Consider the following 288,358-nt stretch of genomic DNA (forward strand, 5'->3'; position numbering starts at 1 on the left):
TAGCTGCTCTATATTTTCTAGGGCCTTATCTGTTGTGTTTTTATCTTCTAATCCAGCAGAAGATGCCCTTCATATTGTTTCAATTTGGGAGTTTATTGTTATTAGCAATAAGAGAAAAGTAATTACACTTGAAAGCTGAGGACACCTGATGAGGAAATTGTCTGTAAAAAGAATATATAAAATGTGACAACTGTTTTCAAGTGAAATCAACTTTAAATGTCATCATTAAGTATGTTGTCGATCATTTTGTGGAACCATTTTACTATTGTGAGTTATTTGTCATGAGACATTTAATTAAAAAGACATTCTAAAAGAATAACATTGTGGGTCTTACATCTGAAACAAATAAATGTGTTAACTCTTTAAGAAACCTTGTATCTTTAGTCACAAGCATCAGTTAGAAGCAATTGCAGATTTTTAAGGTGTAATACAGAAAAATTAATTACTAGCATCATTGTAACACAACCACTGTCACCTGAGATCTAAGTTTTGAACAAATGAGGCAGAACAGGTCTTTGATGTGTTTAAATATTTTTAGTCCTTTTAAAAATGTTTGGAAACTGACCAATGTTCTATTTTTAAGAGCATGAGGATTAGTTTCTAGATTTATTGCAAAGTTCCTTTTCATGGATGCTATTGGTGAATCTATGTTGCTACTTTGCACCTAACTTTCGCATCATAAGAAAATACTTTGGCTCTTAACTGATTGTTTGTGCTTTATAGAACTGATTGCATTTCATAATAAATTTTCTTTAAGATAGTAAAACAGTTAAATTTTACAATTGAATAATACCAATTTGGTTTCTCTTGATTTTAATGTTACGAAAAAAAATATTGGAGCTTATTCTGTATTCTATCCTTTGGAATATATATATTCTATCCTTTGGAATATACATATTCTATCCTTTGGAATCTCTGCTTAGTTCTATTAGCTTTTACTGTGTATGAGAGAGTTTCTTTCTTAATGTTCAATCAACCTTCCAGGATTTAGGAGACTGTGACAACTACCTTCAAAGTCTGACGTTAATTTGTATTTAGGTATTGTAGATGGCTAACTTACTAAACTGTTGAGTATTCAGAGGCTTTTGCAGATACATTTGGTTAGTCAAATATTCAGCAAGATGCATCCACATGTTCTGCAGCCTGTGAGCATGGATTTTAGAAAGCCTTCATTGTTCCTGCAAATGCATGCAAATGTTCATTCACATATGCAGGGACATACACTGAAAATTTTGATTTGGAATAGAAGGAACTTTTCTAAAAGCTACTGTAATGTACTCTAGAATAACCAGTGTTAGGCATTTAAGGTATAAAAATGTTTTTTGTTTATGTGTTCAAGAGGGAGGATTCCCCCTGCTCTCCCCAATATGTTCATATGTATGTTTAAGCTCCAGTTACTGCAACTACTGCGCTAAACTGCTTTGGGAGTACATTGTAGTGTGTAGAAACAGAAGCAAAAAAGAACAAATTTACTGGTAAATTCCATAAAAATTGTGGACTATGTAAGTGGAGAAAAGCAGATTGCCATTAAAAAAATATCATCTTTGAGATGGGGGTTTGATGTGTGTGAACTGTGTGAGATGTGTTCTATTTCATATGACTTTACTTATTCCCATGCTAGTGCTGCTCCTGCCAGGACATCCATTCTGGCTGGAGCATTTAAACTGCAAATGCAGCTGCTCAAGTTATCTCAAGGTCAGTCATGCTTTCATAAACCAAAATAATTTTTGACAAGATAGAACTTAATTGGGCCAATTGCTGGATATTAAAATTTTAAATTATGCAAATGGATTTGGCATGCAACAGCTATATTTGGAGTTTGCTTTTTTTTACTTCTTTTAATTGAGGAATTCTGGTGGCAAAAGGCCTCTTGTATATCTAGTGGATGCTCATACCTGGTGATCTTGTACCCAAGAAAATCATTACTTGTGTTTGCCAGAAATCCTCATTAAACAAACTTAAATTTGTTCCACTGTTTGAAACTTGACTATCCCTGATGAACTGTGATGAATGCTGTTATTACATATAATAAACTTTCAGCTTTTTAAAGAGTGCAACATGACAGTGTTTCATGTTATTAGGCAAAAAGGAAGTAGTCATATAAACAAAATACAGAGTTTTAATCAACTGGAAAAGTCTATCCATAGTACATACTATAAGACTTATAATAGTTTAGAATTAATGTTGGGCATCAGGTGCTTCCATAGCCTCTGGGAAGAAAAAGGGTAGGTTCCCTGTTAGCTGAAAAAATAGCCTGAAATTCGATTATGTACTTTTGATTCCTTTAGGAGCCTCCTTCTTTTCAAAAACAAAGCCCATGCAGTTGCCCAAATGGTGTTTCAGGTGCCGAACCCCATGTGAAATAATCTCTTCACTGTAGATCAGGTAATAGTAAGCCTGCCACTGAGTTCTTAGCTGGGCAATTAATATGAGAAATGGGGATTATAACTTTAAATGTTATGTATGGAACAATGCAGCATAGAAGTTCCCTGCTATGTTCTGTAAATAAAAGAATAACACAAAAGCCTGTTTATAATTTCACACACCCTAGTAATACTGAATAAATGCTTTTTAATGACATCTCTCTTTGAACGGTTTTCATTTGTTATGCTTGAATTGTTAGGAATGCTTAGTGAGCTGACTACAGCATTTATTACTTTTAGGAAGGAAGAAAATCAGTGCTTTAGTTAAAATACTTGCACCGTACCATTTCAGTTACAATTAAAAGGCAAAAAAAGAGAACAACGAAATTAAGTTGCAAGACTATTATAGTTGGCAGAGGGAAGAGGAATGGCAGAGTAGCTTGTGTTGACTCACCCTGAACAGGAGAGAAAAAAAAAAAAAAAAAAGTGTAGGAATCTTTTAATTTCGTGCTTTTAGAGAAGTCTCCTGCAAGTGTGGTAATTTGTTTTGCTGGTTTCTAGCTTTGTTAGTACTCATTCTGAACAGAAGCCTTGGCTCATTTTGTTTTTTCAGCTCTTATTGTCTGATAATCAATCATAATTTGGCTCCAAATAAAGGGCATAAAGGGATGGCATCATATGTGTTGTAGCAGAAATTTGTGAGTAAGCTAAGGGCAAACTTGGTCAAGAATGCTGTGGTTTATTTAAAAATAAAGTAACTATTCCCATATTATTAGTCAACCAGAATGCTAGAATAAGCTGTGGTGGTTTTCATTGCAACAAGATAAATGTAGTGTTTTTGGAAAGTTTCAGGTATCACACACAGAATCGCTAGGCTGGAAGAGACTTTCAAGATCCAGTCCAACCCAACCCTAACACCTCAACTAAACCATGGCACTGAGTGCCATATCCAGTCTCTTTTAAACACATGCAGGGAGACTGATTCCACCACCTCCCTGGACAGACAATTCTAGTACTTTCCATAAAAAAAAAAACATTTTCCTAATACCCAACCTATATTTCCTTTGGCTCAGTTTAAGACTGTGCCCTCTGGTTCTGTCAGTCGCCGCCTGGAGAATGAGACCGACCCCACCTGACTACAGCCACCTTTCATGAAGTAGAGAGTGATAAGGTCACCTCTGAGTCTCCTTTTCTCCAGGCTAAACACCCCCAGCTCCCTCAGTCGTTCCTCACAGGGTTTGTGTTCCCAGCCCCTCACCAGCCTCATTGACCTCCTCTGGACACACTCAAGCATCTCAAGGTCCTTCCCAAAGGGAGGGACCAGAACTGGACACAGCACTCGAGGTGTGGCCTCACCAGTGCTGAATACAGGGCAAGAATGACCTCCCTGGTACTGCTGCTGGCCACACCATTCCTGACACAGGCCAGGATTTCCTTGGCCTTCTTGGCCACCAGGGCACACTGCTGGCTCATGTTCAGTCTGTTTTCCACCAGTACCCCGAGTCCTTTTCTGCCTGGGCACTGTCCAGCCACACCATCCCCAGCCTATAGCATTGCAGGTGGTTATTGTGGCCAAAATGCAGGACTTGACACCTGGACTTGTATTAAACTTCATCTTATTGGACTCTGCCCATCCATCCAACTTTCCAGGTCTCTCTGCAGAGCCCTCCCACCTTCCAACAGATCTACACATGCTCCCAGCTTAGTGTCATCTGCAAATTTACTGATGAAAGACTCAATCCCCTCATCCATGTCATCAATGAAAATCTTGACCAGAACTAGCCCCAGCACAGACCCCTGAGGGACACCACTCATGACTGGCCACCAACTGGATGCAGCACCATTCACGACCACTCTCTGGGCCTGGCCATCCAGCCAGTTCCTAACCCAGCAAAGAGTGCTCCTGTCCAAGCTGTGGGATGCCAGCTTTTCCAGGAGGAAGTCATCTGGAACCGCATCAGTGAGCCAGGACTGTTGGTAAATGATGGAGAGTGACTTCACACGCTCATCTGCCAGCTCCCTCATCACCCTGGGATGGATCCCATCTGGTCCCGTAGATTTATGAGCATCCAAGTTGCTCAGCAGTTCTCTGACTGCCTCCTCCTAGGTAACAGGGAGGACTATTAACCAGTCTGACAGGATAACTTTCTGCTCCCTGACACCATCTACCTAACCAGGAGGACAGTTGTCCTGAGGACAAGCCATCTTCCCACTAAAAACTGAGGGGAAGAAGGCATTAACACTTCTGCCTTCTCCCCATCTGCACTTACTAAGCTCCCTCCCACATCCAGTAGAGAACAAAAGCTGGTCTTACCCTTCCTTTAACCATTAATATATTTGTAAAAACATCTTTAATTATCCTTTGCAAAAGTTGCCAAACTAAGTTCAAATAGAGCTTGGACCTTCCTAAATTTTTTTCTACATGCCCTCCTAGCAAGCCCCTTCCTGAGAGACCTGACCCTCCTTCCAAAGATGATACAGCCTCTTTTTACTCCTAAGTTCCTTCAAAAGCTTATTGCCCATCCAGGCTGGACATTTGCCTTGTCAACTCCTCTTTTGGCACACAGGGACGGTCTGTTTCTTGTGCCCTCAAGATCTCTATTTTGAAGCAAGCTCACCTTTCCTGTACTCCTTTGTTTTTAAGGGCTGCTTCCCAAGGAGCTCTGAATAAGTCTCCTAAATACACCAAAGTATGTAAGTACAAAAAATAGATCGGGAAAGTAATTATTTGAAAAAGACATAATTGTTTCTAGGCACAACAGCTTAATACTAGAAGAGTAATCTTTCTTTGTTATATTTTAAAATTCATATTAAAAAGTGCTAAAGATGATTTTGCACAGTGTATTATGCCTTGTGGGCTTGTAATTGTAATTTCTTACAGGTACCACTTATTTTTTAAAGCTGAGCAGACAACCATGTCTTGAAGATAAAACCAATTATTTTATGGTTTCAGAATGTGATGAAGATTCATCATAATCTTAGTACATCATTCCAGAGTCACATCCTGTGTTCACTATGTTCAGTTAAATTTGATGTAGTTTTATGTGCTGTATCCAAGGATCCTCAAATTCGAAGTCTTAATAAATCTCCTGTAATCTACATATAAGTCTACTAACTATAGATTAGAAGCTTCCTCAGAAAAGGAGGGTCATCTGGGGTTGAACGTTTGTTCAACTTACAAAGTAGCCATATTTCATCCTAGAGTACATATGAATGTTATATGACCTGTCAGGTGTCATGAATGAACTACACACCTTTCTGAATTATTGTGCCTCATCTGAGCTGGAGTACCTACTCATGAATGCATCCTTAACTGCACTTGCAGCTGGATATGTACTATAAAGCACATTAAAATAAACTTTTCATTTACATGATTGAGTTGTAATAGCTTAACAAGTTTCCTCCTGTCGCTTGATTTTCACTATCCATTCGTTGGGTGGGTGCTTCTCCTGTCAAACGGAGAGATAATGCAGTTTCGTTTCAGATTTGAGATAAATCACATGGATAGCAGATTCAGGATCTGAAGACTTGCAGATTCTGACACATCTAAAGATTAGTGGAAGACTACTAGTGCCTCTCTGCTTGTTTTGCAAAAAAATTGATTAGTTACTTGGGAAAATGTCAAGATGGCCACTGTTTATGTCCCTTGAAGTTTCCATATTATTTTTGATGCATGCCTTGAAGCATAGTTTTTCACACTAAGTTCAACAAGATGGTAAAGTGGCAATAGAAAAATGCAAAAAATTTACAGAGAGGAGACAAGTTCCATTTTAGGATTAATTTTGTGGGTCCTAGCTAGGAGATAAGAGTTCTTATTTTCTTCAAGTATGAATATATAGAAATCAAGTAGGAGGTTAAAGAAGCAAAATTCAAATTCATACCCTAGGAGTTTGTTTTGATTCACATGTTCTCTACTCCTTTCTAAGAATTTCTTTTAATGAAGGAAACTTTTAAACTGTCGTTTGCTCTTTCAATAGAAAGTTAGAGGTTGTGTTACACACCTATGATTTTGTGCTTAGATTTGCCTCAACAGAGGAACAGTTAAGAACTGCACTCACAACAGAAGTATGTATAACTATAATGAGGAATATGTTTTTTCTGCAAAAATTTGGGATGTAAAAACAGGTAAATCCTCCTTCTCCATCTAAATGCTAATGACTTTTCCCTCATTTCATTGTGATAAATCCTAAGAGTTAAGAGGAAGAAAATTCAATACCTAAGGGGGGAGGAGCAGACGAGAGGGGAGAAAATTTCTTTCCTTCCATCTCCAAATGGCTCTTGGTAATCAAGGAGAGGAGCCAGCTTCTTACTGTCCATTTCCAACTAGCTCCTTGTACTTAAGGAAAGGGAAAGAGAATGGAAGAAAGAAGATACAAGGAGAGAAGGGAAAAGAGAAGAGGCACCTGCTCCTCATCAAAGTTCTCTTTCTCCTGGCCATCTTCCTCAAGATTTTGCCTGACCCCCTCAACCCTCCCCTTTTATCACACTTGTCTTTATTACTCACAGGTGCAACCCATTAAAGGCAAGGCTGTTCCCCTTCTTTGGTAATTAGCACACCTGTTAATTATCAGGGGTCAGCTCGCCTTTGAAGTTAATTTAAGCTCATCCAGTATTTTATGTGTTTCTTCTCTTAAACAGTTTCCTAGCCAGTTTCCTTCAATAAGGGGCAACTCTATGGAAAAGAATTTTTTTATTTTGGAAAATTTTTCTGAATTATATCTTACCCTTTAGCCAAAGAAAAAGGGGAAGCATTAAAATAATTTTATACCTGCATAGCAAACATAAAATTGGCACATTTGCTATAAAATAGATTTGCTCACTATGAGACCATCTGATTTATTGGGGTTGAAGTCAGACAGTAAGGTGGGTTTGACATATTTTGTCACAAAAATCCAGGATTGTCTAGAGAAAGATTCTATTTTTAGCTCAAAACCAGTGTTTGCCTATAGATACTTGAGGTGCAGCAGAATAGTCAACTACATCAATTGTATTTTTGTGTCTAAGTGTGTGTCAGCAGCGTCCTGGCATACCAGGCTTTGTTAACAAAATTGCAGCCAGTTGACAAAGGAAAATGATTACTCACCTTTATCTGATATTCATTAGATCACACTTTGAATGTTCTCAGTGCAAGACATTGGTAAACTGGCATGAGTTGAATGAAGGCCAACAGAATGGTCAGGGCTGGCATACCTGCCCTGTGAGCAGAAACTGCAAGACAGAAGTTGTTCAACCTACAGACAAGATGGTTTTGGTAACACCTTACAGCAGTCTGTCCATATCCACAGGGCAGTTAGCCAGAATGCAAATTCCTCTTATGCTGGGGCATGGCAGATGAATGAGGAACAGTCCCAGACTAAAAGAGGAGAAGTTCCAACTGGAACAAATTGTCCAAGGATCTCTGTGAGGACAACAAAGCACTGTGGCAGGCTGCCCAGGAAGTTGTGGAGTTTCTGCCATGGAGGCTTTAAACACCTGACCCAACAAAGCCCTGAGCAACCTGGTCTAAATGCTGAATTCACTATTGACTCTGAGCAGGATGTTAGAGCATCTGAGGTCACTTCTAACATGAGAGAGCCCATGGTATGCCATCTTCCAAATTCTCTCAAGATTACCTTTGGGTTATGCAAGCCACTGAATAGATTCCCATTTTCTTAAGGAAGGTCTAAGTGCAGAACAAATCCATGAAAAGTATTAATGTAAAAAGTATTATTTATCATTATCATTAATAAACACTAATGGTGCCTTTCTAGGCTAAGAAGCATATTCTTCTTGCAAAGAAGCATGTGAGGAGAGCGAACAGCTTAAAAGCACTGAAAGAATGGAACTAGAGTCTGGTAATAAAAAAAACTGAAGGAGAGTGATAGTCTTTATTCAGCTGCATCTCAGGGCTGCCAGTTTCTGTAACAGCAGTAAGCTTGACATATATGCATATGCTTGCCTGAGCCTCAGGATCCATTTTATCAGTAATAACCTTAGTTCCTGGCCCAGGGCACTCTGCCAGCATATGCTAGGTTTGAAAGGCCAACTCAAGGTGTTTTTTCTCTAATAAAGGAACATTAAGAATATCCTTAACCAGCTGACCTGTCTGTAGACATTACTAGAGAATTTGTCCTTTTGTCCGCTTTTATCTGTTCTTGAGTCTGTACTGCAAAACAATGAAACCAATAATATCACAAAAAATAAAACAAGCAATATCGCAAACCAAAGCTTTTAATTTCTGAAAATGATATGTGTTGTCTTGAAAGTTAATACAGGTTTGGCTCCTTGGCCATGATGTGTCTCCAATGAGATATTGATTTCCTCTGAAGCTGCAGTCAGTTGTTTCAGGAGGGAAGCCTAGCAAGGTAATGAAGGTAGGAAGACAGTCAACTTTGTCTTTAATGATATTATTTTATATACCCTTGTAATTTTTGACAGTCAGCACTTCTGTGCTAGAAATTTACTGTGAAAGAAAGCTGAAGAAGAGTGATACCTTTTAGAAGTTCCAGCTGAGATTTAGTAGCTTGTTACTATGCATCAAAGGCATCACCTAACATCTAAAGCAGGGGTTCAGCCTGCCTCTGATCTTTGTCTATAATTGTGACCAATGCTAGCTTGGTCATGTTGAGTAAGTTAGTGTCTTTCTGACATTTAAGAAACAGCCAAATCAAAGCCCTATGGAGTTGTTATTTATTTATTTTTAAAAAGTCATTATGAACTGAAGCAATTTGGAACACTGGAATTAAAAAATGGTAGAATGACAAGTATTTCCTAAAAAAAATATAACATAATCAATTTTGAAGTGTTATGCTTGCTGTGGATGAAACTAAAGAACTTTGAGATTACCTTTTATGCTATGAAATATTTCTAGTGCAAATGAGAACAAGTTTCTGATTTCTATAAAAGCTGTTATGCAGTTATCATGCATAGAAAATATGTCCCATGATTACTTCACAATAAATAAGATGAAGACAATATAAAGGGGGAGACATGAGATAATATGCATTAGTAAATTTATAAATTCAAGTAATCTCTATCCTCCTGAGAAAATCAGGGTGGATTGGAAATCAATTTCTCTGCACAAAACAAGCTTCCCCATAAATGATAGCGTGTGTGCTACAGTGGTATCAGTGTATTGTACTCCTTTCTCCATCCCCTCTCCTTTTGTAACAGCCAAATTTTTGGGTGTGGGATAGAGGGCTTGCAAGTGCTTATAAACCTAAAGTCAATGATATGTACAATGCTTTTAATGAACTTTCAAGGAAATTCCACAGTCATGTTTCTTTTGGAAATAATGAATTTCTTCATGTAAAGGTAACATGAAGGATGTTTGAAAAGGTGTCATTTATTTCCATGTGCTTTCCACTGTGGCTTATTCTAATGTTTGAAATCTTCGCTGACCACATCTCAGGGCTGTTAAGAGCATTTACCTCTGTTAAGTGGTTTCCAAAAGCCATTCAGATGTTGCTGGTAGAAACTTTGTGGATATTTCTGATTTTTTTTGTTTTTTGTTTGTTTTGACAGTGCAATGTCTAAATATACCAATTTTATACTGAAGAAATACAGCACTTTCAAAGGATTCTGCAGTGATCAATGTTAACCACAAGTGTTCAGTAAGTCAGATCAATAATCCATTCGGTAATGTCGAGAAAATGTTCAAGTGAATTCTGAAAACCAAAAAGCAATTTCTATGAGAAATACTAATCACTGTACACATGCAAGGCCTTAAATTAAAAAAAAAAAAAAAAAAAAGTAGAACAATGAATAAAGTATTAATTCTAAATATCCTGAATATCAGTCAAATGATTCCATGCTCATTGAAGGGGTAAAGATATCTTTGGATAAGTAATTTCTTCGTACTCTTACCTGGGGCTTTTCCAGCAAGCACATACATAAGTATGTAGTCTCTGACTCTCACTCTCTTGCTTCACTCATCAAAGTAATAAAATCTTGCTCTGTGTTTCTTTTTCTTAGTCAACATATATAAATAAAAATAATATCACTTTCATGTTTAAAGGATTTGAAAATATAGAATGATTTAGTAAAAAGTACTCGTGATGGAGGAACTGACTGAAGTTGGGATCACAGATATAGACATGGCAGAGATATGGACCAGGCCCAACTTTTTCACCATTGTCACATATCATTCTTCCTTAATAACCTTCAGTCTTTATGAAATGTAAGCTGAAAATTCTCATGGGTTGTTGTTGACAGGTTTTCTTCATGTGACCTGCTAATCTCCAGTCTTATGAAGAGCCCAGCTCATATGCTAAATAGCTATTGTCTGCTGTGTGTGTGTGTGACATGAAAAAGAAAATTATATCCACTATAACGCCACAATAATGCTGCACTCTTATTTCTTCCAGATATGAATAAAACATGATCAATATATAAACTAATTTATGCTATACTGTCAATGTATAAATTAATTTGAGTACCTTTTGTTGAACTATCTTAATGGAGATCATGTAATTGAGAAATAAACACTCAAATTCAGATATGATCTGGGTTATCAGTTCAAATTCTCCATTGATTACTTAAAATTGAAATTATTTAAATGAGAATAGGTATCCAAGAAATGAGGATAGTTCTGAACAATTTATTGGTGTTGAAGCCATGAATAATTCAGGACCTGCATATCTTTAAATGACACGTCATGAACTAGATTGTTGCAAATTACAAGAGTATGACAATGATATAATATCACATAAATCTGATATTCATCTACAAAGGTTGGTTGTTTGTCAAGCTGTTTGTGGGTTTGCAGCTGACCTTTAAAAACTTGAGGATGAATCAAACTACAACATGAACAATGAAAGTCTTTCAACAAGTAAGTGTAATAAATCTACCCACTTAGAGACTGAGGCAAGTATAATATATAAAACTAAAGACAAGCTTTAATAGACACACAGAGCATAGGGAATTAATTCTGAATATAGCGAGATTAATTATAGCTATGGTCACATTGAGGGTTGAAGATGTATGAATGCATTGGCGTATTTAAGACTCCATACCCTATTTTTAACTGTATCTTGAAAGAAACCATCCTGAAAGTTATCTTTGTGAAACAGAGAACCTGGAACTTCAATCCCTTTACCTTTGGAAATTGTGGTTTAGTCATGATAATTGTACTTCAGCGTAGAGAAACTCTACTTCTCTTTTGTATGGTTCTGGTTGAATTCTAAGGTAGGGGGGAGGAAATTAAGAACTTTAAAAAAATAAATTCTAATTGTGAATTTCTGGCAGCTGCATTTTTAACACAGTGCAAATGAGTATAAAATGCAGATTGTGAGATCCTTAGGACAAGGATGCTGCCTGTTTGGTTCAGTGCAAGGTCAACATAAGCCTTACAACATTGGCTCATTACTGGGGCTCTTCAATGCAAAGTCTAGGAAACATTAATCTTAAAACTAGTGCCTGGACTTCTCCTGATGCTGAATCATTTCTGTGCTTATAATATTTGCTTAAGGTAGTAGGAGACTTATTGTAGTTTGCAGCCTCAGTAAACAAACTTATAACTCTTGGCATTTCCCTTTTGCTGGGCAAAGTAGTATAATTTTAAATATTTATGCACTATTTATGAAAATATGACAAAAGAAATGTTGTTCTTCTAAGGACTAACAAGCATTAAAAAAAAACCTAAACAAATGAACAAGCCAAACCAAAACATTAAGATCATTAGAAAAATGATTGACAATTAGCAACTTAGAAGATAGTTTTCCACTTTTTAGTACAAATTACAGAATTTATCTTTTTCTTTCTAGCTGCTGGTTGAAGAACATATACTGTATGTGCTGATTACAGATGGTAATCTTTCCTGAACAAGTAACTTGCTTTTCTGCTGAAGATCAGGATTGATTGTGATGGCAAGAAAAATTCAAAAGTAGCTGTGTATATGATTTTCTGAGCAAGGAGAAATGAATGTATTTAAAGTATCAGCTTTGAATGTTAAATTTAGTCTTAACATCACATTACTAGCTGATGAGGTATCATGCTTAATCCATCTGTGCCTGAACTACAGGTTGTGTTTAGTTAAAATGATTGTGCTAAATCAAAACTCAATTTTCAGTGTGGTACATTCAGCCAAACACCAAACATAATCATGTTTAAATTGGGGCTATAAAATAGAGTTCTCATGAAATGTGAAGCTGGGCAGAAATAATTTGGCTATGTCCTTCAGAAACTCCAGCTATGAGACCTGAGCTATTTCAGCATTTTGAGCAAACACCAGTGAGTTAAGTTCTCCCTTTGCATTACAGGAGGGTTTTATCCTGATCAAAATTGAGTTTGGTTATATTTATGAACTTAGTGTTTTTCATGCTTACTGGGACACCAAATAGAAAATAAAGCCAACAGAGTATCCAGCAAAATGAGAGGATTTGTAGCTCACAGGTGAAGCTCTGTAGCATGTGCAACTGTGCCTTCCTCCCCCATTTGTAATAGGTACATATATTTGTATGGCTTATTGTTGCTGAGATGACTATCAAATTATAAGTGCTAAATTTACTGTCTAGTGCTAATACTGTAAAGGGGATTTTCCTGTCACCATGGAAATTTCCTTATCACACATGACAGTATAGGAACTGTAATGCTTTAGTTTCTGACTATCTCTCTTGCAGCGTGCAACTGTACTAATTTTTCGGTAAAATGAATACAGTAAAGGTTTTGTTTGTTTAGGATGAAAACTCATATAGAAAAAAGTGCATGCTCTTCTTACACTCTGTGTACAGTGAACTTAGGAAGGTAGAATTATGTAGTAAATTATTACTCAGTGTGTATCACTTTAGAATGGTAGAGACAAGAGATACTGAATGCACTGAACATAAGTGAAGAGAGAGCCTGTACTTTGAAAAGAATAAGTCAAAATGAGTAGTCATAATAGTGAAATATTTGTATAAGCAGATTCAAATTTCCACCTAAATGAGCAGCCTGTCCTCTGAAATCTGTTGGCTTTGTCACTGTAGTAAGATTTGTGCTGGATGATGATGTTTAAGTCCAGGACTTTCTGTCTGCAGTTGTGCCTCTACCTTGATCCATCTTCCCTTTCCATCTGGCAGAGCTGTTCTGTCAAAAGTATTGAAGAGGTTAGATTAAGCAGGGCAGTGGATGCTCAGGTTAGCCGAGCAGGCTGTCATGGCTTGCACAAAGTATGCATGATACAAAGTTTTGTAACATCGGCCACGGCATCTGAGTGACATGGAGCCGGTTCCAGAAGGTTTTTCCAGGATTGCTCAAAAATTAGTGATTATTTTGAGAAGCAAGAACTGCATACATTACAGAAACAAGAGCGGTATTTACTACACTCGCATTTGAATTTACAGGAAAAAAAAAAGTACTTCAGCTTTTCTGCTGGAGAATAAGAATACTATTGTAAATGCTGTGCTTATGGACACATGTACCTCAACCTCAAGAAATCAATGCTTCTAAGTGTCTCCAGTGGAAACAAGGTGGAGTTTAAAAAGAATGTTAAATGAATGTTGCATAATGTTAAAATGAACTGAATTTTCAGTCATTTCTCTTTGTTTGTTAAGCTAACACTGCCAATTTCTTTTTTTTGCTCAACTGTTGCTTAATCTTAAATTAAAAATATTGCTATAAACCCTTGCGCTTTCATTTCTTGTGTACTACGATTTGTGAGATGGAAGCACAATGAAAATTTGTATTTAACAATAATTCAGAACAAGGTCACTATGTTTTTTCTGTCTTCTGTTAGAGTAGGCTTTAACAACTACTTTGGAGGCTATTTGTGAATATTTGGATGTAGAGGTTATTCAGAAAACATAATATGTCTGTCTTTGTATCACCAAGTATTGGGCTGTTGTCTGGAATTACAAGTGAGAAATATGGCACTTATATATCAAACTTATCCAAAGTTCTAACTGAATAGTGTTACAAGTTTTGGAGAGCTTTTAATAGCAAGGAAATAGTAACTCTATAGCACATTAATAACATTTATTCTTGTTTTTCAACGAATGTCAAAGGGCTTGTTTGGTTGAGTATTCTAAAACAGTTTCTCAGGGAAATACTAATGCTGGACAATCACTGTTTTGACATCTTTCTCATACAACTTGATGTCTTGCAAGTGTGATGATCCACTTAAACTGTGGAAGAGTGAGCTGTGCTGAAACACTGGAGAGAAACAGTGTGCTGGGACTTTGTTTAAAAACAGTTTCATTTTCTTGCTATCTTGATATATCTTCTTTTCTTTAATCTCCAGCCTAACAGCTTAATATTGCTTTTTCAATACTTTGATTAATTTTCTGAATTTTACTGTAAAGATAAAAACTTGGAATGTATGAAGGAAGAATTTCTACTGGAGGAAAACAAAGCTTTATCACGCTCATCTATGGAATAGTTAGAAAAACTCCCCACCTTGCTGTGTTAGCAAAAATTGTGAATTCAGACTCTTAAATCTGAAGTTTCTAAGTAGCAGCACTGAGTGATGGAAGAGTGCTAGAAGACACTGATGCAGCTGTAAGCAGCTGTAAGTAAATAGAGCTAGGCTGGAGATCCATGGCTATCCCAGTGTCATGTTCTGGCTTGGAAATGGAGAGCAGTTGGGTGGAAGCCAGCCTATCAAAGATCAGCTGGACCTTACTGTACCAAAGAAATATGCCTTTCCTTTAATTTTTTACTTATCTCAAGATTTTGCCAACCTGGACAAAAAGCCTCTAAATAAGTGGAGGGGCTTTAAGAGCCTGTTTGAAACAGGTGGGAAATATTTTTAGCTAAGTATGGTAATTGTGTAATAACAACAGATAACTTGTCAGATTCTTTTTTAAATTTATTTTTGATACTTTCTCTACACTCAGTTGTATCTGGACTTCCTCTCTGCCACCTCCTACCTTTTACTCCACTCTTCTGCCCCCATTATTTCTACCCTGTATGAATCCTCAAAAGAATAGATATACTTAGTCTTATCAACCCCCAAATTCATGTTATCATTTGTGTCAGACAATGTTTCCACTGAGGCGTGTGGGTTGTAGATGAGTGTGTGTATATAGATGTGGGCTTATTTTGTGAACAGATCAATAGTTCTCTTTATTTCCATTATTTTACCTTATGAACATTGGCATGCTCATTATATTCCATCTGGGAAAACCTAATGGAAGATTTTCAAGACTTTTGTTTTAAGATGCTGTTTCTTCATCAGAAATCCCATTCCCACCATAATATTTTGTATAAGATGTACAGAAATAATTTATTTTAAGATTGTAGAGTGCATAAGGGCATTACTTATTATCAAGGCAATGTTACTTGTGATTAAAACGATAAAAGAAAGGAGCAAATAATGTTGATTTTTGGTAGATTTTCTTAGTCTAAACACATTCATTTCTTTTGTCATAGTCCACTGAGACAAAGAGATTAGTATTGCAAAATAACCCCAGGTAAATAAGTGTGAGCTTAAAGACAGGAAGCAATATTTTGGCTCAGTCTTGGCTTCCAAGATGAATAAAGCCTTGTTTTGGAGTATTGAGCATCATGTAGTAGCAAGAATTCACAGTGCATGACTCAGACGTAGTGAAAGATGCCTTAATTAACATGCTTATTCATGGTTACCGTGAGTACTACGTAACAGCATAGCAAAAAATTGAATTCTAAGATCACAAAATGTATAAGATTTCAGTAAGATTAAAAAAAGAGGTAACGGAGCCTTCTTGTAGCAGACCTGTGTTCCTGAAGTGTCATTTAATGTCCTTCCAATGTAGAAGAGTACTGTCATCTCCTAGCAATGAACTTTCATTGTTCAAATGTTATAATTCTGACAAAACAAGTGCTTTTTAAAAAATCTTCATTCTGAGATTATAAAGGCTTCACTTCAAGTATATCCTGTAACAATACAGCCCTTTAACAGCATTGGAGCTAGCAGTGAATATGAATTATTCCTGAAAGCAAACCACTGAGCTCCAGAAGTATGCCATGTCTGGTTCAGGGCACATGGCTATTCTGCTATTTTACTGTGACTGTTAACTTCCAAAGTAAATGATGTCTTTATCTCATGTATTCATCAAGGCATTGTGCTGTGTCTAGCTTATAGAATTTGGCTTTGCTGCTTCCATTCATCTTCCACTTGTCAGGCAATGTCTAGTACAGGGGTAATTGATAAAGAAGTGTGAACACAACTGAATAAGATATATAGAGTGGCCATGCTTTGAAAAATGTGTACAATGTTATTTATTAATAATAAATATGTTTTGAGAATGATTTGTCACTCTGGATGACAGATGACATTTCTCAGTTGGTGCTGTGAGGAAAGTTGTTACAGCTATGAGATGCAGGATCATAGAGTACCATAGGTTGGAAAAGACCTCTAGGACCATTGAGGCCAAATATTTTCACAACACCGCCAAGTCCATCACAAAACCATGATCCTAAACATCTTTTAAATACCTGCAGGGATGGTGACTTCACCTCTTCCCTCAGCAACCTGTTCCAGTGTTTCATAATCCTTTTGGTGAATTTTTTTATATATATATATATATATATAGTAATCTAATATTTTTATATGTTTTTTTGTAATCCAAATATTTTTATATATTTTTTTTTTATAATCCAATCCAAATTTCCCCTGGCGCAACTTGAGGATAATACCCAACTTTGTGTTATCACAAACACACTGAGGGTGCTCTCAATCCCCTCATCCTGATTATGGACTGGCCCCAATACTGAGCCATGTGCAATACCACTTTTGACTGGTGGGCAACTGGATTTAATTCCATTCACCACTCTTTTGGCATGTTCATCCAGACCAGCTGCTTTATGTTAATTAATGGGCAGCAGTCATTATTTTAATATAGATGTAGTGCAGGATTGTGTATGTCAGATTGCTTGTGACCTTCATAAAACAGACTGTGCTTTGAAAATTATATAAAGGCAAAAAGATGTGTAAATTAGTTTACACAGTTCTAAATATTCCATTGATATGCATTAAAATGTTTTGCTGTAACTTAAGTTGCTGTGAGGTTTGAAAAAGATATGTAGTTTGAAATCCAAAGTATGCATTCAATCTTCTACTTCCAAAGTATATAGCTCCTCTTTGAGCAGCTGTCTGCTTGTTTTATTTCTTTATTAAAAATCCATGTTTTTGTAGCCACTCACTTGTTAAAAAGCACACACACTGATTGGGAATTGAAATCTTTACTTAGTATTTTATCTCATTCCTAAAAGTTTTGATTAAATGGCTCTGCATTAGAAATTACAGTGTTCTATTAGTAGAGGGCACAATGAGCTTTTGGCTGGTGGGTATTTCTCTTCTTATAATATTCATCATGGTATGAATGAAACATAAGGTTTTTATGCTAAATCTCATCTTCTTGCTTGGCATAGAGAGCACTTTGGCACTTTAAGCACTTTGGTAAAGAGCGGCAAAAATATGCATTTGCTAACACTCTTTCTTCTTAAATTGGTCATGAGTTTCCTCTTCCTTTTGCAATGTTCAAGATAAATTTATTGCCCTTAAGTTATCACTAGAATTGCTGTGGACAAAATTTCTGAGAAAATTTTCTGGCAATGTTAAAACTCCAAAATTTAATGCAGAACATAAAATTGAGAGAAGCTAAGCCCTTGCTCAAAATAAAGTCAAACCTAGTCTTTCTCATAGACATCCTGGTATTGTCAGAAAGCATTCATTTGTCTCTCAAAAACAGACAAAGCTGCAAGTTTGTATGTTTGTCTTGTTTGTCCTGTTTGTTTCTAATGGATTTTTGGAATATGTGGAATGGATGTTGGGTGTAGGAGTACGTTGGGAAGAAGTGCAAAAAGGAGGTAAACACCGAAAGTATACAATCTGAACAATTCTGTATACTTTCTTCTGTGAAAGAACACAGGCTTCTTTCTTGCTTAAATTCTGTTGTTTAATCTTATAAAATAGCATTCAAGTTTTACAGTTGTTCAATCCTTTACCTTTTGTAACTATTTTGAAATTTGCCCCCACGGTATGCCCTTTGCATACCACTTTTGTAGCAGATACTTTTACAGTTCTGAGTATGTTTTAGGCTTCTTGGTTTGAATGTTAATACTTGTAGTTCTTTTTTATAAAATTATTTTATTCTTTAATTTGTTTTTAAAATTCATTTATTTGAGTATGCTGACTATGAACAGGCAAATATGTGAGTAAAACCAAGAAGAAATCTATGCTCACAGGTAAATTAATGACTGTGATTATTTAACTCTGGGTTTAACAGAAAATGGAGCTCATCTAAAAAAAAAAGCACTTGGGATTTAAGTCTGAGAGAGTTTAATGCTGTGCTCAATGGCCTCGTGGTTACAAAGCAGTAATGAAATGTTTTGTCAAGGTTGTAGTCTTCAGTAAAATGAGCTCTTAAGACGTATGTTGCTGTCTCTATTGTAAATCTGCATTCAGTTTTTACCAAAATAGAAAGCAAACTTGTTCTGTGCTAATGTTTATCTGTCGCAGACATTTTTTCATAGAAATCCTTTCTTTGGGATTGTGCATCTTCTGGGAAGCAGAGGCCCCAGAAGAAGAATGTAAACAATTGTTTTCAGCTGCTGTGAATGCAATAGGATGCACCTGTGATTGGTTCATGTTCCATGTGTTTATAATTAAGGGCCAATCGCAGGAGCAAGCTGGGGACAGAGACCTTGGATACAGAACTTTGTTATAGATTCTTTCTATTCTTAGCTTAGCTTAGCAGCCTCTGCAACTTCTCTCTTTATTCTATTTACTATAGTTATAATGTATTATATATCATATATCAATAAATCCAGCCTTCTGATCAAGAAACAAGATTCTCATCCTTCTCTCACCCCAAGTGACCTCCTCAGGTGACTGTAATATTTGGTGACCCCTCGTGTCAGAGCAGAAAATTAATTTGATAAGACCAGAGGAGCAAAATTGCTGCACTGGGTAAAAATCCTGTATGTGTAGCATGTGATGGTTGCTTTGAAGTGACCACAGAAGTGGATTCAAGCCAGGAGCTGAAGAACTGAAGATCCTGATTTGGACAGAGGTCACAGCCAAGGCTGACCACAAGTGAACCTTCTTCTGGAAAACCTTCAGGAAACATAGTAGACAAGAGCAGCAGACCTGTGGAGCTGGCCAGAGCAAGCTGGACTCTTTCAAAAGGTACTGTTCGCTTTTCTATCCCTGAGGATTCAGCCCTTCGTAGTTTGTGGCTGTTCGTGTGGCAGACACATGCCCTGGAAGAAGAGGTTCGTTTTTCCCCTTCAGAGGAGAAGCCTATTGCCCTCTGGCAAAACTGGTGTAGAGAGGACGGATTTTTTTTTTTGAAAAAACAGATCTCTATGAGTTCTTTCGATGGGCAAAGCTTTTTGGGTTCTTTACTGATGTCCTATACGCTTTGGATGTTTTCGTCTGGGAATGTCTGGACTCCATTTTCCAGTTTGTCTGGAGCCAGGGATGTGTCCTTCCTTCTATCTACCCAGCATTTATAAAGCTCTTCCCAGTTCTGAAATACAGAGCAGCTGTTTTTCAATGGATTTCTAACTGATATGGGCAGGCTCCATTTCCACCGTCCTCAGAGGGAGAAGACCCAGTGGGGGATGAGATTCTGCTTCCCAGCCCCCCTTGCTTCGCGGTGTGATTCCCTCCCCGGTTCCGGTCTTCCCGCCGCCTGCACCGGCCGCCCCAGCGGTTCTGCCGCTATCGGAGGCTCTGTCCTCCGTGTCGGCGTCAGAGACTGCCCTGGAACCAGCGGCTTGTTCTAGCTCGGACCATCCCGGACCGGCTGCTGTAGCAGGGGCCCCGGCAGCTGGTCTCCCCTTCCATGGAGCGGGGAGTGCTCGCCAGCTGACTGTGGGGGCAGTCCGGCTGCCTGTTTTTAAGATCAGCATTTTGGGCGGGTTGAGGGTGGTTTTTCGGGGATTGTCCCATGGAGGCTGCCATCTCTGCCGCCTCTCTTGCGCCCTAGCGGAGGGGGGCAGCTGCATCCTGACAGCTCTACCTCTGATCTCCAGCCCGGAGGGGGTGGGGATGATGCCATGGGGTGGATGAGAGGCAAACCCGATGCATTGCAGGGGAAGAGGGCACAGATGGAGGAGACCATCGCTGATTTGCTGCGGGGAACAAACATTCCTAGATCCGAGATGAGGATTTTTGGGGCTGCTTCTATTTCCCTGCTGCTGGCATGCCTCAGTGGTTTTGGGAAAAGGAAGTGTGTCACCAACTGTGCTGCCATTGTGCTGGCAGCAGGGTGCAGGCCTGTGGGAATGCAGAGCCTGTGTCATGCGTTTGGCCTGGGCCGTTGGGCTCAGGAAGTTTTTGGGCCAGGGCCAGTATGTGGCCTCTTGGTGTTTCTGGGGGTTGTGGTTTCTCCTACTGGTCCTGGCTCCCCTTTGTGGGCCAGTTTTGGGGTTCCTGGTCCATCATGGGCCAGGGCCCCCAGGGCCTTTCCTTCTCTGGCACTGCTCTGCTCTGCTACTGCTCTTTTCCTTTTCAATCAAAAAAAAAAAAAAAAAAAAAAAAAAATTAAATAAAAAAGATTGAAAATAGCGGACAGCAGCTCTGAAGCATTGAAGGGCCAGAAAAGGACATTCCAAAATTGTTCAAATTGTTTGAAATTGTTTGAAATTGTTGTAAGTCTGTCAATTGTTTGTGATAACTATTGATGGGACTTTGCAGAAGTCTGTTTCAGGACCAAAAAGGATTCTCAGATATTCCAAGGGAAACAACTTCAGCTGACGGACTGTTCCTGAAACACAGCTGCTTGGACTTGAAGTTTCTTTGCATTGTTTTTTGCATTTTCTTAGATTGTAGGATTGTTTTAGTGATTTCTTAGTATTGTATATTTTACAGGTGAAGAAATTTCCTGTTCATTTCACATCAGCATTTTTTTTTTAATTTATACAATTTAGAAAGGTGAGATGTCACAGACATTTTTCCATAGAAATCCTTTCTTTGGAATTGTGCATCTTCTGGGAAGCAAAGGCCCCAGAAGAAGAATGTAAACAATTGTTATCAGCTGCTGTGAAATGCAATAGGATGCACCTGTGATTGGTTCATGTTCCATGTGTTTATAATTAAGGGCCAATCACAGGAGCAAGCTGGGGACAGAGACCCTGGATACAGAACTTTGTTATAGATTCTTTCTATTCTTAGCTTAGCTTAGCAGCCTCTGCAACTTCTCTCTTTATTCTATTTACTATAGTTATAATGTATTATATATCATATATCAATAAATCCAGCCTTCTGATCAAGAAACAAGATTCTCATCCTTCTCTCACCCCAAGTGACCTCCTCAGGTGACTGTAATATTTGGTGACCCCTCGTGTCAGAGCAGAAAATTAATTTGATAAGACCAGAGGAGCAAAATTGCTGCACTGGGTAAAAATCCTGTATGTGTAGCATGTGATGGTTGCTTTGAAGTGACCACAGAAGTGGATTCAAGCCAGGAGCTGAAGAACTGAAGATCCTGATTTGGACAGAGGTCACAGCCAAGGCTGACCACAAGTGAACCTTCTTCTGGAAAACCTTCAGGAAACATAGTAGACAAGAGCAGCAGACCTGTGGAGCTGGCCAGAGCAAGCTGGACTCTTTCAAAAGGTACTGTTCGCTTTTCTATCCCTGAGGATTCAGCCCTTCGTAGTTTGTGGCTGTTCGTGTGGCAGACACATGCCCTGGAAGAAGAGGTTCGTTTTTCCCCTTCAGAGGAGAAGCCTATTGCCCTCTGGCAAAACTGGTGTAGAGAGGACGGATTTTTTTTTTTGAAAAAACAGATCTCTATGAGTTCTTTCGATGGGCAAAGCTTTTTGGGTTCTTTACTGATGTCCTATACGCTTTGGATGTTTTCGTCTGGGAATGTCTGGACTCCATTTTCCAGTTTGTCTGGAGCCAGGGATGTGTCCTTCCTTCTATCTACCCAGCATTTATAAAGCTCTTCCCAGTTCTGAAATACAGAGCAGCTGTTTTTCAATGGATTTCTAACTGATATGGGCAGGCTCCATTTCCACCGTCCTCAGAGGGAGAAGACCCAGTGGGGGATGAGATTCTGCTTCCCAGCCCCCCTTGCTTCGCGGTGTGATTCCCTCCCCGGTTCCGGTCTTCCCGCCGCCTGCACCGGCCGCCCCAGCGGTTCTGCCGCTATCGGAGGCTCTGTCCTCCGTGTCGGCGTCAGAGACTGCCCTGGAACCAGCGGCTTGTTCTAGCTCGGACCATCCCGGACCGGCTGCTGTAGCAGGGGCCCCGGCAGCTGGTCTCCCCTTCCATGGAGCGGGGAGTGCTCGCCAGCTGACTGTGGGGGCAGTCCGGCTGCCTGTTTTTAAGATCAGCATTTTGGGCGGGTTGAGGGTGGTTTTTCGGGGATTGTCCCATGGAGGCTGCCATCTCTGCCGCCTCTCTTGCGCCCTAGCGGAGGGGGGCAGCTGCATCCTGACAGCTCTACCTCTGATCTCCAGCCCGGAGGGGGTGGGGATGATGCCATGGGGTGGATGAGAGGCAAACCCGATGCATTGCAGGGGAAGAGGGCACAGATGGAGGAGACCATCGCTGATTTGCTGCGGGGAACAAACATTCCTAGATCCGAGATGAGGATTTTTGGGGCTGCTTCTATTTCCCTGCTGCTGGCATGCCTCAGTGGTTTTGGGAAAAGGAAGTGTGTCACCAACTGTGCTGCCATTGTGCTGGCAGCAGGGTGCAGGCCTGTGGGAATGCAGAGCCTGTGTCATGCGTTTGGCCTGGGCCGTTGGGCTCAGGAAGTTTTTGGGCCAGGGCCAGTATGTGGCCTCTTGGTGTTTCTGGGGGTTGTGGTTTCTCCTACTGGTCCTGGCTCCCCTTTGTGGGCCAGTTTTGGGGTTCCTGGTCCATCATGGGCCAGGGCCCCCAGGGCCTTTCCTTCTCTGGCACTGCTCTGCTCTGCTACTGCTCTTTTCCTTTTCAATCAAAAAAAAAAAAAAAAAAAAAAAAATTAAATAAAAAAGATTGAAAATAGCGGACAGCAGCTCTGAAGCATTGAAGGGCCAGAAAAGGACATTCCAAAATTGTTCAAATTGTTTGAAATTGTTTGAAATTGTTGTAAGTCTGTCAATTGTTTGTGATAACTATTGATGGGACTTTGCAGAAGTCTGTTTCAGGACCAAAAAGGATTCTCAGATATTCCAAGGGAAACAACTTCAGCTGACGGACTGTTCCTGAAACACAGCTGCTTGGACTTGAAGTTTCTTTGCATTGTTTTTTGCATTTTCTTAGATTGTAGGATTGTTTTAGTGATTTCTTAGTATTGTATATTTTACAGGTGAAGAAATTTCCTGTTCATTTCACATCAGCATTTTTTTTTTAATTTATACAATTTAGAAAGGTGAGATGTCACAGACATTTTTCCATAGAAATCCTTTCTTTGGAATTGTGCATCTTCTGGGAAGCAAAGGCCCCAGAAGAAGAATGTAAACAATTGTTATCAGCTGCTGTGAAATGCAATAGGATGCACCTGTGATTGGTTCATGTTCCATGTGTTTATAATTAAGGGCCAATCACAGGAGCAAGCTGGGGACAGAGACCCTGGATACAGAACTTTGTTATAGATTCTTTCTATTCTTAGCTTAGCTTAGCAGCCTCTGCAACTTCTCTCTTTATTCTATTTAGTATAGTTATAATGTATTATATATCATATATCAATAAATCCAGCCTTCTGATCAAGAAACAAGATTCTCGTCCTTCTCTCACCCCAAGCGACCTCCTCAGGTCGCTGTAATATTTATCTAATTGCTTTAGTTAGCCCCAAATACAATATTACAACAACACTCTTGGAAACAACTGTTTGATTATTCAGCTTGTGGGTTTTCTTACCTCACCCTAATGTCTTTTGTTCTAGTTTAAACTCAGGTTTCTCTTTATTTATATTCCAGACTGGAAGGATATGTAATTTGCATTCTCTGGCAGAGATGTGTTGAAGACTTCCTTTTTTTACAGGCTGAGATGTATATTCTCTTTTCTCACAGACTGTGTCCTTGAAATCCTTTTAACATTCTTGCTCCAATGGGTTAAGATCTCCCCAACTACTCCTTTGATTTGAGATGTGACACCTCAAACTGGATGTTATTGTTCTGATAGCTTTGTTAATGGCTGGTAAAAAGGAAAGACTAACTTAGGTGTACTCAAGATTGTATTTCACCTTTTGTGCATTGTCAGGCTGATTGACTTTTCAGTCATGATACTTTACTCAAGGTTATCTCGGGATCCATTGTAACTTATGACCCTTAAGGGCTTTCACCTAGCCAATTGTGCTGAATTATTTTTATAAGACTAAAAGTTCCTCACATTTGCAATTTAAAAGAGATCTAGTAGTTTGTGGGTTTTTTACTTTTCTGACGACACTTCAGCTCCAGGTCCTTTTCCATTTTTGTCCTGTGAAAACAACTGAGGTTGGACATAGAAAAGACTTTTTCAGATATGTCTGTCATGAGTCATTACATTTAAGTGTGCTAAAGGAAGATAGTGTATATTTCCAATCTGTTATGCATGTTCCTTATAATGGCCTCATGAAGGACGTGACTGACTTATAGGTAGGTCTCAGATATGACCACATCAAGAGCTTGCTAAGATAGAGATGAGACTTTGGTTGTTTGTCCACATTTTAAACATGTTACTTGTTTCATAGAAGTAAACTAGACTTATTTGTCATGATAAAATTACTTTTATCATGATTTTTCACCTGATTTTTTTTCTTCTCCAAAAGCTTTATCATGTTTAAATATTTGCTTTTGTATTTTTTATAAATTTAAGTTAATATGGCTGTTCTACAGTATCTTCATTGCTCCTAAACTTTTTTTTTAAGGGAGGAAATATTTATTCTTTTTTCATTCATCTGGATGCTTACAATCTCCCATCATGTTCACTAATTTTTATTATGAATAACTTGGAGAATTCTTGGAAAAATTTTGGAATAATAAATCCAAGCAGCTTTGGAGACATTTGAAAGAATTCTCCAAGACGTCCTTCCACTACAGGGATTTTATCCTGCTCCCTCTGGTATTTACTTAGTCATCGCATTGCAAGTTATCTTTTTAATTAAAGCAGGCAGAAGAATGCTAACCTTTGCCCTTCTCAGGGGCTTCTTGTCCTGCAGTATTTTATACTCAGCTAAAATGTGCCTCAAATTGAGGTAGAGGTTACATAAAATGACTGGGTACAAAATAAAAGTTCAATAGTAAGTCAGTAGTAGGTTTTTTGCAATCTTTGGTTAAAATTGCAGATATATCCTGAGGTTGTCTTTGAGTTTTTGCTTCCTCCTTTTCCCACCAACAATTTAATGGGGCAGTACCTGATAGAGCTGCAAACACTGAATGCCTGACAAACAGAACAGCCTTACCTGCCACCCACAGCCCACAGGACAATCCTGCCACTAAAAGCGCAGCCCTGTTTGCTTCCAAGGCTTGCTTTCCTGCAGGAAGAGAATGATCTGTTGCAGATGGACACCACAATGGGAGATTTCATTTAATTTCTGCCCTGCCATGTAAAGCAGATATTTGTGTTGTGCACTGGTAATGTCTAACACCTCTGTTAGTCTGGGTCTTTAGATGTAGTAGGAAAGTAATGGGATATGTAGATATCAGAAGTGTATATAGACCTTTACATTTTGAGAAAAATCAGATTTTCAGATTTAAAAAAGTTAATACTGATCCCCTTCTTTAAGTCCCAGAAGAAATGTGTCCTCTACTAATATGCAACTAATAACTTCTCAATTTGCAGCCAATTCACTTTTTTCCACCCTTCTTCATAGTGGAGGTTAAACTGGAATTCTGATTGATTCTTTCCTTCCTCAAGGTACTTTCATGGTAATTTTAGTAGAGAAATGCTCAAGTGGGATTTCAAATACTCTTGATGATGCTACTTAGAAACCATGCAATTTAAGAGGGAAATCTCATAACCTGGATTTGAAATTAAAAAAAAAAATACCTATTCACCAAAGCACAGCACAAACAGGATGCAAAAAGGAATCCACGTAACCCTAATCCTTACTACAGAAAGTGAACACAATTTAAGACCTTAATACTTTTTCATTGGTGGTTGTTTTTGTTGAGAAAAGCAGTATCGCACTTCAGAGAATTTTGAATTCAGCAGAGACAAAATCTGAATTAATTACTGAGTTTTGTAATTAATTGTGTTGTGTAGTCATGGTTGTCTGCCAATGCTTAACTGTTTTCCCAGGTCTTTCTTTTCAAACTTGAATGCAACTGTCATGGAAAGTCTTGTAAATGCCATAACCTAGAAATATGCTTATAATTAAAGGAGTAATTTATTACTAAAAGCATATCTTCTGTATTTCACTTTCACTATCAATATGGAAGTGAAGAGAGCAATATATTTTTATAAAGCATTGTGCACTCATAGTCTAATGTTTATTTTTCACAGGTTCTTTCTGAAAGTTACAGTCCCTTACTTAGAATAACTAGTAAATGCATTTGTGTTTTGGTTTTAAAGTGTCAACACAGACCCACACAAATTCCTCCTTTGGTGGTTGAAAGTATAGCAAGGATTGCATTTCAGTTTGTAAGCATTTTTCCTGGATAGAAAGTATTCAGTGTACACAGAGGAAAATGCAGTAACAGTTAATCTGTCCATCATTAATTGCAGGCATTTTCTAGCTCTTTCCATCTCAGTAATGCTTTTGAATATCTCATAGTATGGACTGTCCAAATGAAAAATCTTTTTCTGTTATTTGTAATCTGGATTTTTACCTCAAAAGATCATCTGACTCTTTGGTCGGGCCCATTATTTTAGGTTTCTAGAAGAAACCTAGGTTCTGCAGTGAAATTTTGATTCCTTTGAGAAATACAGTTCTTGACAGCTGCATTTGTGTTTCCAGAATAACATAGTGAGCTGCCTAATGTGGCTTTGTGTACTTTTTTGTTTCTGAACCCCTGTCCACTCCCTACCTCCCCCAAATTGGAGACTGCTTTGCATTATATTTGATATGCTTTGAGGCAAGCATGCTTCACTTGCTGAAGGCATGTCAATCCTATAAAACTCTTTGATGCTAAACAATGATAGTAGTCTTTTCTTTATTTCCAAATGACAGCTTTAAAACCTGTAATTTTAAACCACCTGCTGTCAGAGTAAGTAGTAGTTTCACAGTCTGGTCTGTTGATAGATTTTCTTTCATGCACATGTTTTGATACATTTTTCTTTTTTTCCATAGTAGTGGCCCAGGTTTCTGTAGCAACTTCCTGCCTAGTTAGCTTCACTATAATCAAATATCAAATATAAGATCATGGCTTATTGCTTTGTCTTTTCCTCTAATATCTACTTTTAATGAGATGCCAGGCACTCCTGAGCCAGGCTGACCAAAGAAATAAGTGAATTTTGAAATATAAATTGAATATGGGAGCTGAGAAGTTTTAACTGGGATTAAAAAAAAAATTAAGAAGTCATCCCTTGTTATTTACACATTAAACAGTGCCTAAAAATTTGGAACGGATTTGTTTGTATTTGAGTCGCCCAGATTTAAACACATCCTTCCCAGAAACTTCCCTTTCATATGAAGTAGATATTATAAATTCTGCCCATATATGTGTTAGTCTGGAAATGGGGACTGCTACTAGATAGAAATATAATGTCCTGTGTCCAGACTAAAATTTATTTGATTTCCTTTGTGTTAAAACTCTGGTATAAATGCTTATTTTATCCTTCAGGTCAAGGAAAGGAGATGATGATTTTGCATCCTGAGATGATCTGTTGGGGCTGGTAGCGATCCCAGTTCAGGCACCACTGATAAGAAGATGCAGAACACTTTTGGAAGAAGCTGTGAAAGCATGATGGGGAAGAATGAGCAGCTGCTGCAAGGAAATGGGTCTTAAAGGGAGGAAGAAAATTCTGAGTATTATGATTTTTCATCCTAAAATAAACTTTATTTTTTAGATGAAGCTCCATCTAATTCTCCATGTTTTTCTCCCTTGTGTTCAGCAGTGTAGCACTTTGATAATGTAATGTGCAGCCCTTGGCTCTATTATTATTAAAATCAAACCCACAAACATGAAAGTTAAATATCTTGTTCATGATGAAGTCTTATATACCTTTGTCCTAATAAAAAAAGAAATTTTGTTGTATGCTGCTTATAGAAGTAGATGAAAGCAAAAATTAAATGCCTGTTCAATCTAATCAGGCATGGTTTTGGATCTAACAGTTTGTAATTGATCTTTTTAACTCCAACATCATGACTACATCATGTCCAGAGAAACCTGGATTTGCCTCTAAAAGAAACCACCCCAAAACAAGAAACCAACAACACAAAATCCAACCCCTAAAACCTTAAAAACTGCCTTATTTAAAATACTGTTTCTACTACTCAAAAACACACAGAGGGAAACAAGAGTATATTTTGTGCAGTAAAATAAAGAATTTTTTGATTATAACAAGAATATTTTGCTGAAAAATGTTTTTTAAAATTTCATATATATGAAATTCAGTGCTATTTTTCTTCAGAAAAAGATGCTGCTCTGATATTCTATTATATTTAAAGCTAATATGTCTAGTGTACACTTACTTGTAGACATATCTAGGTGTATTTATGATCATTTATAACTAAGGGAAATGCTAATTGCATTTGCAAAAGCTGATAAATATAATTTTTAAATTATCAAATAACTGCAGTTTTGCTCATGCTCCTGCTGGAAGTAGACATTTTGTTATTTTTATGGCTTAGAGAAAATGCCTGCTTTCAGCTTATAGTTGCAGAGGGCATTGGGGAAAGCTTTTTTTTATTGCTAAAATGTGGCAGGACTGACATCTAAGTTACAAGGATGTGAGCAAAATAAGGGCTGGTAGCCCTGGTTGCTGCCCTGGGGACACTCCCCAGCCTGGGTCCCTGCAGCCCCTGGGGAAGTGCCCCTCAGCTGCTCCCCAGCCACTGCCAGCAGAAAAACAGCAAAGCAATCCCTACAGGGATGGAGAAATCTGCCCTGCTCACTGCAAAAAGGGGTAAGGAATTGAATAGAGTTACATATTCCTTCCTGAGTCTCCCACTCCAGCAGCATTGTCAAAGCCAGCAGGATACACTTCATATATTTAGCACTGTGTTAAAAACAAGCAAAGTCTTATGAAAGTAAGTCACAACCTGGAAAGGCTGATGCTTTGGTGTCCATCAAGGTCCTTGCAATATTTTTTGGATGTTATTAGAACCATCTTTCTTCTGTTGTTTCTTCTCCTGTCCTCATCACTTGCTTTTAGTAGGTTTCTAATCACTGCATGCAATCAGTTCTTTGCCTTGTTAAACACTTCAACAAGTCTAGCATGCTGCCAGTCCTGTTTCTATCTTCTTCTGCATTTTGACTGATACAGGAGGACAAACAGATGGGTGATTTTCTGTGGTCAAATTGACCTGGTCTGGTGTATGTTACTATTGGGTTACCCTGCATACAGGTTGTAATTTCTTCTGTTACTGAGTTCATTGTTAGTGTGGTTTTGTTATTTTGGAGCCTGCATTATGGTTCAAATCCGTACCTATATATGCTCTTAGGTGTCATAACACAAAATTTATTTGGATAAAATATAAGGTCCAGTAGACAGCTAAGAGTGCAACAAAATTTCTCCCATTGTAACGTTTCAGTATTCATTAGTATCCTGTGATTCATTTCCTTCTGAGATAGGGACTGCATTTCTACCTGCAGGTAACTAATTTTCATTTTCCTGCACAATCAAGGATGAGTGCATTGGGCAGATGTTTGTTTTAAAGTTCCTCTTTAAGTTTCCAGCTTGGTGGTGTTTTGAATCTTCAAATTAAATTTCAGTCTTTCAATTTAAAATGGAATATTGAATATTTTATTTTCATCCATTTCCACCTAAAAATAGGGAAAACTGGTGAGAATCTTACCTTGGGGAGTGGTACCAAAGGTGTCTTTGATGTCATGGAGAGAATCCAAAAATTATTGGGGACTTGTTTTTGTTTTGAGTGTGTAGCTAATGAAATTATTTGGAAGAAAACAAGCCAAAAGACTGTAGCTGTAGATCTGTACTTTATGTTATAAATCTGGTGAACTGTAAGCTTACTGTACAACTAGACATGAGAAAATATTATATTAAAAGTAAATAATTGGTGAGATCTATTTTATGGTGAGAGCTTTCAGAGTCACTGGGAATAAACCAACTATCTTAGGAAACCCCAGGTAGTAGACATTGCTGTGGAATTAGAGGATCTTGCAGCAGAAGGGCTACTTGGATAGGATAAGGAAAGGCTGACCTTGCAACTACTGCTAACAGAATAAAGATAAATAAAAAAACAAATAAATGGTGTGTGTAGGGGGGTAGTTACCTGAATATGCTACCTCAGCATTCTTGAATAAGGAAAATTTTTTAAAGTAATAAAAAAATAATTTTTCTCTCTGAAATGGGAAATGTTTGAGAGCTGCTGAAGACTAATGAGACCAGTTCTGAAATAAAATGTCAAAATGAAACATTATATTTGAGATTTATTTTTCCCCCTCATGTTTTCCTAGAAATGTAATTTTGGTGAGTGCAATATTGCTCAGATCTTCCTCCTCTCATGCCTTCATAACTTCTCTGTTTGCAAGTTTGACACTCCCAGCGGGTCTGCAGACAGCTGTTACTTTAAAGTGCAAGCAGCATCCATGGAAAGTGGCAATTGGATCTCTGTATTTATTTGCAAATACCTTATTGAGTGTTCAATCTGGATCTCATTAACCTAAAATGATTCCTTGGGGTGGCATAGGGGCTCTCAGGTGTCAGAACTATTCCATGAATAAAAGACACAGCAGAAGAGGTCTGAGATAAGGGAGAGCCCACAAAATGACAGGAAACTCTGGTCCTGGCCCTGTGACTGGGAGAACAAAATTACCAATTACCCGTGCAAGTTTAAAATGTCTGAGCAGTCTGACTGTTTTGGCAGTCACGCCCCTTCCCCACCTTGTGCACCCAGCTCTAGGTGGTGCGGCACTGGGTGGCAGGCTCTTGGGAAAGGGTCTTTGTTCTTCCCTGGCGTCTTTTGAAAGATGCAGTAAAGCACTTTTAAACTCATTGCAGAAAATTGTAAGTGATGGCTGAAACCAAATTTCAACACATCAAATGCCCAGAAAAAAAATGTGAATACTGTTGAATTGTACTGTTTATAGGGGTTCCAGCAATGGTTTTATTTCTAAAAGGTAAGACTGAACATTGGCCCATCTGTTTGCTTTCTTAGTCACTGGTTTGTGTGTTTATGAGCAATTCACAGTTTTGCAGTTGTATCAGGATTAGGCTGGAGGGGGAAGGAGTTAGTTGGATTGGGGGTTTTTGTGTAGTCAGTTTTGGGGTGGCTTTTGTTCATTTTTTCCCTTGGATTTCCAGAGAGTTGTGTTTTGTGGTGGTTGTTGGCAGTTGTTGAACTTTTTTTCATTATTTTTTGCCTTAAAATGATTAAGTGAAGAATTTTAAATGACCTTAAGCTGATTTTGGGTGCATTAATCCCAAAATGACCCAAGAAGACATTAAGAGGTGATGATTTCAAAAGTTAATTTTTGGTCCCTAAATTACTAAACCAAGGTGATTCATGGGGAGAGGACTGTACGTACATGCATGTGTGTAAATTGGAAACTGATTGCAGGCATCACAGGAAGGAACTTTTTCCACAGCAGAAAGTGATGAATAATTCAACAACGGAAAACAATACAGGCAGACTATCACTGTTCCCCAGTCCAGAATGACAAGTTGTAAAGTTGTATCCACAGAAATGTAGGCCAAAAAAACCCAAGGGCTACTAGTTTGGTGTTTTCTAATGTGCTGATTTTTCAGGGCTTGGTTATTGACCAACATGATTTATTATCCTGAATTTTACCCTTCCCCAGTCTCAAAAGATACTTTTCTTAATGGAGTTAGAAAAAATTAGGAGAACTGTGTTCTATTTGAGTGGATTTTGGAAAGAAAAAGAAAAAAATGAGGTCCCTCCAGGTGACTGATTAACTCATAGAACAATACAAGTGTAAATACCACTTTTTAGAGTCCTGATATAACGGCTCAAATGTAGGCAGCTAGTATTAGTTTTTTTTTATTATCTAAAATTTCATTTACTTTTAAATCTGTATGGCTATAAGTATTACAGAGGAAGAAGGTTATACACATTGTGAGTGTTATATACATTGAGTGATGTTGGAAAATATTTTTCCATAAAGACATGTTTTGGCATCAAGTTTTATCATGAACTGACATATTTTCTGGTAAAGGGAGGAGAGTTTAACTGATCAAAACATGTCATTAATACTTTCTAAAAATATAGCAACTTATTAAAGTAAGAGCCATCATTCTGCATAAATCTCTGTAAATTTGAGTCTGCCACAGACTAATATATTTTATATATCCCAAGAAATCCACCCTTTCTCATCCCAACTTTTCTACTGCAGAAAAAATGTGAGGATGCCAGGATGATCTAACTCTTACTGCTTCAAATCAACCTATGAACGATGTGTTGTTTTTCTTTTTTTAAATCTTTTTGCTATATGACCATTCCCACCTGAGAGAGTTAGGAGCAAAAGGGAGGGAAAGCAATAGAACTATTACGGCAGCCATGCTTTTAAAGGAAGGAAAAACTAGAATCTTTTGTATCTCAGTTGTACCAATCTGCCAATTAAGTTTTAGTAGTCCTTTCCTTCTCCTGCTTCCAAGTCATTTTCTGTAAGTACTGTGCAGCTGTGACTATAAGGTAGATGTAAACTTTTGGATGGTTTCTGAGGATCAGCTTTAGGTTTATCGGCCATTACATCATCTGTATGGCCCACTAGACCTCTGTCAGCCTGGTCTGCACTAAAGATGTGTGACTGATGCAGCTGGGCACACAGGTGGGTGACAGGATCAGAAGTGGTAACACAGCAGCAATAATGTTTCCCCCTGCTCTGGAGTTGGGCAAAGCTGTGCTCACACCTGCAGAGAGGTCACGCACACAGATTTATGCAGTGGGAGCATAGGCAGTAGTTTCTTTCTAGAGCTCTTTAACTGCTGGAGTGAGAATTAGCCATAAACTAAATGATCCAGTTAGCCATGAAGAAAGCACTACTTGATTTCCTTTTCTTTCTGTTTTTTTCCTCTTTTCATTTGTCCTGCCTTCCCCTGACCCCCATTTTAATATGGATCCTTATGTGCCTGAATTTCTGTTTTCCCTCTGCCTTTGAACTATATCATCAAGCTTCTGCTTCCATACTACCTGAGCTCCTGCAGCAGGGAGCATTGATTGTTCAGTGCAGGATATATCTTTACTTTCTTCTTTTATACTGGGGGTGTAGGATGGAGAAAAGGTGTTAAGAGCAAAGTGTGATCAGACAGTAGTGAGATCAATTCTTTCATTTGTTGCAAGTGTGTTGGTCTGTTCTCCCAAGTAAAAAGTGCTAGAACAAGAGAAAACAATCTCAAGTTGTGCCAGGGGAAGTTTAGTTTGGATATTAAGAAGAATTTCTTCAGTTAAGGAGCAGTCAAGTATTGGAACAGACTACTCAGGGAAATGGTTGGACCGCCATCCCTGAAGGTATTTAAAAGCCATGTATATATGGCACCTATGGACGTGGTTTAGTACTGGGTTGATGGTTGGAATGAAGGGTCTTAGGTATCTTTTTCAACCTAAATGGCTCTATGATTCTGTGATTCTAAAGCTTTTTGTTCTATATCACTGCAAATATGGTTTGAATACAGTGGACATGGGATGCTGCAGCTCTCAAAGACATATAGTAAAACACAAAGAAGTTTTTGAATAATACAGCTGTAAAAACTTGCTAGAATCTTTGAAGATTAAAGTCTGAGATACACAGCTTACCCAAACAGGAGAAATGTTTTCCACAAGATGAGGAAACATGGAGATTTCTACCATGGAGTCAAACCCTTGTTATGTTACATCCCTGTTGACAACACTTGGACTATTTTTCCTTTGCAATTCAGTTTACAAATAACATATTTGGGAGTTTGACTGAAATGTCTAAATGGCTGCATTTCGCTGAGCTATGGGTGACTGAAAATGAGGCCTTGAAAAGGAAACTATTGAGTAAACCTTACTTGGGTAGCAACACAATACAGACTATGTTTTATGCAAATCCTGCCATTGCAATCAAAGTAGTTATTTGCTTTGAAACAAGCACAAGTTAATCTAGTTCAAATATCCTTCTATAAGCTTTAACAAAAATAATGCTGTCTTTTTATAATTATTAATCAAGATGTATTTATAGATATCTCTATCCAGCATAAAATAATAAAGGTTTTTATATTTATCTGTCTCTGAAAACGGTTATCATTAGCCATTTTTTTCTTGTAAGTGTCATACACTGGAAGAAGTTGTTACAAGTAGCTTTGTTTTACAAATGGTAGCATAAATATGACCTTATTTATCATATTAGTTAATTAGCATTATGAAATGAAAAAATGATACAGCTGTCCACATATCTTCATAGAATTTAGCTATTTTGTGTATTTAATCAGACTTAAGACATCAGTTAATTTTTCTGTAAACAATGTTTATGCAGTCAGCACAGTTTTGACATGCTAAAAGAGATATCCCTCTTCTCATTATAGTTATTCATTTATTCAGAATAAAAGTAAGCCATTATACAGAAGAAATAATTTTCCTCCGTTTGTTTGCCAAAGAAATGGGGACTTCATTTGTACACTTACCGAGGAGTTTTACTAGTCCCTTCAGTCTTGCTTTAGACTTAGACAATGCTATAATTTGTTCTATCTTCATATGATATATTGTGGTCAGTAAAAACAAATAAAATTTATAGGCCTCATGAGAGTTATCTGTGCTTGACATGAGTTTGATAGTTGATTATGGTCAGCTTAATAAGTGAAGATACGTGGAAAGAGGAAAAAAGAAGTGATGCAAAGGACATAATTCATCACCTCCCAAAAGCAGACTGATGCCAGCCAAGCCTACGAGTAATGGCTATTCTGGAAGACAAAAATTTTTTTATTGCTACTGAGTCTTACATTGTGTGGAATATTCTTTTGGCCATTTGAGTTCAGGTGTCCACTGGCTAGGCATGGGAAGGGTAGCAGAGTGAGAAAAACTGTGAAAACACTGTTCAGCACTAGCCAAAACATGGGTGTGTCACTGACACACCTAATTCCATCCCAGCCAGGCCCAATATAAGAATGTGACTAAAGAAAACATTCTTTCTAAAATTTAAATACATTGTTCATCTTGTTTCTTCTGCTTTGATGAGCTACTTGGAACACCTTGTTAAGGTTTCTACCATCACTTCAGCTCCAGTGAGGGGAGAAGGAAGGATTGCACTACGAGCTTCTTTTCCACAGTAGTGCATAGATAGTTTCACATTTTCTGTTTATTTCTCTTGTAGCTACATGACCATCTCTTGGTCCCTGTCCAAATGCTGTGTAACAGCTCTTCATGCTTCTTTGATGAATCAAGAGGTTCATGATAATAATCTAATTTTCCAACTAGGCATCTGTCAGTGCTAAGACAATCCTATGGTCTAAACGGAAGGAGCCTTAAAGTTAGTAACCTGTTCTGTGAATGTGCAGTACTCAATTGTCAATAATGATGAGGAAATAAGGGAGAAATATAGGAAAATTTTTATCTTAATCCTGTGGCATTAATGTAATTCTATCTGGGCTTGCTTTAACTTCCTCTGTGTCTGGTTTTTATTTATTTTTAATTTTCTATCCTGTAAAGAAAAAGAAGCTACATTAAAAATGTAGTCCTTTATATCACTGGACTTGAAATAATATCTGCGAATTAAGGTATACCTAAGCTAATAAAACCTTCTGCACACATGTAAGAGCACAATACTCCATTGTGCAGAGAACGAAACATCCAGCCTTGCAAAAGATTTTCTTTCATCTCTTGGTATTTCTGGACATGCAAAGACCTGAGTGTTCAGTTTCTCTCTTGTCACTTTAAGAATGTTTATGAATTCTGTAAATAATGGATGAATAACCTGCAGATTTAGCAATAGTTCAGGCTTTTCAGAATGGATTTGAAGCACCTGGTGCTAAGGAAAGTATGAATGCATTGTAGGACAAAGTGGTGCTTCTACCAATTGTATAAGTTATCACAGTAATATAGTACCAATAATATGCTCTTTCTTCCCCCTTTTAATTTTCAGAATACTTTAGACTGTGGAAGAAAATTGCTAAACTGCTTCTTGTACTTTGCCTGTGTTCCAGAGGGGTTGATTTGACAGTTTTTACCACCAAGAAAAAGTTCCTATGGGACTATGCTGCCACCCATGTGTGTCATGATCTGGATATCAAGGGTTATTGGAAATGTCTCTGCCCAAATTAAGGTGCAAATGAGACCATATGCCAGTGATAATAGTCTGAGTTTTATTTGATAGTAAATACGAGAGAGAGAGAGAAAGAAAGGTGGCAAAGAAGGCCACTGGCATCCCGGCTTGAGTTAGAAATAGTGTGGCCAGCAGGAGCAGGGCAGGGATTGTCCCCCTGTACTCGATATTGGTGAGGCTGCATCTCTAATCCTGCGTCCAGTTCTGGACCCTTCAATACAGGAAGGACACTGAGGGGCTGGAGCATGTCCAGAGAATGTCAATGGAGCTGGGAAAGGGTCTGAAGCACTAGTCTGATGAGGAGAAGCTGAAGGAGCTGGGGTTGCTTAGCCTAGAGAAAAGGAGGTGACATTATTGCTGCCTACAAGTTCCTAAAAAGACATTGGAGCCAGATGGCGTTTGGTCTCTTCCAAGTAAGAAGTGACAGGACCAGAGGAATTGGTCTCAAACTGCACCAGGGGAGAATTAGTTTGGCTACAGGAAAAATTTCTTCACTGAGAGATTTGTCAGACATTAGAATAGGCTGCCTGCGCTAGTGCTTGAGTCAGCATAGATGTGGCACTTAAGGATGTGGCACTTAGGTGTGGATTTGGGAGTGCTGAGTTAATAGTTTGACTCAATGATCTTAAAAGTCTCACACAACCTGAGATTCTCTGATTCATTTCTATGATCCTATGAGTTCCAAAAGCAGGTATACTTTAAGCAGTTGAGCTTTATATTTTGGTATAAGAGTCCACTAGGTTGGGGTTTTTTTGTGGATTTTTTTCTTTTTTTTTTTTTTTTTTTTCTTTTTGGTTTGGTTTGGTTTGCTTTTCTTTTTTCTTCAGCAGCTACATTTGTGATCACCTAATGCACATCTCTAAGTTTTGTATTCTTGTACAGAATGTGAGGAAGTTTACAGGTTATTGTTGGTATTCTCTTTTAATAGCAAGTAAATGAGTCTCTTAGGATAGGTGGTAATATGTGGCCGCAGCTAACTGCTCGGAATCTTAGTTATGTGTAAGTGTACGACTGTGATAGAAATTTGTAGGCCTGTTTATAGAGAACTAAATTCTCATCCAAATATTTATGATCTCTTGGGTCTATTAATGCAGAGTTTGAAGTAATGACTGTAAAATGTCTCAGCTCCTGCATGGATGTGTTTAAAACTGTTAAGTGATAAAGACTTCTGGATAGTTTATAGAGGACAGTTTGAGTGTCAATAAAGTTTTTATTCATTTGCATCTATAAGAATTAGATTAGACAATATAATTCCTTTTATAAAGCTTGTAAAGCCTTTAGACTTAGAGAAGCCTTTGGCCTCATTAAGATGGTATGATGAGATGAAGGTGGCAGCTTTGCAGCAGGAGCAGCGGGATTGTCTGAATACCTGAGGAGTGTGTGGTGACAGGTAAAGGGACGTAAGGGATGGAATCGCATCTGGGACAAAGCTCTGTCTTAAACATAATAGCAGATCCCTGACAAAAGAAGATCCCTCAGAGAAGAATGTGAAGGCAGGATAGGTAGAGATGACTCCTTCACCTAATAAATATATCCAACTTCTGCCAACCTCTGTCTTTGGATATGTCTATATCTATATATGTATGTATATGTATGTGAATATATATATACTTTGTCTGTATATAAGCATATGGGTAAAATGAATGGTATTTCAGAGAAGTAAGCAAAACTCAATTTCACATTCTAGTTTGCACTCAGATAGTGAAACTGTGTCAGGGTACTAAAAGCATAATAAGTAAAGTGCTTGGGATGCAGACCATCCCACTTCCGAAATTGCTGTTCTAGGGGTTCTGAGTGCACTTCAGTTGAGATTTTCACTGTGTGGCTGCAGCTGTGCATCATCCCTGTTATATTGGCTGAGAAAAGGCTACTGTGTATGTCTTGAATATACTCATTCAAAATGCAAATAGGACAGGTCATTGATTTGAAATTTTGCATATGAAAAAATCTATGGAAGGAAATTCCATCTTTCTCAGCAGGTTGAAGGAGGTGATTCTGCTCTTCTACTCCAGTCTGATGAGAACCCATCTGGAATTCTGCTTTCAGGTCAGGGCCCTCAGCACAAAAAAGATGTGGACACGTTTGAGTGGGTCCAGAGGAGAACCATGAAGGTGATTAGAGAACTAAAAAAACTCTGTTTGAAGACAGGCTGAGATTTGGTATTATTCAAAATCACAAAAAGGGAAAGTTTCTATGAAACTTGTTTGCAGGGAGGGTTTCAGAGAAACTTGTTTTCAGCCTCCCAGTACTTTTATGGGGCTTATTAAAAGGAGTACCCTGTCCTGGTACTTTTTATGGGAACAAATAGCACCGGGACAAGAGGCAAAGATTTTAAATTGAAAGAGGGTAGGCCTAGATTAGATATTAGGAAGAAATTCTTTACTGTGAGGGTGGTGAGGCACTGGAATAGGTTGTCCAGACAAGTTGTGTCTGTCCCATCCCTGGGAATGTTCAATGCCAGGTTGGATGGAACCTTGGGCAGTTGGATTTAGTGAGTGGCATCCCCGCCATTGGAAGGAACTTTGGAACTAAGGAATCTTTAAGGTCTCTTCCAACATAAAATTCTATGATTCTCTGGTGAAGTTTACATATTCCTGATGTAGAATGGGGGACACTGTTCAAGCATTTTCTAGATATGCTGCTCTGTGGTTTCATTTTGACCTGTTTCCAGGAAGAAACACTAAATGCAAATCATTTTTCTTTATTTGCAATAGGTCAAACTAATTTAGCTAAAGTTCACACCTATCTGCATGGAAGATTATTGTAAACACAATAAAATTCAAAGGTCATTTCTGTGACTGAAAGAGGATCAGAGGTGCTTTCTGTGCTATTTTAATCCACTTCAGAGCATTGTAATGAGTTTAGTAAAGGGTGAAAGTCCAAGACTTTCCCTTGTCATTGTTCTTTTTATAACTCCGTTAACTATTCACTGGTCTGACATTATAACATGTTCAATGGTGAATGAAGGAGAGTATGTCAAGGAGAACTTAGTTAGAGTATAACAGCTCCAGATGTATGCTGATTTTGTTGATATGTTTCATCAGTTGAACAGTAGCAGCTTAGAAAGCAGAAGTCAATCTCACCCTGGTAATGAAGTCTTCATCCTTACAGCCCATTACAAAGGTGAATGCTGATCTTCAGAATCAGGTTGCAAAAGCACTGTGCTTTACATAGTTTCCAAAATATGCCTGAATAACAGACACACATTTTTTCTCTTAATATATTTCCTGGTGCTTAAGCAGGGACATGTCTTACTTGTTTCTGCAATATGCTGATATTGCTAAATTTTCCTTTTACCTAACAATCAGAATATTTGCTGGTCTAGTGGAGCTGGTCTAGTCCTACTGGGCTCTTTTGGAGCAATGTAAGTGGAGGCTATTTTAACATGATACTACTCTTGGGTTTTAAGACATGAGTAATTTTGTGAATTGTGAATACATTTAATTGAACTTCCTGCAGGTAATCGTCTCTTCAGAAAACTGTTTTCAGTTCAGATGGTCAGAAAAGCCTATCCAAGATCATTGATCAATAGTTTGAAAATAATAGAAATGAAGATGACTTGTTGATGTCATGTAAAATGCAAATTGTTTATCCTCTCCTGAACAGATCAGTTACTCTCTATTATTGAAAATGGTGTTTAACTCTAGTTTTTATAATATGAATTTGCAGTATTTTTTAATATTGCACAATCAAATCAATGAAAATAATTAAATATTTTGAAGAGAGAAGACTTACAGAGAAATACTTAGGTTCATTGTTTTTATTTTTTATTCAGCTTTTAGTCTGTACAATGACTGCAGTCTTTGACTTAATAGTGATGATGTGTGCAAAGCTGCTGAGCTCTGGTAGATGATAAGAACCATGGAATCAGAGAACGGTGGGCTATTTTGGTTAAGAGACTGTCTAGATTTGCACTAATTTTCAGACATTCAATATTCTGCTCAAAAAAAAGGTTTGTATAATTTGGTTTGATTGTGCTACAGATACTGTATAGAAAAACAGAATCAGAGAACATCTCGGGTTGAAAGGGATCTTAAAGATCATCTAGCTCCAACCCCCCTGTGATGGGCAGAAATGCTTTCTGCTAGACCAGGTTGCTTAGAGCTCCATCCAACCTGGCCTTCAACACTTCCAGGGTTTGGGCGTCCAAAACTTCTCTGGGCATCCTGTTCCAGTGATTCACAACCCTCATAGTAAAGAATTTGTTTCTAATATCTAATTTAAACCTACTTGGTTTCTGTTTGAAACCATAGCCTGTTGTTTGAAACCACAGCCTGTCCTGTCACTACACGCCCATATAAAAGTCCCTCCCTATCTTTCCTGTAAGTATCCTTCATCTCCTGGAAGGGCACAATTAGATCACCCCAAAGTCTACTCTTTTCTAAACTGGACAAACCCAGTTCACTCTGCCTTTCCTCATAGGAGAAAAGCTTCATCTGTGACTGTGTTCACAGGGGTCTTAGGATGAGGGAAGAGATGTAGATCTGACTCCATGTTTCAGAAGGCTTGATTTATTATTTTATGATGTATATTACATTAAAACTATACTAAAAGAATAGAAGAAAAGGTTTCATCAGAAGGCTAGCTAAGCTAAGAGTAGAATCAGAAAGAATGACAACAAAGCTTCTGTCTGGGACAGAGAGTCCGAGCTAGCTGACTGTGATTGGCCATCAATTACAAACAAACCAACATGAGCCAATCACAGATCCCCCTGATGCATCCCACAGCAGCAGATAACCATTGTTTACATTTTGTTCCTGAGGCCTCTCAGCCTCTCAGGAGGAAAAATCCTAAGGAAAGGATTTTTCATGAAAAGATGTCTGTGACACTTCATCCTTGGGGCCCTCCTCTGGACTTGTTTCAACATGTGGATATCTTTCTTGTGTTTGGGATCCCAGAGCTGGATGCACTACCCAAAATACCATTTTCTATTTTCAAAGTCAGCATAGCCATAGCTATGGACTTATAAGGCTGAGGCACCCTCCTAGATCCATTGCACCCGTTACCCCCCAAAAAACCCCAAACCCCAAACAACAAACCCAAACACCCAATCAAACAACAAGAACTCAAAATCTCAAACCCTGTCTGGAGTGAAAGAAGAACCATCCTTTCATTAAAGTGCTGAAACTTCCACGTTCATCTAACTTTCTCCTGAAAGACTCTGACTGTGCAGTCATATGCAGATTAATAAGGAAATCAGTCCTGATACAGAAAGATTGATACAGCATGTGATTCTTCCAACTAATAAAATGCCAGTCTGAAACTACCCAATTGAACTGACTAACTCTATTGAAAAGAGACTAACAGTGTTTCCATGGAAAAACACAGCTCCATCAATAAGGTTTCTAAGCTTTATGGTGCTCCCCAAAATGGAATTACATCCCGAGCGGATGAGGCAATTAATCTCTGTTTCCATGTCTTCACTTGGAGACTTCTGACTGCAGTGAACAAAGCCCTTTAAAAGCAATAAAAAGGGTTGCTCCCTGGCAGCTCCTACAGAAATTTATAGGATATTGTTCGCACAAAGACATTTCCCAGTGGAATGTCTCTTTTCACTGGTGGACTTCGGAAATTGCACGACCCACAAAGGAAGCACCTACATATGTGAACCGAGTGTGTTAGTAGTCTATAAGAATGGGATGTGAGATGCTACATTGTATTTGGATTGTTAGACAAGCCAGATCCTGAAAACATTTAATGAGGATGCTGGTAAACGTGACAGCTCAACAACAGGAGTATTTGATTTCATATTAATTTATCACTGGTGGAGAACAGATATATTGTTTTTCAGACAGATCTGTATTCCTCAAAGAAAATCAATTCAAGTTGAAAGAAAGTTGAATGCTGGAAGAAGATCATTAGGTGTGATAAATGCATCTGTGAATGATCTTAGTGTGCTTGCTGAAAGAGGAGAATTTCAGGGGACTGAAAAAAGGGAAAAGTTTTCAGGTCTGAAAAGTTTCTTGTTCACTATATTAGTGCCAACTGATATGTCTCAGGGCTTTCACTGAAAAACTGGAAATTATTTCCTCTCATACTATATGCCTGTCTCTTGGCTAATAAAATGGGCAAATGGATTCTGGTGTGATTAAAAGTAAATGCTTACTTTATTTAGCATTAGCTTCACAGGACAGAATCCTATGTAGAGCAGATAGATCAAATTTTATTGGAGTAGTTTGCATGTAGAATGTACTTGTCCTTTAGCTTTGTTTAAATCAGCAGGTTAAAGTTTCTTTTGAACATTAAAAGAAGAAGTCAAGATACTCAGTATATTACAGATAGATTTGTGGAGCTTGAGTTACCATAGGACTCTTCTGCACTGTATTTCAGTATTTCAGTGTGCTGGGAGAGAATCTGTCATGCACGTTAGCTGAATCTTAGTTGGGTCACAGGTAGAGAAGAGCAATGTTCTCAGTTAATGGATGGTGTCTCCTATCCTATCAATGCAATTTAACTAATCTGGGTTACACCAGTGATACCAAATGCAAAAAAAAACCAAATAGAATTACTTTAACTGATCCTCAAAATGCAAAAGTTGAATTGATTTGCAGTCTTTTCACTTGCAGCTCATGAAAAACTTCAAATTTTAGTAGTATTCAGTAATTTGTCTAATTTTAAAGTTCTCTGGGTCTATCGTTGCATGTGTTCTTACCTTGCTTGCCCTTTAACCTAAGAAACATACAAAACCATCATGTGTTTTAACTATCATTTTTAGGATAGACAGGTTAGTGACATGTTTCCGGCAATTTATCGACGTGGTGGATTCATATCCGTAGAATTTGCTCCAATTCAACATAGGAGTCTAGTTCATAAACTAATTGTAAGGGATTTAATAATGAAAACTGTATAGCTTGTGGTTGTGGAATTTAAGATAGACTGGAAAAGCAGCAGCATTTTTTTCTTTTGAAGGCACATCCTGAAAGCCTTATGATCATTCATGTATATTAGAAAATGAATGATAGAGTAATTATGTAAGCTGGAAGACTGAATTTTTAGTCACAGTACTCAGTGCATATTATGGCTTTTTGAAATGTTCCTACAAATAACAGGGACTCATAATTATCTATTGCTTCCAATGTAGGTACATGGTTGGTGCTCTTGAAGAATGCAGATTCACCTCCTCCAAATGTGCCAGACATGGGTATAACTTGCCTGCATGTATAAGCGTTTTACAGTTTGGCTGCTCTCTTCTGTAAAACCAGATCCTCCTTGATTGCAAAGTAACAGTCTGTTTTGACAGTCACAGATTTCTCAAACTTGTGTAGCAGAGATTTCTCCAGCTTAGTCGTTTAACAATTAATGTATTGCCTGTTTTTACTCTCAGTCAAACAGCAAGAAAAAACTGAAGCTTGAGAGGAATCATATCTAGTATATTGTCCTTGGGAACTACAGTGAAGACATTCTCCTAGGGGTATTTTACTGTTTATAAATCACAGCAATCTAAAATGGTCTTCTGTGTAATGAGTTTTTACAGTAAGTCTCTCCTGGAATCTTCATATACCACTTATGTCAGAAATCTGAACGCATATTCATGATTATTCAATTAATCTGCTTTGAATTGAAATAACATTAGTAACAGTATTTCTGTCAAAAACCTGCCCAAACACAAATTTTTTTGCAATTCCTCAAAATAAAAAAAAGAAAAGGAAAAAAACCCACAAAAAATCAAACAAAACAAAAAAGCCCAACCACTTTAAAAGTCCATAAAACATTAAAAAGCAGTCCTGACCTCCATAAAAAAAAAAGTAGTTAAGATGCCTCAGTCCCCTTCAAATATTTTAAACATATTAGTATTGGAAATTGAGGTAATTTTTTTATTCAATCATTATTCAAGTTACAATTTTCTTTCCTTCGGATATGATTATTGTTCTCAGTTTAATATTATTTTCTCTATTTAAGACAACTAATTAAAACAAACACTTCTAAAAATGCATTACTAGGAAAGAGTAAATGCCAGATAGTTTTAAATCTGTACATCCTGGTGGAAAAGGATTTCCTATACATTTAGATCATAGCTTGTAGTGAGAGTCCTATGTATTGGATAAGTGGGTCCTAGTTGCTCTAAATGAGCCACAGCTGTGAAGTCCTTAGTTGGGCAGCAGCTGTGGCTTGCAAAGATAACTGGGATAAAAGGGGGTGAGTCAAGAGTCCAGGAGGAGCCTCTGTGATGCCATGAGGAACTGCACAGCAGAGAAGAGCTACATGGTAGAAAACCAGCTAGAAGGTATGGACTTTAAGAATATACATAACAAGAGTATGGGACTCTAGAAACATGAAATACAATAAAATAACAACAATAATAGCTTATAAATGAAGATCTTCTGAGCTGACTTATACCCCTTTTGAAGAACAGAGATCAAGTGAATACCTTGGGCCCTACAGGGGACCTGGTGGATGCCAAAGTTTCCCTCTCTGTCTCAGAAAAATCTCACAAAAAATCCACACACCTCCTATTGTGTCAGCTGGCTGCGCATCAGAACCCAGTTATTATTCCAAACCAAGCCTGGCAATCCTAATGTGGGTGATTATTGCTATTTTTTAAAATCAGATGTAGGGATACACAGGAACATCGTACCTGAGGCTGAGTTTCACAGTGCATGCCAGACTGTATGTCATGGGTGTGAGAAATCATCCAGTCTGCACACTTTTTATTTATAGAAAGGCACATCTCCTCCAGGCAACAGGCAACCCAGGAAATTTTGTTCCCAAATGAATTTGTTTGGATTGGCTTGTATTCAAAATTATCAACCTTCCTTGTTGGAAATAATAGCAAATTTCTGAAATATTTAGCAGATGGCTGAATATATAGGAAAGGCTTTTAAAGGAATTCAAGATAGAATTACTGTCAGCTTTGCTGAACAGTTCCCTTCACACTTAAAAAGGCACATGTAGGCACACAGTTTGTGTTAATTGGGAGTGGGGCTGCAACTGAGCCTCATCCCCAATGTGCTGCAGCTGTGCAGGACAGGTGAGCAGCACTGAAGGCAATGAGACATGGAGTGCCCAGGTGCACTGACCAATCACCAAAGGGTGCAGAGGGCACACAGGTGCAATGCAAGAACATGAGGGGTATAAAAGGTTGGGCTAAAGACCAAGAAGGGCAGATGCTCGAAGCCTTCTGAAGTAGTATGGTGTTACTCTCTGTGGTTGGAGCTTTCTGATGTCGACACTGCTGACACTATGTCACGGCTGTCTCAACTGTACTGTTTGCTGTGGCACATGCTGCAACAGGTACATTGCAATAGGGTGTTCTCATTCTGAACAATATTACCCTCATAATGCTTCCTCTCTAGAGCTGGAATATTTCATGGATGAGAAGCGTGTGGTTGTTTCCTTATGTAGACAGCTTGCAGAAAGTAATGAGCACGAGGGATTTTCCTAGCAGTTATGGAATGCAGTGGGTGCTCATGCTGAGGAGCAGATTATTCAGTTTTTAATCTTGCAAGGCTTGCAGTTTAAAATTTATGATTAATGCAGAGAATGAGTCTTGGATCTTGGGTCCTATCCTGTGACTGTTTTAAGAGACTAAATCATGTATGCAGCCTTGTGACTGACTCCTTTTAAACTGGAATTAGCATTGCTTTCCTCAAAAAGCAAGTTAAGAATAATTTCTTTAACCTAATAAGGGGGGTACAGGTTGTGAAATTGCAGAAAAATCTTTCTACTTTCAGTCAGTGAAAGTAGAAAGGAAAAAAATATCTAATTTTCAAGGAGAATTATCACAAGTATATAATTACCTGCTGCTGGAAGCTGAAATGTGGCCTTTTGGCTAAATAGTGCAGCTCTTATCTTGGGTTGGGAACATTGTTTGTTTTGGGTCTTCTGATGCACTTTCTAAGCTATTATATGTACTTTTTTGGATATTTTTTCTATTTTTTTTTCTGTGCTTCTCCTAAAACAATGGGCAATTTGCAAGACTAATGGTTTTGCTGTGTTGGCAGGGAGGGTAGAAACAATTGGTGTAACAGGAGGATTTTTTTTCAGTTTGCACATTTTATACCTATATTACCTAAGTGAGCAATATTTAGCAAAGACAGAAGCAGCTTGTTCCAGGAACACAAAGTGAGATATGTTCACACGTGGACACTGCTTCTGCACAGCAGAGGTGACTGGTACTCAGCATGGGTGTGCAGCACGTCCCAAAAGCACTGGGAATGCCTGTCCCTGCATGGGCAGTGTAGTTCACCTGCAACACTCCAAATCTTATATGGAACTAGCCTGGCAAGGTTCATGGCTCCTAGTGAGATATGCAGCCAATGAAAAGGATCTGCTGCACCTGAAAATGCTGGTAATCAATGTCTTCAGACTTGACAGGGTAGACAATGCTTGCAAATGAAATAAAACTCCTGGGGAAAGCCTTCATATGCAGGAGCTACTTTTGGAATAATCCTATAGCAAGTGGGATGTGCCCCAACAGGGAAACTATGCGAGAGAAAGCAATTAAAACTGGAACTAATCAAATAGAATGCCAGTTGGTCTAACAAGTAATAATTTGATATTTACAATCTGTTCTGGTGTTGTAAAATTCACTGGGGGCTGATACGGAGTGCATGATATTTTCCCTAGCAGAGTCCAAGTAAAATGATGGTACTGATTTTAATTTGTAGGGCTGAGCCTGCTTTCCTGGGGGTATTGACCCTCTGGTATTGTCTTCCCCTCCGTGCTTTAACCTTACAATATATATAGTGAAGCCCCACAGAGAGTTATTTGATCCCTTTCAACTTTTTCCTTGGTGGCAAGACCACAGTCATCTGTCAGTGCAGTGGAGAGAAGATGATGAAATTTAAACAGACAGCTTAAAATTGACAATTTTATTTGCATCTGTCTCCCATTGTGTTTTTCAAGCAGGTATGGCTCTTAGCCTGGACAAAGTCAAAGTAAAATATATTTATCAAGCTGTGTTTTAAATATGATTCTTAGTCTGATGCTAATTTAATAGAGCGCCGTCACTAATTTTGTAGAAGCTGATTCTGTCATTACTGCTGCTCTTTAGAGGTATAGCCAATAGTAGCAACAGATTAAAAATATTTTTTCAGTATAAACAACAATATACAGTATAAACAACTGTTACAATTGTAACAGTTAATCTAGCAAATTTATTTGCAAAGTTAGGTTTTCCAAGTGCATCGCACACGCAACTTTTTAAATAACCTCTTGCTTTCTAATAACTTCTATAGAAGTTAATAACTTCTATATAACTGAGTTTGAGATAAACCAATTTCTTTGTTGTTTAAAAAGAAAAATCTTGGTCATTAAGTTCCGTTGTAGGTTGTTGATCAGTTTTCTTCCTCTGGGTTCATCATTTTAATAGAGTTAGTTATTGAACATAATTTAGAAAAGAGAAAAGTTCTTTGTGAATAACTGCATTGCTTATTTCTTGCTTTGGCTGCAGTTAAGTTGAGTTTGCTTGTTTTTCCTCTTGCCTTTTTGGAGAATAGGTGTGCACCCAAAATTTCTCTCTCCCTTAAGTTCAACCTCATGATACATTTACAGAATGTCTAAGTGGCTGACGGCCACTTAGGCATGTCTGACCAGAGCAGAGTTCAAGATGGATCTTCCTTTTTTAAAGAAAAAAGGGAAAATGAACGTGGGACATAAAATCTGTGCATATTAATTTTATTCTTCAGCAGATTTTTTCCTTAATATCTGCTCTTTGCAGTTCAGACTTCAGGTATCCCTGACCTAGTTGCTTGAAATGATACTGAATCGACAGTTTAAATAGTTTGAGCAAAGAAAGCTTATTTAGTGTGAGACAACCTTGAGAAATCTTTGAAAGACTTATGGAAATTTCTACTCAAACTGTCTTATCTGTTTCTTTATGAACTTAAAAGTGAAGTTTAGAAACATAATCCCCAAAATAAAAGTGAAATGCTGAGTGTGCATATGTTCTATTAGTGTAGTGAAGGGAAGCAGAGATAAAAAAAAAATCTCCCAGCCATGATGTATGAAGTAAGAAGTGAATGGCTGAAAAGGAGAAGTTCTAGGGATGTACTTAATAAATACTTCACAGAGTAAATTATATATGAAAAGACAGATGCAAGGCCATTCAGGATTCATTTGCTCAGACACACGCTGCCGTAGTCTAGATTTTTTTTTTCTTATTTCAATAGTTTCTTCTGCTGGGAAAAATTCTGTCTGAAACAGTAGACAGAGTGAATGCAAGTTAGTGTTAGCCATGAGCAGGGATGTTTTTTGCCACTCTGCCCTGCGCACTAAGAAGCTGTGTGTGATGTCATCTGTCAGTAAAAAACAAAGAAAGCATTTGATTGGTGATGATTTGTGATCAGTACAAATTAACTGGGACTTCCACTCAAAATATCTAGTGGAGAACTTGAGAATCACTGATGGCTGGTTTTTTTCTCTTTTTTTTTTTTTTTTAGGAGAGTGGGTAACTGAAGTACTGTGCTAAAACCCACACAAGCCACTTCTTAGGAAGACTGTTGTGTCATCCATCATCTGCTTCCAATGTCTAATTTTCCCAATGATTTTCACTGGAGAAATAATTAAAAATAGGTTGATTTTATTGCATTAATTTTAACCATTTGTTTGTTCTGTGCTAAATATACTTCATCATTATAAATTATTAAAAATAGTGTTTTGAATGAAGAAATACTGCTTTATACTGAACATGAAAACTAAACAGCATATGTCTTAAGCCAATATCTATTTTCATGTTGCAGAGACATGAATGAACATATTTTTAGTGTTTTTGTTTTATATACTCTATTTTAAAACTTACTACATTACTAAACCTGTGATATGGAGTTATAGTATCAATACCATGCAGTATTTCTCAAAAACCAGCATGAGATTACTAAAACTGAATGTACAATAAGATAAGGAGAGTCAATTACATTATTGTGGTTAATTAAAAAAAAATTAATTTTTTTATGAAAGTATCTGGTGCCTAAAGGTCAACAGTTTAATGGACAGCAAAGATGTATGGCTTTTGAATCATGTACTGGAAACATTGACATCAGAAATATCCTGAAAAGGAAAACACTCATGAGCTTAACTTTGGACACAAAGCTACTTTAATGATTTCTTATGCCATTTCTGTAATTACCTATGCACTTTTTTCACCATTGAAACTCTAAATTGTGCTATTTAGATCTGTCATATGTGGCAGGGATATATTTCTTATTGTGCATTATACCTTCCCAAGTAAGGTGAGAGAGTCCTCTGTATGCCTGACTGAAAACTCAAACCCATGACTTCCAGCTTTCATGATACCACAACTGTTGCTTTCATGATACCACAACTGTAAATTTGGCCTTCTGATCTTCTTCATTGTCATTCTGCTGTTAACCATGAAATTAAAAAAATTTGTCATGGATCTATTTTGCTGTTTTAAAGCAAGCAGCAAGTTCTAGAACCCCAAGCCTTAAGTCAGTACCTTGTGTAGCTTTTATTTTTTTCATCAGGCAAGAAATAAAAAAAGTTCCTGTTCTCTCACAAAATGTTTTCACCCTTTTTCCAATCCTCTTTCTTACCTCTTGCTTGTTTTCCTTTCTTGGTATGGCAATTGCCATGGCTTTGTCCTTCACCAATTACTGGAAGGACACCTTTCCATATGTCAACAAAGATAAAGACCTACTGCTGGCAAATTTTACTGCAAGTAACCCTGAATGCTGAGGTGCTAATTATAGCCTTCAGAGGAAGCAATAAGGATGTTAAATCAATTGCAAAATGTGTGTGCAAGAACATTAATTGTAGTAATTCAAAGTTATTCTGATAAAATTCATGTGAAGCTCAGTTGGAAATTGTTCCAGTTTTGATGAATCACAAGGGGAGGGGAAAGGTGGCTAGTTTTGCTAGAAAATAGGTCAAAGCCTTCTCCCTGGAATTTCTATATGATAGGTATATTTCCAGGTGTCTAATCTCTTTTGTCCTCTCAAATACCAATGTGACTTTTAATTGCTGTACATCTTTGGGAATTCAAATATGTTATGTTGTGAGTACCTCTGTTTTATTCCAAGTGTTTCTCTATCAGTCTTTTCCAAACACAATTGGCAAGCCAGAAATTTTTTCAGTGTTCACATCTTTCCTGTAAACTTCACTTTTACAGAGGCATTCATGATAAATTAACTTTGGCTCAGCCTGTCTTGTAAGAATTTGGACTATATGGTTGGAATCTCTTTATACAATAAAAGTGTTCAGGGCTATTATTTGCTCTGGTCAATTATATTAAATAATCTTTTTTTTTTTTTCCCACATGCTGTTTATACTGGTGATAGGGAAGCAAAAACTAAAACAATGTTTTTGATCCAAGTCAGAGTGACTGAAAGGGGGAGCCTGCAAAGTCACACTGATGTTGCAGAGTACTATGTGCACAGCCTTATGGATTGGGGGTGGCAATGCTGGGAGACCTCACATCAGTCTTCAGGAACAAACAGAGCTGATGTTTTTAAATAGGTAAGTGTGTTCTCATTATGATTTATTTTGTTGGAACAACAGTTTTGGCTAGACATAGAGGATTAAATGCAGAGTGTTCTCTGCTGTAGGAAGAAAGTACCTGTAGGCCATAACTGTTTGACCAAAGGAGAGGGTTTGTAAAGCATTGATTGAGGATTGATCACCTCTCTGGGCTGTTATCCTGATGAATAGCAGGGATGCTCAAATATTTGTAGGAGAAGAAAGCAGAAGGTTAAAGGTGAAACTCTAGATCTGGAAGTTTTGTATTTATTTCTTCTCTGTGAAACAACTCTGGCATGACTGGAAAGGACTCACTCACTCACTCTGCCATGTGTCCTGGAATGAAGAGAGAACAGTAATAATTTTTTTAAAGGGTTTATACAAAGCTAAATTTCCAGGTGATTGAATCTGGTAAGAAGAAGCTCAGTGCAAGAATTCAAATCCTGCTGGTACCTTGTGCAGAAAGGAGGAGAAATTAGACTATTCCAACTGCAATAATATATATGCAGTGGTATCCCAGCTAAGAATTCTGACTTGAGTTTAACATTTGTAAAGCTGTCTCTGTCTATAATGCTTGTTTCTGCAGACCTGAGCATGTTGCTGCTGCTTTAATTGTTTAATATAATTTGAAGATCCTAATATATTTGAACAATTGTCTTTCCTTCCTTCCTTGGTATAATTACAAGAATGGTGAGAGATTATTGCTTTAAAATTGTCCTTTTCCTGTAGCATTAGTTTAGTGTTTCTGTTGTTCAGAAAATATTCTTTTGTTTTGAAGACTTAAGACTTTCAAAAGACATGTTAATTGTGTTAACTTACTTGGAACAATGTTTCCTTTAGAAGTTATCTAAGACACCTGATATCTATGCTTCTGTTATCTGGAGTATGCTTTCAAAGAAGACCTTTAATTTGCAGTTTATTTTGCACACTCTAGCTGCAGTAATCTAATCCCAGGTACAATTTTTTTGTCTCCCCTTGCACCACCTCTGTGTTTATCTTCTCAATGAATCTCTGTAGTCTTCATTTGTACCATCTCATTCCCCAATTATCTTCCACACTCTGTATTTTCTTGCTACAGTATTTTCAGCTTTTTTTTCCTTACCTGCTGTCACGTGAGCCATTGAATCTGCAAGAGGCAGGAGGTGCTGAGGCTTTTCAAAGCAGTATAGTTGCTATCTTCAACAGAAAGGGTGGTTAGAGAGACTCACATAATTCCTTTTCCTAGCAGTGGAAACCTTAGACTTAAATTGCCACTCTTTCAAACTTGGTGGAAATTGCTAAGTTTTAACAAAGGGGCTGACAATTCTGGTCTGTAAGTCTCATTTTCAAGTCAAGCTAACAACATTAGAAGTTTTTATTGTCAAGAATGAAATGTTTAGGTGATTTGATGATAAAAACAGTACTATTAGAATGCTGATAGAGTGGGTGGAAGGGTTTTCATGTTTGGTTGGTTGGTTTGTTTGCTTTTGTTTGTTTTGTTTTTTGTTTTGTTTGCTTGTTTATTTGGTTGGTATGGTTTGTTGATTGGATTGGTTTGTTTTTTGTAGCCAGCTAGTATGCATTTATGATAGATGAAGTATGGGAGGGAAATGTAAGCTGGTAGTAAACAGATGAGTTTGGATTGCCATGTACCATAGGAGTGTGGCTTGTTGACCTTGAACACTGTCTCCCTGAAAAATCTGGTAATTTTATTGTCAGCTGAAGATAGGAAAAGTCCCTCAAATGGCCAAATCAATTTTGTAGTTGAGATTGATGTTCAAAATATTTGAACTCTGTTCTACTATATGAGGTGATATAGTGCATACACTAAATAGTGCACGGGTAGAAGATAAGTATCTATCAGGTTATATAGGTGAGAGCAGATTCTAGAAAGGCTCCAAGTGAAACATTTATTTACTGTCTGATATGTCTGCTAACCATAAAGCTCAGTAGAGGCACAGAAAGATATAGACTAGAAGGCAATTCTGAAATTTCTTGTTCAGAGCTCCAGAGTTAAATCCCACTTAAAGGTACTTCCATGCCAGTAATTGTGAGGAGGAGGCAACTGTCCTCCTTTGATAGGAAATCCAGTGGAAGGAATGCAGAAATGGAAGTGTTCCCTTATCTCATTCCTTCTGAACAAAACTGAGTAACTGAGAAGTGACTTATTTTCAATTGAATAGGTCATATTTTTTTAGTAATTTCAGCACATTCTGAGATCTGGCATATGTCTAAAGAGGACTTGTTCAATGACAGGGTTTTATTGGTTGTTTTTCCCTCCAAGCCAACTTTTTTTTAGTCATTCAGATTGTTGGACTGTGAATCCGTTTTGGGGAAATCTAGAAACTGAGAAGTTCAATTTTTGCCTAAGATAGCTTTTACTGATTTGAGCATGTTTATCTCAATGTGAGTTAAGCAAAGGTGAAGGGAAGGGGCTCTGAGAAGAGGAAAAAGTTTTTCAATGACACGAAAGATTTTTTTTGCCCCAATATCTCTTTCTTTTGCAGTCATTCCTTAGTTCTGCAAGGTGTTAATATACCACTCTTGTTGTAAAGTATTCTGATATTTCTGGTACATAGAAAACCTGTGTATATCCTTTTGAGAATGGGTAGAATGTCTTATTCCTCCTTCAAGGGCAATAAAGCAGCTTGATGTGCCCCTTTGGCTGGAAGAAGTTTTAATATAAATTTCTCTGCATCTCATTGATAGCAATCCAGGTTTCACAAGGGAGGAAGCAGCTTAATATTGACAATCTCTAAGGCTTAGATGCAGTGACTACATACAAATTATTTTGCTCTGAAAAAAAACAGATTGTTAAAACAAAGCTATTGTTTTTGTAAGTGTCAGTTTTGTTTAGAGGAAAAAATGAAATGTTGACTTGCACTTAGATTGTGGAAATACTACTTTGGTGTTATTTCCTGGTAAAGCATTTTTTAATGAGTTTTTCTGCAAAATTTCCTGTTTGTGTAGAGAAAGGGTTTTGTCAATACCAGATTCCCTGATTTTTTTTGAAGCATGCTCATTCCTTTGGTGCATTTGCCTGTGAAGTTGACATTGAAACTTGGGTGTTTGGTTATTTTGCTTTTGTGACTATACTCTGTTGCTTCTTGACAGCTTCCAGTGCTACAAAGTAATTTTGCATGAAGAGAAGCACCAAAACTTTTGAAGATGATAATATTTTTTGTTCACCAACTAGAAGCTTGGTGAAGTAGAAGTATTTTTATAAATACTGCATTGATTCAGTTTGAATGGGGCTTTCTCCATCTGCAAAGTGATAAATGCCAAAAAATATGAAGACTGGCAAGTTTTTATGTACTGTTTTTACTGAAAAAAACTGATTTTCACATAAGGTTCTACTTAAATTGTGTCTTCAGAACTCTTCAGGAACATCTGCTTTGTTGCTTGGCTGTGGCTTTTAAGCATCTCTAGATTTTACAGCTTTGCTGATTAACACTAGGATAATTTTTAGCTCCTTGTTGGGGTTTTTTGGCAGCAAGGCTAGGTGTTTTGTAAAGGAACCGTCCTGACTTCATTTATCCAGGACAGGCATGTATGATGAAGTAAGACAAAGAAGGTGTGAAATAATCTACCAGTTCCCTATCACTTCATATTTTTGAGCGAAATTTAACAACTTTAGTAATGAAAGCTGTTTTGGTTTGCTTCCCAGAAATTTTTTGCATTCTGCTTGGGGTCACTGAGCATTTTGTTTGGTAGGTATTGCAGATCCGGTGAGTGATGCAGCTACAGAACTGCAAAGCCTGAACAGGTAGGCAGCAGTTTCATACATTTATCTGCTCTGGGGTGAAAAACTGAATTTGGAGGATCTGGACAGACATGATAGTGGGGCAGAATATTTATTTCAAACTCCTCTACTCCTTATGTGGCCTTTGGAGAGTATTGGCATCACGGTGGGATATTTAAAGTATCAGACTGGTGAATCCTGAGATGTATTACACTGTTGTACTTCAGTGTGAGATTGTACAGAACTAGTTGAAATGGAAAACAATGAGATAGAAGAGCCTTGTAATTCCTCAAAAGAGCTTCTGTAGTCCCTCATACCTTAGTCTGGCATTCTGAAATGCTTTTCTGCCAGATCAAAGGCTACACTTCTAACTAGTCAAAGGCCAGGGCTTTTTATTTAAGAGAAATAATTAGTGTTCATTTGGTACTTTAAAAGTGAAACTGGAGTGAATCAATGACATTCCTTTTTCTGTGTAATAGCCTAATGGCTCAGGGTATAAGCCAAGGAGTATCACTTCAGTCAAATGTCATTCTGTGTTTTTCACAGCTCAAATTTTCAAGGCTAGGAAACAGAAGATATCTATGTCCTTAAATCTGAAGAAGTAAAATGCATTTGGAAATGAAAGTGGATGAATGGCCACTGAAAAATAAAATTTATTTTTACCATTTGAGCAGCAAAAAACCTGTCTTGGAAATGGATTTAAATGTTGTTGTTCTCTTCTGCTGACCATATACTATTGATTTTGGCCTGAAATAGTTCCTTAATACATCTTTTCTAATCATAGTAAGTCAGCTAAGTATTTTTAATCAATGCTGATTTAAAATAGCATAATATAAAAAAACTCAAGTTTTGTTTTGTAAGTCAATGGTGAGAGTTGTGCTGTATGAGTGGAGTGCTGCAATTGAGATGCTGAAATGCTGACACCTCATTCTTCCTGTCCCACAGGAGAGTATGTTATCTTAGAAATCAGGAGGTAAAGAACCATTTCATTTTAAGTAAAATGAAATGATTCTTTACCTCCTATTACCTACCCTATATCTTGCAGAACATAATTGGTTAAATTTATGATGGTTTATCAATTAAATATGTGCTTCCCTCTCTGTTTCCGAGGATTAAAATATCTTTACAAGAATTCTTGAAAATTATGTCTACGTTACTTTTAGATGCTACCAGTAGCCCAATAGAAAATGAAATTTTGTAACCATTCACACCTGGGACATTCCCTGAAATAGGCCCAACGTGCAGAAAGGGTACACAATATGCAGAATTCTCTATTATTTTGTTGTCTGGCTAAACAGAGAGACTTGGGGATAGGGGGTAATTGCTACAAGCTACTGCTTGGTGTAGCAGGAATCTGATGTCTCCTCTGGAAGATGTCCCACTTTCCAAGGTGCCTTTGCATGAAGACAATGGTTCCATATGCAAGTGGAACCAAACAACGATAAGCATGACAGTTCATCTAGAACAGCTTGGTTACCAAGCTAAGTGGGCCTATGGCCTGCATCAAAGCTCCTTTTGTTCAGAAAAAGAATGTGTCATTTTCATAGGAGCCTCCTCTCTGGAGGGAAAAGAAGGACTAGTATGCACACCAGATTTGAGAAATCTGCTGCCTACCTGGGGCTCAGATTAAAGTCACGAGAAGAAAGTTCCTCACCCTGGTACAATCCTCAGATTATTATCATTACTGACTTTCCAGGTAGGCAGCTCTGAAGGCCCAGCAGGGAGTCAGAGGGGAAATGAGAAACTTCAGGGCCTTCAGAGGACTGGTTAAGGCATCAGGAGCACAAGCAGTGTCCTCCTCTGTCCTTCCCATTGCAGGGAGTGATGCAGGAAGAGCCAGCACGCCAAGACCTGTCTCTGACCCTGGTATCACTGGCTTGCTACAACTTTTTGATGACAGATCAGTTTGCATGACACCAAACCCGCTGGCAAGAGAGGGGGTACACTTGTCTCAAAGAGGGAAAAGAATCATTGGTAAGGAGTTAACAGGGATCACTGAAAGAGTATTAAACTATTTTTGAAGAGAAAATAGAATAAAACCTACTTTGATAGAGATAAGCCTGGGAACAGCATGCCGATATTTGAAGGAGGATGTGCTAGCAAGGTCCCTTGGCCTGCCATCTCAGTGGAAGTAGGGGATGGAGATACAGGTGGCAGCAAAGAGGCAAGGGTTATTGATGTGTCAGAAACCATGGAAGCACCTCTACAATTACCTGAAAGGAGGGTTTTGCAAGGTGGGGGTCAGCCCCTTCTCTCAGATAACAAGTTACAGGAGGAGAGAAAATGGCCTCAAGTTATGACTTGAGGGGAGAGGTTTAGATGGAATATTAGGGAAAATGTCTCCATTGAAAAGGCTGTGAAACACTGGAACAGGCTGCCCAGGGTAGTGCTCAAGGCACCATCTCTGGGTGTATTTAAAAGATGTGTTGATGTGGTACTGAGGGACATGGCTTAGCAATGAACTTGGCAGTGCTGGGTTAGTGGTTGATTTGATATTCTTAAAAGTCTTTCTTAACCTTAATGATTCTATGATTCCATAAGCAGCTCTTGGCAGGATAATATATAAATTTTAATGTATTTTTTATTAACAATTCAGACATTTCAGAACTAGAGATCAGTTTTTTTCTTCCCTTTGATAAGACAGTGGTGTTATTGAGACTATTGGTAGCTACTTAGAATTTGTATATAAGCGATGCTTGAATATGACATTAATACTGAACTGGAGAAATAAATAGGTAGTTGGTAGATAAAAGTGCTTAAATGCTTATGGTAAAGAGAAGCATTCTTACCCAGAAAGTGGTGAACTGTGATGGTACCATCTTTCTAGACTGTCCTTGTGCTGCAGTAGATCTATTTGATATTGTTAGTGGTGGTAGAACCAAGTAAAATTTTTTCACAATGAGGACTAATCCATTAAAGTTCATTATGGTTCTCTGCACCATAGAAGGAAAGGTCTGTATAGTATTCAAGACTTTTACAGCTGGAATGTTTGGGGTTTTTTTCATGCATCTGTACTTTAGCATGTGTCGTATTTATTTGGTTTTTTAGATAGTTTTTCCTATTGAAAATTGAGCTGTATGATAAAGCTGTATTGTATATAGAATATTTCTGTTCTTCTGTGATATGTAGGAACATTGAATTTCTGATAACTTACATGGCAGAATCCAGAGCTTACTCTCAGCAACCCGCAAATCATGTTGTAATAACTCCAGATTGTAAACAGTTGAGATACTATCAATTCAGTGTCAACACAGGCTGATGCATTAAAACTCAATGTACTGTAAGTAATCAAATCCCAAAGAAAAACATTTAATACAGCTGTACAGTGTGCCTGAAATATCTACTCAGTGGAACAATCAGTTTTAAGAGGATTTAAAACAGACTATTAAAATTCATCAATACCAGCTGAACAGAAATTCCTGCAAGCAGGAAGTCAGGTGGCAAGGCTATCCAGTACAAAATGGCTGGGTAAAATGTGTCTTTCTGCTGACTTCATACATCTACAATTCTTTTATGGAGTTCTAGTATTAATTTTTCTGACTTACACTGTATCTGTATAAATTGTAAGTTCTGCTTTTATACACTATATTGGACTTGGTCAGAGACATATTTAAAAGGGTGCAAGATTTGCAAGAGTAGCTGAACACTATGTAGATTTGGTGGGGTTTTTTTTTCAAATAAGAGGTTATTTTCACAGAATCACAGAATAAACTGAGTTCAAGGGACCCACAAGGATCATTGAAATCCAATGCCTGGCTCTGCACAGCACCATCCCCAGGAGTCACACCATGTGCCTGAGAGCATTTTACCACCCATCCTTGACCTCCCTCCAGCTGGTGCTGCGATCACTTCCCTGGGGAGCATGTTCCAGTGCCCAAACACTCTCTGGGTGAAAAACCTTTTCCTAATATCCAACATAAACCTCTCCTGATACAACTTCAGCCCATTCCCTCAGGTCCTGTCACTGGTCACCAGAGAGACAGTGTCTGTCCCTCTGCTTTCCCTCACGAGGAAGTTGCACACTGCAATGAGGTCTTCCCTCAGTCTCATCCAGGCTGAACAGACCAAGTGACCTTAGCAGCTCTTTATACAACTTCCCCTCAAGGCCCTTCACCATCCTCATTGCCCTACTTTGGACACTCTCTAAGAGTTTAGTGTCTTTTTTATGTTGTGACACCCAAAACTGCCCCCAGCACTCGAGGTGAGGCTGCCCCAGCTCAGAGCAGAGCAGAACAATCCCCTCCCTTGCCTGACTGTGATGCTGTGCCTGGTGCACCCCAGGACACTCCTGGCTGCCAGGGCACTGCTGACTCCTGTTCAACTTGCCATCAACCAGGACCCCCAGGTCACCTTCCACAGCACTGCTTTCCAACATCTCATTCCCCAGTTGGTTCACACATCCAGTGTTGCCTTATCCCAGGGGTAGAATCTGACATTTGCCCTTGTTGAACTTCACATATTTGGTGATTGCTCAGCCCTCCAATTTTTGGAGGTCTCTCTGCAGGACCTCCCTGCCCTGGAGGGAGCCAACAGCACTTCCCAGTTTTGTGCTGCCTGTGAACCTGCTCAGTATCCCTTCCAGTCCTGCATCCAGGCTGGCAGTGAAGATGTTGAAGAGCACAGAGTTGAGGATGGAGCCCTGCAGAACCCCAGCAGTGACAGGTCACCAGTCTGATGTCACCCATTCACTGTAACCCTTTGTGTCCAACTTGTGGGCCAGTTGATCACCCATCTCATGATGTGTTTACCCTGCTGTGCTCTGGATGTTTTGTATGTCTTATGTTGTGAGCGTCATACACTTAGTAAATTTTTAAAGCTTTAATAATCTTTTGTTCTGAAAAAATGTGGTGATTGTTTCAGGGTAGATTAATTTACAATGTAGATTAGAAAAAATGCTAACCTTCACTTTTCTCACTTTAGTACCATAAATTTAGCTTCTAATATCCAAATAAGCATTCCCAAAGAAAGAAACAGCTAGTCAGCTTCACCATACGGAAAAGCTAGATATAAGAGACATTTCTCATAATCTTCTATTTGAGCTCTGAATAAGCCTGGTATTGCCCAGATTGTTGTTGCAGTGAAAAAATTTTGCAGTTTATGGTATTGCAATTAATTTTTCCAGTCTCTTCTTGACAGGTATCTAATTTGGTTGGAGTTCTGCAGATAACTTTTAAAAACTTATTTACATAAACTGTTTATGTCTCCCATTTAGTTTTCCTAGAATAGATAGGTATCTGCTCAATAAAAATCAATGTAAAAATGCGGGGAAAAAAGTATTTTTTGTACTTTCATTTTTTAGAATGTTTTATCATTACACTGTATCTGTGTGATATTCAGGAGTGTCTGTAACATCCCTTGTAAACACGTGCTGGGCTGAAGGGTGTCTGGAGTGTGGCACTGAGGCATGTTGCCTTATCAAGAGCTCCTCCAGATGCAGTATCCTAGGTTTGCACAGCTGCTACAGAGAGAATTTCAGAGCAAGGTTAGATAATGTAAGCAAGAGAACTTCCTAAAATTAGTTGGAAGTCTAGACAAGTGTCATTGTCTTTTCAGTGCTAAATACCATGTGGCTTTTCCAAAATTTTTGCTATCGTCCAGAGGTCAGAAAGAGATCTTAAAGAGATGATGGAGGGGTCCAGCCAGTTCCCTGAGGCCAGCTTGGTACTTGTTGACTTCTGTGCAATTACAGTTTGGTGGGGTGGCTAAGAGGACTGAAGAGCTCAAAAACCCCAAGCATGTTAGCATTGCACTATTTTTTAAGGAGGACGTATTTTCTTCCAAAACAACAACAACAACCAGAACGATTGCCATGCTCAAGGAACTGGCAAGTTATAAGCTTAAACAATCTTTAATTGCTTATGGGAAAATGTCATAACAGATAATATGCATGATGGATTATAATTTAGAGACTGCTTCAGGCCTCCAGTCTGCTTTATAATCACAGATTAGAATGTGGGGTAAGAGGAAAAAATGCTGTGTAGGAACAGGGCTTCTCTTCAGGTGGTAATGGAGGAAACTTCATGCAGCTAATACAAAAATATGCTCTAAACCACACCTTCTGTTTTCACTCTGCATCTGACATATAATTAAGCTGCTCGACACCTGATCTTAGCAAATGAGGAGAAATTGATTTTTAGAACAGACCATCACAGATGAGTAAATTGAAAACATCAAAACTTGACCTTAGATGGCTTTTTAAGCAAACAGAATACAATGCAAACAAACAGTAAATATATTTGGAAATTCCAGGAGCTGCTTATCTAAAGCTGAAAACAAGAGTCCAATAATTTTGGACATTATTTAAAGAGCACAAAGTATGAATAACGCTTAAAAATATTTAAGAATGCTTTTCAGATGTCAAGAAAGTCTTTTCTTGTAACTGCCAAAGTGGGAAAAGTAGCTGTAATTATTTTTTTGAACTGTAAACTGTTAGTAGCCTACCAAGACCACAAACATGTTAGAAGACAAATGAGGCCAGATGAGTGCGAGAGTTTTATATTAGGCAAAATCAAGATGGTTCTTGTGTTAAGTGACCTAAATCTAAGATTTAAAAACTGTAGAAAAAAATTAATGGAAACCCAGATACGTTGCACTTACTTTAATAAGCAATGCCCTTCTTAAATTCATTCTAGAAGTTGCAGAAGGATTGAAAAAAACCCAAAGCTCTAGTTCAGTAATAGTGATTTTCAAGAGTGTTTGAAATACTAAGCAAATATTAGGCTTGAATGTAAATAGTTTAAAATTAAGTGACAGCCCTGTTACTCTACTTTAGACTTTGGAAAAAGAATGAAACAGTTGGAGCTACACTATTTTATGTAATTACATAACGGAAATACCAGCTACAAATTGTACAATTGATGAGAATTTCTGTAGAAGTTGTAAATTCATATGCATAAACTATTTCTCTTAAGCTTAGAATATTAGAATATTAAAATACTTGAGGACTGAATGGATAAGGAGCAAGATGAGTGTGTTATCTACTATGAAGGAGGCTAAGAAGATGAAGAAATTTTGGCTTTGGGGGAATGAAAATAGTGAAAAAGGAAGTATCAACTAGGTAATATGGGGATTTTGGAAAACAGAATATGTCTTCTACAGATGGATATGAGGCTGGATGTCCAGTGTTAGAGGTTGTCCATGGGTAGAAGCTCCTGTCCTGGGGCCAAAGGAAGGTTTACTCTAGAAGGGACCTAATTCTCAATAGTTTCCAGTGGGACACAGGAATCAAAGGGATTAAGCAGGTTCACTGGAGAGCTTCAGGCTGAGCAGGGAGCAGCAATCTCAGGTATTGTCTTAATCTCTAAAATTCTTTGTTGCACTTGTTGTGTGAGCAATGCATGAAGCATTCATGATAAAGTCAGAAGGGCATGTAGAAAACTTAGGAAGATATGATGCCTCCATCACTTCCCATAACTCCAGGCAGAACTTCAAGGGCAATAATAGTCCTCAGACCTGAGGGAGGATAGGGAGAGAAGAGTCTCTTTGGTTTTGTCTTTATTTTTTCCAGAATTAGACACTACGAACCTGCTAGTATGTAGCCCAAGATCATTTCACACTGATCCAGTTGTACTGTTTTTTGCTATTACTTCAATTTGACTCAAAATTAGAAAATATAAAATTATCTTTTAGACATAGTTTTCATTGAAATATTTTGGAAAAGGAGTACGGTCACAATTCTAAATATATTGAATTGCTACAATGAAAGTAATAATTATTTTGTCACACAATTCATGCTTAATGTAATGGAAGTTGCCATGGTGATGTCAAAATTTATTTGTTACATTAGGTTTAGTATTAATTTGCTTTCATCTCATTTCCATTTGAATAGTATTATGACTATGACTTTTTCAAAGACCAATTGTAACAGTAGTTTTGAGGTGTTACAGATCTACTATATGTAGAGATCGGTAGGTTCTAGCAAAATTAATTTCAGTCTCCCATAAATAAATTATTATAGTTATTGCATCAATTCACAGTAGTTTTTGATTTAAAGTGATGCAGCCAATTTACTGTAGACTAGACCTGAAGACTGATAACTGTTATCTTACCTTCCATAATTAATACCATGATCGTAATAATCTAAATTCAATTATACAGAAGCCACTATGTGAATGTTTATGAGAAAAAATGGAGCAAAATGTGGGCTCAGTAAGACATCTGTACATCATCTGTATATTCCTCAGGGTACAAATTCCTCAGCAGCTATAGCTGTAATTAAGAGGGGGAAATCCATGTTTCCAGTAACTTAGGAAACTGCATTTGTATTTATTAGACATTCTAGACTGTGTTGACCAAAAAAACCAATTGGTTTTTTTTTTTAATTTGGTGTTCTATATGTATTTTAAAAAAAGTGATCTCTGTTATGTACAGGATGTAACTCCATACCTAAGGTCTGCTTTTAGGTGCAGATGATGTTTGGGACTGAGTTGTTTGAGCCTTAGTACTCCAGGAAAACATCTCATTCCTCAATGGCTGAAAAAGAATGTTTAAAAAATTGAATAAATTATATGAACAAATCAAACTTTTTTTCTAAAATTTTCTTTTCATTTTGATAATTGCATCTATTGATAAACAACCTAACTTGAAGTTGAGCTTAACTCAAATATTTGTGCAATTATTTATAAATTAGGAAAGTTCTCATAGTAACTGGAAGTGAATATATGGTACTCCAGGTTGCCTCTGTATCCAACCTTCACATCAGTAAAATCAAGAATGTCCTATGCTTACAAATTTGATTCAGGTAATTTGATTCTGAATTTGCAAGTGAAGGAATCTGCATCAGGATTCTTTAATGTGCACTTTCAGTTTTTCACCTCCTACCAGTGTAATATGAGTTTTATTTAGTTTTAGTTTCAAGTGTCTCATGTCATAACACCATATTTTTCCCAATTTACGAGCAATTCAGCATAAAACTTGCACAATTTTATATAGCAATCACAAGCTGATTTTCCTCATGCTACTGTTATTTACTACATTTTTTGATTAATTTGGAAAACAGGTGTGTTACTTCAGAGAATATTTAGATTTAAGGACTCAATAAGGTCATTATATGCATCCGGTTTTTCCTTTTTCTTTCACCTGCCATCTGCTTCCTTTCTGAGTGAGAAACTATCTCAAATGGGACAAGAGTGCATTATTCAGTGCTCCAGTTGCTGCTCTGGAACTCTGGAAGAGGAGGATGGGTTTCGGCCTTCTTTTGGTCTTTGGAGGAATTCTGAATCAAGGCCTATATTTCAAAGTTTGTATACTACATTTTATTAAGATGAAATTAAGTGGCCTTTTTGTGAGCATGCTAAGGGGTCAAGCCCCTTTCAAAAATGGTAAATCTGTTTTGCTATCACTGTTTGTATTTGAATGAAGAAGAAATCTGTTTTCAGCCTCCAGCAGAAGTTGTAATAGGAGTTTCTCTCACAACTCAGGAAGGATTTCAAAGTGTCTTGAAATTTCTAACTAAGAAAAGGCATGATCTCTGGAGTGTAAGAGTAATGTGTTGCTTGATAAGTACAATAAGGAAATTGATGCTGTTTGAAAACACTTCTGAGTGTGCACTCTTTCCAGTGCAGTATGATGACAACTTTAATAACTGCACAGTAAAAACTCAAAATTTGTGAAGTATTGTGAATTTAATAACTCATGCATGGAGTGCAACATGGAGGCCATTGAGAAAATGAGCTGTTCTATCAGCCTGTCAGCAAAAGAAGCTCTAGAGGAAGTAGAAGAGTCCATGTCTGGGGACCATGCCTAATTCTGACACAGTAGCTCTTGCATTTGTTTGCTCGTGGGTAGGATGCTGGAATTACAAGGGGCTGTGGTTTTCTTGTCAGGGATGAGCTGTGACAGCATCACAAGGTGCAGTCAGGAGGTGACACTGATGGTCATGGATCAGTTTCCAGTGCTGCGATTTAGTGGGTGGGATGTGACATGACTTCATGAGGGCTCTTCAGGAGGGGATGACATAAATTTTTTGACAACTTAGTAATTGATGTGTCAATCTTCCAGGACAGTAAATCTAATTAAATAGGAAATTGATTACTGTGAGGCATTAAAAGGACTGGTTGCTTATTGGTTGCTGTTAGATGTCTTATAAATTAATATCTATTTGCTTCTAACTTGGATCTGATGGTAAACCTGGACTCCCATAAGCACTGTGATAAGTGAGCAGCCCAACATAATTATGTTAGCCCAAATGAAATCTTTCACTCTAACCTCTAGGAGGCACCTGTGCTAAAAATACTAATGGCTTATTTGGTATAGAAATAAGAACTAAATCTCATTGTCCCTTGAAATTTTAAGGGAGAAAAGAAATTGAATGTCAAGTAAAGGTAATATTAATAATATAAAGGTAGTATTAATAATATAATATTTATAAACACTTTGCATGCCTGCAAGCCCTTCCACACTTCTAAAAACTGAATAAATACAAAAAGGAAAATTGTCAAAATGGTCTATGCCTTGAATTTAATACTAAATTAAAATGCTATTTTATCAAACACTAAATTCAGGTGCTTGGCAAATTGTGATAGTCTATTCTTAATAGACAGCTTACTTATCTTTGTAGTAGCTGTTCATGTTTTCTGCTCTTTTTACATAGATACAGTACTGTCACTGCTGGAATTTTTGGTGATGTTTAAGGTTCAAAACCTGACTGCGTGTGAAATCCTTTTAATGTAATTTGAATGGTTACTTTGATGGCAGATATCCAGTTTTATTAATAAAAATAAAAGAGGAGGATGAGTTATTTAAATTGCTTGTCATTAAAAACTGATAGAAAACTTACTGCAAGAGTGGTCATACTGTACTTGCTTGGCAAAGGGTTGTTTTGTAGAAATTTTGGGCAATCTTCTTCAGTTCTAATAGAATACTTCATGCTATTTCCTTTTTAGTTAATGCCATGGAGCTGGTTTCTTTTACTGAAGATGTTATGAGACTGTGAACACAAACTTCATGAGGCATAAACATTCTGCCATTGCTGAACTTCTTCAGAAGTGCTGCATCTGAGAGATGAAAATTTAGTGCTTTCAAAATCTGCTCTCCATACCCTGAGGAAGGAAAATCTACCTGAAATCTGAAATAAAAGTTCAGCACCTCTGTCCTTGAAGGAGCATGAAGTGAAATAGAATGAAAAAGAGTATGTTTGAGAGTATCAATAGATACTTGATATAAATTGGGATCATACTGATCTCAGCAGCAACACATAATATCTATGTATTCAAAACATTAAAACACTAAAGTGTCAGGCAATAGAAGTGCACATTAGGAAGTGATTATTTTCATATCTGGTATTTTCATTTTTATTTTACTTGGTTTTGACTTGATTTCTCTTAGTGTTTTTTGTTTGTTTTTTTTTTTTTTTTTTTTCTGGTTGGGGCAGAAAGAGAGTTGTAGGCTAGGAAACTGAGCTGTGGGAAAGGTTTCTCAGTCACAAACATAGGTATCTGTGCTATGTGAATATACTGAGATTACCTGCAGTACAGGTGCATTAAAAATCATTGATTCATCTCAAATATCCATGGACCATCTGTACATGATCCAGATAAGACTAGAAGGACTGGATTCTTTTGTGTACTATGTAAATTTTTTAAAAAAATATTTATAGTAGCCACATTCTTGGGGCTCCTGGGTATTTGGCAGCCTGTTTGGACAAAGACTATTGTTTGGCAGCAACAGCACAGCAACATCTTATGTCCCCATCAAAACTCTTAAATTCACCAAAAGCACAATTTCTGAGTGGAAAGTGTAATTGTGGTAACTGGTGTTTGGAGACCTTAGAGAAATCAATGCATTGAAAGAAAATTGAATGTATTAAGGCCAAAAACTATTTCATGTCTCACTAGTAACACTAGTATGGAAGATATTTCAGCTCTCCATGGGACTCAAAACTAGGGATCCAGCTTTTTCAGGTTTGTATTTTAATCTTGCTAAAATTTGGGGTTGCCATTCCAAATAAGCAGGGTTTTTGGCTGCCCTGGGTCTCTTTTACTGAAGGAAAATCACAAGAGTTCTTACCTAGATTGTGTTTATCAACAGTAGCACAACAAATACCATTTCAGAATAATACAGTATTATGCTCTTTATGGTGTTGCATTACTCAGCTAACAATTCATAAATGTTAAAATATGTGCCCAACTTTTTTTTGCTGAAAGTCTCTTGCTTGCTTCCTGATACTTAGAATTACCCTGGGACACAGTCCTGGGAAAATACAAGATCCATAGCAAAGCTGCAGTGCTCACTTCCAGTGGGGATCCCAGGACCCTCCAAGGAGCTTTGAGGACTGCTCCTGCACAAGGTGTTCTGAGCAGCAGCTCAGGGTGATTCCTCACTCTGCTTCTCCTTCCTCGTCCAGCTTTCCTCCCTACTTGGTGACCAGGAATTTGTGTGCTGGAGCTTGTACTGCCATATCAGAGAACTGTGCGCAGAGATAGTGTTCAAGGTAGCAAAACTTGTAAATGCATCTGAGACTCTCACTCTGCAGTCAGTGCTGGCTGCTAAAAAAAAGTAGAAAAGCTGAATGGATTCCACACCCCACCTTGAAGTATTTGTGCAATAATGTTTTTTTTTTTCTTGATAAACACACTTGAAAGGATTGCCAAGATTTTAGGTTTAGCTGAAAAGCAGGTGTGTAATTCAACTATTGGAGGTGCAAGTTAAATGTACCATATGGACTGCCCATTACAACAAAAAGTAATTTGCTCTATCTCACTAATCTAAGCAAAAAAAAAAAAAATTACAATGATCAATCTTGTATAAAATAGACAAGGAAAACTCAGCAATTTAATGTTAATTGAGTTATCATTCCAAAGCTCATATTGATTTTTAAATTACATTTACAAAATGCCTAGTAAAGTCCAAGGCTGAATATACATGGCATCTACTTTATACTTACAGAAAGAGATTCCTGGTTATAAAGCCAGTAGGTCAGAAGTTTCACAAAGCAGACCAAAGTTGCCATATAACATACCAGCAGCCTATATATTCTTTTTTATTTTCCCATTTTTTTCCCTTTCTTTTCCTGTCAACATGAAGGCCAAAAATAATCTGTTGAGGTCACAAAATTAGGCTAAGAGTACTTGTGGTGAGGGAGATTGGCATTGCAGACTCCTGAATGTCATAAGATTTCCAAGGGGTGAATGCTTTGTCGAGATTTTCCTGGCTCTTGTGTCTTCAAAGACACAAGAGCAGTTGATTGTGGTAAAGTTGTTTATTGCATGAACACATCAGTCTCGAAGCAAAAGAGTTCAAAGTATTAAAGTCCATTAAGTATTAAAGCTTTCTGGTGTAGGGTTCTGATGTTTAGAGCAGAACAGCAGCAGCAGCTCCTGCAGATTTTTCTTCTTCATTATCCACCCTGCATCGTGTTACAAGGGCCTTTTATTCCTAAATCCTCCAATCGGCTAAAAACATGATTCTAAAACATTCTTTCTAAACCAATCTAAGCTTAATTCTAATGAGCCAAAGTAGTATGAAAATAGTGTCAGTTCTTACCCCAAAAACTACATATATAATATTACATATTTACACAAATGTACTATCTGGTTTCTTACTTAAAATTTGTGTATATCATTTTATCTATTTATGTGAATAGTTTTATCTATTTACTTATATATTTCTATCTATTCTAGAAATGCAAGCAAAGTTCTGCTGTGTTTTTGTTATGTCTGGAACTAAGTTAAACTTGTGAAAAATAACACTACTGAACTTTAAACTAGGCTTTAGGGCCTCTTACAAGCTATGCAGTCTCTTAAGGCACTTAAGATATATTTCTGCTTAAAACTAAAACTTACACTTCTATTTCATGTCTGTGTGGCTTAATATATTTCAGCTTCTCTAAAGGTTCCAATTCAATCCCTGCATTCCTTTCTCTGAGGGACTTAGGGCTTCTATTTCATGCATTTCAACAATGCTTGGTGATGTTTTTATTTTAACTCTTAAAGGGACCAGGTGGGACACTCTTATCATGACATTTTTTTCAAGATCTCACACACAGTTTTTCCCTGAAAAATTGAGCAGGCACAGCATTGACTTTTCTGGGTGCTCTAGTTGTATGTCACTGGATGGATTTTTCTTGCGATAAAATGTCTACTGTTTGAGAAATGGCCATGTGAATTGAGAATGACAAAGTAATGTGGAAAGGACTGAAGCCTACTGCCATCACAAATAATATAAATGTAAGTTTCTATCTGCCATCTGACTCCCTTGTAAAATAATAGTATCTGTCAGGTAAAGAACCTGCAAGAAATAATGAAGTTTAAAAAAACATTTCACTTCTATGTTTTCTCTTATGAGCAGTGCTGATATATGTAGTTTATGATGTTAACATGACAAACAGTGCACCCCCTTTATGAAGTCATGTTGTTATATATCACACACCTAGAAGAAACAAGGTATTGAGAGGAATAGCAATTGAAGGGAACAATCGAGTTCTAGGTGTGCCAATGCAATTAATCAATAAGACAGACTGTGCGCCAGAGCTGCTTAATCACCTCTCTGGTGCTTGATGAGGCATGGTATAAAGTTGAAACCTTTCAGTGTCTTCAAGTGGAACATTAATCAGCAGTGTAAGACAGTTTGTGCCACTCAGTAACAAAGTGGATGCCTTGAAATTCTGACTGACTTCAAGGAAAGGCCTTGGGCTCAGTAACCTGTTGGGTAGGTCTAACCTGGACTCTGCTGCTTGTTTCATCCCACATCAGCATGAACTCTTGGTGCCACCTCTGACCACTGGCTCTTAGTACTCTTTAGCCCTGGAGCAGACCTTGTTCTCACATTCCTGGGCTGTCTGACAGCCCAACAAAGCAGGGCCCTGCCATCAGGCTACCAGGAAAATACTTCACACATTCAAAGGATTGCTTTTGCCTCCTTTGGTTTTGGCTTTCTGTCGTAGGTTACACACAAAGGACTAATGATCACAGTGCTGTAGCAGGTAATAAGAGGAGGACACAAGCTCTCAGCTCCCATGGGACTTTTCTGTTGGTACTGACATGGAAGTGAAGTTGTACTCATCCAGAGCAGCCTACCAGACTGATCGGACCTCTCTGAAAACTTCCCTTCTAATGACAGATATATCCAGCCTTTTTGTGAGATGTCACTCCTCCAGAACCTTCCTGAAGTTCCTTTTAAAAACAAGTTTAAAACAGAACTCCAGTAAGGTGATGATAGAGGGTGTTGATTGGAAATAAATGAAAGGCAAGAGGAGAAATTATAAAGGTTTAAGTAGACATTTTACTCAGCAGATGCCAAATTTTGTAACAGAAATCACTGGATTGTCATCAAAGGATGGTCATCCTTTTATGCCTTTTGCTTAGTAGCAGGAAGTAAATTTGAAATAGCTGATACAACTTGGTCTTGCATGTTTAACCATGATAGCATCTTACCTGCAGTGGGGTTAAAATGCTCTCAAGTTCCCAACAATATGCAATGAAACTTTGTTGTGGAGAACTGGAATCTTTGCTCAAAGATGACATTAAGTAACACTTAACTAAGTGCTATTGATTTTTAAGATTAAAAGGCTTGATATGTTGAAGAGTGTGACATCAAAGATGTTCCCATTTACAGAAGAAAATTTAAAACAAAACAAACACAAAAAACAAAAAGAGAAGTTAGAGACAAGATATGAAAAGAAGGTGTGTAGCTGTCTGTGAATATAGATGGTTATTTTGAAGGATCAGAAGTAGGTTTAAAGATGTTTTCCAGCATGCAAATGATAGCAAAGCTACAAAACTCAAAGACTTGGTTCTGTGATCCTCAGTGATGCATGCCTGTGCCTTCTCTTCACAGAAGTCTTTTGCAGTTGGCTAGTGTGCAGGTCATTTCCTGGAATGGAGAGGTTTTTGGAGGCTCACTCACTGGAAAGGCAAACAGTATGGGATTGACTCTACTACAAAAGCTGTATTGCTCTCCTTCTGCTATCTTTTAAGTGAACTAGTTAAAATTTACCTGGAAAAAATGCATTGTTATTCCCTTAGTTTGAAAAAGATCCTCTATCTGTAGATCCACGGAACATGCCAAGACATTCTTCACAGGAGACCTTGTCAAAGGCAGTGGATGTGTTTTTACTGGGCTAACATTATTTTGGGGAGAACCTTATATCACAGCCCACAGAGGGTATTTCAATCCCTATCAGTTAAGGAAAAAAGACCAATTTGGATCTTTGAGAACAAAAAATTAAAGATGAAATCTGAGCCCCAGAAGCGCTTTTATTTTTACTTCACTACTTCTCTGCTCTTGTTGAATGAGTGGTGACATCACACCCATCAGAGTAGACACCAAGAGGGAAAATATCATCCTCTCTTCTTTTTATGGAAACAGCAGCAAAGCACAGAATATCTTTGAACTTCAAGATTTAGCACAGAGCACCAGGGTTACACTTTTGATCTCCAGTCAGTAAGGCAGAGATGAGAGTTCTGCAAGGGTTAGATAGATGTTTTCTGAATTGTAACGGAACTGTTAAACCTTTCAGTCTATTAGAAAAGTTCTTACATCTTTCAGTCAAGACAGGCTATTACTAAAATTTAAGAGTGTTAATATGTTGCCAGAGGAATTTAATAAATATTATGTGTGTGAATCTTCTGATTATTTTCACTGTTATTAATATTAGGTTTATTTTTAGCAAGTTATGCTGGACCATTTCTATCTTGCTAGTTCCATTAAGTGTCTTTGTCAAACTTCTTTCTTCTTGAATGTAATCAAAATTATTTCCTACCTTGGCTCATAAAACAGAATTGGAGATGCTGCCAAAGAGATCCATCAATTCAGTGCTGTAAAAGCTGAATCTAAACTGAGGCTTTTGAAATCTGAATGTGTCTGGAGATCAGATATTTAACTGACATCAATATAAGTCATAATTTCCAGACATATCAATCAAAAAGCCTTTTCTCTGCAAATCCTATTACTTGAATACCATTAAAAATGATACCAGACACACACATGCACAATCAAAACCAGAATAAAATCAATATCTTGATTTTAAAGCAGTGAGTTTACAGGCAGGAATTTAACTTTATATTTTCAGTTCCCTGAATTATGTTTTCTGCTTAATGGTTTTATTTTTAATCTAACGTGAAATGAAAGAAATCAATTATATCTTGTTTCCTTCCTTAAAAAATCCCCAACAAAGTGAAACAGAAAAAGGAAAACCCAACAAACCCAAACAAATTAGTTAAGATAATCCAGTGATTCCTCACATCTGTTTTATAAGGGTACAATGTATGCTCTACTTAACTGGTGATATTCTGTGTTTATAACTATCTGCACATTTGAACTAAATGTAGTGACAATTTTGTCCCCAAAAGAACTGAGGTTTGAGTACATGAGCAGAAGCCTGTGAGGAACAGATATTAGCACATATGTTCTTTTTTTTTTAAAGAAGCCATTCAGTTGGTCTGCTCAGAAGATTTTTTTTTAAAAAAACATCAATGAAAACTCCAAAATCTAAAGCCATTTTGCAACAGCAGGAATGCAAAATGGGAGAGAGAAGTTTGGAAAGCAAATACTGCTAGGAAAAAAAAATGAATGCTTACTATACTTGATATGTAAATTCAATTCAGGGAGGTTTATACATTTATTTTAATCAAGAAATACTATTTAATTTCATTTCCAGTCTCTCTTTCCAGTGATGTTTCTAATTGTGTTATTGTGAGAGGAATACATACTCTAACATTGCTCTTTTGAGTTAAATGACTCTGTCAGAAAAATCTGGACCACTGTACTTCAAAAATTTAATTTGTGGTGCTCATTTGTTTTCAGGGAATTTTTGGAGACTGGGGAAATAAGTTGCCTCTGTCTTCAGGGCACAACGAGGCAATTGTAACACACCTGCTGTCAGGCTATGAGTCAGTGCAAGACCCAGAAATAGAGGCTATATGTCTCTAGATGCCTGGTTTCGTAATCTAGTGGCCTGACCCTATTTTCTCTGGGACAATTCCTGTGCAGTGAAGTTGCTGGGATTCCTGTTGGTGTCACTAAGTTTTGCAGATGTTTCTCTGATTTATCCTGTATTTAATGACCAGTTGGAATCACAAGAGAATTTGTATGACTCACTGACAAAGTGCAATTGATGCAGCAGCTTTATTTTGTTTCACTCAAAAGTTGCTGTGCAAAAGAAATGCCACCAGTAGCATTGTCAGTGCTTCAAGGATGCCCTCTAGCAATCAGTATCCAGTGGTGGATCTGAACAGATGCATATTATGTAAAACTAAAGGAGATCTGCACTCAAAACATAAATGGTGCACATGGAAAGATTTAGCTTCAAATTGACATACAGCTCTTTGACCTGTCTCTTTTTGCCCTATCTTTATTTAGGCATTCAAAAGCTTTCCCTGATTTATTTGATTATACCAATTTACAGCAGGGCATGAGGAGTGAGAGAAAGGTACAGGCAAGAGCCAGCCCCTTGTCTCCCTCATGCATCAGACACTCTGAAAATGGAGTGCACTCTCACTTCAGTCTTTACTATCATGTTCTCTTGTCCGCCTATGGCATAAAAGTTTTGAGAAGAAAATTATAATTTATCTTTTCTTAAAAAAGAAAAGGGCCAAAATAGAAAAAAAGTGTTCTTAAAAATTTGTCTTGTAATTTCTTTAGATATGAACAGATCTTATTCACACTTTAGGAATTGCAGACTTAGATCACCATATATCTATTCTATGTTTAAGTGTAATTCAGCTGTCTAATCTTTTGTGATGACTGATCTTTTTTCAGATTAATGATAGTGCATACCTGTTATTTTTATCTTGAAATGCATACATAGAATGGATACATCTTATTGAGTTTGTTGCAGTTTCATTTACTCAGTTGAAATGTATTTGTGTGGAAGTGGGTGGTGTTTTCTTCTGTTTTATTTCTCTCTCCTTTGTCAGTGATGACAGCTGGAAAATGTCTTCCTGGAAGTTTTCTAAAGCTTATACAGTGAGAGATAAGATACTGAAATGATGATTTCTGTTGGAAATACTTTAATCTTTTAGGGTCAGGCAATACTCTTAATTTTCTTTCCTGCCTCCTCTTTTGCTCCATAATTTTTGTTGTATCTTGTGGCCTAAATATAAAGTTAATGGACACTTCTGAGATCATAGTAGGAGTGAGAAAGTTTTCAGACTTGTAGTAGCTACTGTTTGCGCAATATCTATGTCTGAATTCTTCCTCTTCCTAAGTCCTTTTTCCCTGTTACTGTGCATTTAAAATGAACCCATTCGATTAATTCATGTTCTATTTTTTCTTCCTCTCAAGACCTATATCTGTGATTAAATTCTTGTAGCTAGGTATGAATTTCCCCACCTCCTGCTTTCCTTATCCATGTTTTGCTTTTGGGGTTATTTTTTGTGGTGGTAGACCATGGAATCTCAGGCGTATTTTTCTTCAGTGTTGCCATTTTCTTCACTTTGGTTTTGCTACGAGTTTCATACTCACTTTTATTTCTGTTTAAAGAACTGGTTACTTACCTGATGTGTTCTACTTACATAATTGTAATTGTGTATTTCTGTGGTCATTGGCAGTATAGTTCCTTCATATGGTTTATTCATGACAAGGAATTAAAAGAGAGAGAGATGGAAAAACACTGCTCCCGAATCATATGCCCATTTCTCTATCTGCTGTGATATAGGAGACATAGCATGACCCAGCAGTTTTCACTTGCAAACATATTTTTATTAATTTTTCAGGCATATAAACATAATTTGTATCATTTGAAACTCCTTGAAAATAGTTCTTCCCTGTGCTAGTTATTTATATTTCAAAAACCTGTGCTAGAATTTTTCTGTGCCTAATAGAATGATATATCAATTTAATACTATACTGATTATACAGTATAAATGGAATGCAAGACACGTCAATCTCTCTTTTAGTCTGATTGCAATGGGAAGAAGCATTTTCATGAGAGAGTTGGTATTAATAGATGATAAGGACATAATGCAGAGTTCAGTTATTTTTAACTTTTCTTTTAACAAGCTGCTCTGCAGAGTACATGGAATGAAATCATAACTAAAGATTAAGGTAGATCAGAAATACTGCGATCTCTCTGTAGGGAAAGACCCATGTCTGTCATTTTGAGAGAAAAATCTGGATTTCATAGAATCACAGAATGGGTTGGGTTAGAAAGGACCACAGGGGGTCATCAGCTCCAACCTCTGTGCTCAAGCAGAGTCATCCTAAAGCACGTTGCACAGGATTGTGTCCAGATGGCTCTTAAACATCTTGAACATTTCATCCCTTAATTGGTGTGCCCAAGAAACTGCCTAATTGCCCTGTCCCCCCCTTTTTTTTTGAGGGCGTAAGGGTGGGGTTGGGTTTTTTGTTCTTTCATTGGCAATGGGTTTAAATCGTGGTAAATGAATAACTGATTTTTTGTGTTAAAGATAATATCTAAATTGTGTCAACTTCAAAGGTGAGGTGAGAGAATCTCTAGCTGGGGGAAGCTCCCTCCACCCCAGAGACTCTGGAGCTGCTGTTGGTTCTGTTACCTTCAACAGAAGACAGAATATTCTCTGTTTCTAAAAGTGGTGCAGGGCTCTTTCATAATTCTTTTCTTGCCTCTGACTTCAGCTGACAAAACCTCTAGTTGTAGTGCATGGGGAAGAGGTTTACTTGGGCAGGGAAGCAGTGCCTATGTCCCAGGGACATACAAGTGATTGTATTCCTTATTTATGTGGCTGTGAGTTGCACAAGGACATGGGAGAATGTGGTGCTGCCAGTGCAAGGGGAGCAGCACTCTGTGCATGCTAATCAGGGAAGCTGGAAATCCCTTGTGCTCTATTACTGGGGTCACTACCTTGTGGTAGAGAGGAGCAGCTAGGGAATGATTGCTCTCACATATCAGCACCTCTAGGAGTGACATTGGAGGTGAATTTGGTGTTATAGGCAAAGTGCCTTCAAGCTAGTGCCCAAGCAAAGGGATTTATCTTGGGCTTGGATGAGTTCCTGTGTCTTCTAATATGAAACCTCTGCCAGGAAAAAGCCCAATGGTTCCTTGCAGAAGTACAAAAATTTTAAATAATTATAACAGTTTTTCTTTCCTCATGGGTGTAACCTCAGCATTTCCCTGTCCTTTCATGTGTAAAAAGTCTTGTCATGAAATTCCAAGGTATTTTGTTTCCCACCTATGCCTACCCCCTTAATTTCTGTATTTAAATGTGACTGTTATAATGATAACTTGATAAGGACTTTAATTTCATCCCTTAAAAATGTGTTTCCAGTAATGCATTTTTTTCTGCATCATTTGTGGTGATGCCACAATCTTTTATAGTTCTTGAAATTAATGTGTGCCAAAGCAATACTTATTTACATCCTTGGATGAAATCTTCAAAAGCAGCTTGGCAATTATTTGAAAAGGAAGAGATGAATCTGAAGAGAGTTTTAATTTAATATTTAATTTCATTAAGGATCTTGGAGCACAAAATAAGAGAGCATTATTTATAACACAAAGCTCTGAGTGCTCCTCAGTAGAGAGGAGGATCAGAATAACGTATAGCAGAATAGGGTCATCTGGAGGAGACAGTAATAGAAATATAATTATATTCACTAGGGCAAAGGCCCAAGGTTGTGTTGTTCCTGTTATTAGTCTATAAGGACAGAAATAACTACAGGAGAAGAAAGACTTAAGAAGTATGAGGCAATGACACAATGAATGAGAAACCAAAATAATATGTTAGGGAAAACGTTAAGTGTAATTTTAGTATTTATCAGGTGAGGAGTTTCTTGTAATACAGAAGTTACTGAGACTTCATGAAGATTTTTTGGATGTGTTTCTGTCACACACTGGAGCTACAATGGGGATTATCTGAGGAATAGTGAGCCTCTGTTATGAAAGGAAAAACTTGGCTTTAAGTCGCTGAAATGTAGGCACCAAAATTCAATTTCCAGTAATGGAAAGTGGATAGTACATAGGGTAAATATCTACTTAAATATAAAAAATATTGATGGGTCTTTCTGGGTATCTTTTGAGGAGAGCTTAAAACGAAAAAATAAATGATGTCATTTCACATTTTGGGATTTTTCACAGCACTGCCCCATAGCATGACTGCTGTCTTGTCCCTGATAGAAGGTGATATTCAAGGAAAACAAGAGTGAACCTTGTCAGTTTGTGTCTTTTCTCTATACTATTATGCAACCCTTAGCAAATTTTGCAATAGATATGGACTAGATGTTAGAAAATGTTCTATTTCTTTGACCTATATCCCTATGAAATAAGGACTTAGGTTCTTAGATTTTGTTTTTTGTGTTTTTTTTTTTTTTTTTTAATTTATATGCATTTAAATTCAGAAGTCAAAATTACTTTGAAACTTAATGAAATTCTTCTAGTAACTCTAACATCTGTCCTAAAAACTGAACACTTTTTAAATACTCTGAAATCTACATATCAAGACATAAGTCTTCTAAGTCGGACTGAAGACTTACATGCTAGCTAGTGCTGCAAATGGTAGATACATTAATTTTTATGTCTGTTGCATGTGCATGGCTGTGCCTCTGTGTTTTACCAGAAACACACTGGTCAAACAAGAATGGAGGAGCCTAGTTCATAATGACAGTCCTTTTTCAGCTGGAGGACAGGAATTCATCAGGCACTTCATGTGGAAATAGGAATAGGCTCCTCAAAACATGAGCTTGATGATTTCATATACACTGAATGATCACTGGGTGATGTGGGGAAGGGGTCAATATATCTCCTCTTCAATATCCTTTTGTCTGGAATTCTCAGAATGATATTTGGAGACATACATATACTGTCCTCTGGCTCCAAACGACCAAACCGGACAAAATAAGTAATCTGCTAAGTACAGAGAAAGGGCCAGACCCTGGATCAAACAGGAGATCTGCCTCTCTGGTCTAGAGCAATGTCCTGCTCACACTTGCTGTGAGGACCCCATAATCTTGTAGCAATATTTACAATTTTGAAAGGTAACTGAATACTATTTCCTTCTTTTAGGGCCAGTCTGTGTATCAATGCTTACAAGGGGGGCACATGCGGTAAGTGCTGTTGTTGGGAACAGATGGACTTCTCTGCACGTGCTTTTTAATAGTGCCTTTGGCCAACTTTGAAATCCTGTCCGCTTTCAGGTGGCTGTCTTATGAAGTCACCTTTAAAAAGTGGTTTTAAACTATTCCTTTAGGTAAAATTTCAAAGGGAATTGTGACATTTCAGACTCTGCCATAACACTGTTACATGTCTTACTTTTCTCAAGAAGAGAGTAACTTACAAGTTCTTTCCTCAAGCTGGCAACTGAAGTAAGAACGCATGCTATAAAAGTCTTCCATCACGTCCAGTAGAAAAGGCTTTGAAAAACATCAAAATAATAAATGTTAAAGTGATGATAAATTAATTTTAATTTGTTGAAAATAAAAATTAATTTTTTGGCAGTTGCACATTTGTCATCTTCAGAAACGTCTCTTTTGTCTCTTCACAGATCATGGGACAAGTACTCCTTTTTACAGCAATTCTCCACATTGTGACCCAACCCCTCATACCTCCACAGGTCCATTTAGCCAGCACAGGCTTTCATGCTCTGTATGGTTTCAGATCCATGTGGTGATGGTTCACCACTGAAAGTGCTGTCCCAGCATCTTGCACACAAAGGAGAGAAGCAGCACAGTGTGGGGGCAAGGGTGGGTTGAGATGGCTGCTAACTAAGCCCAGATTGTTTATCTCAGGCTCAGCTATAGGAGAGGAGAGTCTGCTTGGGGAACTTGGACTCCCCAAGCCCGTTTGGGGCTTGCCTGAGTCTCAGGCACAGAGAAGCAGCCCTGCCCTGCCTCCTGATCACCTGCCTGATAACCCAGGCTACTTAAGCATTTCTGTGCCCCGATATCAATTTCAGACCAATATTACTGAATTTAATGGACTTAATTTTGTCCTGACCCAGATGATTTTATTGCTGGTTTGTATTCATTACTCTGCTCTCATTCTGTACCATGAATCTAGAACTTGTCAGGCCTGCCTTAATTCCCTTAGAGGGATAAACAAAGAATATTTTATACATTTAAAGGTGACAGTGTAGCCATGATATTTTTTGAAAAATCCTTTCCTTACGATTTTTTCTTCAGAGAATGCAGCATGGTGTGGCCTTAAGGTCAGGTGTCCGGCTGGCAGAAGGGTGGCCAACACCCAGCTGCAAATGTGTGAGCACCCCTTGGCATCAGAAGGCTTCGGGCTGTGCTCACAGCGGACGGAATCGCCACTGACCGACGAGAGTAAAGAGTCCGGACACTCACTGGGAACTTGTCAGATTTATTGTCAACCAGGGAGTGACAGACACCCAGGTGTTGCATCTAACGTGTCTGCCAACGAGTGATCAAGAACAAAGAGTGCAACAGGATTATAAAGGGGGGAGGAATTCATGGGAGGGGTTTACAAGGAACCAATAGGGAAGGCAAGGGAGTGGACTTAGGATAACGGGCATGAGAGAAAACCCAATAGAAACAATGTAAAGGAGGGGCCCTGGAGCCACAGCCAATCAAGTCTCCCTAAGCACAGAAGATTCCGGTAAACTAGGAGGAGTGGGGAGTGACTGACTGGGCCCAGGGAGGAGAACAAATTCACATATAAGGAAACACAGGGGAGGGGAAATTATATAACATAGAGGATTGACATAAACTGAGGCGGGAGTAACCAAGGTAACCAAATGACAGACAATACCATGGCGGGAAGAACTGGTGAGGGCAGAACCATTACAGAAAATGGAGGAGTGATTAAATAAACTAACAGAATGCACTACAACAAGAGAAGCCAAGAGGCCTCAGGAACAAAATGTAAACAATGGTTATCTGCTGCTGTGGAATCCAACAGGTGCATCTGTGATTGGTCTCATGTGGTTGTTTCTAACTAATGGCCAATCACAGTCTAGCTGTCCAGATTGTCTCGGTCCGTCACAAGCCTTTGTTATCATTCCTTTTCTATTCTTAGCTAGCCTTCTGATGAAATCCTTTCTTCAAATCTCTTAGTATAGGTTTAATATAATATATATAATAAAATCATAAATGAAGCCTTCTGAAATATGGAGTCAAGATTCTCATCTCTTCCCTCATCCTAAGACCCCTGGGAACATCATCACATGACGGTAACGTGTTCTATGACAATGAATGACTGTCTTTCTTTTCCTAAAGAAAATATACAATGATTTATATTTTTTAATCAAAATTTATTTAGTTTTTTCTATTACTGATTGCCAATTTTAAAATAAGATCATCAAAACAGATTTTTTTACCAAGATGATCATAAAATCATATTTGTTTCACTAAAATGTTTGGTCAGCAACTTTACTGCAAACATCACTTGTGGTTTTCTGTTTGGTTTATTTGCAGTTTCTGTTCAAGCAGTATTTGAGATTCAGTTCAGACTGGAATCTCTGTAACTAGATATTGTATTTTTCAATTTGTTGTGCTGATTTAGTTTCCATGATGAAAACAAAAAAAAAAAAAGAAAAAGAAAACGCTGTATTCAGTAGGAACTAAAGCATGTGTAACAGGGCTATCATGGAAGCATCCTGCAAAGGCCACAAATCTCTTCTCTGGTGTAAAATGAATTGGTTGCTTGGCTACCAGATTCTTTTCTGGCTTTGAAAAGTAGTTTTCTGATGCTCATTAGATCTGTCTTGGGGTTAAGTCCTCAGTCAGTATAAATTTTATAGCTCTACTACAGCCTCACATAATATTAGAACTAAAAAATTTAGAAATCCACCCACTGAGGAATTTCTTTCACTCTCTTCTTCTTCCCTTTGTGAATCACTTATCTTGTGAGGATAATTTTTATTTTAAAAGCCAGAATTCTTTGTAATTTATTGTTGAAATATTTCTGTGATAAAGTTAATAATAATAAAAGAGCTTCTTTGGTGCAAGAAGCTCTTTTATATTGAATGAAGGAGTAATGAATAAGAAAAAAAATGCAAGGAAAACACAACCTGGAGCAAGCCTGACAGAAAGCTACCATAAGATCAGAAATTTTACCACAGGACATGAGAATAGAGGCTGAGGGAACAGAATTTGTTTAATCTTTAGAACAGAAGACAAAAATCTTATTGCTTTCTGATGCATATTCAGAGCAGAGAGGATGGAGCCAGATATTTTTAGGGCGCATTGTGGTAGGATAGGAGGTAACAGACACAAGCTTAAATTTAGCAAACTTCAATTAATAGTAGGAATTTTTTTATCTTACACAATGAGTACATTCAAAAGCTGGAAAACATTACCTAAAGACATTGAGGAATATTTTACCTTGGGTAAAAACTCAATCCTTGGAGAAAGAAACCAAAATTTATTGGAATGTCTTGAGCAAGCTGCTCTGAATTAGTGGTGACTTAAAGTGGGGTTGGATGAGAGGTCTTCCAGAGCTCCTTTCCACAATCCCTTGCCAGTCAAATGATTTATCCCTCTGTTCTACAGAGGGACTTTTCAGTGACAAGTGCAAGATTTTCTTGTCTACTACCATTCTTACTGCCAAGTAAGACTATTAAAAAAATTACAAAACTATTATTTGTTAAGAAAACAAGTTCTATTTCTTTATCAATATTTCCCTTCCAATAACTTGCTTTGCATGCTATATTAAAATAAAATTGCATCTCTGGAAATTTGCTTTTAGGGTAACTTCTGATAAAATTTCCATGATCTGAACTGTTAAACATTCTTACAAGGATTTAGCCCAAAGTATAATTGTCATAATAATTTGTAAAATATTTCTATACTTAATATTTTGGTTGACTAAACTGAGTCAACCAAAACTGATGTGTATCTGGATCCTACTTGGAAGTACAGGTTTCATTGAAATATTTTTTTACTCAAAACTGATGTACTGCCTTTTTTTGTTTGCCTGTTTGTTTGTGTGTTTTAATTAATATCAAGCCCAGCAAACTGGCAGTGCTAATTTAGGTTCAGCTGCGGCTCTACTTTTTGCAGAGCTATATGTTAGGTGGTGAATAATGATGTACATAGAGACCTTCTAGTTTCTTTTTAACAACTAATTTGCTAATCTGCATATTTTCTCATAAAACAAAGAAACAGTTTGTGTCTTTTTAACTTTACAAAGCATTTATCTCCTCCTGTGAACCAGAAGAATTCAACAGAGAATTCCAAGGCTTTTCAAAATTATTCTCTTTTCTACCCAGTAACAGCAAGTCTCTCCCAGATGGAGATCTGCTGCTTGCTCTCTTGCAAGTTCAATGGAAAACTAATACAGAATATGCCGACTTTTTATATTCTTTGTCTCCTCAGATTGAAACAATTTTTTGTTTTCTCATTCCTTGTTTAACAGTGGAGCTTGGCTAGCTCATGAAAATGAATTGCTTTAAATACAGACAAATCCCATAGAAAGTGGGTTTCCTAATGAGGTTTACTAATTTTGCTGTGAATTTAGCAATATTTTTTCTCACTAGTCATACATAAAGTCATCAGACAACTCCAATAAGTACCACTGTGTGCAGAAAGATTTTGAAATTGCTGTCCAGCTGTAGATATATACCTTCCCTAGATCTGCTCTCTATTTGTGAATAAATGTTGAGCAGGTGTTATATTTGAAGCTTAGTATCTTAAAATTCTGTCTGCCTGTTTCTGATACTTTTCACTGTGAAGTCTAGGGCTTGTCAAAGATTTCTCACTATTTGGCCTTTCTATTCAATTACCTCCCTTTCCAACTCTTCTTAATAAAAATGTCTGCACCAACTTTTAAAACAAGTTGGAGTTTTTTCTAAATGGTTGCTATCTCAGAGGAAAATAAATTTGATTTTTACTCTTGCTGAATGTCATATTTTTGAAATATGACACTATCTTCCTATTTAATTTTTTCAGGTTACTCTTTTGCATAGATTTTTCTTCTATTTGATTTTGTTGGGGTTTTTTCTGATTACTTAAATGCCCCTGCTTATTTTCCATACTCTACTAAGGTCCTTTCTTAATCCTCTTCGAATATTTTCAACTTCAGTTTTTCACTTCTAGTTTCTGGTTCTTTCTATAAAGGTTACTTTTCACACTACTTGCCTTGATTTAAGCAGTTGGAAAGGATACAGAGTAGAATTAGTTTTTTAGCAGAAAAATGTATTCTTTCAGAGTTTTCTGACATTATTGTATTTCATATACTATGTAGTGGATGTATACTGACATTTATGGAGACAACAGAACTATTTTGGAGAAGGAGTTTGCAGAGCCTGTTTTCACTTGGGCCTAGTTAAAAAAAACAACAAACAAACAAAAAAAAAAAACACATTGTAGAAGCCGCTAGCAAAGTGAAACAGTGAAAAAAACTGGTTTTGCATGCAAGAAAAACTTTAGTGTGAACAGTTAAATGTCCACATGGACATTCAAATGTGTTTATATGCCCTCACATCTAAATTAATTACATAATATTGTGATACTATCTAAAAATAGGGGACTTACTTTCTCTGAAAATATTAGGAAAGAAAGGGTCTTCAGTCTTAATTCTCCAATTAAAAAAAAAAACCAAAACCAAAACAAAAAACATCCAAATAAATTGACTAGCTACCCAAACTATAATAGAGTAGTCTACCAGAATTACAATAAACATTTTCATTTTTCATAATCAATCTCCTCAACCTACTTCAAAGGTCATGAAAACTGGCCTGTCATTTTCTGAAAGCAACCATTTTTGGACATAAAATCAGAGTTGATCCTGGAGTTTCCTGCTCAACTTCTGGAATGGGGTTCAAGCAGTGTAACTCTGGGGATTACTGCAGTGGGATTACTACAATATTTTCGGGTTCATGCTTATTTTCCTACAAGAAGGTGTTCACGAGTTTATACAGGAATATTTCTTTCAGAATTGTAACTAAAATTGATATCTAAAGACATTTATCAGCTATCATGGCAGTGAGGCTACATTCACTCCTCCAAATAATTATTTTTGGGTGAGTCATCAGTGGGGAGAAATAGGGACCACTGATAGGATAAGGATAGAGATCTGTGACTCCTGTAAGATGAAAAAATACAAGTCACTGTATTGTACAGCAGGGATGCTCTGTCACCATAGGCTATGGACTTCTTGATTAGGATTTGTTCATGAATTTAAAGCTCATAATGTTTTTTAAGGGTGAAAATTTTGTGTTAATTTGACTTGCATGTGATTTTAAAGTCATCTTTGGTAATTTCAATGGACCACTTTTCTCCTTCTCACCCTGTACTTCTACAGTGATTCTTTTGTTGTAGGAATAGGGTAGTTATCCAAAGAAAAGACAGATTTCTATGTGAGAGATGGAAGCATGATATTAGCTAGGTACATTTCAGCTGTTCCTGATAATCCTTCAAAAATTTTATTCACCTTTGGTCATAAATTTCTGTATCCTGTTAAAAAAAAGATAAAAGAAAAGTAATTCTTCCCATTACCTTTATTTCACTGCAGAAATATTCAGAGTGTCTACTATTGCCTCCTTTCTCAGCATGTCTTTTACTAATCACCTAAAGAATTCTTCATTAAATTTTTCTTTTCATGTTATATTTCATATTAATATTAATACAATAACATAACATACAGAGGAAATATTTCAAATGTGTATTTATATCTCTGGGAGATAGGTGTAGGAAAAAGGAGAAATGATAATAAAAAATGAATATCCAGACTGTAAGTTTCTCTGTGTTTGTGTGAAATCACTTTTGATGCTAAGTGACAGCCTTCCAAAATCTAGTGGTCATGCTGCTGAATTAACTAAATAGTAGGAGAGGATGGAAAGGACAGTTCCTTCAGGGTTAAGACTTCTATCATGCAGAAAACAAAATTAAAAGTCCATTCCTTTTTCTTTTCCTCTCTTTCTGGATACTTAAACCACGGATATGCAAGGAGAGAAGTGGGGCAATACAAGAGATCAGTCAAAACAGTGCAGAAGTGTGTCTGCCTTTTTAGGAAAGACCAGGACAGGTTCTGTGTAGTATTTTATTATGTCATTGCTATTATTGCTACTATTCTGTTCTTGGGATTGATTTGGGACTTATACCCAAACCTGCATTAAGTGATGTGAGGTGGAGCTTTTGGAAAGATGTTATTGCATCTGATATCTAGGGACTCCCTTATGCTTTGCCAATATTTTATCTAGTGAAAATAGCATTATAGAGAAGAGAGCTGGCACTGAGACACAATATGACTCCCTTTAGTCACTGGGAGAAAAGAGACATGAGGGCAAAGTCAACCCTGTTATATGCAAAGACTTTAAAAAGCAGGTAAAAATCATAAAAGCTTACAAGGTTTTTCAGTGACAGCATAGAATTTGGTTTAACTACTTCAGCTAGGAGGTTGAAGTTCATACATGTAAACAAACTTGGATAAATATGTAAGATACTTCAGAAACTCCATGGCTCATATAATTTTTTTATAATAAAGGCAATATTTATTTGAGAAAGAATTATGGCTGTTAAAAAGAAATTAATCACTGACAAGCAGTTATAATTTAAATATATTTATAAGGACCTTTGATTTGTCAATTTTGTTATTGGAAGTTGGTTTTTCTTGAATAGTAAATTTAATTTTTGGACATGTTATGACATATTATTTCCACACTGAGATGCTCATCTTTCTAGGAAAGGTCTTTGAAAAATAAAGAAATAAAATTTGTGGAAATAAAATTTTTATTTTTAATTCTTTTATTTTCCCCATACTTTAGGGTTTACCTACCTGAATATGCTGCTCTATAGTTTTCTTATATTTGCAATTCACAGTGACAAAATATAAGTAGCTGTAACTGTAAACAATTATTTTGGAACTAATCCACAAAATATTCTAATTTTATCACAGGTTTCTACGCTCAACTTTTTCTCCTAACATCTTGCCATAGAGCCTTTGAACATGACTGAAGAGAAACTTCTTCACAGAAACAGGGATTTTGCTTGAAGTACAGCTGTTCTGGAAATGAAACCTCTCTGGGTACGTATACAAAAGGTGCTACTTTTTTATTTGAAGTGAATCTTTGTATTTCAGTTGATGTATGTTATCAGAAGACCATTTTTTTAGAGTCATGAAACTGAGATTAGTCCTGAGTGTGAGATATTGACCTAACAAAAGCCAAACTGTGACTGAGCGTTAGAAAGGTGAACAGCAAGGGTAAACTTCCTGCCAGGGCTGCGCTTGACCCCTTTGCAATCCTTGAAGGGCAGCCTACAAGCCTGTGACACCCCTCCATTCTTGCAGCCTGCTTTGTGCAGTAGATTTGTGTATAGTGAACACGCTGAGGCAGCAGTGTCCCAGGTGTATCCAGAGAGGAGTCTAATACATCCTGGTTGAGACAGAGGGCTCTGGCAAGCCCCCCTAAAGAGGAGACGTTAGTAACACCACACTTGATGGAGACATGAGATTTTCTGAGTGCGTGCCTTGCCTTCTAAAAGGTTTCCTTGTGTCTGAAAGCAGCTTCACCATGTAACCCTATTCTGTTCAGTCTAAGTCTAAAATGATCCACAGTTGAGCTCTGTAAAATTAGAATCATGAACCACAGTTTTAAGAGAAAAATACGGCAGTGCCGTGAAGAAAAGCTAAGCAGGGATACAGAAAGTTTGGGTAAACTGTCAAAGGTAGTAAGGAGGGGAATTACTGTACTTAGTGCTCTGATGAGGATAAGTGATTTCAAACTAGAACCCCTTTGCATGGTTTTGGGCAGGACGGGAGGTCCCTTCCTTCTCCATGGCCCACATGGTGGGAAGGTACATGTCCCTTCAAGGCCAATGGGCACTGGTCGAGGCAGACATCAGAATCTGGCTCTGGAGTTCTAATCAAATAACAAACAGGGCTAAATGCAGCTCAGCACATGGGTGCACTATCTATTTATTTAGACTTCTTTTGTTTTAGCCCAAAGCGATAAAACTGATCTGCAATTTGTTATCATGCTTTAGTCGTTATTATTTCTACATATATATTCTAAAATTAATTGTAATATAAGACTCCCTTTGTTATCCACATCATATTTATTCTGCAGCTCCAATTTGTTCCAGATGGGCCCAGTATAAATAGGAGTAGAACATGACCTTTGAATTGTAGCAAACCATGTCACCAAAGCATGGCAAGACTCGGCAATAGAATTAATAGATGTGATCACACTTTCGGGGAGTGTGAACTTTTTTAAGCTTGAATTTAAACTACAGGATTCAGAGCAGAAAACAGGGAACCAGTAGCTTAGTCTTTATCCTCAGAAATTGAAATACAATTTATAGAAACATACTCAGCTGGACTGAAGGCTATGCAGGGGGTAAAATAAGCTGAGCTTTTAAACAGCTCAAATGCATGAATACCAAAGACTGCTGCATTTTCCTCTCTGTATTGTTACTTGTCTTGAAAATAAACTGGGAATCTAACTTACAAATTAGAATTTCCTTTTTTTTTTGAGAATATACAGAGATATGCAATACTACTACCACAATTTTAGAACTGAATTTTTCATGCAGCTAATGGAATTTTGGCTGTTTTGTAATATTTTTTACGACTTTTCTGGCTTTCTGTTTGACACACCTAAATTTTTCAAATCATATGGGGAAGGGAAGTTGCTACTGTGCCTGACATATTTTGAGACTGGTACTCTTATGCAAGGGCTACGAAAAAGGGTAGTTTGTAAGAATTAGCTTACTCTCTTTCCTTGGATATGTCTTACTGATCAGGTTATTGTGAAGTACAAATTTTTTGTCACTGCCTGAGGCTTCTTTCCAGGCTTTCTCTGCATAAGAATAGTTCATCTAAAAGATAGCTTTATGTTTCCTTAGAGCATAATGATAGATGCAACTGTTAAAAAGAAAACTGAATTTAAGAGCCAATGACTCAATATATTCAATTGTAGAAATGGGTAGCTAGTTTTTCTTCAAGTGCTTCCTCAAATGAACATTCATATTGAGGTTATATGAGCTTGTAGACTTTTTATTTGTCTTTGCTATGTATAGCTGGGCCCTGCACAGGCATAACATGCTCTGTAATTCCTCGCTGCTGTTCTAGAATCAGGACAGTGTCTATTTGATGAGCTCTGTTTCTATAAACTTGCTCTTACTGAGTATTTTGTTTCCTTATGATGATTTGCATGAATATTCTTAAATTTTTTCTTAAGTTACATGAGTTGATTCACATAGGTTATAAAAGAGATCTTGTTTCATGCTTCTTGGAAACATCAGCTTTGCATGTGACCTAGAAATTTCCCTGAAGATCCAAGCTTGCTTCTTGTGCATTGTTTCAAAGCCAACTTCTGGGCCTTGGAGAATCCCAGGCAAAAGCTAGAAACTACCTCCCTGCAGAAAACTTGCACAAAACCCAGAGATACCCATGCCAAACAAACCTGTCCTCATTCTACCCAAACAGAATTTGGCAGCATTTAAAGAGATGCTGTCCATAGTAGATCAGGTGAAGGGTAGTTAGTCATACCACTGAAAAGAACACTATGTGGGGTCTTGGGAGATGGGACAGGTTCTTGTCATTGGTCAGAGATGTGGCATTTGGATTTATTTTTTCCCTTCCCTTTGCCATGATTTCTTTGACTTTTGCCCAGCATGTCTGGTTAGGCTATAAGTGCTTTGCATCCCAGCATTCTGCTTTTCTGCCAGGCAAAGATCCTTTTCTCCCTCAGGTCCCCAGGACATAAATTCTGTGTTTCTTGTTCTTGCAGCATTTCCATCTACTCTTACAAAACAAAGACAAAAAATATGAAAGAATATTTTTCCCTTTCTTATCTGCAAATTATCAGATTTCATGCTCATAATTCTTAATCAGGCTCAGATGTCTTGAAACAGAACCACAGAGCCACCGCTCATACAAAATAATGCACCTGTCTTGACACTGTCTTGTTAATTTTTATTTAAACATCAGTGAATCACTGAACCTTGATTTCCAAAGAAATTGAAAACTATAAAATTTTGATCTACTTTCAACCTGCTCCAGTGGGGTTTCATTTGCTTTTTTAGGAAAGACAGAGTGGTGAAAGAGGAATTAAATTGTCATAAATTACTATTGAAGCATAATATGTATAAGTTATTATAATTTTAAAAAGTTCTGACAGTTGCTGCCATATTTTCTGTTCAGAAGAGATGACTGGGCCATAAGCTGAAAGAGAATTTTGTCACTACAGGACACGAAAAAACACAAGCTCACACCGCTGTTCTCAAGGTGAAGAAAAAAAGGGAAGTTTATTTTCTGACTCCAAAATTTATAGTTTTCCAAAAGTGACAGCGGGTTGGAGGTTGACAGTGCTACCTCTTCAATGACACTGGTCAAACCAACAGTCCAACTTTCTCCTCCTCCATAAAGGAATGCAAAACAATGAGTTATTTACAGCAAGTGTGTAAGAAAGTTCACTACAAGAATGTCAACATCAGAAAGCTTAGAAAATATTTAAAAACCAAGGTGACAGAACTTTCCTGTCATTTCTGGAACAAAGTAAAATTCTTTAAAATTTCCATAACATGCAAACTTTGCTTTTATTTGAGCATTGTTATCAAAGTCAATGATAGCGCATTACTTTAGCAGTTTGCATCAGCCTTCCAAGCAACATTGGCCTGAGGATATGCAATGTTCAAGGAGATATTGAGATCAAGGATAATATATATGAAATTCTAAGGTTTTCCTGGAAAAGAAGTAGCAATATAAACATTTGTAAGCATGACAGCTTTGATTGCACTTAAGGAAATACATTGTAGCTTTTCATACAATTTATTTGCTGAATAATACTTTATTAAACTGCCAGGCCTAATGAAAATGAGGGAGAGGACTAAGTAAGTCAATGACTTTGTTACTTTAAAGATGAACTGTAATTACAAGGGGAGATATGGTGCTGGTTTGTTTTACACAGCTGGCTATTCAAGCTGTTACAATTTTCTGTGAAGAACATTTTTTTCTCCTTCTTGTGCCAAAAACGTTAAGTATGAAGTAAAAATTCTGTTCTTTCTGAGCAGAAAAATTAGTGGTTGGTGATTTTTCAACATAACCCATTAAAATTAGTAAGCAAAAGCACTTTCACAGGTATTGACTGCTGAATGTCACAGGTTGGACTGAAATGTTAGTGCTGTACCTGTTCTTCTTACCATTTGTGATGAAGTTTTCCCATTAGTTTTCACATTAATTAATTCTTACTTGTAATTGTGGATATCTATCTATCTATCTATCTATCTATCTATCTATCTATCTATCTATCTATCTATCTATCTGTCTGTCTGTCTGTCTATCTATCTATCTATCTATCCATCTAATCTATAATTTATTACTTCCAAATATATTCGTGCAGAGCTGTGAAAAATTTGATGTTTTTTCAGTTTCCTTCATTCATATTAGAGAAAGCCCCATTATTGCACTTGGCATGATTCATTTTTATTTTTTATGTTTATCAGGTGCCAGATTTTGATATCATTATAGCAATTTTTATTTGAAAATTATTATTATTATTAATAATAATAGTAATAATTAATATTTTGGCAGTACAGAAGGGTTTTTTAATACTTATGCTGTGCTACAGTATATTAGAAACTTAATATTTATATAATATGCAGCAAACATTTCCAAACTTCTCTAAGAGCAGTTATAAGTCTATGGGATTTTTTTTCTCTCCTAGAAAAGCTCATCTCCTTGTTAATTAACGTTTTGGAGTAAAAAATGTCCAGCATAAATTTCACGAAGTAATCTCTGATTGGACTCCATACAATAGGAAGAATTGCTTTTTCCTAAGGACTGTATAGTTTTTTCACACACAAAAATATTCAGCCTGCCCATAACCCTAGCAAAATTCAATTACTCAGAAAGGTGTAAACCACATTTTATGAAAGCAATAAGACATGACTCTTGATGATTTCTGTTGAAGACTGCTACACAATTTAGAAGTGTTTGCAGCTCCACACTGAAGGCTGAGTGGATTTAACCAGCTGAGAAGCATAGTAATCTCCCAGAAGCATATTACCTAGAATATATCTTTGCTATTCATTTAAAATTGTTTGCAAAAGCAATGGATTGGAATTATCAGAATGGCAATAAATTTAGCAAAATCAATAATGCAATTCTGGTGATTTTCACATGGAATATTGATGCAGGCATTGCATTACTCACAACTCACTTGAGGAAGGTCCATTACGGTTAGAAATTCCAGAAATATTTATTGTCTGTGTGATCTGCCACCTGAAATCCCTCTCCAGTCATGGAAGTATGAACTATTCTAGAAGTATCTTGTCTTTCAAAGTGAAAAGAAACAAACAGCAAAACTACCTCAAAAATAATGGGTAGAATTGACCTTAAAAAAAAAAGTTGATTGGTGTCTGCCTTCCCACATGTAGCTCAAATCTTTATGAAATAATTTTAAGAACTTGTAGAAATTATTCTGCATTTACTTTACCTGTGAGTGAAAAAAAATCTCCCTCTAATAAAAATCTTATTTTTCTGCTGTTCTGCTGCATTGATGACAGGAAGAAGAGCATTGAAGCAGATACATCATTAGTGGTATCTAGTGTCTAGATAGAAGAAAAAGAGTGATTTTAATTTTCTTTCAGGTGAGCAGTACTGAACCTTTCAAGTCAGAATTATGGGATCAATCATTATTTAACTTTGTAAGAAGCTTTGCAAATGAAAGCAGAATTTCCAGCAGGCCAATCAATCCAGACTTTCCTATTCCTCACAGAGCTTTATCCCTCACATGAACATTTATATATGTATGCACACTGTGTGGCAAATCCAGAAAGAAGAATTTCTCTTATTAGCATTAAAATGGGATAGAGTTTGGGGCTAAAAATGTGTCTACTACCATTTTAGATACAGAATGCTTCTGTAATAATTGGCCTAAAATTATTCATTCTAATCATAAAGTTGATCAGTTATAATCATAAAAAACCCTGAAGTATAGACATGGTTGCACTCCCTAAAAAACCCTAACACTTGAGTGTCATTAGATAATATAGATTTATTAGTTGTTCTGTAATTTTAGGTTTTTTTACTTTGTAAGGAAGTCCATGGTTGTTGCCAGGCTTTGCAAGGATTCCTCCGGGGTGAAGAGATAGACGAGAATCTTGGCTTCATTATCAGAAGGCTGGATTTATTATTTTATGATATATAATACATTATGACTATATAATAGGAATAGAGAGAAAAGTTCAGAAGCTGCTATGCTAAGAATAGAATAGGAATAGAGTAACAATGGAGCTCTCTCTGATCTGTCCCAGAGAAAGGCTTGTCTTTTGATTGGCCCTTAATTGTACACAAGCAACGTGGACCAATCACAAGTGCACCTGTTACATTCCACAGCAGCAGATAACAATTGTTTACATTCTTCTTCTGGGGCCTCAGCTTCCCAGAAGGGGAAAAATCCTAAAGAAAGGATTTTTATAAAAAGATGTCGGTGACACATGGTGTCTGCAGCTGTCTGTGTGTAGTATGGCCGCTTCTCTCTGGCTGTGATCTGTTTGTTGCTGGAACAAAGTGAAGTTGCTGCATTTCAAAGTAGAGCAGAAGACCCCCCTAATGCTGAGTTATTCAGCAGCTAACCTTCAGAATGTGATGCACAAAGTGTATTCTACTACACACAGTCTGCCCTGTGTCCGAACATATAATGTGATTCTGTTTTCATTGAAGGAAGAGTTTTATTTTCCACTAGATTCTTGAACAGACACCAGGAAAGAACTGAACTGTAACAAACTACAGAGAATGATTACAGCATCCTGGGCTGCATGAGGAGGAGAATTGTCAACAAGTCAGGGAGCAGAGCTTTTCCCTCTGCTCAGCCCTGGGTCTGACACTTGGGCCCTCAGCACAAAACCATTTGGTCTGATTGGAGCAGCTCTGGTGCAGGGCCACAGGAATGATTCAGTTATTAAGTTTGTCAGGTAGTGATTCTGAATATTTCTAAGCTTTGCTCTTAACGCTATTACTACTCCTAAACACACCAGAGTAGATCTCAAACAGAGTTGTGGCAGTCTCTTTCATCACAAACCCATTGCAGCATCCTCTTTGCAGAAGAGGTCTCAAATTATATCTGCCTCTGTGTAACCTCTGCGCCCTCTCAGTTCTTTCAGCCAACTTGGTTTAAATGAACTGCTGTGAATGCAAGAATAGGGTCCCCACCAGCTGTGACTGCCTAGTGATGCTTTACAATTGTTTCTACTTGTCAGCTTTTCTACAGCTCAAAATTAGGAGCAGAACATGGCCTGAATTTTCTCCCCACTTATTCAAAGAAAAGCCTGGTATTCTTCTTTCGTTTCTAAACAGAACCATGCAGCAAAATTAACACTAAAATGATCTTTTGAACGCTTCTCAATAAAAGACGATAATTATTTTTACATGCTAAAATAAAATAAAAACCCAAAATATAATCTCTATTTTTATGCTGCATAAGAACTCCTCTGGCTTTGCAGTTTAAGAAAGCAGGAGCTGAAAAAAATGACTATCTGCAGTCAGGAGCCGTGTATTTCCTGCATTAGGAGTGGCTTTTTCCCATAAAGTTGCAAGATCTTTACAGCCATTGGGTCTCCTTGTTGCTTTTGTCAAACCTGTTTGCAGTCATCAACTGTCCCAAAAGTTACTCAAGGATTTTCATAAATGCATAGAGGCAGCACTGGTTTAGTTTAATCACTTTGGCATCATTTCATTAGCAATCAAGCTCAAATAAATAAATGTTCTTTGTTTGGCAAGTCACTTCAGAATGGCAAATCAGTAAATTCCTACAGTAAAACATCAACATTTTTCAGAGCTGGGGTACATTTTGCTCTTGATTATTTTGAACAGAGTTGATTAAAAACTGACGAACCTTTTCCTTTCAAGAAGAATGGCTTTTTTTTTTTTCCTTTTTTTCATTCTTGGGGACCCAATTGCAAAAGCACTCAAGCGGGGAGGATAGGGCAAAGTATAAGAACATATCACAACTCACTTGTATCTTGAGAGAATAAATTACATAGGAAGGGGTCAGTAACTCTTTATTTGATGTATTTACTGCAAACTGGGGTATTAGTATTCCAGAATTCACTGTAGGTAACAGACTGACATGGTTGGGGGTAGAGTATGTGATTTGCTATTCCTTTGCTCCATTCTTTTAAATACTATGTAGTCATGTAAATATTTTAGCTGTCTGCACATACTATTATAAATATGGGAAGAAGATTCTCCTATGGTGGTGTCTCTATGGATTTTTTATTTAAGCACACATTTGCACCCAACTTGTAACAAAATGACATATTATCCTAAGTAGATTTCTCATAACTTGTACTTCCCTGGTTGTTCTTACATGCATATGTGTACATTTTAATTTTCTATTGCTTGTTGTTTCTTTGAATTGTGTTTTTGTGGGGTTGTTGTTGGTGGTGGGTTTTCGTTTGTTTATTTGTTTGTTTTGGGGGTTTACTTGTTCTGTATATTGTTTTGGTTTTTAAAATAATTTCTGCTTGAAACATGATTGATATATTAAGTGTAAGGTAAGGTGTTGCATGTTTTAGCAATTTTTTAAAAGGATTTACACTATACAGAAACAAATCTGCCAACATTATTTCTATATTTTAAACAGGAAAAAAATTGTGACATTATGTTTCCAAATAAGTTATTGTGCAGAAGGGCACCATCTCTTCCTTTTTCTTTGTTCCAGAGACTACAAAGATGCTCAGCAGGCTGAGAGCAGACCAAAACACTCAGAGAGCACTCTTGGGCTGGCCTGTTACTATGAAATATAACTTTGGAAGGTTTAGTTAGCAGTTCTAACCTACTAGTCTTAAAATGCATAACTATTTTTCCAGTGAATCTGTGTAAATGGCGATAGTCATCAGGAGAACACAGAATGTGACCAGAACAAAAGCACTCAGAGATTTGATGCAGCTGTATCAGATGTTACTTATGTGATCTTAATTCATGAACATTGTCTTCAACTTTTTCCATCTGTTTGAGAAAGGAAAAAAATAATATTTCCAAAGTGAGAATATGCAAAAAAGCAAGTCTTGTCTTAAAGTATTTTGTATCTGTCTATTGTACCTGTCTTTTGTACATATCTGTGTGGTTCAACCTCTTCTAATATTGGCAACTCCTTGCTTCCTTCCATATAAGATTACATAGCGAAATTGTCAGTATACTGAAATTTGATCTTTACAACTATTTGTGATTTGGAATAGGGCTGCACACATCAGCTAGAGAGCAGGAAAATGTAGGGCACAGACAGTGATAGCAAGTAGAATGCAAAGGCCTGATTAGGGCATAATTTATGTTTTCTGCTCTCTTGTAATTTGCAAAGTCTGATTTTTTCAATTGCAAAAAATATGTGAGAAAGATATTAAAATATCAAGATTCCCAGATGGCATGTAAAGGCTTATTCAAACTTGAGAGATTTAGCTATTTTAAGAAAAAGATTCTCTTAATAGCAACAACATAGCCAGATTACCTGGATATTTGGAAAATGGTCATTATCCCTATTATTATTTTTCACCATATTTAACATGCAGCTCTGTACTCTGTCTTGTGCTCTATCAACCCTTATCATTCTCCACAGTTACTCCTATAATATCCCTGTCTTCACTCTTCTGAAAACACCACTGTTCAAATATTTATCTTAGACACCTGAAAGAAATGCATTTCTTCTGAGCGAGTGGGGACAGGAGAGATTACAAGTGGGGAAGGAAACAATATAGATCTCCAATTTGAACAAAGATCTGTCCCAAGGCAGGTTGTGACATTTTGCTTCTCAATCTCTTGGACGTGTATGCTTTCGTCTAAATGAAATAAAAATAAATATTAATTTTTCTGATTGATTTCTATGACAGTTTGCATTGAACTGATGTTACAAAATTTTTAAATATTCTTAAAGCTGAATAGAAATGAAATTTCTCCGCAGTGTCATAAGGTAAGCCTTTGAAAATTCTCTAATATTGCCTGCTTCTTTTAGGAATATTTTGAATTTCTGAGATTTTAGAATTCATTTGATTGTCCAAGTGCTCTTACAAGTATTTTTTTTCTCATATACAAAACATTGCACAAGAGATAAGTATGAAATTACTCTCATCAACTGACAGAAAAACGTGCCTGATTTTTTTAGTCAAGAGCAATGTGCTTTCAACCCAAAATGTAAATGTCTACAGTCTGCTTCTTCGATAAAATCTGTATTGATCTTTCCAATATTTGTCCTATTCACTTAATAGTACATAGATAAACTATATTGAAATGAACATGCACATTCAAAAAAGGGGCATTTACCAGTTTTTTAAAAAGCTTGCCTTCCTTTTTAATATAGTAGAAAAGTGTTTTTCACATGCTAACTGTAAAGTGAGCACTAAAGAAAAAGCATAATTATGCTATAAGCTAGTTTTAATAGTCTTTATAACAGAATGATACATTCTTTATATAAGTAATTTAAGGTTACAGATTGATATATGTTGGTCCTGCGGTATGGTATAAACTTCTTAGACGTAATTGTGCTGCACTTCTACACTGCTCCACTGGTGAATATGGAAAAAAAAAAGGAAGGAGTTAATGAAAACTCCCCAGATCTCCTGCTCAGCAAGGGAAACACCACACACATTCAGGCCCACTCAGATTTGCGAAGGCTGGACATGATAATGTGTCACACAGATGAGGATCATATTTTCTCAGCTGTGTTTTATCAGCTCTTTACACAAGGGAAGATGTCAGTTTTGGAAACCTACGCTTTAGCAGTGCGTGGAGGCTGGGTAGTGGTTTGTTGTTTGGTTGGGTGGTTTTTAGTGCTGAAGTTTTGAAGTGAGGCAAAGCTGTGAGTGATGCATTATCAGTGGTTATACAGCGTCATCAACCACTGAAGCACTGGTGTGTTATCAATGTTGCTCTCATACTAAATGAAAAACACGGCGCTCTACCACCCGTGAGGAAGACATCTAATTCTGTCCCAGCTAAAACAAGGACACTTGCAGTTTACAACTCTCTCAAATCTTTCTTCCTTGTGGGCTTCAGTTAATATACTCGGCTTCAATTTGGTATGTGGCTAAAGGCAGACGTAGGAATGCCCAGGATGAGGAAATTATTAACTGGAAGAAGTAATAATAATAATGTATTCCTTAGTAATTTCATATATTTTACCCTGAAGTGTGGTCAGAGAGGAAAGGACAAAAGGGTGTTCAGTATTCCTCTAAAGATGCTGTTAAATCAATGCTCTGTTTGAAACCAAATTTATAACAATGTCTTTATATATGGTATAAGTAAATTACAATAGGTTTATGTGAAATGCAAGGATATTACTATATCTTTCTTAGTTATTATTTAGGAATTACAGCTGTAATAGCATAAGCTATTTCTTTGCCTTAATGTTAGATCCTGATTAATGAAAAATCTATACATTGTGTACTGTATTATTTAAGATCTTAAACAATATGTGGTCCAATATTTCAAGAGAAACTTGTAGATGAGGCTTCTGCTTATCTTTAGTGGATGCCTCCTTTCAAGCAGCAAGCTATTTAAAATTTATGACTTACATAACTCTGTCAGTATGTTAAACTTCTGTAGCCAGTAACCCTTATATTCATGCATTTGGAAATCATAGACTTGAACTGGTAAGGGCACTACTATATTGCTCTTGCAGATTATCCAGACAAAATTTTATTTGCCAGATCCTTTCTTGTTCTGTGCAGTGAGTTTTTGACATCTCTCTCAAAAGGACATTGATTGTTCAGTTTCAAAAGAAAGAAGCTTTTTTATTATCTTTTCAGATACTTATTCAATATGTGCATTTGCAGAGGTATGTTTTGCAGTGAAGACAATAAAAAGGGTGTCAGTATTCTAAATACATTGAGTGTTTTTCTTTACTGGACACAGCAAATATCCCTGCAGTCCTGTCAGCTGAATGACAATCTAATGTTTGTAAGACAATGAACAAAGAAGTAACTTGTAATGAAGCAACCATAAGATCAGAGAGTGCTGCTGTCTAAGGCTATGGAATGTACATCTCAGCCAAGAAGTGCACAAATACATCTGGGAAATTCAGGTCAGTAAGGGCTGCTTGGACATACAAGAATGTTATAGACTCATCATGGGCTGACTTAACAAACCATGTAGGCTTGATCCTATATTGTTGTGTGAACTTCTTTTGACAGCTGTCCAGAGGCCATTTCGTTTGTTTGAATTGTTCAGTCACTGGAATTGCTCTGGACTCTGCAAAATACAACACTAAATTATTTTGTGCTTACAGAACTATCTTGAATCTCCCATCCTGCTGCTTCCTTCCTGCACAATTCTGTTCTCTCCATAAATCCTACAGTAATGTCCTCCTCTAAAAAGCCGTTACCTACTTTGCAATCCTTATTCTGCAAGATAGAATGGCAAAAGAATTCAGCATTATTTATGTAACTCTGTTGCATAAATATCAGAGAACTGATTTTCTCATGACTTGAAGTACCATAAGAACATACTTATTTCAAATACAGGCTAGCTCTGGAAAGCTGTCTCTGAGGGTTGTAGGGAGTAATCAAGTTATATAAAAGTTTTTAAGACACTCATTTAGTTAAAGTGTCTTTTAATAGAGTGTGTAAGGGAGGGAAGAGGAGATAGCTCTAATTCAGACACTTGAAGTTTTGTGATACAATATTGTTGATGTGAATGAGACAGAGGTATAAATACGAAGTGATGAAAATGTACTGAAAGTGGCTGCTGTGTTGTTCATCTTTCTGCATGATGTGATATACAGTTCGGTTGTTTTGTGAGGAGCAAAACAAATGGAGCTTGGCATCCTATCTCCCTGGTTCAAAACTTCCACAAAGAATACCTGCTTGTCTTTTATTGCGCAAGAGAGAAGACACACCTTGGCATCCCTGCATACAAGAAGACTTATTGACTGGTATCTGTACACTTCTTAATTAACTGGTTTACAGCTGTCAAAATTATTGTATGAAGGCTGAGGTTCTCCTAATTTGCATGCACTTTATCCAGCTGAAAATTCCCATGGTAAATAATAATCTCTTCATTTTCTGCCATACTTTAAAGTGTGTCTGAGATTAGCAAGTAAGTTCAAAGTTGACGGGAAAGAGGTGAGTAGGAACCGACTATATGTACCTTGAATCACTTCTCTCCTCCATTGGTACACAGTTTGTCTTGAACAAGACCACTGTCCACAAGACACGTTATATGTGAAAACTGCAAAATTCCTCTTCATTTGTGGCCACAATGCTATGGATTTTTAACATGGAGAACCAGGTATTTTTGCAGTGAATTTCCTTATATTTGATCTTAATACAACTAGTTCCCCCTTTTTTCTGAAATGTCAGAAGAAGAAAAGTTTATTTTCTTGCCTATCACAATGAAAAAGTGACCAGGGCTAAAAAAAGAAGGACTTTATTTTAAAGATATCATTTCTCAGTATCAAAAAAATGCTTAATTTCTTCTCTGATTTCAAAATGCTTGTAACACTGCCAAGCCTCAAGTGTTCAGACTGAAATTTCAATGCTGAGTGTGTCTCTCAGCAGGTTTCCTTTTTTAATGATTGTTCATCATTCTGTGATTTCAGAGAAGATGATGCAGGAAAAATATCTCGAGCCTGCCTGGGGAGAGAGGGAAAGAAAAAATTTAGTCTTTAGCTGTAGAACTTTAAAGCAAAAACTTAAAATCTAGCAGCAATCCTAAATAAACTATCAAAGGCTTGTAGTTTTAAAAAGAAAATGTTATATTTATTTTTCATAGAATATATTTGAAAGGGATTGAATTAAAATAAATCAGGAAAATAAACTAAGAAATAAGATTCACTAAATATCAGAAATAAAAATGTTACTGATTTGTATTCTGGTCTTGTTGATAGTAAATACTGAATTTCCCTCTAGACTTCTTTTAATCAAAGTGCAGTGCAGTGTCTTTGGTGATCAATATCTAGCAACTTCATAACGTTACTGAACATAAAATCAGTAAAAAGTATTAAGTGCTGTAAAACATACAGACTCTTCCTCTGGTCTGTGCTTGCTACTAATCTGCTCAAAATCACTATTGTGTGAAAAGCCAAGAGGAAAGGGTGAATTTATCAACATATTTATTTTTATGTTTCTGACATTTTCAAATACTGACATGTTGGTAAACCTGAAATCAGTCTTAAGGCTAAGACAGCTTCCTGGAAAACAGAATCATGGAAGATTCCAACCCTTCCTTTGGCTGTGGCTATGCACAAAGTAAAAGCACATTGGCAGTCTCAGTCAGACACATGCACTATTTGTGGGCACGCTTTCTCATGCCTTGTTTATCCCACAGTCTCAGGGTGCTGAGAACTCTCATTTTATGAGCTACCATGATGTTAGTGAATATTTTCATTTGTAGAACTATAGATGAAGCCTGTGTCTAGACAATTACATTCAGTGAAATTCTTCTTTTGGAGGACTGGAAAATGGGCCTCTCTTGGCTTATTCACGGAGACTCGACTGTGAATGTTCATCTTTCATCATGTGACTTTGAGCATCTATTCAAATGTTTTCTGAAGAGTGCGTATGAATATAGCCAGTCAGAACTTGCCTCAGATCAGCTGAAAGGGATCTTGACTGTTTGCTTTTAAATGGAAATTAATATACATTCTCTATGGCTGTAGTAGAGAAATTCTGTTTTTCCTGTATGTACTTATCAGAAGACTGCAAGGATTATATTATAGTCACTATACAAATCTAGTATATTTATATAGAACTACTTTAAAACCCAGTAGCCTGAAACTTAATGGATTAGTCTAATTCATGCAAGTGGGGAAAAAAAGCCCCTTCAGCTCTGTCTGTATATAAAAGGAGTGCACCTGTGTTCAGGGAGGAAGGGAAAATGTGCTGCTGTCACCTTTTAAGGATCAAGTAATTAGGGACGGGAGAAGACATGGTTGGAGTGTTATGGTTTTTGGCATGCATGGCCCTGCCCGTGTCACACTGTGGCCCGTGTCATACCATGTCACAACCCTTACTTTGAGGTGATTTAAAGCTACTCAGGTCCCTGTAACTCAGTAGGAACCTGTGCTCAGGTCAGCACTTGTTGCCTATGGGCAATCTCATGAGTGGCTTGCTGTGAGGGAAGTGATGCTCTGTGATGAGCAAGAATCCCAGGGATGGAAATTATGCTAAAAAAAATTTGTTCTCCAATCTACATGCTGCTAATTATTCTGTTATTAGTATTAGGAATTATCCTCCCCCACCATCAGCACATTTATTGATTGCTTTAGTGTACAAATGAAGATGCTTCTATTAATGTTTGATATTTTAAATGTATTTGATATTTTAAATTAAATATTTTGTATTTATTACAGCCCATATTCTTATGCCTGGAACTTTTAAACGTTGCTAAAAAGCAGAAAGAATACTGGGGACCTCAAAGAGCAAATGGCAAACAGTGAATCATAATGTAAGCAATAAATGTTACAAATTATCCATAATTCAACTTCTGTCTATAGAGACATACATTTCTCATTTTGAAAGCTGTCATAATGTTTCTGAGGGACCATGATTCATACTACATTTCTGTTAAAGTTCTCAGTGATCACATCACATTCCCTGTGATGCTGTGGGCTGCTGCATTTTGGTAAAGATGCACCGACTTTGAGAAGAAAGAAAATGGGGGAAAGATGTGTGGTATTCTGTGTGATCTGCAGTACAAAACCTGAATCAATAAATTTGCAACTTAGATGAATTAATATTTTATTTGGGGAAAATTCAAAAGCACACATTTTTCAAAAAGATTATTTTAGAATTTTAAACTTTTTACAGAAATACACTTGTCATACCTGTGTTGTAATATAAATAGTAAAAAAAATGTTTAATGATGGCAAAAAATAATGAAGCATAAAAAATTTTAATAATTCTTATTATCCAAAATTATTTTGTCTATTTATATCAATTGATATTCAGTTCATTATGATGTTAAAGGTAATAATAATGTATATGCATAGGATTTTGAATCCATTATTAGAGCTTGTTTTTTGCAGGCGAAAGTTACTGAGATTTGCTGTAATTGCTTTGTACAACTATGTGGCCAAATAACCTGTCATCCAACATGAGCTCATTCCCAGCATTTGTGGAGTAATATGCCTTCTCCTCACACCTATGAATTTGAATTTTGTGCAGCAAAGCTGTGCAATGAGTGTGCTGCATGCATGTATTTTCCAGATGTGCATCTCTTATCTTGTAGAGAAGCCACTGAAATGCTTTCATTGGCCTTTCTTACAGAGTTTTTATCAGAGGGTAATGTTTAAAACTGCTTGCCCCACCCCTGCCCCAGTGGGGTAACACATAAAAGAATCAAAGCTCATAGGAGACACAAAATCATAATGCTTTTTCTCTTTTATATATATATATGAGATAATATGCAGCATGTATGCAGAGCTGACTTTGGATGGTATAGTCTGTGCTTTGTTACAAAATAATTTCTTGTGACCTCTAATTCACAGATTGTATTAATTCCTGATGAATAGTATAAGCCAAGACAGAGTAATCATGGTAACAAAAAATCCAATGTGAAGATGTTTTTAGAGCAAGAAAGGTGCAGTTTCAGTGTCTAAATAAATTGAGGGAATTGGAAGCCATTGACTGAGTCATAAGGTCCATGAGGGACACTGGCCAGGGCAACTGCTGTGAAGTGATAGAAGATCTATTTCCTGTCCTGGAGACATGGTGTCCCATCCATAACCCCGAGACTAGAGTAATGCCTGCGCTTTCCACAGGCCTGATCCCTGCTTCAGGAGTCTTGAAGATATTGTCAGCAAAGGAGTACTCTTTGGCAGGTGAGGGAACTGTGAGAGACCAAAACAGTTAATGGCTCAAACATGGTTAAAATCACTGAAGGACTTTGCTCATTGTAGCAAACTGTGCAAAAAAGTGATTGCTCATCTGAGACCACCAAAGCCCACCCTACCAAATATGCCTTCTGATGGAAGTTTGGACAGTAAGTTAAGCCACCTGACGCCAATTTGAGATAAGATAAAAGCAGTGCTACTGTTCAATTATCTCAGGTCTAGGAAGGATAAACAAGTCTGGGGGAGAGGAATGTATTCACAAGGAAAGCCATACTCAGCAGCTGTGCTGAAAATCAGGGGTAGGCCATAGCCCACAAATTTGTTTGGTGAGAATGGGTTTACACACTTTCTCCCTACAACCAAGGGGGAGAAGGAGAGGTTTTGGGGGTGTAATGGCGAAACCTGTCGTTCAGAGAGGTGAACCCCCATCATCAGAGGTTACAATCCAGATAAGAAGCAGACCCTCTGGAGAGTTCTCCCCCACACAAACTGACTCAGTTTTAGAAGTCACTCCCGTCTTCCACCCTCACCTTTCACATTCACAAGGGAACTCCATGTGAGGGGCAGATGTCATGTCTTAGAAGTTGTCATAAACTATCAAAGACACCTGAAGCGCCCCATGGGCTCATTTCTGAGGCCTTCCACCAGAGGACTGCACATGACCCAAAATGTTGCAACAGATACAGAGTGTGATGCAAAAGACAGCGTAAAGTTTCCCCATGGGGGCAGGTGATTGGACCTTCTGGCAGACCTACCTGAACACATTTTAATCCATTGTATATTCATCCATATATTTTGCAGGAATCCCCCCACCCCTCCTGTCGCCACTGAGAAGACCAGAAGAGGATCAATGGGATGCCACTGGATCCACAGGGAGGGTGATTATCTTATTTCTTAAGCTGTGTCTGACACTCTCTTTCTCTACCCAGTCTGTCTTTTTTCTATTTATTTCTGTCTCTCTACCTCACATTTGCCGTTAAATAAAATCCATGCTATTGACTTCAACACATGATCTTGTTTGCACCTTAATTTGGTCAGAAATATGTCTCAATAAACATAATAATCAGATAATAACAGGAACTTACTGTGGGGCATCCTGCAGATTATCATGCAGAAATGGGCCTTCAGGAAAGTGTTATTGATGTGGGCAGGTGGGCTGTATTGGTTATCTTATTGGATTTGTGCAAAGAATATTAAGATGACATGATGAAAATATTACTTCTTCAATCATGCACTTCTGGCCATAGAGATTCTGGAAAATCTTTGTTGTAAATGGTATGATTGCATTCAAGCAGGTATTCAATGAAAATAAAAATGCAGGCTCTCTGAGATATATTACTGGAGTACTGGAAGAAAATGAAAAAGTTGATGAAGAGCTAATAGTGTGTTAAGCAAAGAGAAGATAGAGACAGAAATTCCATTAAATTCTCAGTAAATCAATACAATAATAGCAAAGAGGGAAGAAGAAAAAGGAAGAAACACTGTGAAGAAAAAAAATTAGATTTTTTTTATATGCATATGACATCATGGAGAGAAAGGGTGGATAGGAATACCTACTGGCAAGAGATTATTAGGAAAGGAATGTAGCTGTGACATTCACATTGTGAGAAGGTCAGTTTAAGTTGAAGGAATACTAAACATAAATCCAAGAATTTCCACTTACTGATTTTCCTTCACTGAGCATAAGGATGTTATACTAACTTTAGGAATCACAATTTGAATTTTACACATGAGTGCAGAATGGAAAAAAAAAGGTTTTATCTGAGCCTGTATATTGTCCCTGCAAAGTCATAAATAGAAAAGAGCCAACTGCATTGCACTTGCCTGTCCCTACTGATAGAGTTGTTTCCCACATCGTCTACTCTTTTTAATGACTTCAGTTTTTTAGCTGACAATCTCATACAACATCACGTCTCCCAATGTGCTATATTCCAACTCAAAAAAAAAGGTCAAAATTAACTCCTGGTTGTCATAATACAGCACAAAAACTTATTTTTTATTCTTTAGCCTGTAAAATCAGTTCTTGCTGAATGCTTGGATAATCTGTGAGATATTTAAAGAAAGTGGAGCTCAATACTTTCCTGCTTTTACTGGAGCTGAGTAAATAGCTTCCCAGGGGCCCCTCTAAAAGCAAATATATCAACTTTCTTTCTTTCTTGGGTTACTCTACTACCGTTTAATCTTTGGGCTTTATAAACTGCGAGTCAGAACCAGGAAACCATAAACCATAAATCAAGAGATGTTAATAAAACAAAATGTAGGAGAGAAAATCTCCATAATTTCTTCCTTCTAAACAATTATTTGAACTGTTACAATACTACAATCAGAGCTGTCACTGTAATAATAGAATGTGTTTGACTTGCAGAAATTAAAGTCAAGCGTGGAAGTTAAAAGGAGGCAAGGTTTAATCCTGTGTCTATGGTGAATTAGGTCTTTTGATAGATTTACTCCATAAACATAAGCTGGTTGTTACTTGTTATTGTGATTATATGTTGTTTTATTGCAAATAGCACAGGGCTTGTGCAAATTTTTCTGGTGAAAATCAGTAAGCAGTAAAAAAATCAGTAAGAAAATAAATAAGTTACCTCTGAATTTCTTGCAAGTAAATGTTACTAGGATCAATTTTGAAAAATTTTCTTCCTCTTTTTTCCTGAACTAGAGAAAATTAAAAATTATTTTAAGTAAAAAATGGTGATGACTTTGGAAGTGTTCCTTTTCAAGAGGAGCAAGTGGGATGCTGCCCTAAACTGAACTGCATAGCAATCAAAGCAATTCCATTGGTGATGAGAAAATAAAAGTCTAATGCAATAACCTTTGTCACATCTGATATAAATTGTCAGTGAATTCTAATCTATATGTTTCTGAAGGTTTTAACATGAATACTAAAGCATAGTGTTAGTTATATTTGGGGTTTTTTTTGACCCTAAATTTGTGCTTTCCACCTACTTTTTATTTTACAATTACTCTACTGCAGTAGTAAGATAGCAATATCTTCAGGAAATTTGAATACCTGAGTCTTAGCGTCTCTTTCTTGACTGTGTCTGTAAAAACTCTTCTTTCTTTCATGTTTTTCTTGAGAGCTGTGATAACCAAAAACTCCCGTTTGTCGTGTTCCTTCTTTCCTATCCCCCATGCTAACAAAGGCATTTACATTAGGCTTCTTGTGGAGAACTGTATCAGTGACATTTTTTGACTGAGAATGCCATTCATGCTACTACAAGAGAGTTCTGGTGCAGCAAGTTCATAAATAACTGTGATTACATATTCAACTTTCTCTGAAACTCATTTGCAAACATATCCTTCAGGACCCACACACCATGTCACTTCTAATGACTAGGAAATATGTGCACTGTGTATTCAAAATGAATGATGTTTAGTGGCTCAAACTGGCTCTTTTCTTGCTCCTTCTTCTGTTATTACAATTGTTAATGCTGGAGATTTATGCCAAAGAGGTAAGTAGACAAATCTCACTGTTGCAAAGGAATTACCAGGGAATGAAATGCTTTGGCATATTACTGTTACATTTCAATATTGTGCATGCACAGCGTGTTGTGCCAGGGGGGAAAGGGAGTTGAAACATCCATATGCAAATCTGAGTGCATATTTTCAGTATGAACTTCACCTCATTGTTGAATATATAAGAAGCAATAGTTAAGATATTTTAACATTTTTTTAGAGTAAGAGAATAACCAAACAACAAAATCATACTTTCTGTAAAATATAATATAGATAGGATGTGCATGGTACAATGTACTTAGGTTTGAATTACTGCATTTTTCAGCTGTCTAGGATAAAAAAGGTGAACTTTAAAAATATCAGAAAAAAGTGGTTTTTTCTTAATCTAATTTTTGGATGTCTGCATAGACACAAGAAAGTTTAATTTTGCAATACATTAAGAGCTTGCTTGGGAACTGGATTAAATTCTTTACTCACTTGCATTGCAACACTGAACAAAATGCAAGAGACCTACTTGAAACTACAGTTGTCGAAAACTAGGACTTAATTTATTAAAAAGAAATTAGAGATATAACTGGCCTCTTAATTCCACATATTCATGAAAATGACATAAAAAATGTGTATTTTTCCTTATTTGAGAATATTTAGACTCCACCAGTTCTGACCTATTAATTTATGTTTTTGTGATTTAAGTTAAAAACATTGCACATCATAAACTGCTTAAATGGATCATGAAGGACTATAAACTTTAGACCAGTCAGAGATGAATAAAGTCTTTGTGGTTTCCAAAAGCAGAAAGTAATTATTTGATTATGCTACCTGTTTTTCTCTATTAATTTTATTCTACCTCCATTTTTCTGCTAAGAAAATGACATCAAAAAGGAATAAATTCTTTAGAAGTTTCCTCAGTCACTGTTGCATCTTCAGTGGCATGCATTGAACAAAATATTTGTCCTCTAGGGGCTTTGCCATATTGAATGTAGCAAAACAAGTTTTGGATGGTTGGTTTTTGTGTTTTGGTTTTTGAAGTATTTTGATTGGGTTTGGGGTTTTTTTGGTTTTTGGTTTGGTTTGGTTTGGTTTAGTTTGGGTTTTTTGGGGTTTTTTTCCTAAAAAGAAATCCTAACAAATGAGCAAAAAAAGCTTGTGTCATACAATTATTCTGCAGATATATACAAGCTATAAAGTTTGGAACAGTCAAATAGCTTTATAGGAAAGTTTGTCTTCACCTTTTAATCTTTCATTTCACCGTTTATGTAGCCTTGTCAGAGGCAACAGAAGAATAATTAATCCTAATAAATTATAAATAACAAATTAACAAGAAAAGGGTATGTGTTATTAAAATTGATTTTTACCTCTGTGTTTTACATACTTTTAGATCCACTTCACCTTAAAATTATACAATGCATATACTCTCTTTAAAAATTTATTTAGTGTGAAGTGTTATATCAGGTTATAAATATTATAATCTGGCCTAAAGGATGAAGGTGAACTGTGAGTTTTGAACATAGGGTTCTGGCACAATATCTTAGTAGACCACAATATCTTAATAGACCACAGACATGAAATATTTAATTACTGTCAATATTATGATTGTTAGTACTTTATGCCACTTAATCAAGACGTAAATTTTCCAAAGGTATAAAAAAAAGGAGAGAGAGGCATGAAGGTCTGATTTAGCAATGGGAGAATTTAGGAATGAGATGGCTAAAAGAACAGAACTACACATCTCAGTAACCTAAAATCTCTATAGTAATATAGAAAAAATGGGATGAGGCTACCATGTGTTTAATAACTCCTGTTCTACACTCACAGACATAAAACCAAATATAAACCATCAAATGAATTCTGCTCAGTATTAGCAGTAACCAGCACCACGGACCTGGGGAAAGAGGACACGTACTCCAGGTAGCTGATGAGTCTGGCTCCTAGATCTTGGCCAGCCCTTTATGCACAGTGGACTTGGCTCAGCCTTCTGCTCACTCTTGGACATTAGCCTTCCCAAGGGGTTGTTATTTCTACCCCTAATTGTTATCCAATCTATGTGGTTGGCATAAATAGCCTTGTTGATCATCCCAAGCAAATTTTATTGGATTTTTGCCATAACTAAACTAAGCAGCTGTTACTATCATCAAACATGGTATGAGCATTTTAAAATTCTTCATTCTTTATTGTTCATCTTTGTTTCTTTGTCATGAATAGTTTAAACAGGCATATATACAGTAGAGAACTTTTGAGAAAGGTTTTCCTGCAGCAATTGCCTGCAGCAATTGCCTTTGATTGCTTTATTAGGATACACCAGAATCACCAAATACGTTAGACCTGGGTCAAGGTAGTCAAGGTTTTACTTACCTGAGCACCAATTTTGGGCAAGCTTCATGACCTAGAAAGTAAAATTTTCTATGAACTTTTTCCACATTTTGATCAGTTCCATTTATGGTCTAAAAAGTCGTTAAGCAACACAAAGATTTGGATGATGTAAAACCATATTTCACAATCACGTGACTCTGTTAGGAAAATTAATGATTTTCTGCATCTAAAGGCCTGACCCTAACTAATTGGTAGAGAGCTTAAAATTACCACCAAGCTCTGCCTATTACAAAGTGTGTGCTTTGAACTGCTAGAAGAGAGTGTCACAGTCAGAAGAAACTTGGCTAGGATATCTGAGCTTTTTGGCAGAAAAATACTGGTATGTTTCCAGACAGATGCCCTAGAGTAAAAAATGAACTTTTTTCAGCTTGAAACAGATAAATGAGGACACCTGCCTTTAAAAGTGAGACACAACCATTATGTTCTAGTTATCATTAGAAGTGCAACATTTCCTATACCGGAAAACACAAGGAAAGAGGAATAAAGATTGCATGCAGTTCATGCACACATGCACACACACATGCATGAAAGTTAAAATAAGGGTAAATTTTCCAAGATTTTGTGCATATAAGCATATTTTTTATCTTATTGATGACAAAAGGCTTGAGAGAAAAAGATGGTGTGTGCATGAGTCTAGATGAGGTGTTAGCAAGTTGACATAAAAATACACGTTTTTCTGTGTGGTGGAGACGTCTGAACTTCCATTGAAGTCTGTATAATTCTGGTCTGAATAACTCCATTACTGTCAGCTACTCTCTTTTTCATAGGAAAGATCAACCTTCTCATTTTTGTCCCCACCACTTTCTGTCCAGAGTGTCTCTGTGCACACTATCTTCACAGGCTTAAACTGTGTCCTTACTTTTCCACTGTGGATTTTCTGTCTATTTTTAAATTTTAGCCACCATATGGGTGTTTGTTTTGTTTGTTCAAGGCTTAAGATATCTTGTTGAAAATGGCTGATATATTTGCTTTTAAAGTTTCTTCTTGTAAAAAAATTTCTGGCAAGCTGGCTGAGATGACCTTGGAGAATATATTCCATTGAAGAGTCCTCCTTTTGCATTCCTTTTACAAGAATTGTCCTGAAATGATCTATTCCTGCTATTGACTGAAATAAACACAGTGGTAAATACAATTGCATGGGTACACATCCACTGTGCAGCAATGACCAACAACTTACACACAATTGCTCTGCACAGTTTTGGTAACCCAAGCTCATTTTAACCTCCAGGTTCCTTCTTGTCACAAGAAAAAACCCTTTGTTGCATTAAAATCTGGTTTCTTCCTGCCAAGATGTTTGAATTCATTGAATTCTCTTACAAAACATGATTTGTTTTAGAATGTTCTCTGTAGTAACTTCATCTGAAAGCATCAGGCTTCAAAGGCAAAGAATCAAAGTTTGTTTTTTTTCCAGGAGGAATCAAAGCTTGTTTCCTTTCCAGGAGTCCTTTTCTTCAAATATTCTTGGTGTTTACACTCTGTGGGAAGTGTTGTTTGACACTTGATTTAGTTTGACAGTCTGCATCTGAAAGGTGAGATTCTTTTTTGTGTGTCCAAAGTTTCGGCTTGAGATCAGCAGTCTGAGTGAATGAGGATGGAGCATAAGGGTGAAACAGACTTGTTTATACCATTCCGAGACTTTTCTGTGGTTTTGGGAGGCAAGAAATGTTAAAAAGAAATCATCTACACATAGAAAAAGAAAAAAGAAGAGGACAAAAGCGATGGTCAATTGTAAATTTCCAGTATGAAAATGATGAATATAGAACAAAAAGTATGCTTTTCTGGTCATGAAGGGTATGAATTTGATAGAAACTTAATATTTCTTTTGCATTGTTTGTAATTTCTTTTTACTTTTGATGCATACTTAGATGCTTGTCATGCTAATAATGTGGGCTATTTTAGAATAACTCAGTCTTTACCGACTCCATGAAAAATGAGTCATTAGCTCTCAGCTTAACTGTTTGGCAAGTTTTTTGGCAGTCTACTAATTGGTTCCCTCTAATAGAAATTAAAAACAATAAGTTAAATTCAATTCCAGTATTATTAAATGCAAAAACTCTATTTCCACAAAGACAGTAAATTTCTAATTGAACTTTTATGCATATGTTTGATTTTGATTATAGCAAATTACTCTTGCCAGAGCTGTTAGCGTAGGCAAAGCAGAATTTACCCTAATTAAAAGGGTAAAACATAGAACTTCATTGCAGCCATGTCTAGACATGCTTGATAAACATAAATATGGGAATGTGTCATGATTTAAAGCATTGTAAAATACATGAATGTTATTTATCATTCCCTTCCAGAATGAGAAATCCAATTTAATTAAATGTTGATCCTGTTTTACTGGACTTCATAGGCTCTGATTCCTACTTCAATCACCATATTTTATTTTGCATTCTGTGTCTTTTGATAACACTGTCCTCCAAGTGTACAGCATTTATTATAGTAATAATTTGCAGAAAAATGATATAACTTTTTAATAAATGAGCTATTTTTAAAGCTACTGAAGTATGACAATTTTCAAAATTATTTTCAAAAGAACATCACAATAAAAGGAATATAATTATTCCTCTTTGTTCAGGTGTTGCTGGATATGGTACAATCACCTTGATATTTCAGTGACTTTTCTCTAGTATCTGATTGCACTGCTGGCATTAGTTGCCTCAGAGCTAAAAAATATCATTCTAAGAATAAAACTTTCTCACAGTGGAGTATTACAAGCTTCTAAAATTACATTGTTACCTCTTTCTGTCATCAAGTTGGAGCATTTCAGTGACAATGAGGGAGACTACTGGTACTTTACTAATTTAGGAGTGTGCATTCCCAGTGGTGCCACTACATCCAGAACTTCAGATGCTGTGTCTCAGAATTAAGTAAAAATATTTTGAATATTTAAATACATATGATTGATAATATATATGATTTTTGTAATACACTGAGCCAAGAAAAGCAAGGGCAGAGACAAAGACATATTTTCTTCTTAGCTGCCTAGCAGATGAAAAGTAAACATGAAAGACAAATAGCAGTGAAGAATAGCTTAATGTCTTCCTAAAACAGTACACCGGTTAAATAGAATAATTCATCCTTTATGACTCCTGTAAAATAATCTCTTAAATTATTACATTTTTTATATAGGGTTTTCAAAATAATATGCTCATCATAACTTACCAGAACAGCTTCATGACTGACTTCAGTTTACAGGATACTATGATATATAGGTAATAAAAAAAAAAAAGTATGTAGATGATGTTCTGACCAAAATATGTACTGGAATAATTTTTGATTGATACTTAAGTGTGAGGCTTACATTTCTTACAAAATATTATTTAGAAATTCAGTTAGTCAGCATGGTATCATAGCAGTAATTATCTGATATTTTTAAGATTTGGTATTTAATGTTAAAAGGTCAATGTAATCTACTTTACTTGGGTCTAATGTTTCATATGAAAATTCTTTTTCTGGCTTTTAGTTTTTTCCCTTTTCATTGTATTTCAATTATTTAATGACAATTCTGTCATGCATTTGTATCTTTTGCTCAAAAGTAGTAAAACAACTTCAATCCTAAATCTTTTCTAGAATATTTGTTTAATTAGTAGTTGAAAGAGACATAGAGGAAGGTCATTGGTAGCTTTTAAGAAGTATCAAATATTGGAGGAATTTATACTTAGTAGACATCTAACATGAAACAAGAAAAACTGTATTGCCATATTCATATGCAGTAGAATAAATATTTAGCTTCAATTTTTTTTATTTAGATACACATTCATATACATATACATATATATGCAATTTGTAACTCATCTGCCACAGTTCTTCTGGATAATAAATGTTCTATGCTTCACTCAAAGTCAATTTTTGACAATTTCAAAGTTTAGAACTCTTCCTACTCTTGCTTTTAAGGTTACTGAAGAACATATATTTTACTCTGAATGCTAAAGTGTTTTTCTGTTCTGATGTCACAAAATGAATTGCTCAAGAATAACATCCTCTCATATCACCAGAGGTACAATACTTCATCTTAGATGCTTTAGACCTTATTTAGATGGTTTTTTTTGTAGGACAGTGAATTCACCAGGCAACAATTGAAGTATAAAATTGTGCTGCAGGTAGCCATATCTTATAAATAACATTTCCACCTTGCATTTTTCAAGAATTCAATCCAAAAATTGTCTGGTTTAAAATGTTTTGACTTTAAAATGCTTTTCTTATTTTTTTAAAGGATTATGTACATATTTCTGGTTGTTACAAGAATTTTGTATTAATATGGTCTTTTCAAATTAGAGCCAATAGAAAGATCTCCAAGGATCTCTGAGGACTTTAAGTCAGGGTTATAGTTACTGCATCTTATATTTTAGATAAACTAAACAAATATTTCTTCTGATTCTTGGATGTGATTTATCAAGTATGATTTTATTAGAGTGGTTTAAGGCCATCTTCTGCTGAATTTTAAAAAAAAAGAAATCCTTACCCCCAAACTAATTCATGTTGTTTCCAAAACCCAAAAGAATTGATTTCTACTAACCCTAGAGGGTTTTCAAGCTTTGAAACAGGCTGTCCAGAGAAGAGGTTGAATCACCATCCCTGAAGGTATTAAAAAGACATGTGGATGTGACACTTAGGCATTTGATTAATGCCACAGTGCACTTGGCAGTTCTGGATTAGCTGTTAGACTCTTTTGTCTTGAGGGTCCTTTTTAACCTTAACAATTCTATGATTGTAAAAAATTTACAAATATGTCATAGGGTATTCAGTCTCTGGATGAAATTTCCCATAGGGGAATCAAAGCATATGGTCCTAAGACTGGAGCCTTAGTAGTATCTAATAAAGTCTCTCCTTGATAATGAAGGATAATTTGCAAGGCATTTCAGAAGTTTATATTTGGCATTGCAAACACATGCATAAGTGAAATTCTGTTCTATACAGTAACATTTTGAAAGTGCCTTGCTTGTTTAAACATACCATTGGGAGAAACAATCTGTTTTGCTAATGTCTTAAGCTCTTCAAAAAAACCCCCAAGCTTCCTGGTTTAAAATTCATGGTGTTTTTTTAATGATACCTCACTGCTGGGACATGGGGAATCTGCTCTGGTGCTTTGCTGCAGAGCTTGTTTGGGAAGTGCTGACAGGTAACTTACTTTTCCATTCCCAGAAAGCACTTGGAAAAAAGAGATACATTTTCATTCGTGCTAAGTGGTAACTGTTTCTACAGTGATTCTCTTTTTCATGATAATTGTGAACCTAAAACTTCCTGGAAAACACAGCCCTGGATACGATGGCCCTAGATTAGATTTGCATTCCCTCTTATGAAGCCCTGCAGAAAATCATAGAATCATTTTGCATGGAAGAAATCTTTAAGATCATGGAGTTCAACCATTAACCCAGCACTACCAAGACCACCACTAAACCATATCCCTCAGTGCCACATCCACACATCTTTCAAATACCTTCAGGGATGGTGACTCAGCCAGGCAGCTTGAGAAACCTGATAAATGATAAAACTGCCCACAGAGGAAGAAAAAGTCTAGTTTAAACAAAGGTATCATGGTGTGGCTCCAACAGTTTCTGATTGATTTTTCCCTTTATGCATTTATTAAATACTTGCAGTTCAGTTTCTGCACTGTTTGCCTGATTGAAGGAGAACTAGAGGGTGTGTTTGTGGCTGATTGCAACGCCTGATTGATAGGGAGAACGACAGATTGCTATTAATATCAAGTCAACTCTTTTTAGGGAAATATGCCTGACAAATACTAACAATTCCTATCTAGAGAGTCTCTTGTTTATTGCAAGACTGATTGCTTTAAAACCCACACTGAGAAAAAAAATAATTTTGATACTTGCATTATCTTTCATATAACCTTTTCCAAAAACTATTTAACATGATGGTTGAGTGGAAAAGTTGTAATATACAGATGACAGAAAAGAATGGTATCAGGACAATGTAGTTTTATTATAATGAAAGTATGCTTTAAAAGAAGAGGCACAATGTTTAGGAAATGTCATAGTCCCTTAACCTGCACTATTTAAAACATAAGGATATTGATTGGCACTGCAGCTCACATGTTTTTGGCCAGAAGAGTCTGATTATTTAAATGACATTACATAGCAGAGCAGGGAAGGGAAAAAAAGGCATTTTCAGAAACGTAAATGCAAAACTAGAGATTTGTATTTGCTGCTGGCTTGTGATTATACATATGCTATATAATTTAAAAATATTCAAAGAAAAGTCAGTCCTCCAGGCTCAATATCCTGCCAGAAAGAAAAGCAAAGCCTTGCTGATTCCTGGTCAGGAGATTTACTCAGTCAGTATGAATTCTCAGGTTATAGGTTTATTTGTCTGTTTTCTGATCAACTGGAGTTGATGTTTCAAATTTATTTCTATAGCAACTGGACTAAATACTCTCTGATTTACAGCCAAAATGCTTATATATTTTACGCTGGATATTGTTTTAGCCTCCTTACACATGATGAGAATCTCAATAAAATACAGATTTAGAGGAAGAACCTGCATTTTGCATGCCAAAAACTCACTTTCACCTTGGGCAAGGACGCACATGTCTGAGGAAATCTTGTTGCTCTGGTCCCCTCTCACCCAGCATAGGGGTCAAGCCACACATTCAGCTTTACCTCAGTGTTAGAGGTCTGGCTTTAAATCAATGGACTGTGTGCAGGGTGATCTGAACATTTTTGTGGTTTCTATTACATGATGGACTCCTGCATGCTCAGTAGGGATTTTTTGTTGAGCAATGGCACAGCGAGGGCAGCTCTTCCCTGAGCAGGAGAAAGAAATGCAGTTTCAATAGGGCTGTGTGTTTTCTAAATGGACAAACAAACGGAAGATATTATGCACAAACATTCTTATTGCACATGTAAATGCTGAGAAATCAAAAAACGCTCAGGAATCCCCAAACATGAAGATGGTCTTATCTGACATATGATGACAAAACAGGATTACCCACTGCCAAATATCAAGGCAGAAAAACAACCTCATTTAAACATGCCAACATGTATTTCTGAATATGTGATGTACAATTTCTGAAGAGAAATAGTGATAACAGGCAGCACTACGTCCAGAAATGAGATCACACCATCTGGATCCTGGTCTGTATACAGGCAGCACTTAATTTTGAGAGTCTCTTCCTTGTTCTGGAAGGGTACCCCAGAGGCCTTGTCTTTGGATTAAAAAGTGCTGGACATCCAGTGGAAAGTGCATTTGTTTTTGTATTGCTTGCAGGTAAAAAAGCTCAAGGGAGACATGTTCCTGTGCCGTAACTTCCACAAAAGGTTTAGTTGGAGCAAAAAAGTGTAGAGTATATAAATCAGATGTGCTGCTTCCTCCCACTCCTTTACCCACTGGATTAGATAATGATGAGAGAAATAATGTTGTAACTGCTATCATTTCAGGTACCTTGAGTACTTCTCAGCAGTTATCAAAACAAAATAAAAGGAAATTTTTGGGGACACATTTAAGAATTAGAACTCAAGTGACTGGGGAGACCTTAGAGCAGCCTTCCAGAATCTGAAGGAGGCCTACAAGAAAGGTAGAGAGAGATGTTTTACAAGGACCTATAGTGATATAAAAAAGGGCTTTAAACTGAAAGAGTAGGTTTAGAAAAGAAGACATTTTTTCTCTGAGTGTGGTGAGGCACTGAAGCAGGTTGCCCAGATAAGTTGTGGATACACCATCCCTGGAGGTGTTCAAGGCCAGATTTGATGAAACTCTAAACAACCTGATCTAGTGAAGGTGTTCCTGCCCATGGCAAGGGGGCAACTAGATGATCTTTAAGGTTTCTTCCAAACCTAAACCATTCCACGATTTTATGACCCACAATGTATCAGGTCATGTCAAGACTATAATCAGTTAAAAAGATATTCCTAAAAATTGCTCGTTCATTTGGAACGGTAGGTGCCTTCTTGGAGTCAAAGGTTCCTGAAATTGAAATGCTTTTTTAAACTTCATTTACATCCCGAGTTTAGTTTGGTAATCAGTGTGGTTGTTGCACAGTTTTAATTTTTAGTGTTAGGCTATTTCTCATTAGTTTAGTGATATGGTCTGTGCTTTTGGGTGTGTGGTGGGGAATACTGTCAGATAAATGTAGTCCAGAGTTAAGTTTATGACATGCAATAGTTTGTACCTGGAACTGTAATCCACTGCTTTGGAAGTGAATGGTGCTTTGACAGAACCATGCTTGTGAAATACTTTCTTCAGAAAATTTCTTGTCATGCCCCCATGGGTACTGAGAGCACATGGCCTTTAACCCTGAGTGCATCCTTTTTTCCTAAGCAAATTACAGTGTGGGTATTTTGGCTTTTATCAAGTTGTTAACTTTAGCACTCAAAAGTCCTGAAGGCAGTGAGCATTCTCTATCAATTATAAGTATAATATTTTTGCAATTGTGGCAGAAAGAAAAAACATTTAGACTGTAAAATGAGCTACTTTATGGTAATAGTAGATGTATTTTTTGGTGACTCTACATTTCCATAGTGGTTTTTGTTTCCCCTCCATGGTCTCTTTTCTCTCAGTCCCTCTGTCTGAATTTCATTGCTACTGCGTGTCCAGTTCATAAGCCATCAAACTTAGGGCAGTCTTGCCCCCATTAGTGATGGCTGCATGAATTACATGCCCCCTGCTAGTTTTAAAGAGTGATTGAACAAATATAGGAGGTATATACATATGGAGGGAAATCAAATGCTTCTTATTAAAGATTAATTTGGTTTCATTTCAGAGAGAGGAAATGAAACCTTAAACAGACCTCAAAATTTACATTGAAGTATTGAGAACCACTGAGTTGAAATTAATCTCTTTTGTAAGAAAACTTGATCCCCTCAGAAGTATTTCCAGAGTTGACAATAAAAGCTGGGGGCTTCAGACCTGAATGAGAGTCAATTTTTTACTTTCTCATTATGAACAGTGTGGGATTAGAGCAGTCACTTGAATTAGCAGATGCTGAAAATAATCAGTCTTTCAGATCATCAGGGCTCTGAGTTTCTGGCTCCTTGGCACCTTATGCTGTTCACAAGCAGCTGGTAACTTTTGGATTTAATGGATCCAGAAGCAAATAGATGTTCTGCAAATTATAATATAGCTATTTAGTTTTATACAATATATTTGTGAAAGATCAAAACGAAAATTGAAATCCTATAGAAACAACTGATTGCCACTTGCTAGTAAAATAAACAACAAAACAAAACAAAAATTTCCCTCCCACTGCCCAATACGCCAGGCAACAAAACATTAAATGAGTTGTGGATATGCCACAATAAAGAGGAAAGGAAACAAGTTCTTTTCCTCCAGATTTGGTGTTCTTTATCAGTAGGTTAGCTGTTTTTATTAATGTTTCCTGAATCTATAAAATTAAAAAAAAATAAAATTTGTGGGTCAGTGGAGAGTTAAACAGATGCCATTGTGGTTTTTTTCCTGACATGTGCTCTCTTTCATTTTCAGTCCTGGTGCGAACCAAGGTTTCCTGGTCTAGTTTAGCTTAGAACTGTTCCTGTTTCTCCCTAGTCTTTTCAAGATAGGCACTAGTGATAAAAAATATTTCTGGTGTTCTGGAACTCATCAGCAAAATATGTTGTTGGCATCCTTTTGTCTTATGACTGAAGATTATAAGATTCATATTTGAGATTCCACTGGTTTGGGGTGAGGGGATGGGGAAGGAGAGGAAATTATATTTAATTCATTTGAACCAGTCATACTTTTAGATTATTAATGAAAATAGATAAGAGGGGAATTTACCTCTTATGGTATCTAGAGCTTTTATAAACAAAACAGGTATAGCTTTAAAACTGCACTAATTTGACACCAGTAGCAGGAATGATTGATCTGAAATGAAAAATACAGTGCCATTGTTTTTGCAAATTGTCATAAAATAACCTAGTTGTTTTTGACTAATCATTTATTTCAGAACTTTAGCAGTTCTGTTGTTAAATGTAATTGGCTGTCTTTTAGCTCTTGTGTTTGGATAATGTAGTTTTATTGGTGTTAAAAGATCCCAAGGGGGTGCAGAGTACCTAAATTATTAGTGTTCACAAAAAAAACTAGTGAGAATAAACATTTCAACTGCTGTGCTGCTGGCTGTTGGATACTTTTTAAATAATGATGAAATATGATCCTTTGTTTTTTATTCTATGACACATCTACCCCGGAAATCCAAACTAAGATAGGTAGTGGAGGTTTATTTTTTAAGTGAAAACTTGTTTGCCTGTTAACATTCTGTGAATATACTGAATAAACCTTTTCTTGGAAGAAATTTTTTGGTTTGTGGGAGAGAAGGGCAGAGAAAGGAGGAATTTGGGGGTTTTGGGGTTTCTTTAAGGCTTCCTTCAGTGTGAGAGCACATGGTAGATATCTTTACATCTGGTGAGGAACTCAGTTTTGGACTCTGTCCCACAGCTGTGTGTGTGTATCCACATCACTCATGTTTTCTAGGACTGTATGTTTCTGGGTAAGCTTCACCATTCATGAAGCCATCTTACATGTTTTTGGAATCCTGGAGAGAGATATGCAGTGTTATCAAGATACATACCTAAAACAAAATCATCGTCTTTTAGCCATCCAAAGACATCTACATTTGTTTTCCTGTATTTTATTTTACTGACTTCTGAATAAATACATAAGGAAGTGGTCATAAAGCTGTGGAAACTCATGGTTACTTACTTCTATAAGTGCATGTGTACATGCATTTTTTTAAACCCACATACTTACACTAGCTTTATATAAATAACATAGTTAAAATAAAAAGAAAAATATGTCCTTTCTAGACTTAGCTATACATCTTCTACTAATACAGTATAGTTTGTAATAATATAATAAAAAATGAATGCATTGCATTAGAAATGAGTAAGATATTGAAATGCCCAGGGCCTAATCTATAAGTAAAATCTTAAAAGCCTCATCAGAACACCTGCAGGGTATCTGTTCCGTTCCCAAAACTTCTCTGATGTTCTTGTCTGACCCTCGCTGATTCACAGTTTATATGCTCCTGACATTCACTTCTAAAAAAACAGAGAGAGCACTCTGTTTTCCTGATTTCTTGGAGCAATTTGAAACTGTATTTCAGCTATGTGATGCATTTGGAAAGGTTCAGCTATGAGTACCTATTGTAATATTGTTGACCTAAGCTGAAATGAAGAAATTGAACAGCAAGTAAGGCAAAAGACAAATGCCAAGCAAAGAGAAAATAAAAAAGGAAGTAGAAAGATAAAAGATGAGAAATTGAAATTGAAAGAAAGAAAATTTAAATCTGACAGAAAGGATAGAAAATACCATGTTATTCATTATTTCAATTTGCTCATAATAATTTCTACATCCCAAGTAGAAAAATACTAGCATTTTAGAACATTCTAGGAAGCAATTTGAAGTTTCTTTCCTAGATAATATAGCATTGAAGGATCCATCAGGTAGACCAGAACTGTTATATTTCCAGTATGAGCTATGGCTGCTAATCTTGTTGCACTTGCTGATTCCAAGTTTCCCTTTGGGACTCCTCCCCGTACTATTCTGGAGCCCCCTAACAGCACCTGATGCCAGTATCAAAAGACATATACTGTTGCTGAAGTAAATATCTCAATGATGACAGTATTTCTTCTTACTGATGTAGACATGCAGGTAGTGTGGTGTCCCAGTGACAAGAAGGAGAGAATTTACTTATTGCTTTAATACACAGTTGTTCTCTGCTTCCTGGATTTCATTCATATGTGAATGAGTTTACAATGCTTTCTGCTGACAAATGTCATTTCAGAAGACATCAGAAAGGATGAATTTCAGTGACCCTCTGCCCCACTTTAACTCCCACCAGCAATCAAGCCCTGCGTAGGCCCTCACTCCCTCACTAGCAGGTTCAGGGAGAGAACAGGAAAGGTGAAAGAAAACACATGAGTTGAGATAAAGGCAGTTGAATCAAAAGTCACTCATACAAGTAAAGCAAAATGAGGAATTAAGTCACTGCTTCCCATGGGTGGACAGGCATGCAGCCATCTCCAGTAGAGCAGGGCCCCATCACACTCCCTGGATGTCTCCCTCTCCCTCTCCTGCTTCCTCCCACTTTGTATCCTAAGCGTGTTGTCATCTGGTCTGGAATGTCCCTTTGGTCAGCTGGGGTCACCCGTCCTGCCTGTGTCTCCTGCCAACTTCCTTGCCAGCATGGCCGTACAAAAAGCAGAAAAGGCCTTTCCTCCTCTAAGTCCTGCTCAGCAATAACAAAAACATCTCCATATTATGAACCCTCTGTTCAGCACAAACCCAAACACAGCCCCATACCAGCCACTGTGAAGACAATTAAATCTAACCCAGAAAACCCTGGTTTGTATGATGAACTTCTTGGAGACCCAGGAGAGTAACTAAAATATTGGTAGGGTGCAGTCTGAACAGAATTATGGCTGAACAAAATTGTGGCATGAGCTGCGATACGCAAGAGTTTTAATGTGGGGCATTTTTTCATTTACTGGAAATCTGCACCTTAGCTGTTACAACAGAGACCATAATAAAAGCATGAGTTATGAGTTGATCTAAAGGGAGGTGCCCTGTGGATGTGAACATACTGCTGGTCGATATAGCAAAAAAAGAGAAATCTTTTATGTTTGCTAACTGGTAGATTGTATTCAGGTTAATTTCTCATTAGTATTAGTGTTTGAGTTTAATATAAAATCATCTTAAACCTTTTTGGTCTCATTACTATCAAATTAAATAAAATTAATATTATTTCTTAATTTTAAAAATGCAAAACCAACTTATTTTTGAAAAAAATCTCCTCAAATATGAAAAAATAATATTCTACAAAAAAGGACAATTTTATATTACTTGTGGTATGTGGTGATGTTAATGATTGCTCTAAGTGTTTCACAAAATCACTTTATGGTGAATTTAGTACTACCTTTCTGAAAGATGCCTGCAAAGATTACTCAGATTCCTCACTTTAACTAGAAACTTCCTACATGGAATAATATTTCCCTTTCCTTCTGGATGACTATAACTCTATATTTCTGTCTGATATTAGGACAAAGCACAGGACAGATAAAGCAGACAGATACACTTTACTAAAGAAAAAAATTTATCTTATGATGATTAACAGAAGTAAGCAGGCAACCCCAACTATTTTGGAAATAAATTACAGGCAAAATTAATCTCAGCTCTCTAGCTGCTACCATATTCTCATCCTTTCTGTTCTGTTTGTTTCTGAGGCAGCCTGCATGGACATGGAATTCTTGACACAGCAATGCTTTTGCTGTCAGACAGTCTGCTATTTCTGGTCTTGCCATGCCTCAGCTCACCTGACTCTGCCTAAAATAATGAGGCACAACAGCTTCATGCCACTTATCTCCATCCTTTTTAGGAACTGCAGCATATCTTCACCATGGATAAAGGATCATATATATTGGTGAAATTATCCAGTTCAGGACCTGGGTAGATTTTTGTATTTCTTTATTAGACAAGCTGGGAGTTTTTTCCTTCATTTCTTTTGAGGCTATATGCTAAGAACATCTAGTCTAACAAATGCATGTCCTCTCATATTGTAAGAAATGGATAACTTAAAATATTAATAAAGGAAGAAAACAAAGAAACAAATAAAGATAAAACACACACACACACACACACACACACACACACACACACACACACACACACACACACAACACCCCTAAACCCCCAACCAACCAACCAGCCAGAAGAAAAGCACCAACCAAATAAAGCATACAGAATCACTGTGAATTTAGCAGTCAAATTCAGGAAATCGAAACCTCAACATCTCCTGACACTGTTTGTGTTTTTGGAATGTGATGATTCCAAATTCTAATCAAGAAGCCTTGTCCTGAGTTAATAATTGTGGCATTTGGTATTTCTGAACAGACAGCACTTGCAAAGCAACTAAAACCTCCTTTTAACTTAGTTATAAAAAACCCATTATTAATAGCTGTCTGGAAATGGAGAGTTATTAGACAATGTGTGATTTTTCATTTGGATTGCAGCTGCTTTGTTGGTGTAAAACTCTCTCCACAGACTTGTAATTGCATGACCTTAAGTATGCCTAACTTAATTATAATTTTAAACAAGTTAATTAGATTATTTGATGAATTATGGTGTGTAGAGAACTTGGCACAGTGTTCAAGATGAATGGAAGGGAGCCTTGACCTTTACTTCCATCAGGAGGTTCTGCATTTTCTGGTAATGCTTCTTTATGCTGTGAGTACAGAAAGTCTTAAATTTTTACGAGGAAGTTTAAAATTCACCCAGTTTATGGAGTAGTAAACAAAAATCCTACTCTATTTATTTTTTCTGATTAAGCCTGCAGTATCACTCAAGTTGTACTTATGTCAGCATATGTGATATCCTACATGAATTAAATCAGTCCAGTTTAGCTGCTTCCCTCAAATGCATGCTGGATATAAAAGTAGGCACTAATGTGCACTTGCTGGGTACAAACATTTTTGCAGGGATTTCCATAAGGCCTGATCTCTGCACAGTGGGGTGTTCAGTTTACATGTTATATAGTGATAAAATTTTGGAAAGTAGAAATGAGGAAAAATCAGAAAAACATATGGATTCAATTGAAGGAGCACAGAAAGAAGGATTTATCACATATTTCTTTGAAAAAAACCTTTTCCTTGAGGTGAATAATGAATTTGGATAGGAAAAGGGAGGCTGCAATGCTCTTTGCACATCAAGTTTGGTAAAAAAAATTTGTTTTTCTAATTAGGTTATGAGAAAAAAAGATCTGATAATCTGAATATATAATTAATTATAGTTAATTGTAATATTAAATTACAGGACTTATTTTATACCTTGGTAAAACTGGAAATACACCTGTATACTTTAAAGATGAAGACTACATATATATTTTATCCAGTCTGAGAGATTGTTGGACTTTGGCTGTTTCCTTTGGATGTGCTTTTAGCCATGATACTAATGCTGCCCAGCTCAAATTATCCTATTTTATCCCTGTTGGAGGTTGTTTTTTGCAAGACCTGAACAGTGGTGTGAACCAAAAGATCGATGCATTTTTTAAAAGAAATGAAAAATCACACATGCCAAGATTTTGAGGCACTGGGGTCTGAGAACATAGTTCTTTGTGCTTAAAGTGGCAGAGATACTGTTATTGCTTTTAGGTATTAGGATCGGGAGGTTCACAAAATAAATTGTGCAAGAATATCCACTTCAATATATTTAGTAGTTCAGGCCCACAGTATTAAAATATTGAACTTCTTGACCCTTTGAGATCAGATAGTAACAGATGGCCCATAGCAGAATTAGTTAGGTGCAAAGTGTATTTTTTTCCCACCATCCTCTGTGGATAGTCCTCTGAAAATGGCTATAAACACTATTGCACATTTGTGTATGCCAAGTCTATTTCTCCTATGGCACAAACCTCTGAAATAAAAAGTAACCCTTCCATTCACTTGAGCTGTGGATTTGTCACATAGAAAATGCTCTCAGTAGACAGAATCTACTGATACAGTTAATACTGCTGATTTTTTTTTTTTTTACTTGATGACATTAAAATAATGTTCTGTCTAGGCTTATTTTTAGAGCTGCAATAGTTGTGCATATGGAGAGACAGGTGTACATGTGAATTTAAAAAAGCTTGTGGGGATTTTTCTGTGCATTTCTTCTTAAGATTTGCTGTTGAACAATTAAGACTGTATACAGGAGAAAATTCTTTATAAAAGAAAAATCTCAGTTCTTTCTTTTATCTTTTCAATTATGTGTATGTATTTTCAGGAGGTGGTGTAAATATTCTGCAGTTTTGAAAAAGGACTGTAGAATATACAGAACTCTAGAAAACAAATAATAAATACCAATAGAATTGTTTTAGTTGCTTGAAGCTGCACATTATTAGTTTTCAGAATGTAATCACCTTTCCTCTGCTGCAGCATAAATGTTCAGCATCATCTTTATAAATAAAAAGGTAGGAATAGTTACTCCTCTTAGTAAGTGCAAACTTACAAATCAACAATATTTTAATATAAGCACATGTAATGTTAACTCTTGCTAATACATAATGAAAGGACTTTTTATTAATTATTATTTCTGTTATTGGGATCAGAGAGAAAATGTACTTTCTGTTAATATCTTTGCATTTAATACTGCCTTTGATAATAAGAATGCAACTCAAAATGTGACCTTCCCAATAATGAGAAGACTTGACTATTGTGTAAGTGTTCTCTGATGAGTTTTGACCATAGAGAAAAGTACCTTTACTGTTAGTCTGTGCTGTCATTGAAATTCAAGGAAATTTAAGCTTTGTATTTGTAAAAATATCTTTCCATTTTAGGTAAGTTCAGTCCTAGCTGGACCATGTGTTGGTGGTTCTCAAGGTAAACCTCTGTGTCCTGCGCTGGATTTTTCCTGAGCTGTTATGAATGAATCTGTGGCACTGAAGGGCACAAGATTACATCAAGATCCAGCACATGTCAGGATTTCATAGAAAGGAGAAATAAAGTGCAACTACTTGGAATACCATTACTGAAGTGTCAACACTAGGAAAAACCCAACCAAAATTGTTCTTAAACATATATCTCTTCAAATATTAAACTTAAGCTACTGGACTTTCTCTACTGGCAGACAAATCCCTATTACTGAGTGAAAAATTCTTTTCAGCATTTCTCCTGAATCTGAGGCATCTAGTACTCTATGATTTGTTCAAGCTGGAGCACTCTAAGAAATGCAGTGATTGATTCCATTTCTGGCTGTTTATCCCATATACTCCTTCTTACATTTTCAAATTGTTATCCAAGACTTGGATTGCTTGGTTTTTCAAGTTTCAAATGCAACAAACTACCCAAATCAGAACTGTCTTGCTTGAGCACAAAGGCTGGTGACCTGAGGAAGAAATTACTCCTGATTATTTGTGTTGCTCTCTCCAAACAGGCAGCAGGGCTCAAGCTGATGACGCCTTTTGAATAGTTTCTTCAATACGTAGTTATCACAGGTTTCTTCTCATGCTCAGACTGTTTTTCTCCAGTAATGTCTTGCCTAGGAGCAAGATTGAAAGAATATTTGCTACATGATTACTGGGACAAGTTGCTAAGCAATAAACTAATGAGACACTTTCATTTTTTATCACGTTTGTTCCTTGGAAGGAATATAGCTTAGAAAAGGAGGGTTTAGGCATTCATCAACATCATGCAAAAATTCAATACTTAATCTTATATCTGCAAGGTTGGAACATTGCTGTTTTGGTGATTTTCCCTGGTATATTTTCCACATATTATATAAATTTTGAATTTTTAGTGATTCTAAATGCAATGAAGCTATTTATTTGTTGCTTGGATATTTGCTGAGTTTGTTGGGTCATAAATAAGCCACTGCAATTGTTAATAACAGAAATCCAAATGCCCTACCATTGAAAGTATTCATGCAGAATAGTTCTGTTGGGCTTGAATTTACCAATAATCTTACAAGTTATTAGTTAGGGAAGGAACATTAATAAAATTTACCCATGGCACCCCATAAGCCTTTATGTCTGTCTCATCCTTCACTTGGTGTGAGGGGCTTTTTTAGTTGCTTCTTCCAACTGAAGATGTTCAAACCAGTAGTACAATCACTGGAGACATGAAGGTCTAAGAAAGAGTGTTGCCTACCTGCAAACGTGGATTTTTTGGAGGTGGATTGTTAGAGTTAAGCTGACCTGATTAAAAAACATTTTACAAAAACGACTTTAAAGAAAATTTGAGCCTTGTTAATTTTACTATATTTCTCAATGCATTGCTTTTAAATCAAGTTTAAAACCAATGTTGGAAATATACAAATACAGGAGCTGACTTACGCTGCATAAGATACCATCTATGTAAATAAGTGGGTTTATGATTACAGATCCTAAACAGACTGACAGCTCATCAGTGTGAAGATTAATGGTAGGATGTTTAAATATTGTAAAATATGCTGATGAATATGCATTCCAGTTCTGAAACCAATTCACTGCATCCATGTTTATTTCTTTTCTGAATTTGGGTTTTGCACATACTTAAATGATTGTTTTACTGTCTGGGAAGCAGATTTTAAAATTACCCATATATGTATTTATAGAAAGTATTTTATAATTTGATATACTTGAATATGCATGCCAGAATTGTACTGTGTACTAATTCAGTAAACTGAAGAGTACTTCAGTGAAGTCTTAAGATGCATCTGTTCAACCCTACCTATGAAAAGAAACATTGAGTGGTGGAGAAAAATTATCTTGGATGTATTACATTAAATAAACAACAAAAAAGATCCTTTAAAATGGTAAATAATTGCATACCAAAACCCCATTCCAAGAAAATAATATTGGTATTCTGGGAAGAAAAAAAAAAATAAACAAAAAATGATCCAGGTTGTTTGTTAAATTTTTCTTAGATCTTAGAATCGGAGATATTTTTTCTGTACGTTTCTAACACATTTGAGCAAAAATACTAATGATTGAATTCTGTTTCAGTATTAACAGGCAGTATTTCTCACAAAATACTTTAATGCAGACTAAAAATGTATTGGAGACACAGAAGCTAAGGTCACTTGAATCACTGAAATTGTAAGCTCTATCAACTACAAATATCCAGAGCAGCCCTTCAGATCGAAAGTCATGCAGATGTATTGTATTAAGTGCTGTAATCTTCCCAAAGTCATCAGACATCTCTTGCAGCAATATTCCTTCCAATACTGAAATTATTAAATTATTTTGAAACAAGTGGATGAAGCTTTGCAGCATCAGTAATTTAAATAAAATTACCATGAATAGAAATTTTTGTTCATAATTAAGCATTCAACAGGGACTGCCGTTAGAGCAGAAAGTTTAACATAAAGAGAATGGGGAGAATAACATCTAGTCTAAATATGTTGAATAAGACATGATACACTGAATAACTTTGGCTGATTGTTTGGAAGAGTTCAGAGAGCTGTGATAATTGAACCTAACCATAACACTGGAGGAAATATTTGCATTAATGCAATCTCATGAGTGACAACTATACCATCAATTTTAAATAAGATCCTGGCTTCTGTGAACAAGTATGAAAAATCATATCATAATTTCAACAGAAAGAATTGCTTCCATGAGTATTTGTTTTTCTAATTTTCTGTAATTGTTTTCTAGGAAATACAAAATACACTAAAGGAGGTTGGGAGAAGAATGAAATATGGAAAAAGAGCATAAGGATCAGAACTGATAATTTGAAAACAGTTCTCTATAGAAGGTTCATTTATTCCTCACAGTTTGATGAGTGAAGTGTTAGAAAAACAAATTTGCTTGTTTCTGGGATTTTTTGTATATAGATCCAATAGTATTCTATAAAAAAGTTTATTCCTGCAGATAGCTTTTTCTTAAATACTATGTTCAAAAGCCCAGAGCCTTGATAGTGTAGTTGAACCAAGAGTCAAATATTTCTAGCATGTGTATATGCTCTGTATATTTGATATATAAATATATCAAATATAACATTGTATAATTTTATAAACGTTGAGAATAGTGGCCTGTGAGTTGGGTGAAAAGCAGAAAAGGAGAATGAGAAAAAACCCACAGAAAGGTGAAAATACAAAACGCCCTATTCAAACATTTCCTAGACTGGAAATATTTAAAGAAGATCTGGTGAAAATCTTTTCAAATAATACCATGTCAAAAGTGGGTTAAAAAATCAGAGGGAGGGGAGGAGAAAAATATAGATTGGTACAAATACACCTTCTTCTTTTTTTTTTTTTTAATTTGTGGTAAAAAATAGATGTAACATTTATTTGAAAATCTTCAATTTTATGGTAATTTTTCTTGTCTGTTCTCTTGACCTTTCTGTTTCATTATGCTTGTTTGTTATTAGGTTTACTGCACCATAAATATCCTGGTCTAATTTAGCTGATGTACGTCAAATGCTCTTTTTAGCACTACACTGTTTCAAACATCAACAAATAATCACCTTCCTAAAATTCTATTGAAAAGATATTTTCTCTTTGTTCCTCTGTTTCATTTAATTTCTGTAATTGTCCTATTTCTTTTTTCCATGCCTGCTCCAAATGTCCTTATTTTCTACTTTGCCACCGGCTGAGAGTAATTGTCATTGCTGTTCTGGAATTAGAGGTAGTGATATATCAACCTGTACACAATAGTACTTCATAGGTCTTCAATATTTTAAAAATCCTAGATATCATTTTGTCTTTCTTACAAATTCTTCTAATTTTCTGAGCAGAAGAAGGAAGATCTTTCAAGTTACAGAGCAGGTTGAAATATGTATAAGAAACTGCATCAAAACCAAAAGAAATACGTATAAGACTAAAATACTATTGAAATCTTACTTTCAAATAGAGTGAGAAGATACCTTTTGCAGTAGGAAGAATAATAAGAATTTGGTATGCTTGTATACTTGTAACAGAAGAATAATTTCATTTCCTGTGTCCAGAAAAGGCACTCTGGTTTGAAATGCAATCTTAAACAAGGTTGATACATCATCCTATACAGCAGGTTCACTGTGAATAAAAATTCTTCAAATATTAAGAGATACTAAAAGATGGGAACTAGAGCAGGAATAAAATCTTGTGTTTTTGTTAAAATAAAGTGAACATATATTGTCAGTCAGGTGTCACAAGCATTTCTATTCACATATGACTACAGACATTCTTATGTATACCCCACCACCATTTGCTATCACAATCAAAAGTTCACAAGCAGTTTTGAAATCCTCTGAGTCCATGTGAAAAAACCTATGAACTGTGCTGTCGATGAAATCATTGGGAGGAGCTGTAGGTTTTCTACATCTGCTTAACTTCAACAGCAGAGTTATAATTACAGCAGATTTTCTTAACTCTGATAAGTATAAACCAGCTTCCTTTAGCTGAAAAATTAATATTAGTATATTACTTTTATTTGAGGAGAAATTACTGACAAAGTCCAGACATTTTGTGAATGAATCACACCAGGGTAGTTTGAATAAAAGAACTATGTGCAGTGTATAAACTTAATGAACACTGATAATTTGTCATGCCTGACTAACTATACCATTACTAAACTAGAGGTGAAATATGGAATGAATACCCATGTTTCTGTCACTCTTTTTTTAAACAGTAGTAAAAGAGAAATACAGTTAAAAGCTATATACTGGTACGACCAAGAGCTCAGATGAGATTCGTGTTTATGGAAATTTGTTTTTTGTGAACTATGGAATTGTTTTAAATTAAGGTATTTTGGCTAATCTAATTGGTAGACTGATTCAAATTTAACAGGGCTTTAAAAGCATCCATTGGTGTATGTGAATTTTCCATGGCAGACAGCAGAAAAAAATTCTCAAATTTAACAAAGAAAATATCTGGGGAGAAAAAAAAATAAATGCAACACTTATAACACATGTGCCTGGGAGAAAGATCCCCCAAATATCAACTGTAAAAGCAACTTGGAACAATATAAAAACTGTTATCTTTCTTTACTCTTTGGTAACTTTGGTTTGGGAAATTTATATTCCGTTTCCAATATGTCAGAAATTGTCATATGACTACTCTATCTATTTTTTTCAAATTGAACTTAATCTACTATGCATGATCTTAAAATCTTATCCTAATCTCAACAATTTGACAAATTGTTACCTTCTCACTCATACAAACAAAGAATTTAAATTCTAATAGTGTATTCTGGCTGAGCTGGAGCAGGAGACTGTGCAAAACTGATTCTAAGCCATCATTTATTCTGTTGTCACAGAATAGGAGAATTATTTATTGCAAGTACCCAAAATAGTTTTGAGCAGCCACAAAACTGTGTTCTGAAACATCAAATCATTTGTGCTTTATGAAATACTATATGCCCTGCTCTGGGGAGTGAAATACTTCAACCAGGGACGTAAGTAAAGGTATCAGTAAATTATTCTTCTACATTCTGTCCACTGAAAATAAGATTCTGTGAACTAAAATGACTTCCTCTGTGTGTGAGGAAACCATGACTATTTTACCCTTCAGGCCCTGATTTTATCACATAGGGAGGTTAAGATGTATTTTAGGAATGTACAAGCTGTGCACCAAGTTGTTTTTCATCAAAAGCAAGCAATGCTGAGGTAACAACATAACACCTGAGTAATTTGGTAGGTTAAATCCATTGTCAGGGTACAAGAGGCAGCTAAAAATGCTTTACTTTGAGGAAACATGGAACAACGGTTGCTCCAAAGCTCTTCGCATTTGAAAGATGCCTTCAAGAGAATACACAAGTAATGCTATCTCTGAAATTTAAGCTTTACTGTAACTTGTTTCGGTCTAGATTTTTGTATTTTTAAGGTTAATTGACTAATTCTTTATCTGTTGCCTTTGTCTTGAATGGAGGATGTCAAAGTGCTTGTTAGAAGTAGGATGGAAGCAGCAATTTACAAGATGTCCCTGCCACAGTATAAATCTGAAATGATTTTCCTCTTCTTTATTTTGATTGAATGATCTGTATGTCACTGCCCTTTGAAGAATTCAAGGATCAAGGAGATATTTCAATATCTTCAGAAAAATACTTTGTATAAAGATTGATCAGCCTGGTTTTAGCATTGTACTCTCAATAGGGATCCAAGTTTGCATCTGCATGAAAAATATAACTTATCTTCCTCTTTGTAAGCACCCCAATTCCTCCTAATTCCAGTAAATACTTTATAAATTCAGAATAATTTTAAGACTATGTTCAAAAATAATTATCCCATACTAGAGTCTTTTGTATGCACTATAATCTACAAAAGTAAGCTGGATATATTAAAATTTTTAAGATGCTTTATAAATAGCATAGTTCTATATTGAAATTGATATTTGATTTGTAGACCATATTTGAAGAGATTAATCTTCAATTAGTCAATTGATTTTCAATATTAGTCAATAAATTAGTCAATAAATTTTGACTAAATTATTCATTAGAATACAGACCGACTTTAGTAGAAGGCAATGTTCTTTATCATTTCTAAGCAGAAACACATTATCTTATGCATTCAACTTGTATCATCTTTTTTTTTTTTTAGTTTAGCAAGGTTTCTCCCACTTCTTTATTGACAGTCCTCCTTTTACTGCTGATGTGCTGATGCATGACAGCTGTGTGAAGAGTTCTCTTTTGTAACCGAAGTGACATACCTGTGCTTTCCAGAGCTCTATGAACTATTACATCATACAAAAAGGTTCACCACAAAATTAATGCCCCAATTCCATCACAAGCTTCACACATCTAGGCAAGCTGGAGAATATTGAAAAAGCTGTGAAGTAGAAAATCACTTGAATTCAGGCGCTGAGTTCTGCTACGCTTTTATATGGTGACCATTTCACTGCTAGTAAGCCATTTGCCATTTAAAGATAGACCAATATATTCTGCTAGGTTGTTCTTATAAGAAAAATAGCTAATACAGCTAGTGTACCTGGCTGTTTAGCGAGGGTTTGGAGAGAGATAACTTTAACCTTAGTGATTTTAAAAGATGCAATGTGTTAAAGGTTAATGTTATATACCTCTGGACAAACAAAAGTACTATAGTGGCAATTTTCTTAATCTTGCTTAGGAAGAAAGTAAAATAAATAAAAACTATCTGAAAATTATTTCTAAATGCTGTTACAAATTTAGGCCTTGTTATAAACTGTAGTTTGCTTCAAGTTCTACTATAAGTAAGACACTGTTCCAAGTCCTTGTATGTCAAAAGTGTTACCAATTGTCCGAAATATTGGAATATGGCTCTCCAAAGCTAAAGTTGTGTTAAAGAGCTTTCATTTATTCAGGCCTGAGGTCTCATGGGGGATACTCCCAGTCTTATGTGGACGTGTGATTTTACAAGTGTCTTGCTTTTACACAGTAGCTACACGCACTTTTCAAGTTACCCATCACCATAAATCTCACCCCAAGCTCCCAGAGATTCAGTCCTTTGTTTTGTCTATCAGTGAATTCTTGAGCCAGATGTCTTCCTCTAATCTTCCAACTGTCCTTGCTGAAAGCAGCTTTTGCATGCCTTGTTTCCATGCTAAAAGCTTCATAGGCACAGTGAAAATGAAATTAACCCTTTTGGTATCAATTCCTCCCTTTTACATTTGGTTACAAAAGTACTCTCGAATTCTGATTTTTTTCCTTTTGCCTGGACTAGCTATTGCTTTAAAGGAAACGGGAATGGATCTCAGTGTTTAATCAGCAGAATATTTAACCAACAAGTGAGACAAAGCAGAACAAGTCCACTGAGTCAGAAATTACTTGGTCTTACTGCAGCTTTAAAGCAGCTCATAAACCTAAATGTAGAGATACTTACATACACATAGCAGCCACTTCCTCGTATCTTGTGTCTAACAACAGATTTTCACATAGCTTTTTCCTAGGTTATTAGTTGCTTGTATCAGAAAGAAATCTGTCCCTTCTAACCTTTTCTGCCCCAATAAAGAAATTTGCTTTTTTGATGGCAAAAGTTTGCAAAATCTCTTCAGAAGTTCTTTATAGCAATTGCATTGGGTTTTTTTCACTTCTGAATGTTATATTTAGCAAAATTACAGATTTTATAGCAAAGTCCATTTACATCCATCTTTTTGCATATTATCTATCCATTGTCTAACTAGAAAAGTGGATTTTCCCTTTTCTGCACCACTTAAATGCTTTAAAAATTCTTTCAGCAGCTTCCATCACTGTCGGTTTCTTTTTTTTTTCACTTCAAACTGCGGTGCTTTTCTTCTTCTGATGGCTTTAAAGTTTGAGATTGCATCTTTCATAACAGTAATGACCTTTCCTAAATGAGCGATTGAAGCTGGATACAGAGGAGTGATGCTGAGCCCCTGACCTTTTAGGTGACCTTCAGAAGTCTGATCTTGAGGCTGCCAGGTGCTGCAAAATCCTGAGTGTAGGCAGTACTGATCAATGAGGAAATAGGTTATGCAGGTGGAGGGACAGGAGCATGAAATAAAATGTTCAGAAATTTCATGCAGAGAAAAAGACTGTGGGAGGCAAATAGCTTAGTAGGATATTTGGGTCAATCAAATTTTCTAATGCTCTAATTTTGATGTACTCCATTTCATAATGAGATGGCTTGACCTGATACAGAGAGACTTAGTCAATGTATTCCAGTATAAATTACTTTATCATGTTTCTTTTCAATTCCAGACAGTGTTACATGCTGACTTCCAATGCATTTTTCTTTCCTATTTCATCATGGATTGCTGAGATATAAATCATTTTTCTATTGCTGTGCCCACAGGCTATTTACTCTTTCATCATGTTGTTATCAAACTTCAGTCTTGTTTCTTATATGTTAGCTGTTACCAAATCACATATTTATTTGAAAGAAACATTAAATGAGCTGCTTGGTGAGTCTTCAAAAACCTGATGATGTTTTGTACATTGAGGGGGGTGGTAAGTGGATGTCAGGCTTATTGCCAAGAAAATTGTGATTTGAAAGCGAGTTAACAGAAACAAGTTAAGGGTAGATAATTTATAGTCTACAGGCCAGTTCAAAGCCTACCTTTTTATGAGCTGTAGTCTATTCTATTTTATTTTGGTGATACTGCTATACATTAGAGTGTAGGTTAATGTGTGCCCTATCAAAGTGTTCGCAAACTCTCAGTTTTTGGCAAGACTAATCTAACACTGAAAAATTTGACTGTGACAGAATCCCAGAATCAAAGACCAAGCTGAGTAGGAAGAGATCCTCAGTCCTGTTCCTGCCCAGCACAGCACCATCCCCAGTGGTTACACCAAGTGCATGGAGTGCATCACCACTATGGATTCAGATGAGGGAGACTGACACAGTAGCCTATAATTTTAGTGATAAACAGTGTATTTAGCATTATGAAGCTTAAATAGGAGGGATGGAAAAATCCATTATAATATATTTATGTATAACTACTTAAAGTTATTAAAAATATGTGGCAAATTTTATGCCTGTGTTCCCATATGTAGATATTGATGTCTGATCCTATCTACATCACAGCTGATATATATTTTTATTCTGGATCACAGTGGTTAATGAACTAGAAATCTTATCTGCTGGATCCAAAGGTCTCTGATCCCCTATTTTCTTTTTTCTAGCTGAAGTTCATTGATCAAGTTTCTTGATAGGTACTCTCTTAGCTGTGTCTTTGAGGCTCCCTGACTTCTAAAAGTGGGTGTTGTCATTTGACATCCAGACTTCATTTGCTCATTCAGAGAGTTGGGTGAAAAAGCTGAAGGCCTTCCCTCTGGCTCCTAAACCAAAAAAAAAAACAAACCAAAAAAAACCCCAAAAAAACTCCCAAAAAAAGTCAAAATAGTCCAAATAAATTAAACAAAATAATCTCACCTTATTTGCATGATTAGTTGAAGACTTCAAAAAATTCTTGTCTATTGCAAGTTGTTCATGATGTTCCTGGGCAGCTTTCTTTTACAGCTTCTTCTTATGGGGAGTGGCGGAGTAGCTGAAGTCTCTAGAGACAAATGTCTTGATCCTTGTTAATAACATTTTCTTTTTTTTTTTTTTCTTTACTTGTCTTTGTCCTTGTGAAGGAATATTCTGTGTACAAATATGTGGCTGGAGGTGATCTTTCCAAACCTGTGGAGTCAGTACATCTTGAATTTGTCAACCATATTGCGGCATTGAACAAACAAATTTAAATTACTTCTCTTACTCCTGGCTGATATTATCTACAAGCATGGAAAACAGAGGGTAAGGTTTTGAATTGCAGGTAACCTACACCCTGTATTGTACCAGTCTCTGGACACTTTTCCTCTTACTGGTCTCATAACTACTGCTTTACTCATACAACCAGAATAATTGCTTTAGTGTGATCCAAATTAGGATTGAAGCAACATACAGGTTAATTTAAAACTGGTAATTAAGTAGCATTCAATGAACTATGCATTCAACATTAGTAATGAAACAAATAAATCATTATACTAAACATTTAAAACTGCTAAGACAATGAATTTCTTAACATTATTATAGAACAAATCCCCAAAAATCTTTACCTTCCTTTCCCCCACATTCAGCACGCTTGTGTTCCAGGCCTCTTTCCCCTTTTCAGGGAGGAATAGTGTCCCCATACAATCTTATTCTCCTGACCCTGTAAATCTTTCCAGCTCAGTTGCTGCTCATGCAGGCTCCTTAGAGCCTGCCAATGTACACAACAAAGTCCCCACAACCCCAGGCACCCCAGGATGGGGGTCTCGCATGTTGCCTGCACCAAGCCAGATGCAGCACCCTTGCAGCTCCTTTGTACCCCTTTGCAGGACTGCAGTGAGATGAGGAGACAGCTGGCAATGCTCAGTCAGACCGTGTCTGCAGTCACTGCCACTCCAGTGTATCTACCAACAGCTACAGATTTTCATGCCTCATTTATACCTCTCTTTATGCTGATTTCTTTTGTCAAAAGCCTCTTGGAAGTTCTATGCTTGCTCTGAAATCTGGATGCCTTCCTCTCAAACATGGTCCATTTGGTGATAAATATCTCTCAAAGAGTTTTGGTTTTTTGGTCATGCACCCTATGTATGTTTAGCCTTCTATCCAAACAGTAGTTTTCATCCAGACCGTGTTTCCAAGAATGGCATATCTGGAACCCCCTAACGATCCCAATTTTATGAACAGAAGAATCAAGGTAAGAAGCTTTTCTGGGGACATATTATATCAGCAAGTGAAGGTAGATTCAAAACTTCTAGTCAAGTACTGAGTGTGCCAGCAGAAATAAAGGTCCCAGGGCCAAGGGGACTTTGAAGAGTGGGAATTATATTGTCCAGTCCAGCCAGGGCAGTTGGAAAGCAATGTAGCCAAGCAAAAGCACAATGGAAGAGAGATAAAACTTTGTTGTTCTCCACAAGATGCTGAAGTGATAATTCCCTCTGTTTGGTGTCTACTGGGCAGTCTGAGAAAAAAAAGTGGTTTCCATCATGGTAACGCCAATGAAAGGAAACAGTTTCACTCTCTGTTTTTTCTTATGGTAAAGGTCTCAAGTGAAGCCTGTCATAAGATTAATGGAACCCACTGCAACACTGATATTGCTGTTCCATACTGATGCCTTAAGTTTTAGCTTTCACATTTTCCAGATTCTGTACTGCCTTAGTTTGTGACTCTGAACTTCATATAAAGTGTTAGCAAGTTCTCTTCACAGTTCAGTTAGATAAAACAATCCTTTTCCAGCCTGAGAACCAAGGATACCATTAGAGCTTCGGGCCCAAAAAGTGTAAACAACAGCAAATTGAGGAGAGCAAATTGGGAGGATGGGACTTCATAACCTGAAGCTGTAATTGGATGATTAACTTCAATATGTAAATGGACCAAGACTTATAAAAGAGTAAAATCTCATGGCTGGTCATCCATCTTGTTTCCATCTTGGGTCTGTCTTGGGTAAAGCCGCAGACGGGCTCTTGTACTGCCCAAGGTGCATCCCTTGAAAGCCTTTTAATAAATACATACTTTATTCCTTTAACTCTCCAGCCTCTGCTCCAGGTATCCCCCCAAGGCATCAATACTACTGAAACCTTGCTGACTTCAGTGGGAATGATCTATCTGGTACAGGAGATTTGTGTCTGGGAAAATGTCTGCTATAAATCACGGTCTAGAATCACTGTTTAGACCTATTTAAAAAACTCATATGCAAAATAAAATTACTTTTCTTTTTATCCTTATAGATAATATGATATAGAACTTAATGTCTGGATTTCCTTAAAAGTATAAAAGAGGAGTAGATATGTCTTGCATGTTTTTACAGGTGTGAGACAGTTTACTACATGCCTATAATTTACTTATTGACCATCAAGATCCAATGTGTTTTATCCCTTTTATTTTATCTCAAAAAGACAGTACTATTTTATTCCATCTACATTTAACAATGTTTTCCTGTGTTTCTTTGTCAGGCAAATTCAGTTCAGCATCAAGTATTTCTGTTTTTCTTTTCCTTCTTTCTTTCTTTCTTTTATTATTTTTTTTTTTGTTTACCTTGAATGGAGATAGTCTATTCGAAAAGAAGAAAAACCAAAACCAAATAAAGAGGTGGATCAGGTAATATTCTGTTGGTTTCCCCATTAGTAGCCTTTTAGTTGTGAAGGGAAAGCCTAAGGCTGTGACTAATTTAGATTTTATCTCTATTTTTTGTCTGCTATGAATGCTATTATAGGAACTTGTCAGTTCATAATATGCTGCCATAATTGGTTCACTGGTTCAGCTGGAATTGGACTACACTGTTTTTTTACTCTGATGAAGTGCAAACTGTACAAGACTAGGAAATGTTATTTTCAGAAGAAGTGGTTTTGTCTGTGGAATCAGAAAGTTTCATCATACTCAGTGAAATGAATATAATTGTTGAAGTCTAAAAGAATTACCTTCAGGTGTAGGGACTATTATAGTTGAAAATCTTTCTTTTTTAGACAAATTGCTTTCTATTACAGCTGTATGTTGCCTAGAGACACTAGTAGAATTACAGGTGTGTTTGTTTTTCGGGTATAAGCACCTATAGAAGGCAAAACTCATCTTACAATGGAATGCATAAATGTGTGTGGTTTGGGAATGCTCACAGGAAAAAAATATTTGTGCACATAATGCCACACAAAGAACAATTTTGTGCAGGCAATTTTAGCAGAGCAGAAGTCTTTAGTGTCTTTAAAAAAATCCTCTGAATCAGAGTTCTAGTTTTTGCATGGTATTCTTGTACCTAGAAACCCAATTTTAGGATTTCTTCATGCTAGTTTATCCCTTGTCTCAAGCTGCTAGGAATTTGAGTTTCTTATGAGAGTTTGTAGTAGGCAAAATTAATTTTTTTAATGTTTTCTTAAAGATTAGATTTCACAAGTACATGAGTTATAAGTACTGAGCCTGCAAATAATTATACCAAAGCAGCCTCGTTTTGACAAATTCCATGGGTCATTTCCTTCTCAACAGCCAAACAAGAGTTTGGCTAAATGTTAGGCTGTGCATTCACAATGAGTAGCACTCTTTATTACCCAATTCTAACCAAGACATAAAATAACAAAGGAGTGAAGCTTTGGCAGGTAAAAAATAGAAAGTGAGAGGGCCACTGCCTTGTGATCAGCAGGACAAAACACATCCATGAGATTTGTGGTGATGTGCCTTGGGTCAGAGATGAGCCACTCACTAGGAAGCAAGGAGCTGGACAGGAGTGGAACAAAAGCCAACTTCCACAAGACGTAGATGGCTCTAATTTTGGCAAGGCAGGGAGGCTGACATTCAAAAAGCCGCAGTAATACATTCGTTGGGAAAGACCCTTAGAGGTGTCCAGTCCAAGCTCCTGCTCGAAACAGCCTCAGTCAGGGAAGGTTGCTTACTGACTTCCTCAATCATGTTTGGATACTGTGAAGGACAGACATTCTGCAGCATTTCTCGGCTCTCATTGCATTTTTGAACACACTAATGGTGTCAATCTTTTCCTTTCTCTTAACTGGGATTTTTCCATCTTCCATCTGGGTACCATACATCTCCCACTTTGCAGTTTTACATATGGAATTTACAATGGAATCTAGGGAACAAGAAACCTAAGGGTGTCTTTAAGCATTCCCATAGTCATTACTTGTAACTACAGAAATCACACACTAGTCATATTTGTCCTCTGAGAAGTATCAGAGTTATGCTTCATATGCATAAGATAACTTTAACGTCAGGCTGTTGCCAACAAAAATCTAAGGATGAAAGTCAGAGTGCTTGGAAATACAAGTTTTTCATTGATGATATAAATGCATGTTTAAATTCAAACAAAACATCCCAGCTCGCATGTCTGTCTACCTAATTAATCTTTACAATTTTTACCAGGGCTGGTATGCTTTAGAGTGTGCTAGATATGTATGCAGCTATCTTGTCAACAAAGTTTGTTATTAAAGTCATCAAAGGCAGTAATTTCTTTTGTGTTGTTCAAAATCATATCAATTTCTCAAAGTATTTCTATTTTGGTTTCCATTTATGGAAGCTAAGGATAGCAATGGTAATATGGATGGAGATCTGAACTTCTCCTGTCCTGTAACTTTTTGAGCAATGATAACCTTTCTCATATCCATAATCTTCTGAAACATAACAGTAAGTCTTAATATATTTTATACCATGAGGTATAGCAAGCATGAAACATGCTTTTAAAATATATGATATTTAGTTTTCTATGGGGCTTATGTATTAAAAAAAAACAGGGATTCAAAATTGGGATTTTTTTCTCTCAGGAATTATTTCAGGGCAGTATCTTGTATCTCCATAATACTTATCTTTAAGAGAGTTTGACATCTGTGACAATCTTTTATTTCCATCAAAATAGTAACTTGATTACTTCCTTGTGTTTGCATTTAATTGAAAGTAATTTAAATTATTAGTGGTGGCTTTATTTAGCCTTGTAAGTAATAGGAAGAAATTAGTCAGCAACTCACTTTAACTGGGTCTACTGCTATCACACTCATTAAATTGAAATTGCTGGATCTGAGCCTAGTTTAATCCAAGTTTGCATTTCCACTTAGAAGGGTCACCACATTACCTGATTGTTGAAATTCATTCTTTCACAGTGTGAAAGATATAACAGCAAAATCTTTCTGTCATGTGTAACAGATAGAAGGGAAGGAATAAATATTGGCTTATTTAAAGTGCTTTTACTCTTAGGTCACTTAAGGTGCTTTGGTTTTGAGTTTTACATATTCCACACCTAATTATGGAGAGATCTTGATTTAATGTGTATTTATTTGTCATTTCACACCTTGCTCATGGACCATGGGCACGTCAAAAACAAAACAAATCAGTCCCTCAGCCATTTTAAAGAAAGTATACCTTACCTAAAAATTAGAAGTAATCCACTTTCCCAGGAATATTTAGAGATAATAAAATTAGAACTTAAAGGCTGTCTAAAATATTTGCTGATGTGTTCCTAAATTTGTCTCTCCTCCCAAGATGATCCATTGAACTGAGCAGACAACTTGTCAACACAATAATTAATAGAGGATATAGAGCAGTAGGCAAGAACAAATTGTTGCATGAAGGTACTTCAAAGGCATTTATGAAATGCAATTAAATTAAAATGATTAGCAACATAATACAGTACATGTTAAGTTGTAGTGAACATATGGGTGAGACATTGTGGAAACTTGCTGAGAGTTTCCACAGGTTGATCCAAAAATTCCAGATTATGTGGCTCACAGCGTTGGTCTCAGAGTTACATGCCAAAGTACATCTTAAGTTTTAAAAAGTACCTTATGGAAGTGTCAAAAAGGCAATGTAAGGAGAGTTAACCACTGACTACGTCTTTGGTATTCTACAAGGCATTTTCTGGTGTAATTCAGAGCAAAGATCATTGGTTGCCAAGCTAATTTTATGGCTATGATGGCACACAATTTTCTAATCATCCATGAGGAAGGCTTTACCTTTAGTCTATTCCTCAGAAGAGACCTTTATCTGTCTTTAGAATGTTGCGCAGATGTATCCAGATAGAATCAAGGATGTATATCCACATTTTCCCAAACAATATAATGCATCCATTTCATTTCCCTATAAACCCATTGCTAATCAACTGGAAAAAAAAAAAAAAAAAGTAGAAAAAAGTAGATTAATTTTCGCTGTTAGGGTTTGGGTTCATAAGAATGTATTGTCTGCTTTATGTTTATCTGTTACAAAACACAGCTTTAATCCAGAGCAACAGTTTTTGATCAAGTCCTACTGCCACAAGGCTCAATTTCACTGTGTTTTATTGGATACTTCTGCAAGAGATAAAATCCCTTAATAGTAAACTGTGCTGAGTGCTTAGTACTGGTCCGATGATCTGTTTCTGAAATTTAAAAAAGAGAAATTACAGTTGATTTTATAAATCTTCTTATCATTTGAGTTGCTTGTTGTTTTAATCTGGGTTGCTTGTTTTTTCCTGCTTTTGCGATTTTGTACAGTTTTAAAAACAGAAGGAGTTTCTAACTAAAGTATTTAGAGTTAATAAGGAAACTGTGAACTCATATCACGGAATGAAAGCTAAGACAGAAACAAACATTGTAAGGATGTTATCTCATAGTTCAAACATTCAACCTAAAAATTCAGAGATAAGTCTACCTTGAAAAACTTGTAATAACCAGAGGAAAAAAAAGAAGGAAATCAATTAAGACGGTAGCCCAAACAGGTTTAAGACAACCTTATCTCTTTCCCTCAATGGCAACACAAAGAAGAAGAAAGAAGTTAAAAAAAAATATATTTGAACAAAACTGTGGGCAAAATCCTAAGACTAGGCTCAAATTATAATCACAGAAGGATTTCAGTATAACTATATTTATGTGCCTATAATTTATTATGGGAAAAAATAAAAAGGATGCCTTAGAAAGATTCTAAGGTCTAAAATCTTTGTGCAATGAGGATTGAAGGACTGAGGACTGCATGAACAGAAAATCTTTCAAAAAAATGTTCTGCTGAAACATTTTCAGAGAATCACAGAAACATTAAGGTTAGAAGGGACCTCTGAAGACCACCCAGTCCAATTCCCCTGCCAAGGCAGGGTCTCCCAGAGCAGGTTACACAAGAATTTGACCAGATGGGTTTGGAACGTCTCCAGAGAGGGAGATTCCACAACCTCTCTGGGCAGTCTGTTCCAGAGCTCTGCCATGATTAATGTGGCAAAGAATTTCTTCCTCACATTGAGATTGAATATCTTGTCTTTTAGTTTATGGCCACTGCTCCTTGTCAAGGGGAACCACTGAAAGAGTCTGTCACCATCCTCTTGCCACCATCAGCTTTTCAGATATTTATATACATTGATGAGATCCCTTTTCAGTCTTCTCCATACAGACCCAGGTCCTTCAGTCTCTCCTCCTAAGAGAAATCCAGACCTCAAATCACCTTTGTGGCTACCACTGGACCCTCGCCAGTAGTTCTTTGTCTTTCTTGTGTTGAGGAGCCCAGAACTGGACACAGCCCTCCAGATGGGGCTTCACTAGGGACGAGTAAAGAGGGAGGATCACCTCGAACTGCTGGCCACACTCTTTCTAGTGCAGCCAAAGTGGAGATTTCTTATTGCCTATGGAACAGAGATTAAATCGGTGTCTGGTCCAAACTGAAAAACGCTGCATAGAATTGACAGAAAATTTCAAATGGAGGTCTTTAAAAGGTATTGGAAGTAGTAAGCCCATGACTTCAGGATTTGTTTGGCTAAGAATTCTGTTGAAATGTTATACATAAATAAAAGTGGAAGTCTTTCCAAGTCATTGCTCCTTGCTTTCAGAGGGAAATAATATGCCTTTGTGTGTGTGTGTGTGTGTGTGTATGTGCGTGTGCGTGTATGTCTGTAGGTTTTAACGACCTGTCACGTCAGATTTTTCTTGGACTTTGATTATCTTTTTTTCTGGGGTGGTGAAATTATGGACCTTTATGGAGTATTCTTTAAGCTTCATTAAGCTTACAGAAATATCTTTCATTGATGAGCACTCTCATCAGAGGTGGCAGTGTTAATCATAATGGGCATGTTGATGGGGGCAGTCTTTTGTATGAATAAACATTTTCTTTCATAACTTAGAATGGTATAACCCTCCTAACTCTGAGCCTTATGCTCAAAGTTGAGACTTCCGATATAGCTTTTTCTTCTCTGGTTTTTCCAGGCTATAGTTCGGATTATATCTAGAATAGTATGCAAACTTTGAGTGCTCAAAGCTTATAAGCTAGCTTCACTTAAAGGTCATGAAAATTATCTCATTAAAATTTGGATGGCTGGTCTAATCTACAATTAAAAAGAGAAAAAACCTTCTCATTTCCTGGGTTGTTTGCTTTTTCTCAAACCAATTTTAAGAGGTAACAGCTCTCTCACCTTCGGTACTTGAACAATTGACTGACTTTAACTCATCAGGTGCTTGAATGAACTCAACAGTCATTTTTGTGGTGAAAGCCTTCTTGGCCTAGCCTAGAAGATCGGCTGAGGAAGAAGGAGCATTATTTAGATAGTCCTCCCCAAGCATTTAAAATTTCTTATGCCAGTTTCCCAGTAGTTCTTTACATCTGTATTTCCAAAGTCTATCAAAAATACAGAATTATTTGAGGATCCTTTATATTCCTGTCCAATTTTTGGACATATTTATATTTTATATCAAATATATACTTTATATTCTTTGTCCAATATCCAAGTGTGTTTTATGCTGAAAAAAAGAGTGAGCAAATTGTCTAAGATATATGAAAGAAAAAAAACCATCATGCACGTGGTACCTACAGCTTCTCTTCTTCTACCTTGTCTTACCTGCCCTCCCCACTCCCAGCCTTCAGTCCATTTAAATAAGCCAACCTGAGGTAGCCATGTCTCTGTGCAGTTTCTAAGGGGTATCTGTCTTCTTTTGACATCACTACTTTAAAAAAAAATCACATTGATTAACAGAAACATTAAAAAAAGGCTACTTAACTGAGAGTCCCCCATGCGCTGTGGTCTCTGGTATGGCCTCAGTGTAAAGTACCTGGAAATCCAGCATGATCCTTCAGCAACTCTCCTGTCATACATAAGAATGGTGAAGGTCAATCAATCAATGAGTGTGGACAGAAGAACTATGGCTTTAAAAGATACTTTTTTGCAATTGTGTATCTTTAGAATTTATAGAAATATTATATGTTTTATGTATGCCTACTGATTATTTTAATCAACAAATATTACTGGAAATTTTCAAGAAAAAGTGTGAATAATTAGAAATATCATCTTATTAGCTTTAGGTAAATTAACTAGAATGGTCCCCAAAATTCAGAAAGTATTAATTTGGAAAATGCGTAGTTCAGTTTCAACAATAAATCCTACATTATGGAAATGTGCCTATAGAAGTCAAATATTATTGAAAATCAGCTTGGTCTAATTTGAAGCCCAAACCTTAAAGTAGTCCAATAATACTGTAATATTGTATAAGACATATAAAAACCATATGTAAATGTAAGTCAAAAAGCAATTTGGAGTTGAGTGGCAGTCATAGTAAGTGTGTAATGTACATTTAATTGTCACAGTCTTTTGTTGTAGGGTTTGTGACAGGTCTCTGTCTCAGTGACTCCAATTTGCATTGTACTCCAAACATTCCATTATGAAAGTACTAAATTACTGTTGGGCATAATAAATAATACTGCAAATACTTTGATAAGTTTGAAATGCAAATTCAATTACTCTTTTATTATGACATATGTTCTATTTTGCTTTTTCCATGCAAGGTTTCAAATGTAAAAATTGATGGTATTATGCTATGGTATATAAATATTCTGATCAGTCATTATAAATCATAATCTTTTAAAAATTATTCATCCTAAAATTCCTATGGGAAAAAAATGGCTCAAAAATGTTACCAGCTGTTCCATTTTGAAAACATCTTGAGTATTTAGAATTCTAATTCAGCCTATGGTATTTCAACTGCTAGGGATTTTTTGAAAAATGTTCCAATTTTACATCTTTCAAAATGTAAAGTATATTAAGATAAAGTGAGAAAACACAGTCAAAATAGGAGTAAATGTCATAATGATTTTAAATGGCTTTGATTGTTTTTAGAGCTATCAGCTAATTTACCAAGGTTGTTTCCTCTAATTATTGTGATAGGATGGGTCAAAAAGCAACAACTCAACAATGGAAAATGTGTTGGCTTTCAAATTATTACCTGAAGAGACAGGATAAGAGAAAGAAAACATTTGGTAAGAGAAACTAATGAGACAAAATATGCTTTTTCTTTTTCTGCTTATCTTCAATGACAAAGGGCTTTCTGAAATTCAGACAAGAAAATGAAAGGTGTTTAACTTTATTATTTGCTTCTAAAAGTTTTTCCAGCTTAGTCTACATAATGTATGATAAGTCACTGTCATGGCTCACTTGAGACACTTTTCAGGTTTTAGAATAAAAATGTAATTCAATATTTTCTAAGTTTATTTCTTGTCTTAAGTGGTGTCAGTAAAATTGCTAATTTCAGAGGCCATGCTGTTGTCTACTAATCTGGACTTTTCATAGGATTCAAAATGCGGTATTTTGCTATGAATTCTCTACATAATATGCAATTTTTACTAAATATTTTCTCCAGCAATTTTTTAAGAGAAAATTTTGAGACACTCTTCAGGGTAGTCCTTTCATGGACACAGACGAATGCTTAAATCCTTTTAAATTTTACTGATTAGAAATTCTTATGAGAAGTCTTCAGATAGAAAGTTCTAAGTAGTATATAAAGCTTAGCATGAAAAAGAATGTGGAGAAAAGGAGAGATTAGCATTTACTTTCATTTTGGTTTTGCAGGGTAGCAGAGATAAAAAAGGTGATTTTTAAAGCATTTCCACCAATAGTAGTGTCTTAACTGCAATTTGTAAAGTGGAGAAACAATCAGCCCATGCATTAAACAGAAAATACTGAAAATATCTGCCCCCTAACAATAAAATTAGATACTCTTTTTCAATTGACACAATTTTTACCCATCATGAAAAATTCTTTTCTTTTAAAATTAACGAAAAGCTGTTATGTAATAAAGAAATTATTATATTAAGATCAATGCAGAACATCCATGAATATTTTTTTTTCCATCTAGTAGGAGCCTTGAGAGCCATAACAAAAAAAAAGCAAACCAAAAAGAATTTGAGAGCTGAGAAGGCTGAGTGGATTTTTAAGGAACGTTTCACTAACTATCCATGTTTATGACTCCAAACAGGAAGTCAGCATAAGTAATCTTGTAAAAAAAAGTAGCAGTTTCATGCAGATACAGTCTTCAGTGAAAAAGAACAGTGTTTTTCCTTTACTGTATTTGGGTTTCAGACTTATCAGCTTTTTACATTGAAAAAACTGCAGAATAGGAAATCTGAATGGATGATTTTAGAAGTTGGACTGCTGAGTAGAACTAAAAAAACCCTAAAACCACAAACCAATGTCAGTAGCTCTTATGAGACATTTAGGTAAGAAGGAAGTTCTTACGAAGAGACATATTTTATTTTATTGTCAGATTTCTGGAGTACAGATGTAGGAATAGGAAATAATCTTGTTAAGTTCAGGAAATAAAGGAAGTCTTTGAAGTGTCTCCTGATGATATGCAGTTGCATGCATATTTCTCCTGAAAGAAAAAGCTTTTCAATAGACACTCTTAAGGGAGTTATCCATTATATTATGGAAAATAAACTAATGGAAACTCATGAACAATTGTTTCAAGAAGTTTTGACCACAGATATGGAAAAGTTTTACAACTGAAATAAAAATGCAGCCTAATTTGCTGTTTAATTATATGACTTTTGTAATTTGACCACTAGACAGGAAAGCTTGGGAGCTCTTCTTCAAAAGAAAAAAAACCTTCTTCCTTCTACCTTCTTCTACCTTTTGTATCTACTGTTACAACTCTTGGTAAATTGATTTTAAAAACCAGATTATCATGAAAATTATTATGGAATGCATATTTAATCTCTTTGTCTTCTAACGAAAGTATTTTTTTTATATCTTTTTGCTGTAATTTTTTATAGCCTTATACAAAACATGAAAAAGCCTAATATTAATCTAAAGCAACGGTGCGCAATTCAGCCTGTGTGGAGCAGCTACAGTGATGACCTCAATCAAAAATATCTCTTCAGGATAAGAAATAACAATAGGAATTCAGTAAGAGATAACAATAGGATAACAACAGTATTTCACTATTAGGCTGGTCTATATGATCTCAGGCAGTCACTTCCAACCTAAACTATTCTGTGGGACTGTGATTCATGCTTAATGAACTCAGTTTACAAGCTGTTTTTTTTTTGATTGTTTGTTTTTGTTTTGTTTTGCACTCCCAAACCATGCCCGAATCAGATGGTCAAAATTTGTCCCTTCATTTTTGGAAAAAAAAAAAAAAAAGAGTTTATATAAACCTGACAAATTCCATAACTTACAATTATGCTCCTAACTATAATTCTGAATTTATTTTAGGTAGTTTTCACATATATTGCTGAGTGAGGAGAAATATGATTCTGTCATAATTACACAGAATATATTTTAACCATATTGGCCTTCATGAACTATTGTATCACAGTTGCATAAAAATTGCTTATTTTGAAAAATATGCTTCAAACACTAATGAATATGTTTTGAGGTATTTGCAAGAATAACCAAAGCTAAACTCAACTTATTAACTACCACAGTACATTTTGTATTTGTACTGTCCCTGCATCTCTTATGCTTTGTGTTTAATTATCAGACAGTTTGCAAGCATCAGTTATTTTTTTAATTGGATGAATAATAGTTTAGTTGAAATCTTTTGTCTTTTCATAGGCATTAACAAATAGAATTTGGTTTTGGGACATGAAATATGAAATTATGAATATGTCTGAAAAATTAATTTTATTAACTGCTACGGTTTATGATAGTAGAATGTCAATGTCAATCTAGCCAGTTTAATTATTCAGACTTTACATTTGATCATATTTCTATGTCTCCAAGTTAAGATGTCTGAAATGCTCCAAAATGTTAGAAACCCTAAGGAGAAAAAGTGTTTTCCCCTTGTAGGATACCCTGAAAGCCTTTATAGCATACAGTACATTTCATGCATCGTTTCTCAAAATAAGTCTGTGCATAATAAGAGAGGTATCAATAACACATGCAAAATATTCTTAGAGAATATTATTCAGTAATGTACTGTGCCCAAAACTGTTTGTGTTGCTATTTATTTTTCCTTGTTGTACAAGTCAAAGAAAAAGTGGTATATGTGGTAGAAAAAGTAGCCAATAGAATATTTGTTATCTTTTTTTGGCAGGTGCCTGTCTCTCACAAGGGATCCTCAATGTACAGTCAAGCTGACAAATAGCTTCATGGGCTATTTGTACATTAAACTGGAAAACATTTTTAGCCTTTTTTTCCCCTTAATGCTAGATAAATAGCAATTAGGTTAAGCTGAATTCAAATAGGATTCTGCTTGGATTTGTCATCAGAAAAATCAATATTTCATTTGATGAAGTTGTTAGCCAGCCTAATAAAATGAAAATATCGGGAAAATCCATGCTTCTCTTTTAATTGCTATCCTTTGTTTACAATCCCATACATTATCCTTGTTATTTTCATTTTAAATAGAAACAGGCATCACAAAATCTGAATGAGCCCTTTCAGGATCAGGGACAACAGGATACAGACCAGAGCAAAGGACTGAGTCCTGTGTCTGAGGGTGATCTCTCTACTCACTTCAACACTTTTAATAATTCTAAAAATGGAACTGAACCATCCTGTTCTTACTCCAACATTTACTCCATAAACTTCCACATTCATTTGAAGAAAAATATTCTGGGGGTAGGGCAAGTAATCCTCTAAATAAGTAATCTGAAAAAAGTAAAAATAAAGTAATCTGCAATCTTCCCTGTGTAAAGCCATTCCCTGTGAAATCACATGTTGCAGCATGTCTATTATTTTCTACTATTTTGCATTACAAAGCACAAACTGAATATTTTTAATCTACAAACTCTTCTTCTGAGCTGAATATGTCTACAACATTAGAGCATAAACATTATCTTTCTTCTGAGGAAAAGAACAGTAGTTTTCAGTAAATGTTGCATATACAATCTTAATGGCATCTCTTTTATGTGATGTATCAGGATAAGGCAATCATAATAATTTGACGTAGCTATCAAACTTTTCAAGCATTGGTGCTTCTTTGCAGTTGTAACTGGTTAAATAGTATATAAAATGAGCCAGAACATGAGAAGTCACAAATACCTTTAATTTCCCCTTCCCTTTACGTTTCAAATTTCTTTTAAAATTAGAATACTTTACCCAGTATTAATAGATTAAAACAATAAATTAAAAGTATCGAAAATGCTCAAAATGTCCATCCCCAGTTTCCAGTTCTCCTGTATTTCTTCTGCCTGCTGCATTTGCATTTGCTAGGAACCAAGTCTAAACGGGAGAGCTCCTCCAAAGCATGTGTTCTCAGAGATATTAGAAAAACTGAGAGTGTGGGAAGAGAGCAGAGTGTTTAAAGATGCAGTCCCACAGTCCTTTTGGCACTCTGTGGGAGGTGCTTAGGGAAGTAGCCCAAACAACTCTCTGCAGCTTCAGACAATTTTTTTCCCTTTTTAAATAATTTTGACAGATAGCAAAAAGGTGTCATCTCTGCTTGCAGGGGTGCATAACATTTAATGGATACAGAGCCTAAGGTAGTAAGAGCTGCTACTCTGCTTTATTTCCATTGCAAATTTAATGTAACAGTGTGAAAATGTCACATCAGAAACCCTCTCTTTTAACTGCCTCTGTTCTTTAATATAATTGTTATCTCTCTATTTCCATTTTGGAAAGCTTGGTGTTTAGAAACCAAGGGTCAACTACTCAGTTTAGGATAAATTATCAGGGCTCCTGGAGTTAGGGCAGCTTACTCCAGCTGAGATCTGCCCTGAAGAATGTAAAAAAAAAAAATCTGATAAATAAGCTTTCTAAGAAGACTGTTTTTGACCTTTATCATAGCAAAATATTAGTAATTCACATCATGCTTCTCTGTGACCCTTCCAATCAATAAGGCATTTGATATTTCAGAGACAATTTAGGTCTAATGTAAAGCAAAAATTTGCATAACAAAAATACAAAAGGTATTTCCTCTTAGCAGTGGCATTTTTCTCTCTATAGCCTTCACAAATAGGGAAATAATTGCATGGGGGGATTTGGTACTGTATGTTTCTTATCTTTGTTGATATTTTTTGCTTTAAAAAAAGATAGGAAAAATGGTAATGATAAAAATACCTGATAAAAGGTAGTAAGATTTCTTTTGGGAATTCAAACAACAGGATGTGTATTGTGTGGTTCTGTGGGGATAGGGAGGAGATGGTTATACTATCTAAAATGGAGGCTGAGAACAAGATGACAGGAGATGGGGAAAAAAAAGGAAGGGAATTCACTTTCCTTCCCAGGGAGAGAAGATTAAAACTGGTGTCTAAGGAAAATTCTTTAAGTTCTAGCTCTGCCTGACTTTGTGATAATGGCCACTCAGAAGGAAAAATATTCAACTAAAACCCCTCATTCTCTGCTGTGGATTTGGGACACTTAGTGGTAATTCCACTGGTCATGTTTGAGTTTGAATACAAGCAAAGGTATGTAACATGTCCTTCTGAAAGCCTTAGGGCATTTTGTGTTGGGAAAAACAAATGACTAACCAGCTCTTGTTTTAGAATGATGGAGTAGTGTCTGTCTGGGAGCTCATTCTTTTTCTGCTATTCCTGTCTGCAGAACTGTAAAACCCAGTTTTAGATACCTAGACCTTAATTCTAATCTCACATATGCAGGTATGCCAAAATACGAGCAGCTGGTTGAAAAATCCTACTTGGCCCATGCAGTCATTAATTTTGGTGCTCATGTGTACATGATTAAAACAGGAGTCTCAAAGAATCAGATCTGTGGCATCTGCAAAAACAAATTCTGAGACTCAGGGAAACACACATTGTAGTTCAGTAACACTGCCTGAAAGATTATTCATACTCTATGTCATATATTTGTAGGTAAATTCAAGTGGTAAGTTGCATAAATTAACAATCATATTTATAGGCTGTGGATTTGATGATTGAAATATTGAATAGATAACTTTTATTGGCTACTATGAATTCCCAAAAGATTAGGCCTTAAACACAAAAATTCGGGGAATTGCTGCTTAGTCTTCCTGCAGCAGCTACAACACATACATTGCTAGGTAGGGAAATCTTAATTTAATTTAATTAGGTCAGTTATCCTGACACATAATCTATTACAAAACAGGCAACTTTCATTGTAGGTAGGCAACAATTAGTAAGAAATATTTAAATACACACATAACTTCATTATAAAGCCAGCTAGACAGAGTTGAGCAGTGTCTAAATTATTGGTACCTCATTTAAATTACTTAGCCCTCAAGAAAACTACGCTTTTATTTGCCTATTCATTGCATATTCCTTCTGAGCTGCAGCCTTACTGATGTACATTTTTTATTCATGAATAAAACAACAATCATTTGGGTTGCCTTCTTTTGTTGGAAAAAATAGAGACAGGAAGTGAAGATAGAACACATAGAGAGAATACACTTTAAAGAACCGTGTGAACAAATTAATGACTAATGAGTATTGTGTTTCTAGGTGTCTAAATAATTGACAAACTAATAGCTGTCTTGTCTGGTACCCTGGTTTTAATCAGTTGATATTCTCTTCATTTTCTAAGCTTGTGCAAACTCTGATGACTTTCTACTGTTTTGTTCACCTCATTACTTTGATAAAAATGAGAAGTATGGAAAAGAGAATACAGAAGTATTTTCATAGAAAAAACTTCCTGCTCACCTGTCCGTACCTATACCATTTCAGAAATGTGTTGCAACTGAGAAACAGGAACAATAAAACTCATTCTCTGGAAACTACTTTAAAAAAAATGAGCTTCTTGTTCAATGTGCAGAAAAATCCTGTAAGAAATGAGTCCTGGATAAGAGAGGATCTCCCACTATCTCTCCACTGTCATGTGCATAGCTTGTTGGTTACTTGCCTAACTTGAAGAACTTGCTGTCCCTAATTTAATCACACTTGGCAACTGATGCAACAAGAGAGGCTTTGATCATATGTGTTATGAATCTTTCAAGCCAAAAAATCATTACCTATTCCTTTTTTCCTTTTATTTCCCTTTTTATTAGTATACTGAGCAGGATTAGGCTTCTGAAAAGAACTTAATTTAATTGCTTAAAGTAAGGTAACTTGAATTTTGACCCTTGAATCACGATGTTGTTTTTTCTATATATGTGTATGTATTGTGTTTGCATTGCCAGGTTTTGGTAGTGATGGGGTTACAGGTCTGTTGTCTGAGAGAAGCTGCCAGAAGCTTCCCCCATGTCTAAGTGAGCCAATGCCAGCCAGCTCTGGGATGGATCCACTGCTGGCCAAAGCTGAGCCAGTCAAAGGTGATAGTAGGGCCTCTGCAGTAACATATTTAAGAATGAAAAAAATTGTGTTTGAACAGATGTAGCTGCAGCCAGAGAAGACTGGAGCAAGTCTGTGTGAGAGCATCAACTCTGCAGATACCAAGGTCAGTGGAAAGGAGGGGGAGGAGGTGCTTCAGACCCTGGAGCAGAGGTTCCCCTGCAGCCCGTGGTGCAGATCATGATGAAGCAGCAGTGCCCCTGCAGCCCATGGAGATCCATGGTGGAGCAGAGATCCACCTGCAGTCCATGGAGGTGATCCATGCTAAAGCAGGTGGATGCCCAACAGGGGCTGTGACCCTGTTCAAAGCCTATGATGGAGCAGGCCTCTGGCAGGGGTCTACAGACCCATAAAGAAAGGAGCCCACACTAGGACAGGCTTCCTGGTAGGATTTGTCACCCTACAAAGGACTTACATTGTCACAGCCTGTCCCTGAAGGACGGCGTCCCACGGAAAAGTGACCTCACCTTGAAGCAGTTCATGAAGAACTGCAGCCCATAGCAAGGACTCACACTGGAGAAGTTAATGAAGAACTGTTTCCCACGGGAGGGACCCCACATTGGAGCAGAGTAAAGACTATTCTCCCCAAGTAACGGCAGAAATAACATGCAATGAACTGTAGCCCCATTCTGCATCATTCTGCACTGCTACAAAGGGGGAGATAGAGCCCAGGAAAGGGTGTTCTAAGATTTATTTTACTTCTCTTTACCCTACTCTGCTTTTGTGGTAATAAAATCAATTAATATCTCTCATTCAAGCTGTTTTGCCACTGATGGTATTTGATGAATGATGTCTCCTTGTCTGTACCTCAACCCACGAACCTTTGTTATATTTTCTCTCCCCTGCCCAGCTGAGAAGGGGCATTATAGAGCAATAGCCAGGTTCAATGCACAATATTGTATCTGCATGTTTGTATATCTATCTATATCTTTGGAAAGACACCATAGAACAGGACAACTGCTTCCCTATCCACATGATGAAGAAATTTAAATGCCTCAAATCTGCTGGTGCAATTCAAGCTTCAAAATGCCCATCATTACAAAGGGCCCCAAAAGCCAACGTATTTAATGCATAGATTTAAAAATATAATTAATTTAAAATCCTCACTAGATGTGCAATGCAAATGTTGTAAGGAAATAGTTGAAACTAAACCCATGGAAGCTGCTAGTAGAAACAGACAAAGCATATATTTCAGCATGTACTAGCTTTCATATCCTTAGTGGTGTGATTTGTGCTAGTTATTTTAGACAAATGCAAATGTATTGAACAACCAAAACTGTCAGGGCTGCTTAGGGTATGTAAAAGCTTTTTGTTTATTAAATGAAAATAGTAGTCTCCCTTGAGGAAAAGTCTGGACACTTGTTCAGATTCTCTTTTCATTCTAATGCCTAGCATTAATTTAATGCTTACTGGGTAAAAAAATAACTACAGTACATAAATAAATAAATAAATAAATAAATAAATAAATAAATAAATATATATATATGTTTTAAATACTATGAAGATAAAGCCAAGTCCATTGCATGTGTATAAATGCTACAAATAAAATACAACTAGAACACAGAAATAAAAGCAATCTGCCAAAGTATAAATAATGCAGGTGAGAATGACTGGCATTTTCAGAAAACATAAGAATAATAAAAAAAAAATTAAAACTCTGTTAAACTAAAAACTAGCTGTTAGCCAAGGAGTTTTAGGGAAAGTTTTAATTATTAAAATCTTCATAGATATCTATAAATGGCCTTATAAATGTTGCTGGGAAACTTGGGAAACATCTAGCCTAGTTTTGAGCCAAAGCTGAAATAAAAAAATAACAAATGAAAACCCAAGTTACAAGAACAACATCACCACTGTAAATTCAAGAATGTTGAAATAACAAGTGTCAGAATTAATGTGACTGTGCAGTTATTCGGATTTCCATAATGATTGTGAATATACCATTGACACTTGTGTTTAACGCACAACTCACATGGAGATAAAGAGAGAATCAATAAAGTTGATATACCCTTGAGATGAGAACAGGATGTGCCAGCATTTCCCTGAAAGAAAGCAGTGTCCCTGAATATAGTCTTTCTGCTTCAAACCCAGTACCCTCTATCAGGAGAGTTTAGTGCCTGTTCTTCCATGCACTTCATCTTCACCGATTTTCTCCTGACCATTGAGCTTTGCTTTTCCTTATCTTTTGATCTGATTTTTCCATTGCTGTCTCCAATGAGGTTATTATCAACTATCTTTATTATGAGATTTCCCAGACAAGCCTACTTCTTCCACCACTCTGCCTCCTTTTTTTTTCCCTGAGTTGCAGTTCTCTGCTGCAAGCTTGTTACAAGTTCTTGTCTAGGCCTTATAGGTCTCCCTTTCCTGAGTTGTAAGCCTGGATTTCCAGTGTCCTCACATCAATATGTTTTTCTATTTGGTTTCAGTTATAAACTAGTTTCCTAACCTTCTGTCTTTTCCCATCTTTGTTCAAATACAAGTTTTTCTGGTAGATTTCAACTCTTATAAGTAAGACTGAAATCATTACACAGACACTAATTGATGGCAGTAGAGAGTAAGGTCATATTATAGGGAAATTGTTTGTGGTACCTACTGTGGAGGTTTTCTGACAGCTCCACCTAAAAGATCCTCTTCTCAGTGGTTTATAACTTTGAAAACCTTTAAAGTTAAGTAGGAATTTTTCCATGCTGTGTGTCTGCCTCAGGCTATACTTAGCTAGTTTCACTCAGAACAATACAGCTTTTTCCAGGAACTAGGCTGTGCAAAGTGTAGCAAATGTTAAGACGGAAAAAATAGCAATGTTGAGAAGACAAATTATTTTCATCAAGCCTTTGTCTCCTGTTGTCATGACCACCACATGAAAATTCACAAAGAAATTAATTACTCTTTCTTTAGAGAAGGTTATGCACTAGCAGTGGCAGAGATCCTATGCAAAAATGACTGTGATCAGATAATTAAAATCTTCCCATAATGCAGGTGCACAGGACACTATTAGAGCTGCACCAGAACACCAGAAACCATTATTTAGCCTAAATTTTCAAAGTTTAACTTTTACAACCTAATAATGTTGGTTTAGGATCATGTCATCTCTACTATGTGAAGTAGTAATTTTAGCAAAAATGTCTACATAATATTTGTTCTTTATTTTCCCTAACTAATATAATTTCATTTTTTACCTCTACCCTAAAACAGTAGTGACAGAAAAAAATTGAAATGCCTTGTTTTTAAGAATCATTAATTTTATCATTTACCTTTAAAATAACCTTTCATGCTAGGTGCTTTTCCAAAATCAATTGTATTTTGGACTATATTAGCTGAGGTTGTTTTAGCCTCTGTATTCTTGTTATCTGACCTAAATAAACATGATTTCTTTCCTGAAATAGCATGTTTGATATAGCTGTAGACCATTGATGAAGATACGGTCTCTCTTCCAGTTTGTCACGAGACCAGCTTTCTGACCTTGTGAATTTTTTGCTGTGGTGAAATCATTGACAGCAAAGCTTATATTTCACTTATATAAAGATCTGATCAGATGACCTAAATATAACCAACATTTAAATATGATATAATGCCTGAATTAATAGGTTTTCCTAAAAATTAAGCATTGTTCTTCAGATGTAAATTAGTATTCCCTAACTTCGAGTTCATGATTATATCTCCATTGACATGGGATTATGTAAGTTAGCTTCAGTAGTGAGCTCAAGTTCTTTAATGTTATAACCTCATTTTTTTTGGCTTGCCTTTCTAAGTAATGACTGTTTAAAATATATCACAGAGTCATACAGGTTTATCAGGGATTAAATAGAATTATGCACCTAAGCCCTATTAAAACTCAGGAAGAGTTAAGTAGCTAATTCTCAGGCAGTTTTAAAGACTAGTGGACAACTTTTATATAAGCCAATTTAATAACTTATTTGGGTAAAAAATTAATTTTTATTTGAATTCACAGAATCACAGAATAAATTGAGCTGGAATGAACCGACAAGTATCACCGAGTCCGACCCCAGGACCTTTACAGAACCATTCCTAAGAGTCACACAATGGGTCCAAGAATGTTGTTCAAATGCTTCTTGAACTCTGTCAGGCTTGGTGCTGTGACCACTTCCCTGGGGATCCTGTTCCAGTGCCCAACCACCCTTTGGGTGGAAAACCTTTTTAATATCTAAACTAAATCTCCCCAGACATAACTTCAGGCCATTCTTTTGGGTCCTGTCACTGGTCACCACAGAGAAAAGATCAGTGCTGACCTTTTTCTTCCCCCCATGAGGAAGATGCACACTGCAATGAGCTGTTCCCTCACTCTCCTCAGACTGAACAGATCAAGTGAACTCAGCTGCTCTTCATACAGTTTCCCCTGCAGGTTCTTCATCATCTTTATTTTCTTCCTTTGGATGCTTTGTAATACCTTAATATTTTTTTTATATTGTGGCACCCAAAACTGCCCCCAGCACTCAAGGTGAGGTCACCCAGTGCAGACCAAAGTGGGACAATCCCCTCCCTTGCCTCGCTGGTGATTCAGTGCCTGATGCACTCCAGGACATCCTTGGTCCTCCTGGCTGCCAGGGCCCTGCTGGCTCATGTTCAACTTGGCATCCACCAGGACCCCCAGGTGCCTTTCCATGGCACTGCTTCCCAGCATATCCTTCCCAAGTCTGTCCATACATCCAGAGTTGCCCCATCCCAGGTGTAGAATCTGACACTTTCCCTTGTTGAACTAAAGTTATATGGTTGGTGATTGCCCAGTCCTCTGATTTTTTTTTCAAGGACTCTGAGAGACCTTGAAGGCCTCTCTGCCTTCAAGGGAGTCAGCATCTCCTCCCAGTTTTGTTTTGTCTGCAACTTGCTTCGTACTCCTTCCAGTTTTTTATTTTTCCTCTTGTTTGGCTTTTTTTCAGCTCCAGGAACAATGAGTAACTGTATCTTACACTATGTCTCAGCTACAAAAATAAAGAACACCAGAAGAATTCAAGGATGTGGATTCATGATCTATGGATTCCTCAGTCTTATGATACTGTGCTTTAGATAATATCATTAACACCTTTCATGGATTTGTTTTCTTGTCATCTTTCTTGCAGGTATGTTCAACAGAACTCTTGATTTTGATTTTTTAAATTTACTTGTATTTACACTTATATATACTATATGTTCTGTATAAATACATAATACATGTTCCATGATGACAAGAAGTTTTGTAGATTAATATTTTACTTGTATAAATATAGATCTATATAGTATATTAAGATATATTACTATAAAAGCGTGATATTACACATATAGAAGCAAACATTTTACAGACAAAGGGGTTTTGTTGTATCTCTTGTTTACTTTAGAGACAGTAGTTCACAGATATATGCCTTCCAAATGCACTGTTGTTGAGGGGGTTCCTGACTTCCTGTGGGCCTGTCCCAATACCTAGGTTGAAAGTTCCCTTGTGTTAGAGCAGCAGCTCCCAGTGGACTTCAAATTCCATCAAACTTGGACCGAATTTCAGCACACTGATAACATTTTATGGATAATGTTAGAAGCATTCAACCTTACCAAGGATATTGCTCTGGGAGAAAATGAGAATTCCCAATGACAAGGGACCATGTGCTCCAGCTTTATGGTACCTATGTTTGAGTTGCTGGTGCATGTTTAGTAACAGTTTGGTTTTGTTTTTAGTTTTGAATTTTGTGTTTTGTTTTTGCTTTTTGTTTTGTTTTGGTTTTGGTTTTTTTGTTTTTGGTTTTGTTTTTGGGGCTTTTGTTTTGTTTTTCTTTCTGTTTTGGTTGTTGTTGTTTGGTTTGGTTTTTGTTGTTTGATTTTGGGTTTTGTTTTTGTTTTTGTTTTTTTAAATAAAGCATATGTAAACCCATGTCCATTCTCTGAAGTTAAATCCTTCCCCAAATTAAAATCAATAGTATAGACACACTGGAAACTTTTCATTCTGCATGTACACCCTTCTTCACATTCTCTTGAGGTATGTGCTGAGCTTAAACACTAATGCAAGCAGTGCCCTTGGGCAGCTCAGAGAAAAAGATTAACAGTATTGGGAAGGATGCATTGACATTCAGTGTGAAGCCTCAGATGATGTTCCTCCTGGAGATCAGCAGGCCTTTAGGTCACTATGAATTACAGTCTTTAAGAACTGGAACAGTGGTAGCCAAAATCCATGTGTTAAAGCAAACCATGTAGCACAGAATGAGCTGTCAAAATCTTCTGAGAGAGACAGATCATACACAAAGGGCAGTGTGCATATGAAATAAAGGTCAAGAAAAAAGGTGCAGTAAACAAGGATCCAACAGGAAAAGTGAGGAAGTCTGCCTCAACAACAGATAGAGTTCAGCCATAGAGGGCAGAGCTCTTCCTTGAACATGACAAGAGGCTGAATATTAAAAAGGAAAGGCACAAATCTTCAGACCCACCTGAGTTTTTAAAATTATTGTGTGTAGGACTTTTTAATTGCTGTATAGAAATAATGTCACACTTAACAAAGCATGTGCGTAGAACTTTCTTGTTTTAGGAGATTCATATTAGAACACAGATTCTAGGAAAAAATAACAGCCCTGTCAAGGAATGGAGCTGTACAGCAGTGATTTTTCCAAAAATAAAATTAATGCAAATACAAGGGATGACTAATTACCACTTGAACAATAATAACTAGTAATAATTTTCAGAAATATCTGCTCCTAATCATAATCTGATGACAATCTTCAGATTCAAGAGCATTCTTTAAATGCCATTGACTAAATCCAGATAATGTACATTAAATAATTCTATAAATTTTTCTCAGACATTCCATGAATAGAAACAGAATCCTGAATTAGATCAGTAAATAAATGTTCTATATGTTCAACTGTATTTGCTATTAATTTAGTATGGATCATTATTAAAGTTGTTAAACATTTTTTTTGGAATGATCATTTTGTTGCTTTAACTGTGTCCTATAGGAATTTTAATATTTTTAGTAATGTGATCAAATTTTTTGATCAAAAAATCATAAAGCCAGTAAATCAGTCTTTCTCCTATTTCTTGATATGTCCAAAAATTATCTATATTTGTTTTTAAAATAACATGAAAAATAGTTTTCAAAGTTTGAATAGTAATAACAACAACAGAATCTAATCATTTAATTACTACATATGAATAGCACCTAATTTTAAATTATAGCAATTTTTTACTGTCATACAAATTGCTGCTTAGTCACTCACAATTTTTTTTGGGATTGTTTTCAGATATTTGTCTTATGGTTTGTTCCTGATTTCTGGGTATTGGCAATCAGTGTTACTGGACTACAGGAATTTATTAGACTTCCTTCTTGGCAGAGTTTGGCACTCAAAGGCATTAAATAAAAGCTTGTAAAAGAACTCGCAAAAAGAGAATTAGTAAATTTGTCTGTAACTATGACACGTGGTTCTCTTTTAAGGCCACTTGAGGAGAAAGTGGAAGAAAATATGTGTTGGTTTGGTTTTTTGTATTGTAGGGTGGTGGGGAATGTGTGTGTGTGTCTCTGAAAGACAAGGGCAGCAATTTCAAAATTCTTTCTTATTTATACAACCAGTTAGTGAGGTGGAAACAGGAATTTGCCTATATCTACTAAATATATGCTGAACCTCTTTAAATCCCATTGATTGGGGTTTAATTAAGAATAGGACAAGTTTTAACAGCATATGTATTTTGATATATTTGGTTCACTGTGGAAGTACTGGATAAATTTATCCAGTACTTCCACAGTGAACCATGAAATTTACTAAATATATATGATTTAAGAGAATGCATTCCTACATTCCTCAAAAAATAAAGAGGAAGATCAGAGAAGACATATTCAATCTACAGAACAAATTATTTCATGGTTTACTATCTTTTTAATTCTTTATAATCTTTGGTAATTAGAGGCATTCTTTCTGTAGACATATTTGGTGTGCTTTTTAAAATCTATTTTACTCTTGACTTACAATTATGTCATCACATTTCATAGAGCAATTTCACATAGAACAAAACTATTTTTATTTATATATTTTGATGTTTCTGGCTTTAGATTTTGTTGAATATTCCTATAATTTTGTAATGCAGAAATGCAGAAGTACCTAATTTATCCTCACTATACTGTATTTTATGTTGTATACCTTAATCAAGTTTTATCTTCTGAAATTTACAGTGCAAATATCTTGATTTCTATCATATGAAATTCTTTCATATTCCTAGTAATTTTTACACTTGCATTGGAATCCTTTAATTTTTATTTCTTTTTTTCTGTTGAAATAAATTATAGTTTTTAATAATGATTAGAATTTGCAAAATTCTTACCAGACTGTAAATCGTAAGGTATCATGTACTACTATTTTCAAAACTGTCTTTGGAGGCTTATAAGAACACTGTCCTTTTTTCTTCTTCAGTTCTTTGTACCTTTTGCTTCGAATTCTTTATTATTACTTGTATTACACTGAATTAGAAAATTAGGAAACAAAGGCCTTGGAAAACTTGAAATGCTCTTTTGTTTTCATTATTATGTACATGAATGGCTAATATAGAATCCTAAAAGTGTTCATATGGGTCCTTTATTTTCTTCTTTGAATCAAATGACAATATGATTCCTACATGAGTACAGTAGCTGATTTTTATGACATATATTCATATATTTTCAGATCCTAACCAGTTGGGAGATTTTTTGTCTTTTTTTTTTGTTTGTTTGGGGTTTTGCTTTGGTTTTATTGATTTGTTTTTGTTTGTTTTGTTGAGGTTTTTGTTTTTTTCCTTTGTTTGTCTATTTTAAATTAATCTGCTTTACTATTAATAGAACATCTATTTAGTATATATCACCTTTGGAAGTTTATTCTTGAAATAAAGTACCTCTGACATAAAAATTATCTTATATTTTTGAGAAATTCTCAAAGTCCATGGACAGTTTCCATCTACATGGATGATAGCAGAGCAAAAATGTCAAAGAATGGGATTTATGTTAGTTGAAAAGCAGCCAAATGAAAAAGTATGACACTTTTTCTTGCCCATAATATGAGAAATAAAATCAAAAGAAAATGTGAATATTTAGATGTGCAGAAGGCATTAAAACTACAAAAAAAAGGGTGATAACTATGTGGAATTAATTGATTTTTGAGAATAAATTTTGAAAAAGACTTGTAGCAAATTGTAGGTGTAGATGCCAAGTAGCCTCCCCAAAAATTCTGAAGTCTTGACAGCTGCTGGTGAGAAAAGATTAGTCACTGAGAGCTGGTTGAGATAGAATTGCAGAAGTAAATGTTGAAAATCACCTTTTTTAGGAACACAAGAGGAAAAAAATATAATTAATTCTGTAAATCTGTCTCATTCTTGCCTCTTGCCCTCAGTAAAGATTGTTCTCATTGAAAGCTCCTGATAAATAAATACAAGTTGATTCTTCTCTTTGCCTATAACCATGATTTTCTTTGATGGAAGATTTCTGCTCTTTTCATAACACTAAATAAGTGGAATTAAGTCCTTCTAGTCTTTTTACCAAATAACCTGTTTAGAAATCTGACAAATGGCTTTTGTATTAATTGTTTATTCTTTGAAAACAGTAAAATTTCCTGAAAATTTTAAATTAAAGAGAGTTCTAACATGTCCCCAGGATGTGTAGAGGTTAAATCACTTTAGTGCATCTTTTTATTTTCTTATTCCACTTGTTACTGTACCTAGGAATTTCAAATATAGTTCAGCAGCATCTCATTACTGTTGTCAACAAAAAAAGTCTTTCCAAATAGACCATGGTACAATACAATAAGAAGACATGATTCGATAAATATCTTTCATTTGCATATGCCAAGCAGATCAGCCAAAGGAAGCAATTCCACATGGCAATCCTGTGCAATGTGCTCTGGGATGACCTTTCTTGAGCAGGGAGGTTGGACCAGATTACTGCTGTGGTCCCCTCTAAACTTATCTTTTTTAATTCCCGGCTTCCAGAAGGCAGTTTCTGCCTCTGTGCTACCCCAGCCTTTTGGAGAGCAAGAGGATTTGAATGGTTGCACAGTGAGATGAATCAGGAAACTGGTTTAATTGGAAGGTAACCAAGCAGGAGAAAAATGCTCAAAGTTCAGCACCAAGTTCTGTTTATTCTCCATGGGAAGCAAAATCAAATTAATCATAGCAAACTGCAACTACACTTATTCCCAGCATGTTTCATGAACTTCTTAAAGATCCTAGGATGAAGCTTATGATGTTTTCAAACTATGAAATTTCCTACAGATTTTTCAATTAGTAAAGGTTTTTTATTTTGTATTTAAATTTTGTTTCTGCATTATTAGCTTTTTATTCTTGCCCTATTTACCATGTACCTAGAAACCAGATGATTTCATTTCACTGCTGTTCTTGTATCCAGCATTTTAAGACCTGTATTTGCTTTCCTCTGTCTCTTTCCAAGTTGAAACAGTCTAAATATGTTGATATCTTCCATTTTGCCTGTACTTTTTTCTAGTCTTTGAGTACTCTTAGAGTTTTCCATAGAACATTTTTTGAAAAAAATGTCTTAAGCTGTACAAAATTCCAGCTAAGAACATATTCATTTTGAGGAAAAGGTCAATAAAATCAGAAGCATAACATGAAAGCTCTTTAATTTTAATTGCTGAAGAGTAATATTTTCCTTTTTTTGTGTAAGCCCCTTTACTAGCTGCAAATTTGTACCTCTTGTTTTCTTTCACTTTCTTGAATCTTTGATAGTTGCCTTTTATAATATATTGTACTTTGTACAGAGAATCAAGCCAAATTAAATGTGTGAAGCTTAAGTGCTCGTGCTGGAAAGCTTTCAGCTGCAAAATAGGGATTCCAGTATGTCTCTTTACCATTATATGAAAATATATGATTCAGTAAATGCTCATTTCAAAATTATGTTGAAGTAGAGGATAGTTGAAAAGCCATTGTTGTTTTGTTGGTAATTTTATCAGCGTACAGCACAGGAGCTACTAAAAAAGTTTTACAGTTTATTTTCCATTTTACCTGTCTTTTGTACCCATTTGTTTTCCATTATGCTATAAAATGGTGTTAATACAGCATAAAACTTTGTTAATGCAGCATAAAATGCTATTATGAAATACAGTGCCTGAGATTCTGGAAACCAAATTAAACTCCAAATATCCCCTCTATATCTGGTTTAAAGTCAGTCATAAAATAATAATAACATGAAATTGTTGAAGTATTTTTTATAACAATTCCGATATTCTGATTCTTGCACTTAAAAATAAGTAAGCCAAGGTAAAATTCTGTTTGAGTAGTTTCACAGGTGATTTTTTTCTATTTATATATTTTTCAAAACTGTTTTTTTATAGGTATTGCAAGTGTTAGGATTGAAATGCAAAAGTAAACTGTTTTGTCACCTAAGTGTTCCAAGACTTAAAATAAACCCAAACAAATCCTGGCATAGATGCCTGAACAATACCATTTACTGTGGTATCTGAACACTGTGCCAGATCCAAGAGGATCAAAAATATGAGGACAGAAGAGTATTCTGAAAACATGCACAGTGCAGTTCAGGAAGCAGGAATTTGTCTCTGCAAATTCCCAACTATATTATTCTAAGAAATTGTTTCAAAGTCATAGATAGACACCTGCATTTAGAGAGTTTACAGAGATCTTTTAAATACCAAGGGTGTATTTACAGAAAGACAACCTTGGGAAATGGAGCATTAATCTCAGAGACAGTGACCTCCTCATAGTCAGGGAAGCCCTGGACACAGTGTGAGCAGTGAACCAGATGCTTTGGAAATGCAGAGGAACTTAGTGGTGCGTGAATGACGCATGCATTGCTCTCACCATGAATTTGATGTTAAATCCACTGTGTAAATAGAGTGCACTGGATTTGCTAACTGGCTGTTATCTCTGCAGCTAATTAGCTGATCACCGATGTAATTTCAAAACTTGAAAATAACAACAGAATGTAAAGTGGCAATATCTGATTCCGGAAAAACAATAACAGGAATCTAATTTTAGCTCCTGAATAAAATTGCCTTAGTAACAAACTGGAAGTATTTTCTGTTTTGTTTTTTTTTAATTAGCCATGGACATAAAAGATGTCTTTTTAGCTGGGGTCCAAGTTAAGTATTCAATCCAATCATTGAAGACCAGTAAGCTGAATTCTCTCAGTTGCTCAGTCTTTGGGATCCTCTCTTGGTTGCTCTTCAGAATCTAATTTTCGTATTTTTATTATGAAGTAACTTCTGCAGTTCCTGCCAAGTTGCAAGTTTCTTCTGATCCCTTTGACATTTCCAAATGGCTTTGTACGTGGTCTGCTCTCTCCCTCTGCTGCAAATCTCAGGGGAATCTAGCTCACAAACAAAAACTCAACTTCCATTGCTTTGATGATCTGTTTCCCATTATGCCACCCTCTACCACTGAAAAATACAGCACGAACCTGGTATTTTCACCTTAGACATCCGTAAAAAAATTACATTTTTTTCTCCAGAAATCCCATTTCACTTGTCATGAGGAAAAAACTCAAAAAAAATAAAATTTCATATTAGTGCAGCACTAGCCTGACTAAAATTTCTGCTCATAAAATGTCTGATGTTGCTCATCTCTTTCCTTCTCCTCTTCCACATTTGCATACATGTATCTGTTGTCTCACGGGGGCTGTATAGATCGCCTCTAATGCATTTGTGTGTTTATGCACAGCACACCTATGAAAAACAACCCATTCTGCAGTAGGACATGCCCTGTGTGCTGGCAAAGCCTGCACAAACTGTGGTTTCTTATTTGTTTCATCCCTTATTAAAGGTTTGTTAAAGAACAAGGCTGTGGTTGTTAAAAGTTTTGGTCACTAGGGAAATTTTGTATGTTGAATGGATTATTTTATTTTTAGATCAGTCTCAGTGGAGGAATGAATGGAAATATCCCATGTTATTACCATGGCTAAATATTTTTAAATGTCAAACCACAGCCCAGGGCTGTGAGAATAAATAAGAAATAATATATCTGCTTTGCCTGAAGTAGCATATTGTATACAATTTTGATGACTTTCTAGTACTTGGAAATATAGAGGGGAAAGATTGTGAATATATGAAAAACCAAAAAAGAATAGTAATAGTAAGAAGAATAGCAATAGTAAGTTACTAACAGATTTTTAAATTTTGATTATTTGCTGTTTTTCCTCTGGATCCTCCTTAAAAAAAACAGGTGTTGGAAATTGATATTTAAACTTGTGAAATGCCTAAAGAAATTTATGAACGAATTTAAGTATCAAATTTAAAAGAAAAGTAGTTTTAACTTCATCTTATGTAGCTTTGCTTTTCTTCATTTTAAACACAGAGCAATGGATCATGGAAGCATTAACTATATAGTAGAATATTAAAAGATTCAATTCTGCAGAAGGAGAATATTTAACATAATTCAGGTAACTGAATTAAAAAATAGCTGAATGTAACACATCTAATCAATTTGTGAGTGAGGACAAATTGTATTCTTCTCCATTCATAAAAAATACATATAAAATGTCTATCTAGTCTGATTAGTTTCATTTTTACAAAGGGATTAATCACCCTGAAACACAAGTTGTTTCAACAGAAATAGCCTGTCTTTGTATACACTTTTACAACTTTTCTGATTTTTTCAAAGACTAATATTGCAACAGCTCCCGTTGATTTTGCTTGTTTCTTTGCTTCCTGAGAAAGTGAAATTAAAAGCTGTAATTTTCTGCAGCTAATTAAATGGACAATTGAGTGATAAAGACTGTTTTTATTTTCTCTCAAGAGAGGTATGGTATTACCCAAGTTTGAAATGGACTGAAGTATTTAACTTCTGAAACAGACCTAGTCTCCTACTCAAGGTGTGTTCTCGTTGAGCCTGGTAAGAAGTAGAGGGTGTAAAAACATGAAAGAAAGTTTGACCTTTTGGTCAACAGCATTGGATTCAATGTAGCCAATATTTGTTGATATGCAGTGTTGTATTGAATGCTATGAATGCCCAATGATTTTGTTTAACGGATGAACTTAGTAAATAATTATCCACCATGACCTGCATGACTCATTTACACAGTAATGTGGAGGAATGAGCACCTTGTATAATGGAATTATTTTTGATAGTGGGTTTCAGTGTCGATTCAGACCCTATTTTCTCAGGGTTTTAATATGGTTTTAGATTTGCAAGATGAAATTCACTAGCAGATATGGAGGTCTGCATGCGAGTGGCCTACATTTCTGGTACCACGAGATTTTTGTTTCCTAGGCTTTTACTGTCATGAGTATGAGTAACTGTATGAATTCATCCCCATAGTTGTCATCCTTCTTCCTAAAATACCCCCCATGAGCTTGAAATCTTCAAGAATTGTTCCAGCAGTAAGAAGTCAAGAATTCAACATTGAAATTTTGATCTCCATGCATTTTCTGTACAGTGTCAAACACTTAGGCTGGAGGTAGGGAATTGAGAAGAGAAATTTGGCTAGCTAAGAGTGCTCTGATGGAAATACTGAACTTCCCAGTCCTTCCTTCTATACCAATTAAACAGTGCAATAAACTAATATGTATTATTTTTTCCTTTCATCTGTTACTGATGAACAAGTTACTGAGGTTCCAGAGACAGAAAAAGTTTCTAATTAACGTCTCTGACTGGACATCTGGTGTCTAAGTAGCTATAACTCACGGTAATTGGAAAAAGTTACGTTTTGCAAAAGGGTATGGTGACATTCCCATGTGGTAAAGTATTGAAATAGTATATTGCTTTACTTTTAAACTTTCCATCCTGATTATTGGTGCAGATGCTTTGTCTCTCAGGAGATACCAGACACCAAAGATTTTCAAAAGTGAAAGTGTGAGTTTCCCCTGCTACTTCTATTTGATTTTATTACTAACAGAACTGCCATGGGTGCTGACAATAATTGATAAGTTCACTACTCATCTTTATTTAATTTCTTTGCGTTATCTCACCTAATGCTCAACATCTGATAACTTGAGCAAGGTCCTAATGCAGATGAGGACAGACATCCCTTCCAGCTATGACTTCCATGGGAATAAGAGAGATTGTCTCTACCAGAAACTGCTACAAATCTAGCAAGGAGGATCATCCTACATCCCTGAGCTTCAATCTGAGCCCTAAAGCAGGGTTCATCTCTTAGAGACCCAGAATAAAAGGGGAGATTTTAGTTTTCAAAGAAATTTCACTATGAAATTTCATATCAGCAACAATTTAAAATGCTAGCTTCCTTAAATATTCTTTGAAACTGGCATCCAAACAATGACCATAGGCTAAGAAGTCAAGACTGAGAGTGGTACATCATCTAAGATAGACTTTCATACTTTGCAAACTTAAAAAAATTAATTTGCATCAACCTGGAAGAGAAAATAATTAAGAAATTAGGATGAGGAGAAGTTATCTTTTGTGTCATTGCATGCCACAGAACTTTAACAGTGTTATCGAGTTATGTTGAGCTGACATTTGTCAAATTGTCAATTTTGTGTGAGTTCATGGGGACCAATGTAGTAATACAGGACAAATTTAAAGTTTGAGAGCTTATGAATAGAATTTCAAAGCACAACCATTGCTTTCTAAACAGTTTCACAGATTATCATATCTTCAGTTGCCATTTTTTTATTTCTAGGGAAATGTTGAAACACACAGCTAGATATTAATATAAACTAAACCTTCACTTTCTCTTTGTATGCCAAATGAACAAATTGTAAAGAACATTTGGATGAACACACAGAACACCTGATCCTCAAAACATCTAGCTTTCAAGTAAAATTAAAGGCATCTTGGGTAACACATTGTATTGTTCATTTCCTTTTTCACATTTTCAAATGAGAAGAGATCTATCATCAGGCCTGTGCTTCAAACGAAATCATCTAACACAGAATAATTTCTTCTCCTTACATTATACTCATAGGTAACAGGTTTAAGCTGTATAGCATTTTACTGTGTTTACACAATTAAAAAAATAGGATTCAAAAATTCAACTGGGACGCTGTATTTTTTTACTGCTTTTTAAAATAAAAAGCTCTTAATTAGGTGTGGGGTATAGCTATTCTCCATTGCTCCTGACTAGCTCTCTCTGTTATGAGGAGGAAGAGGTATCATGAAATTTCTTGTTAGTGATGGGTTTTTCCTATGGCAATCAATTCCTGGAAACTTTTCCTAAAGTGGATAAATTGAGTTCAATTACTTAAAAAATGAAAAAAAAAAGTAAAATATTGAGATGTCTATGAACAATCTGTAATATCTTTGGTTCTACTTGTTAAAAAAATGAGATAGTCGATTATAATCAATAGACAGAAAAGTAGTGTTATTAATAAATACAAATAGCTTAGATGTGCAAGAAAAGAAAATTCATACAATGAAACTGGCCAAGCTTGTATTGGCATGCTTTAAAACCAAGACTTATTTTCTTCAGTCATTTCCTTTGATTCTTTATGAACTCATACCAATTTATCAGTATGAAATTTTTCTCTTTCAGGAACTATGAATTTTTCCTACTCAGTGAACAAGATGATGGGCTTTGTTCTCTCGTACACTTTCCTTGGGTTTCTCTCCCTCAACAGAACTTAAAATAAAGCAACTATTGTGATCAAACTCACCATGGCCTCAGCAACCAGTGGATCAATGTGGGATTTGGGGTATAGGTTGGGGGCTAGAAAAATCTGCACCTTGGAGGGCAGCAGTGAAAAGGTGGAAATTCCAGTCCCGCTGCCTGGCCAGTCTGGTATCTACAAAGTGCTGGCAGCTATGTCACCTGCCCTCCCCTGGTTCTTGTATGCCGTGTGCTGTGAGGCTAGAAAATCTTGGCTTAGGGCTTATGCTTCTTTTAAGCTATTACTGTTTTTCTGTAACTCTGCAGTTGCTGCTTCTGATAGCTAAAACCAGTTTACATGGTTGCACAACCTTGAGTTGCAAGCCAGAGGGTATGAGCCAGGTCTCTGCATGCCAAGAGGAGAAAAAGCAATTTTAAAGATGACTTCTTAAGTGGATAAGGTCACTAAACATTGCAGTCCTCTGGCACTGAAAAAAAAATCATTCCATAAGTGACACAGTTTTGATGGATTTTTAAGCAAGGTGTGGAAAAGCATGCTATCTGGGAAATGGTATATGTTAAAAGTGATACACCACTGCATAAATGAAAAAGAGGAGATGTATGAATTAGTTACACATAGCTGAAATACCAGAAACAGAACAGGGAAAGTGGGACTTGTTTATGTAGAATACTGATTGAATATTGCCAACTACAGAGGGACAAATTCTATTTCTTTTCCATGCGAAAGTAAGGAGATTTTCTAAACATAAGATTAGGTTTAAGAGTTAAAAACCTATGAGGAAGTCCTCACAGTTTTAAGTTTTCATATAGGTACTGAACAAAATGTTTTTTATATTATGTTTTCTCTATATTATTTTATTTTTTTGTTATAATCTAGTCATGTGCTTACAGTTACTGTGTCTTGGAATGACTTGATAAGACAACATGTTATAACTTTGCATACCTTAGTGGCCCATGTTAAAATTCTTTGTACTGAAATTCTTTTCCTGAAAGTATAGGCTTTTTGTGAATGTGATTTAATTAAGTTCTAAAGAGTTTACATTTTCATCCTTTTGCTTTTAGTATTTATTTGTAAGTGCTTCCATTTGAAGGTATCATTCTCATCATAGTGAAAATATATTCTTGTTAGCAAAGAGTGCTGGATATCCATGACTGATGCACAGAGAGCAGATTGCATATTTACAAAGGTGTTAAAGCTGAGCAGCCTGTACTCCATTTAATATTGTTCCTTACCAGTGAGTTAATAATATCTCTTATGAAACACAAGGCAATGCTTTGTTCAACACTGACACTGATAAATATGGTTTTCAGTGGTTTTGGTCATTTCCTCATTTGGTCTCTAGTCCTTAGAGAACAAAACAGTTAAAATTATTGCCAGCCTTTCTTTCTGATGATATTGGCTCATTGTTTGTTTGCCACCACCATTTGGTCAGGATGGAACTACTGGGAAAAATAACCTCCCTGAAAATGCAAAGTGCTGCCAGCTTTGAAGAGAAATGACACACGGTGGATATTTGCTGTTCAGTGTTTGTATTTCCAGGGTCTTTTAGAAAAGACAATTTTTTCAGCTGCTGTTCATATAGCTGGCATATTTGCTGGATGTGAACCACAATGTTATCAAATATGTCGAATGCAGCCAGTGACATTCAAAAATCTGATGAATCCGTGACCTGATTCTGCAAGGTGTCCACATGAAATAATTTCAAAGTCCACTGAAATTAAATAGAGGTAAAGCTGGCTGTGTTTCTGCTAGAGTCATTCAGTATTCAGTAGGTTTCTCTAACTTTGTTATTTTAAAATGTCCACAAAACTTTCTGTATCTGTCCAGTGTGTTTCAGACTTTCTTTGTTGCTTTCCAGTGATTACCCACTTGATACACAAAATAGCTAGAGATATCTTCAAACAGGTAATTGTGAATAAGGCCTCTTTTGATTTTCAAAAAAAATATACCTGCTGACAAAATTTCTAAATAGGAGCTATTGAAGCAACTGAAATTGCAAATTGTTCTGTTTGGCTTTTTTTCATTGCTTAACTAAAAATAGAAATCAGCTCCTAGTGACTACTAATAAATAATTAAAAACTTCAAATCATAACAGCTTTTTTTTCCACTTTTGTAAATAAATTCCTTTTAGAAATGAATTAGTAATGTTATATTGTATCCTTATATTTTCTTCTCTACTACAGCATTTTACCTAGTTTTGCTGTGAGTTGCCAGTAATTGTTTCAACACAGCAAAAAAAGGAATGAATCAGGGCATAGTGTTACCAGAATTTTATTATAAGTCTTAGGTCATTTGGTAGTCTTAAGTATCAGCCCCTGCAGTTCCTCCATAAAAGAAGACTAGTTTGACTATTAAAAATAAAAAAATTATAATAAAGAAACCCGTATTATTTTTGGTAGGCAAAAGCTGGAAAATATCAAACTACAGGCTCAATGATCAGATGGCAAATTAAAAACATATAGGGATATATAAATAAATAAATCCAAAAATCTGCAATTGTATGTTGCATCTAAACAGTTTTGGGGGTCTGATTTTTAGTATTATGAACTGAAAATACATGGCAAATATAATTACATTGAATTCCATGTGATAAACTTATCTTTTGTTTATATTTCTTTTGTTTTGACCAGAACTTGCATGTCATTATTTTTAACAAATAATCAGGCCTTTAAGAAGCCTGTGAAGTGTGAACTTACTGAGGAGTTTGAAGGGCAAAACGAAGCACCTTTAAAAAATAAAAGCAACCAACTTTCATGTTGCTGACAAAATTTTGGTTGAACAAGCATATTCCATGAACAGGTCAAGATTCTTTTTCATTTTGCTGTCATGTTCATAGTACTGGAAGACCAAGATCCCTGGGATATCACAGGCTCTCTTCTGTACTGTGATCCTCCCTTGTACTACTTGGCATTCCCTCTGCTGTATGGCTGTTTGTTGCTTTAACAAAGAAACAAAGAATGAACACTTCTCAGCCACAAATGCTTTTCATCCTGGCTGCCTTTCAAGGTCCGAAAAGCAACCAAACATCTTTACAGTACTGAATGTCAGCCATGACCGATGTCTTGCAGCACCAAAATATGATCTGTAGACATCTGGGTATCCAAAACACCTCAGTAGAGGGTCAGCAGCATTTTCAGAAAGATTTTTTAAAAAATTGTATTTAAATTGCATTTCCTTAAGGATCTCCATACTAAACAATACCATTTGGGGGAGCTGTTTCACTGCAACTCTACGAAGCTTGCAGCTTGTCTTTGTCCCATCATGAGCACAGCAACACCAGTGAAGGGCAGGACAGGAGACAGTCTGTGAGAAAAGGCAAGTTAACCTTAGTAAACTAGTAGAAAGATCATACTATCTTTAGAAAATAGTAACCAGAAAAAAAAAAAAAAAAAAAGTTGCCAAAATATTTGCATAATAAAAAAATCTGAGAATTTGTGGGCATTTCAAAATTCCTGTGAGACTTGTATTTGTTCTGGAGCTAACCACACAGGAAAGATGCCACTGCCAAAAGAGTCCTAGTTGCTCTAGAGAACAAAGCTTAAAGGAAAAGTTTTCTACCCTGCATAGGTAAATGGATTCAGAATTAAAAAATGCTTTTCCATCCAGCCAGTTTCGCATGCCTTATATTCTTGGGTAACGAAAGTAATTTTAGATTCAAGGCTACTGTCTTCTAGGGTATGTTAATAGACTAGGAAATATTTCAGTAACAGAAACTTCTTGCACAGTGTGATGTGGGGAGCTAAGTTTCAGAGTAGTCGGGTGTTTTGCTCTCACTTTTTCGTCTGAAATTGCAGTCACAAAGCAATCTTTCTTGATCATGTTTGTAAATTTCTGCTCACCCTAACACTGGTATTTATATTCTCAACCACCATATATTTATAGGTAGTAGATATATCATGTTTCAGTGTTCCTTTTACTTGGCCAAAATGTTTCATTTATTCATTTCCTGAAAGATATTACTTTCTTTCCTTCAGATGATCCATGTAAACCTTTTTTTTTCTTTTTTCTTTTTTACCTGAGCTACATGTCATTGTTGTTACTACTACCCTAATTATTGAGAAAACCTGGTTTTAGATTTTTTTTCCTCTGTGATATGCCAGTCTCTTGTAAAAAAAAATTTGTACTTTCCCATCTTTTTAATAAAAGTGGGCATTGAAAAAAATGCATTTGATATCTCCCATTATTTAGAATGGTAACTTTTCTTAGAATCTCACTCTAAGACAATATTTTCCCGGACGGTTATTGGTTGTTATCAGTAGCTTCTCACCCACTGCAATTACTTTCTGTCTTTTCCAACTCTACTAGTTTTTCATTTCACAAACCAGTTATGCAATGAAGTACAACTAGATGATATTTCTTGTATTTCTCTGATTTAGGAACTTTAGTGGCCAGATTATCTTTGCTAAGACCTTTAATGTCTCACCTCATTTGCTTTAGCTTCTATATCTATAGTTGCTCTTGACATAAAATTTTGATATAATGCCTTGCACATTGTTGAGTTAATATCAACAGTTCTGATGTTTGGATCAAATAATTCTTTCCTGAATTATGGTGGATTTGTTTTCTTTTTTGGATTTTTTTCTATTTGTTTTTTGTTTTTTTTTTTTTTAGTTTTTTCTTTTATTTTCTACTATGTGCTACAAGCACTATTCACTGGATATTAAAAAGAACCCCAAAATCTTTGTATGAATGCTTGATGTGCTATTCTTGCGGTTGGACTCAATGATCTTAAGGGTCTTTACCAACGAAAATGACTCTATGATTCTATACTGATTTTATGTCTCAGATATGGAACAACTCGTGGGACAAGATCCTTGGTCCCAGCCAATTTGGGGTCATTAAGCCTTTTAGTTTTCCTACCAGGCTTTTTTGTGGTGAATTCTGTTTTCCTACTGTCCTCAAGTTCATCTTCTCTTTGTCCCCCAAAAAAGAACTGCATCATATTGAAATTTTTTATATTAACTATATTTTTTTCAGAGCCACATAAAGTTTATCCTCAATCTTTATTCAGAACCTTCTTCCTAGTAACTTTATTTTAAAAACTTTTGCTGTATGTAGAAGAATCTTTATTTGTTTTAACAACCTTTCCTAGGCCTGATGCGCCTGCTTCTTACCTTTCTGTGCCCTGATTCCTAAAGCATAATTTTCCTGGCTAACCATGTTTTTTGTTTGGGGTTTTTTTTCTGTGTACATATAGGGCCTTGTTTTGCAGAAGATTTTTTAAATCTTTTTTCTGTCATATTCCTTGCATGGATTGCTGCCAATTTTATTATCTTGGACTTTAGGAGTACAAGGCCTCTATCGTATCTGGCCTCAGATGTACTTCTTTCCCTACCTTTTTGATATTCAACCTTTTGATATAGGGAAATTAGGATTCAGAATACAGCTGAGACTTCTAAGTATAACATAATGAATAATAAGTGGTGACAGACAAAATAAACGCTAATTGACTTTACACTTCAGATGTTCTTTTCCTGTAATAACTATGGGCAAAACTTTGAAATTGAATTTAATATGAAAAGCAAAGTCAGTTACTCTACAGATTATTATTATTTTAAATTTTTTTATTTCCAAGCAGGTTCCTATTGAACATCTTAGCATAAGAAAAAAAGCCCTTGGTTATCTATTACTGTCCTTGAGGTATGTCTCTGTATACTTCTGAATAATTGAATATTTCATTTTAAATTTGACAGTTTTCCCTATAGTTAAGTACTCTGAAATGTCATATATCTCTACTGAGGCAGTGGCCAGCAATAGATAATTCTCAAGTAGTGGCAGAGAGGAATCATAAAGCTAAACAGTACACCTTTTAAGTGATCAAAAAGAGAATCCAAGTAGCTCCAAACAGAGACCTGGCATATTTCTTTGGTCACATAGATGGTTAAAGGTGGGATAATCTCCTTTCCTCTTGCTAAGCAATCAAACAGACAAAGAAAAAGGACACTTCAGCTGCTCTATGGAGACATGCATAAATTCTCTTTTTTGGATTATCTTGCTGGAAGGATAAAGGGATTTGGGAATATTCTCACTACTTCTCATTCTGTATCAGTCTGAACAGGCAACAGGTGCTCTTTTACAGGGTTTACCAATCATTGTGTTGTTCTGGATGTTGGAAGAATAACGGTCTTCTTGAAATTATGTAGCAGTTAAAACTACCATAGATCAAGAATGTTTAATAGTGAAATCAAAGTTCATAATCATATGTTGACAGCAACATCTGTAGATGTTACTCAATGGCCCACTGGACATATTTTTCCTTTCTTGTTTATGATTTCAATTCGAAGATTTGCAAACCAACAGATTTTTACTTTTTAAACTTGTTTTCTTTATGATTTTGGACAAAAAGTTCTTTAATGAGCAAACTTTCAGTTTGTGAAAAAGGTGATGGTCAAATCTCAGATGCATTCTGATGTGTCTTCCTGTCTAAATCTGCAAAACAGCTGTAGAAGTAACTTGTCTTGGGTGAAGCCTGCAAAGTATTTACATGATTAAATAAAGCACTTTAAATCAAAATTTACAAGCAATCAGAAGACTTAAAAAAAATGCAGTTAAGAAGTACAGCATAACATCCTTCTCCAATTTCCCCTCATTAACTACTTCATTTTTATTCATTCTGAACAGTTCCTGATCTTGTCAAAATGTGTCCATGATCAGATCCAAAATGAACTCTCTCACAGTCTACATAATACTTTGCTAGATTAATTGCCCCGTTTGTATGAGTCAGGAACATTTTCCAATCAAAGCAATTTTAGAAATAAGATTATTTTGTTTTTACCATGATTAATTCAAATAAGTTTAAGTGCAATGAGTATCCTTTGCTTTTCACTGCACATGTTGAAGGGTATTGGATCCATAGTCTTACTTCAGTCTTGAAGTCAAACAATTTGCATAAACATTAATAAATTTGCATAACTCATTTTCCCATGACAATCTGTCAAGTAATTTGAAAAGAGTTGTAAATGATGACAATCAGTTTCATAATTGCAATTTATGTTAATAACCTCTCTATGGCTCTAACTCTTCTCTGCATTATGGGTATATTCAAATGTTGTACTTGCAAAGTAGAAATGTTCTTATTGTCTTAGTTTAATCAAAACTATACTTTAACAGAATAAAATTGATTAAAAAATACTATTTTGTAAATTAAAATTTCATCATTTCCAACCTTAAGAAATGGCAAATGCCTACAAATAACTTGAATTATCCTGCTGAATTCATGTAAAACTTATAGTAGACTAACAATGTAATATTTTTTCTTCTTAATTTCCTCTTTGTAGATGTATTGACAGTTTTGTAGATAATTTTTTATGTGTCATTTGGATAGGTTTTTTTACACTTGTAGATTTTATTTTGTATGTTTTGAAGTTTTGATTATAAATCTCCTATTTTAATAGGAGAATATTGAATAATAAAAATACGTTGGGATCTTATTTTTAAGCCAGAATTTTTTTCCCTTAGACAGTATGGAACATCATAAAAAATGAATCTGATGTCATTATGATATCCCAGATATTAAGGGTCATAATGTGTCAGGACAGGATACCTTTCTGTTTGGCTCCATGAAAATCATAGTTGAATTCATAAGGCTGCAATTAAAAGGATTATTTAAGGTTAATCTTTAAACAAAGGGAATGAATCTGAAATAAAAATATGTGGTATCAGATTTTATGATTATTTGGAATTTAAAATTTGATCTCTGAAACATCATTAAATGCATAGTTGAGCTTGATGAAAAGACTTGAGGTTTCTACTCTAACGAAATCACTTAGATTTGTTTTATTTGACATCAGAAAAATTAATTAGGTTATTGATGTTTAATACATTTACATGTGTTACAAAAATTCTTTGATCTATACCATATCACAACTATAAAATGGCCCAAAGAAAACTAGTAATTCATCAGAACAAAAACAGAGTAATTGCAGAAAATCCCAAAGTCAACAGAGATAAAATTCAGTGTTGTCAACCCTCCCTCTTCCTATATGATGCCTTTGAGTATCTTATATGCTTTTTTAATAAACTTGGGAATCATGAAACTAATCTGGTACCAAAACTGTGAAGAAGTACATCAGAAATTGCCTGTAGCTCAACTCTTTATTTTAATTAGTGTCACCTGGTTATGTTGAACTTGGATAGTAACCAGACCAAACAGTCACCCTAGGAGAAGAGTAAAATCATTGCTATGGATTTCTTCTTTTTCTGAGGAAAAGACATTTTAACTGTATCGTACATGGGTATGAATGTTTTTGGTGAATTTGAAATTTCTGAATAATTTCAAAATGAGTTGTATAAACATGTCCTGAACAATCTGAATAACCAAATAACTCAGCTTCTCTTTTCCAAATAGGCATTCTCTTCCACTGAAAACTGACAAAACTCTGCAAAAGAGGTTTGGGTATTTGTCATTCTTCCCTTAACACTGACATAACTATTGCCAAAGTTTGAGCTTAGCTCACTGGATATGTTATATTTTTACCATGCCTGCACATTAGTAAAACTAGGAGAAAGTTCAAAGCCCAGATATAATTTCCATGCACTATTATTTCATTTGGGGCTTTATTTTATGCATGTAGTGTTATTCAAACGTAGCTCAGCAATTCATGTTCCTGTGGGATAAAATCTACAAATTCCAAAATTTAAAAAGAGCTGGATGAAGAACCATGTTTAAAATATTTTAGAGTCCTTAACCAAGTGTATTGGCGTGGATTGCAAGCTTTGGAAGCGGTGGGTCTGCAGGGCTGGCCTCTGTGGGAAGATGGCCAGAGCTGCCCCAGGCTGGAGACAGTCAGTGCCAGCAATCCCTGCAACAGATCCATCACAGGGGACAGCTGAGTAAATCAGCCACATTTGGGGCATTCATGGGAAAGTGCAGGTAAGGAAGGGCAGAAAATACCACACAGGAAGAGGAGAAGGAAATAAAATGAGTGAAACAACGGAGGGTTTATCAAAAGCATGGAGAAGTTTCTTGGAGAAGCACAGAGAAAATATTCCTCTGCAGCACTTAGAAAAGGACATAGTGGAGCAGTTCTCTGCAGTCTGTGGAGAAGAAAACTTTTTACCTACCCCACTGGGGAGGAGAGTGAGCACGCACCTGGGTGGGAGACTGGGACATTGGCTGTTCTTCAAGCTAAATCACAATGATTTAGCATTATTGTATTTTAGCAGCACTTTATTAAGAGGTCTCATTAATTATAGTATCAGTAAGATTCTTCTTCTGGAGTTATACACACCCATATATAGTTCATATTGAATATATAATTTGTAGAATAGCAACCCTTAGACATAAAGGATAAAGTGACGTAACTCTTGTCCTTCTTTCTTGGTCTTGAGGCATCTGTGTTTGCTTTGTTTCAGTCAGTAGCAACGTTCTTTGAACACAGATGTCACAGTAGTTTTTACCATAACTTATCAGAGGAACACATGGTACTATGAAGATTTTTGGTAAACATAATGGAAAGATTATATAATGTCCTGCTTGAAACCAATAGCCCTCATATCAGTTTAAGGAAATTTTCTAAATTTTGACAAAGAATTTTTTCCTTGCACTGGTTACTGACTTGCATTTGTGAGTTTTTTGGGAAATAAAAAAGACCTCATGACAAGATGTAATACCAGTTACCAGTTTGAAAAAAACTTTATCTCACTTGAAATCATTGGGGCACTCATGGGAAAGTGCAGGTAGCTTCCTCTCAGTCTCAACTGTTTTTCAAAATTGTTGAAATTCACTTTTTCATTTGATAGTTTTATATAAGAATAAATTGGTGAATTTTCAAGCATTACATTTAAGAAACTGTGATTTTTCTACTTTTCTACTCTTCTGCTATACTTTTCTGCTATAAAAAAGTCTTGTGTTCCTTCCATAGAACACTTCCCTATATCCTTTTTGAGTAATATTTGTATGCTTCACTGCTCTTCTTTTCATTCTTTCTCTTCCCCTCTACCTCATGGAAATTAATTAGAGGATTTTGGGATACTTGGAGAACAGAACATTGCCAAAATAATTCCTTCTTCATTAAGATAAAGATGGAAGTCTGCCACAGAACTGCCAGAGATAGAGATTTCAATTTTCTGGTAGGCTGAAGCATAAAAGGAAGGGAAATAAAATGCATTCTAAAATGCAACATTTCTTTTCAACTGAATTAATTGTTATTTAAGGTGTCTATTGTCCTGTGAATGCTGCACTAAAAAAGTCACAGTGGGATTGCTAAACCTTGTCCAACTTGTTGGTTTCCTAAGTGTTTTCTTATTAATCAAATTGATTTCATTCTTTAAGACTGAAAAGATGTGGGACATTGTCTTCTTACTTGCTTATTTGCTGCTAAAAATATGTGATGCATTCATGTTAGTAACCATTGCATGTAGTAAAGGTGATGTGCTGCCAGGAAACTAAAAACTGCTTCCTTGTTGCTTCCATTGGTTCAATATAGAATTGAGCCTTCAATATAGAACTATAGGGAAAGATATATGATGGCATCATTAGTCAATCCAAACTGCAATAGCTCAAACAGGTGCATTTGAAGTTTGTAAACTGAAGCTAAATAGAGATTCTAGACCATACCTGATGTGTTTTCAAAAGAACATTCATTTGATGAGAGCACTAATGTTCCAAATTATAATGATCCAATTACAGTTTAATGGTACTCAGCCAAGGGTTTACATTATGAATTTACTTCAGGGAGTGACTGACTCTCAGAGCAGACCAATGTGAAGCAGAATTTGACTAGTTAAGTCTCAGTTCTGCTTTTCCAACAGATATGGATTTGCAAGGAGAAAACGAAGATTGGGAAGAAATTAATTTCAAGTAACGCATCATTTGATCACGTGTTTTCCTGAATCTTTATCTAGGAAGCAACTATTACTAACTTTACATATGTAGAAAATCACATATTTAATGATGAGAATATCTGAAATTCATAAATCTAAGCAGTTACATTTTCTCCCACTGTGTAATATTTTCTAACTTTTAAGAGAATATTTAATGGCATGCAAAGCTGAAAAAACAAATGTTGTTATATATGTATTTTAACTATTATAAGAAACAATTCATTGTTTTGCATTTGCATTGTTTTGCATAACTTTAAAAAATATTTATGAGCAATAAATACCTGGTATGAAAGCCAATGTGGGTTATATGAAGCCACTTCAAGCCAGGTTAAAGAGAAAATAATTTCTGAGGCTAGATTATGTATATAGAAATATTCTTTTAATACTCTCTTACTGAACCTTTCTGTGTTGCACAGAAGTTGGAGACTGTATCTATTGGAATAATAATTTCAGAAATTAATGTATTTTCTTCTTCTTTGTTAAATTTATTTAACAGATTTTGCATCATAAGATTTACCAACACTTCTTTTATGTGGAGGTGCAAGTTGTACAACTGCACACATCAAACAAGATATGTAAAGAACATGGTACTGTCTTTAGATAGTTTGTACTCAATGTGCATAACATTTGTCTCCTAATTTTCTCCTTAAAAAAGGCAAAACTGCCTATCAGCCTGTTTTCAGTACAATGTTTTGTCTGTAGCTACTCTGACTTACATGACTTGAATAAATTTTATTGTGTCAATGGATTACAGTTTTTTTATCTCATATTTATGGATTCACTCTTCTAGGTATGCAGAGAGGAAGGCATACACACATATTCAGGATATGAATATTTCCTGACCAATTCAGGAATCAAAGTTTTTGTCTTATGAAGTGAAGATATTTTCATAAAGTTAAATATGTGCTGTATGGGTTAGTTAAAGTGAAATAGGTATCTGCATGCGTTTGTAGGGAAAAGAAATGGAGCGACTAACCATGAAATCACTGAACCTTCAGAACAAGGGAACGATTATATTAGTCCAGACAGGGAATTTACTTGGTTTCCCTATTCCGATAAATCACTACCCTGTACTGCTTAGCGCGATGGATGAGATCACACAGGCAATACTGCATGCAAAGCCGTGTGTTTGCCCAACACAAATTTATAGATTGAAGACTTTGATTTATGAGAGTCTATTAAGAGCAAGGAAAACTGGAGCACTATCTGCAATTGTCAAAAGAGGATCTTCATTTTGTGCTGAGAAGAATTATTCAAGGTGCAAAAATGTTACAAAAGGCACAAAATAAACTTAAGAAAAACAGAAAACATAGAAGGGGAAAAAATTTAATCTCTCCTACAGAAAACAGTGGAATAATCATAGAATCATGGAATATCTTGACTTGGAAGACACCCATGGGTATCACTGAAGACCAACTCCCGCTCCTGTACAGGGCAGTCCCAAGAATGAGATTGCGTGCCTGAGGGCACAAAGTTCTAGAAAAGGTCAGATCAAAAATGCCAAAAATATTGACCTATTTCGTAGGGCTTTAAATTAGATAGTAAAGAGTTATATCCTATCACTCATTCAACCCATTATAGATTATAGATTATGATCCATGATTTTGAGTCTGAAATTTGAGGGATACAACTGGACAACAGAGATTTTATTTTTCTAAAACCTACGGAAGCTACTTGTTAAAATATTGACAGTGTGTTATTGCTCAAAGGAAGATTACATGGCAGAGAAAGGTATCTAGGTTCACGTATAGATGTATTCTGAAAGCTGTCACAGCAATTTTGACAGGAAGAAAGGCTTCTTTATTGTTCATTTTTGAAGTATCAGAGTATTTTCATCTCTTTGGTGCATGCTGCTCTTTATATTTTGAACTAAATGCACCAGTGATCTACATTTCCTCATTAAGATCCAAAGCTTAAGAATTACTGAGAAAGTATTAACAATAAGCCTCCATATGGAAGTATAAATAATTCACACATTGTGTGTTTTGTTCCATCTCTTAGGGAATATAAACTTGGCAACAATCAAGGCGCATGTCATCATTAATTATAGTTAAAATGCTGAAGTGGAGATACTTTTCCTGACAAAGCAATGCACATAGCCAAACTTTAAAAGAAGTTTATAAAGGGACTAAATGGAAATTAAAATTATAACACTTATGTAGTTGGTTTTTTAGTTACTGAACACTCAATCAGACATAAAAACACAGTTGCTGCAAACGATAGAGATAATTTTTATGTGCCATGATACTTTTGCAGGATTCAAAGAGGCATCTGTGCATTTTAAAATCTTGACTACTATCACTTCCACAGTGTGCTGAAAATTTTTGTTCAAAATTATGTCTATATCCTCAGTCTCTAAGCTCAGCCAGTCAGATTTTGCTAGAAAACACTGTGTTTAACATTAAAGAGTTAACATTTTAAGAACATTTCAAAATATTTTCAAACTGTGTAAAGGCATTCTGTATTGCTGTTTAACTCAATTCTAGGTTATAAAGTCTGAGTTCAGTGCTCAAAACATGGTCAAAGTTTTCCCTTCCCTTCCCTTCCCTTCCCTTCCCTTCCCTTCCCTTCCCTTCCCTTCCCTTCCCTTCCCTTCCCTTCCCTTCCCTTCCCTTCCCTTCCCTTCCCTTCCCTTCCCTTCCCTTCCCTTCCCTTCCCTTCCCTTCCCTTCCCTTCCCTTCCCGGAACCTTCCCTTCCCTTCCCGGAACCTTCCCTTCCCTTCCCGGAACCTTCCCTTCCCTTCCCTTCCCTTCCCTTCCCTTCCCTTCCCTTCCCTTCCCTTCCCTTCCCTTCCCTTCCCTTCCCGGAACCTTCCCGGAACCTTCCCGGAACCTTCCCGGAACCTTCCCGGAACCTTCCCTTCCCGGAACCTTCCCTTCCCTTCCCGGAACCTTCCCTTCCCTTCCCGGAACCTTCCCGGAACCTTCCCTTCCCTTCCCGGAACCTTCCCGGAACCTTCCCGGAACCTTCCCTTCCCTTCCCGGAACCTTCCCTTCCTGGAACCTTCCCTTCCCTTCCCGGAACCTTCCCTTCCCTTCCATATAATTTCAGGATAATTGTTTCAGGCAATCTGTATCTGACCCTTTTCCCCTCTCTGCAAGTGTAAGCCTGCTGCAGCAGCTCAAGTGTTTTTCACAAATGAAGAGGAACGGCTTTGTTATTCCCTTGGTCTCTTCCATACTACTTTGGGACTTTGTCACCAAGCAGATGCTGCATTGTTATGGGAAACTGCACTACAAAAGAACACAAAGACATTAAATACATGTGAGCATCTTGGGCCTGGGTGCTCCAAGTACATGTCAAGCCTTTAGCAATCCCAATAGCTGATTAGGTTACCTACCCCTTCGGCTCCTCCCTCACCCCATTTCCAAAGCCTTGCACGGACATAATACAAAATCCTGAAAGTTCAATAGGGCTATAAGGCAGACACTCAGGTAGGCAGATAATATTATCATAGGATTTATGCTAAGCTTATACATCAACAAACCCACAGCCATAAGAGTCCTCACAGATGTTTTTCATTCTTTTTGTTCCTTTTCATAAGCTTCAGAAAGAACCCAAACAATTGGAATTTTAATGGTGTTTTGTTTTCACCATTTCTTTTACAAATTCAGAAAACCCAAAGAGTGTAACTCCCTTCTGAGAGTTTTGCTAGTTTTTTTTTTATTTTTAAATTTTGCTTTTTTCCCCTTAAGGATATATTTTTTCAAACTGTGTGGTTTGGGGTTTTTTTCTGTAATCCATGCAGAAGATAATGAAAAAATCTGAGCTATTTACTAAGGATATCTATGGAACACTACTCCTGTAGTGTTTTAATCATTCCTGTAACATCTTTGAATACTTTTTTTTTTGCTTTTCCTGCTATCTTTGTTCAACAGAAATGTCTGCTTGAAGCATTTCCATTACTAAAATCAAGCAGTGCCACTGAGATTATGCACTGTATTTCAAGATTTCATATTCACTTTGATGTACTGAAAGGTTCAGAATGATGTAAAGTAGCCAGGAACAAGAGAAATGGACAAAAGTAGCTTCTGGCATGGATATTCATTATTAAAATTCAGAGCTAGTAATACAATTTTCCTCCAAGATGTCTTTGAATTAAAGTAAAAACATCTTCCTCAGAATTTCTTTTAGAATGGGAAGTTCAGTGTCTTTATCTCCAATTTCCCAGTCATTATCTCCTTTATCAAGACTCTTGGGATATCAAAGGATCATTGTATAGAAAAATTTAAAAACTGTGCTTTCAAATAATACTGAAAGCACATCTTCAATCATTACTTAAGTAAAAGTTATTTTGTGCTGTGATGAAATGTCTTGTGCACTCATCATATGAAACACCCTAATCAGAGAAACTTTTGTTGTCATTTATTTTGAAGTTACATCTATATAATATTTTTGATGGAAAATATCTGAGATATTTTAAGGTATTTTACGGTACCTTTTCTGTGTGATTTACAGATTTCTAACGTAAAGATGGTTTTGCTAGATAAGACAGAATTTTAAAGAACCATCTTTTTATCTGCAAGATTAAAGACACTACATCAAAAAATTTTAACATTCTAAAGTTGAGTGATTAAAATGAGTAATTCAAAAATCATTTACTGCATAGCTTTGCTATATTGTATTACTATGTTTCATTTTTCAATTATTAATTTCAACATTTAGTACCTTCTTATATTATCACCTATATACGAAGCACAATATGATCAAACTTTTGCGAAAGAAACAGTATTGTGAAATGGTCTATTGTATGACTCATATTCTAAATTTATTGTTTCATGGGACCAGTAATCTATGCTAAAGCAAACTGCAGGCTTTTATTCCTTTCTGTGCTTACATAAGAGTTTAGACGTGCTTGCTAAACAATGTTAGAATCACTGTGGCATGAAAACAATCAATAACAGATACTTAAGAGGATTTGTATTTTGTCCTAGCACAAATCAAAGATGACAATTTCTCCTCATAGTTACCATGAGGAGCACAAGTAATTATTTTGGCATGCTCTTTGTTTTTCTGTTTGTAACTGAGAACAGAAGTACTGTACAGTATGGCAAAAAAACTATCCCTGGGCATTATTAAAGAACTGCTTGGTTACCAAAATGAAGTCCAGAAAATATTCTTGAGAGGAAATAAATTTTGGCTGGCGTTTCCCTTCAACTTTAGGAGGCTACCTGCCAGAAAAAATGCATGCTAAGCATCTTCTTGAGATTAAGAAAGATGATGTGTTTCTTCTCAGACTCTCTTCTTTGTGTTTTCTCCTTAGGGCACCCAAACCCTCCATGACACCTCAAACTTCCCAGGAGTTCTCTTTACCTGCAAAAGGGGTTTTTACCCTCGAGTCTTTCTCATTCTCCAAGAATTTAGTGTTCCCACTGATAACTGTTGTCTATGCTATAACACAGTCTGAGATTGTAGGCTGTAAAACAAGTTTGTTTATAAAGTGAAGGTAGATGCTGAGACCTTGCCTGAAAGAAGTGAGCATGCTGCAAACACCACACTTCAGAACAATAAAGGAGGTAAAAACTAATAATTTGTTTCTCTCTTCAGAAACAACTGTATATGCAGACTTTTCAGCTTAAATGGATGTTTTAGATTCTTAATATCAGAAACATTTAGTCTATTTGATTTTATGGAATTAGCTGGTAATTTTCAATTTAGCTATAACATTTCTGTCTATTCACTGCAGCATTTAGTTGCAAAAAAAGAAGCTTCCTTTAGTTTGGAAAGTGACTTCAATGTATCAATCACAGCACACCTCACCGTGCAGCACCATATGCTTTCAAAAAGTTGCTAAAAAATGTGCATTAATCACTACCCTGTCAAAACAATTAAGGTGATACCCAGAAATCCCATTCAGGTAAATACGTGTGGCAATGTTACAGAATATACTGAAGATGTCTAAATATTTAATGTATATAATTGATTTATTGAAAGATAAATAAATTGCATAATGGCGACAGGCATTCATTATTTTATATATTTAGACATTAATTGCTTTATGGATTCATAAAAAATTAAGGCTAACAGATAAAAACCTTTGAATAGCAGTTTTCAGATGAGAAATCTGGTTTTTTGCTTCGAAAAAGCTCAGTGGGATTCAGATTTGTGGAAAACTAACTCTGTACATACCTGAATGATATTTTTAGGCTTGATGGAAACCCCCTCAAAGCAGGTCAAATGTAGATGATAGTAGTTATTGTTTAAATGTTATAATTAGCAGACATTTAAGGGCTTCAGGTTGCTAAGTAAAAAATGATGAAACACACAAGATTGTACATTTCTGTCAAAGATATTCTCTTTGCTGAAATTAAAATAAAATTAAATAAATTAAGTTTTTAACTAACAACTACTGAAAAGGAAACACAAAAGGCTGTGGGTCCTCAGTCCAATTTCTAGGGATCAGAAGCAAGACAAAACTGCAGTTGAGGGTGTCTGCAGAGAAGACATATCTACCTCAGAAACATACTCATGGTATGTTGTAGCTGAGGTTATTGATAGTCATGTAGGAGTCAGATTGATAGTCAGGCAGAAGTCAGATTGATAGGGACTTTTTCCACCCTTGTGACAAAGCTGCATTCTTTCCAGCATTTTTGTTTAAATAGAGCTTCTTTGAAGTCAGTTAGGATTGTAGCTTGAATTCACGTGTGTTCTTTACTGTGGGAGCTGTTTGCATGCATAATAACAACTTGCAAGGAGCAGTTAAATAGCAAGACTGATCTACTATCATGTAAGCCAGGGAGTTTAAGTGGCTCACACATGCTGTGCTACCAGACGGAAGACATTGGCTCCACATTGCTACTAAGGCTGAGTAGGACAGAGACAAATGTTGTACTTTTTCATTTGTGATGGGAAAAAAATGCTTTCTCAAATTTTCAGCTCATATGCAGCCTCATTATACACTCCTTTTCCCCCCTTTCTTCATTCATTCACTGAACAGGTTTGCACTGGTTACACTGGGATTTCTGCTAACTGTGGTCTTGGGTAAGGGAACATGTGTGGCTCTCCAGTCCTGATTTCTGCTGGGATTTTTTATACCTCTTTTTTTTTTCCTTGGTGAGAAACAGATCTTGGAGTTGCATAAGGAACAAATAACAAAAGAAACATATAAGAATAAATTTGAATAGAAGGAAAAAAATGGCTAAAATTATAGTAATTATATGTTCCCTTTAAAACTTTTGTATAGATTCAGTGTGTTGAATTACATTATATGGAATGGATCAACAGAGAATGCACTAGATCATTTTTTAACAAAAATCCTGTCTAAAAGAAATTATGTGACTGCATTCAGACTCCTAAATATTGAAATGATACTATTTATATTTGCACAGTTTTGCCCAATATCCCTTAATAAGTTATAAATTGAATACATATTTAAAACTGTTTGACATCTGATTTAAATCTTAATTGAAGTTTACAGAAGATGACATCTTAGTTCTTGTGGGAGGGGTTAGAAAAATTTCCAAAATTATTTTTGAGACCGAGATTAAAAATTATTAATCAACTAATATATTTGTACATTTTCAGTACTTTCAGGGCTTTATCCCCTCTATCTTCATGCACCACTTTCATTCTCATATTTGTGAAGTACCTGTACTATGACATTATAACATTTTTTTTGCCAGAACAAAGTAACCAATTGTCTCCTAGTTGTTTTTATGTTCCAGGCAGAGGGCATAAAATGACCATTCCCTGACAGCACACTGAGAATATTAAAAATTATTTATATGGTCAGAGACATCAGAAAAAACAACCTTTTCATTGATTTACCAATGGAAGTCAAATAAAATATTTCCAAACTGTACAGTTGGAAATGGAAGATTGCCAGAAAATGACAGGATTGTAAGAATTCATCAAGACAGGCCAGTGGAAAAAAATATTTTGTTCAATGTGTAAAAGTTGAAGGATAAATTTATAAAATCACAGTGAAATTATAAAGAAAATAGAGGACCAGTATCACCTGTATATAAACACATTTTATGGCATTTATTCTTCAGGGAAAAGAGGAAACTAAGAATTTATTTTAAATTCTAGAGAACTCAAGTCCTTCAGAGCACTGAGAAGGTTCTCTCCTCCAAAAACCTTATTTGTATAATGCAGAAATACATAGGCCAGGTAATAGGATCTTCCCACTGAATCTGATAAAAGATTCTAGATTAGAATTCTGATTCTGGAATGCCTTTCCTTTGCAAAGCACCTGTCTCAAATGCAGACAGATATCTGATCTCTACATGCGGGAAAATGGGGTTCCATGACTCGGACTTGACATTTCAAGTTAAAAAGAAAAAGTATGACTGACTCAGAACAAGAAAGCTGCATTGAAATATCAATAATTGCTGCTATATTAGATAATCAATTTTAAAAATTGATTACATTTCTGATTACCAAAGAGTGATGATTCAGGCACACTGAGGATCTTAAGAATAATGACTTGTGCACAACTCCTTTTATTTTTTCAAACTGATTTTATTCAGAACCAAAGAATGATTTGATAGTAAAGTTTAAGCGTAGAGAATGTGATGTCTGTAGGTTCCTTCCAGACTCATTTCCATGTAATTATGTGGGAATATCTCAAATGGTTGGATCCTCCAAACTTGTCTCTCATATAAAACTACAAAAAAAAATATTGGAGAAATTTGTTTGGGCCATTGTGCGTTTCTTTGGTGAATTAAGTATGACATCCAATGGTTATACCAGGTGAAGTTTTACTGCTGATAATGCATTTAAATATTAAATTATATATACATATAAGTGGGAAACAAAGCCTTTCGAATGTTTAACATAATTTAAAGGTTAGTGGTAGACAATCATTGTCCAACTAAAATAGAAGCTGAGATGTTCCAGTTTTCAGGCTAATGACCCAACTTTAATATGTTAATAGGTTTATGCTGATTTGTCGTTCATCTCTTCAGATATAACAGTAATCTGTACATGTAGAAATGTTATCAGAGTTTTCACCTTTTAAATGCATGACAAGCATAATTTGTGCAAGAGAACTTTCATTTTCTAATATGCATTTGATATACAGAATCTAAACCATAATGTTCTGTTTTTAGAGGCTTAAGGTGGGTCAGCTCTTACCTTCCTAATGACTATGTGCTTTGGTAAAAGTGTGAAACTTTATCCAGGTTATTTCTGGTTTATCTAAATATTTCATATAAAAATTCAGATTAAGTTCTGAGTCTTGACATAACTCCTAAAAGCATTTTGTTTTAGCAAGTTTCTAGGCTGGCAGATGTGGAGAATGTTAAGGGAAATAAACAGAAAGACACACAGGAAGACACAATGTGAAAACTGGTGCTCTAAAATAATCTCTGAATCGATACATCATGACAACTATCTTCCCCCACTTTTCTTATTATTTATGGCAACTATAGGGAAATGTCCTCTGAAATGCTTCTAACTGAAAACAAGGATTCAAAAATCATGCTGAAATGAATTTCCATGGTATTTTCCCAGTGGCCTTAATGAGTACTGTAAATGTTTTGGTTTTATTTTAAAAGGTGTATTAATCTTGGACCTCAGTTCAATCTGTTAGTGCAACTTGGAGCTTTGTATATGTGCCAAAAATATTACAGCAGTTCAGAATTGCAGTTATGTAATGACCCAGACAGTGACAGGTGGATCACATTAGTGGATTCACCAGCTAGAGCAGATGTTCCCTGCCAACTTGCCATTTATTAGAATAATTTATGTGTACACAGGTTGTGAGCTTTCAAAGGGATGATACAGTAGTTATATGCTGGTAAACCCTACTGTGACACAGTTATCGTATCTCTGGATATTACAGGAACTAACAATTACACAGTGATGATTGTGATTTTCTTTAAGCTTGAGAAGAAATTTTCTTAGTGAATAGGGTTCTTTTATCTTCTTTTTTTAATTAAAATGGTGAATTGTTTTTATTTCAATGTAAAAATTAAATTAATCATAATAGTTTTTTTAACTAGATCTTCAGGTAGGAATGTGTTCCTATTATATCACCCAGAAATCTTACCCTGCTTATGTAAAATTAATAAGATCGCTATCCCTCCACAAAAAAAACCCTGCTGTTTTGTACAGCTTGAGAATTCCAGCATGCTCAGATAGAGAACAACAGCTGCAGGAAGCAGACATGCCTGCTTTGGCCTATGGTCCAGACACCAGAAAACAGTGGGAATCAAACCCAGAGATTTCCAGATCTGAGGCATTCCTGCTGTAAGGCGGCAGCTGCTGGCAGAGCCCCTGCTGCCCTGCAGATGGCTGTGGCAGCCGTATCCACCGGCAGCAGCCAGGTCCCAGCTCGGATCTCTCCCCTGCTGCGGGGGACCGAGCCACCACGGGCAGTCCTGCTAGCTTTGTGTAAAGGCATTGGGCTTGTGCTGGCATATTGATTCTTGCACACTGCCTTCATGAAAAGCTGCATGGTTGTTCTCTAAATCTTCTCTCCTGACTGAAAGCAAAAATAAAAGGAATCCAGTATTCTCAGTTTAATTGTTTACTGCTTTTTTATCTAAGAACAGAAATACTCATACTGATGCATACATGGTTTTTGCCTGTTTAGTTTAATGTGCAGCCTCTTTCTTTCTTCTTTCTTTTAAAAAATTGCCATTTTTTAAAATCTGAAATACTTTGTTAACTTTACCTGATTCAGAAGGGTTTACAGCTATTTTGTGTATACATATGACTAAATTAATATCACAATTTTCTTGGTCTGGAGTACATGAAACCACAAATATAGTCTTAGGTACATAGGCTGACACTCTAATATATTATAAGAAAACAGCAGGTGCTAAATTATCATAGACCCAGAGACACTGAGTCTTGAAGCATCCCTAATTTATACAGCTAAATCTACAGGGCTCCATATTAAATTGAGCTCATTTAATACTTAACATTTAAAAATATTCAATGATATGTTGTTTAGTTCTTACCGCAAACTATATTGAAGATGTAATAACATTAAAAATGGAATCAGTGACTACTATAATATCAGAGAATATTGTTCAGGGGAAAAAATAACCCTCAGTCTTTATATAATACTGACAAGATCAAACAGAAAATAGTCATTCTCCATCTTCCATTTTGAGTTCTGCAGAGCCTTTTGCTTCTAAGAGTAACCCAGCTGCAGCTTTTTCAAAGGCAGAGCCATCAAAGCCTGCAGAGGTCTCTGAAAGTGACTGACAAGGTGTCCCCAAGTCACCTGAGGATGACTCTGGAGTTGGTCACCTTCTATGAGCTGACTTACAAAAACAAAATCCACAAACACTGCACAAATCAAAGCCAATAGCAGTAGTTTCAAAGTTTTGAGTAATTATCAGTTATCCAGGAGACCGATATTGATTTGGTCTCACAATTTTTCAGGGTATGTCCCTGTCCTCCCAACTCTAGCTCCTTAGGAACAGTTTTATTCCAACAATTTTTCTGGAACTTGTTACTCCCGTCCAAAAGGCCTGACCTAATTAAGAATAACTTGAGACTCCTCTCTCCATTCCTTTCAGATGACAACAATGACCAAGTTGTAAATATTGCTTAGAAAAGTTGTAATACCTATGTGTTTGGTGATAGGTGAGAGACAACATTCCCTTGAGGATGGACCACAGAGTCCATCAGTGTGCACTGATTAACTCACAAGCAAGTAACCCTGTGTTTCCTGCAACTTTCTTCAAAACAGCTCCAAATGAGTAAGATCTTTTTTAAAGTACATGAGGACTTAAGGGATGAAAGGGTTTCACAGATCAGGACTTCTCTTCCAAAAGCACCCCTGGCTCCTCTTTATGTCATATGTATAGCATTGTCATATTACATTGTAGTGATCCTCTGTCTGAGGCTGGCTTCTGTCAAAAGAGTTTGGATCTATCCCCAGTTCTCCCCCTATGAAGGACTGGCCTAGTTCATATAACATGGCACTTAGAGAAACCCATGCTTCAGTAAGTGTCCTATGGATTTTTCACATTATTTGTACAGTAGCGTGCAATACCTTTTATTTTTGTCACTCAGGTTTTCCCTCATTTAAGAGAAGGATGTGATCACTGTAGCTGCTTCTTGAGATAGAAGTTTTTCCAGGAAGGGACAGCAATGTTAAAAATTTCTCATGTTTGATTCTGGTTACACCTCACTTTTCTATGTGCAATAAATCTGGAATTCAGCAGTAGAACAGAATGAAACACATAAAATGCCTCAGTAATGAGTTTTTGTTTGTTGTAAAACATGTACTACAGGATGTGTACTTAGTAAATCCCTGGATAAATTGTTGGGTCTTGAAGTTTTACATGATACACCTTCAGTAGATTCTTATTTTACACAAAGTTTTATGTTGCAATGTATACAGGGGGAAAATGCAGCATGCAGTTAGACATTGTTTAATATTAATACATAGCTTGTCATGATAAAATTTTCAGGTCACCTGTAGTCATGGAAGTTAAAAATTAGTTGCGGAACACAGCTGCCTGGCACATACACCGAAGAGTGACTGAAGTAAATGATAGTCGCTTTTTATATTGCTTCCTGCCTTTTTTCCTCATTGAAGAGAAAAAACAAAAGGTTGTTGTGGGCCTTAATAAGAAGAAGAACATTTGTTTTAAAATTGAATAGTACAGTTTCACATTTCTCTGTCATTTTAGATGTTTATTACTGTACAGTTTTTCATCTCCATCTGAATTACAAAGTGCAATCACTCAGCTGTTCAGTGAGGTCTTATTTTGCTGCCAGCTTATTGTATATAATCTCTGCCATTTATGTCATCTTCATAAATAATAACATACATTCGGAAACCCTCAGGAAATTTAGGTAGACAATGTCAGAGTAGACACTGTTAAACATTGTCCTCAAGTTAAACCACAGGATATTTATCAAACAAGGAATAATTTATCCCTTGTAGATGTAATGAAGAAAGATGGGAAAAGTCAATTTCTGAGCAGTCTATGTTTGTGAGCTGAACAGTTGGATCACACCAACTTGATAAAATCATGCTTTAATAAAGTCATACCAGCTGTGGTAAATTATGCGGGAGATACACAAACCAGCAAATTGAATAATAAACGGGAACTTACTCTAAATATGAATACAGTTGAGGTTTCTCCTGAACCATGATAAATGAAAAAGTTCATGTCTATTTTACATTCACAAAAAGCTTAAATCTTAGTCTGGGATCTGGTTCCAATTCAGTAGAGGTATTTTTGCTGGCTTTTTAGTCTTTTCATAGACAATCCATAGATAAATATTAGTGCTGATGTAATATTTTCCCTTCTTATTTCCATAAATAAAGCTGCAAATTCCCTGCATGCTTTGAATTTTAAGGGGGGAAAAGGTGATTTTTATTTTACTTCCTGATGAATAATCTTTGTGATGGCAAATCTGATTTGCGTCTGTTTTGAAGTGTCTTCAGTCTTGATAGATACTAAAACTATTTGGGCTTCCTAAGGTCAGCAATTTGGGAGTCTTCATTTTATAGCCACCATTTGTCAGACTGACCATTTCTAAATAGACAAAGAGTTGGTAATAGTTTATTCCAGAAACAGATTGCCAAAATCACTGAAAACACACACAAGCCATTGCTGAAACCTCCCTGTTGTTGGAGTTTGCATTTTTGCATGGTGTTTGTCACCCACGGGGTGTCACCGAGAGGCCCCAGAGACACCAGGGGTGGGTTTAGCAAGACACAGCAGAGATGTGGGGAGGTAAATCCTGCTTCAAAGTCACAGAAACACAGAATAATTACGGATGAGAAAGACCTATAACATCATCAAATCCAAACATTAATCCAGCATTGCCAAGTCCACCTCTAAAACACGTCCCCAGGTGCCACATCTGCTCATCCTTTCAATGTTTCAGTGATGGTGATTCCACCACCTCCCTGGGCAGCCTGTTCCAGTTCCTGGCCACCCTTTCAGGGAATAAAATGTCCACCCCTGACACCCTTTTTCTAAAGGTGATCACTGGGGCACCACTCCTCTCCCACAGGCCAGAGACCACTTGCACCAGATTTTGTAGAACATGCTGCCTGGAGTTCTCTTCCAAGTAGTCTGTAAAAGTGCAATATAAATTTGGAAATAAATAGTTTTGCCTGAGTGTGCCAGGAAAGGAGCAATGGTTTACTCTTGGAACAATGGTCTCTGAAATGAGGTTACAGAAGTCAGAGCCTAGCAGAAGGGAGCAGATTGGCTTGGAAATCTGCTGTCAACTATAAAGCAATCACAGATTGCGGTGCAGGTTGCTGTTGTGGTGGTTAAGACTGAGGCAGACCTCTCCTATGGTTTAGAGACAAAATAAAACATACTCAAGCATCTCCTTTTTACAGAACTGCAGAAACTCTAAGAAGAAACTGGAATAACAAAGAACAGTTAGAAAATCTTCTGGTCAAGCAGCAGCAGAGAAAAAGCAGGGGCAGCTACAGAACACGAGCTGGACACGGCACAAGCTTCAAGAATTGCATGCCTGACACATTCATCAAAAGTCCATCACATGACAGCTCTGTATCCATCATGTGACAAGTACATGACAGTCATGCACCCATCTGGCACTTGTGTGCCCAGCAGACACCAATCATGGGCCCATCATGTGACAATCATGTGCCCATCATGTGACAGCTGTGTCCATCACACCCCTGGCACGTGGCAATCACACCGAGAGTATCTGTTTAGCTACTGCAATTGCGCTGCTGAGTGGGTGCCAACAGCAGCACAAGCTGATGCCACAAATGCAGTAATGAACTGGCGGCTGCTGCAAGGTGGGGCAGACAAATGCCAAGCACGGCAGGTATTATAACACAGAAATTCCTTTTCTTAAAAAATTAATTTCAGTAGAATTGGGAGTGAATGGATGAGTAAACAAGGTACGATGCTTCAGACATCTGTCCTGACTGAAATGCAACGCGACGTTTTCATTAATTACTAAGATGATAACATTGAGGATGACCCCTCAGTTTTACATTCCTGTTTAATTGAGATTCTCTGTTGTGGAAATCATCTTGCATACAGAACTAAACCAGACCACTAAGTAGAGCAACTGTTACAGCTGAGCCTACTGGTGGGATCTGCAGTGATTTACTAAGGCATTTTTTATTATAGGGACAGATTTCAATATTCATGTACTGGTGAATAGACACCCAATATCCATTAAGAAACAATCTCAGTAGAATTTTTTTTATAAAAACACAGGGCTTGTTTGTCTAATAACTTTAAGAAGCACATGCACAAAACGCCCAGCTGGGAGACAGGTGACATCTATGAGGGAACGGGAAAAATTACATTTGGCTTGATTTGCAAATTTTCAGGTACATGAACTCAGTTGGACTCTACAAAATTCCTATCAAGCTGAAGCTCTTGATTTACTCACCATGGTTCCTAATTGAACAGAGAGAAATTGGTTTCCTTGGCTGTTTTAAGGTGGCACCTATGATAGTGAACCTCCTTCATTGATGATATTGTTGTAGTCTACCTTAAATTGAATGATTATCATGTATATGTCTCCTTTTCATGGGCTGTCAGAGCCCAGCTCTGGCACATAAACCAGATACTGAATCCTGGCCCAAGAAAATGCACACAGAAATCATGACCAGACTTCTATAAAAATAAAATATCTGCTTCAAAACCATTGCATTGGTTCAGAACAAAAATATGAGAGGTGAGTTTTTGTATGTGTGGAAATCAGGAGACATAAGAGAGTGCTTACTGTTTAACACTGGCTCTGTCCCTCATCAAAACACAAAGAAAAAAGCCTGGAATGAGAAAAAAACCCTGTATTTTATGAAAAAAAAGGTCTTTTCAGAATTTTCTTATGTAGGAGACTGGTGCAAAATGCTGAATCATACTTTATACATTTTAGGCTGTTGTCTCTGCCTTCGTTCATAACAATGTTTTAGAACAGGTAAGTGCTCACTGGTTCTATAAAATGTATTTACAGTATTTCATAAGCACCTGTGTACCACCTTATGTAATTTGTAGACCATGTTTCCTCTTTTGCCTTTTAGCTAACACCCAGAAAAAGGTTTCTGTTCAATTTGCAGTGCCATGTTTGCTTGGTACACACGGCCTGAACTAGGTAAAAAGCCAGCACAGCAAGCTAAAAAAGAAAAAAACCCTACCTTTTCTAGACTACCTGCTAACTTCTAGACTAAATGTAATTAAACTGAAAACTGCACTAATCCACATTTATCCAAAGTATGGCTCATTAGTGTATCAGCTATTCTGGGCTTTTTTTTTTTTTTTTTGGCGCTTTATCCTGGCCTGAATTTATTCCTTTCCTAAACTGGCCAAGGTAGGCCACCCTACTTGACATCCACTCCACCTTCAGGAGGACCTGTTACTGAAACGTGTGAGGAGCACTTCTGTTCAGAGCTCAGCATATGGTGGATTCAATCATAAGGACATCCCTCCTGGGTGCGTGACCTTCATCAGGAGCAGTGGCTGCCAGCAGAAGCCAATGTGTCACAGCTCATTTACCAAGGGCGGGGGCACAACTCCTGTGCACACATCAGCAGAGTAATGGGACAGCATCACCTCAGGAGCTGGTAGGTTTGTGAAGGATGATGAGAAGGGAAAGAAAAGGGCCAGCACCTGTGAGAACAGCAGTTATCGAATATGTGAAAACTGGCAGGAAACTACTTGGAAGCAGAAGTTCTAGAACTGCAATGAAAGCAGACTTTTCCTAAGTAAAATACATGAATGTTGAGTATTGCGAGAGACAAGAATTGTTTTATGTATTATATCTGCAGTTATGTTTCAAAATTTAGGTTTCTATCTCTGTTTGTGTGTTCTTGCAATACAAATTACATGTTACATATAAATGCATATGTATATTAATTAAATATGTTTCTAGGGTAGTTTTTCATTGTTGAGTTGCTTGATGGTTTGAAAAATACAAACAAAATTGGTCAAGTCAGTTGCCCTTAATTTTATTTTCTTGTCCAGGAGCTGTTCTGGTAGTCTCTAAGGTCAGCTTTGAAAGAAAGATATTTTTCAGTGGGCAAACTGTAGAGTTGATTATTAGTGTGATTATTTTCACTAATTTTTTATGCCTTTGCTTTTGTTTCTATTCCCTTTTTTTCCTCTCCAGTTGACAATCTTAGAGGTTTAAATTGCTTTTAACAGTGCATTACTTTATATTGTGCATCCATGTATCATATAGATGTTTTATTCATGTCTGAATTATTTTCCTTCCCAAAACGTCAAAAACAGTATAGACACTTCAAGTTTAGTATGCTCACTCTAGTACAAATTGAATTTTCTTCCGGCTATAATTATTACAATCTGGGTGCTTTATTCCTCCTAATTTATCTAGGAGAAAAGGCAGGTCACCTTTATGAAGACATAACATGCCACATAGTTTAAGTCTATTTGATTATGCTTTGTCTTGCAGGTTCACAGTATGCAGGATCTATCACTAAACAAAGGCTTCCTGCATATTTGATATTCTTATTTTTCTGTCCTTTAAAAAACATTTAAAAATTTGGAAACATGTTGTGAGGCTAAGGATGATTTGACATTAAGAGCAACAGCTGCTTCTACACCTTGAAAAGCCTGTTCTGAATCTTGAAATAGGTTGTGAAGTCTAGGGCTACCATAACTAAATATTGTTGCAGCATAAAGCACTGTAGACAGGCTGCTAGTCTCAGAAAATTAGAGAGACTATGCCATTATTTAGATAAATATGTAGGGTACATTATCCAGATCAATACTCTGACAGCAGGATAGTGGGATTACTTGCAATGGCAATACCCCAGGCTGTGAGCTGCTGCTATATATAATATGGCTTTCCTCTTTGCAAGCATGCAAATCTGCTCCTAGATTGTAGTTATTAAAATTGCATAATTCTTGGAGGATTTCTCTGTGAAGTCTAGAAATGTGAGAGAAATGTGAAGTACTATTATTGAAGCAATGCCAGAATTATTTTCTTCTCTAGGGTACTAACTATAGGACTTCCCCAGCTGGACATACATTTTTGTATTTAAACCTAAGTAATATTTTAGGGCAATTCAGAAGGCCATGAATTCTTAGAATTTCACTCTAGTGAAAAATGTTATAGGAGGGACATCAATTAATGAGAAAGTGTAGAAAAGTATCTGACATTCCAATTATGAGATCCTATTTTTGGTTTGCTTAATACTCTGTTAGGTTTTAAATATTTACACTTTTTCTGGAAACTGAAATCTGTTTCAATCTGAATAGTTTTAAATATATCTGTGAAAATAATTTTAGTGTTAAATTGTTTCAGGAAGGTTAGAGAAAAATACTTTCTTGCCAACATGAAAAAAATCTAAAGTTTTTACGTCCCCAAGTCTCTCGACATCCTCACATCCTGTGAAAAAGGGATTTGAAAAATGTCAGAGAGGGAGTGGAATGGTCAAATTAATGAAATGCCTTCAGCTGGCATTGAAGTTTTTCCCAACTCAGTTGGGTTTTAAGACTTTTAAAATATTATTTTGTAAATATTCCCTGCAGACTCTGAAAGACTTGTGCAAGTTTGCTCTCCAATTAGGTAGTGCATCTTCAGTCTTCCAGTCTCAGTCAGGAGCCTCGGGGCACTCTGGTCCTTGCCATGCCTGTGCTTTTATGCTGTTATCAAAGGAGCTCTGATAGCTGAGATGTGTGTGTGTCATCTCCTGCTGGCACACACTGAGGGTGGAAACCAGGTGCTGTTCTCTTGTGCTGGGCTGAGGAAAATCAGGTTGTTCTTACACAGCCCTGTTGAGTCCTCCTAACTCACTGCACCAGAAGCTGTTTGCTCTCTACTCCCTAAAGAAAAACATCTCTGCTTGGGACATTGCACAAAGGAAAGCTACAAAATGAAGTGTTAATGCCAACAAATCAAATGAATAAAATGAGAAAATGTGACTAAAAATGAAATCAAGACTGAGTTAGCCTGGAAAATCTTAAATTGTCCCTCATATCTGGATGCTATGATACCACTTAAATTATTTATTTTCAAAGTGTCATTTCATAAAATTTCTGGGTTTTTTCAGCATGTATATAAAATAATACCTGAAGATACATTGTGGTAATATAAGAAATTATACAAAAATCCGTCATTCCTTTCCCTTGTTTATTGCAAATAATAGACAGTACTTAGTGAATGTCTACCTGCAGGAAGAGAATCAAATTAACACTAAAATTAAGATAGATTGTAAAGTATCTTCTGTTTTAAACTGAAAAACAAAAGGTACTATTAGCTTCTGTTTATGAAAAAAAAAAAAATCTACTTATTAGAAGCGTACAAATTATAATTCTTGGCATGAAGACCTAGGAATTGACACAGCTGAATGATCCTTGTAGTTTTTATTTTATTTTTCTTAAGTCAGCTTCTTCATTAATTATTAAAGAAAATTAAAGTTCTGCCCCTTAGGAAACAGGTTATGTTTATGTGAACCAACATTAAATCCAGACTGTTTACAGATCAGCACTTAGGGTCTTGTCTGCTGTCAAGTATGTTGCAAGTTTGGTTTCCTTTCCACAAAAAGTAACAAATGGGAAAAGAAATAAGTGCTAGAAATGAGGTGCAATTTTTAGACTGGAACATTAAAAAGGCTGTTGGGGAGGTTGCTTGTCAGTATGGGAATTCTAGTTCAGCAATCATTTGCAAAGTCAATGTTGCATGCTTAGAAGTTATGAAAATTGGGCCCATTTTGCTGTAAATTTCTGAGGCTGCACAAATTAAAATCAGAACTGTGCTATTGTGACTCTAAGGGTAATACACCCTTTGGAAAGCAAAATATACACTTGTGGACCCCTGAACCACACAACCTGCATTTAAAGTGAAATAAACCAATATTGAAGGAAAAAGTCAGTGCATAGCCAGTGCACATGGAAACATGCATTTGTTAATGATCCTTACAAAAAGTGAGAGAAGAACAATAAAAGAAATAAGCTACAGCATGTTACAAGGTATAAGAAAGGTTAGTGGATGCAGTGATCACTGTACTTTTACCCAGTGAAGCATGACATGCTCTTAACACTCAATGAATAATTTTACAAGAACAATTTGTTAAAAGTCAAGTGGATGTTTTTGACCACCTCAATTTGCTGAATCAAGTGGATATGTGATGCTGAAAATATTTGGGACCACTGACCCAAACTGGCTGAAGGGATATTCCATATCATGGAATGCTTAGAATGCAAACTGGGCGTGTTGTCTGTGAGTGGCTCAGGGACAGGCTGGGCATTTGCCAGTGACTGGTGAGCAATTTTATTGAGCATTTTTTGTTTTTTCTTGGGTTTTATTCCTCTTTCTCACTTTGCTATCTCCCTTTTCTTCTTCATTATTATTTTTATTTCATTTTAATTTCTATTTTCATTTATATTTCATTATCATTATTATTATTAGTTAATTATTAATAACATTAATTTTAGATATTAAATTGTTCTCAGTTCAACACATGGTCTTTAGCTTTTTCTGACTCTTCTTCCCTTCGAATCTGGGGTGGGAGGCACGGAGAGTGAAGAAGTGGTTCCATGGTACTTATTTGCCAGCTGGGGTACATTATAATAAATAAATAAATAATAGAAGGACACTTCTTTATCTTGCATGTCAAATAATTCTATGCTCCAAAGGGTAACTAAGAATTGTTGCACCTTGAAATTAAGTGCAATTTGGCATAAATCCATCCTGCGCACTCTGTGTAAATTGGTTGACCATATTATTCTTGTATGGATTAAGTCAATTTGCAAAAACACATAAAAAAACTTGATGAACATTGCAGTTAGTGATACTTGTTGCTCTACTGTAGGCACCCAAAACTCCTTGTAAGTGTATACAAATCTGTTTGTGCATGTAAATATAAAAGGAAAACTGGAGAATTAAACTCTTTAAAATGTATAGTAGAATGTCAGAAAGTCCCTTTACCAAATAAGCCTCTAAAAACTGCTAAAATGAAAAATACAGATCTATTTTTCCAAAAGCAGAGGACTGATTCTTCAAGACAGTAGTCCATTTCCACCCACAATTTGAAATCATGCTATTCCTTCAATAATTGGGTGTGGTGGAAGAGATATTCCCAGATATGAGAAGGTACTTATTTTATTTTATTTAGTAGAACATTTTCAGGATGTGAACAATCATCAAGGATGGAGCTGCAGTTCTTGTTACACACTATTCCATGTCTGGAAAGGAGCCATCTGGTAGCATCTATCCTAACTGTCTGCCATCAAAAAAGTGGCATCTGAAATATAAAACAGCCTTTGGTTTAGGTGGAAGGTGTAAGTGAATGTGTGTGATCATATATTAATACTTTATAGAAGATACTCTATAGCATTCAAAATAATTGCATAATTAATATTTTGATGGTGAGTATCTAAATTTAAAGAAATTGTATTTTTCTTCTGTTATGAGAAATCAAGAGAAAACTGGACAAAAAGTTTTGTTAATATCCTTTGATGAATAACTTCTTTAAAATGTTTTCAAAACTTGGAGAAACCACCGGAAGAAATTTCAACCAACCCAAAAGTTGAAAAATTCCTTAGCAGTTACTTTAGAAGTTTATGTATAATTTGCCAAAAAATCTTCTTAGAGAGGAAGATATTTTAGAGGAATTAGTTTTGACTCAAGAACATGGTTCTGCAAAAATTGTTGTCCAGACTAGGTAGGAAGTTCAGACAAGTGAACACAGGACATACGTAGGCCTTTTTCAGTAGGAGGGGGAGATTTAGCAGAGATAATTCTGCAAAACAAAAACAAGCATTATCAGTCCCTACACTTGAGAAATATCAGTAAAACCTCAGATGGCCACAGCTTCCAAAAATGAAGAAGAATACAAAGATAAAGGAGAGCCTATTGTGAGAAAACAGGAGACTAATGTGAGACAAGGTGCTTTATTGCCTGCATACATACAGACCTAGAAGCACCAATGGTATTGAACTGAAATTTATTAAGTGAACTTCAAGTTATGAGGATGAAAAATTTATGTATTTTAAATGCATGTATTTAGGCCAAAAAAATTAATTTGTTTTATTACTCACATTTTAATGATAAAATTTGTAACAAACCATAAAGAGAAAAGAGAAGAAAGGAATAGAAACTAACCCTAGAGTACTATTCAGATTATTAAAATGATAATTTAGGAATTAAAGAATTATTTTAGCCATCTAAGCAAGCTTATATAAAATGAATGTTTTGTAAAGTTCAGTGGCATCTTTTTTAAACACACATAAGTAAAGCCCTTTCTTTCCTGAAAAGCAATAAGCAAGAATTGAGGAAATATAGAATTTATAAAGCTTCCTTTGACCACAAAACAGAAAACACCAGAAAAAAGAAATATGCCTCCTAAATTTACTTTTAATTGTTTTTGTGACAGTAGTAAGTATAAACTTTTGAGGATGTTTCCAACAAGGAGAGATTATTTCCAGAAGTACAGAGAGTCGATTAATTCAAGCCAGGTTGCTTGAGGTGAGACAGGATACTCACCAGTTCAAAGGCCTTGACAGAACTGTCCACGCTGGAAATTTTAGAAGAATGACTTTTCATTATTTTTCTATTATAATCTGATTCTGGCACAAAAATACCATATTTTGTTTGCAAACAATAAAGTAGTGTTTGACTGCAAAGCATCTCCTGGAATCCTCACAGCATAACATCCAAGTGGTAAAGCTGAGTTATGTCTCTATAGTTACTGAAATGTTGATTTCTTCACAGTGCCAGTCTTTATGGTGATTACACACAAGTTTATGGAGAGAGCCTTGAGACTGTAAAGCCCTTTCTGTTCATAAATAGAACATAATTCTGCAGTGGCCAATGATCCCCTGCTTCACAGTCTGCTTGTGTTCTGGGTCAGGGCTCTTTGACATTTTGCTTCAGCTTTTGGGTGGAAATCCAGGTTGGTTTCACTTGGGTTGACATTTAGCAAATATTTATATTTAGGGCTATGTTTAATTCTTATTCAAGAAAGAAGTTTAAGAAGATGTCTTTATATTGAATGTTACATCGACCTCATCTATTCAAAATTGTTATTAGTTATTCCACACTTTACTTACTTTCTATCAAAAATGGTCATGAACATGTCTGGATAGCCTTGACTGGATCCAGACTAATGAGGCAGACAAGTTGTTTTCCAGAATGTTGCCAACCTATGCATTTCTTTAGCACTGCAAAGTTTTTAAAAAAGGACTACAAATTCAAATACTGAGTAGGCAACATCTACACACAATGGCCAATTTCTGTCCTCCCAAAAAGAATTTTGAGGTGTCACAGATGCAATTGCCAAGTAAAGGGTAGAACATTAATGACAGAAGGAGTAGCTGATGGACTGTCCTTCAGCCTAAGAGACCTAGGAGTAGAAATAACACAAGTATAGATATTGTTATTGAATTTGTCTCTAATATGTAATGACTTATTCGAGCAGAAGAAAAAGATTTCTTTTCTTATTTATAAACCCAAGCAAACAGTATGTATTTAAACTGGTTTTTGTTTATTCATAGTAAACCATATTCATTTCCACTGTAAGATTAAGAAAATATGCTACAAATAAAATGTTTGCAATAAACTGTTTAAATAATGAAAATTGTCTTTCAATATATTTTCTTCTTTCTTAGAGAACAGTGACTCTGGATTATAAAATGTAATGCCTTAATATTTTTTAAAAATAATAACAACCTCATCTAATTAAAAATGAAATAGAGTATCATGTTAGATCCAGATTTACTTGGGAATGAAGTAAACCTTCACAGTGGACTTGCTAGGCTGGGAACCTAAAGCACTTGATTCAACAACAGGCAAAATTTAGGTTGATCTTTTGCTTTCTTTCTCACATTTATCATCTGTTCAATAACTAACAGGTAGCATATAAATGTTTTTCTGGTTGGGATATAGAGTACCACATAAGATCAATCACATTTAGACTTTCCCTATATTTGATTATAAAGAATTCTTCATGTTTTATCAGTTTCACAGACAATGGCAAACTTTACTTTGGATAGTTTACTTTCCATGACTTTCCTCTGAAACCATCTATTAAGTAATCCTACACATATGATCCTTTTTTTTTTTTTTTGCTGCAATAACACGGACAAAGCTTGACTGACATACTGAAATCAGAGAATTTTTGTTCTTCATGCATCCACTGAAACAAACACTTCTGTCCTCCTGGATTCAGTCTTTTTCAAGACAAAGAATTGCTCAGGATTTTGATTTACAGTATATCAGTAATAATATCTAGTGAGGTTGCATATTAACATTTTTATACATAGGCAATCAGCAATGTTCCCTTAGATAGTGTAAGGACGTTCAATTAATTTCTGATCTCTCTGGCTATGATCTCTGGCCAAGATAATTTTCTTTCTGGCAGAGGAAGGTATCTATATGTATTCCAAGGCTGATTAACCTGTATGATATGTGGTATAAATAAGAAAATTTCTCTCTATCCAGCTGGTTATTAATGAAGAACAAATCCTCTTATGCTGTCAACAACACTTTATTAGGATCAAAGTCAAGCTGGTGACTGACCATCTGTCTCTGTGCACATTAGTTCATGCTTTACTGATCCATCAGATCTCACCTTGAATCAGACAACAGTCAAGACAATTTGGCTTAGTCAAGACCCAAGACTTTTACTGTTGACCTCATTACACCCAGGAGCTCTCTTGGTCCTGGTCTCAAAGAGTAGTTTTTGGTACCTTGAAGCACTCAGTTAATTTTTATTTTGGGTATATAAAAGATTATATTTACTCAACTTTTTAAGAAGCTGTCATAACTTTGCCATGTAAAAATTACATTTTATATTATGCAGTGAAGGTTGTTTTCAAGCTGCTGACTAACAGTGTGTTATATACTATTAGAGCAGTTTCACTGTGGTTTCACTTCATTACAGAAACTATTTTATTCAGCTAGAGGGTTTCAATCATTTCTTTGAAGTATGAAATAAAAAGTGGACCTTTCCTATAGAGAAGGTGCTTTATTTGCTTAAAACTTTGTTCCCATAGCATTGAATGCATGATAAAAGAAGTTGATGCATTGTCAGGCTCTCGGTGATGCTTACATAATGCAACATTAAAGCTGGATTTGCTTACAGCCACCATCTTACCTGTTTTACATGGGATGATCTCTGAAAAGTTTACAGAGCTTAAGTCAGGAAATCGGTATTATCAGCATTTATTTATCTATCAGTGTTATCTCAGCTACTCAAAGAAATAATTCTTCTTATTTTTATGAAAGCAAAAGTGAAAATAATTATGTATGAGAGCAGTAGAGAGTTTTATGCTTCATATGTTGAATGACAGACAGTTATAAAATCAGAATTAATGAGACTGATTTTTGCACACTATCTGAATTGAAGCTGGGACTGCTATGCTTGGATATGAGTTTTCTCGATCAACATGCCAAGATGACACTGATGTTTTCTTGTAGCCTAAAATACTCCATCTAAACTACGCAGAATTATAATGTAGTAAATATCAGTTATACTTCCCCTTTCTTCTCCTAAAGTAACTTAAAGCTGGATTAAAACAGAAAATACAGAAACTGCAGAAAAGAGGAAAGATGCAATCTCTTCTCCATGCCCAGAGTAGTCAAGACTGGTTTTAATGGACTTAAATTCTGTGGGAAGTATTCAGATCAAATATTAAAAAGCACTTGCTTATAATAAAGATACTGAAACAAAAGAATAGACTGCTTGAGTCCACTACAAAGGGTGATCTTTGAGGAAAGACTAGACAGATTTTCAGCCTAGGCAGAATCAGCTGGGTAAGACAATCTAAACCATCCTTCCTCTGAAAATATCAACATTTCGAATTCCACTGAGAAACGACATAACCAGATGTTGGGGAGAGGAAATGTCTCAGTAATGAAAGCTTTTCTTCCATTTTAGATAAAAGGAACAAAATTGCTTTCTAACACTCTTCTAAAGTCAGACTTCCTTTAAAAATACAGCTCTGTGTATATAAATATCAACATCTTATTAGGCAATTAAAGTTTAAAGGATGATCAGAAGAAGGGTAAAAAATAAGAAAAAGGCTTTTGTTCAAGGTCGATCCACTTGCCCTACAGACAAGATAAAAAGTCATTGTACTTTTAAAGCTGACTGAGTTCTTGGTAAGATGAAAGAAGAGCAGGCAGCTCCAGGCAGTGGGAAATTTGATTCCATTTGGAGGAGCTGTTCTCTATGAGAAAAGAAGAGGGCAGCTGTTGATCATGTTTTTTTCTGATCTGTAACTAGCTGAGAATTTTCATGTCAGGGCTGTTAGAATGCTACCTTTAAGCAGCCCTAAGCTCCTTCAGAAGTTGTAAGGAAAAAAAGTCAGCAGAGATGAAAATATATTTTTTTTACTGAATGAAAAATGATTCAGCATAGACTTTTTCATTTTATTTTATCTCAAAGATCTATCAAAGGTTAGCCAAATTAGTTCTATTAGTCTCAGGCAAGACACCAACATTTACTTTCACATTTAATCATAAACATTTTGACCTTGGGCGACATTTCTTACGTTAGAGGAGAGGGTTCAGAGAGACATTAAAGGAAAGAGTTGTCTCTGATAAAGACACTTTACTGCACAGTCCAGCATGAGGCACCCTGGCTGTCACCAGAACGATATGACAGCGATCAGATCAAACGCGTAATCCAGTTAATGAGGCATATCACAGGAACTCACTGAGAAACTAAGTGTGTGAGTGATATGGGTACTTTGTCATGGATTAATAGAATATTAATCAAGGCAAGGTTCATTTTCATATCCTGGTGACAGAAGGATTAGGCAGCATGGGAGTGTTAAAGCTTTAAGTACCTTTGAAAATGCAAGGTCTATGTTCCTTATTTTTGTTTCAAGTAAAATGAATAAATCTAAATATCCTGCAGTTAATGCTTATAATTTTAATGGGTTCCTCATCTATCTTATGGAAACTTGGTTAAAGAGCATCACAAATCCTGTCAAAATTTTCATAGGAACGCCTGCACTATGTAATTCTAAGTCAGTTTTCTTCTGTCTTCACATTTTAACCTCTTCAAGGATGGGCCATTGAATACATTTCTATGTTTTTGAAACACTAATGTAGAATTGCTAAATCTTGATCAACGATTAATGAGCTCACAGTCTGTTTTTTTCTGTGCTAGTTGAAGCATGAAAAACAAATCATGGTAACTGGTCCCAAAAGTTACAAAATTTATTTTGTTAAAAAAATGCCTTTTATCAAAGATAAGTATAATTTAAATATATAAGTATAGTTTAAATATATTAAGGTTATTGTTGCTCATAGGAGCTTTCTAGATAATTTTTTTAAGTAATATGAAATTTTTTTGCCACTGTAATGATTTTGTTTTCCAGCTATTCATTCCATTCAGTAATACATCAGAAATCTACAATGAAACAATACATGCAGTCACATAGGCTGGTTTGTTGTTTTGGGGTGTTTTTTTTTTGCTGATAAACATAGTGAAGTTGAAATTCCAGGAACAGTGGGACTTCCAACAGTGAGTAGAAGTGTATTCTCTAAAAATATTAGAATTTGAATGCGACTAAAATACATTCAAGTCAAGGTGTTAGAATGTCTAAGGCTATTTTTGTTTACTGAGATAGGGAACTGGATTCTTTTAATATACTGAAGTTCACCACACAAGCACTTGGCACTAAAATGCTTGTCCTAAAGAACAGACAAGTAGAATAAAATTTGCAAGCAGCATCAAGAAAATGGCAAAGATAGTGTCATCCATTACTTCCAAAAATGGATATGGGCTATTGGAGATGCCCAGAAAAAAAAAGTGTTATTTCCTTATTCATAGAAAGTCTACCTAATGCGTCATAAATTGCTATTGCATTTGAAATATATGTATGAAGAAAAGGCCGTCCTTATGTCACTAAATTTTTTTCTTTTCTGTGTTTTTTCAAGTTAGCAAGAACACTAGGCCAAGACAAATTCCCATCAGGTAACTCTCTTGGATTTATTGTTTGCTAATTTTCTCTATTTTTAAAAGCTACATATTTTAAAATGGAACTTACAGCAAATCTAATACATACTTTGAAGTCAGTGGTATGCTTTGAAACTTCTGCCATTCATATTTATTCTTTTTCTCCATGTCTCTATTTTGCCATGCTTCTGCAGGTCTTTTCCCATTCACTGTCACTCCTGATACAGCTCCCTAAATCAAGATTCAGATTCAGTCTCTGCTGAAAATACCTACTGGGTGATTTCCTTATCACTAAATATTGGAGCTACAAATTAAGTCCATGTCTAGTGTATACAGGTAAAAATGTCAGATTCATACTTATCCAACTAAGGTTCAACATCTGAGAAGATTAAACAACAATCCTGGGAAACTTGCATAGATGTCTGAAAACACAGATTTAGCATCACAAATTGTCCTCCAGCTGTCTTTGCCTACATTTTGAACCATTTTACTTATGTTCCTGTTTCTTCCTGAATACATTTTGTGGCTAGTAATGAAAACACTTCTTTTAAGCTACTCTGGTAACGAATTATTGGCAAATGCAATGTTTGCAGGATGCCAGTAATGGGAAAATACACAATCAGATGGACTTGCTTGTAACTGCTTAAGACATAGTATAAGAAAATTAAATGTCATCATATTGTGAACTATAATTTGGTGAAAATGGAACTACACTATAATATATGGCCATTTCTAGGGACAGGAAAACATTCCCACATATCCTATTTCAGAACTATTAAACAGCTTTTTCCAGTTGAAAGTAGTTTCTTTTAAACTAATATGAAATGAAATAAAACTGAAACTAAATGCAAAAAAACCCCTATTTTTTGAAGAAAAATATTTTTTAAAGATGTTGCATAATCATCAAATTTAATTTAATTTTGCTGCTTCATAAGAAGCTTTTTTTTCAGAATTCTCCTTTCATATACTAGAATTTCTATCCTAAATAATTGCTCACATTCATTTTTGAAGACACTCAGAGCATTTTTATGGGATTTTTGAGAAGTATTTTTGAGCTGAGTAACTGATGTTGGACAGTGATCAGGCTTCCAAGCTTCTAAGCTGGCTAGATCCAGCTAACCTGTATTCACTTAACAATATTGGTGGGCTTTTGTTGCCAGCTGGTTAGATATCAACAGTATTTTCCAGGTTAATTCAATTTAATCTCATCAATATTGTTACCTACTGTTAAAATACCTTTTGCCACCATCATTTGTTATATTAATTATAACACTTTTAGGGCTGTTCTGTATTGCTTACTTGTATTCCCAGTGATGGATTCTTTTTCATTTTACTTCTTTAGATGGAATAGATCTAGATGAAGAACTAAATTATAGTTTGTATATCTTGTTAAGAAATAGTCATGCTGCCTTGTGACTCAACCAAGTAAACCTTTATAGCAGTTTCATGATAAAACTGAGAGATCAAGAAGCAGTTTGGAAGTAAAGCTGATGCATGGTCATCTATAAATGTATGAAATAAATTCCTAGAATACTGTCAGTTGTAATATGAATACATTTGAAAGATAAGCTGACATAAAGATAACAGCACCTAATAAAGCACCTGTCCCAATGGGCAGATTTAAGAATTATCATTGAAATGTAAAGAAATTGAAAAAGCAAACAAATTTAGAAGACATGGCCTAGAACTCCCTGTGTGTTTTTATAATTTTATTTATTATTCTACTGTGTTTTATTTTGCAACTTATTTTTTGATCATTCCCTATTCTTGCTGTGAACCAGTAAGTAACAGATATCCAACCATCTCTGACATTTTACCCACCTTATTTACACTTTGTTTCCAAGCTGGGACTTCTCTCTTTTAGGCAAAGAAGAATGCCTCTTCTGCCATGTTTTTCTGTAACAGATTTCCAATGTCAGTGTTGCTCAGATGCCTCTCCAGGATCCATGTTCAATCTAATCCAGTGACTGATGGACCCTCATGCAGATCCTGCAGCTGCATATACTTATCTCACCCTGAATTCTGGGAGCTATAAAGGAAATAGGATAGCTTTGCCAGTCACACAGAGGGCTTGTTTGGTTTTGATCAAGTGCAGAATAAGTAAGGCAACTGCACTGAATAATGTGAGAAAAATAAATACCAATGAGGTCACATGCTCCTAAGGAGCACAAGGGAAGGCCATTACAGAATTAATTTGAGTTAAAGTTGAATTTTCTAAATAATCATCCCAAATTCATTCTCCCAGATCTTAAAGTTCGTTTCAGGTGTAACAAGCAAATACAGTGGTAATTAAAAGGGACAGATAGAGAATTGCTCATGAAGAAGGAGGAAGGATCCAAAACATGCCATTTATCCAGAAATTCATATGGATCACAGAGGGTTAGTATGGATTTCTATGGAAACTTATCAGAACTTTTTCTTGAAGAAGGTCTGCAGAGGAAACACGACAGTCCTCTGGCTCCCAGCTATTCACATCTGTGAGCAAAGAGAAACCAAACTAATCAGACAAATTACCCTGACTAGCATTCTGGGATTTTTTTTTCTGTGACTACATACATGGCAGAATGACAAGGTTCAACATCAGAAAATGCCTAGGGAAATGTTGCTTAAGTGCCAAGAGGAAAGTGTTGTGTATGTTATTGCTGATGACTGTTGCCATCACAAAATGTCCAAACTGGCTGCTCCTCATCACCTGCAACAGCTTCTGCCAGCTGAAAAATACAATGCATCCTTGAAAGGACAAAAACCCATCAGAAAAGAAGTAGGTGGCCAATTTATCAAAAAGACCTGGTTGAGTTTTTAAAGGTATTCTCATTAAGGTGTCTTCCCTGCCAATAGAGGTCCTATAGATTGTTTTGTCACATTTTAAGTGTCTAACTTTGGATTCAGGGAGGAAAAACGTTTTAGGTATATTATTTCAGGAAGGCACACAGAGTTAAATTCTACAAAAAGTGGAACTAAGATAGGTTGTCTTTTCAGCAGTCATCTTCCCTATTGTTTAATTAAATCCTGCGGCGAGGCGTACGTGGCCAAAGGTCCGGCTAGCAGAAGGTGAAAGGCCGACGCCTCTGCTGCATCGAAGGCCAGCCCCCCTTGGCGTCTTGGCGTTGGGCTGGGCTGGATGGCAGACCGGATTCTCAACGCAGAAGAGACGAGGAAAGGAGTGACCACTTGCTGGGGATGGAAGTCAGTTTATTGATAGCAGGTAGGCACCAACAGAGGGTAGGCACCGACCAGCAAATGGCCAGGAGCAAAGGGTGAGGCAAGGTTTTAAAGGCAAGCGGTGGAGAAGGGAGGGTTGCCCAGATAGCCAATAGGGAAAGGTATGGGGAGGTACATAACCTAACTGACATACAAAAGCAACCAATAAATACAAAGTAAAGGAGGCCCTGGGACCACAGCCAACCACAACCACCAGAGAGAAGAAGGTTCTCGAAGGCTAGGAGGAGTGGGAGGGTGATTGACTGGGCTCAGGGAGGAGGAAAAGTTTACTTATAAGGACAAATAGGGGAGGAGAAGTTGCATAACTTAGGTGACTGACAAACTGGGGGGTAAGGGTAACCATGGAAACATAACTGACAAAAGGCTTGCGGCGGGAAAACTGGGGAGGACAGAACCATTTTACATAAAACAGGGGGGAACAATACATAAAATAGGAGAGCAAAACGAGAAACTTAAGAACACACTACAACAAAATCCCATGTATGATTCTGAAGAAATGTGACTCTGGTTCTGCCTGGGTAATATTCTGGGGCACATAACTGGCCAACTTGGTTGTAACAGTGAATATGGCACCAGGAACACTTTGCCTTGATATTGGTAATGAAGGATGCTTTTAAGAATGTAGGTGTTGATAATAACAAAAAACCCCATTTTTCTGCTTGTTGTTGCTACCTACCAATATCCTTATGTTCTGCCTGTTCAGCATTAACCACAGGATGGTGGTTGCCCTGAGCCTTGGATTTGGTCTCAACTCTACTGTGCCCCTAAGAGGCCACTTACATTCTGGGTTTTGCTACCAATCGCTGTGCAAAAGCAAATGAGATTTTGTTCTTTACAACCTAGAAGAGTCCTAGGTTGTGAACAATGTATCTTCACCTTTCTGACAGTCTGATTTCACTGCTTCAGTGGTGGTTCTTTGATGTTTTGTAGAGTTTCTTCCCCAGTGGAGGAAAAGAGAATATACTCACAGTGCCTAAGCAGGGAGGGAAACATGGTAGTCATACTGCCCAGTTTGATATTATTGGCATCAGCTTTTATGGATGGAGGAAAGGAGTCTAGGATGGGTGGAAATTACAGGAGGAAGAGAAGAAAACTCTAGTAATTTATCAGTAGAGTTGTCTCATATTTGGCTTTAGACAGTATAATTTTGAGCATCCTGAATGGTTGTGATGGACTACAGACACATTGGAAATCTAGTCTGACAAATTAGCAACAGTAAGAGCCAGGCCTATGCTACCTAGTGCTCTCATTTATCCTCATTTCCTCCTTGGCAGGAATTCCTTCATTTCCTTCTTTTATTTTTCAGTGGAAAAGACCAGATATTATTTTCGCTAACTTCATATTGTGTATTACCTCATGGTAATACTATGTTACATTATTATATGTCACAGTAACATCCAGAACAGCAATAATAAACTGTCCAGAATTCAAGCAATTTGCTGAAGTAACCTTACTTTTTCTCAGTTGATTCTGATTAATATTCACATTGTATTTCCAAGAAGTGAAGTATTTTGGATCTCAAAATTTTAGAATTGCCATAGAATGCTTGTGGCTGGGATTGGACTGATGTGGTGGGGTACAGAACCACATGCAGCAGAAAGGGAACTGGTGGGACCTGTCCTTTACCCTAGGCTTTAAAATTTTTGCACTTACATAAATCTGAACCACTCTGAACACAGCACTGGCATACAAGAAACTCAGAGGACAATGAAAGAGACTCTTGGGCAATGTATTGTAGATGAATTTATTTGTCATAGTAAGGATGAGGTGTTTGTGTATTATAGTTGCAATTGTCCTTCTTTAAGGAAATTGCTTTGAAGGAGTCATTTAATTATATTTTACAGTCATCCATTATTGCAGCAGAAAGCATAGTTATAGTCTTTAAGCATTGTATTTCATGAAAATGCAGATGACTATTGTATTGTTGCAAATCAGCTTGTCTCTATCCATAGCTCACATGAAAAAAACGAAAGAAACAAGAAGAAAAATATTATGTAAATATTATGTCCTTATATACAGCTCAGCAGTTTCATTTCTAATTGATTTTTTGCGTGGTTTTTGTATCCATTGTAGTGAGAATATTGAAGAGTAATTTTATAATTTGTTTTGTTTTTTCTCTCACAGTTTTCACAAAATTTAGAAGCAGCAACTCAGTGAGGGGTACCACGTGCTGGGACTTTTTCTGTAGTCTGCGTTCACACAGATATTATATACAATGACATTTGGGTTTGTGATACACAGTCTGAACTCTGGGCTGTTCTGAAGAACTGGTTTCTTTCTGATCCCTGTCTTGCAGAATAATCTTCAGTTTGGTGAAATGCCATGCAGGAGGAACAGACTGATGCCTTAATCTGTATAATTCTCTTCACAAATTATCTGATCCAGTTTGTGTTAAAATGAATAGAAGTATTTCAAAAGTAATTAGATAAACACCATATTTTCTGGAATTTTCCTGTAGCTGATGCCATCAGAACTGATACCACATCCTCTTCTTCTATAATAGATAACAGAGAAATGTAGTTCTTCCATTCTCATTGGAACTCATTGGAGTCATGTCTGCATTGCTGAACAGAGATCTCTGTGAACTTTGAGTGATCTGTAATGAAAATTATTTACATAACTTGGATTTCTTAGTATTTTTCAGTGAGGAAAACTTAGACTGATTTTGACCTGCTATTGAAATACACTCTGATTTACATCAGTCATCTCTTTTATTATTGCTTTAAAATAATGATAGATTAATTTTTCCATGATATTGTGTACCATCATTTTAATAATGTTTCCTGTTAATTTGAATTACTCCATGCAAAATGCATGTAAGCTGGGATTTTAAAGGCTGAGCTTTGGTTTGAAACTTGAAAATTCCACCGTTCCCTCCCAAACATAAAAGTTCAATGTTTTCATCCTTTGACATTTCCCCACCTCCTCACCCCATAACCCCAATCTCTAATGGTCTGCCAAGTTCCTTATATAGGAAGGTAACTAACCACTGAGATTCAAAGAACCAGCAAATAACTAAAATTCCTAATTTAGAATTGTTCCCCTTGTCCTGGTTTCATGTGGAATACAGTTAATTTTCTTTCTAGTACCTGGCTGAGTGCTGTGTTTTGCTGAAACATGAGAATAAGGTTGATAACACACTGATTTTTCGCTATTGCTGAGTAGCACTAAGTCAAGGACCTTTTCCCTTCCCATGCTGCCCTGACAGGGAGGAGGCTGTGAGTGCACAAGAAACCAGGATAGCTGAGCCAAACTGACCAAAGGGATGTTCCATACCATATAGTGTCACGCTGCATAAAAGAAACGGGGTAGGGGGTGGGCAGTGGTGGCCCAATGCCGGAGAAACAGCTGGGCATAAATCAGTGACTGGGAGGCAACTGCGTGGTGCATTATTTGTTTTTTACATTTTTTAAAAATCATTATTATTATTTTCTCTTCCTTTTCATTCTTATTAAAATACCTTTTTCTCATTCCAGAAATTTTCCTTCTTTTGCTTCTTCTCTCCCCCACCCCGCTGGGTTAGAGTGAGCAAATGGCTGTGTGATATTTGGCTGTCTAAACAAAATACCTATTTCCCTCTTTCTTTAAAGAAAATCAGACTCATAATTGTACTAGTGCACAGATAGCACAAGTAGAAGCGCACACTCCCAAACCATTTGAATAGGAGATGTGACAGGAAGTGAGCTTGAAAACCTCACTAATCATTGACAACTGTCCTACAGATCAGCAGCTTTCAGCCTGTGATCCACAGACTCCAGGGAGTTACCCATTCTTTGAAATAACTTGCAAAATTGACTGAGAGGAATAATTTAATGTGTGCTACATGGAACTCTGCATAAGATGAACTTTCAAAACCAAACTCTCCAACATTACAAATTTCCTTCAGAACCATGAATCGCAGAAAGGTTGAAAATTGCTCTATACATAATAGATCATAAATAACAGTTTATGTGTTGAAGACCATGAAAGGTATATTAAGTGGGGAGCTTTTTTCCCCTTATTTTCCTATAGTAATAATTTCAGTTCAGGTGATAGCAGAGTTGCAGTGAGACTTACTATTTGTGTAGCATTTCAGTGGTAGTCTTTCGGTATCCATTCCTTGACTTTAATTTTTCAGTCCTGCATATGGTGCAGAACAGATCCTAAATTGACGTTTCCATCCTGAAGTTCTTTAAACCTGAATTTCAGTACACAGTGTACCATTTGTGTGGCAATACATTTAGTAGTAGGCAGCAGGTGTTGTTAAAATGTGGTTTTTACTTTTGAAGGCTGAAAATAAAACCTGTTGTACACAGATGACAGATGATTACTTCTGGGAAACCACAGAGATTCAGGGATTTTGCTAATTTTGGCAAACAGTTCATAGAAGGTAATTTATCTAAAAATTCTACCTCCTTTTTTTCATCAATATCCCAATTGCCTCAGATCATTCTTTAACAAAAATGCTCAACTGTTTGCTAAATGCACCAAGAAATTAAACAATTAAGGTCTTATCCAAAGTCTTCTGTAGTTCATAAAAAGAATTCAATTACTTTAGTATATCTTGAATATAGTGCAATTGTCAACATAACTATCTCTGTATAGTCGTATTTTAAATCAGCCAGTCTCTTGGTACACATCCATTTTTTCATACTGTGGAGGAATAAATCCAGACTCCTCACAAATAATTTTGTCCATAATTATTTATCACAAAAATAAAATTGTACATTTTTACCCCCATTGTGGTGCTAAGCAGTCACAATTTTAGCTAGACCTAGAAGTTATGTGGTATATCATTGTTTTCTGACTGAAGGAGCATAAAAGTCCAAAGGTTCATATTTGCAAATTCAAATTTAACATCTGTGGCTGTTCTTTATAATACTCTTAACATTTGCTCTATCTGAAAGTCCAGCAAATTCAAACCAAAAAGAGGGAGCAAAAGGAAAACAATCTGAACCACATGGGTTAGGAAATATCTTTCAAAGTATATCAACATGATTGGCTCACTTTTAAAAGCACTTTCTTTCTGGCAGTTCCACTGCTATTCATAATCATACAATTATAGAATTGTTAAAATTGAAAAAGACCTCAAAGTTCACCAAGCTCAACTTTAACCCAGGACCACACTGTTCACCACTAAACCCTGTCCATAGCTGCCATAACCACACAACTTTTGAATTCTTCCAGGGATACTTATGCCACCATTTCCCTGGAGAGACAGTTCTAATGCCCGACCACCCATTCAGTGAAGAAATTTTTCCTAATATCCAATGTGAACCTCCCCTAGTGCAACTTGGGACCTTTCCTTTTCTCCTGTCCCTTGTTGCTTGGGAAAACTGACCTCCTACTTCCTTTTATGTTGTAGACAGTGATAAGGTCCGCCTTGAATCTCTTTTTTCCAGGCCAAGAAAGTAAGCAGTTCCATCTGCTGCTCTTCACTAGAATTGGGCTCCAGACATTTCATCAGCTTCAGTGCCATTTCTCTGGCCTCACTCTTGCACCTAAATGTCCTTCTTGTAATGAGGGACCCAGAGCGGAACACTGGATTTGAGAGGCAGCCTCACCAATAACAAGTACAGGGGGATGATCACAGACTCTGCTGGCCACACGATTTCTCTTACAAGTCAGGATGCCATTTGCCATCCTGGTGTCCTGGGCACATATGGACTCATGTTCAGCCCTTTCTGCAGGGCCATTTTCTGGCCACTCTTCCCTCAGCACAGGATTGTTGTGACAGAAGTGTAGGACCAGCACCTGGCCTTGCTGAACCTCATGCCTTTGGCCATGGCCTGTTGACCCAGTCTGTCCAGGTCCCTCCTACACTCTAGCAGATCAGCAACTTTGTTGTATCTGTTGTCCATGAATTTACTGAGGCTACACTCTATCCATTCATCCAGAATATCGATAAAGATATTAAACAGGACTGACACCAGTACTGAGCACAGCTGGAAATTTTGAAACTCACCTTGTATATCTGTCTCTATATTGGTAGCTGGAATGGTGGCAATCTGCACCCATTCCTGAAGGTGTTGTAGAGGATGAGAGCTCTAGGAGAGAGTCTCAGTAAGATTTGCTGCATCTATACTGAAGAGAAAGATAAATTAAGTATTTTTTTCTGTACGCTATACTAAAACTGTGGCTAATAGTAAAACAAAGCTGGATTGGACTTACTCAAATCAGGATCAGATTTTAAACAGTGTGTCTGATTTCATTTGGCATGTTGCTGTCAGTGATTTCAACTGTGTCCAGCCATGAGAAAGCCTATGTTGCTCTTCAAGGTTTGTTTTTTTCATGGTTAAAGCAAGAAAATATATTTAATGCATTTCATTTCAGCACTTTCTGTTAAGCTTTTCTAATTCTTCTGTTTCTATGAATAAATAAAGAAGAAATGATAGGATTTAGGTGTTCTCTTAGGCAGAGTTTCTGTAGGATAGCATTATTTTGCAGACTCATTTTCTATAATGGAATGTTTCCCCTCCTCCCATCATCTGTTAAATAAATCTTTCACAAATTGGGTACAAATTTACAACACAAGCCTGTACTCATGTGAAGTGTTAAATTGCTGTAAAATGAGGTAATATGTGCTAAATACATATATTCATCCTGCATAAAATATAAGCTCATGGCATGTACTTAACTAAAACATAGTTTCTAAAGTACTGTATTTACTTCTTCAAGGGGGGAAATAGTTTATTTTGTGCAGATCTTCCATATGTTGATTCTAAAATAATTGTCGTTGAACTAAATGGTAAACATTAAACCTTAGCCACACTGTGGACTTTGTGTGTGGTGTTCTGTGTGTTACTGTCTGTATTGGAAATTACAGAAGGAGTTATTTTTTCTCTTTAGAACTCACTTTACAAAGACTTAGTTTGACTGTAAAAAAATGAATTAGGGAGATGTGAATTCAAAGGATATTGCCCTGGTTTTGAAATATCCCAGCCTGGCCTAATCAGTGGGAATCTCCTGAGCAGCTTCATTCATGTTTGTGTATTAATTGTGAAGTCTCTGTTTTGTATATGGTCCTGTATTTAGCACTCGGAGTGCCAAATGTAGGAGTCCAAAATTAATTTTCTTTTCTCAGACAACAATATTAATATTTCAATCAAATACCTTTTTTTGATTAGTCATTTCTAACTTTGCAGCCTCATGAGGAGTGATGTGTGTGCTCATGAGGGAATGAGAAACTAGGCACAGGGAATTCCCCACATCATTTTGGTTTTGGCAGACTTTAATGTGATGTTGTATGGGTTGTTGTGAAGAGCTTGGTGTGTGTCCTGCTGTGTGCTTAGCTCTCACAGAAAAGCCTGAGATTTTCTCCCTCAAGTGACCTTTGGGGTCTGGTAATAGCTGGGCTCTCTTGAAAGTAATTTTCAGGAAATGACTATGTTATCTTGTGAAATCCAGGTGATTTTCAGAGATCCTGCTTCAGATGTTCAGAAATTAGGGCTTTAGTCTTTTTTACTTTAATCATCAATCATGTTATGCCAAATTTTTCCACAGCAGAAAAAGTTGCTGACTTGGGAATTTATTAATCTCTGTGTTTATCCATAGTAATAGTTCTGTTACTTGCTACATTATCATAATTCAACCCTGGAAGGCATAAATATTTTCAGCGCAGCCTATCGATTTAAATCTTTTTGTGGGCTTCTGGGAAAACCCAGAGAAATGGCAGTTCCCCTTTATTTCTTCCTTATTATTCATTATCTTATGGGACCATTTGGCGATACATGAAATACTATTTTCTAAAGTGATTCTCGGAAGGCAATAATTTTTTTTTTCACAAATAGGTGCAAAACAGCAATAAAGGGGCAAAAAGAAGAATATCTAAATTGGCATTTGCTTTTGGCAACAGAGAAGAGCAGCATAAAAATTGATTAAAGAGTAGGCAACAAGATTTAGAAGCAATAAAGATGTAACTAAATACATTTGTAGATAAGTTGCAATAAGACAATTTAGAAAGACAGGACAGGGACCTGTACACAGTAACCGGAGGTAAGTTTTAAAGTGGTATATCTGTTTTGATTTAAGTTGTCTTGTTACCTGATCTCAGCCCAATCTTTGTTCATGTAGAATGGCTTCCAGAGGGCTGCAACCTCATCTTCTCTTAAAATTATCTGTAAATTTTCCTAAGAGAAATATTACTTTCTAAAGTGTTAAAGACATGCAAAATCTTTAAAGGTCATAAGCAAAGGGAAACAGAAAGTTTTATATCTGAAACAGAAAGAATTGTACCAAATGGGGTAGGGAATAAACACAGAGCTGCCTACTGCTGTTGGAAGTCAATAATAACTCAGAATAAGATGAGAAAGTCATCACAGACCTGAACAGATTGAGAACCATAAAGACAGAATTTAAAATACCTTTTTTGATATGAGAAATACAGGAAAATTTGGCAGGGCTCCAATGCTACATTCTGATAAAGAAAAAAGCAAAAATAGTCAAAATATGGGTACTGAGTTGTTTAGTCCCTCTCAAAAAAGAGAATTTCTTTTCAGGAAAGGGAATGAAATCTTTCAATTTCAATGAGGATCAATTGGGCAAGCTTCGGTCCATATTCCTGCTCTTCATGTCATCCCATTTGCTTTCCTTCTTTTCATGAGGTAACATTTTTTTTTTAATTTAATTTCTTTGGTTCCATCTCTGTCTGTCTGTTTACCTTTCTTTCCTGATTTCAGGGATTTCAATGGGAATAATTGCAAAACATTGTTAAACTTTCATGGGATCAAGATATATATAACAAAAATAAAATAATTTGCAAATTCCGAATCATTTTAAGTATTCACTTTGAGTTTAAACAATACTTAAAAAGGGATCAATTTTTCCATTTTTCTCAACTCTTTGGAGATTTAAAAAAAAATTTTTTCCTGATACTACATAAATCATTTTTTTCCTAAAATGAAAAAAAAAATTAAATATATTTCTGGTCAGTTAAATACGGGGATTTTAAATATAGGGTGCTTTTTTCAATTTTTGCTACTCATAATCTTTGTAAACAAGTTTTATAAGTATTTTTATTTTATAAATAAACTGGACTTGAATCCCCTTGAGTTGTTTTTCTATTTTCCCCAGTGAAATGAGAGGGAATGGGAAGGGAAAGGGAAGGAGAAGAAGAAGGAGTCGAAAAGAGAAAACATAGACTTCAAAGTCTTTGTTTCATGTTACTGTCAGAGAGAAAATGCTATATTCACTGGTTCACTAGTTTGTTCAATTGCAGTAATTTTTATGTTCTTTCATGTTAACTTTCTTAACTGCTCTGTAATAAATTATATCAGAAAGGCCACATTTGTGTTCAGATATTCTTCTCATTCTGTGGCACTTAATAATTCTCTGTCTTTGGTAGTTTATCTAAAATGACTTTCTGAGCTCTCCTTGTTATCAAACTGCAATTTTTTGGAAACTCTGACTGGTAAGGAAAAAAAAAAAACATTACTAAACAGCAGGCAATAAGAAGTGTCATTTAACACTGACTTTTTTTGTTCAGCCAGAAAAGCACAAATAAATGTGCTATCAAATATTTCAGGAAAGAACTATAGTTGAAAAAGGACATTTTTTGGAGTATTTTACATTTTGTAAACTCAAATAAACTTTAAAAATATTAAGTATATTTCTTTCTTTCTGCATACACAATATTTCCTAGGAACATGTTCTTCCAACCCCCATCTTGAAAAAAACCCAATCCTGAAAAGTTTATGCAAATATGGCCTCATTTAGTATTAAATGTCTGGCTTGTAGCCTAATACGGTGTGCAGCGCAATGGTTATCAATTTGAATTATCATTTTTCAGACCTCAAGGTTAAAAAGAAATATTTCCTCTGACCATATTTCATGTTTTGAATCAGCATGAATATAAAATACATTGCAGTGCTGCTGCATACATCCATGACTTTCCCATCCCTAAAGTTTAATTATTTTTATGGACACTAACACATTCTGCACTTACTGATAATCTTCTCCAGGTGGATATCCACTCCTTACAACTTGTATAAAAATACCTCGGATGATGCTACTTTTAAAGATTATTTTATTTAGGTATTTTTCCTGTGCATAATTTTGGTTGGATTTCAATTAAAAATGTCCATTAAAGAAATGCTTCTTATTCTTACAGAAATCAATTATTTGAGCACATAAAGATCCATAAGAATATTAATGGATCCATTGGCATCAAACAAAAGTGAATTTCTCATAAGACACTTGCCTGAACTAAGGATGCGATCAAGAAATTGTCAGAGTGCTGATGACTCTTAGAGAAAATGCATAAGTAAAATTTACCTACAAATAATGGATTTTCACCCACTAAACTTTTCCTAAACTTTCCTTTCCTCAGTTACCTGACAGTTCAGAACACATGAAATGACATTATCTATTTTCTGCCCATCTCTCCTGTATGTATAAATCTGGAATGCTATTTTCATCTTAACTGGCAATCTGAATTGAGAACTATCAGAATATGATCCAAATACTTTCAGGAAATTTAGGCCAAATAAATGCCTTCACAAAAGTATAGCAGTTGACTATTTTGCAGAAGAAAAGTGATTGAAAATATTATTGCCCTTAGATTTTTATTTTAAATTAATTTTGAGAAGCTAAGAAGTTTTAAAATTATTTGCTTTATTTACAGATCTCAGTTTCAATTAGCTTTTGAAATGTCTTTCTAAACTCCAGGCTAAGAAATGTTGTTTATTTCAAATTTCTTTATGGGAAATGTGCAAACACTTCTGGATGTCTGACTTTCCAGTAAGCATTATTCCACCATGACTGACAGCACAAAGGGCAGCAATAGAGATATGTGTTGAAAAACATTTGAGACAAAAGCAATGTCAGGGTACACCTGGGTAACTGATATCTGGGAACTGAATAGACAAGTTAATAGATAAGTTTCCATTGATCATTCGGAATCATAAATTCATGTCCGTTTTTTTTAAATACACATCATTGTTTCAAATATAATTACAATTACATACTTTTGCAGCTCTTACTATGACAAATGATTTTAGAAAGTATTTCTGAGCATCTCTGTGTTTTTTTAAAAATATATTACATTCCAGAGGGCATTTTGGTATAACGTCTTTTGCTGCAAGAAATGCCACATATGCTCTTGTAAGATAAGGGAAACAAAATTAATTAACATCTAAATTATGTCTGTATTTTCATGCTAATTATGCTTAATTAATTTATGAATATTTTATCATAAATCAACCAGTAGTTTTAATAAACTGACTTTTTATATTTTATTAATATGTATATATAAATACTCCCAAATGTGGTTTAAGAAAAATTATAATGTAGGAGTCAAATAATTTCTATGGTATGCTAGGATGAACATTGCAGATGCTCACAGAAATGTTTTTCTGTGCTGCATTGTCTTCATTTTTTGTTACCTTTCCTTGGTCTTTTAGGCATTGCCATTTTTGAAGCATTATTTTTTGTTTTTAAAAGGATTTTTCATATGTTTTTCTGTTTATCCATGGTAAACAAACTGGTTTTGGACAGCTAGGTCACATTGTAGAAGATAGTCAGAGTTAATGGAGGAAAAAATCAATGGACATGAGAAGGTCTCTGATTACCACATATTGTCAATTGGCAATATTGTCAATATTTCTTAATGTTGGTGGAAAAACTAGAAGCTGGAGCAGAGAACTTTTCCACAAGTCATCAGCTTTTAGTTCATTCTTTTGTTCAGATTCTACTGCTCCCAGATTCTTTTGCTCAGAACTACACCTTGCTGCTTGCATTTATGGGTTTTTTAAAAGTGTTCGATCTATTAGGTAGAAATTCTTCTTCCCAAATATCTGTAATAAAAAGCACCAATCCAGACCAAAACAGCTATCTTCATTTTTTTTCCCCTAGGTACCAGGTTTTTAATAGAACAGCAGAACATGCTAACTTCATGGACTTAAATGCCTCCAAATGTAGTTTTTGATTATAAAGGAGATGTCCATGCTTTTAAATGTGCGATTTCCTCCATTGGTGCTGGAATGACCAACCACATTTTGGTCACTTTAGGAAGACAAATTTAATGACCTTTGAAAGAATGGTCCAAATTATCTGGGATACCTGGGCATATGTGGCAGCAAGAGACGCAAGACTTCTCTGATTGAGCATAGTATATAATTATTATTTGACATAAAATAAACATCCTTTCATGCACAAAGGAAACCTATTTTCCTATTGTGACCACAGAGACAAAGGTGTCCGATTATACTTTTCCTTCTTTTCTTTCTCATTTTCAATTATATTTATGTCATGTAATTATACTGCAGACATCACTTTCATTTTTGAAGTAATCAAATCAGGGTTTGTGCTGAACACAGGGTTGATAAAGTAGATATGTTTTTGTTATTGCTGAGAAGGGCTTGCACAGAGCCAAGGCCTTTTCTGCTTTTCATGCTTTTACAGTGGTGACAAGGCTGGGGATCCATGGGAAGTTGGGAGGAGACACAGCCAGGAACAAAGGGATTTTTCAGACCATTTGACATCATGTTCACTGTATAAAGATGTATAAAGATGGGGGAAATAAAAAGTGGAAACATTTGGAATGATGGTTTTTGTTTTCCCAAGTAACTGTTACATCTGATGGGACCATGCTCTCCTGGAGAAGGTTGAACACCTGCCTAACCTTGGGAAGGAGTGATTTAATTCCTTATTTTGCTTTGCTTGGATGTATGACCTCTGATTTCTCTTATAAAATATCTTTATCTCAATCCATGAGTTTTCTGGCTTTTACTCTTCTGAATATCTCCCCAGTTCCACTGATGGGGGAGTGAAAGACTGGCTTTGTGGTATTTAGCTGATGGCTGGCATTAAGCCATGACAAAATGTGACACATTCCTTATAAAAACCTGTATTATTGCCCCATTTTAAATCAAACAATTTCTCTTACCTATGCTAGATTAGCAATTGGAAGAGTCTAAATTATTTAATAAATGCAAATAGTCCCATTCATTCTGAGGAAACCTTATTATTGTGAATAGCTGCTCAATCAAAGAGTTGCTTGAATAAGTTTTCCATTTGTGTGTGTGCTGGGGGAACTGATGGGAGTATAGTAATTTGAGTGATTCTAACAGTAAAATACCAGGAAAAGAAAAAGTTTCATTTTGGTACTATTGAAATGCTAATTTCTTGGTATTAGAAGAGTTTAAATATAGCTTTAGATGCTACATACTCCTGTAGGAGTAAGAAAGATTGACTAAGAAAGTAGGAAAATGTAGCAAGGGCCTCTTCAGTTTTACCCATAGAATTTTTCTCATCAGCAATTAAAAACTGATATATTTTGGAGGAGAGATATGAAGAACAAATCCCATTGTGACATGTCTCTGCAGGGCAAGTCATTACCAGTTCACTGACAATTGTTTCAACTAGCTTTTTGATGGAGGGAAGAAATAACAATCTTTCATAGGAGTTCTTAGGAGTTCTTTGGTATTGATAAATCACTTTCAGGTTCTTGCCTCTAGCAGAAACAATATATCTCTGCCCTTCAAAATTATAACTACTATTCCATAGCAATCTTCCTTGTGTCTGCTGCTATTTTCAAACTATTTACATTATCTGGATGACATAATTTTCCATGTTCAAACTGTGAGACCACTGTTATGCTCTTGATTTATTGTATTCCAAAGTTTATGCCTGCTGAAATTGTTTTACAGAGTTATGTTTAACAAACTTAAAAGAAACTCACAAAGACAGACAGCAGAAATTTTCATTTCCAAAGAGAAATATTTCTGTTTCTGGCTGAATGAACATTTTATTTCAGTTATCCATTTCTTTGAGGTAGCTTGAAGGAAAAGCTATTCTTCTGGAATCTCAGAAGACTTTGGTGAGGAGGAAAAAAGAAGATTGTAGATTTCTGAGTGAAATTATTCAGCATTCTTTGATGACAGCAGAGAAGAATTTGTTTTCCTAACAGTGATTTTTTTTGAGAGAAAAAATTCTAAAACTAAAAATAAAAAGGTAACTAAATATAAAAAAGGTAAAGATGTGTGTACTGCAAACACATTCAATTGTCTTATGTTTGACTTTTTTTTTCATTCAAAAGAGGAGGCAGCTAGTTATTCGTAATTTTTTCAAATTAATTACTTCCAGGCACTCAGGCCATATAAATTCTCTTTCTTTTTGTTTTTATCATTCAAAAATAAGAGTAGGGAAAAAGTATGGAAAGTTAATAGAAATGCATATAATATAGAATAAGAGTCGTATGGCAGAAGTATTGGAATTACGGTATTAGCAAATTTCTTGGACACATGGCCTGGGATATTCTATCATTTTTCCTTAGTTATTTTATCTGAGATATTTCATAAGGTGATGTGGATTATTCTTAACCCTGGCTACAGGCACTACACAAAGAACAGTCATGTCATCTGCCCCTAGGTCTGGGTTTGGCTGTGGTGATAGATAGTGAGAGCGCTGTCATTAAGAAACCGTGGTGGAGTGGGACTAAATTAACCACAGAAGGAGATGTTATCACTAGCATGATTTCAAAAGCTTGCATTTGGGCTTGTGCCTCACGTTTTGAACATGTTCTGTGTTGAAAAAGGGGAGTCTGTTCCCTGCTTATGACTCTAGAGGTTTTTAGCAAATGCAGATCACTACAGAGATTAGTTAGAAAAACTTGCCATGGAAAGAGGACATATGAATCAGGAAAAAATTATGTAATGAGAGACAAGGGCAAAAACTAAAAGAAAGTCATGGACCAGGTTTAAAATGCCAGAAGTTAATTGATTTATAGATATCTGCATTTTGGTACTTTGTTTCATGTAAATCCCAGTGGTTGCACCAGAAGAAAATGAAGATATCAAAACTTGCACGTATTTTATTCAGCTAGATTGAATTAAATACAAGGGGGGAAAAAAAGCTTAGTCTTAACATGATTTTCATGATTTGCACTGTATTCTTGTTCAGTCTTGAATATTTTAAGCCACAGAAGCAATGTGATTTCATGGGAACAAGACTTTCAGTAAAACTGGATAACTTATTTTAATGAAAAGTACTTTTGCATGATCTTTCATAAAACTAAGAGCTTAAGCTGTTCCTCCTGTAAAGGAAAATTAGAAAAGGGAAAACTTAAAACAAAAAAAAATATTATTTTGTATTTTTTTGTACTCAGTGGGACTCAGCAAAATTTAGAGGTGCAAAAAACCAGATTTTTTGGGAAAAGACTGTGCAGGGAAGCAAAAAAAGTAAAAGATGAAGGGGGGAAAAGTTTGAGGCAAGATAAAAAATTTCACTTTCCTCTGAAAACATGCTTTAATTAAAAGGATTTCAGTCCCGTCTGGTAACCAAACTTTTACTCATCTCCATAGGTATCATATACTTCAGTGAAAGTTTGGAGGTACAGAAAACTAACTATATATCAAGGACTTAAAATGTCTTTGAACCTTACTGTATCCATGAAAGTGTAAGTTGAAGAGGGAAAATTCATGTTGTCATAAAGTTTCAAATTTTTATCAGAATCCTAGACACTTATCTGTAAAAAACATGGTGAAGACATCTTAGTTTTCTATATGTGTTAAAGAGAGAGAGAAATAACAGTAAATGCTCATAAATCAAAATGCTTTCACTGAAGCAGAAAACAAATATGACAGAGACAGTATTTTTATGTGCCATTCTCTTAAACACCTGTGCAACTTTCTCCAACTCTAATAAAATAATTGTCTAAGCAGAATGGAGGAATAAAAATGAAGAAATTAAAGAATTGGAGAAAAATAATTTTACTCTATATCTGATGAAGACAGTTTTCATAATTTTGCATTTCATATGGTAATGGGGAATGAATTAATGTTTCACAGAATGGGTTGCAAGTTTACCAATTTGATGCACAAATGCACACAGATTGCAGGGATTTGCTCTACAAAGGATCTCAGTGTTGAGCAATAAGAGGTTTGCATCTGCTTGGTTTTATTTTCTATTTCTTTTCACCAGAAATCCGAATGGCTGCTGAGTCCTCACAGAACTGACCTATGTACGTGTAAATGTTGGTTCCCAAGGCTTGTTTATATCTGATATTTTTCTTTAATTACTACTCATTTAAATACCAGTAACTAACGTGCTAGAATTTCTTCTTTTCACAGCAGTAATTTAAAAAAAAAAGTCCTGATTGTTTGTTTTCCCATTTCTTTGTTTTTTTTTCTTATTCCTCTTCCCTCTTCTTTTCCTTTTCGCTGTAATCACAACCTCTTTGTGGGTCCATCACTACTCCTTTCCCTGCCACAGCAGTGTGTGGTATCAGATTAGTTCACTGCAGCTCATCGCCCCTGAAACCTAAAACATTTAATTCCTGGATGCATGTGTTTGTTGAAAACCAGTGAACAACTAATTTCTAGTTGAAATATTTATTTGCTTCTGGCATAACTTCAGATTTTTTGGCATAAAAACTGGCATAAAAACTTTTTACTTCCTCGGATTGCTTCCACAGCTCTCAAATTGTGAGCAAAATATGAGTAACAGCTGAGATACTTCTCTTTGTAATCTTAGCTTTAGAAACATTCATCTTGAGACCTCCAAGTAGAGAGGCATACATACAGAAGCATAGAAACATACTCCCTTCATGTGAGCAGGTCTGCATGGACTAGGGAAAGGCAACAACAACTTTGGCTTGCAGATCCGAATCGGTTGCAGTGATAAAACCATTTTTTTCCTCCTGTAGAATAGAGGCAGAATGAGTCAGGACTAATGGATATTACACTTCAGACATAAAGCCATGTCTTGTAACAGAATGTCTTGACATTTCCAGAGCAGAGTTTCTGATGGGGAAGTGCAGGCTGGCAGCAAAGTGTGCACACATCCCCAGAAAAGGCACAAAACACCTTTTTAAGCTGCGAGTTTTATGCTGTGATGAGGTGCTAATTGCTTCTCACTGAAGTACAGATTGATCTGACACAACTATCGTACTCCAGTGGACTCTAACCTAATCTGAAGAGACTCAAGAGCTCAGAAATAAATGAAAGTGGAGAAATGCTTCTCATTAGTTTCTCCTTGCTGGTAGCTTTCCCTTGTGACTTAAGTTTGAGAACACCTGCAAAGGGATCTTAGGATGTATCCGTATGCTTGCCAACACGTGCTTTTGAAGAGATGTGGTTGAGTTTTGTAGTGACAAAGAACCTCTAAAGAGAAGCTTAATGATTGCAGTTAAAGGCTGCACATTAATTCCTTTCTGTATAATGTCCTAACATGAAGAAAATACTCTTATCCCTTTAGCTCAGTATTGGGGAAATAAAATCTATTGATGGTATCCAAGTCAACTAGTCCATTCCTTTGGAGATAGTGCAAGCATTGCCATACTATACCATACTATACTGTACAGGATTATTCATGGAAACAGCAGGCAAAGAAGTCAAATCTCCAGCCCTCTTTTGTATCACATTTTGAAATTATATGTCTTGAATTTTAGACTGGATGCTCAATGGCTGCTTTTTAATGCCAGTAGCTATGACCTGATTGAATTGTGATGACCCTTGTGGGAATGTTTTATGATATGGTTACTTGTAATGTGAATAATTTGTTTTTATATTGTTAGCCACTAATATGATTTACTAATATTAATTGACTAAGTTTTACTTTTCCTTCCGTCTTTGCATCTCACAATATCTTTCTGTTTATTAAAAAGTGGTATTTTTATAAAGATATGTCAACAAAAAGGGTGTTTATATGACATTTGATAGCAACATGGATGTCCAGTATTGAGCTGGGTATGTTAAGTCTTGCTGTGAAATTTTTTGTCTTTCCAGAGCAATTGGAAAATAGCACTAGAAATAATGTTAGTTTGGGGACTGCATGCACAGTTTTTTTCTTTTAATAATGCCAGCAGGCTGACCTTGTATGTGCACCAACATTTCAAAAATGAAAAATGGTGAAACACAAAAGGTGAGAAATTACGTACCTAGTCCTTGTTATTTTAGCTACATTGGTTCATCTCTCTCTAATATAAATGCTTCAAATATGAACTGCTCCCACTTTCTGAAGACAGTCAAAAAGTTGATATTCGTAAATGAAACAGTGCCATGAACTGATATGGAAAGGAGGGAAAAACAATCCTCCTCCGAAAAAAGACAATCTACACCACCATTGAAACTTGTTTCTTACAATAGTCAATGCTGACATTTAATGCTTGTGTTGCTCCTGGATATGCCACACATGATGCAATGTTAAAAGCAGGGAATATAACATTTTATTAGCTTTCTGTGACCCATCATTGCTTGATTTTGGTACAGAAAGGTGTAATGAAACATACACCAAGGGGACTACAGAAGACAAAGCTTTGAAAGACAAATCATAAAAGAAGAATTTTTTACTGCAGTGGTATTAGAAGTCCTTTGTGGCAAAGGGGAAAAAAAGAAAAGGAAAAAAAACCCTGTGTGAGGTCTTTAAGAAATTTCTGCTGTTGGAAAGAAACTGACCTGCAGAGGGAATGAAGGAAGGACAAATCCCTTCACTTGTCGACAGCTGCCTTGCTCTTACTGGTTTATGTTGCTTATTAAGCTACACCATGTGGTCATAATCTTAGCTGCTGTGGTGAACAGTCCTCTGAAAGAGTTGAATCCAGAGCACACCTTTATAAGTCATTACAAAGATTCTTTGCTCCTAGTGTTCATTTCTGTTTGAGTACTCAGAATAGATTTGGATTAATTCTATTGTCTGATGTTTGCAAAGTTTAAGCACATGAAAATTTAGCATTGCTTCACCTAATGAGCTGAATAGAAGACAAGAAAGAGAAAAACAGAAGATGTGTTTCCCCCCCTAATTCTATTCACTCTTCTCCACTGTGGCACATTATACATGTCAAGTAATGATCATGATATTACATTTGTCTCTAAAAGGCTCTCATCTACACTAGTCGAAAAATATTTTTCCTTGAGTATGAACCATATATATTAAAAACCCAAAAAACTTATTACCTTTTTGCCTTTGGCATTCTGAATGGGTTTAAAAGCATCTGCCTTATGTTGCAGGCCTCTGCTGACACAGAAGCACAGAGGTGAAGGGAGAGTTAGTTTTGGGGCTGTTTTATAGATAAATGTTTCAGATTTCAGATTCTTATACTGAGTTTTCCTCCGTAGCCTTGAGCAAAGTGCTCAGCATTCCTTCTTTTTTTAGCAATCCTCCAGTCACTATGTGTCTGAACCTGGTATTTGTATCATGACAGAGAAAAGTCAGGCTTGAATACTCTTAAACCGTCTCAAAGTCAGGGCAGGCAAAATTTTGATTATACTTTGTTTTGAATTTTCAATTTCATTCCTTGTAAAATAGGTACTTTTTTTTTTTTTGAGAAATTCAGGATTTGAAAGTTGATAACTGTTTTTCAGAATAGCTAGATTTCTGTTGAGTACCTACACAAAGTTGGCTGGATTTTCAGTGTCTCTGTCAGCAACCTGCACCTGCCACTGAGAGCTGTTGAAAATCTGCTCACATCGTTAAGGTACTTGAAAGTGATCTTTAATATCTTGAAATGCTAGAATCACAGACTATAAGAAAGATGCATCATTCCTCACAGAGCACTGTGTTACTCCCTCGGTGTTTTGGGATAATAATGTTAATAGCTGCTGCAGAACCCAGTCATGTGAAAGCAATGGTCTGGCATTAATTGCGCTTAAACAAAGAGTTTTAGTGTAAACCATTGAGAGCTGTCCTCAGTAAATTGCACTCAGGATCTATATATCTCTTTAAATCTCCCTGGCTACTGGCAGCCAACTTACTTGCCATATGCTGTTTTCCACAGATGAAGGCTGCTCTCAGTTTCTAGAAAGTTAAATAAGGTTTTTGATAAAATTGCCAGCTAACTGCAGACGTGGTCTTCTTAAAGGCTGTACACTAAAACGTGATCAAAGTTTGGTAAATAATAGAGAGAAAATCCAGAAGGTTAGTAGTGTCAGCCATCATTAATTATGAATATTTGTATGCAATGAAGAACAAAACTGTCCAAGATTCATAAGCACAATAACACCATCATTTGTTGATGTGCAGATTAATTATCTCACTTTCTCAGTGTTCTGAGTTGCAATGAACTGAAAACCACAACGACCTTGCTAAACCACCCGAATTTTTTTTTCAATACAGAATCAAACTATAATTACATGTGACTCAGAAGTATCCACACCTCGGGGCTCAATCTTGACTAAGGTTCTTAGAATGAATTTTTTAGTTTAAATAATAAGGACAACTAAGAAGATGAACTGTTTCTATAACTTGTTTCATCATTTCTTTTGTGCAATTATTTTCAGTTCTCCATCACATTTTTTAAGCCATTAATTTAATTTAGTTAAATTTTAAATTAATTTAATTTAAAGCCATTGCTTTAAAGCCTTTATTTCCTTTCCTTTCAAAGCATTGCAATTTTCTCTCCTCTATCACTTCCCAGATCTTGCTTCTTTTTTAAAACACTTCTGATGTTTTCCCACACTGGTCCCACAGCCTGTCAACAAGGTAGGGAAGATCCTTCTTTGGAGAAACGCTGGACAGTTTAGTCTGTTTATTAATGAAGAGCTGAGGAATTTTTAATAGATGTCAGACTGAATCCAATAGTTAAGTCTGCAGCAAAATCAACTTCCTGGGCAAAAAATCCCTAGGTGTACAGACTCAAAAGAAAGCTAATTTTATGTGGATTTTATGGAAGGAAATTCAATTAATATCATCAAATAATGTACATCTAATAATCATTGACCTGTTGGCAGATGTTCCTCTTCCAAATTTTTGTAAAGTAGATGACCCATTAACTTGTGAAAAAATTATAAGCCACAAACATTTATGAAATTAGTTTGTATTTATTTAAAAATAATTGTTTAATAATAATGGTTTCCAAATTTCCATCTCTGATACAAAGTCAGATATTGCCCAAGATATGTCTAAGACTGGATCCCAACCTCAGAAAACTTTTGAAAACTTTTGTATTATTTTTTGAAAAAATTGCGTGGTGTTGAACAAAACTTTTGCACAGTGAAACCTCTGAAAATATTGATCCTTTGGCCAAGTGAGATGTATATTTTCACCATACATTATTGAAGAACATTTTGAGTTGGAAGGGACCCACAAGGATCATTTCTCACTCTTCAGTGAGTGGTCCATATGAGCTCAAACCTACAGCCTTGGTTTTAGCAGCACTGTGCTACAACCTGCAATACATGGCAATTAGAACTCAAGATAGTTTGGAGAAATGCACTAATGGGTTTTTCCCTGTGTTCCTGTTCCTAAAGGCCATGGTAGCTTGTTGGTGTGTTTGAAAGAAATGAGGAGCTAAGCTTCATGTTAGAAGAAAATTTATAAGTCCACAGATGAATACACAAAAATTGTTAGAAATATTTCCTGGATAACTAGAAAACTTTTTTGTGCATGTGCGTATAATGAAAACAGTAGACTTTCAGTTATGTCAAATGACTATTCTTAGGAATGTCTTTCTCTCACTGAACAAGGTGGGGAGCTTTCCTTCCACAGGTGGATGAGGAAATTATTGAACTGCTTTTATGTATGCAGAACTGCAGAAAAAATAAGGGCTTGAAAAATTAGGTTCCCATCCTAAGCCATTTCAGCATGTGCATAACTTTGCTCACACATGTTATTCCATTCAGTGTTATAAAACATTTGCATCCACTGGACTTCATTGGATATTTGTTTTTATATGCTGCATGAAGAAACATTGCCATCTACTTTGTATTTCCCCTAAAATCTGACATGCAAATCTATTCTATTTGAAGGTCACTAATAATACTTGTAAAAAATTCAGGGATTTCAACCATAAAGAGAATAAATACCCACAAAATGATTAATGCCATCTTAAGGTCTCATGGCTTTGACCAATAGGCTGCATAAAGGCACACAAAAATGATTTATGTCTCTTAAATTCCCCTGGTAAAAGAATAAGAAGGAAACATGGAAAATTGAGGCACTTCCCCCTGAGTATAAATATCTACTAGGATAGGAAGGAACACAGTCAACATTGAAAATATTTCTGGTTTAAATTGGAGAAAGAATTTCACTTTTCTATGGATACATACTTTAATTATAAGGATTTCAGTCACTTCTGGTAACAAAACTTTTACTCATGTCCATAGATATCATAAGCATCAGTGAAAGTATAGAGGTAAAGAAAACTAACTATATATCAAGCACTTACAATTTCCTCCTCACATTAATCTGAAACATAGAAATAACCTTCCTTCCAGAAATATGTGTGCAGTCTTGCATTTCTGAAATTGTCTCCAAGGTACTCACAATTTAGAACTGAATTTAGCAAATATGGGAATCTGTTCAGCATTATTTTATGTTTTAATCTAGAACTGCATTAGTATACACTAGTAAAAAGCAAAGCTATGAATGTAGCTAAGTATTTAAATACACTCCATTGGGAATTGAAACAATATTTTAAATTTAAACATTTATTTTAAATACATTTTATTATGTGTTTTGATCTTGTGACTATTCCTGGAATTCTTTAAATAATCTCTCTGCTAGCTGCTAACAATTTTTTATAATTTTCATTTTTATATTATTTTAATATAGGCTTGATTTCTTTCACATTTGTTCAATTTCCAGAGGGATGTTGGCAAGACACTCTAACCTGTCACTTATCAGACGTTATCTCTCATAAACTATGTAATCTATTATAATAATCTGAAAAGAGGTCTTTTGGAATACAGGCAATAATGCTCCTGAACTGTTGTCCAGTTTTCACCTTTGCATCCTGCTCCATGCTGTTTGAATCAAAGTCAAAGCACTGACACAGAGCAGTGCCAAGTCCTGCATCTCAGGGAACCTTACTGAAACTTGTAGTCTAATAAGGATATTAATTAAATCTCTCTGGGGTTTCAGTGTTACATTACAGATACGGAAATCGATGAGAATCAAGCTGTTTGTTTAACTTTACCTGCACTTTGAAATCTCCTCTAGGATGAGATTCTCTATATCTTAGTCATCTATTTTTTTCCTCTAAGACTTTCTCATTCAAAGTGTGGTACACAAAGATTGTTGATTATTCTAGAAGGTTTGTATATGCAGCTAAATCTTAGCTCTGTAATTCAGATCCATCCTCTGAATTAATGCTTTTAAAAAATGTCCTTAACTATCATTTGGGGGAATTCAAATGTATTTTCAGAGATAGCTGAAATGATCACACAAATGATCAGAGATCAAAGAGTCACTGTTAAGGTCAGCACTTTTTATTTGGATCTTTAGACACCTATGCAGGGCTATTGATTTCAGCAGAGCTGTGCGAATGAACACCAAATGGAGATCTGGCACTGACTCTTTCCTTTAATCAGTATTTCTAACAGATGATCTGTTAACAGAATATTATTAAACATTAGTCTTTCCAAGCACTCATTACCTTTCTACCAGAAAGGGAACTTTTCATAGCACAATGAATAATACACCTGCTTTTAGCAGTAATTGCTTTGGTGCTGTGTGCATATGAGGTGTACCAGCCCGCCTGAATGTAAATGGGGTGAGATGTGTGGGGCACCTGTTTTATTGTGGAGTTGCAATTAATAACCAGAAATCTATTCCTGAACATTAGGTTGGGCAAGGTGAGTATTAAACTATGTCCATGACTGATAGCAGGCATCTACTGAAATGAAACGCAAGCAAGATCGCCATTAAAAATATATCTGAAATGTAAATCGTTTTCATTGTTTGATAAACACAATTTTTTACAGATTATAAATTACCTTGAATTTTTTTGCACCTTATTTTTAGTAAACTAAAAATAAGGTGCACCTTAACAGCAAATGAAGCTTGCAAAACATCACCCTGGGTATGACTGAATGTACATCACTGGCTGATGGATTGTGTCCTGGCTCCTCTCTTTCTTTCTTTCTTTCTTTCTTTCTTTCTTTCTTTCTTTCTTTCTTTCTTTCTTTCTTTCTTTCTTTCTTTCTTTCTTTCTTTCTTTCTTTCTTTCTTTCTTTCTTTCTTTCTTTCTTTCTTTCTTTCTTTCTTTCTTTCTTTCTTTCTTTCTTTCTTTCTTTCTTTCTTTCTTTCTTTCTTTCTTTCTTTCTTTCTTTCTTTCTTTCTTTCTTTCTTTCTTTCTTTCTTTCTTTCTTTCTTTCTTTCTTTCTTTCTTTCTCTTCTTTCTCTTCTTTTCTTTTCTTTTCTTTTCTTTTCTTTTCTTTTCTTTTCTTTTCTTTTCTTTTCTTTTCTTTTCTTTTCTTTTCTTTTCTTTTCTTTTCTTTTCTTTTCTTTTCTTTTCTTTTCTTTTCTTTTCTTTTCTTTTCTTTTCTTTTCTTTTCTTTTCTTTTCTTTTTCTTTTTCTTTTTCTTTTTCTTTTCCTAGGGGTAGTCCACAAGATACTTGTAACAACTTCAGGCACATTACAGAACAAGATGGATGAATTGCCAGATTTAGTATGGAAAATCCTATATAGCAATCAGTCCCTGTTCCTTTTCAAAACCACCTGAAGCTTCAAGTTTTAGAGCATGGATCATTCTGACTTGAGTGACTAGGAAGAAGGTGCTGCTGACTTATTCCAGATTGCTTCTTCTGAAATAGCCAGTGTTCATTTTCAGGTCCAGTTCTTGTACAAAAATGATCTTTACTTGACATGAAACATCAATAACTTTGGTCTGAAAAACACAGGTAGGTCTGAAAAACGCAGATATACATGTACGGTGTCTGGACTTTTGATTTGTTGACAACCTGTGTACACCATTTACTTCATAACATTACTAATTTAATTAATTAAACTTTCCTTTACTCCTGTATTGTAATCTTAAAATCTCTGGACATTTAGGTGAGATAAATATATGCACCAGTAAGAGGAGGACCATGGAGAGTTACATGGGAAGTCAGATGGAACTATATTTGTTATAACCTGAGAAATCCAATTGTCTGATGGCTTGTAGCAATTAGAAAATACTACCAGTAAAAAGTCCTACAATTACCTTCTGTTTTTCACAGTATTTGCATTCACAAATTTCTAACTAAGCAGCCCTCAAGCATAGCACAATTGCTTGTTGGGAGATATCATAATTCATTCCTTGACTAGAGATTTCCCTTTACCCCTCAACCTGAAGAAGAATAAAAATGTCTCATATTGTTTTGCATGTGTTACATTAAAAAAATTAAATATTTGATTGTCCATACTGTATACTTCAATTACTGGTCTATTTTAAGGATTTTTCACAAACAAATTGAGGCTGAATGCCTGGAGTTCTTCCAGTAGTGACTATACTGTGGGTGAAGTCAGGTGAGTCACTTTTAGACTGTGTAGGAGTTTGGTGCTAGACATGAGTATCACAACATTTTTTCTCTACTCCCATGTTTATCCTCCACCACTCAAAAACATAACTCACTAGTCTAGAAAAAAATTACCAAAATGATGTTCTTAAGTTCCAATGAGTTGCAAGGTTTTATGAGCCTCCAGGTGGGTTTAATGAACGGTGACACCTGAATATAGACACAAAATAGGATTTTAGCTGCTGGCCAAGAGATGGAGAAAGCTTCAAAATGTAGGGAACTACTCCTGAATCATTAGATATGCCGAGCAGCTTCCCACAATTTCACCCTGAGAGGAGACACATTCAAACATCTTTGGTATTATGTGAAATAGAAAAAAAATACTCAAGAAGTTTGGGCAAGGTGTTCGCTACCCTTTAACTATACACCTAATGGAACTAAAAACAAGCATCAGTTTCAAAATTGTGAATATTTCTCTGTGTAGCAAAGAAATATTGTGGTAGTTGCTAGTCTACCTTGCTAATCAAATAATATCAGAGAATTATTTTTCCTCTGTTAAATAGAAAAAAGAATGCATGCTTCTCTTACACATGAGAAGGAATATTTACTTTTGAAAAATCCATCCTTCTCAGGATTTATTTTTAATTGCAATTTTGAGCAGTTGTATAAAATGCACACATTTTAAAAACAAATTTAAATATATTTTCTGAATCATTTCCTCTCACCAGTTTTTCTTTGCTATTAAGAAGATTATTAAGGTTGAATTCTGTTTTCTTTTAAATCTTCCAGTATGTTGACAGAGGCTGTATGTAAATCTGGGAAATAACAGGAAACAAAAGAATATATCCAGTATTTAACTAGGGTCATAGGTGTTTCCTGAGATTCATTAGATTCTTCTTGGTCCTTAGAGTCAGGCCTAAGGATGTGTTCCTATGGTCACTAAACAATACAGAGGAGAAATTAAAGGCTTCTAAAGGAAAGAGCAGGAAACCACTTTATGATTTAGAAATAATTACTGAAAATAGAGATATGCATTAAATGCCAACTTCTTTTCCAGATTTAGGGACCTCTCAGTGTTTGTGTCCACAAACACTCTTTGGAACTAATTTACTGATCCATTTCAAAACCTACAGGTAAATAAAATGAATATGGAATAAAGCACTATTGGCAGATGATTCTGCTCTCCTCTCCATTTTATGCAGGAACACAGTATGAATGGTCTGCCCAGCCTTTCAGTCCATTTCTTCCACCAATGAATTCTAGTTGATTGTTCTAGTTAAACATTCATTGATCCCAGAAAATCAAGAGTCTGCTGTGCACTGGGTTTGGGCATTACCTTAGGAAGGGAACAGCTCCTAGAGACAGGGATTGCATGAATCATTGGTCTGTCATTAATGTCTCTGTTCTTGAGCTAGTCCAGTGGATTTGTGTTTGCTTGCTCTCCCCATGTTAATATTTAAGTCTTCCATAAAATATTATGACACTACCACACTGTTTCCCTTGATTTTTTATTTCTCCTGATTTTTTTCCCTAATTAGCCCACAGACTTCTGGCTAGGCCATTCTTCTGGGCTGTTGTTCTCTTGCATCTTCTAGGTATCTGCTCCCCACTAACAAACAATTTATAATTACCTTGGAGTTACTAGATCACCTACACAGAAAATTATATTCTATGTTATCTTTGGGCTAATAAAAGTCAAAATCTTTGTTTCCATTCTAAAAACATCATAATCACAAATCTACGGGATAAATCAGTGTAAGAATATTTCTCTCTTCTGCTAATGAACTTTGCCACTGTGCTGAAGGAAGCAATACACTGCATCATTCTGAAAAGGCAGAGGATAAGAAAAAAATTTAATTCAGTTTTGGGCACAAAATCAAGGGTGATTAGGTACACAGCAGAGGTTTTAATTTCAGCCTATCATTGAATATACCTTAAATAGAAGATAGTAAATCTTTACTTGTTCCTTTAGGTATCAGACTTTATGACTGCTCGTAATGAAAAGCTCTTCTGATGCTAATGTTTTTGTGATTAATGCATCCATGGAATGGATTGTAGCTTAACATCCAGAAATGTCCAGTTATTTAATTTTCATGTTGAGGTTCTTTTGTCATCTTTTTTTTTTTTTTTTAGAAAGGCAGACCACAGAAAAGAAAGCTGAAAGGTGAGGACAAATCCAGACAAGAAAAAAAGATGAGCAGAAGCTAGTTAAGAAAAAATTATAATAATTGCATTCAACAAAACCTAATTAAGAGTGCAAGTAAAGATGCTGTTCATGGATTTATGTGATGATAATGCACTAACAATCTACTTGTGATATGTAGCCTTGTTACTTTAAAAAATCTGAATGAAGTTCACAGGACCTGTTTAAGCCAGAGCAATATTAGCTGAGGCCACTATCTAATCAATTGCTCCATAATTAATGGGCCCCTTGTTTACAGTAATATTTTAATTCAAATTTATCTTCACAATTTAAAAAAGTGTTTAATTGCTTTAATGATATTAGCTGTCTCAGCCTTTATTACAACACTGGACATAATTACCCTCTTTAAAGGTAATTTATAGACCTCATTAACACTCTTGCCTCTCTGCTGTGATTAAAAATCTCCTAAGAACTGAAATCTCTCTGAACAGTAAGAGAATTATTGTGATTTATTGTTTGCCATTGCTGAAATGAGCACAAAGCTGATTTATTATAGCTGATCCCTGCTGAAATGACTAGAATTGGACTGGGGAAGGGTAAGTCAGGAGCTCTTGGTAAAGCAGTTTATTTCTCTCCATCACAGAGTTGCAGTTTAATATGGGTCCTGTCACTTGCTTCCACAGGAGCGTAAAGAAATCTCTGGCAAATAAAGTTACAGCAATAACTATCTTGAAAAAAAAAAATCACCTTTGCTAAACAGAGAGCAATTATATTTCTTTATTGCAAATTAAACCCTCAGACATAGCTGTAAGGACTCAACAAGGTGATATTAACACGATTTTTACACACAAAATATTTGAAGCCATGGGAGACATCGGACTTATTGGTTGGATAGAAAAAACTTGTAGCTTACGTATGGGTTACATTTTTCCATTTTGTAGAAAGGAATTTTTAAATTTCATTTATTTAAAAATGTAAATCTACACTACAAAGAAGCTGACTGAAATCCCAAACACACACAAAAACAAAAAGGCAAAAAAAAGCTGAGGAACTTACTACTAACCTACTTTATTGGCATACCTGAGAAAACTCCTATCCTGGTTGTTCAGTGTACGTTGTTTGCAAAGCAGAGAGAATAAAGGTCAGCAGTTTTTTCCACTGATGGATGGAGGTGGTACATACTCTGTCTGAGGCAAATAGAAAGAATTTCTCCCCAAAAATTGCAGAGCACCCAGGACAAGAAAAATACAGTACTGTTTGGAATAGGGTCTTTTCCTAGGTCTGAATGCTGCAGATCTGGTGTTACACACAACACACACACTTTGCATTCCCTGAAAGAGCTGGGATATTCTGCTTCCACAGCTGTGCAAAGTGTATGACTTCAGGGGAGGCTTAAAGTCCTTCAGGAAATACAGGCAAGCATTAAATGGGAGACCTTCTCCCCTATGGGGCATTCACAGTTCCCATATTTCACAGAATTTAGCTCTACACAATGATGAACTCAAAAGCTAATTACTCATTAATTACATCAATTGAATCTTTAGCTGTTTAGAAAAATAAATGCTATTCAGCTATTTTTGATATGATATTGCATTGATCTTTTTTCTGAAAAATAGGTGTTTGATGTGGTTCTCTGGAGCTATTTATGAGACTAAACTAATTGTTTAAAAATTGGTTTTGAGCACATGGTTTTCTGGTTTTCCTCACTCTTACTATGAATATGGATATATTTACTCTGCAAAACAATATACTTTGCAAATAATTTATCTAGTAAAAATCAGAATTCCAAAAAGGGATTGCTGGTGAAGCACTAATTTGTTGGTTTTGATTAAACTATCAACCAATTCATATTGAGGAGCTATTTTTATGAAACTGATAATTTCATAGAAATACTGATAGGGCACAGCATTGTGTATCTGTGGGTAACATATATATTTCTAAATAAAATAATTTTGCAGGTAAGGGAATGAGCTGTTCTGGTTCCATTCCATTAAAACTCTGCCAACCGAGTTATACTAATTTTGTGGTTTTTTATTTGGTCTATAGCAAGTTTATATCTGCTCTAATCATTATTGCAAGGAGCAATTCCACTTGATTTGTACTTAATAGAAACTATGTCAATATAATAATCTTTCATTAAAAGTTGAAGAAATGTAGGAGGAGCAATCACCAAAACCAACTGAGCTGGTCAAATTTACAGATAATGCAATGTACATGAAATCCTGTCATATGCACTATGTGTGGGGGGACAATGTGAGGAAAGTAGATCTTCACATTCAGTTAAACCAAAAGGAAAGCAGAAATTCCTTCACACAATCTATATAATTGTGAAATTAATGAAATTCTAGAACACTATTTTTTTAATTACCTTACTGCTTGCTGTTTTAATAGTGGAGTCTATATATGTTGGTACATAAGACATGGTTTCAATATTGGCAACATGAGTTTACAATCAACCTTCATTTTTATATTTTTGTTTCTGAAGAAAATACTTATATAACTCACTGTAAAATTTAGTTTGCTTTTCCATACATTTAAGGCTAGAAAAAACCCATGCAGATGTTTTGTACTTTCCTCTTCTGATTGTCACCTATTGTTTGTGAGATTTTCAGATCAGTGAAGCACTTTCCAGGACAGAGAGTTTCAAATGTAACAGCTGCTGGCAGCTGAAAAGTATTCTATGAAAAATTCAGTTGTTCAGATGAGAAGTTTTGACTTTTGTTGTGATGCAAAATATTATTATTTACTGTTTCTGATTTTACCTCTAAACTTTTCGCCTTATTTTCCTTCATTTGGAAGTTACAGAGAATATTATTTTTACTTGAAATAATTTTTGAAAGTAAAAGAATATAGATATAAATTCAGAGGACTATGTTTATCCATGCAAGGATGGCATTTATTAAAAATGCCAAGTGGGTGGACACAGTACTTCAATAAATAGATTACAGTGGTTAGAGGATACATGTGAGTCCATAGAGGGTCAGCAGCAGAGGTTAGGCTCTCTTCAGGAGTATGGGAGGAAAACAACCCAAGAGATAATGGTAAACAGAGTAAATTTTATACACCTTTGCTTTTTAAAATCTTTCTATCTTGCTTTATAATCTTTTAGCAAGATGGAATGTAGGAAAATAATTAGAAGACAGGCAGAGGCCTTCTTAAAATGACCTCTCATATGTAATAGAAGTAATTTTGTAAATTTCATATCTGACATGGTTAGTGGTATGAATAACCATGAATGAACTGTGTAATCTAACTGGATTTGTATAAAAACCAACTCCAAATGACATATTCAACTCAATATTTTTTATAACAGCAGATATTTTTTGCTCACGCCCAATTTGCGCTTGTTCCACGTGGAGATTTATCAATTTACTGGGGTAATATCTGTTACAGTTTATGATGACCCATCAGTAGTGGGTGGGATGTTCATTATATATTCTTGTAAAGCTGAACAAAGACACTGGACATGTCTCAGGGAGCTCTTTGTGTTTCATTATACAGTCTTCTGTAACTCCAGTAACCAGCCCTCTGCTTGGACTCAAAAGGTATTGATTAACAAGCCCTGAAATTCTCACAGGCCTCTTCCACAAAAAGTGTTAGCTAACAAGCCCTTGATTTTGTTCAATAAGTTTTCAACTCCCAAAACAAACTCCTCAAAGGTGCTGGCTCACAATCCATAACACACAATCAAAGCTGCTGACTGAGCATGGGTCACAAGGCAGAGCAGGACTCTGGCTCAGCCAGCACTGCCCCACCTCTACAGGTTCCTGTCCTTCAACTACCTTTCCTGTAGCAATACTCAGAATGTTTTAGACAAAACATGCTCAAGTCTGGTCGTCTACACAGTTAGACCTGTATTTTCTATCTCATCTGGGCAAAATTCTTAACACCATGAAAGATGCTTAATTTACCTGTGATTGGAAGTATAGGGATTGCTGAATAAATACTTCCTTTATGATACAATTTATCTCTTTCTAGAAATATAATATCAATCTATTGCTATATCTATATATCATATTTGTGGAATTAGAGGTAGCACTTTAATATGTACGGAGTGCTTTATAATGAAATTAACATGCTTAAAGTTAGAAGACAAAAATATTGAGAATTGCATATGGTTTGGGGCACCAGAAGGACTGCGAGGGAGAGGACTGTAATAATTATTCTTACCATCAAAATCTGATATTTCCAAAAGACAGCAATTCAAATGCTCAATACTTGATTACACCCTTTCTCCTAGTACAAATCTAATTAATTATTTAGCTTACAATAATACCTAGACAATGCACAAACCTGGTGTTACAGTTGTATTCTGCCCTGGAGAGTTGGTCATCTCAGGAGGATAAATACTGAGAATATACTGAGAATATACTGAGAAAATACTGAAACTCTCATGTTGCAGCAAGGAATTGAAATACTTTTTCCTTCCTATAGCTAAGGTCAGGAATGTCAGTGCAGAAATCAGAAACCATAATGTGTTTTTCCGAACTCTCTTTCAGATGTTATAAGCACAGAAAATACACTTATTCTTTATTTGCTGTTCAGACTAACAATTTAAAGTTTAGGATTCTTCTCTTCAGCACTAAATCCTAGTTCCTTTCTTAAACCCCCTATTGGTAACTGGTGCTGCTGAACAATTCCAGTTTCTCCTGAAGTTAATAGAAATAACAACATTCAGTGCAATCAGATACTCATGGGGTGTAATATTCTAAATCTAATTTCAGGAGACTTTCACAAGGTGTTCACAGTCTAAAAAAGAAGCCTGCTAAATGATGAAACCTACCTACTTTTGGTCATAAATGTGATGCCCAGTGTGATTTACTGGAAAGATGCATCATTTATTAAAGGAGACAAAAGACAGATACTTTAAGATTTTGTAACATTTATACAAAAATTAATTTTGGAGGGAACAGCATATTTTCTTTAGCTTTGGATAAATCTGAGAAAACCAAGCTATTCCAATGTACTTGAGGTCTATTTGAACTCTGCTCTTGATTCTTATTCTGGTAATAGGCTCACATTCCCTGTTTTGTCTGAAGACATTCAACACTGTCATCAGGTGAAGTTTATAATCACATCAGCCTCTGACCATAAAGTAGTTTTCCATTAAAAGTTCTGGTAAACTTTTGAATAAGAATGAACTTATGCAATCTGCATATTTCAAAATGTAGAAAATTAGGTAGAGAGATGGATATGGATATGGATATATATGCATATAGTGATTTAATTAGAGAAAGGATAAATTAAGTCTTATTCTGGTAATTTTCAAAAGTATGTAGCCTTAAAACTTCCTGTTTCACCTTTCAGAGAGGGTATTTTTTATTTGCAGCATGATTAGCACTTTTTAACCACTGTATGTTCCGGCCAGAAGCAGTGCAGCTGACATAAATAGCAGTCTGCAAGGGAAGAACAGGTTTAGAAACTGTCACAATTGTTTTTTATCTATGCTTATTGCTTTTGAGGCTTTTATACAAGCTCTTGGGTTAGAGCCTGTGTTTTGACATGCATTGACAAGCTTGGGATACTTTTTTTCTTTGCTTCCATAACAAAAAATAAAAGAAGTTGTAGCGCTTATTTTGGTCAAAACTGGAACTGGCATTTGAACAGGCATGTCTGAAGTAGGAGAAAAAATTTCTGTTGAAGAAAAAGTGTAGAGACATACTTGGAAAATATGGACAGAAATTAACCTGACTATCTTGAGCCTTTTTCTTCTTTCTTATATTACGGGTATACTCTAAGAGCTGTCTTCTTATTTTTGCATTAGAGAAACAGGCAGAGATAAAAAAGATAGAAGTTCACAACATAAAGGTACACATAGGAAAGATACCCATGCAGGAGGTTCTTGGAAGCAGAAAAACTAAAGAATAAACAAAGATTTGGTTTGAGACCTATTTTACATAGTAATTTTAATTTCTCTCTCTATCTAAATAGGTGAAAACAAGTTTACTTGTTTTTGCTTATTTAGGCAAGAAAAATGTTATTCTAATCTATTCAGATAGCATGCAACCTTGTGAGGCCCTGAATCTGTGTTTATGCTGTAGTTATTTGTGTAAAAACCCTTCAAAAATAACAGAGAGGTTATTTTAGTGATAGTGTGTTGAGTTGCTGAAAATAGAAAATAAAATACTTTGGGAAACATTAAAAAGGAATAAATTCCAGAAGTAGAATTCCAAATCTTGCTATAAGTGGTAAAAACACTTTGAGGAAAGACAATTGTCTCCTTTGAAATTATTTCATTAGCTGATAATTTGTTATAAACAGAAGTTATTTAAGAGAATTTTTAAACTATTTTTACTTTGTATTTTTTCAGATTTAAGAATTGATTTATAAAAAGAAAGAGAAAAAAAAAAAAAAAAAACCCAAACCAAAATTAAAAAAAAAACATCACCAAGAAGGCACCAAAGCACCATTTAATATGATGAAAAAGAATTACACCTACCAATAACATTCAAGTCTACAAGCTGAAAATTTTTAACCCAAAGTCAATGAAGGTTGTGGGTGTATCACAATGGTTCCCCAGATTTCAGGGAAATATTGCTAGACTCAGTTCAGCTATTTGTTGTGGCTTTCTTTTGCCATGTAGGTGGAAAGCACTCTCTGTTTCAAGTCACAGTAGCCAGAGACTATCATTCTCAGTTTCCAAAGATCCTACAAGTACCACAAATGTGTCTAGGTCCTTCAGTATGAAATTTTCATTCATGTATTATACAGACTTTTATTTGCTTGTAGACTTGTACATGGACATGAAGGCTTATATGCAAAAGATACTCTTTTTGTTTTTTTGAGAGTGGTTAGTAACTTGCAATGCCATCTTTTTTACTGAATAGTACATTTCATTCCATACCTGCTCTACCTTCCTTTTCAGCTGTTCTTGTGTGTCCTATTCCATGCAATGCTTTATAACTGTCATGAACTTACTCTGACTTTTTTATATTATTAAGGGATTTAATTGGAACATCTACAGTTCTCTAATGAGGCACATCCACTTCTAAGTGATGTGTGGAGAGGAAAGCACAATAAATTTTCATTATAGAAAAATGCCTTACAGTGTACACAAGGAAAAATAAACTGAAACACAGCTCTACAACAGGAAGTTGCAGTCTGTATTGTTTCAATGAGCTTTGAATAAGGTGCAATGATAAAATCTACTTCATAATTGCAAGTAGAGTTAGGACTTCAGCAAATATGTCACTGCTCTTGTTGTGAGTTGTTAGCATTCACTAATATGTGAAGGAGTAAAAAAGAAGGAAAATTAAGATGGGAAGAAATTTAATATAGGAAGAAAATTAGAAATGATAGCAAAACTCCATGAGGATTTCCTGCTGCTACCTTTGAGTCTTCAAAGAAGAGAGAAGAGGAATAAAAATTATTTTGTGATTTGGTTAGAATCATAATATATGAAATATCTAAGCTCTTATTTCCCACTGATATGCTGAAAGTTGGGAACATACACCAATACAAAGAGTGAAGGCATGAGGTCATGAAACCTCTTCAAATTGCTCAAGCAGCCTAGTTAGTTTCTTTGTTGTAAAAAATTAAATCTCTATTGGGAATTAATCTGTTATATGCCTATTTAGGCCAAGAAAACCTTCTTTAGGTACAGCTGTGGTGTCATCCTCTGTAACAAGCTCCAGCCTGGAAGGTGGAAACTTCTGGGAACATCAAGTATTGGGCATGAGACAGAAGAGAAATTCAGTTGCAAAGGAGTTAGCAAAAGAGATTGCAGAAGTCTGTCTAGGCTTGTCACATATTCTTGATGCTCTTTACTGTTTCTGTGATGGTATCTCATATGCTTGACCCTGCATTGTCATTGTCCTCAAGTGAAGAATTTTTCAGCTGAAATTTCTGATCTCTGTCCTCAGATCTTTATATCCCCAGTGCTGCTCCCGGAGAAGTGATGGAACTTCTGCACTGACTCTGAGTCAAATCCAGCACTGTTTGATTTTGTTCATGTTCCTCCTACAAGTGATCAGGTACCATGTTGATGAAAAGAATTTCACACAACTTTCTTTAAAATTTGACTTTTTTGCTTTCCTAGTTTTGTTGTTGTTGTTGTTGTTGTTCGTTTTTTGGTTTTTTGTGGTTTTTTGTTTGTTTTTTGGGGTTTTTTTTTTTTGTTTTTTTTTGTTTTTTTGTTTTTTTTTTAATATCATTGTAAATTTACACCTTGGCCTTAATAGTCATGGCTGAAATTACAGATTTTTTTTTTCTTGATATTGATAGGGTATAAATAGTTAAATTAGTGCCATCACTAAAATCAATATGTATGAAGGAATGGGTAAGTGGGAATCCTCTACTCAGAATTCAGAATATTTCTGGCCAAAAATTTTTATCTTATTTTTCTCTAGAATTGAATATTGTAACATCTAAACTTTGATGCAAAAAGAAAAGGCCATGAAGACAAGTATGAAAACATGATTACAAGTGGGAATAAAGAAGCTTGTCCAAATTTATTTTATTAAGTTGTTGTTGAAAACATGATGATGACAAACTGCCAGTGGCACTTCTCATTACACTAATGACTATTTCAGCAAAAACATACATCAATGACAATTATTTCAGCTGCCTCCCATTCTTTCTCAGCATCAGAATCATCACCTATTTCTTATTCAGATATCAATAACTCCAGCTTTCCTCTGACAATTCTGTGACAAAAAAACAGTCTATTGATTAATTGTGTAATCACAGGTTTATATCACAGTGAACCATAATCTGCCATCATATGAATATGTAGAAATTTCATTTAAATTAATTGTCTCTTTCTTCACAGAACCACTGAAGGCTCTGAGCAGCATGATGAAGGCACAAAAGTGGTTGAATATCCAAGCTTTCTCCACATCCTGGGCAAATAGGTCTTCCATTCCTTCCAGGGAGGATCCATATTTTCCCTAATCTTCCTTTTCTCACTGATGTACCTGTAGAAGTTTTTCCTTTTGCCCATGGCTTCCATGACTGGATTTAATCCATCAGGGCTTTAACTTTCCTAACTTTATCCCTGTCTGCTTGGAAAATTTCTCTCTATTCCTCTGAGGCTACCTGTGCTTGTTTCACTCTCTGTAGGCTTCCTTCATCTGTTTGAGTTTGTCCTAGTTTATCCATGCAGGCCTGCTGGCACTTTTGCCCTACTTCTTCTCTGTTGGGATGAATGGGAGGGGATCTTGGAGGTGATCCTTGAATATTAATCTGCTTTCTTGGGCCCCTCTACTTGACATGGATTTTATACCATGGTAGTTTACTAAGCAGATCCCTGAAGTGACAAACAGTTTGTTCTCCTGAAGTCCAGGGCAGTGAGATTGTTGTGCATCCCCCTCACTGTCCTGAGGATCTTGTCCTCCACCATTTCAAGGACACTGTGGCCTAGGCTTTCCTTGAGCTTCACATTCCCCACAGCCCTTTTTTGATGGTGAGCAAAGTTCCAGCATAGCATCTCTTCTCATTGGCTTCTTTGTCACTTGGAGAAGAAATTAACATCAACACATTTTAGGAACTTTCTGGAGTGCTTATGCCCTGCTATATTCCCCTCCCAACAAGTGTCAGGATGGTTGAAGTGTCAAGCCTTCAACCAGGACCAAGGCTTGTGAACATGAGGCCATTTCTATCCATCTACAGAGAACCTCATCTGCTTAGACAACACATACCAGACCCTCAATATTGTCACCTGTCCCTGTCCTCCACTTAATCTTCACCCATCCATTTAATCCTGAATTCTCAGTCAGCTCCTCATCCATCACCAGGTGGAGCTCCATGCACTCCATCTGTGCACTTATAGAGAGGGCAACACTTCTTCCTCATCTTCCATGCCTGTCCTTCCTAAAGAGCCTGTATCCACCCATTCTAGCCATAGGAGCCATCCCAGCATGGCTCCGTAGTATCAATAAGATACAGCCCTGCAGGCATTCATGTGTCTCTAAGTCCTTTTGTTTGCTCCCCATGCTGTGTTTCCATAGCAATATTTGGGTTGGGCCTCTGATAAATGTGTCTTGCTGTCTGGAGTGACTGGAATTCCTCTGTGCTGTTCTACAGGCGTTCTCCTGATGACCTGCAATCCCTCTTCAGGCTCTAGACATTTCTTGATGTCCCTGATATCGAATTTGTAGGAGTATGATGGATCGAGCTTCCTTTTCTCCGGCAGGTTTTGTTTAAAGTTCTTTAATACAATACAGGGTAGATCAAGTCCATGGAAAGGATACTTAGAGATTGGGATACATACTCTGCACAGTACTACTATGAATGTACCCTTTATCTGAGCTTTTTTCTGCCCAGTTCTTTGACATAATTAAAAATTAATTTTTAAAATATATTTACTTTTTTACTCTTTTCGTACCTCATTTAAATGTTGAGCATCCATTGGGCATTAAAGATTATCACCTAACATTATGCAGAAGTAGAATCCAAATACTTTGAGAAAGGCCAGAAAATTAATGCAGAAAAGATCCTCATAGTATGTTCATCTGCAAATTTTGCCCATAATACTTTTAACATAATTTTTGTTGCTCTGAGAGATCACTTTAAAAGGATTATTCTTATTATTGTCTCTGTCATTTTTGCTTTTGTTCCAGTAAGGTCTAATAGGGCAAATCTGTTACAACCTTTATACAAGCAAGAATGTTTCCTTGCTGTCAAGGAAACCTTGGAGCTGTGTACATTAACAAGTCTAACCTCACAAAAAGAAATCTGCTTTTTTGTGCTTTTTATTATTCCTAAATCCTTTAGAAATAACACTGTGCAAATGCATGGTGCACACCTTCCGAAAGAGCAGAAGAGAATATATAGCAGAACAATACCATAATTTATGTGATGTGAAATTTTCCCCAAATAATTATTCACGTAGTTTTTAAAAAGCAAAGTGAACAACTGCATAATTATTCATAATTTGGTACACTTTTAATATATGGTTCTGTAATAAGTTACCTCTTGTTTGATAATGTAATGGCTTGCTGTGTTATCTAGTTGCTAATCACCTTAATTACAGTAAAATCCAAGCATGTAACCAAATCCAAAACAGAAAAAGAGCAGACCTCAAAAATGGTAAATAATTATTAGAATTCTCACCAAAAAAATACAGGTATGATCATCAGAAGAAGTATGAGTACCTTAGTTCAGTTTATAACATTAAAATATTTTGTGTTCAACGCCTAAGAGCTGGAAACTTCATTCCTCATTTCATATTGGGTGACTGGTTTTTCTCTGCAGGACCTTGGAAAACATAATTATTGGATGTCACATTTTTTTGCCTGACTGAGAAGACGTTGGAGGACATAAATCTGTTGTTGTGTGTTAGTCCTGAGTGGTGGAAGAGCTTGAGATCTGCCTCATGGATTAAAGTAAACAGTGGGTCAGGGTGCCCTGGTGGCTCTCAGCTCACCACAATGTTATGGTTGCATCGATCTGATGACAGAAGGTCATTCTTGTTGCCTATGTGCAGGATACTCATAAAGCACAAGCTCAGATAGCCACGTCCCCTTCCTCTCCAGCTGTGCAGGTACACACATGATACTCTCCATGTTCCCCAAAACACACACATATTTGTGGATCCCATAATCACTGGCAGAATCCGTCTGCTTGACTGGCTCTCCTGCCTAGATCCCAGCCCTTCCCACAGGTCCCCAGATGCCAGCTGGTGCCGCTTAACACTCACAAGTGTGTGCACACACAGACACACAAACAGAGACACATACATACACACATACAGACACTCATGCCTCCTGCAATGCACATTCACAAGTCTTCTGGAGGTACTGGCACAGATCCTCTGCCCTCCTAATACTCTGTCCTGGATCTCACACCCAGCTACTTCATGACTGGTCCAGCTTCAAGTTTGCCAACAAATACAGGTTCACACGTCAGGACTGTGGAAGATAAGATACAGTCACTGTCTAACAGCTGGCACGTGGGCACACCTGTGGCCATGCTTCAACCATTGATGCTTAGACTCTCACCCACCTGACTCCTGAAGGTTCCCCCCACTGCTGGATGTTGGTCCAGGGACACCAGTATCCCTGTTCTGACTCCAGTAGCAGCCAGCAATTTTCACTCACACACAAAGATGTGTCAGACGAGTCTGGCCCTTAGTCTCCATGGCACTCATACAATAGAGAGGGGAGTTATTTAGAGACATCACTGAGAAAAGAATTAGTAAAATTATAGGACAGACTGTGTTCATCAGGTGTAAGGCTCAGACAGACAACTGTACTGACCTCTTTCTGCCTTTCCTTTGTTTCATTCCTCCCTGAATTCACTCCCCCTATTCCCTCACCCCTCACAGTCCAGGTCTTTGGTTTACAGTTTTATCAGTAACAAATCCAAGCTGAGCTTCCTGAAAATTGTGCCTTTCTTGACAGCCTGTCGATTAGAGTGACTGGTGAGGTTTGTTTCTTGTCCTTGTCTGCATGTTATGTGATGCCTGTGTCTCTGTGAATTTTGGTTCTGGTCTCCCCCTTTTCCCCTTTTTCCCCAATTGACATGTTCTCCAATTATACAACCTTACTGGAATAAGCCTTCTCTTCCTTGCACAAGCTGTCATCCCTTTAATACTCAGATTTAGGTCTCACCACTTCCTCCTTTATCGTTCACCTGTCAGGTCTGTGTCCCCACAAGCATGTTCTTGCTTGTGGCTTCTTCCCTTTAATTTTGTCCTTCCTTGCTGTGAAGAAAGTCCTTATCCAACACCCTTAAGGGAACAGACACTCTCCTTCCACACACCCTTACAATACTGTCTGGAGGAAAAGGCGCATTGGGAGGAAGAAAAGGTTGCACTACTAAAGCACACATTGTGGATGACCACTCACATTCCACATCCCAGGACCACTCACACCCACATCTTTCAATGCTGGTGTGCCTTTAAAAATGGCTTTTCCATCTTTGCCTGCTCAGGCCTCCGACTCATGGTGAGGTTACTTAGCTGGACTCAGTACAGTACCCCAACAGCACCCCCTAAAGAAATCACTTTGTCCTAAAAGTGAAAGGGATTAATTTTATAATGAAATATAGCAGCTGGTTGGCTAATGCTTCCTGATGTGTGGTAGTAGAAATTCTACTTTATTTTACTCTACTTTTAGTCTACTTATCTTATTTTCTCTCCTTTTATTTATTCTACTTTAATTTAAGGATGCACTTATTTTAAGCTATTCTCGCTGGCACGTGTTTTAAACCCCCACTCAATCCAGGCCTTTAGAACAAATTGGATTTGTTCTTTGACAAACTTTTCCCTGTCCAAGGGAAAAGTACACTCCTAAATATCTTTAAATATACTTGTGATTAAATATTGTTGTATTTAAAATTATTATGTCTGAAAAGTTTTAATCATTTGTGTGACTGAAGATCCAGGAATGCCTTCAAGACTTAGGTGATAATCTGCTAACATCAAAATCTGTTACAGATTTTTAATAAGATTATTTAAACAGCAGTTTGCTGGCAAAGATCAAATTAGGGGTTTTTTCAAGTGCTAAAAAACCATTGTTGTATTTTAACATGAAAATAATCTTCTAACATATAAAAGGGTATACACAAAAAGAAAACTTTCTAAATAGTTCCATTTCACAGTCATTTATAAAGACTTCATATTTTGCAACAGACTGACATTATTTTTATCCAGCATAGCTCTGTAGAAATACATTGGTTAGTTTTAAAGTGTTGTGCTTTTTTTCCACTATCTCAGAGGGTTTTTCTCTCTTGTTGAGTATTTTGTTCTATTACCTTGGCTATATGTAGGCAAGAAGTTTATTATTTGTCCCCCTCTACTGCTTTTCACTTTTTCCTTTGACCTGAGGCATTCAGATATTTCAGTGACACTTTCCAGTAATGAAATTTAGGAACATTACGATTTCACAGTACACTGTGCTAAAATATTGAGTTTCTGAGCTACTGATCTGTAAGTGTTACTTTAAAAGCAAGATTACCAACTTAATAAAAGGTTTTGCATTTTGCCCATTTCATTTTTAAATAATATATCATGACATCTGTATTGACAGGGTCTAGAATCAACTTTTCCTTTTCATCTTAGCTTACCTTTGTTTTATGGAATAACAAAAACTAATTTGGCTAAGGACTTTCAGGCCTTTTTCTTACTCAAAATCTATATTCTTTCTTGCTCCTGAAAAACAGTAACTGATTTATATCAGTGCTTACACTGCAACCTTGAAATTGCAGATTCTTAAGTCTTACTTTGAGGGAAAAGGAGGCAGAAAAAAAGAAGATTAATTATTCTTCTTCAGAACTGTTTGAAACTCATAATTACATTTTCCACTCAGCAGTTCAGAACTTACTTTTATTCCAAGTCAGAGCAAAATTATATATTTGGAATTTCTTACAGAAAATTTTTTGAGACTAGAATGCCTTGTAGATTTCCTATTCAGATATGTTTTACTTCAAAAATATGTAATGTTTTAATTTTCTCATTTTAATTATATTTAAAGGATTTTGTACCACAATAAGTATAACATTTAAAATAGAGATGTTGTTAGTATAGCGCACTGTAACATCATATGGTGAATTGACAGTATTTTTTATGGCATTACACAATTTAATATAGCATCTTCTAATATTCAATATATCTTAGTAATAAGTTTTACATAGGCTTATTTTTCTTTAACTGTGGTTTACTTGAGAGAAGTAGCTGGACAAGTAGCTTAACTCTGGATTTAAATACTTATCTGGACAGTGAGGTTCTGTAAAAACCTTATAAAATAACATTTCTAAACCCTTTTAGGTGCTGCTTTATGTGGTTCTGAAAAAAATATTATTGCCTATAGAGCAAGGGCCTCAGCTGAGTAACTCCCAAGTTCCTCTGCTTGATTTTATTCAAGCAGCAATTTGATTTGAAAGAATATCTGTTCTTGCTGGTCACATTGCCAGTCCTCTGCATCACCAAACAGTCCTGCCTTCAAACACTGTTGCGTACTTTGATATATGCAAGGATGTATTGGATACATTTATATAATTTATGGGTTCTTGATATATACTCCAGTAAAGTAGCAACTTAATTTTTGTATACTGTTGCCACTGGGAGAAGTTCATTTTCTCACAAATGAGAGAAGTAGATTAAGACATTTTAGGCATGCATGGAAACTGGCAGAACTAACAGTGTTACTTTAGTAATTTATTTAACCACTACATCACCTTCCTATTTATAGCTTAAAGTGTACTTCTGTCCATTCACTTAGATGACTTTAATATGTGGAAGTGTATGTTTTCGGTGTAAGAACAATTCTGAATGATGCACAGTAACAGAAAGCAGAATTAAATGAATCTAAAAATGTCTTAAATACACATTTTAACTTTAAAAAAAAAGGCAAAAATTAGGAGGCAGGAATTTTAAAGGACTTACACACTGAAAGATTGTTTGCTATGATTAGGCCTGGTTATTCACTTACAAAATTCTCTGCCTTAATTCGTTTACAAAAATGTGGGTGAGGCTGGTGGCCTTTTGCATGCCACTGGCTATACCTGGTCTGCCTGGGAAGGAGACCCTCGGCAGGAGCTGGGCTTGCTTTGCTGGCAGCAGCTGCAGGACAGGACACAGGCAGTGCTCCAGACTCTGCAGGACTCTGCACACTGGGCAGGTCACTCTGCTGCCAAACCTGCTCACACAGACTGTCCACAGGCTGCTCCTGGCGTATCTGGGTGTGACAAAGGGGAGAGAGCAATGAGCTATTACATAATTGCAACAGTTTGAGATCTCACATTTAGAATACTATATTTTTATTGTTCCAAGCTGGGAAATACACATTACGTCCACTCTTTAATTATGAATAAAGTTTTATTCTGCTGAAGAAAAATTTAAAAGGCTAAATTGACCATATATAAGCAAACATGGCCTCTAAAGAATTGATGTTAAGTATTCTCAAATTAAACAGAAAACCTCAGATTAAGAGTCATGTTTGAGAAGGAAGATATAATTGAGAGTGACAGAGGCATTTAAGGGAGATTTGAGGAAATAATAAGAACCATAAAAATAAACAACAGCCCACGATAACACTTCTCACTTTGACGAGTAAAAATCATGCATCAAAAGATCAGGCTACTTTCTTAATCTCTTCTGGGAGAACCTGTTCTATCAAGCTCATTTACTTTCTGGTTTGTGGTCTTGGTCCTCCACTTGTGCCCATTCTGTGGTACTTAATGCCCAAGCTCTTTTGCAAGTAAAATCAAAAGAGTTTCAAGGCAGAGAATCTTAGGCTAGTCCAGAGTATTTTCTTTGACTGATGTAAGTGCAAAACACACCATGACTGTGATCTGTGCTGAATTTTGTTCATTTTACTTGTAGCAATTCTCTAAAGCTAATTTATTTTTAAGTAAAAAAAAGAATGAGAGACTAATGCTCATTCAATGGAGCACTCTTGTAATATCTAGTATGACTGGAATCTAGCTTGAAGGGCATGGACTTTATCATAAAGGCTATCAACTTTCTGCACCACTTGGCCAAGGATCTGTGGGGAGCTGATTAACACAACTGACACAGATGGCAGAGGTTTGGTCCAAGCCATACACATATTGAGAATAAAGTAACAGATGATTACTTACAAGGTGGAATTGAGAAGCTAGTTCAAAATTATAAATTCCTTGGGATACTTTAATGACATTTTAGGGTAAATTAACAACTATTTCAGCTTAACTTAAAATATTGGACAATAATTTTTTGTCAGTCCATCTTGTGGTTTTAAGTACTTTTAGCATTCCTAAAATGGGGACAGAACCACTGTACCTCTCTCACATGAAGCTAGTCCCATTTACAAGATATAGACCTTGGAAACTGTAAAATTCTGTACTATGCAAATAACTATTACAACTTAATCTCATAGAACAGTTCAGGGAACCTTGAATGCATTGGATCAGATGAACGTGTTATGCAAATACATTTGAAATAAATATATTTTTAGGTTAAATGACTTATCATGATTATAGTGTATGCTAAAACTACTCCTTATATCTCCAACCAGACTCCTGTTAGTTTGAATTCTTGCTTACTAATTCTCCTTGTTTTATAGCTTTCCTTTCTTTTCCTGTTTTTTTTTTTTACAGCTGGTAACCCCAGGACAAATGTGTTTTACAAAAGCTAGCAAAAAACGAAGGAACTGCTTAATATCAAGCAGTAAGAAAGGGGAATACAAGGTCAATAGTTGTTTTTCTCGTTAATTACAGGACCTAGAACATTTAAATCTTGTCGGTTTGGGATTGCTGTTTCTTTCTGAAGTTTAGTGGTCTTCAAAAAAAATAGAAGAGAAATTTCTCACCAATAGAAAATAATCTGCTGAATAATTTGCAAGCTTCCAGGAGGTGCCAGATGGTTGGGAAATGGTCCTTAAGCCTAACTGTTTCTTCTCTATTTCAACTTACTTTTGCCGCTCCTCTAAAATGTTGACTAGTACCCTCAGCACAACTGAAGTGCCTGATGCTGTCTTACAAGACAGAGCAAAAACTTTCCATGAAATTTAATGGGATGCAAGCATGAACTAGCTGTGAATATGAAAACATTATTTTGTTTATTTTCATTAAAAGGACGTAAAATGGTTAGGGATGCTCTCTAGGGAAACAAAGACAGACATCAGGCAGTCTGAGGATCAATCTGGATTTTTGCAGATTGCACTATACTCTGATGATTGCATTTATTCGCTCAAAGAGTGATAGAATTGCTTGGATTGGAAGTGACATTAGAGATCACCCACTTCCATTCCCACTGGGCCACCTTCCACTAGATCAGATTGATCTGAACGCCATCCAACCACCCTTAAACACTTCCAGGGATGAGGCATCCACAGTGTCTCTGGACAATCTGTTCCTGTACCTCACCACCCTCATAGTAAAAAATTTCCTCCTTATATGTCGTCTAAAACTACTCAGTTTCAGTTTTAATCCATTCCTCCCATGTCCTGTCACTTCATGCTTTTGTAAATAGTCCCTCTCCATCTGTCTTGTAGGCTCCCTTCAGGTACTTGAAGATCTTAACTAGGTCCCCCCAAAGCCTTCTCTTCTCCAGGCCCAAAAATGCAAATTCTCTCAGCCTTTCCTCATGGGACAGGTGCTCCATCCTTCTAATCATCTTGGTGAGCCTCTTCTGGACTTGTTCCAAAAAATCTATGTCCTTTCTGTGGTGGGAATGTCAGAGTTGGCTGCAGCAGGTGGGGTCTCACACCTGGTTAATTATTCATTATATAAATCTAATTCTGTGTTTGGGAGTTTAAATCGTAATACAGTTAGTATTGTACCCAGAGAGGTATAAAAAATTATGTGATGCATGATTTGTAGGGAGAAGGAACATATTGTTGTTATCACACAATGAAAATGCCCTAACAAAACTGTGTCACTTTTGGACACAGCCTCATTTTAGAATATGAAACAGGAAAATTTACCTCAGACTATTGCTGAAGTGCATGTTGAACTTGGATAGATGTTTCATGGTGCCACATAACTATTTCTGTGTGATTCTTAACTCACAATGGGTTCTGTAGTCTTATAGAGACAGATAGATCTTTCAGAAAGTGTGCTGGAAGAATTCTTAATATTTTAGGCTTAAGGAACTAGAGGGTCTGGATTTGGGTTAAAAAAACCTGTAGGGGCTTTCATGACAAACGACTAATGAGGACTGGCTACTGCAGTCCTTTATTCTCAGGACTGAAAGTTTGTCATGTAATAGAGGAATAAAAGCTAACTGTGTAAAAGAGATTTTATTCCTAATCAATAATCAAAGAGGTTTATTCCTAATCAATAACATAGAAAAAGACTTTTGGCAAGGCAAACATGTTCAGTTTCCCTGCTGCACTTTTTCACTCCTTCCTAAGTTCCATTCTGAATTGCAGTCAGAAAAAGATTTTTTTGTTAATATATGCAAAATCACAGACACAGCTGATCTTGAATATGCAGAAAATGCTGCAAAAAACATCTGTGGCAAGTAAAAAAAAAACTGTCAGGTCACTGATTAGAAATTCATTGTCAGATTGGGCTGTTTTTACTTGTCTGTTCAGATCAACTGCAGGGGATGTTTCTCCTGGGTTTCTATTTAATGGACAATTCTGTACTTCAGTACACTTTTCAGAAAATAAAATGCCATTTCCAAGCCTCATTTGAAGACATTGTGTCCTTTTCTAAATTACTTTTCTCCTCATTGCTGATTAAATATCTCTGTGTTTTGTCTGATTCTTTCAGTAATGTTCATCTTCAACGCTTATGACATCATCATTGTTTTCATGATAATGAAACACATTGTCACCAGAACTGGTCTGTGAAAAAGCCCTAATTGTCATAAATGCTACATCTGGGACAATGGCAAGTAAGGATGAGCAGCTGATTGGGAAAAGTAATTTCTAAGTCTACAAAACCATGATAGTCAATGAGGAACAGAAATGGCTATGAAACAATTTTAGGGAAGATGAGGAGGCTTTCCGATAACTTCACAAGTTTAAAAAAGGGCATATTTATATCTTGGTAGTAATCCACATTTCTGAGGTAGGTTTGGTGTTATTCATGCAAGAAGTGGAAATATTTTCTACCAATAGCTACAGGTTTTCCACATCACATGGTGCCACACCTCTTGAGGGAAGAGTGAGCCTCTATTCTAATGGATGATGGTTCATTTTCAGCTCTTGGTCTGTTCTGGCTGGTTTTGGAATATATTTGCATTTTTAAAGTATCTTATTTTCTCCTAATTACAGGCTTCTGTAATTCAATGAATTGATTTTTCCCCCATTTAGGATTTTGTATTACCTGTCTTTATATTTTAATATATCTGAGTCTGTTAGCAATAACATGAAGCCCCATCGCTGTTTTGCTTTAAGTAATATGATCACTCTCTGTTCTTGAAGTAAATTAACAATGCTGGCAGTTACATTAGATTAGAGAGTGCAATATAAATGTGTACCTATAGGAATAGTTTAGACTTTCTTCTTCAATAAACTTCAAGAAGTTCCTTGTGGATAGTTTAATTGGTGTGATTTTCTGTAACAATACTTAGAAGGCAGAGATTCTTGCTCACAAATAGAATTTACAATATGAAATGGCTATTAGAAGAGAAGATGCAAAATTGAAATACAGTATGAAATGTTGTTACTAGGAACATTTATTAAGTTGTTGTTTTCTCAGTAGAAACACCTCGGCAAACTGTTACAAACTTACTGATTTTTTATTGAGAGAAATTTCTCTACTAACAGCTACAGCAGCTCTAGACAATCTAAATCTTCCAAAATGGTGACAATTTTAAACCAGCTTTTGTTCTGGTCAGCTGGAAATATTAATTATTTTTATGGATGTGTTAAAGACATTTCCCATCTTCACCTCTTTGGAATAACTCTAATGCCATACAATTGCATGGAAATCTACAAATCACATTTGAATGCTTGGTGTGGTAAAGGGAAACCTGACATAAGGGATGTAGTTTTAAATGATGGATTTCATTGGAAGGTGATGGCCAATATATGTGAGATACTCATTTCTACCTGAGAAGTAAATGGTATTTATACAGATAAAACATCAAAATACAAGTGGGCAGGCAGTTAAAACATCTTGAACTTAACTGTGAGCATTTAACTTTCCAAGGAAAGCTAAGTCTGGTTAATTGGAGAAAATATTGAAAAATGTGAAAAAGGGGATGGTAATTTTTCTGGAAAGAATTTTATTCAAAAAAATATTTGCTTTTATTTGACAAAAAGATGTTCAGTGTGGGAAAGGCTTTTCCAGAAGGAATGTGAAATAAGAAAAACTAAGATTTTTTGCAGACAGAACTCCATTTATGAAAATTGTTGTATAACATGGTCATTGTTACTACAATAACAGGAAATGAGCCTTGATAACCATTATAATTCTATGCTAATTCTGGCCTAAGTCTTTTGTAAATGAAATGGTGTACCACCACAGGTTTCTTCCCTCTCTTCTTCTGCTACAGGTGTGGTGCTTCAGCAGGGCCCTTTGATTCATCTCTGGTCACTCATTAGTGTCTCAAAACAATGACAAGAAAAGTGTGGAATTATGTGTTTCTATCATTTTGATTGTTCAAGACAGTTTTGAGGTGAGAGTCGGGCAGGTTCAGACTCCTACTGAACTAAATGATACCACAAAATGATTGAAGATACCCCTAAATTCATGTTATTCAGTGTCCCTATTAAAATTTAGATTTTGTTTCACATTTCTTCTTATGGTTCTCTAATCTCTGTATTCTCCCATATCCTGGAATACAAAAGAAACCTAATATTATGTGGATTTATCATTATTTCACATTCTTCTGGTGCAAAATGGCTCCATCAGCTCAGTGCCAGGAATATTCAAATCCTTAAACTGTAGGATTCCTTGTACTCTAAGCACTGCACATTGGCACTGGCATCACATCTGATGTAGGAATTTTGGCAAGTAATGATCAACTTATTTTATTTTCCTCTTGCAAGTTCTACACTTAGGAAACAAATGGTAACACTGCATGTTAGCATAACTGTAAATGATGATATTTGAGACATTTGGATTTAAACTGCAGGTTGAAAGTGGCATTGCAGAGAGTCTTAAAAAACCATAATACAATATTGCTGGTTAATATACAAAAATGGTTTTGTTTCTATTCTGCTTTAGTCAACAGAATAAATTTTAGTAGGATGAATGTGACATTACTGTTAAATAACTAGTAACCGTTCTGGAAAAGGATGAAAACTCATTTTCCCTTACAGATATGTTTCTTTTAAACTATTACTACTTTTAAACTACTACCTCTTTATGCTGTCCAGGGAGGCTAGACAGAAACTACAGAAGAAAAGAAAGGCAAGCCTGTTTCTCAAGGACCTAATGCATGCCATACCATATCTCCCATATTCTGACAGGATTCCCATTGTGACTGATTTGTCAGGACCAGGCAGGATTTGAGGACTTGTTGTCCAGAGACAAAGGTTTGCTTGTAGCCAGGGCTCCAGCGCTATCATAGACCATAGAATGGTTGGAATCTTTAATTTACTCCAATCACCCTGCCATAAGAGGAGAATCTTTCACAAGATCGCATTCCTCAAAGCCCCATCCAACCTGACCTTGAACATTGGAAACTTGTTTATAAAAGTCACAGTACTGAATCCAACCTACACATAGACTTGTTAGTCTAAGGCATACCCTTAGATGCTGGTACCTTAGGAGATCAGAAAATGATAATTTAAAAAGTATTTTCTAAAATAATTGATTGATATTTGAGGTCAATGTGTATTAAGTCCCAGCCTCTTTTGTAAAATTGGAGCTGTTTGGCTTGATGAAATTAATCAAATAAATAAATCATATTACTCCAAATATGCTAGGCACAATCCCAAGGGAGTATCAATCATTGCAAATTTCTATTCCTCTTTCTAGAAAAAACGTAACATTTTAAGGATATGATACCTCACAGTCCTTCCCAAATCAAAAATAATACCATGCCTATAGTGAATTAGTAAGTTCACTGACAATATTTCTTCAATATATTCTGAAAGATGAAGTTTTATGATCAAATACATTCTTGATCAATTTATTTTATCCCTTACCACCTAATAGTTTCATTATGACATTTTGTCCCTCATCAGAATGAAACAATTGATTTAATATACTGTATGAATTGACTGTGTTTCTCAAAAAGTTAATCAAACTATTGTCAGTTGATGTCTGAACTACTGCCCTGCAACTAATATATGAGATGTTCAAAATATCGGTTAGAAATTACTCTCCTTGATAAATTCCTCTTATTTAAATACATTTACTGGAACTTTGTGAAGTAGTACTCTGCAGTGGAGACTTGATCCTTTTAAGTTCCATTTTTAAAAGTTCAAAAGCACAACCACATATTGCAGATATTCATCAAGATATAAATTAAATACTCTGAATCCTTGAGTGTCCAATAATTTAATATTTATCAGTGGCAACCAGATATTTTTCTAAAGTACCCAGTCTGCCCCATTGAAAGGGGAAGCAAAAATATTAATATAATTTAAAAAATGCCAATTTCACTTTCAGAAGTAATTAGTTAGTAATTTTATCTTGAGCTTTCTTCTGTATTTGCTTGCTGGGATGACAGAATAAAGATCAAATGAATTTAAATGACTGATAATAAATTGATAGATGAAATAGAAATATTTGGCATTTCAAAAAAAAAGTGAAATTATACTTAGAGTGATTTGGAACCTGTATCTGTATCTTTACTATTGTTTTAAGAAGCCTTGCAATAAGTAATTTTAAGTGATCTCTGATTTTATTTTGGATTCGTATCTTGATTTAGGAAAATTTCTGTTCTGCATACATTTTTATGCATACATATACATGATGTTCTGCTGATATTCTTACTAGAAAGAAATTCCAGGAGGAAAAATAAAGGAAAGCTAAATTTAACTCTACTCAAGAATGTTGTGAGAATTTCCAAGCCCTCCAGGACCTGGAGATGCCCCTCTTCCACACACACTCGCAGAGGCCACCACCATGGCCCCACCATGACACAGGCTGCCAGAGATGGAGCAGTGTCCCCAGGAAGAGCACTGCCCCCAGACAGATCCTTCTCCCATTGCTCGCACTCACACCCCCATACACCCTGCTTTCTCCCTTTGCTTCCTGTGGGATCTGCAGCCCAAAGTTTCTGCTCCATGCACTGTTGTTTATACTTTTTAGCACGTGTACAAATACACACTCAGTCCCTCCAACCTCAGGAGCTAGACCTGGGGGCGTTGTGGGCACTACTGATTCTCCAGTATCTGGAATTTAGACCTTGCAGAAAATACACCACAGGTATAATCTCCCTGACCAAGTAGGGTTGTCCTTGAGGGCACAGGTCAGGATTGCATCCAAACAGTTCTTGAATAACTTCAGCAATGAAGGGTCCACAACCTCTTTGAGCAACGTCCCCTAGTGCTCGGTTACCCACTCAGGAAAGGAGTCCTTCCTCTTTTTAAGGCAGAACTTCCTGTGCAATTGTTGCCTCTTACCTTCATAATTTCTTCACTAACAGATGATTCATGTATTGGAATAGATTGAAACTGCCCGTGAATATTTTAATATTGGGTTTATGGGCTGGAGATGGCCTTCTTTGCTCCTCTCTGTTGCAAATGTGCACTGCAAAATACTGATAACTTTAAGTGCAGTTGGTGTACAATGGTAGCAATTGTCATCCTCAACCATTTCTGTACTATGTATTTCATAAATCCAGTCTGAGGAACCATTTCCTGCTCCAAAACACTTTTATTTCAACTCCAAAGAACAAGTAGTACAAAAGAATAAGCAACGTGTAACAACGAATGTGAGTTTAGCTCTTAATTTTAGACTTAGTCATTACCATAATAGATTTCATTTGTGTATCTCTGTGTGAACCATGACAGCAAATCTCTAACAAAGGTGCTTCAAAAGATGCATGAGTAGAACAAGACTCTGCTAATGGATGTCTGTATACAGACAAGCTTAATGACTCTGACAAATGAGCTTTAGAGAATCATGTAAGGCCACTTAAGAGGTTACTGTTCTGCCCCCAGCTGTCTGCCAAATCCTCTGCTAATTACTACCACCCACAAAATTAGTAGAAGCAAAAATAATGTGAGCTGATTCTTTATCCCTAGTAAAACTCCATCAGTTGAGCCTGTAGCTTATGAAAAAAACTATAAGCTCTTTTGTGTCATACTTGCAAAGCAATTTCTCACCTAAAGATAGATATGAATCTTCATAGTGGTACTGTGCCATATCAAATTTTAACCAGAGAGTCGAAAGGGAAATTGAACAGTACCTTACATTTGGGGATTTTGTAGGGCTATTTTGTTTGGTTTTGGTCTTGGGCTTTTTTTTTTTTTTTTTTTTTTTTTTTTTTTTTTTTGGCAAGGGCGTGGGGGAGGTTGGTCATTAAACAGGCATGATCAAATACACAATCATATAAACACGGAAGGGTTTGGGTTGGAAGGGTCCTTAAAGGCATTCACAACTTAAAGACAAAGTAATTTTTTTCCTCGCCCTAGATTTCTTTAGTTCAAAGTAACCACATTGTCTTCATTATATGCTTCTTGGCTGCTCGTAAGATATTTGTATGGTTAGGGTGTTACTGTGAAAGAGGTAATCAAAGTGACATTTCAGTACCTAATATTTTGCCCTTTCCTCTTGACTATGATCGGTTGCTGTAAATGCAGCAGTCATAACAAAATTACACTGTAACTTGATCTGGATAGAATGTTTCAAAAGGTAACTACTCTTAAAGGTAGAGCTGCACAATTTTGTAGTTCAATAAGAAATAGGACCTGCCTGATGTGGTTCATTTGGCGTAGTTTTTCAAAGCAGTTTCAAATTATAGTACTTTGAAGCACTTTGAAGAACTGTTTTCTACCTCGTTTGATCTAAAAAGTTGAAAAAAATATTGTATTAAAGGGGGAGGGTTATTGTTTTGTTTATTTTTTATATAATCACGATTTTCCCCCTAGTGTTTTCTTTACTAATATATGCCTAGTTTTTGGTTAAACAAGGTCTTTAAATGTGGGCTTAAATCTTAGTGTCCAGACTCACACCGTTCTAGCTGAATGAACACTTAAATTATTTTCTGACTGTGGATCCCCTGTGCCCTCAGCATATTTCCTGAGATAAGCATTTTGTAACTAAGACATAAACTGTTCTAAGATCTAGTGTTTAGCTGGATTTAATCTTTATTCCTCCTAAAGGTTCTTGGTTTGCATCACTTTGTTTCAGTGAACTCAGTAAATTAAACTCTTTCATATTAGATTGACTGGCATGTTGCTTACTGTAGAAGGTTTCCAGCCCTATTTGCTCAAACTGCAAACACTTTGTATTGTAGATTTAAGTTTTCTTAACACTTTGGCCATCTGCAGTTCTTCATGCCGAATCTCTCTATCAGTTCAACCTCTTCGTGGTACTGTATTGCACCCAAAAATTACAGCTGTAATATTTTTAGCATGGGTAACAACATTATTATCTGTAAGGTCTCAGCTGAGACTCAATACTGAAAATAAGTTATCTCATTCAATAGCCATGCTGCATTTCCATTTAAAATGGAAAATGCAATAAGGCAAGATTGACCATGACATTTAATTTTCCATCGACAGAACACGATGATTTCTCTGAAAGCAGATTTTTATTCAATAAAATATATTCCTGAGCAATATTGTGATAATGAGAAGATTTTAAATGAGAAAGGATTGCATAATGTTATTAATGGCATTCAGTTGACTAGACAGGAGCTGTATAGGACTTCAAAATCATGCTGGTGTTAAAATCAAAATCAGGAGTTTTATGTATTTAGAATGTAAACAAAAAATCAAGGAATATGACAAGTATCACATTATTGGATGGTAGATTGAAGTATAGAAAACTTTGTTTTCCAAGTTCAATAAAAACTGATCACAAAAAAGCTATTTAAATATTTTGAGATAAGCCTCCCAAAAAGGTAAAAGAAAAAAAAAAACTATCAATGTCATAAATGCCAGTATAGTTCCTATTTCACAATTTTCGTCCAATAATTTCTAGATGTCATAGGAATTTCCATTTCCAAATCTGAAATTCTGAAATAGCCTACAAGTTAATGCACTACAGGAATACAGATGGACTCTGCTTAAGTAGCTGACTGATGAAAGGATTGCACAAGCCAATGCATGCCATGTTTGATGCAATATGTAGGCATAAATCAAAGTCTGGTGCTGCAAAATCTGTAGCTCTGGCAGATGTTTCAGAAGCACTGCACCACAGCAAACAAACAGGGAAGAGACCCAGTTGTGAGTCTTTTTGATATAAATGAGAGGAAAGTAGTGAAGCAAGGCGAATTCTCCATATCCCTTTTCTACCCTCCAGGCAACAAATGTCTCAGAAGGCCAAATCTCAGTACATGAAAAGAAACTTTGAATTTAGGAAAGATCCAACTCATGCAAAGAAGTTTTACAAAATAGTTCCACAAAAATGATATGATTCATACTGAGCTATCCACTGAGTTCGCTGTGAGAAACAGTGAATCAGCTTTCGGGCTTTTGTTTATCGGGGTGAGAAAGGGCTTCAACTAGGCATAGAAAACATCATTGTAGAGAGAAAAAAAATGGAAGACTGAGAAGATTTTTGATCTGGCAATGCATTCTCTGTTTGGTTGTGTACAAACCTTGTGGATTGATTCATGAAAATAGACAGTAGTTCAAAGCCTTTACTTAGTTCAATTGAGGTTTATTCTTTTACATTTTGTATAACTAAAAAGGAAATATCTAGTGTAAGGGAATGATCTGAGTTGTCTATATAGTCAGTGCTGAGAAAAGAAGACTTTTTGAAGTCATATCTACTTAGTACTGAAATAAGGGCATACCATAAATAGAATAAATCATAATTAAAATGGAAACATTCTCCTGACTGTATGACAGACTGGTTGATTAGCTTGGACCAGATACTTATCTCTTAGAGGGCTAAATTTAGATGACAAGATTTATACCATAAGATTCACTTAGAAATATGAGGCAGTCTTCCCTCAAGAAGACTAGCAGACAAATCAAATCAGCCCTTGGAATTTTTTTCTTTTATGTATGAATGAGAAGAAACACTATTAAACTCTTAAACTCTGGGCAGGGTCAATATCAATGCTTATTAATTAGTACTCTTAAATACTTTGCATAACCCCTCTGTTTCTGAAACCTAAATAATTTCCTTTAAAGTATTTGGATGTGGTCCTCCAGTATCTTTTAGGAATTCTACTTTGAATTTCCAAGTTTCCTACTCTCCTTTACAATCTTATAGGATTTGTACACTTCCCTCCTTTTCGTTTTTAAGCATAGCATTTTGTAATAATTATGTATAATAGCCAGATGACAGTTAACCAGAATCCATTACTTTTAGAATCCTCTTCCACTTGGAGGTCAGCATAGCCTTTGACACTGTGTCCCACAGTATTCTTCTGGAGAAGCTGGCAGGCCATGGCTTGCACGGATGTGCTATTCTCTATGTTAAAAACTGCCTGGCTGGATGGACCCAGGGAGCAGTGGTGAAAGGAATTGCATCCAGTTGGTGGCCGGTCACTAGTGGGTTTCCCCAGGGATATGGGTTGGGTCCAGTCCTGTTTAATGCTTTTATAGATGATCTGGATGAGGGGATCGATTGCACGCTCAGTCAGTTTGCAGATGACATAAGTTGGGTGCAAGTGTTGATCTGCTGAAGGGAAGGCTCTACAGAGGGATCTGGACAGGTCGGATCCATGGACTGAGATCAGCAAAATGGTTCAACAATCAGTAGGTAGTCCTGCACTTTAGTCACAAGAACCCCAGGCAGCTCTACAGGCTGGGAGCAGAGTGAAAGGAACATGAGCCCTGAGTGAGCATGGGTGGCCAGGGCAGTGAATGTCTTCCTGTATTCAGCACTGATGAGGGCACATCTTGAGTCTTATGTATAGTTTTTGGCCTCTTACTCAAGAAAGACAGTGAGGTGCTGGAGATGCCCAGAGCAGGGCAGCTAAGCTGGTGGAGAGTTGGGAGACTAAGTCATATAATCAGCAGCTGAGAGAAATTAATTCTATGATACCAGTGTGTTTAAGTCTGATAGCTTTAAAAAATATCTACAGCTATGTCCTTATAATAATGTTTTTCCTTCACAAAAGCATGGAAATTCACAGGTAAATTTGAACAGCTTTTTGTCATGGTTTTACCCAAGTCAGCAACCAAGCCCCATGCGACCCTCATGGTCACTCACATGGGAAGACAACCAGAAAGGCAGAAGTTGGAGAACTTATGTGTTGAGATAAATACAATTTAATTAGGAAATCAAATCTACCCAACCAAAGCAAAACAAGGAATCAATTCACTGCTTCCCATGGGCAGGCAGGTGTTCAGCCATCCCCAGGAGAGAGGGGGCCCATCACTCATACTGGTTACTTGGGAAGACAAACTCTATCACCAAATGTCCCCCCAACCCTTATTCATTCTTCCCCCCACTTTATATGCTGATCATGATGTTATATGGTTTGGAACATCCCATTGGTCAGCTGGGGTCACCAGTCCTGGCTGTGTCTCCTCCCAACCTCCCAGGCATCCCCCCCAGCCCCCTCACCAACACGGCAGCACCAAAGCAGAAAAGGCCTTGGCTCTGTGTAAGCCATGCTCAACAACAAAAGCATCTCTGTGTTATCAGTTCTGTCCTGTGTTCAGCACAAATACAAAACACAGCCCCATGTCAGCCACTGTGAAGACGATTGACTCTAACCAGCTGAAACCAGCAGACTTGCCTTTCTTACGCTGCTGCATCTCTCTTTAAGGATGATGTGACACATTGAGTGCTCATTCAATCCATATTTGAACTCAGCTGATGATTGTGAAAACTCTAATGGACATTTGGGTACAGCCTTGACCAGGATGCAAACAACATGAATGACTTTTAGGACTTCTAGGCTGACTATGCATGCTAAGGAAGGTGTTTTTACTCCTTTTGTAAAGTGTTTTCCCTCCTCCTTCTTCTAAGGTTCTCAGCTTCATGGGCTGCCTCCCCAGCCTAGAGCTGAGCACAATAGAATCAGGTTTTAAAGGGACTTCTAGCGAAGCATCAAACTTTTAAAAAGTGAAATCTGATTTACTGCTCCAAACCATGAAAGGTGGTTTGAAAGTGTCTAAAGATTTTACGTGCACTTTGCATTGTTCTTAAAAAAGTTAGCTAATGCATTTTAGTAATATCACTGTCCTCAGACTTTGAGAAAACCAGCTTTGCAATCTTTCTGAGGCCTAGTCCTGAAAGATAAATCATTCTATCAAAAATGAGAAAAGGGAAAGGGAAATTAAAATGGCGCTCATCCTCAAGCCAAGAAGACAAAAGACAAAAGAAATTCTCAAGGCTTTCTTGCATTTTTCAAATGAAACTTAAAAACATATCATTAGAAAAAAGTGATATACACAAATTCCATCAAGAGAAATTATGTTTTCTGAAATGGAAGCATGAAGCCAGTAGATAGTGAAGGATATGACAATTCAAGTGGTCAGAGTAAAATTTTCCCTCACATTTGGTGTTTGCTGAAGCAGCCTGTTTTATATACGTGTTCCTGAGCTATTCATAGGTAGCCAGAGGGAAAAGCCTTTGAAGACCTTCGTACAAGGTTTGCATATGTTTAATTTTGATACTTAAACTCTTTCATTATCTCTTTCTTCCCCAAACTGCTATATAGCAATGAATTTTCTTTTTGCAAGTGTGCACATAGCAACCTAACATTGTGCGGTGCCTTGATGTTTATCTCAAATCTGGCCACATTAGGATTCCAAGGAAGAGATCTTCCAGGTTAGGAACTTCAGGTTAGTCTGTTAAATGTCCCCTGCAAGCAGCAAGATTAACTCTATCTTTTTATTTGTTATAAGCAAGGAAAAAATAATTCATCTGAGATGTTAACATTCTTGACTGACTGACTGGATTTTAACTTACTCTTGCCTTGCACTACAGTAACAAGAATTCATTATTTCAAGCATATTATTAGAGAGTATGTGATCCATAAAAGATATTGATTTACTAGGACTATAATGAATAGAATTTCCAGATATAACTTAGACAATTACATTTACTAGTAGAAAATTGCATACTGTGAACAATTAATTGCTTTTCAAAAAAATAAAAAAAAGTACTATACCAATATGTATGCAAGCAAATATACCTTAAGTTGTTTGCTGAAATCAAACAATTTTTTGTTTGATTCTGTTTACACAGAAATTTCCCATGTAAAATTTTTGACTTTGCAGGATGTTTGCTGGGAAGGTGGAAGGGCAAGACTGCTCCATCAGTCCAACTATAAGGATATTTACCTTGGAGGTAGGTTCTCAAGTTTTAATTCCTCTTGCAAATGATATTTATGCACTTTTACAAGTCAGAGTACCTTCAGTGAAACTGGCTAAGACTGCTCACATATCTATTTTTCAGAAAATCTTATGCAGTCTCTTGAAGGAGATGTTTGACCATAGAGTCTATACTTTAAATTGGAAGGATTTCATTTAAATTTTTTTTTAAATGAGAGTTTTCCTGGCAATGGATTTTGTGAGAAGGAACAGGACCAGTTCAAGGGGTTGTCTATGGAAGAAGTTATGTAACTTTGAATTTTGGCAGTGCAAAGCTCATATTTGGATAAAGCTGATACTAACTCCCAGGTGTTACCACAGAAATGAGACATGAGTGGAATTTTTTCACTGTTTTTTAGCCAGGGAGCTGTGGGATACATTTCCAGACTTGGCATTATACCTGACTGGTTTAGCAAAGAAAGCAATATCTTGCTGTCAGAGACACCTGAAACAGTATGGCATATCTGAGCCCTGTATGGGGGCATCGGGTACTTCTGGTTGAAATTCTACATGGAAATATTAAAAAAAAACAAACAAACAAAAAACAACAACAAAAAAGAAAAAAAAACCAAAAAAAAAAACAAAAAACCAAACCAAACAAAACCAAAACAAAACAAAACCCCAAACAAACAAACAAGACCATAAAAAAGCACCCACCAAATATTTTACTTCCGCTTTAAACTCTGGAAACATTAACTGACCTTTGACTATAACAAACACCTGAGATGTCCAAGACTGTGTGTACACAGCAGATGCCTGCATTTCACAGTGTAATTTTTGTCTCTCCAATATGCCATGTTCTTAAAAGGTGTGTTCCTATTCCCAGTGTCCTTGCCATGCCTGTTCTTGTGGAAGCCAAACTCTCTTCTCCAGGTTTAGCAGCAGCTTCCAGGCCAACCAAAGTCAAGGGGATCCCCAAGGTGGCTCAGTGACAGCCCTTCAGTGAGGTGCCAATCCTCTGCTCCAGACAAGGCACTGGTTTGGCATGCAGAACTGCAGGCTGTCCCCAAGCAAGTAAATACACTTATTTAATACAAAACGTAAGTAAAATGGACAACTATGGTTTTCTTCCACTCTTGTCACAGCTATAACTGTGCAATATTCCTGAGTAATTCCTGAAGAATGGGATTAATGGCAGCTTTTGCTACCAAGATCTACAAGCAGTGTTGAAAATTGCATTACTAATACTGAAATAGATATGCATCATTTATGAATGTATATAATGTGGTTTTATATATAATGCTTCTAGATTTTTATTTCTGCCTTTGTATAAAAATGTGCTTTTCATATATTCATATTTTCTTATCTTATCAAAGAAAGTAAATTTATTCCATTAGGAGACATGCATTTATCTAAATCCTTCTGTGATTGTCTTTTGCATAAAAATTCCTGTGTATGTGCCATGTGCACATGTTTTAGCTCCTTTAAGCTGGTTTAGAGCAGGGGGAATAGACAGAGCTTTAATAATCTCCAAGAAGGAAGAATTATAATTGTTCTACCTGTTTTGAAAGATAGATTTTAAAAAATTATTACCTTTTTTCTCTTACTTATGAGTGAGCTATCTTTAAAATGTTGCTTAATTAAAAATCCCAGGACTTTCTATGTTAGTGTTTTTACTTCCCTTAATCACACTCCAAAGCAGACACTGAATGGTAGATAAGTTTTTCAGAATCTACCCTTGCCAGTAGAATTTTTCATTCAGTGGTAATATTGGGGTGATTGCAGCTTAACAGAGGCAATGCTGCAGCCAGGTTTCTGTGGCCAGGTTCCCTGGCTACCACTGGAAAAGGAAGTTCTCCCTCAGCGCAGGGGTCGAGGGAGCTGTTTGGCATGACAGTGTCAATGAGAGCCTAGGGACTCCTCAGTGCAGGCATCATTGATTTAAAAGGCAGTTATAGCTCCTCTGGAATCATTTGGCCTACCCCCATAAATACACCCTTAGGGGCACTAAAGCACACGTAACTGGAACAATAGTGTGTGATAGCTGTTCGTTCAGTTTTGCACTGTTGATGCTGTAGCTGAAGGTGTCATTCAATCTTTAGACAAAAGTAGTCCGAGGACTATTGTGCACTTCCAGCGTAGGAAGCAGTTGTAGCCTCCTTTTTGTTAAGGCCAAGATCAGTAATATCTTAAATCCTGGGACATCTCAGTGACAAAATCCTACAGTGAAAATAAGAACAATTGGACTGTGCTGGAGCAATTTGCTATGATTGAAGGAATTGTCTTTATTCCTCCTCCTCCTTTAGGTTCTTGAAGGACTTCTTCTCAGTTCATCTTGCTCTTTGTTCATGTTCTCAGTCAATAATTCTCTTTGTTAGTGTCCACATATAATTTGTTTTATTGGGTTTTATTTTTTTTTTTTTTTTTTTTGCTATGGACTATATACTTTTATTTTAGAGATAGTAAAAATGCCACATTGCTCTTTCTGTGCATTACATTAACCAAATTCTGAAGTGTAATATGCCATGAAGAACTTAGCCACAGCAAATCAGTATTATTTTAGAGAGAAAACAAATGAAGTCTCAATAACACAATATGTGGATAACAGAAACTCATGCAGAAAAAGTGTGAGGATAGGTTTGACATTCACCTCTGCAAGACTTATGCAACATATAAGGTCTTTATATCATTGTAAAATAAAACCAAAATTTAGTAATGAACACTTATTTGGACAGACCAAAGTCTACCAAAGCTAAAAGCAGTTGATCTCAAGCATCCTTCTCTTTCCTGTCCTGTTCTTGTCCTTTGCTTGTCACCATGCAATGGTCACAACACACAATGTTTACAATAATGCTTTGAAAGGCTTCTCTCCTATAATGCAGAAAAAATAAATGCTTATCTCACATTTTGATTTTGGCCAGTTAGACAAATATTTTTTCCTTATCTGTATAATAGCAATAAATGTCCAGATCATGTATATATTTAAAAGTATTAACTTCTGAAAAGAAACACTAATAAATACAGAAGACAACAAAAGCAAATTACTTTTTTTTCATCTCAACACATGGCTATTAAAGCAAGCAAATCCACGCACCCCAACCCTCCACAACTCCCCTGAACAAAAAATTATTTTTAGTGGTTTTCACCTTATAAAATGGCATAACTGCAGTGAATCATGATTTCATGAACGGAAGAGGTTTAGCCTGCAGATCTCTCAAAGGCTTTGCCTGCCACTGATTTGGTGTGAGAACAAAGTCAAACTGGTTATGTTACACAGAGAAGAACTCATTCATTTGTTCCAGGCAAACACAGTAATATAACCAGAACATCTTTCAGTCTTTGGTATTCACATCACATCAAGAAGAAATCATGCTGACACTTTCTAATTTACTTTATAGCAATGAGTAAAAACAACCTTTGAAACCTTGGTTGGCTTTGGAGGAGGAAAATTAAGAGGACATAATACAGGCTACTAAAATTAGAGCAGGACAGAGAACAAGAACTTCGTTGCTCTCTAAGCATTCTGATGAATCTGAGATTAAATTAATTAGGAAAATAAGATTTCTTCTCTAGTTTAGTGGTACATTAACTGAGATGCTTGTTGTCTGACACTGAGACCACCTTTCACATGGCAGCAGCATCTCTCATTTTAAATTCCCTTTTAACCCCATGACAGATCAGTCTGACCCACACTGACCACTGGGAAAGTCCTTTGACAGGGCTGACTCCTGCACCTTGCAGGAAAGTTGGGACTAAGCAAGTCAAAAATCATGCCATGGGCCATTTTATCTGTTCATTGACCCTATTAACCTCACCAATGCAGACACGGGCTACATGTGCAAAGAATACTTTGCTTGTACTGCAGCCCAGTTATAGCTGAATCACTGAGAAATGATGCTCCCATATGGTTGACAGTGGATTTTTTCCAAATGCATTCCTTCATTCCATGGATCAGTGCAGGAAAGAAAAAGGTGACTCATCAGAAAAATAATGATGTAATATTTTAGAAATTCAGAGAATTGATTCATTGCTTCCTGATTTGGTTAGTGTAGCATTTGTTTCCTTTTTGCTTGGAAGGCAATCCCAAGTTATGTGCTCTCGTGGAGACTGAGCAGGGAGGTTGATCTAGATGGTCCCCAGAGATCTCTTCCAACCTTAGCCATTCTGTGACGTTCTGTGGAACTACCCAGACTGGATACCAAGTGGGAGAATCAGCCTCCATTTTTTATTTATCATGATGACATAATTGCGAAATAGCATCTATTTATGACTTGAGATTAAAAAACCAACCAAGAAAAAAAGTGTTGTTTTGAAAATTTACTTGTAAGTATTACAGGTCAAAAAGTTTGTTTGCAAGAGGTTGTTAACCGGTTCATTTTCAATGGTCATTGATGAAGTTACTGTTGTCACAGGAATATTTCCATATTAGTAAAATAAGCAATCTAAATGGGTCTTTTTCTATCTTTGTAGTGATCAGTCAAGTAAATAGAAAAGAAAACACATGTAAAGAAATACAAGGAGGAAAATATTAAGCTATTAAAGAAAAAAAAACTGTTAAGACTTTGCTAACCTGGAGTTCACCTGCCAGAAATCATATCGACACTAATTACATTACTGATTCAAAATAATGACATGGATTCTAAATCATCACTAATAAAGTTATGATAATTAATTACTGAGATATAGAGAATAAAAAGCCTTCTTACCACCCTCATTATGCTTGGGCTTAATGGAAATGAAATATGAGGAGAAAAAAAATTTCATTAAAAGAAATACAAAGTAATAGAGTTGCTCTGGTCTAACTTTAACTTTCTAATTAGGTTTTAAAAGTGATCACTGTAATGTAATACTTTTCATACATATATAGGTGGTAGATGATATTTCCCTAAAAAACAAAGATCTTTGTTAGTAATATAAGCATTATTACAGCAGTGAAACAACAAACGTACCATTGCCTTCTAGAGCAAAACAATAAAATAAGTGTTACATGAAGGTTATTTGGGTATTGATGATTAATAATACCATACAATTTTAAAATGTATTTGTCAACTTTTAATTTAAGAGTCTATATACCCTTTCTTCAGGCACTCTGCATCCAAAAGCAAAAAAGGAAAATTTAAAAAAATATTGTTTTATACAAAGTGATTTTTCATAGAATCATAGAATATCCTGAGTTGGAAGGGGTCCACAAGGATCATCAAATCCAACTCCTGAACTAAAATAATGTCAGATTTCAATGAGTTCAGGTTTCTGCTGTCAATGTTCATCTTCTGTGATGCCATTTGGTATTGTCTCTGGAGGAGATTGTCTTTGTGGCATCTGAACCTAGAATATTGAACACCAACTTCTTCAAATAAACAGAAACAAAAAGTCATCCTATATTCTCCTAAGGACTAGTGATTCTTCTTGGAAATTGTGCTGCAAAATTATTTTTCCAAGAAGCTCTGCTGGAGATGCACCTCATCTAAGCCTCATTTAATATTTTTGGGCTATCAGATGTAGTAGTTTTATTTCTTCCACATTCCCATCCATTCTGCTTTTTAATCTATGCTGTTTATTTAAACTAGCAAGTTTCTGAATTTGCACTCAAAAGATTTCAACATATCCCCTCCTCCCCCCAAATACTAGTTGAGGTTCACCATAGAAGACCTCTTAATCTTTGCAAAACTGGTATTTCAAACACCTTAGCCTAATTTATGTGAAATAACCAAGAAAAGAAGCTCAGAGCTCCTCTCCTGTCAGTGAGTACTCTTTTACTGTTCTACAAAGTACATTACCACCATTTCTTTTTCCTGAATAGTTGTAGTCACCCTGGTATGTATTATGGGATGTCTAATAAAACACAGAGGAATTAGGAAGACAAATACTTATGGATTCCCTTCCACATGCCAAGAGCCAAGACTGAATCAGTGAGATAAACACAGGTCCCTGATTCAGAAGGACCCCAGTTTTGAGTTAAGAAACTGAAATCGAGAGGAGTCTAAATCAAAACTGTGGGCATAGAAATGTTTGAAGGTGTTTCAAAAGCAGTTCTGGAGGAGGATCTGGATATTTAAGGTAAAGCCAGGCTTTGCATTGAACTATGCTTAAGGTATGTAATTAAACATTAAATTGATTTGTATTGTACTGAGAATATTGTATTAATTAATGATTTTTTTTCCTGAGGTTAAATAAAAATGCTACTTTTACTTCTTCTCTAATTAATCCTTACCCAAGAGAGATGATTGATTTTAATTGCTTTCCAGAAGACAGTATTTGCTTTTCTTTGTCATACACTTAACAAACAGCCTTTCTATATTTGTCTCTCTCTTAGGGCACATTCACAAAAAGATAATGCATCTCTACAAATTATTTGGCAGTTGGAGGTAGAATATAATAAGTACAATAAATTAAGAAATTATTCACCAACATTTTTTTCCCAAATTACACTATAAAAAGAGAAGTCACAATTTGCAAAGCAGGGGCTTTGCTCACAAACAAGTACGGACTCTGGGAGTGGTACAATCTGTGTTCAAGGTCTTAACTGCACATAGACAAATGGTTCTCCTTAGTTCTGCTTCACAACAGGAAGTTGTTGTTATAAGATAAATGTGCCCAGGGTAAAATGTACTGAATCTCAGCACACTGATTTGTGAAGACATAAAGCTATCTCAGACACAGTGGAAACTTAAGAGATTATTCAGTCAAGCTGGAGCAGACAGCAGGCAGTGGTTTTGAGCAAAAAATGTGTGAGGGGTTTTTCCACTGGAGACGTAGAATTTGTTTCCATAATGACACCATTCTGATATCTGTGGTCCCTTTGCACTGTCATGCATCTGAAAAATACACTGTTTGAGACACTTGTCAGGTTTCCCCTTCCAAAATATAGACTAACAAAAGAAAATAATAAAACCCCTGGAATGGATAAAGATTAACTTAAAATGTGTTTCAACACAATATAGTTAGGTTCTAGTTATGAAAATACAGTTTTCACACACAGGTAAGCTCATTGAAATACTTAGTAATTGATAGAATTAGAAATCATGGATTTCCTGAAATTTTTAGTTTCAAGTTTTCAGAAAATTGTCTGCATCTTAAATGGCATTTCTTGTTTTTTTTTTTTTTTTTTTTTTTTTTTTTTTATTTTAATGATGTTCTTTTGTTGATTTAAATGATTTTTTTTCAAGCCCTTCAGGAGCAGCTGCTCATTTTATTGAGAACTTGAGGAATAAAAATCCATACATTTTTCTCAAACATAAAAAAATATTAGTAACTTGAAAAACTATTATAAATACAATACAAATTTAGTATATACACAGAACAATTCAGGAGCATACACTTCAGGGTCTTCTCTCTGGTTTTGGTCCAACCCATTGTGAAGATACTGTCATCATCTTTCATCACCACACAACAGGTCATCCCCATACAACAGGTAATCTCTTTCCATATTTCAAATGCCTTTACTAAGGTGTTTTTTTATGATATCTGGCTCTAATTACAATGAAGTAATTGCACAATAGGTGTATAATTATATCTGATTTCCCTAAATTTATGGGGGAAAAAAAGGGGGTATAATTTTCTAGTTTTGGTGTCCTGATGGAAAGTAAAAGGTGGTGGTTGGAGCAGGTCTGATTCCAGGCGCCTACACTATGTATCTGCTAAATCATGGCCTTATGCTTGTAATGTTTCATAGTTTGTCATCCCAAAATACTCCATATGGAAAAGAAGTAGTACAAAAACCCATCAGAAAGTAAAGAAGGATAGTGCTCATATAAAATATTTATGTTGCTAAAGCTCTTATCTGTCTTTGTGCTGCAAGAAGATGCAAGCAAAGAGCTGAACAAAGGGAACACCAACACACCTATTTTTGTAACCACACAGTTTGCAGGGATTACTGGAAGTATCTCCAAAGCTAAAATTAAAGGTTGATGGATCAATGCAGCAAACAGACTTTTACCATGAACTCATGCATGTCTGAGAAGAAAGACAAGAAAATAATTTCACATGGACAAAGAAAGGGTCTCACTCGAAGCTTCCACGAAATGACAGAACCCTCAAGCTACCTGAGCACGAAATTGCTACAGACTTTCTATATAGACATGGAAGGTTTACTTACACACTTTTTAAGAGTATGTAAAAGATAACAGAGTTGGGTTTCTTTATTTATTCCTTGGACCAGCTAGATGAGATGCCTTTCCACACCAGTGAAAAGCAAAACCTTAAACAGGATACTTCAAGACATAGATACAATTTAACCTGCCATAGGTGTAAAAACTCCCAAAAAATAACAAAACATTTTTTTTTGTCCTATAGGCTTACAATTTTCAGCCATTTTCTGTTTCCTTTTAGAATGTCATTATAGATGCTTGGATTAAAAAGAAAGGCAACTTATTTTTTGGCAGAATGAAGAACCAAAGGAAATTGTTTCAATTGTGCACAATTTCAAATAATGGTATGTTGGAAAATTAGTGCAAATAATCCAAACAGAGTCTCCATTAACTGCTTATCCCAGGTTTATTTCACTTCTCCCAGCATCCTCCTTCCCTTTACCACATACAAGTGCTATGACATTTTGTTTCAGATGGTATGTTTTGTTGCAAACTCTAGCAGTTCCTGGTACAATTTTTGATTTATCTTTATTAATTTTGTGTCACTGATGCTCATGATAACTCACAAGGAAATAAAGAATGGCAAATATTTAGGGCAAATATATTCTAGATTTTCAGGGTGAAAACCCAGAAGATTTTGCAATTAACTTTTAGAAATTTATGTCTTGAAAGGTAACGAATTACAGATGCAAATGCATTTATGGTTAAGTTCTTTCAAATTTCATGGTAGATGCTTTATTTGACTTGGGCTAGTTGTCTTTCTATAGTTTTTGGCAATATAGGCTAATTTTCCTTTGCATGGAAATAGCTGCATATGTCCCTATTTCATGCGGTATGCACTTGGCATGCTATTTCTAGTACATTGCTCTAGTAAGAATTCCTTCACAAAGATGACTTATCTTCCATGTTGCATCACTTCCTTCTGCCTCTGTTATAAGCTTGCATTCGACATTACCAGTGTTTGAATAGTACAAAAAGTCTTCTATTTCCTATATCCTCCATCTCCTCTGACATTGGGATGATCTTCCTCTCTTTCCCTGCCTTCATGAGTCTAAGTCAGGGACATGGCAGTAAGGAAGGGATTTTGTGTAAAAAGTATCTGTTGAGATCTACTGCACAACAAAATATCTCAGTGATAAACTGAGACATATGTTTGCAATTTTCCATCCTACGAGGGAATTTTCAGAGATGAATTTCTGCTTCACTGGGACTGCCTGTGTTGTTCAGCTTGGAGAGGAGAAGGCTGAGGGGGAGCTCTTCTCAAATGTGCTGTGTCCTCAAGAAGGGGCAGCACAGGGAATGTGCTGATCTCCTCACTCCAGTGATCACCAACAGAGCACAAGGAAATTGAATGAAACTGCATCAGAGGAAGCTCATATTGGAGATTAGGATTTTTCACTAAAAGGATGGCCACTGGAACAGGCTCCCCAGAGGAGTCACAGCACCAAGTCTGTCATAATGCAAGAAGCGTCTGGACAACAGACACTTTTTAGTCACATGGATTAGTGTTAGGCAGTTATGCAAAAAGCAGGGATTTGGACTTATTGACCCTTACTATTGAGACTCTTCCAATCTGAGATTTTTGCTTCCATGTAAAGTGTTCCAAATTTGTTTTGGCTCCTAATTCAAGACAAACACTTCTTTGGGATCAAATTGTGAGTATAGGTATATATAAAGTAGACTCACTCATATGACTCCTGGCCTTTCCAGAAGGATACTTTATTAAACACAAGTATATCACAGGCAAGGAAAAAAACCAAAACAGAGTAGCTAATCAGTATATTATTTGGAGGAGAGAAAGGACAAGAGCTCCTAACTTAGCAGAAAATTTAGCTGGTACAGTCCAACACAGAGCTAAGTCCTCAAATTCTACTGTGACTGAAATTCTACTGTGCTTTACTTTCTACTATCTCTTTTCAGACTAAAGACTTTGAAATTATCTCTCTGTTACAAAGAACTGGACAGTAACTGCTTCTCAATGAAACCAGCTCATAAGATTTAAATATTCAAAAGTATTCCAGGCAGAGGAATTTTACCAAAGTTATAAACATCTAAGAAATTACTTTTATTTAAAAAATCATAGGAATTAAATTGTGAAAATGGGAAGTCAAATATCAGAAACAAAAAACAAATGAACTCAAAATTCTCACTGAAATTTTCAATTTAGCTTTATTGAAATAGATTTTGTGACAACTAAGTACAACAGATTCCTGATACTTTTTGGAGGACTCGGTAAATAGAGTGCACAGAGCTCCTCTCTCCTGTTCAAACTGCCTTCTGCATATTGTGAGGAAAAAGGAAGGGAAAATACCTTGATATTTTCTGCATTGGGCAGTGACAGTGCTGCACTATACCTTTAGGAGTACTTTGTCTGCCATAGACATAGTATTTTTCTCAGTGTTCTGCGATAACGGAGCTCAGAACTACTGGCAACATGTACACAGATCAAGCTCTGAATGTGTTCTTTGAATATAAAGTGGACTCTAATTTTTCTGAGTAGCTGGCTGCTACAAGCAGAAAACAGCTGGTCATCCTCCTCCCAGAGACTGCATTTTCCTGCTCTTCAGATGTACAGTATATATGTTAGTCATTTATTCATTACATTAAGAGGCCCATGCTAATTTGCAGGGAAATAAGAAGACCTGTCTTGTGTTTCCTACTACATTCCAGATTTTCTTTCTAATAAGCTGAGAAGCAGAGACAGCAAGGGGCTTGAACCTCATGCCATTGGCCTCAGCCCACGGATCTAGCCTGTGCAGATCCCTTTGCAAAGCCTTCCTACCCTCCAGCAGATCAACACTCCCACACAACTTACCATTGTCTGTGAACTTACTGGAGGTGCAATTGATGCCTTCATCCACATTATCAATAAGGATATGAAACAGGACTGGCCCAAATACTAAGCTCTGAGGAACCCTGCTAGTGCCTGGAAACAAACAAACAAACAATCAATCCAACTCAACAAAAACAAACAAAATACTCAAACAATAGCAACAACAACAACAAAACAACAACCAAAAAACCCAAACAACAACAACCAAAAAACCTAACAAAACCCAAAACCCCAAACAAAACAAAAGAAAAAAACGCACACCAAACAAGCAGATTCTGCAGGAACAATTCCTGCACAGAGGGTTTAATAAACCCAAAATGGAAAACATTTCTCCGTAAGAACACTGTACATCTTTCTTCACATTCCTTCTATTACTCTAAAAGGAATATTCTTGGACAAAAGGCATATGCTGGTGATTCACAAGTTTCTGGGAATAGCAGGGGCCTATTTTCACTGATTAGAATCAATTATTGAAGCAGAGAGACAGAACTGTCCACAGTTAATCAGAAATTAATAATGTCATGCAGTTCCTAAAAGATGCTGTGCATCATTTAACTGCCTCTGTAGCATAACTGAGGCATTGCAACATCCAAAGAAAGCTTCATAGAACATATTAGACATGTATCAGTGATGGATGGCTATTTCAGTAATTTCATAGTGCAAAGACAAACCACAGAGCCTCATGTATATTAATCTCCTTAGTAAAAGCAATGCCAGCATCAGTAGATGTCATTATCATCAGAAGAAAGGACAGAAAATCCATCAACTAGTTACACTCAAGTAAAAAAAATTGGCAAGAAAATAGAAACCTGATAGTTGAAGTATGAATTGAAGAAAAAATAAGATAGCTCAATAGCATCAAGATATCAGGATTTAATATTGATCTACTGTCAAATGAGGTACATGTTTCTTGCAGTGCTTTGTACCTAAATGATTATTTATGAGTCCAAAGCATGTTGCAAATAAGCACATATTTTTTTAAAACACCACAGGTATGGTGCTGTGATCCAGCTTCTAGTACAGTCAAAAAGAATATATTTAATGGTTTCACACAAACATGACAGTGTCTCATTTATTTAAGTACAATAAAGATAGAAACCTTAAACAAAAACTAGCAGGAGATAAATTCAAAACAAGCAAAATAAAACAGGTTTTTGTCTCTTTATGTAGGTAAGGCAAGAAAATCCTTCCTGAAGGATATTGTGAGCACTACATATTTTCAAGACTTCAAAATATCAGCTAAAGCTTGCTGAAGAAAATCTCCACCAGCCCTCTAAATACTAAATATGACCTGTGATTTATGGAATCTTTGAACTTCAGATGGATGCAACAGAGGATGCTGTTCTCACCAGAGAACTGGTATTTCTACCTGCCTGCTCAATTCATAATGCCTTCTGCAAGTTTCTGCTATTCGCTACGATCAAAGAATGGATATTATGTCTGATAGGCCTTTCATCTGATTTAATGAAACTGGTTTCAAATTTCTCTATAACATAAGTCATACCTTCCAAAAAATACCAATACTTTCAGACTCTATTAATGTAGTTTGTAGTAGACAAAAAATGCATTCCAATTTGCAGTAAGGGCATGGATATAGGAAGCAATTCTCTGAAGTACTAAGAACTTTCCATAGTTAAGCAGTTGACCCAACAATTAACTGTTTCAATACCATCTATAATTGCAGTAGCACCAAGGTTGTGCCTGATAGTTAATATTAACTATGGAATATGGTGTCTCACAATTAACTCTGAAGAACAATAAATGACAAGAGAAAATTTGCTGGTAAAAATCCTTCATAGAAAAAAAAAGAATAAGAATTTCCCAGGGCAAAGATCCTACAGAGGTTATTTTGACAGTGTTTCTCAGATTATTTTGATAACAGAGCAGACCCTGTGGCTTTTTTCTCAGCGCTAGGCCAAAAGAGATTACCTTTTTCCTCTATTTTTTCCTCTCAGATTCAAAGATTTCCTTTGAAAAAAGTCAGTTCTGATTGATTTTCTGTGATGCCTGGTACTTGAATTATCCAAAAGAGCTAATATCTAGGAGGCAGTAGCAAACTGAATATGACACAGAATTAGTTACTATTTTTTCAACAAAAAACCACTTTCAGTACTAATTGTTTGTACCAAGAGGGCCTCCTACTGTTACAGCAGGTCTAGCATAGTGTGAACATCTGAATTTACTCTTTCCTAATACTTTGGTAATTGCTATTGTATGTCTGATAAATCTTGTACAAGCTGTGAGACCTTGAACAGAGAAATCAGTGGAGTTATAAGAATCTACCTAACTGAAATTAATTCTCTAGCTAGCTTTATGTTGCTCTGTGACCAATCATGCATTCTAACCAAATGTCTGCCAGAGCCATATGTCCTATCATTTATATTAATTTTCCTTAATTGGTCATAATATTAACTTACAAGTATCTGCTGTAGGTGATGCTGAGGGTAGAGTGTCCTATAACATAAAGTGTTAACCTTCACTCTTGTCAGAGAGAATATGTGGCCTAAAATCTCTTACCTTTATTTGGACTCCCAGAAAATCCATGCATGTGCTTTTAAAATGACTGTTTTTAACCCTTTCATTTGAATTTAAATTCAAATGGAAAATAGAAGGGCACCCTTTGCTTTTCTTTGTAAGCTTAATAATCAAGACAAATAACAGTGCTTATGTCACACATTTCAGTTAAAAGACTTCAGGACAGTACTGGAATTCAATATCAGGATTCCACATTTATTTCTAATAATAGTAATAGCACCATGTAGAGTACATAGGGTTTCAGGTTGTATCTATACAGTAATTGATTATTTGATTTGTATTTCTGAGAGACAGAGTTTCTTTCTCATACTTTTTCTTGTGTTTCTTAGTCCCAGATTCACCACAAACTGTCTCGCAGCAGTTCTGTGTCTTTGAAAACGTAACTTGGAAGGGTACAGCTGTTCAATCAAATTTATGAGCTATATATAATTTAGAAGAGAGAAGGTTTTTTGGACTCTTCAAAATTTCCTTGATAGTATGAATCTTACATGACTGTTTTTAAGTCTGTTTTTCAGCACTATGAATGTATCAAAGTGCTTAATGCTGATACCATACAGATGATGTTATCACCCAGAATTTTGATAATGGAAAAGCGTACTCTGGCGGGGGGGGTGGGGGGGTGGGAAGTATTTTACACTCTGAGAAACACTGTAATGAAGATGGCCATTTTACAGCTATGAACTTGCCTTGGAGGGAAGATGGCTAACAAATTCAATTTGAATAAAAAATGACCTGCCAAGATATTGTTTCGTGTTTGGGAAGGAAAAGACCTATTTTACATCTGGTAAAATATGCAGATATGGATCTACACAGTAAATTACTTGCTTAGCAAGCAAGCAAGAAGCAAGAAGTAGTAATCTACTCAGTGGGTGAACTTATTAGTCTGTGTCTTCAACAGTTGTTCACATGTTACAAATATTCTCACCCTGTAGTCTATAATTAGTAGAATCAAAATGTAATAAAAACACCAAACAAAACACCCAGGACTACAGTATTTGCATGGTTAATTAAATCATACATATTTAGTGGGATAATATGATTAGTGAGAGAAGGAAACTAATATTATACTCAGAATATATCACCTTGACTCTTAACAGAGAATGTTTAAAGCAAAGTAGTAGCTATAGGAATGCCTGCAGTTGACCTCCTCAAAGTAGTTTTAGCTCTAGAGAGAAACTAGTGCTGAAAAGTTTCTTTTGAGAATGTAACACAAAAAATTGCTATATTTTAATTACTAATTTAGACTATCTGGCTTGCAATGAAGAAAAAAGTTTAGGATCCTAGCAAAATACATGTATGTATTAAAGTATGTGAGAGTACGTGACTAGAATCCTAGACATTTTTATTCTATATACCAATTACAGTATTAGGAGCAAAGTTTGATACACTTAGATTTGTGGAGATGAGAATGTTTGTGGGACAAGGTTGCAACCCAAAATTTTAGGGAGACCTGAGGACATGTTGGTATGCTCCTTCAGCCTTTCCACCTTTATCAACAGGCTGTAAAAGAGTGATGGATTGCCCCAGGCACGCTCTAGATGTGAAAAGTTGGGGAGCTGGCACTCTGGGGCTTGCCAAGAGATGCTGGATCCTTTCAACCAGTTGAAGCCCTGCTTTCCCAGTAGAAGTATTCACATGGCTATAAAGAGGAAACTTAGTTTTCTCTGTTCAACTCCTACTGAAAAAAGACCAAACCGAAAACATTTATACAGAGTAATTTTCATTCAGAATATATTGAATGCACTTAGCAATAATAATGACTAGCAAGAATGAGTTTTCAAGATTTGGTTTAAGAAGTATTGATATAAACAAATAACAGTTTGTAAATCACTATAAAAAATATTAATCTGTAAGTCACTATAAAACAGAGAGAGTTTCAGTTAAAAAAGGGGTGCTGAAAAGGCCAAAGATTTGGCCTGAAATGGATTAGGTTCAACTGAATAATGCTTTCTTTTTCCCCCCTATGAACTATGTTAAAATATTGAAGACAAATGTTAGCTAGAAGTCAATCTCCAGTGTAGTTTTATTTTGATGGGACACCTGAATACACAATAACATCAAAATTATTGAAACACTAGAAAAAAATTTCTGCTTATTGATCTCTAATATTGTTTTGGGAATATTTTTTTGAAAAACAGCTACTTCTTGCAATCCTTTCTTATCTTTCTTTAAAGCTGCATGGCCAGGCAGAAGTAAAGTTTTCCTGGCGAAACTTCTTTAAAGTATTACTGAAGTAATTCTCAGAGCTTCATGACAGAGAAGGGGAAGGCAAAGTTATAACAGCTGTGTGCATGGTTGGTAGATTCTTGATCATTATATAAATTGATCTGCAGTTCCTAAAAGACAGCACACTCAGTTTCCTGATTGGAAAAGTCAAAATAGTCATACTTGTCAGCAAAATCTTTGTGTTTAGATGTAGATATTTATATGTTAGTAGGTTTTTATAAAATAAGTGCATTTTCAATATATTTGTATATTCCAGCACCTGAGAGTACGTATGCATGTACTTGTCTCTATACAACCATGTGCACTAAAAAAGAACCACAAAAATATCATGATTCACATCTCACTTAGACACTACTCAAATATTGTTTAAATCAGTTTTGACTTTCTCTTCTTAATGCCATTTCTGACTTGGAATGCTGCGTCAGAGCAGAGAAAAATGGAACTGTACCAGATAAATTTACTGTACTGATGAAAATGGGTGCATTAAGTTTTGGGTGATGTTTTTATAACTGGTTATCACCACTCCACAAAAGCCCTAGCAGATATGACTTTTGTATTAACTCCTTCATTACTTCGTTATTGTATTTCTAGTTCTCTCTTCATAACTTAAGAGCCAGTTTATAAAGGCAAGTAATGTAGCAGTGCACAGCTAAGATCACTGAATTTTTAAGGTGCCACTGCTTACTGGAAATTACAACTCAGGTCAGGTACCTACATAGATGAGGTAGAACGTCATGATAAAAGGGCATCATAAATATTGGAAAAATGACCTAGCTGTAGATTCTGATAATAAAAGAACTGTTCAAAAGATGTTTTAAATTTCTATACAGTATGAAATGCTTTCGAGTTGAGTTGTTTATGGAGTTGTTACCAAACATCTTTGCCTAGTGGTGGGTTTTCAAGTTTGCTCTGATAGAACATAGTATTCCCAAATCCCAGATAAAAAGTGCTGTGGACTGTGGTCTGTGGTAGCCTACTGGAGAAACAAGGAGGTCCAAGCCTGAGAAAACTGTGTGGAGCAGCTGAAGGAGAGAGAATCCAGTGACTAGTTACTCAGTAGGCTGAGTGCCTAAGGCCAGTTAGCCGAGGTATCTCTAATATATAGATGTATATGTTTCATAATAATGGGTCTTATCATGACCAGCCAGAGGAGGGGGCCAGAATGATGCTGTTGGAGTTGTTGGCATTAGCCTAAATACTGGGAGTATCTATGGTGATCCTGTTGGCCATGTGCACCCATGCTATTTATGTTGCTTTTGTATGAGTAGTTATTGGAAATTCCTGCTCAGCTGTACTACTTGCTACCTTGAAATGTTGAGTTGCTGCAGCCCAGCCCCGCCTCTATGAGGCTACCAGGTTCAGCAACCCCTAATAATTAATATTTCATGGGACCCTTGGGGAAAATAAAAATATTAAACTATGAAATGTCTAACTTATTGTATCAAATCTGAGGGAAAATGGCAGAGTTCCTGACATGTTCATATCAGTGTAATCAAAAGAGAGCAAAGTTTTGACATCATTGTGCTTTATATTGTGTTAGATCTCTTCTATCTGAGCTCAGTTTTGGTTTATTTGATATCAATAAAGTCAAACTGATCTTATGTGTGTCTGTTTAATTCATGGCTCAGTGAGATGGGAGCGGAAAGTGTGACAAGTCAGTTGTTCAACACTCCAGTGTTTCAAATGACAGCAAGCTGGTTGCAGAGTATTGTGCTTGACTACCTGGACTACACCAGATGAAATCTGAGAAATGGGCTTGCAGATATGACCATCTGCTCCCCCATCTACCCCTCAAGGTCAAATCTGCAGGATCATCTTATAGTTGAGTCTGCAGGGACAAGAACAACTCAGTTCCTCAAATCTCAGGTACTGACTATGCAGGAGTCTTGGCATTCCTGCACAAAGGAAAAGGACGCTTTGGATGTCAGCTGACAAAGTGAAAGCAGCATAAAAATGCATGTAGAATTCCCATGTACAGCAAGGTATTCAAGAGCATTATGGTCTGATCCACCCTCATCTGGCTGTGTAAAATCCACATGTATTAGTAAGAATTCAGACAACTCATACCACACAGAATCATAGGATCATTTAGGTTCTAAAAGGTCTTTAAGATCACCAAGTTCAGCTGTTCAAATCCATTAAATCCCATGCCCAAATGCTACATCTACATGTCTTTTAAATACCTCCAAAATTGTGATGCAACAACTTCCCTGGGCAGCCTGTACCAACACATGACAATCCCTTTGACACCACCACTCTCTGGGCCTGACCATCCAGCCAATTTTTTACCTGCTTAACAGTATACACATTCAAGCCATGAGCAGCCAGTTTCTCCAGGAGAATTCTATGGGAAATGGTCTCAAAGGCTTTACTAAAGTCTGGCTAGATTCCATCCACAACCTTACTTTCATCGTCATGTGTATGCAGGCTCCCCGAATGAGACACGGTGTCCCTGGCTAGATGGGGATAAGTAAAGTATACTTAAGAACCTAACGAGTAAGTTATGTTCATAAAACAGATGAAGATTTTCTAGTTTATGAATATTTGCTGATTAGATGCAGAGTGACTAATTAATTTCGACAGAATTATGTAGTTCTCTGTGTGCTTACCTGGAGAATTCAAAAAGACCCATGACACTAGTGGGGTTTTTTTTTAAGTATTGTAAAAACCCATAGTTTTGAGAGAACATGGAAGATTCCTACTTCAAGGTTAAGATGAATGAGTAGAGGTAGCAGTGTCCTCCAGCACCAAGGGACAAATGTATAACACAGAAGACAGGTTGCTTTATCCAACCAGTTTTCTGCTCCCACCCAAATGTTAATATTTTCTGGAGGACTGATTCTCACTCTTGAAAATTTTAATGAGTTAATTCCCCTATGAGAGAGGGAGGGAGGGCATTTATTTTAATTAAATTTCATATACATTGAAACTATAAGATCACAAGCAACCAGATGCTCTGTTCATTCCAATTAATTATGCTTTGGGATTTCTGATATGCAGAAAGGACCTTGAATAGATCATCCTTAATTATAAACTTACATTGCTAATGGTGAGCAAGAATGAAGAGAGTGGTCCAGAGATGCAAACAGTTGCTGAGAGTATAGAGTGCCCTTCTACAGTTTATAATGACAGAAAGGTAGAGTAACAATGTTTCTTGAAGTTCATTGCCTATAGCTATTGATATGACATTTAAAGATTATGGCAAATGTTGAGATTTTTTTTTCCAATTAATAGTTCCTCATTTTCTTCATAACATCTCCAAAGATACAAGATAACCTTGATAAACAAGAAGCAAAGAGATATTATAATACCTAGATTCATAATTAATTTTGAAATATGCTTGAGAGAATAACTTGTTAAAATACAGTTTATTAGCCATTACAAATGCAAAAAGTAATTACACTGTACTGCATTCTGGGATGGCTTTTGCAATAGAGGGATTTGGTGATGCATGTTTCAGTGATTGACACCATGTCTATTATGCTGCCTGGGACTTTCATTTATTTTTTTCAGGGTAAATATAAAGTGCTTTCCAGCTATTCTATGGTTTTCATTGTCTGCGCATGAGCATTTCTACAGCTGTCCAGAAAAGCACATAGAAGCACTATATTCAAAAGCATAATCTATTGTATTCCTTGATATTTAGTGATCTGAGTCAGATTCTCACTTTTTGACTATCAGAATTTCTTCATAATTACATATTACATTTTTGGAAATTGAGAGCAGAAAAAATAAAAGAGTTCAAACAGTCTCAACATGTAAAATTTTTCCAACCTCTTACCAAGCAATCATTGGAGAACATTGAAGAGCATGGTCTGGCAAGATGCATCTCACTCATATTCTGCAACACATATTAGACAGGAAGTACAGTAGGCCAAATGATGTTTTATGAATGCATCATCTGCCTATATCAATGCAGAATTTGTATGCTGTTTTTCTTGATCTGTATGCAGTAAAATTACTCTTGTTAGCTAAAGGCTGGAGTTTTATAAGGTAGAAAAGCACAATATTAATGTATCTTTCTTTATCCAACATTTTCAGTGATTAGAATGGTTTTTTCTCAGAGATCTATTCTGACTTACTTCCTTAAGCTGAGCAGTACCCTACTAAAAAAATGTGCTTATATCTAAGCCCATTATATCTTAGTATAAGCCCTTATATCTTATATCTATGCTCTTATATCTTATAATAACTCATATTTCTCAAGAAAACTTCATTTATAATCTGTTACAGATGTCATTGCTGCATGGAGAACAGAACTGAGTGGTATCAGTACCAGGCAGGTAAGGTGTGGAAACAGCTTAGAACAAGTGAGCTGAACTTTGCTCTTAATGTCCACTAAGAAAGAAGGGGATAAAAAAGAAGAGGGAAGAGCTTATGCTCCATTCTTCTTTCTGTTGTAAACAGCGTTTAGGAAGAAATAGTATTAGCATTCTCACTAGCATTTGTGCATTTGTGAGACTGAGATATGCTCCTGGATGTCACCTTGCTTTTTTTGCTTCTTTTTTTTTTTTTTGAATGTGTTTAAGACCTACTTTTTAGCAATAATGCAATATGACCAAAACTTTATTGATTTGAAATAAAAAGGATTCACAAAAATGTTTTACGGGCAAATGAATAAATATCAATGATGTTGCATTGTAATAAAATAAGGAAGAATTCAGGTTAAAAACATTTTCTCAGCTTTTATGTGC

The sequence above is a fragment of the Melospiza melodia genome, chromosome 1 (genome assembly GCF_035770615.1).
Source record: "Melospiza melodia melodia isolate bMelMel2 chromosome 1, bMelMel2.pri, whole genome shotgun sequence".
Taxonomy (NCBI): domain Eukaryota; kingdom Metazoa; phylum Chordata; class Aves; order Passeriformes; family Passerellidae; genus Melospiza; species Melospiza melodia.